The sequence below is a fragment of the Procambarus clarkii genome, chromosome 3 (genome assembly GCF_040958095.1).
Source record: "Procambarus clarkii isolate CNS0578487 chromosome 3, FALCON_Pclarkii_2.0, whole genome shotgun sequence".
Classification (NCBI taxonomy): domain Eukaryota; kingdom Metazoa; phylum Arthropoda; class Malacostraca; order Decapoda; family Cambaridae; genus Procambarus; species Procambarus clarkii.
The window spans coordinates 18,455,796-18,726,261 of NC_091152.1; the positions used below are offsets into that span (position 1 = coordinate 18,455,796).

Below are 270,466 nucleotides of genomic sequence, written 5' to 3' on the forward strand. Positions count from 1 at the left end.
TTGCAAGGTTTCAAGAGATTTCAGCTCTTTGTCAGTATACAGTGTGAGATGTAGAGCATTGTAGTCAATCACAGAGCGTATAAATGATACATAAAACATTTTAGCAAGTCTCACGTTAAGCCCATGATTGACACCAACAAGGACCAGCAAGGGCTTTAATCTCTCCCACAGTCTCCTCTTGAGAGAAGAAAGGTACCCAGGGTCGTTAATGGGGACACCAAGGTATCTGTAAGACTCGCAGTTCTCAAGTGCTCGCCCATCTATATGATAATTGTGTGGTGGAATAACACGTGGAATGAGGGCACGAGTTTTCTGTACAGAGATAAGGAGGCCACATTCCTCAGCTCCGGTAGCAAAAGCGTCGAGCAGAACTTGCATTCTAGGCTCGGTGGCAGCCTGTAAACATATATCATCAGCATAACAAATGACAGTGTCTTCATTATTAGTTGGAAGATCTTTAATAAGTTTATGCATCAGAACATTGAACAACAAGGGGCTGAGGACCCCTGCTTGTGGAGTTCCCAGTTCAAAGTGTTTGCTCTCTGTGCTTTTAACACCATTAAACAAAACATATGCTGTTCGATTAGACAAATAGCCCTTTATCCATTTCAGTAATTTTCCTTGTATTCCCAGCTCGGCAAGCTGTTCCAGTATGATTTCTCTGTTTGCTGTATCAAAAGCTGCTGCTAGGTCGATGAAGACTGTTTGGAGGGAAGCTTCAATATGTGCGAAGTACTCAGCAAAACAGTGTTGTGTACTGAGCCCAGGCATAAATCCAAACAGTTGAGGTGACAGGTGCCCCTGTATACGATACATGAGTCGGTTAAGAACAATACGTTCAAGCACTTTACAAACACACGATGTTAAAGATATGGGGCTATAATTATCTGAGTGTGGTTTGGGGATGGGAACAATGACACTCTTTGTCCAAGCATCAGGTAATACTCCTTCACGTAAACTCATTCTGTACAACACTAATAGTGGATGTGGTGGAGGCGGACTCCATACACAGTTTTAAATGCAGATATGATAGAGCCCAATAGGCTCAGGAACCTGTACACCAGTTGATTGACGGTTGAGAGGCGGGACCAAAGAGCCAAAGCTTAACCAGCGCAAGCACAACTAGGCGAGTACACACACACACACACACACACACACACACACACACACACACACACACACACACACACACACACACTTGCGCGCCTTGTGGCTGAGTGGACAGCGCTCTGGATGTATAGATCTAGGTACGCGGGATCGATCTTGGGCCATGATGGAAACAAAATGGGTAAAGTTTCTTTCACCCTGATACCCCTGTTACCTAGCAGTATAGATAGGTATCTGGGAGTTAGACTGCCTCCCCCCCGTCCCCCCCCCCTCCACACACACACATTTTTCAGGCATCCCTGTTTACAGGAGTTGTAGCTGATGTGTGGAAAAAGGCTAACATTGTTCCAGTCTACAAAAGTGGAAGCAGGGAAGACCCCCTTAATTATAGACCTGTATCATTGACAAGTGTAATAGTGAAAATATTGGAAAAAATAATTAAAACTAAATGGGTAGAACACCTGGAGAGAAATGATATAATATCAGACAGACAGTATGGTTTTCGATCTGGAAGATCCTGTGTATCGAATTTACTCAGTTTCTATGATCGAGCAACAGAGATATTACAGGAAAGAGATGGTTGGGTTGACTGCATCTATCTGGACCTAAAAATGGCTTTCGTCAGAGTTCCACATAAGAGGTTGTTTTGGAAACTGGAAAATATTGGAGGGGTGACAGGTAAGCTTCTATCATGGATGAAAAATTTTCTGACTGACAGAAAAATGAGGGCTGTGATCAGAGGTAATGTATCGGACTGGAGAAATGTCACAAGTGGAGTACCACAGGGTTCAGTTCTTGCACCAGTGATGTTTATTGTCTACATAAATGATCTACCAGTTGGTATACAGAATTATATGAACATGTTTGCTGATGATGCTAAGATAATAGGAAGGATAAGAAACTTAGATGATTGTCATGCGCTTCAAGATGACCTGGACAAAATAAGTATATGGAGCACCACTTGGCAAATGGAATTTAATGTTAATAAATGCCATGTTATGGAATGTGGAATAGGAGAACATAGACCCCACACAACCTATATATTATGTGAGAAATCTTTAAAGAATTCTGATAAAGAAAGAGATCCAGGGGTGGTTCTAGATAGAAAACTATCACCTGAGGACCACATAAAGAATATTGTGCAAGGAGCCTATGCTATGCTTTCTAACTTCAGAATTGCTTTTAAATACATGATGGCGATATACTAAAAAATTGTTCACGAATTTTGGTAGGCCAAAGTTAGAATATGCAGCGGTTGTGTGGTGCCCATATCTTAAGAAGCACATCAACAAACTGGAAAAGGTGCAAAGACATGCTACTAAGTGGCTCCCAGAACTGAAGGGCAAGAGCTACGAGGAGAGGTTAGAGGCATTAAATATGCCAAAACTAGCAGACAGAAGAAAAAGAGGTGATATGATCACTACATACAAAATAGTAACAGGAATTGATAAAATTGATAGGGAAGATTTCCTGAGACCTGGAACTTTAAGAACAAGAGGTCATAGATATAAACTAGCTAAACACAGATGCCGAAGAAATATAAGAAAATTCACTTTCGCAAATAGAGTGGTAGACGGTTGGAACAAGTTAAGTGAGAAGGTGGTGGAGGCCAAGACCGTCAGTAGTTTCAAAGCGTTATATGACAAAGAGTGCTGGGAAGACGGGACACCACGAGCGTAGCTCTCATCCTGTAACTGCACTTAGGTAATTACACACACACACACATTTGATTGATTAAAATTAACGTATTTTATACGTTAAAAAGACATCTATATTTAAATAGTTACAGTCACCTGTCTGAGACCAAGTATAAACGTCAGAAAACATTTTGTGTTTGTTGGGTAGAAGCCCGCTGGTAATCCTTCCTCTCACGCCCTAACACTGTACACCAACCCACTCCACCACTACCACACTCGCTCTCATTAACGAGAAATACCAAATATTTTCATTAGCAAACCGCCGATCATAGTCGACCGCAACATCATTTGGTTCATTTTGAGTATTATTACGCTACACACAAACATCCCCACAAACTCCACAAGCATCACGTATTGTTTTAACTTTTCGTTGTCTTTCCTGACTGTGTGTGTGGCTTAGCGGAGGGCCGTGTTCTGGTGGTGGTACTGACGGGCGGTGAGGAAGGTCCCGGCCAGCGGCAGGTGGGACACCTCCACGGTGGGTATATCCAGGAGAACATCTGGCGGCTCCATGAAGTGATCATATATCTTGTCAAACTTGGGCATCTGCTGAAATACTTGAAACATTTCCTCCCTGGAGTGTATCTCCGTCCACAGTTGGACGTATAGCTTGTCGTTCTGCTCCTTCTGATAGGTGAGGTAAGGACTGCTGGCCAGGTACGGCCCGGTCACCACCACGCAGAGTAGCAAGACTTTTCCAGTGTTCTTCATCATCTCGTTAAACTTGGCCGACTAAGAAAGAAGCTTGCAGACAGCGATCTGATATCCTGGATACAACTTTATTAGTCAGGTTGGAATTATTGTATTAACCTGAAATTACTGTTGTATGGTGACTACCGTGCTATAACTACTGCACAGTGACTATTATAGAGTCAAAATTGTCTTTAGGGGTATTAATAATAATAAGAAATAATTTTTATATACAAGAAAGAACAATAGGATTGTGAGATTACATAAGACTGGTAATTTTTACATTCTTGCAGAGTCACTAATACGCATAGTGTTTCGGGCAGGTCCTTACTCTTATATCTCAAGCAACACGAAAAGGTACATTGTAGTCAAATTTTACATCAACATAAAACTACAATAAAAATTGACAGGTGATTACACAGGTAAAGTTATATGACTTAAGTACCAATATTGGTGAAGTGGGTAGTACAAGATACAGTGTGAAGTACAAGATACAGTGTGAGTTTGAAGCACGACGTAGGAAACTATATGGATGAAATTAGCTACTTTTTGGCTTTATTTTTGAATAAGGTATGGCTTGGACAATTTCATAATTCAATAGGGAATAAGTTCCCTAATTCCTTAGTTCCCTATTTAGAAAGGGAGTATAGTAACCATTGACTATTATAGTAACTTCTGCGTTATTTTATAGAAGCCTTTGGTGAAAATATTTTATTGACTATTGTCTTCAGTACTGTAGTGGCAATTGTGTTGTAGCTAATGTAGTGATGTGAATGTTAACTATTGTAGAGTGATTATTGTCTTGTAATTTATGTATGGAGGTTATTGTCTTGTGTCTAGTGTATAGTGATCATTGTCTTGTGTCCAGTGTATAGTGATCATTGTCTTGTGTCTAGTGTATAGTGGTCATTGTCTTGTGTCTAGTGTATAGTGATCATTGTCTTGTGTCTAGTGTATAGTGATCATTGTCTTGTGTCTAGTGTATAGTGGTCATTGTCTTGTGTCTAGTGTATAGTGATCATTGTCTTGTGTCTAGTGTATAGTGATCATTGTCTTGTGTCTAGTGTATAGTGGTCATTGTCTTGTGTATAGTGTATAGTGGTCATTGTCTTGGGTCCAGTGTATAGTGATCATTGTCTTGTGTCTAGTGTATAGTGGTCATTGTCTTGTGTATAGTGTATAGTGATCATTGTCTTGGGTCCAGTGTATAGTGATCATTGTCTTGTGTCTAGTGTATAGTGGTCATTGTCTTGGGTCCAGTGTATAGTGATCATTGTCTTGTGTCTAGTGTATAGTGGTCATTGTCTTGTGTATAGTGTATAGTGATCATTGTCTTGGGTCCAGTGTATAGTGATCATTGTCTTGTGTCTAGTGTATAGTGGTCATTGTCTTGTGTCTAGTGTATAGTGGTCATTGTCTTGTGTATAGTGTATAGTGATCATTGTCTTGGGTCCAGTGTATAGTGATCATTGTCTTGTGTCTAGTGTATAGTGGTCATTGTCTTGTGTATAGTGTATAGTGATCATTGTCTTGGGTCCAGTGTATAGTGATCATTGTCTTGTGTCTAGTGTATAGTGGTCATTGTCTTGTGTATAGTGTATAGTGATCATTGTCTTGGGTCCAGTGTATAGTGATCATTGTCTTGTGTCTAGTGTATAGTGGTCATTGTCTTGGGTCCAGTGTATAGTGGTCATTGTCTTGTGTATAGTGTATAGTGATCATTGTCTTGGGTCCAGTGTATAGTGATCATTGTCTTGTGTCTAGTGTATAGTGGTCATTGTCTTGTGTATAGTGTATAGTGATCATTGTCTTGGGTCCAGTGTATAGTGATCATTGTCTTGTGTCTAGTGTATAGTGGTCATTGTCTTGTGTATAGTGTATAGTGATCATTGTCTTGGGTCCAGTGTATAGTGATCATTGTCTTGTGTCTAGTGTATAGTGGTCATTGTCTTGTGTATAGTGTATAGTGATCATTGTCTTGGGTCCAGTGTATAGTGATCATTGTCTTGTGTCTAGTGTATAGTGGTCATTGTCTTGGGTCCAGTGTATAGTGGTCATTGTCTTGTGTATAGTGTATAGTGATCATTGTCTTGGGTCCAGTGTATAGTGATCATTGTCTTGTGTCTAGTGTATAGTGGTCATTGTCTTGTGTATAGTGTATAGTGATCATTGTCTTGGGTCCAGTGTATAGTGATCATTGTCTTGTGTCTAGTGTATAGTGGTCATTGTCTTGTGTATAGTGATCATTGTCTTGGGTCCAGTGTATAGTGATCATTGTCTTGTGTCTAGTGTATAGTGGTCATTGTCTTGTCACATGTCAATTTCCAGGGACACATTCTAAATATATCAAAAAAAGTTTCAAAAACTGTTGGCATTCTTTCTAAGATCAGATATTATGTACCACGCCCTGCCCTGGTGACGCTCTATTACTCCCTCATCTATCCTTATCTCAACTATGGTATTTGTGCTTGGGGTTCTACTACCCAGGGAGCCGGTCGGCCGAGCGGACAGCACACTGGACTTGTGATCCTGTGGTCCCGGGTTCGGTCCCGGGCGCCCGCGAGAAACAATGGGCAGAGTTTCTTTCACCCTATGCACCTGTTACCTAGCAGTAAATAGGTACCTGGGTGTTAGTCAGCTGTCATGGGCTTCTTCCTTGGGGTGGAGGCTTGGTCGAGGCCCGGGCCGCGGGGACTCTAAAGCCCCGAAATCATCTCAAGATAACCCAGAATCATTTACGTCCTCTAATTACTCAACACAAAACTGCTATTAGGACAATATCCAACTCTGGCCCCAGACATCACTCGGTACCCCTACTCAAATCTCTGAATATATTAGACATTAAGTCACTGCACATTCTCTCTTGTGTATTATACATATATAAAACGCTGAACTGTAATGCCAATCCTGACCTTAAAAGCTTCATTGAAGGTTGTAACAGAACCCATGAGCACCACACCAGAAACAAATACCTTTTTGATATTCCAAGAGTACGACTTAGTCAAACTAGAAATGCTCTACAAATCAAGGGACCCAGAATGTGGAATGACCTTCCCAATCATGTCAAAGATTGTACCTCTCTCAACCAGTTTAAGATAAAAACTAAACACTACCTAATTAAAATGAGTAACCTACCTTACCCCTATAATGTCAACCCATGTCTGCTATTTTAAATGCTGTTTGTCGACCAAATTGTATATTTGCTATTTTTCTGCCATGTTCCCACCTTTTTTTATTTTATATTTTCTCAACACAATATATACTTTAATCTCAATTAGTATTAAATTTTAGTCTTAATGTTTTTCCTGCCCGAAACGCTTTGCGTAATAATGGCTTTAGGCATTGTATGTACTAGCTGTATCTATAACTCCATCAATGTTTGTATCACACCTTGTATGTATGTACTTTACCTGAATAAACATTTGAATTTGAATTTGTTTCGGCGGGTAGGCGGTTCCACGGGTTCATAACCCTGTGGCTGAAAAAGCATCCGTTCTCAGTCCAGCATTGTGACTTAATAATAATAATAACAATAATAAAAATAAAAACAACAATAATAATTAGTAATGGTAATGTCTTCTCACAGACATAATAACATAGGATATTATGTTACATACTTGTGAATATGTGAAATTTATGAACGAAATTCTTGTACCAGGAATGGTTGAGGGCCACAGGACAGAAGGACTGACTGGTTTGCAACGTTGCAAACCAAACATGACAGAGCGGACCTCACCAAAAATTTAAAATGCTGAATAATTTGGAGGACATTAATCCAGTCCACTTTAATAATTACCTAACGCTTTGAAACAACTAATAGGGGTAGAAGTAGCCTAAGCTACTCTATCTCTTTGAGATGTATTTTTTTTTTGTCTCAATAAACTTACTTGAACTTGAACAACTAACGATTTTGACCACCACATTCTCACTTAACTTCTTCCAACCGTCTACCACTCTTGTTTGCAAGAGTGAATGGTGGCTCTCAAGTAATTATCTTGTGACCTCGACGAGGCCAGCGGCGGCCTGTTAATTTAAAGGTCCACCAATTGTTCCTCATGATTTTATCCAACTGGATTTTGAATTTCAGAAATGTGTAATAGCCTATCCTCCTTTTATAATAGCTTGTCGCCCTCCTTCCGTTAACTAAACGGAACATCTGGAGATGGTATAAATCCACGATGAACATCATGGATTATTACATACTGTATATAAAAGGGCATTAAATTCAGCTATCCAGGAAATCAGATTAGCAAAAAAGAAACTACGAATGAAAGTTTGACCAAAACATAAAGGAAGGTTCAAAATCATTCTATGGACATACGAAGTAAAACCAAAACCAAAGACTCTGTCGGACCCTAAAATGTGAGTCTAACCAAGTTATATTGGATGATAAAAGGGCAGCAAACACTGAATGAATACTTTGCATCACTGTTCACCTAGAGAGATTGAATGACTTTCCATCAATCAATTACTCTTTTTGCTGATGGTCGTGTAAAGACACTTGTATTTCAGGGTACAGATATAATGGAATATCATTGGCTAGCACTTTGCATACAATAGGAATATTTAGTTTAATGAGATTGGCCACACTTCTACTCAACCAGTTTGCATATAGGTTACCTTCTTGTGCATTGGCAACACTTTCCCACCTACAAACAGCACTAGTCAGTTTATCTTGAAGTAGTAAGGGTGATGTTGGATCTTTCATCACCCTTGGAAGTGCTGAGCTGCTCAATTCTTTCACATATGGTTGGGAGTTTCAGCTCCTCCCTCATGTTGATGATTCTTGTGCATCTGGAGGCACTAAAATTATCCTCATATATCTTTATTTTGGATTTTCTCTAAAGCTCTCAGCCTATTGCCTTTGAGACAAATAAGGTGCAGGGCATGGTAGTTGACTAGTGATCTGACCTTGAATCAACAACAGGACACGTAGCATCACTACCACTCCCGTTGTCAACAACAGGACACGTAGCGTCACTACCACTCCCGTTGTCAACAACAGGACACATAGCGTCACTACCACTCCCGTTGTCAACAACAGGACACGTAGCATCACTACCACTCCCGTTGTCAACAACAGGACACGTAGCATCACTACCACTCCCGTTGTCAACAACAGGACACGTAGCTTCACTACCACTCCCGTTGTCAACAACAGGACACGTAGCTTCACTACCACTCCCGTTGTCAACAACAGGACACGTAGCATCACTACCACTCCCGTTGTCAACAACAGGACACGTAGCATCACTACCACTCCCGTTGTCAACAACAGGACACGTATCATCACTACCACTCCCGTTGTCAACAACAGGACACGTAGCATCACTACCACTCCCGTTGTCAACAACAGGACACGTAGCTTCACTACCACTCCCGTTGTCAACAACAGGACACGTAGCATCACTACCACTCCCGTTGTCAACAACAGGACACGTAGCTTCACTACCACTCCCGTTGTCAACAACAGGACACGTAGCATCACTACCACTCCCGTTGTCAACAACAGGACACGTAGCATCACTACCACTCCCGTTGTCAACAACAGGACACGTAGCATCACTACCACTCCCGTTGTCAACAACAGGACACATAGCGTCACTACCACTCCCGTTGTCAACAACAGGACACATAGCGTCACTACCACTCCCGTTGTCAACAACAGGACACGTAGCGTCACTACCACTCCCGTTGTCAACAACAGGACACGTAGCATCACTACCACTCCCGTTGTCAACAACAGGACACGTAGCATCACTTCCACTCCCGTTGTCAACAACAGGACACGTAGCGTCACTACCACTCCCGTTGTCAACAACAGGACACATAGCGTCACTACCACTCCCGTTGTCAACAACAGGACACGTAGCTTCACTACCACTCCCGTTGTCAACAACAGGACACGTAGCTTCACTACCACTCCCGTTGTCAACAACAGGACACATAGCGTCACTACCACTCCCGTTGTCAACAACAGGACACATAGCGTCACTACCACTCCCGTTGTCAACAACAGGACACATAGCGTCACTACCACTCCCGTTGTCAACAACAGGACACGTAGCATCACTACCACTCCCGTTGTCAACAACAGGACACGTAGCGTCACTACCACTCCCGTTGTCAACAACAGGACACGTAGCGTCACTACCACTCCCGTTGTCAACAACAGGACACATAGCGTCACTACCACTCCCGTTGTCAACAACAGGACACGTAGCTTCACTACCACTCCCGTTGTCAACAACAGGACACGTAGCTTCACTACCACTCCCGTTGTCAACAACAGGACACATAGCGTCACTACCACTCCCGTTGTCAACAACAGGACACATAGCGTCACTACCACTCCCGTTGTCAACAACAGGACACATAGCGTCACTACCACTCCCGTTGTCAACAACAGGACACGTAGCATCACTACTACTCCCGTTGTCAACAACAGGACACGTAGCGTCACTACCACTCCCGTTGTCAACAACAGGACACGTAGCTTCACTACCACTCCTGTTGTCAACAACAGGACACGTAGCTTCACTACCACTCCCGTTGTCAACAACAGGACACGTAGCTTCACTACCACCCCCGTTGTCAACAACAGGACACGTAGCTTCACTACCACTCCCGTTGTCAACAACAGGACACGTAGCTTCACTACCACTCCCGTTGTCAACAACAGGACACGTAGCTTCACTACCACCCCCGTTGTCAACAACCACGAAGTTGTACTTTAGTTTTTGGTAAATTCTTTATTATAATAATATTATAATTCACAAGTACAATTATACAGGAACAGGAATTATAAGGGAGAAAGTACTAAGCCAGGATGATTACATAGCTCTTTATTATAATTAAAATACTATAATTTATTATACAAAATTTGTTTGTTTTACAGGACTTTTTCTGTGGTTACAGGTCTATCGGTGCATCCGATGTTAGGTCTAACACCGGCTAGAGCCTCAGCCCTGGTGAGGATAGGGATTGCTGTTGCGTTCCAAGACGGCCTTTTCTGCTGTGAAAGTTATATTGGTGTATCGGAGGATGTCATCTCCGATCATGTATTCTAAATCATATACTTGCATGATGTATACGTCTGTGTGGAATGTAAGACCTTGGAATTTTATTTCTGCGTTCCTTATAACGTGTTTAGTTTTTAAAGCCTTTTCGTGAAAATTTGTAATTTCTTTCATTGCACACGATTCAATTTTAAGACCCAGTTTTCTGGCACGACGTCTGCTCATAGTTGTTATGGTGGCACCAGTGTCCAGAAAAGCCGTTGATCTCTTGCCGTTGATTTTGGTTTTGAGTCTGATGGAATCGTAGTTTGTGACAGAGTACTTCGTGTTATCCTCCAACTTGTGCATTTTCAGTGGCCGTAGTATTAGTCGGGGCTTTTTCAGGTCATTGATTATTGAACAGTTATGTGCAACTAAAACATCCATGCCCAGTAAAGCATCATTTGTGGGTAAATCGTCAACATAGATCTCTGCCTCCAAGGATAAATTTGCTCTCCGGAAAAAAGGTTTAGCTTTCAGGACCCCCTTGTAGAACTTTGAGAAGTCCATTTGCTTCCACTCGTTATCATTTATGTCTATGGACTCCATTTTATCTAAACGCTTAAAATCCTTGCCCATTACGGCCTCCAAGCCATGTTCCTTCATGAAGGGAACCGTAACAAGGGTTTCGCTTGAGCCGGTGTCCACCACGAAATGAACTCCCTGCCCTTCTAGCTGCACAGATACAAACAATTTATTGTCGACCCGGTGAAGAGGGATGGACACCTCTCGTGATGCTCGTTTCTTGTGCCCCATTGTTCCGCTTGATAGTATTATACATAACTGTCGTTAGGAAACCTGACCTGTTGCTTATATCCGTGATACAATTTATTTAGTTAGGCGGCAAGTGTTTAGTTAGGCTGCAATAGTGTTTAGTTAGGCGGCAAGTGTTTAGTTAGGCGGCAATAGTGTTTAGTTAGGCTGCAATAGTGTTTAGTTAGGCTGCAATAGTGTTTAGTTAGGCGGCAAGTGTTTAGTTAGGCTGCAATAGTGTTTAGTTAGGCTGCAATAGTGTTTAGTTAGGCGGCAAGTGTTTAGTTAGGCTGCAATAGTGTTTAGTTAGGCTGCAATAGTGTTTAGTTAGGCGGCAAGTGTTTAGTTAGGCTGCAATAGTGTTTAGTTAGGCTGCAATAGTGTTTAGTTAGGCGGCAAGTGTTTAGTTAGGCTGCAATAGTGTTTAGTTAGGCTGCAATAGTGTTTAGTTAGGCTGCAATAGTGTTTAGTTAGGCTGCAATAGTGTTTAGTTAGGCTGCAAGTGTTTAGTTAGGCTGCAATAGTGTTTAGTTAGGCTGCAATAGTGTTTAGTTAGGCTGCAATAGTGTTTAGTTAGCTATACAATTAATAGTGTTGTAAATAATATAACTAACTAAACACTTAAAATCTGTTGTTGACAACGTGTCCTGTTGTTGACAACGGGAGTGGTAGTGACGGTACGTGTCCTGTTGTTGACAACGGGAGTGGTAGTGACGCTACGTGTCCTGTTGTTGACAACGGGAGTGGTAGCGACGCTACGTGTCCTGTTGTTGACAACGGGAGTGGTAGTGACGCTACGTGTCCTGTTGTTGACAACGGGAGTGGTAGTGACGCTACGTGTCCTGTTGTTGACAACGGGATTGGTAGCGACGCTACGTGTCCTGTTGTTGACAACGGGAGTGGTAGTGACGCTACGTGTCCTGTTGTTGACAACGGGAGTGGTAGTGACGCTACGTGTCCTGTTGTTGACAACGGGAGTGGTAGCGACGCTACGTGTCCTGTTGTTGACAACGGGAGTGGTAGTGACGCTACGTGTCCTGTTGTTGACAACGGGAGTGGTAGTGACGCTACGTGTCCTGTTGTTGACAACGGGAGTGGTAGCGACGCTACGTGTCCTGTTGTTGACAACGGGAGTGGTAGTGACGCTACGTGTCCTGTTGTTGACAACGGGAGTGGTAGTGACGGTACGTGTCTTGTTGTTGACAACGGGAGTGGTAGTGACGCTACGTGTCCTGTTGTTGACAACGGGAGTGGTAGTGACCGTGTCCTGTTGTTGACAACGGGAGTGGTAGTGATGCTACGTGTCCTGTTGTTGACCACGGGAGTGGTAGTGACGCTACGTGTCCTGTTGTTGACAACGGGAGTGGTAGTGACGGTACGTGTCCTGTTGTTGACAACGGGAGTGGTAGTGACGGTACGTGTCCTGTTGTTGACAACGGGAGTGGTAGTGACGCTACGTGTCCTGTTGTTGACAACGGGAGCGGTAGTGACGCTACGTGTCCTGTTGTTGACAACGGGAGTGGTAGTGACGCTACGTGTCCTGTTGTTGACAACGGGAGTGGTAGTGACGCTACGTGTCCTGTTGTTGACAACGTGTCCTGTTGTTGACAACGGGAGTGGTAGCGACGCTACGTGTCCTGTTGCTGACAACGGGAGTGGTAGTGACGCTACGTGTCCTGTTGTTGACAACGGGAGTGGTAGCGACGCTACGTGTCCTGTTGCTGACAACGGGAGTGGTAGTGACGCTACGTGTCCTGTTGTTGACAACGGGAGCGGTAGCGATGCTACGTGTCCTGTTGTTGACAACGGGAGTGGTAGTGACGCTACGTGTCCTGTTGTTGACAACGGGAGCGGTAGCGACGCTACGTGTCCTGTTGTTGACAACGGGAGTGGTAGCGACGCTACGTGTCCTGTTGTTGACAACGGGAGTGGTAGTGACGCTACGTGTCCTGTTGTTGACAACGGGAGTGGTAGTGATGCTACGTGTCCTGTTGTTGACAACGGGAGTGGTAGTGACGCTACGTGTCCTGTTGTTGACACCGGGAGTGGTAGTGACGCTACGTGTCCTGTTGTTGACAACGGGAGTGGTAGTGACGCTACGTGTCCTGTTGTTGACAACGGGAGTGGTAGTGACGCTACGTGTCCTGTTGTTGACAACGGGAGTGGTAGTGACGCTTCGTGTCCTGTTGTTGACAACGGGAGTGGTAGTGACGCTACGTGTCCTGTTGTTGACAACGGGAGTGGTAGTGACGCTACGTGTCCTGTTGTTGACAACGGGAGTGGTAGTGACGCTACGTGTCTTGTTGTTGACAACGGGAGTGGTAGTGATGCTACGTGTCCTGTTGTTGACAACGGGAGTGGTAGTGACGCTACGTGTCCTGTTGTTGACAACGGGAGTGGTAGTGACGCTACGTGTCCTGTTGTTGACAACGGGAGTGGTAGTGATGCTACGTGTCCTGTTGTTGACAACGGGAGTGGTAGTGACGCTACGTGTCCTGTTGTTGACACCGGGAGTGGTAGTGACGCTACGTGTCCTGTTGTTGACAACGGGAGTGGTAGTGACGCTACGTGTCCTGTTGTTGACAACGGGAGTGGTAGTGACGCTACGTGTCCTGTTGTTGACAACGGGAGTGGTAGTGACGCTTCGTGTCCTGTTGTTGACAACGGGAGTGGTAGTGACGCTACGTGTCCTGTTGTTGACAACGGGAGTGGTAGTGACCGTGTCCTGTTGTTGACAACGGGAGTGGTAGTGATGCTACGTGTCCTGTTGTTGACCACGGGAGTGGTAGTGACGCTACGTGTCCTGTTGTTGACAACGGGAGTGGTAGTGACGGTACGTGTCCTGTTGTTGACAACGGGAGTGGTAGTGACGGTACGTGTCCTGTTGTTGACAACGGGAGTGGTAGTGACGCTACGTGTCCTGTTGTTGACAACGGGAGCGGTAGTGACGCTACGTGTCCTGTTGTTGACAACGGGAGTGGTAGTGACGCTACGTGTCCTGTTGTTGACAACGGGAGTGGTAGTGACGCTACGTGTCCTGTTGTTGACAACGTGTCCTGTTGTTGACAACGGGAGTGGTAGCGACGCTACGTGTCCTGTTGCTGACAACGGGAGTGGTAGTGACGCTACGTGTCCTGTTGTTGACAACGGGAGTGGTAGCGACGCTACGTGTCCTGTTGCTGACAACGGGAGTGGTAGTGACGCTACGTGTCCTGTTGTTGACAACGGGAGCGGTAGCGACGCTACGTGTCCTGTTGCTGACAACGGGAGTGGTAGTGACGCTACGTGTCCTGTTGTTGACAACGGGAGCGGTAGCGACGCTACGTGTCCTGTTGTTGACAACGGGAGTGGTAGCGACGCTACGTGTCCTGTTGTTGACAACGGGAGTGGTAGTGACGCTACGTGTCCTGTTGTTGACAACGGGAGTGGTAGTGATGCTACGTGTCCTGTTGTTGACAACGGGAGTGGTAGTGACGCTACGTGTCCTGTTGTTGACAACGGGAGTGGTAGTGATGCTACGTGTCCTGTTGTTGACAACGGGAGTGGTAGTGACGCTACGTGTCCTGTTGTTGACAACGGGAGTGGTAGTGACGCTACGTGTCCTGTTGTTGACAACGGGAGTGGTAGTGATGCTACGTGTCCTGTTGTTGACAACGGGAGTGGTAGTGACGCTACGTGTCCTGTTGTTGACAACGGGAGTGGTAGTGACGCTACGTGTCCTGTTGTTGACAACGGGAGTGGTAGTGACGCTACGTGTCCTGTTGTTGACAACGGGAGTGGTAGTGACGCTACGTGTCCTGTTGTTGACAACGGGAGTGGTAGTGACGCTACGTGTCCTGTTGCTGACAACGGGAGTGGTAGTGACGCTACGTGTCCTGTTGTTGACAACGGGAGTGGTAGCGACGCTACGTGTCCTGTTGCTGACAACGGGAGTGGTAGTGACGCTACGTGTCCTGTTGTTGACAACGGGAGCGGTAGCGATGCTACGTGTCCTGTTGTTGACAACGGGAGTGGTAGTGACGCTACGTGTCCTGTTGTTGACAACGGGAGCGGTAGCGACGCTACGTGTCCTGTTGTTGACAACGGGAGTGGTAGCGACGCTACGTGTCCTGTTGTTGACAACGGGAGTGGTAGTGACGCTACGTGTCCTGTTGTTGACAACGGGAGTGGTAGTGATGCTACGTGTCCTGTTGTTGACAACGGGAGTGGTAGTGATGCTACGTGTCCTGTTGTTGACAACGGGAGTGGTAGTGACGCTACGTGTCCTGTTGTTGACAACGGGAGTGGTAGTGACGCTACGTGTCCTGTTGTTGACAACGGGAGTGGTAGTGACGCTACGTGTCCTGTTGTTGACAACGGGAGTGGTAGTGACGCTACGTGTCCTGTTGTTGACAACGGGAGTGGTAGTGACGCTACGTGTCCTGTTGTTGACAACGGGAGTGGTAGTGACGCTACGTGTCCTGTTGTTGACAACGGGAGTGGTAGTGACGCTACGTGTCCTGTTGTTGACAACGGGAGTGGTAGTGACGCTACGTGTCCTGTTGTTGACAACGGGAGTGGTAGTGACGCTACGTGTCCTGTTGTTGACAACGGGAGTGGTAGTGACGCTACGTGTCCTGTTGTTGACAACGGGAGTGGTAGTGACGCTACGTGTCCTGTTGTTGACAACGGGAGTGGTAGTGACGCTACGTGTCCTGTTGTTGACAACGGGAGTGGTAGTGACGCTACGTGTCCTGTTGTTGACAACGGGAGTGGTAGTGACGCTACGTGTCCTCTTGTTGACAACGGGAGTGGTAGTGACGCTACGTGTCTTGTTGTTGACAACGGGAGTGGTAGTGATGCTACGTGTCCTGTTGTTGACAACGGGAGTGGTAGTGACGCTACGTGTCCTGTTGTTGACAACGGGAGTGGTAGTGACGCTACGTGTCCTGTTGTTGACAACGGGAGTGGTAGTGACGCTACGTGTCTTGTTGTTGACAACGGGAGTGGTAGTGACGCTACGTGTCCTGTTGTTGACAACGGGAGTGGTAGTGACGCTACGTGTCCTGTTGTTGACAACGGGAGTGGTAGTGACGCTACGTGTCCTGTTGTTGACAACGGGAGTGGTAATGACGCTACGTGTCCTGTTGTTGACAACGGGAGTGGTAGTGACGCTACGTGTCCTGTTGTTGACAACGGGAGTGGTAGTGACGCTACGTGTCCTGTTGTTGACAACGGGAGTGGTAGTGACGCTACGTGTCCTGTTGTTGACAACGGGAGTGGTAGTGACGCTACGTGTCCTGTTGTTATCGATGGGAACTATGACCTTTCGAAGATCAATGTTGTATATGATCAATATATTGTATATAATCATCATCATATACAGACATTAATTAACTTATAAAATGTTGAGATAAAGATAGACGTATGTTAATTATGATGCAGGATCGCTCTTAAGAACTACATTATAAACCATAATATTATAAATATAATAATTCATTGTGTCGGGGGACAGGATGCTACAGTATATGCATACACGATAGGCTTTTATCAAGATCATTCCTAAGGTGGAATTACTGACCCCGCCCAGGATGCGAACCCACAACAAACTGACTAACTCATGAATACCTACTTACTGCTAGGTGAACAGTCGCATTACGTGAAAGGAAATGTACCCAATCATTTCTGTCCCGCCCAAGATTCGAACACGGAATTCTCGATTGTGCGTCGAGAACGAACACAACTATGTACTACTGTGCAACCCATACTCATCCTGTGAGTGGTAGTTCATTGTGTACCCTATATTCATCCTGTACTCATACTCATCCTATACTCATGCTCATCCTCATTATTTTTGCACCCCATACTCATCGTCAAGATGTATATTTTACCAGCATTGTATTATATATTAAGAATAAAGGCTTAACTGGATTACGGACCAATAAACAAAATTAGAGCCATCACTAATTATCATGACAAACGGCTTAGGCTACACTTCCGCCTTCGACAAGCTGCCGCCGGAGGTGCCGGGTTTATTGTGCACCCCCAGCCCGGGAAGGGGGCATTGTGCACCCCCAGCCTGGGAAGGGGGCATTGTGCACGCCAGCCCGGGAAGGGGGCATTGTGCACCCCAGCCCGGGAAGGGGGCATTGTGCACCCCCAGCCCGGGAAGGGGGCATTGTGCACCCCAGCCCGGGAAGGGGGCATTGTGCACCCCAGCCCGGGAAGGGGGCATTGTGCACCCCAGCCCGGGAAGGGGGCATTGTGCACCCCCAGCCCGGGAAGGGGGCATTGTGCACCCCCAGCCCGGGAAGGGGGCATTGTGCACCCCAGCCCGGGAAGGGGGCATTGTGCACCCCCAGCCCGGGAAGGGGGCATTGTGCACCCCCAGCCCGGGAAGGGGGCATTGTGCACCCCAGCCCGGGAAGGGGGCATTGTGCACCCCCAGCCCGGGAAGGGGGCATTGTGCACCCCAGCCCGGGAAGGGGGCATTGTGCACCCCCAGCCCGGGAAGGGGGCATTGTGCCCCCCAGCCCGGGAAGGGGGCATTGTGCACCCCCAGCCCGGGAAGGGGGCATTGTGCACCCCAGCCCGGGAAGGGGGCATTGTGCACCCCTTGCCCGGGAAGGGGGCATTTTAAATATATGAAAAAAAGTTTCAAAAACTGTTGGCATTCTTTCTAAGATCAGATATTATGTACTCACCCTTCCCTGGTGACTCTCTATTACTCCCTCATCTATCCTTATCTCAACTATGGTATTTGTGCTTGGGGTTCTACTACCCAAAATCATTTACGTCCTCTAATTACTCAACACAAAGCTGCTATTAGGACAATAACAAACTCTGGCCCCAGACATCACTCAGTACTCTTACTCAAATCTCTGAATATGCAAGATATTAAGTCACTGCACATCCTCTCTTGTGTACTCTATATATTTAAAACTTTGAATTTCAATGTCAATCCTCACGTTAAAAGTATCCTAGAAGGTTGTAACAGAAACCATGAGCACCACACCAGAAACAAATACCTAATTGATATTCCAAGAGTGCGACTTAACCAAGCTAGAAATGCTCAACAATTCAAGGAACCCAGAATGTGGAATGACCTTCCCAATCATGTCAAAGGCTGTACCACCTTCAACTAGTTTAAGAGTAGAATAAGTACTACCTAATTAACTCCATGTAACCTACCTTGACCCCTAAATGTCAACTCATGTCTTGTTTGTAAACAGTTCTGTTTGTTGACCAAGTTGTACAATTACTGATTTCTGCCATGTCCCCCCCCCCTTTCTTTTTCGTATTCCTTTTTTCAACACAATTTATTCTTTACTCCTAATTCAACCCGCCGTAGACTCAAGTCCATTACACCCAGCGGTCGACCCCACAGACGCATTCATAAATTTTAACATGCTGTTTATTCAAAACGGGAATTTTCTCAAGTATAAATTAATATTATAATATATTAGCATATTGTGTATATATAGGCATAGGATAGGTTAGGTGTTTAGGTTCTGTTGGCGATTATTTATATTTGTAGTACGTGGGTGAAGCATTTACAGCGTTGTGATTCGAACAAAATTCGTCAGTGAAGCACTTGTTCCGGATATGTTCGAACGTCAGCAGTTGTGAGTCGTGTGTAAACCGCTTTTCATTCATAAACAGGGGGTTTGGCGGGTGCATGGAATCACTTTTGGATCTTTGTTTGGAGGACGGGCTGTGTAGTAAGTTGGTGAAGCACTTGTTCCGGAAGTGTTCGAACGAAATTAATTGTGAGTCGTGTGTAAACCGTTTTTCATTCATAAACAGGGGGTTTGGCGAGTGCATGGAATCACTTTTGGGTCTTTGTTTGGAGGACGGGCTGCAGAATTACTATTAAGCTTTAGTCTAGGTTTTTTTATCCCCCACACCTTGCCCGAAACGCTATGTGTATTAGTGGCTTTAGGCATTGTATGTACTAGCTCTATCTATTATCCAACATTGTTTGTAACTCTGCATCTATGTATGTACTTTTTCTGAATAAAGAATTATTATTATTATTATTATTATTATTATTATTATTATTATTATTATTATTATTATTATTATTATTATTATTATTATTATTATTATTATTATTATTATTATTATTATTATTATTATTATTATTATTATTATTATTATTATTATTATTATTATTATTATTATTATTATTATTATTATTATTATTATTATTATTATTATTATTATTATTATTATTATTATTATTATTATTATTATTATTATTATTATTATTATTATTATTATTATTATTATTATTATTATTATTATTATTATTATTATTAAAGTTAGCCTGAAAACGGTGGTGACCGCAGGGTATTAACGGGCGTCATAGAAAACGAGGTAGCTCCAATGGCTAACTATTGGGGACTTGAACGGTGGCCGAGAAGTTCGGATGCACAAAGCCTAAATGTTGTACAAGAATGTACTGTGCATGACCAAAGTTACGAAATGTACATATTGGTAAGGAAGGTCACTTATAGATAAGTGGGTGGGGGGGAAGAGGGGGTAGGCAAGGCAATTATCAGGAGAAACCGCTACACCATTACAACTGTATAGCACTTTTATTTATTTATTTATTTATTTATTTATTTATTTATTTATTTATTTATTTATTTATTTATTTATTTATTTATTTATTTATTTATTTATTTATTTATATATATACAAGAAAGTACATTGGGGGTTAAGAGAGAACATAGAGTGTAGGTTGAAATTACAATCTTGTAAAGCCACTAGCACGCATAGCATTTCGGGCAAGTCCTTAAACTAACCTTAGAGCAAATCTTTAAACTAACAGAAAGTTTAGAGAAATTAGAGTAAAATTGATAAAAAATGGTTTAACAGGTACATTACAGCTTTACTTTACAAGTACAGATGATTTTAAGTAGGATAATGACAGTAAAATTGTAAAAAAAAAAAAAAATACAGGTACATTGCAAGAATTTTTGACACAAAAGCAGATCAGAACAATACACAATAATGAAGAAGGATTCCTAAGTACAATTAGGAACACATCTCAGGGTTATACATTGGATCACTGAAGCACAATATGAGGATCATTACAAGGAGTAATGCAGTAGAATATGCACTCAATACAACAACCATGATAACAGATGATCTAAGATTACAATGGTGAAGATTATGTCTTAGGTACAAAGAATGGGGGATTGGGTAGCACTAGAAACAGTGTGAAGATGAAGCTCTAGGTAGAAGATTATGAAGATGAAATTAGGTACTTTTTGGTTATATTTTTGAATAAGGCAAAAGTTGGACAGCTTTTCAGTTCATTAGCGAGTGAGTTCCATTGACTATGTCCCTTTATTTGCATAGAGTGTTTACACAGATTAAGTTTGACTCTGGGGATATCAAAGAGATATTTATGTCAGGTGTGGTGAGTATGTGTTTATTTATTTATTTATTTATTTATTTATGCATATACAAGAATGTACATAAGGAATGTGAGGATACAAATATGGTAATTACAGTCTTGTAAAGCCACTAGCACGCGCAGCGTTTCGGGCAGGTCCTTAATCTAAGAAAATTTTAAGGAGGTAAATACTTGCAAAATTTATAGACAAAAAAATGTTAACAGATTACATGAAATGAAAAAAAAAAAAAAAAAGATGAGAGAAAATTGTAGGTACAGTATATTAAAGCACATAGGTAGCTAAGATTGATTGCAATGACAGCTTAAAATGGTAGTTGACAACAAATTGGTAGGCACAATACAGCAGAAACAATATAAGATTGATTGCAATGACAGCTTGAATGGTAGTTGACAAAAATTGGTAGTCACAATACAGCATATGGCTAGCACATAAAAGAAGACAGCAATGAACACAATGATAAGGTTGTTTGAAATTACATAAAAATTAGGAGATTGGGTAACACTAGGTACAGAGCAAATTTAAAGCTCAGTGTAGGAAAACTAAGAAGATGAAGTTAGGTACTTTTTGGTTTTGCTTTTAAATAAGGCAAAAGTTTTACAGTTTTTCAATTCACTAGGGAGTGAGTTCCATAAACTAGGTCCCTTAATTTGCATAGAGTGTTTACACAGATTAAGTTTGACCCTGGGGATATCAAAGAGATATTTATTTCTGGTGTGGTGATAATGGGTCCTATTACATCTGTCCAGGAAGAGTTTCAGAATAGGGTTTGCATTTATATAAAGGGTTTTTATGAATGTAATTAGCACAAGAGAATGTATGGAGTGAATTTATGTTTAGCATGTTTAGGGATTTAAACAGGGGGAGCTGTGTGTTGTCTGAAAGCGGAGTTTGTTATTATTCTGATAGCAGATTTTTGCTGGGTGATGATGGGCTTGAGGTAGTTTGCAGTGGTTGAACCCCAAGCACAGATACCATAAGTAAGATAGGGATAGATAAGTGCATAATATAGTGAGAGGAGAGCAGAGTAGGGTACATAATATCTGATCTTAGAGAATATACCAACAGTTTTAGAAACCTTTTTAGTTATGTGTTGTATGTGGGTGCTGAAGTTGAGTCTCTCGTCTAGGTATAGGCCAAGGAACTTTCCATCAGTTTTATTGCTAATGTTTACATTGTCTATCTGAAGCTGAATTGCATTTGTTGATTTGCTTCCAAATAAGATGTAGTAGGTCTTTTTTATGTTTAGTGTAAGTTTATTGGTTGACATCCATAAGTGGACTTTTTTTTAGTTCATTGTTTACAACATTTTTTAATATGAATGGGTTGGGGTCAGAGTAGATGAGAGTAGTATCATCAGCAAACAAAATTGGTTTAAGCATGTTAGAAACATGTGCTTTCACAACCCAATATACCTTCGTCTATATAAATAAATAAATAAATAAATAAATAAATAAATAAATAAATAAATAAACAAATAAATAAATAAATAAACAAATAAATAAATAAAAAGAACGTGGCATGCAACATTGAAGCAGGTTGAGATTTGTGTAAAATAAAACATAAATATACCAAATGCGAAGTGGCGGGCATGTAAGCTTCAGAGTAAACAGTGGCAGAGGGCGACGTAACGACAGTCCCAGGAGGCCAGAGGGAGCTAGGGCCGTGGATGGCCAACTGCACGAGCGCATGTGACAATGCATCAACATACCCGAAGGCTACAAAATTAACCTGCATAACGAATTTGAAAATTATTGTTGAATATAATTACTAGATCAATAAAACTGACCGCACGCGGGAGAATACAAAGTAATCCTAAATACTGGCTTCCAAGTTCTAAGTGTATTAGTTTGGGGGAAATTTAATTGCTATAAAAAAAACTCTACTGGTGTGGGTTTTGGTATTCACAAGTTTTCATTTCATTTTAATTATATATACAAGAGTTCTTACATTCTTGTACAGCCACTAGCACGCATAGCGTTTCAGACAAGTCCTTAATATGTTCCCTGGAATACGACCCGCCAAATCGTTTAACAACCAGGTACCCAATTTACTGTTGGGTAAACAGAGGCTACAATTAAGGATTGGCGCCCAGTCAATCCTCCCCGACCAGGATACGAACCCAGGACAAAGCACTCGCGTAACGCCAGGTGAGCGTCTTACCACTACGCCACGGGGACTGCAAAAAAAAAGTAGCATTGAGGATCTCACAGAGCACCTGGGAGCACAGGACAAGGCTCCAACATCTTGCCGTGTATGGTGAAAGTGAAAATACTGATGAAAAAGTACCATATGGAGTCAAAATGGCAACTCGGAAAACGCAGTGTCATGGGGTACTAACGCAAGAGGTAGAAATAGCCTAAGCTACTCTGTCCCTTTGAGATGTATTCTCAATAAACGTACTTGAACTAACGCAGAAAGAAAACAAGCAAGCAACAACATGATGATGAAGATTAAGCCACCCAAAAGGTGGCACGGGCATGAATAGCCCGTAAGTGGTGGCCTTTTTGAGCCATTACCAGTATCAAGAGCTGATACTGGAGATTTGTGGAGGTGCGAATGCACCCTGCGTGACGGGAGATGTGACCCTTGTGAATGTGTTAAGATGAAGATGAAGCCACCCAAAAGGTGGCACGGGAAGCAACAACAACAACAACAATGGAAATATACCCCGGAGGGTGACAGGTGAAGTGAAGAGAGGAGGAGAATAGTGAGAGGAAATGGACACTGCTTGCGTGAAAGCAGTGGATTTTCTGGGGGGAGAAAAACAAGTACAGTGCCTTGCGGCAAGAGCTGCGCGTGCAGGAAATGGGGGGTACTTAAACAAGGGCAGGGAAGGTCACGACCTTTATGGGCAATTCATGCCAGTGCCACTTCTTGGGTGGCTTAATCTTTATCAATCAATCAGGTCACGACCTCTCGCAGAGCACATACGGAAGACATCTCCCGTCACGCAGGGTGCAGTCGCACCTCCACAGATCTCCAGTATCAGCTCTTGATACTGGTAAAGGCTCAAAAGGGCCACCACTTACGGGCTATTTATGCCCGTGCCACCTCTTGGGTGGCTTAATCTTAATCAATCAATCACGACCTCTGTACACCCCCAGACGCCGCCCACTTCACAAGCAACCTCCGCACTCCGCCGCCGACACGACTCCCACGTGGACCTGCTCGCCAGTACCAACGAGGACTTATTCTGATTAACTCCATGGATCTTACGCCAACACCTACGGTCCCGGACCTCAGCATGTCCGACATGATTGACGTGGACCCCCTCGACTTCTCAGCGTGAACCGGCAGGGTGAGCCAGCCCCGAGCCTGTCCCTGGCGCCGTCTCCTCCAGGGGGCGTTTTTACGCCCCCTGGGCGTTGCCTTGGGTTTGGTATCCCCCTCTCGTGCCTTGCCCATGTGTGTTCTTGGGGTCCACTCGGGCGGGCCCCTCGGGGCCACGTGGTGGGCGCCCGACGGGTTCCCTACGCCCTCGGGATGGAGCCGCACCCCGTGCGTGGTGGCGTTAGGTTAGGTTAGGGCTATGGGTGGGGCAAGGGCATGGGAGGCTCTCTTGTACACAATGGACGGAATTTCACTGGTGTTCCCTGCCTTGGTTTTTAGAGAGTGTATGATGGACACAACATCTGCCGGGCTGATTGGTGAAAGGAGAAGAGAGTTTGGATAGCTGCCTGAGAGATATGTGTCTGAGTCTGTGGGATTTTACTGGCAAGATTAGCACCAACCGATGAAAAGAAACTATTAAATTCATTTGCCATTTCTAAATCAGTTGACGGTATATCCCCATCCTTGTAGAGTTTTATTTGGTTATGTGAGTGTTGTTTAGTTCCTAGGATACTAGAGATTGTTTTCCAAGTGCTTTTCATGTTGCCTTTTGCTTAATTGAATCTATTCACATAATATGCAAGTTTTGCCTTTCTTATGATACTGGTAAGCATTGATGAGTACCTTTTAGCTACTTCCTTTGAAACTAGGCCAATCCTAAGTTTCTTTTCATATTCATGTTTCTTATGGATTGAGTTGAGAATGTCACTTGTGAGCCATGGATTGTTTAATCTTTTGTCAGTTACTTGCTTGGTAAGAAGGGGACAATGAAGGTTGTAGAGGCTTAGAGTTTTGGAGAGGAAGAGGTTAGCTAATGAATTTATATCATGGGTATTATTGAATTCAGAATCCCAGTTAATATTGTGAAGTGCATCTGTAAGATTGCCTAAAGCTGATTCACTCTCTAAATGTTGGACAACAGGTGGGTGCAGCAGTCAGAAAAGGTAACCAAACCCTTAGAATAATCAAACGATCCGTTGATTTTAAGAAGAATGTAATGATTCAACTGTATAAATTTCTGGTGTGCTCCCATTTGGATGACTGTATCCTAGCATGGAGACCTCAACAAAAGTCGTTCCTTAGATAAGTCAACTCTGGTACAGGAACAGTTGAGGGCCACAGGGTTCCAACACTGCAAACCAGGCATGACAGAGCGGATCTCATTGAGACTTTTAAATTACTGAACAAGTTAGAGGATGTTGACAATTCCTTCAGAAGGTCAGATGTAACACAAACAAGGAGCAGCTAGCGCGTCGAGTTTCAGCCCCGCTCCTGTGTCAGGTAAGTCCAATACGGGTTCACCATAGCCTGTGCTACTTGAAAGTTTTGTTCCGAGTACCTGAGTTTATAATAACAACACAAGGAAGGGAAGGGAATTATCAGGAGAAAGCGCCATGCCATTACGACTATATAGCACTGGTAAGGGATCAGGAAAAGGATTTGGGATGGGATGGGGGGGGGGGGGAACGCGGGAAGTAATGCATTGTATGTACATACTCGGGAGAGCATTGTATGCACTAGCTCTATCTATAAATTCATCAATATTTGTATCACCCCTTGTATGTCTGTACTTTACCTGAATAAACATTTAAATTTTTTGAATGATGCCTAACCACATATGGACGGTCCGGGATTGAAAGCCGACCTGCATGAAGCGAGACCGTCGCTCTACCGTCCAGCCCAAGTGGTTGAACAACAACAAGAAATCAAATCAAATCAAATGCTTATTTAGATAAGGTACATACATACAAGAGATTTTACAAAGATTGGTGGACTTATAGATAGAGCTAGTACATACAATGCCTAAAGCCACTATTACGCAAAGCGTTTCGGGCAGGAAAAACTTAAATGACTAAAGCTTAATACTAATTGAGCATAAAGAATAAAATGAGTTGAGAACAATTAAAAAAAAAGAGATAAAAAAGGGGGGAACATGGCTGAAAAAGCAGCACAAATACAATTCTGTCGACAAACAGCGTCATTAAAAAAAAAACAGACATTGCAGGCGAAGAGTCACAATAACGTGGCTGAAGTATGTTGACCAGACCACACATTAGAAGTTGAAGGGACGACGACGTTTCGGTCCGTCCTAAACCATTCTCAAGTCGATTGTGAAGAAATCACAATCGACTTGAGAATGGTCCAGGACGGACCGAAACGTCGTCGTCCCTTCAACTTCTAGTGTGTGGTCTGGTCATCAAAAAAAAAAACAGACATTGGTTGACAACAGAGGGGTAAGGTAGGTTACAGGGAAGTTATTAGGTATAGCTTCGTTTTTATCTTAAACTGGTTGAGAGAGGTACAGTCTTTAACATGGTTGGGAAGGTCATTCCACATTCTGGGCCCCTTGATTTGTAGAGCATTTCTGGTTTGATTAAGTCGTACTCTAGGAATATCAAAACTGTATTTATTCCTGGTGTGGTGCTCATGGGTTCTGTTACAACCTTCAATGAAGCTTTTGAGGTCAGGATTGGCATTACAGTTCAGCGTTTTATATATGTATAATACACAAGAGAGAATGTGCAGTGACTTAATATCTAACATATTCAGAGATTTGAGTAAGGGTACCGAGTGATGTCTGGGGCCAGAGTTGGATATTGTTCTAATAGCAGCTTTGTGTTGGGTAATGAGAGGACGTAAATGATTTTGGGTAGTAGAACCCCAAGCACAAATACCATAGTTGAGGTATGGATAGATGAGGGAGTAATAGAGAGTAACCAGGGCAGGGCGGGGTACATAATATCTGATCTTAGAAAGAATGCCAACAGTTTTTGAAACTTTTTTTGATATATTTAGAATGTGACCCTGGAAATTCAGCTTGTGGTCGATGAGAACGCCAAGGAATTTGCCATCTAATTTGTTACAAATTTGGGTATTGTTTATTTTGAGATTTATCTGATTAGAGGATTTATTGCCAAACAGAATATAAAACGTTTTGTCAATGTTAAGGGTGAGTTTGTTGGCAGTTAGCCAAAGATGGACTTTCTCTAGCTCAGTATTTACTGTGGCATTTAGAGCAAGGGGGTCAGGACTGGAGTAAATGAAGGTTGTGTCGTCAGCAAATAGAATTGGTTTGAGGTGTTGGGAGGCATTTGGAAGGTCATTAATGTAGATGAGAAAGAGGAGAGGGCCAAGTATGCTGCCCTGAGGAACACCAATGTTGATGGGTAGGGTGGGAGAAATTGTATTATTCACAGAAACATACTGGAGCCTTTCAGTAAGATAAGATTTGAGGTATTGCAGGGAGTGTCCTCTGACTCCATAATGATGTAATTTAAGAAGAAGGTTTTGATGGTTGACAGTGTCAAAAGCCTTACGCAGGTCCACAAATAACCCAACAGGAAACTCCTTTTTATCAAGAGCTGCGTGAATTACGTTAATCATACTAATAAGTGCATCGTTAGTGCTTTTTTTGGGTCTGAAGCCATATTGACAAGAGCTAAGTATATTGTGTTTCGCTAGAAAAGAGTAAAGCTGCTTGTAGATTAGCTTTTCGAATATTTTTGACAAGTTAGGCAGGATTGATATAGGTCTATAGTTGTTAACATCAGTGAGATCACCACATTTGTAGACAGGGGTTACTCTTGCTTTTTTTAGAATGTCAGGAAAGGTTTGGAGTTCAAGTGACTTGTTGAAGAGCAATGCAATAGCAGGGGCTAGAGATCTGGAGGCTTTTTTGTAAATTAAAGTTGGTATCTCCTCGAGGGCACTAGACTTGGTTTTAAGGGAAAGGATTATTTCATTGACATCAGTGGAACTAGTAGGCTTTAGGTACAGAGACTGTGGATAGTTACCTGTAAGATAGTCCTTAACATCAGTACAGGAAGATGGAATATCATTTGCAAGGGATGACCCAATGGAAGAGAAGAACCTATTGAACTCAATAGCAGAATCAGAGGCTGAAAGCGGACCAACGTTATTGGAAAGGAGTGTTGGTTTGTTATTTAAAATCTTCTTTGATCCCAATATTTGAGAAATTGTGCTCCAAGTTTTTTTAATGTTGCTCTTTATTTGGGTAAATTTATCTTCATAGTATTTAGTTTTGGCTCGTCTAATTATTTTAGATAGCAATAACGAGTAATTCTTTGAGAATTCTTTGGAGACTGTTCCTAGCCTATACTTCTTCTCAAGGTCGTGTTTTTTGTTAATGGATTTAAGTATTCCCTTTGTAAGCCAAGGATTGTTAAGTCTTTTGCTTGTGACTTGTTTTGTAAGCATAGGACAGTGGGTGTTATAAAGGCTAAGAGTTGTTTGTAGAAAAGATTTCACTGCTAGGTTGATGTCCCCTATGTTACCTAACTCGGACTCCCAGTTGACATTATCAGCAGCAGTTATAAAATTGTTTATAGCAGTTTCATTGTGCAGCCTAAAGCTTAACTCCCTTGTCTCTAGAGGTGGTTTGCTAATGTTAGTTAAGAGAAATGTGGGGTAATGGTCTGTAGTGCTATCGGTGATTATACCTGAAGTAAGCGGAGAGGTTATGTTGGTCCAGATGTGATCTAGAGTCGTAGCAGTACTATCAGTGATTCTAGTTGGTCTAGTGATTAAGGGTATGAGGAAGCAGGAATTCATACAGTTGAGGAAGCTAACAGCAGTAGGGTGTTCAGGCTCGCAGAGGTCAATATTAAAGTTCCCTGCGATAATTAGATGGTTTTTGTTCAATCTGTTATCTAGTATTAGATTTCTAAGGTTTGAGTTGAATTCAGACACATCAGTGTTAGGAATTCTATAGACTGCACCCACAGACAGGACAGACTCGGCACCCCTGACTCTGAAACTGGCGAAGATATACTCCCCACAGCAGTCTCTAGTTCTAATTATTTTTAAGCATGTTAGTTCTTGGTGGTAGTAAAGAGCAGTACCACCACCTCTCTGCATTTGACGACAGTTGTGAATTGCCGAGTAGTTAGGCATGTTAAAGAGTTGAGTATTATCCTCTTTCAACCACGTTTCAGTAAGTATAATAAAAGAGAATTTGTTGTCAATAGTTTCAATCAAGGCACTAACATCATCGAAGTGTTTACCTAGGGATCTAACGTTCAAGTTGATTACAGAGATATTGAGATTATCTGTTAATACATTGTTTACATCATGTGCTGTAAAATATCTGCAATTTTGATCATTGAAGTGATGATTGTCATAGATAGTGGATAAGAGGTTTAGTTCTGGGTCTATACTTGTCTGCATAAAAAGGCTGATTGCAGGAAAACAAGGTAAGAATGGCAAATTACAAAATAGAAAACAAAGAAAAAAGCAGATTAAAAATTCTAAAGTAAAATAAACTTAATGGTAATTTTAAGTAAAAAGAAAAAAAAAACTTAATGGGAACTAGGAATGTAAAAAATTAACTAGAATAATTAATAACAATAGATGACCAAAAAAGTAAAAAAAAAAAAAAAAAAAAACAATTATGAAATCTATAAGATAATAAGCTTGCTTACTATACTATTATAAGTACACTATAATTGAATACTAAAGTTACACTAAAACAAACTGAGGTAGTTTAAATAGAGATACACTCAGGAACATTGGATAATGAAGTTAATACTAGAGGACACAGGCAAAGCCAGTGTACTATGGAACATGGGAGTAAAAAGAAAAAAAAAGACAATAATAAAGATGACAATATTATTCTTTTTATTATTTTTTTTTCCTTTTTTAAACTAAAGTTAAAACCTTTTGAAGGGAAAGGCAGAGCTAGAGTACACAAAGGTAGTTATATGAGATTATAATCTGAATTCAGGCTATACAGCAGCTAACCCACAGTCACTGAGGAAAGAATTAAGGTTATTTAGAATATTTAGAATGTGTCCCTGGAAATTCAGCTTGTGGTCAATGAGAATGCCAAGGAATTTGCCATCTAATTTGTTACATCTAGTTTGTTAGAAGGAGCAGCGGTTTCAAGCTCAACAAACCTCAATATAGGACTAAGAACAGGAGGTGCTTTTTCACCCACAGGGTTATAAATCAATGGAACTGCCTACCCGCCGAAGCCGCAAATGCCAAAACTCTATTTAGGTGGATCATCAAGGCAAATGGGAGGACCTTTGACAAGCCGACGCCTTCCTGCCTTCGTTTTACTCTCAGGTAAATCGGGTAATTTGGTAATTATGTTGTGTACTGGTATGCATGCAACATCCTAATTTTTGTTTGAAAAGGAGTTTCAGTAGTAGATATAGTTTATCTGCAAGGAGGCTGGGTCCAAGAGCTAGATCTCGCTCCGTATAAACGCTGAGAGGTATGGAGGTAACTGTAGGACTTGTTCCACCTGTCAATTGTGTTATAATCAATCAAGAGATTGATTATGGCACGATTGAGCTTCCAATTAGTTGATTTATAATCTTGAGGTTATCTTGAGATGATTTCGGGGCTTTTTAGTGTCCCCGCGGCCCGGTCCTCGACCAGGCCTCCACCCCCAGGAAGCAGCCCGTGACAGCTGACTAACACCCAGGTACCTATTGTACTGCTAGGTAACAGGGGCATAGGGTGAAAGAAACTCTGCCCATTGTTTCTCGCCGACGCCTGTGATCGAACCCAGGACCACAGGATCACAAGTCCAGCGTGCTGTCCGCTCGGCCGACCGGCTCCCCATAATACTGTATTTGTTTGCACTGATTAAAACAACTACAGTTAATTAAGATATTGTTGGGTTGTGTGGTGTAAAACGCCATAAAGTGAGAAGTACTCTGGTATAATAACACCAGTGGGAATTAATTACATGGAAAATAAAGTTTCAACACTCTCATTTAAAAAGGTAATGAGATGAACCCTAAAATCCCAGTTGAAAACAGTTCATACACTCAGTAAGAATAAAAAGCTACGACTAAGAATAAGAAAGCAAGTAAATGGTTGGAATTGAGTGAGTATAATAAAGTGTGGGTGTGTAAATAGTGAGAGTAGAGAGGAGAATTAAAATTGAAATAAGTTTATTGAGAGTAAAATACACACAAAGGGATGAGGTAGCTCAAGCTATTCTCACCCCCGTTCAGTACATCGTGTTAATACGTACATAGACACACAACACAAAGACTAAACATATCACCGAACATTATGAGAGATAAAGATATACATTTGGTGGTTAGAGAGGCGAGATATATGGTGATGGCGGGAGGGAGGTTGTGGGGGCGGCCGCCAGGTGGCTCCACCAGCAGGGCCACCTTGCCGGAAACACACAGATGACACAACTCTGGCAGATGCCTCAGTAACTTTTATTATTCTACGCCTCAGGTGACCTCAGGTGAGATGAGCCGGACTCTATTGCTCTGTTTAAGGGTACACCTTGTCTCCCGGCCAGGGAGAGGCGGGAGAAATGGCGTGAAGGGTGCTGAGAGACGTATTAAAGTGTAGAGAAGGTTAGAGAGCTGCCATTTTGGCCAGTCAGATGATGTCAACACAGACACTGCCCACATTCTGAGGCAAGTGTGTCCTCGCCCTCCTCACCCAGCCTCACCCACACGTGCACTCCTCCTCATCAATGGTCGGGTAATTAAGCATTTTGTTAGGGATCCGAGTTGTAGTTTGTGAGGAAAGTGAAGTATTATAGTGAGGGTTATAGTAGAGATCTTAGCCTGGGCCAGTGGCACTGGTGGTCTTGCTGGAGTGCCACAGTGTCTGCCGGCAGACAGGCTAGGTGGCACCCAGCTGCTGGGCTTGGCCCTGGTGTGTTGATGCTCCAGTGTGGAATGTCGTGTTGATGCCATGCATGCTTAGGGTAGTCGTAGACTTTGATTGGCGTTTGCTGCGTGTGGTGCGAGCGACTGGAGCGCCAAGTTGCCTAATTTGTGTGGGTAATCAGTAGGTGTCAGCAGCGGCATGGCCTGCTTTGGGCACGGTCTTAAGGCGCCATCTTCAGAAATTAATTAAGATTGATGGTAAAATGCTTTCACTTTTTTATTGGTTCTATGCCACTCGTCAACTTCTTATATTAATCTGTTTAACCGATTGTCCGGTAGATCAGACGTAATTAACTATTATTTACTACTGTGGCTCTGTACGAATATTAACATTTTTGTGCATTATGTTGTCGACGAGCTTGGGTGTAAAGTGGAGCGAGGATACGAGCGTCTTGGAGACTGACAAATTGGTCGTCTTGTTCATATATTCTTATTTTATAACCAATATTTTATAACCTATATAACCAAAATACTATATTTTGAATACAGTAGTGTTATTTAGGTTGGTAAAGTAGCCGCTTCTTGGCCACCCGGGGCTGTTACTGGTGTTGAGAGAGGAAGTGAAAACATACTGTAACATTATTAACTCCTTTAATACATAAGTGAATTGAAAGGGAAATGTTTTATTTATAAAATTATGCCATTATGCCCGAAACGCTTTGCGTAATAGTGGCTTTAGGCATTGTATGTACTAGCCCTATCTATAAATCCATCACTCTTTGTAAAATCTCTTTTATGTATGTACCTTACCTAAATAAACATTGATTAAACATTGATAGAAAATGACATGAGAGCATAGTGTGTAATTATACTAGTTTGAGGTATTAACCAAACTGTGTTGTAAGAGGTCAACATTACAGTGCTCAGCAGAAGATGAGCCACCTCCATTGAGCTGTGCTCGGCCACCCCAGTGAGCCGTGCTCGACCACCCCAGTGAGCCGTGCTCGGCCACCCCAGTGAGCCGTGCTCGGCCACCCCCAGTGAGCCGTGTTCGGCCACCCCCAGTGAGCCGTGCTCGGCCACCCCAGGGAGCCGTGCTCGGCCACCCCCAGTGAGCCGTGTTCGGCCACCCCAGGGAGCCGTGCTCGGCCACCCCCAGTGAGCCGTGTTCGGCCACCCCCAGTGAGCCGTGCTCGGCCACCCCAGGGAGCCGTGCTCGGCCACCCCCAGTGAGCCGTGTTCGGCCACCCCCAGTGAGCCGTGCTCGGCCACCCCAGGGAGCCGTGTTCGGCCACCCCCAGTGAGCCGTGTTCGGCCACCCCAGTGAGCCGTGCTCGGCCACCCCCAGTGAGCCGTGTTCGGCCACCACAGTGAGCCGTGCCCGGCCACCCCCAGTGAGCCGTGCTCGGCCACCCCAAGTGAGCCGTGTTCGGCCACCCCAGGGAGCCGTGCCCGGCCACCCCCAGTGAGCCGTGCTCGGCCACCCCCAGTGAGCCGTGCCCGGCCACCCCCAGTGAGCCGTGCCCGGCCACCCCCAGTGGGCCGTGCTCGGCCACCCCCAGTGAGCCGTGCTCGGCCACCCCCAGTGAGCCGTGCTCGGCCACCCCCAGTGAGCCGTGCTCGGCCACCCCCAGGGAGCCGTGCTCGGCCACCCCCAGTGAGCCGTGCTCGGCCACCCCCAGGGAGCCGTGCTCGGCCACCCCCAGGGAGCCGTGCTCGGCCACCCCAGGGAGCCGTGCTCGGCCACCCCAGGGAGCCGTGCTCGGCCACCCCCAGGGAGCCTTGCTCGGCCACCCCCAGGGAGCCGTGCTCGGCCACCCCCCAGTGAGCCGTGCTCGGCCACCCTAGGGAGCCGTGCTCGGCCACCCCCAGGGAGCCGTGCTCGGCCACCCCCAGGGAGCCGTGCTCGGCCACCCCAGTGAGCCGTGTTCGGCCACCCCCAGTGAGCCGTGTTCGGCCACCCCCAGTGAGCCGTGTTCAGCCAGTTACAGCACTCGTGAATACTGTATCTTCCACTTGTCAAAGATGGTCTCTAAAATTATATCCCTCATTCATACACCACTGTTCAACATACCAGTAATATTATAGTGTGTCTGCTACTTGGTAATCACAAAGCCATAATCCAAATGGATGACCATTAGAGTATTTGCCAACCACCTACATCAATTGCCCAGGTTTTGAGGCTGGTATGGTGGGAACCATTAAAAGTAAAGATCTGATAGTCTGGTATGGTAGTATGCATGCATATGCATGGTAGTATGCATGCATATGCATGGTAGTATGGTGTGTGACTATGCTTTGGTTGCTTATGACTGTGTATGAATATTGATAAGAGTGTATACATCTTATTGTTTCAACAGCTTCATCAGGTATTGATGTAGAAATATGTTTATCACTGATGAGGCATTAATCATGTAAGGTTCATTTCTGCCGTTACTGGTTGTGGCTGCTACGATAGGGATGGTGTTTTATCATTATAAAGCATGTATTGAAATATGAAATCAACCTGGAATTCTTGGCTTTTCAATTTTGAGAGGAGAGTTTTGCGACAATTGACAGATGCAGGACAAAGATCATAATTTAAATATACTTGCACTTGCTTCTTTTAATTTTGTCGCTCTCTACCACTGTCTTTCTGTCAACTGCTGCAGGGTTACAAGGATGGACTGGCTCATGTTGCTTGGTGTCTCAACACCGTGGATCTTTGCGCTGGTTGGCTTTGATAAATGTTAGAACCATCACCGAGTTGGGTTTTTCTGGATTCTTTCCTGGAGTCTCCTTATTGTTATTAAATAGATAACGTAGGAAGGTTTAAATTCAGTCTTTGATATGCCACAAATGAAAGATTGTTGCAGTTCAGTTATTTGAATGCTGCCACTTTCATGTGGAAAATTAGTGATTTCCCATACTGTACATAACACAGTACCAAGTTATTTACAGTATTTGATACTTGCTTTTCCTCCCTCACTCATTGTTAACACTTGCTTCTGTCATTGTCATGGGCTGTCATCTATGAGACTTAACCTTTTGACAGTGGCTATCTAAAGGTCATACCAGCCTGTGAGTAAAAAATAAAATAATTCCCAATAATAATTTTTCATTAAAGAATTGTTAATTTGTATGCAGAATGTAAGAAAAAACCTAAGTGAATATTTATAGTTTCAGTGGGTTGAGGGGCTGTGGAAGGTTGCATGGTGATTGTCCGGCATGTGTCAACACCCGGTGCTCGACTTTGCCCACGCTTCCTGTTTTATCCTTGGATGTTTCACAGATTGTTTTATCACTTGTTTCTCTTTACATCCACAGGGCTATTATAACTATATATGCATTATACATGTAAAACCCAGACAATAATACATCCACAGGGCTATTATAACTATATATGCATTATACATGTAAAACCCAGACAGTAATACATCCACAGGGCTATTATAACTATATATGCATTATACATGTAAAACCCAGACAATAATTGTTTAAATCTTTGTATGGTGATGACTACATTACCCTGTGAAACAATGTATGATGATAACTGCTGTCCAAAGGTTAATTTTTGTAATTAAGATGTTGCCTCTATTTTACATGTAAATACACTTCATAATAATGCTACAATTCTACAATATGCTGGCTATTCCTTCAGCAATTTGCTATCACTATGCTTATTGTGATATATTAGGGTGCTGTACATTATAGCAAATAATTTTTTGTATCAGTTTTCCTGATTAAAGAATTTATAATTATCCTGTCATTTGAGCTTAACAATAGTAAAAGAATGTGTGATGTTGTACCGACAACTTTTAAATAACCATCTCCCTTCTACCCTCCAGTCTCGGCACGATGTCGAGCATAAAACAGGTGATCAATGATGCCGTGGAGAAAGGTAAGGAGGTATACGAAAAAGGTATGTAGACCCTTCTTGTTAGGGACCCCCTCGCAACCCACGCACATTTGTATCCTTTGCTGCTGTCACTACAGGTAGGGTGATCAGCATCCAGTAATGCTTTACTCTGCTATGTAGGCGTTATTGTGTTCCAATTAACAACTATTTGTTTATGCATTCAAAACCTATCCAGAACGCCTATTATGTTCTGATGTAATTGATCTCTTAAAAGATATTAAATGTTCTTTTGATGTCAGTATTACTGATTTTAGGTACAGGGTATTTATACAAGATTTATTTTTATTGATATAAATGTTATACAGATTTGTGGTACCATTCTGGTGAGAGAGAAGCTTAGTGCACAAGTATTTCCATAACTGAAGGACTGGTGTATGTATTAAAGCAGAGTATTGTAAAGCATTTGCATTGTCAGTGATATAATTTAACTTGGTATAATTTTCATATTAGAATTAAAAGGACATGGTTAAAAGCAACATTGCCTTTTTCAATTAAAATTTAAAAATTGGTACTGCACAGACCAAAACTAAATGTATACAGTTTTAGTTCAGTCTCGCTCACGTCAAGTTATCGTTTCCTGGTTTATCCAAATTCAATAGTACAGCTTTCTACTTTCTAATTGTGTTGTACGTCAGTATGTGTACTATAGTCCTCATCCTTCCTAAGTACTATACTACCAAAAACAAGAGAATGGGTTTTTTAACCAGATAATATTTCAACTGAGATTTAATGGTGTAGAAATAGTTTCTAAAAACATTGGACATAATGAGAAAATCAGTAAGAGCCATGAAGAGGATTCAAACCTGCATAAATGGTACTCCTGAGCATGTGCCCAAGACTACTACACCACAACCTGGTCAAAAGTAATGCATCCTGGGATTCAAGTGAATCCTTTAGGGGTCCTGAGGCTTCTACTGAAGCCCATCAAGGCCTCAGGATCCCTAGTTGGTGGAAGAGTGAATATTTCCGTGCATCCAAATTCAGGAAAACATTAAAATTGCATATACAGTGGCCCATCCATTTACGAATTTAATCCTTTCCCAGAGATGGGTCGTAACTCAAAACGAATTTTCCCATAAGAAATAATGTAAATTGAAAAATTCATTCCACACTTGTACAAATATTAACTTCAAAATACATTTCATACATAATACACACACACATTTTGTACTGTAGTATGTACAAGTTATAGCTTACCTTTATTGATGACTTGTTGGCGTATGGAAGACGGTGAGGAGGGGGCGGGGAGGAGGAGGAGGAGGAGGAGAGGTGTTACTCTTTGTACTCTTTGGCAGGGGAGTTCCCTTCCATTATAACATCAGGCAGTGATGACTTCTCTGGGGTACTGTCTATCCTACGTTTTTCCTGCATACCACTAGGACCTGGTTGTGGCTCACTGCCTGTTTTTCTCACTAGGAACCTTTCCACAGAGACTGTTTTCTCTACGTTTTAACACGTCTGTAGAGAGGCATCACATTGTCATTGAAAAGGTTAAGGCAACGGCCTACTGCAGCTTGATTTGGGCGAGTTGTTTCAACAAAACTTTGCATTTCTTTCCATACTGCACATACTTCTTAATTGTTGAGGAACCCATGGTGTGGTGTATATAATTACTTTTATGTTTAGAAAGCTGAAACACAATGAGATTTTTTACAAAGAATTCAAGCCCGATCGTCATTAAGTGGACGATCAGGTAAACTGAAGCTGGGTTGCCCATGCCACCAGGAATCACCCACTCCGTCAACACATACGTGTATCAACAAAGTCACAAATCGAGGCAAAGGTCATAAGTACAGCCGAGTTTTCCGACGAAATTGGAGTCGTAACTCTTAAAATTCATAAATAGGGGCAATCGTAAGTTGAGGTTCCAATGTACTGTACGTCCTTTTGGGGATGTACAGTCGTAATGTTTTTATAAGATCTTCATGTTGGTGGCAGGTTCAGCCTCCTACCTTCTCTACCTTATGTACTGTATTGCCTTGTTTGCTACAAGGCATTTTCCAAATTTAAGTGAGCATTTATTTTTATAGTGCAATATAACACATTAAAATAAACCACAATAATTCATGTTTACTTTTGGTTCAGCATGATTTTCTTAGTAAATGTTATAAATACAGTATGTGTACATTTTTTTTTATTTTGACGATTTGTAATTGTTTTATTTTCATCTTTTTTGTTAGACTCCTTGCAGTTGGTGTGACATTGTTAGGTAGAGCTTGATGCATATAAACGTAGCTTAACATTGTCATTTGAAAATTTAAATTTTGAAATTAGTACCAGAAAATAGGATAAAGGCAGGTGCATCTTTTTCTCTCTGGAATATTTTAATATTTATATTGTAATTTAATTTCTAATACTTAGGTAATTGTTCCTCTTTAGGTGAAGCAGTCATTGAATTGGTGGAGATATGCTCAGGTGCTCCTGTGTGGCTAACATTTCACCAAGGTTTTAAAGAGATTTTTCTAGTGGATTTGAATGTCTTGAGAAACGTCTGATAATTGTTAAAGATTGTTATATTATACAGGAACTTTGAAGGCTGGCAAAGAATAGGCTTGACTAGACAATTTTGAATGTGGAAATAGAGATTCCATGTTAATATTGTCAGTAACTGCTGTAGTATGGTACATACAAGATGCTGTTATGGTTGCTAGGTCTCCTCTTTCATACACTGAGGAAGTGCATGACACTGATTATTTGGAAATGAAAAAAATGTGTACTAATTTGTAGGTTTAATTCCCTAGTGTGTGGAGCCAGAAGGTGTTGAACAACATGCAGTGTGTGTGTGTGGGGCGGTGTTGAACGACCAGCAGTATGCTCCAGTGTTCTAACATAGTGTTCCTGACAAATGAGGCTTTATTGGACAGACTGTATGTAAATAATCAAATAAGAAAAACTAATTGCTATACATAATTTTATTTTCTACTACTGTAGTAGATTGTTTCATGGTTCAGTAAATGAAGCTATTATAACATGACATTACATATTGTTATGAGTTTACAATTGTCATGCTATATTACATGACTGGGATTACAGTACAGTATCTGTTTTATTTGGTTAGTAATTCTTGTGATTAGATCTTCATCGAAATGCACATATAGATATTTTATAGCTTTGTATATCAGTGATTATTGGTTTGGATTGGTATTGCTGGTGCTGTGATCCCTGCGAGGTAATAAACTATTACTTAGTGTTGAAGATGATAAAGCCTTGCAGGTGTTGTGTTAACTTGTTGTGGCAGCTGCATTTTATCTTAATATGGATGACATCTGTCATAACACGTATACAGTATTCATTAACTGTTATAACATGATTGACAGTGTTTCTACGTAACCAATTACAGTATGTGATTTTCTTTGTACTAATATGCGTGGGATGATGTAGGCTGTCCTTTGTTTTTGTTTTAATAACTCATGCTACTGACTGAAATAATATACTGTATAATAATTTTGTGGAAAGATAAAATTGTACACTGACTAATTATGAACTGAAATAAAATTATGGCTTTATTATTTTCTACACGATGTTTCTATTGCCTGCAGTGCGACAACCAAATCCCATCCGCCTACGAGACCTCATAAGACAGATTCGCTCGGCCAAGACAGCCGCTGAGGAAAGAGCGGTTGTTAACAGGGAGTGTGCCTACATCCGCCTTACATTCCGTGAAGAAGATTCTGTTTGGAGATGTCGCAATGTTGCCAAACTTTTATACATACATATGTTAGGGTGAGTTTTGTTCTCTTTAATTGTAGATTATTATTCCATGGTTTTGAGCCAGAATGAATGGTAGTGATTACCTGTTAGTAGTTGCAGGTACCTTTTCTTTTTCTATATCAGGGGCTCCCTTTTACTCCCTGGATAGCTTCAGCCAATTTGAATCACACCAGGCCCTTGGGCCCTTACTCTGCAATGCTCGGTGGTCATAAACAGGCATAGGAATTTCTTCTTGTTCGTGAAGCACACAGGTTTGTGCATGCCTATACACAGAAATCACATTATTGTGATATATCAATGAGAAAATCCACAGGAGCTATGATGAGGATTTGAACCTACGATTCTTTTGACCATGCCATGGCATTGTCTTTTAGCGCGTGCATCTGGGAATATCCAGTGCATAGGTTAAATTTCTCATCATGACTCCTGTGGATTTTCTTTTTGTGCACACTGGGAGCCGGTCGGCCAAGCGGACAGCACGCTGGACTTGTGATCCTGTGGTCCTGGGTTCGATCCCAGGCGCTGGCGAGAAACAATGGGCAGAGTTTCTTTCACCCTATGCCCCTGTTACCTAGCAGTAAAATAGGTACCTGGGTGTTAGTCAGGTGTCACGGCCTGCTTCCTGGGGGTGGAGGCCTGGTCGAGGACCGGGCCGCGGGGACACTAAAAAGCCCCGAAATCATCTCAAGATAACCTCAAGATAACGCTTGTTTTACAGTGTGCCACTTATGTCTTTTGCAGCAGCTGCAGCGTGTTCCTTGGCTATAACAGGCAAGAGTTCTCGGCGAGTAAATCCAGTGCCTGAGATACCTGCTTAGTGTTGGCCTTTGGGTTCTTTGATTTCTCTAGTGTGGACTGATATGGACCAATCCTCCAAAGCTGCTCTTGTGAATGGGATGAGTCTGCCGAATGCTTTGGTCTTGTTCCGTGCTGCAGGACATTAATATATTCCCTGTCTTAGCTGCCTGTTGAGTGTAGATTCATGCCACCCTTGAGCCTGTGACATTTGTCATTGCAGCGTCATCGTTATGATTAGGCTCCTGTCTTGGGGTTAGGTCTTTGTCTTGGGGGGGGGGGGGGATGTCTTTCATTCCATCACTCTCCTCCCTTGCTCAACCCTTCCCCCTCCCCAAGCCTCCCTGCCCAGCTGTATGATACAGGGATTGTGTGGTGTGTTTTCTGGGGGGGGGAGGGGAGGGGGGTCTTTGTGCACGTGAGGTCCCATTTCTGGCTAGTGTCAGTTTTTGGTCCTAATGATTCCAGTGTTGGGCTTAGGACGTGCCTGACTTTTTGTTTTGTGGAGGGCTGAACGGCGACTCCCTCCTGTTACTCACGATTAAATAGTTATCTTGAGATGATTTCGGGGCTTTTTAGTGTCCCCGCGGCCCGGCCCTCGACCAGGCCTCCACCCCCAGGAAGCAGCCCGTGACAGCTGACTAACACCCAGGTACCTATTTTACTGCTAGGTAACAGGGGCATAGGGTGAAAGAAACTCTGCCCATTGTTTCTTGTTTTTTAATTATAAAATAAATTGTATAATTATAATTTAAATTTCATTTGAATTCAAGGAAATCATATTTATCATGAAAATTTAACTATACTAAGAGTTCACTTATTGTAATAAACTGTCATTAATGATAACAAATGTTGAAAATACTCGATAATGTCTGTTACTAATCACGTATGAGGTCATCTTCACTGTCCATTATTTCTGCTGTAGTTTTAGTGTCATTACTGCAAAGTTCATCATTTTCTCCACTAAAATATTTCTGTGCATCATGCGTTATTTGCTAAGCACGTCCATGGTCGACTACATCAGTTTGCTGGGGGTGGAGCCCCTTGTGGCTTCCTGATGCCATCCGGCGAGATAGTACAATCTACTAGGTTGCATCAGTCTCATCTACTAGGGACCAGAGCCAGAACCTGGCCCCCCCTCAGTGTGAGGCACATTTTTCACCACCTCACTGGGAAGGGAACCAGAAAGTCAGTGGTCAAAACAAACTACTGCTGGATTCAAGAGAGACTGAAGCCTCAAAACACACACCCCAAAAAACACACCCCAAAAAATAGGCATTCCTTAGGTGCGTTCTGAGCTGTCAGTTCTATCACTGATGAAGTGCATACCGGGTCGCCTCTCTCCTATGGTGACTCCAGCATTCTTGTCTGTTCAGCTGAGTGGTATGGTGGTGGTTGCTCTTGGTGGCATTTAGTGTACACTGCAGTGGAGGGCAAGCCAAGCTTTAAGAGTTCTTGGAGCTGCATGTGTTACCTTCATCTGGGTAATTCCTAGTGCTGCCCTTGTGTTGTCAGAGTTATCTTCCCTGGAGGAGTGCTCAGGAGTTGCTCTCTTACAGGCCCTTGCTTGTGATGGCCCATGACCAGGGTGAGTCAGGTCTTCTGGTTTCACTGTCTTGACTCGGGTCAGGTGTTACTTTTGGCTGACAGGGTGGACTCTTGGTTCTTGTGCTTTTCTCAGCGTGCTGAGGTCGGCCTTCACAGCCGAGTAACCCAGGCTGCGTTTGCTTTCGTTTAGGTCCGGAGTAGCATTCCCAGGGCCTGGGTGTCCTGCTTAGTTTACCCTGCAGGCCCTGGAAATCCCTAGTGAGTTCGATGGTCCTATGGATGTTCCCTCACCAAAGCTGCTCTCACTTCGTGCGGGTTAGAGGGTTGCTTGATGCTCATGCTACAGGTTGGTGATCGCTTGTCCTTCCTCCACTGTTCTGCCTGGTGGGTCGGGGGATACCTTTGACCCTAAGTCAAATGTGGTTTGTCTTTCCCATGTGGAGGACATGGCTGTTCTTTCCTTCTCACGGCCTTTGGGCATATCAGGTAGTTTCCACTTTACCAGTTTGCTTCCCCATTTATGGCAATTTGGGTTCGGTGCCTGGTTAGCTGCCTAGAGCTTCCCTGTTTGGTGTTTAGAGACCTGGATTAGGAGATGTTGGTGAGCTCTGCCTTGGCTTTGTCCGCACCTCCTCTTCCTTCCCCTTTGGGCATGGTTTCCCCCTTCCTCTGATCATATTTACCATGCGTCGGTACCAGTAACGTCTGAGGGTTTCTGGGTTGGGGTGGGATTTAGCTCAGGATGTGGCTTGGTCAGGTTTTGGGGTTGCCTCTTCTGAATCAGGCGCAGAGGCAGTTGAGCTGGCAGATCCCACCAGTGCTTCTTCCTTTCAGCTAGCCCCGCCATTTGAAGCCTCTCCGTTGGGCTTTGCTTTTCTATCCTGGGTGGTGGGCAAAGATGCTAGGTCTGCTCTGGGGCCCTCAACTGTGGCCTCTGGCTAGGGGTTTGGGGGGAGCTGGATGTGGGTTTTTAGGTCCCTTTCAACTCAACACATTTCCTGGTTCCCTCCGAGAAGAGTCTCCTTTTGCACGGGGACGGGGTTTTCATATACTCCCTCCAGGTATGAGTTTGTTTTGGGTGTGAATCTCCCCAGATTTCAATACCATGTACCTTTGAGTTGTCAGGATTATCATTCAGGACGTTTCCTTCTTCTTGCACCCTTCCTCCCCCCCTTCCCCTAGATCACACCTCATGGATGGACACTTCATCCTTTGAGTTTGGGTTTTCATTTCATTATTGAATGCATTATGAGGTTCCAAAGTTTTTCTGGCTGGCAGACACTCCCATATTCTTGCTTAGTGCAGTTTTTGACATACCCGTGTCTTGAGTGATGTGAGGTGGTGACTTTGTTGGTGTTACTGGAGGCTCATTATTTTGCACCCCTCAATGTCTGCCTTTTTGCTCTGGCTCTTTCTTGGCGTGTGGGTCTTGTGTAGCTCCATTCCCACGTTCCTTTGTTGTAGGTGTCGCTTGTGGTGGATAACTTTCGTGCCTGTCTACATTTGTTTCTGTTTTGCATTTCCTAGGTCTTCTTGAGCTGCACACTGGCTTTCTGAGGATGTTGAAGTGCTTGGTGAGGAGGCCACATGCAGGAGTGTTGGCCTCCACTGCTGCTGCTTTGGCTGTGCTTCCAAAGCTGTACTCGCCCACATTCTGGGAAGCGGTGGCCACGTTCTTTGGGTAAGAACGCGGTCTGCCTCATGTGTGTCGGCCGGCTGTGTTAGCCCACTCTTTGGATTCTTTGTGGGCACTTGCTCTTTTGTCCACCGTTCCCTTTTCTCCTCACCTCTTTCCTAAGGATGTTGGTGAGCAGTTTCCTTCTTCGGCGGCTGCAGCTTGCCTGCCCCCGTTGGCCCCCTCTGTTTTTGAGGTTTTCGTTCTCTGGCACCTTCCTCCACCCTCACTTGACGTCTTCATGGACCCCTTGGCTCTGGATTGGGGCTTTGTGACCAGCACTCACCAAGCCGGTTGGAGGTTATTGATCTCCTCCTTTTTAGCGTGCTCACAGTACATTTAGGGAGTTTGCAGCCATGTGTCATGTGCTGCAGAAGGTTCGGATTCCTCCGGGTTCCATGTTCCAGCCCCTTTTGGACTTTAACATTGTTTACTGTCTCCACATTGGGGTTCTCATTTCGGTCCCTGTCTCTTTGGAGCTGGAGGTTTTATGTAGCTCTCTGTCCCAGTTCCAATTTACTGACTATCCGGGCTCCATTCTGTTTCCATGGAGTGGCCTGTTGATGACTCCTCCACCTTGTGGCTTTGCAAGATGTTCGGACACTCGATGTGGACCTCTTTGCATCAACTCGAAATCGGTGTCTTTTGGCTGGATTGGTTGTGATGGGGGTTTCTTTACCTCTTTTTCCCAGTCATTCTGTTGCTCTGGGTCCTTGCCAGGTTGGAGCCCTACCAGAGAAGGATGATCCTTCTTACTCCTTGCTGGCCGGCTCATCCTTGATTTCAAGTGCTGTTTGCTCAGTGTCTGAAGCTGGATGTTTTTTTGCAGCTTTGCCCCTGTGAGAAGGTTGCAACGGATGTATTTCACTGGGTCGACCTTCTCCTTACCTCTTTGCATCTGGTATTTTTTGTCTTTATTGCCATCTCTATGGCGAGCAGGTGGCTTCTTTGATGGTGTCCCACTGGGGGTTCCTCTTCTCGGTGATAGTGTGAGGTTTCATAGCGCTCCTTTAACCACTTCCTTTTCCTTAGTCATTCTTCTTTGGTTTCTGCACATGTGGTGCTCTCCTTTTTTTTATCAGCATCTCATGCCAGATGCTGTTGCCTTATATTGTGTGGTGCTGGCAGAGCTACTGCAGCTTGCATTCAGTGTTCATACTACCTTGGCTCCGTTTTGCAAGCTGCCTCGCGTCTTGGTTCACCTCTGACCTGCTCCTGTGCCACCTGAGCCTGCTTGGTCTCTGGACTGTGATCTTGATTTTCTTTCTTTTCTTGTTTTCTAGTGTCCCCTTCTGTCCATAATTCTTCCTCTAAGACTTTTTTTGGTTTGACTTGTCTCTGGTTGTTGAGCTGGGAAGCTTCATGCTCTCCTCCAGAGGCGGTATTTTTGTTCTATCTGTGGGAGCCCCTATGTTTTCCCGGAGCTTACTGGGCTGATATGTATGTGTTAGACCTTGGCATCAGTCGATGGAGTTTTTTTCCTACAGGGGACCACAAGCCAGAACCTGGCCCCCTCAGAGGCACGATGAGCAATAGCCTATGGAAACCCCCCCCCCCATGTGTTTGGAAGCATTCCATATCTGCCATCGACTTGGGTTTGGTACCCAGAAAGGTAGACATAACAAAACAAACCCCACATGGTAAAAATTGCTACATAAAACCAATCAGGGAGGCAGAACTCCCAAACTAAAACAAGCAAAAGTCACTCACGCTGTCGCACCGCTAGTACACACAGTCCCCCCCACCGGCTGCTCCAGTATTCAGTTCCCTCGGCTGATGTGGACTGTGGCGGTCGTTGACTCTGGCCTCTAACTCTGTGCAGTTCCGTGCCTTGTGTTGTATTCTGTGGTGTGTGTTTACTAGTTGTGTTTTTGCGGGGGTTGAGCTTTGCTCTTTCGGCCCGCCTCTCAACTGTCAATCAACTGTTTACTAACTACTATTTTTTTTTTTTTTTTTTTTCCACACCACACACACACACACACCCCAGGAAGCAGCCCGTGACAGCTGACTAACTCCCAGGTACCTATTTACTGCTAGGTAACAGGGGCATTCAGGGTGAAAGAAACTTTGCCCATTTGTTTCTGCCTCGTGCGGGAATCGAACCCGCGCCACAGAATTACGAATCCTGCGCGCTATCCACCAGGCTACGAGGCCCCTGTGTGGTGCGCAGGCCAGGAGTAATTCATCAGTACTGGGGCTGCATGTCCTTAGGGCCACCTTCCCTAAGCGCCCTGTAAGTACTGCCCTTGCATCTTGGGGTTATCGTCCACAGGGTGTTTGGGAACTGCTTTCATTGGGGTCTTTTCCTGCTCAGCAATTGCCCGCCCTTGGGGCCAGCTGGGGTTTTTGTTGCCACTGTATCGTTACTGGTAGGGGCACAAGGTATTGTGCAGCTTGTCTCCCATTATTCACAGCGGCCGGTTCTGTTCCTCCTAGGGACGTGGTCCTTTCGTGGGGTTTTATTTTTATTTTTGTTTGTTTTGCCCGTTTGGGGTCTGCCTCCTTGGTGCATTCACCTTGTTATATTGGTGGTCCTCTGCTAGGCCTCCGTGCTTGTACACGCCGCAGGGGTTCAGGTTTTAGCATTTCTCTTGGTAATTTGGGTCTAACCGATTAGCAATACCTTGCCTGGGCTTCCCTGAGCAGTCAGCCTAAGGGCCCTGGAAAACCCCACCAGGGTTCTTTGGACCCATGGATGCGTCCTCTGGGTTCCAACTCACCGAGTGCGAGTTTGATTGTTGTTCTGTTCCCTTGTCTCAGGGTGGCACTTACCATTTTTGCCTCTGTCATGCTGCCTGTTGAGTCAATGACACCTTTGACCCAGAGTTTTGTGAGTCTTGCTCCTTGCTCGTACTCCAGATTACCCAGTATTCTGATATTGATGTTCGGGTACAGGTGGCTTCGGCATTGCATGCTTGATATTGGTTGCTGCAGTGCAACGTTTGTTGCTCACCCAGATGCCCCGAGGCTGCCCCGCTTGGGTTATAGAGACCTGGACTTGGTGGTGCTAGTCGCTTCAACTTTGGTTTTGTCCGTACTCCAATGTCCTTCCCCGTGGGGTAAGTGCCAGTTCATGCAATGCTCGAACTGGCTTGAGGAGAATGTAGAGGTGCTGGGTCTTCGTTGGCTGCTAGGGCGTCGGGTGCCTTGTTGAAGTTGTTTGCGCTGATTCTCAAGGTGGTGGTTATTATTAAGCAAAGACCAGAATATTCAGATTGTAAACTCTGTGATAAACCTCTAATGCATTCACCAGAAGGAAGTGGTGTCTCTGTTTTTTGCTTCCCGCCTCATGTGCCAACAGACTGTGCATGCCCTCTCGTTGGAATCTGCTTGGACTCTGGCTCTTAGGTGTTCGTCACCCTTTTCTGCAAGCAGCTTCATCTAGTTGTCGTCCCATGTTGGACTTGTTGGTTCTCCAGGGGGGGGGGGATTGGTTTCTTGGAAGGGTCATGCCAGGGTTCGGGATTCCTCTAGACGAGGGAGGCCGGTGGTGCCAGTTTCGAAGCCGGCGGCGTTTGTTCGGCACAGTAATCACTCTGTTTGTCTATCAAGTTCTCATAGGCAGTTGTCTCTTTCGCATGACGCTCCCATTGACAGGGCAATGAGGGGAAGGCTCGCGCTGTTTGATCACGCCTGGTCTCACGATTCGTGGGCGTTTCGGGTCATTTCTTACAGCCTGTGCTGGCTTTGGGTGGCTCCCCCTCCTCCGGGAGGTTCAGGGCTGGCTTCTTTCCCTGCGCTCCGTTGGGTCTTCTCGGAGTGGGTATGCTTGGGCGTGGTGGAAACGTCCACATCCCTCAGGTGGGTTACTCGCCTGTTTCTAGTCTCGAAATGGGATTGTGCGGATCTGAGGTTCATTCTGGACATGTCCCGCCTAAACCCCTGGATCTTTTGTCCCTCTTTTTGGATGACCACTCTGTCTCAGATCCGTCTTCTCTTGGAGCCGGGTGCTTGGATGGTGTGTCTGGACCTCCAGGACACGTAATGGCACGTCCCGATTCATCCGGGGTTAAGGGACTGGTTCAGATTTGTGTTGGGGCGGCAGGCTTTCCGCTTTCATTGCCTTCCATTTGGTCTGAATCTAGCACCTCGCGTATTCAAGTGTCTTTCCCAGGTCATCTTGGCCCGTCTTCGTCTGTTAGGTTTTTGGATTCTGGCCTACCTCAATGACTGATTGGTGTGGGCTCGCAGCTGGTCTGCATGTCTGCTCGCCAGGGGTGTGCTTCTTTCCCAGCTCACTGGGTTCGGGTTCCTGGTGAACTGGAGGAAGTCCCATCTAGTTCCATCCCGTCCTCCAAAGACCCAAAGTACATTTCATGCACCTGTCAAAACCCCCCGTTTATAAATGAAAAGCGGTTTATACACAACTCAGAACTGATGACATCCAAGCACTTCTGGAACAAATGCTTCGCTGAAGAATTTTGTTCGAACCACAATGTTGTAAATGCTTCACCCACGTACTACAAATAATCACCAACAGAACCTAAACACCTAACCTAACCTAACCTAACCTAACCAGTGCCTAAATATGCACAATATGATAATATTTAATAATAATAATATATATTTTAGCAAAGTTCAATATTGAATGAACAGAATGTTAAAATTGATGAATGCATCTTTGGGGTTGATCACTGGATAGAATGGACTTGGTCCGAAGACGAGTTGCTGGTTCCATCCCGCGTTCGAACTTGGCTGAGTCTTGTGTGGGACTCGGACTACTGTACTTCCTTGTCTCTCCCTCTTAAGTCGTTGCTGCGGCTGCGGTTCTGCCTTCGCCTGTTTCTGGAGGGCTCCCGAGTCACTCGGCAGCTGTGCAAGTCTGAACTTGGCGATGCTTGTTTATCCGTCAGGTTGGGTGTGGCTTCGATGGCTGTTCTGGTTCATTCATGGATCTCCCTTCCACCACTCACGATTGTTGGGTTTGACCCCCGGGGAGCTTTGTGTCGGTTGCTGCATCGCTGCCTTACTCTTCAGGTTTTTTAGGGATCAGTTCCTTGGCACTCACGCGTGCAAGCGTTCGTGCTGTTTATTGTCCATGCTACTGGCTGAACAACTTTTTTTTTTTTTCCTCTGCAACGCTGCCTGTTGGGTTGGTGACACCTATGAGCCCTGTGGGGTTTGTTTCTCCCATGTGGCTCTTCACTTTGACCCTCCAAAAAAAGTACATGCCTTGTAGACAGTTGCTGCTTTGAGGGTGTGTTTTGCCTGTCTTCAGCATTCGTAGCTTTGCGACTAGTTGGATACCTCAGAGTTGGCCTGCCTTGTTTTTAAGGCCCAGGAATTTGAGGTGTTGGTGAATTCCACATTGGTTTGACTTGTAATTTGTTTTATATTAGTGTGGGTAACAAAACACTAGCTCTGTACCATCAGAGCATACCATATCATTGCAATTCATTTATAATGTACTAAAATTTGAGTACGTACCGTATATGCCGACGTATAAGACGCACTTTTTTATTTTTAAATGTATAAAAAAAGTGGCCTGTGTCTAATGTGGCCGTATTACTGATAGGAGATCGAGGGGCATAGGCTAGGGAGCCGGACGAGTATACTGGGTAAGTTCTCTAGGCACAAAAATCGTTGCTAATAATAACATAACTTTCAATATTTTATAACAGTCTGTTCTCAAACTTAGGATACGTCGGCAGTTATGAAAGCAGCTCACATCATCTTGCTCAGTATACATAACCCTCACCTGATACAGTATGTCAGACATTATTTAATGACTATAACCTTTAAGACACATTTATTCATTATCTAATTGAAAAATGACCCTAGAAATTTGGAAGGAATGTTCATCTTTCATCCGTCTGTCAGCCATTTGCAATGCAACACCACCACTATAACTTTGTGACGGTGTGCCACCGCCGGGTGCGCTGCCCTGGTGGCCTGATGCTGCAACAAAACATGACATCCAGAAAGACAAGTTTCACATCCTGTATAGCAACTCTCTTGCCCAAAATATAAACAACTACACTACAGCTGATCTTAGAGGAGGAAGTAAGAGTTGTGGTACAAAATCCACTTTAAAATATTTCAATAAGTGTATGATGAAACATTCTAAAGTGGGGTTTTTCCACAAAATATCCTTGTAAAATAGGGGTGCATTCTGGGCAGAGGTGCGTCTTATACGCCGGCAAATACGGTATATCCTAATAATTAAATATTTATTATTTAATTATCCTTCAAAGTCAGTATATTTTTGTGAGGTATATGACTGTATTAAGGAAAATTTGTAATTATCACACATGAAGCAAGCTATAGACACTTCACCATGTTGTTTTATAGTTTTCTACCGTGTTGGAAGTTGCTACAAGGGATTTTATTACAGGTAAATGACATGTGTCACATGTATCATGGTCTATTGGTATCAAACAACTGTTACCATATCTTCCTATATTATTCTGTCTTTTTCTATGTCTCCTAACTCCATTATAGTGGACAATGGGGAAATGATGTGTAATACATATACTGTACAATATATAATCTAATTTATGGATGATAAATGTTCCATACTTGTCGTCCTCAGATATCCTGCTCACTTTGGTCAGATGGAATGCCTTAAGCTAATTGCATCGCCACGTTTCACTGACAAACGCATCGGTTACCTCGGAGCCATGTTACTGTTGGATGAGCGGCAAGACGTGCACCTGCTTATCACAAATTCCCTCAAGAAGTGAGTAGTGTGTGAATAATATGCATGCGTGCTTGTGCACACTATACATAGGTGGTTGTTGTTGTATGTGAAGTATGAAGTGAAAGTTTACAGATGATGATTTACCTTTGCAGTTTGGTGTGTAGGATATAATTACGGCATCACATGAGTGTACTGCTTTCCATTCACACTCTAAACAGTTTTGCTAGTATTCATTTATTTTCTGGGTGCAATTCACAAAGTTTTGGAGTAGCCTGGAGGTGTTCTCGTCTCCCATGATTCCGACTGCTCTCTAACTTTGGTCTTCTGAGTAATTTTCTATTAAGGGATTTATAAACATTATAACGGTGGGGAGGTGATAAATATGGTGAAGTGCTGTAGTAATCTGATACGTAGTGTGCCAGAAACACACTTTCTGCACTATGTGATGTGGTGCAGTGTGCATGTACTGTCCCTTGTGACTGGTTATGTCATTGTAGTATGGCGCATAATTTTTTCTTTTAAATATATCAAGAATTTATTAGCTTATTTCACAGGTACAGAGTGCACATTAATTCCACCTTTTCACTCCTCATTCTCTACCTGTTCTCGCTCGCACTGCCTATTTTTGTGTGCTCTACCCGTTCTTGTGCACTCTACCCATTTTCCTCTCACACTACTTGTTCTCACACTACTTGTTCTCACACTACTTGTTCTCACACACACTACCTGTTCTTGGTTACTCTACCTGTTCTTGTGCACTCTACCCATTCTTGCTTGGTATTATGTGGGCAGTCATCATGAATCTGCTGTAATGTACCTCACTACGTGTAAGAGATTACCTTCAACAGCAGCAAGACCTGTCTCAAAAACACCTACCTGGAGATCCACTGTTATTTGTCTTGGAGGTTATGTAGGCTTGAAAGGGGCACTAGGCTAGTACAGTAGAACCTTATCTTTACCTACGGTCAATGTGCCTCATGTCAGGAAGGCACATACAGTAGAACCTTATCTTTACCTACGGTCAATGTGCCTCATGTCAGGAATGCACATACAGTAGAACCTTATCTTTACCTACGGTCAATGTGCCTCATGTCAGGAAGGCACATACAGTAGAACCTTATCTTTACCTACGGTCAATGTGCCTCATGTCAGGAAGGCACATACAGTAGAACCTTATCTTTACCTACGGTCAATGTGCCTCATGTCAGGAAGGCACATACAGTAGAACCTTATCTTTACCTACGGTCAATGTGCCTCATGTCAGGAAGGCACATACAGTAGAACCTTATCTTTACCTACGGTCAATGTGCCTCATGTCAGGAAGGCACATACAGTAGAACCTTATCTTTACCTACGGTCAATGTGCCTCATGTCAGGAAGGCACATACAGTAGAACCTTATCTTTACCTACGGTCAATGTGCCTCATGTCAGGAAGGCACATACAGTAGAACCTTATCTTTACCTACGGTCAATGTGCCTCATGTCAGGAAGGCACATACAGTAGAACCTTATCTTTACCTACGGTCAATGTGCCTCATGTCAGGAAGGCACATACAGTAGAACCTTATCTTTACCTACGGTCAATGTGCCTCATGTCAGGAAGGCACATACAGTAGAACCTTATCTTTACCTACGGTCAATGTGCCTCATGTCAGGAATGCACATACAGTAGAACCTTATCTTTACCTACGGTCAATGTGCCTCATGTCAGGAAGGCACACACAATGTTTGGCCAACAAACACCAGCTCTTGCGGTGGCCACCTGTGGTAATCAGTCTCTGGTAATCACCCTCTAACCAGTCTTCTCTAGGCATAGAGAAGACGAGTTAAACATGTAAGTTTTCCAAATTAAAAGACTCTTTACTTGAATGATACAAGAAAATAGATACAAAGAATCATGGAAATCTTACACAAGGGTTCCACTTTATATGCATCATTATGGGGCTAATTGCCCCATATATTAATCACACTAATTGCTATTGAATATTTACTAGCATTTTAACACCGATTTTCTTACTAATCGAAATGACAAATTAGTTTAATATCGAAGTCACCTCAATAACAACTTACTTCTATGACCATACATTATATTAGCCATACTTTAAGAATTAATTCTCAGTTAACCTCCTAACAAAGCCAAGCTATCACAGAACTAAAAATATGATCTACATATACAAAACTCTGTCCACACACTAACATCTTATGAAGGCAGATACAAACAAAATGCCAACTGCCCAGATAATACTACTGGCTCATCTGGTCATCACAGGATAAATATCAACTCAGTAGGTTCTGTCATATATGTAGTGAAGGTACCCTTTTAATTTAACCATCTTTCAGCCTTCATTAACCTTGCCTAAGAGAAACAAGCACTTTGTTCAAAGAAACAAACCTCACCCTCTTGGCGAGAGTTTATTTTCTTTCAAAGTCTTAGTCATGAAAATCAGACCTTTAAATGTCCCCAGCTAATGTTCCCTTTTCTGGAATATACATAGATATATGGGCCAATAGGCCTTCTGCAGTTACCTTCATTCTTATATAAATATAGGTAATGTTTTAATATTAACAAGCATACCTTGTTGATTCGCTGAACCAAAATATCACCAAATAAGTTACTCAATCAGCAAGGAGAACTTGAGCCACCTGAAAGGCCTTGTATTATAGTGGCTTTATATAAATTACATTAATTCTGTACCAATGAGTACTCTATATCATGTTTCAAATGTACTTTATGTAAATAAAAATGCTTATAATCATTTGATAACCCATCTACCAAACACCATGATACACAGCTGATGATGCACAGTCTTTACTTGGCCCTTATCATTCTCAACCTGTCCTTCGCTTGATTGCTAGCTGTACTGTAGCAATGTATCATACCTGGTGAAGCTCCAAAAATCCATGGAGTTTTATTGTGACCTCCCAGTTACTGATGACATCCCAGCACTGCACTGGTCAGGGGTTTTGCTTCTCATGACAGCTGATTACTTCTGTGGTGTGGAACACTAGGGAAACATCTAGCCTTTTCTGTTCTCGAATTAATTCTGACTGCACTGCTTCCTCATTCACTATACTGTACTACCATAGTACCCTCCTTGTCAGCACAACTTTGGGGCTGCAGTTCTTGGTCTACAACCACTCCCAGGCAATGCTAGACATCCAATTTGACTGCAATCAAGGCCCATAGCTGTTGGCTAATATCTGATTGCTCTCCACAACACCCAGTGAAAACTCATACTGCTCAGAAGGATGTTTTGAGATTGGCGCTAAAAGTCAGCAGGATTTCACCTTTATTAAGGATCGCCAGCCAGTAACTCGTTTTTCATTTGATAGCAATAGAGTACCTAGGTTGACCACTTGGAGTCGAGTACACAGAGGGTGTATTTATGGAGCTTTCCTCCCAAAGCAATGCTAATATTGTACTACTTAAGTCACTGGTACTGTCCCGTCTTGAGTACTGCACAGTACTCACTTCCCCTTTCAGAGCAGGAAAGATTCCTGAAATAGAGGGAATATGGAGAGCACATATGGCATGCATTGACACAATAAAACACCTAAGTTATTAGGACCATCTCAAAGTTCTCAATTTTCTCTCAGAAAAGGAGACAACAGAGGTATCAAATAATACAGTGGAACCTCGGTTTACGAATGCCCCGGATTACGAATTCCGTTTGCCTCGGATTTTGAGTTCGTTGATACATGTATGGGTTGACAAGCACGTGGATTCTGCTGGGCAAGGGGCGAGGCACCCTCACTTTACCAGTGTATCTCGCCTACTGATAACCGCGCTTGAATTCTTTGTGAAGTTTTGCTAGTTTTGTTTTTCTGCTTTTTTGGTTTCTGAACATAAAAGTTCTTATTATATATCAATCATGCCATGGATCCCAAGAAAGTCAGTGGTAAAGTTCAACCTAAGAAAATAGTTGAGTATCGGCAGTAGAGGATGTCTTTTCCTCGTTAAGAAAATGTGTTTAGTATGGGGAAAACTGAAAAGTTTTACTGAAAACAATTCACCCAGATAAAGCTGTAGCTGGCTGTTGCATTAATCTTTTTAATGACAATGTGGTGTCTCGCTACAGACAAGTGTTGTAACATAGGGGAAAAAGTGTCTTTAGACAGATTCTTAATAAGACAAGCAAGCAGTGAGCAAAAATCATGTCTCAGTGGAATGCCTGCAAAAGGTAAGAGAATGAGTACCCTAGAAATGTCACCACTGCCTGATATTATAATGGAAGGGGGACTCTAATTCCAAACACTAACACCCCTCCTCACCGTCTTCCATACACCAACAAGAGTCCTTAATAAAGGTAAAGTATAGTAAAAAGTTAGAGTAGTATTCTGTATAAAATGTATTAAGTCAATATTTTTAGGTGTTGAACGGATTAGTTCAATTTTCATTATTTCTCATGGGGAAAATTTGTTTCGGTTCACAAATTTTCGGTGTACAAACTGTCTCTTGGAACGGATTAAATTCATAAACCAATGTGTCACTGTATATACATGCAAGTTACTAGAAAGTCGGATCCCAAATTTCCCCAGTAGAATAACAACATACTGTACTGGAGAAAAAATATGGGAGGAAATGCAGACCAGAACCAGTGAATAGTAGAGGTGCCATTGGCACAGTCAGAGAGCACTGAACATCAGAGGTTCATGGCTGTTCAATACACTCCCAGCAAGTACAGTGTTAGAAATATTACTGGAACAAAAGTAGACTACTTCAAGAAGCAATTAGACAAGTTTCTGCAAGAAGTGCCAGACCAACTGGGTTTTAGCGGATATGTGGGCCTGTGGGCCACTCGAAGCAGCAACCTGTTGTTCCCCCAGTTCTCTTGAAGGCTTTCCCAATCCTCGTGTGTGCGCACTCTCCAGTCTTACAAATGTTGTCCCATTCTCATGGGTGTTATCCCAGTCTCGTGCACAGTTTCCCTGTTCTTGCATGTGTTCTCCATCCAGTTAACTTTAAGGCATTTTTAGTCATAATGACACGAGATAAAATAAATGCCTGGATAATGTGAGCAGTGTCTGTGTGTACTAATGAATGTCACCTTAATGTTTCTGGAATATCTGCAGCTAACCCCATCTATCAGTTGCACTGTATAATTAATGATGTGTGTTGGAATTTTTGAAGAAGTTTACAAGATATGGGAAAGTCTGAATGCTTGATAATTATAGATGAGTGGTAAGTGTTGATGGAACTGAAAATTGTGATGTTGAGGTATTTGTAATGTGGCTTAAAAGCTTGAGAGATTTTAGTGTCTACTGATGGATCACTTCAGGGTACAAAATATATAGCTGTAAGACAAATGATTTCAAGTAAAAATAAAAGAATACTACTCTACAATAAATTACATTATACTCTATTATATTAATTCAGAGCTTTTTTGCAGTGATTTAAACTCTTCAACACAGTTTGTACAAGGCTTGGCACTGTGCACTCTTGGAGCTATTGCCTCTCCTGAAATGTCACGTGACCTTGCGGGAGAAGTTGAGAGACTCCTAAAATCTTCAAATGCTTACATACGTAAAAAGGCAGCTGTTTGTGCTCTGCGAATTATCTGCAAAGTTCCGGAATTAATGGAGATGTACCTGCCAGCCACACGCTCACTCCTGTCTGAAAAGAATCATGGTGAGTCATTTGAAATGTATGAATCTGGTCTGTATTGGCTTCCTGATTTAACAATTTAATCCTTTTGCACTTTATTTTGGTCTCATTGTAATTATCTTGGACCTATATAGGCCAAAACTTTCTTCTAGTAGGTACCTCTTCTGGCTTCCTGAAGCTGTCTTGTTGAGATGGATCCCAACTACTAGGTCACATCAGCCACAAAGTTCTGTTTGGCCTACTGGGACCAGAGCTAGAACTTGGGCCCCTCTTACTGAGGGGTAGAGAGCAAGCAGGTGAAACTCCGTCACCCCATCAGAGAAGCATTCCAAAACTCGGTGAACCAATACAAACCATTGCTGGGTTCAAAGGGACCAAAGCCTCAAACAAACCCCCAACAATATAAACAAATGGTCGAATCTCAAAATGAGCACAAGCTCTGGATCAAGGCAGTTGATCCATCTAGTCTTGCTGAGGTTTTGGGGGTTTTCCTTATTTCCATCCAACCCATTCTTCCAAGACGTCTCCTGGACTCTGTTTTTCTGTCCTAAGCTGTTGGAGTGGACTCTGGCTCTTCCTGAACCTGCGTGCTTGGCTTCTGTGGCTTGGGGCGAGTTTGATAGGGTCATTGGGTTGCTTAATATTCCACTTGGTTCGTATTTCCTTGCGACGAGTGCCTTTTTCTTCATGGGGAGGAAATGGGTTCTTTGTATGATTTTTATCTTTCTGTGGTGCTCTTTTAGTTAATTTCTGCATACTGTACAATCCATCAGATTCATTCTTCCAGAGGTTTCCTTATCTCCTTTCTTCATATTACCTGGGTGGCTTGGGAGGATCTTTTTTGAATACCATCTATGTGGCCTGTATTTTGCCTCTGTTAGACCCTACCTTCTTAGAGTTTGAGTCGTCCTCGCTGTATTGGCTGCGCTATGAGGTTATAGAGTTGTCCTGGCAGGCAGACAATCCTCTCTCTCTTCCTAGGGGGTTTACACAACTTCTGTCATTTCTACATGCTTCAGTGGTTTGAGACTTTATAAATGTTTTTGGGTGGTTTCTCTTTTAGACCACTCAATGACTACCTGTTTGCTCCCGCTCTTTCCTGGGATATGAGGTTGATGCATCTGCATGCCCAGTTTCCCTCACTGTCTGCAGCTCTTGTGACACGTGACATGGGGGCTCGCTTGCACTTGGCTACAGTCTTGCATTTTCTTGTCCTCGTGGAACCAGTTAGAAAAAAGGCTTGGTATGTGCGAGTGCCTTGTTGCATGCTGTGGCAGCTTCAGCTTCTTTGCCTAAGCTAGTCGTACCCATACTCTGGGAGGCAGTTGTGGCATTCTACTTTGCCCATCTCAAATGTTGGCTGGCTGTTGGTCTAGTTGTTGGATTTGGGTTGATCCTTGGACCTTTTGTCTGCCTCCCATTTTTTACCTGCCCTCTTTCCAAGGATGATGCACAGTTCTTTACTTCTGTGAAGGCTTCAAGCCATCCCATTTCTCATTATGTACTTGGGGTTCTCATCCTCGCTTTTGGAGGCAGTTGGATAGGGGTGGGGTTTTGCCTGCTGCTGGTTTGGGTAAGTCCTTATTGTAGCTGGATTCTGGGGTCTCATGTACCCCCCTCTGTTGTTTCCTTTTCTGTTCATCTGTGCTGCTCTTAAGCTTCATGGTAAAACACCACTGCTCATGGTTCATGCAGGCCTTTTTGGAGTTTGCCTCTTTAAGGGGATAGTGGAGAATGGCTCGCCTGGCATTTCAACTCCTGGTCTCACAATTTGGGTCATTTTTGGGTCATTTCTCGACCCTTTGATGGAGTTGGTCGGTGCCTTGCTCCCTCCTGAAGGTTGGGGCGTCTAAGCCAGGCCTCTTTCCCCTTTGCCTCCATTGAGTTTTTGTACAGTGGGTGGCTTCTAGCTTGGTCTCTAGAGGACTGTGTTTCTTCGTTGGGTGTCTCGCCTCTTCCTGGTCCCCGACTGGGACTTGGTGGGGTTCCACTTCATTCTCAACTTTTCAGGGTTGAACATGTTCATCACCTACCTCATTTATTTGCATAACTACTCAGGCCCAAGTTCGCATCACGTTGGGGGCTGGGGTTTGAATGATTTATCTGGACCACAAGGACACTTATTGGCATGTACTCATACATCCAAGGTTCGGAGCTTGGTTAGGTTTCATCATGGGACATCAGACTTACCACTTCAGAGTCCTTCCTTTTGGCTTGAACATGGCTCCCCCATGTTTTAACCAAATTGGGTACTGTCATGGTAACTCGTCTTCATTTGTTGGGGGTATGTATTCTGGACTACCTCAACAACTGGCTGGTTTAAGTCAATTTGCGTGTCTGCTAGCCAGGGATTTGGCTCTTTCCCAGCTCACTCGCCTGAGTTTCCTTGTGAATTGGCAGAAATCTTGGTTGCTTCCATTCCAGGTTGCATTTTGCTCATTTGCCGTACGAGCCTTCCTGGTCTCTTGATCATGTTGTCACCTTCTTATTTCGTTTATGGTTCCCCTTTGATCTGCAATTCTTTAAGACAGTTTTTCTGTTAATTTTTCTACAGAGGCAGAGCTATTGTTCTCCTAGTCCAGGTGGGTGTCATGTTCATTTGGAGCCTTCTCCTTTTCTGGCAAAGAATGAGTTGGCAGGCTTCTGGAGGGGTCCTTCACTTGTTGATGCCTGGTTGGTTCACCTGGGGGTGCATCATGTGCTCTGCCCGCTCGCAACTCTTTGCCGTTGTTGTTTCTTCTTTGTTTTAAAAATCTGTGGTGTGTCATCCCTGGTAAGTCCCTTGTCTTTCTTCTCTGTGAGTAGTTAGCTTCAGGAAGCTGCAAAAGGCTCCTTCAGAAAATCAGCATTAGATATAACCCATTGGATATAAAAAATTGGAGGGGGTTATATTCAATAGCACAGAGCTCTAGGTTTCCCCCAGCCTTCCAAGCCAGTTCTGGAGCATATGTGAAGAATATGCTTACTAACCAATGCACCTTCCTCCTGGAAGGGAGGGAGGGAGGGAAATCAGGAAGCCACTGGGATTCATTAGAAAGAGGCATTTCTTCAGCTAGTGCTAAGGAGTTCATGCTAGTTTCCATAGATTCCATTATTTACATTGTTTAGGGAGTTTGGCAGCTTCTAGGCTTCGGTCTCTCTGAAACAAGCAGTCATCTGAACTGGTCCAAATATTTTCTGGATGCTTTCCCTGTTGTGTGGCAGTGTCATCCTGTGTCTGGGCACTGTAGGGGGCCAGGTTCTGGCTGTGGTCCTTGGTGGTCCTAGCAGAACTCTGCAGCTGATGTGACCTAGTAGTTGGAAGCCATATCAGCAAGATACCTTCAGGGATCCACCGTGGCTTTAACAGAAAGAAGCGTTTCATTGCATTCAATGCCGTTTGTTTTATTTGTACATGTGTATAATTTGCATGGAATCAGTGTTTCCAAGCCACTAATTGCTTCCTTTTATTAGTGTTTAGGATTGATGTAAAATATGGAATATTTCCTCAAGAATTATATTCTGTATCTAGGTTATAATATATAAATATATATATATATATATATATATATATATATATATATATATATATATATATATATATATATATATATATATATATATATATATATATATATATATATATATATATATATATATATATAATATTTAGTATTATATATTAATGTTAATCATTCATATGGCTGACATAGTTGTTCTTATGGGTTTTTAATAGTCAAGAGACAGAAAGCCTATTAGGCCTATTGAGGTCCTCCTAAGCCAATTATTGACCTATCCAGAATGCAACCCCCCCCCACAGCTGTCTAACTCCCAGGTACCTATTTACTGCTAGGTGAAAGGAACGGAAACATTGGCCAAATGCTTCTCTTGCTGTGGTTAGAATATAACATACATCTTTGAACAACTCGATCCACATTAATGTGATGTGTCAATGAGGAAGTCGGTAGGAGCCATGCGGAGGATTTGAACCCGCACACTTGGTACTCCCGTGCACATGCCTTAGACCACTACGCCTCGACATGGCCAAATTTGACCATGTCCTCCTCGTGGCTCCTACTGATTTTCTCGCACATATTCACAAATGAAAAGGGATGCAGTGGATACTTTTTATGTGTACACTGTGTACATGTATTGTTAGAAGAGATGCACATGATATATTTGCTTGTTGCTGATGCCAGTGTGTTTCTGCATGTAGGTGTGCTGATCACAGGCGTCACGCTGATCACAGAGATGTGCCGCCAGTCTCCGGACATGCTTGCTCACTTCAAAAAGGTGCGCCTTCCAATATTTCTAGTATTTTAAAGTACTGTGCTGTATTTTCTTTCCAGATGCATCAACGAGATTAGTTTCCGTCATTATTGGTGAAATGTGTGTTTAGTAGTTACTGTATTAATAACATACAGTATACTGTACTTGATAATTAAGGATAGTGTAAGATTGAGGGTAACTGTTTAATGAGATGAAATTATCAAGATCAGTTGATATGAAGGTGTGTTTTATGGTTATGTGGTGTTATGTTGAGTGTGGTGTTTATGGTTGTAACATAGGAAATTCTTTTAGAAAGAAGTAAGGAAGTGAAACTGGGAAGTCTTGTGGAGGAATAAATGTTAGATATAGTCACATGAAAACAGTGAGTTTTGAAGAGGAAATTAGAGAGAGGTCATCAGTGGGAATGCTGTGGGTGGTAGTGATGTGTATACACACAAGTAATGGTAATGTCTTTGTCTTCTCTCAGACATAATAACTTTGGATAAAATCCCACACTTAAGTATTTGGGAATTTTATATAAAGATTTACACCAAGTCTTTTACACTCTTCTGAGTGTAAAAGGTCTGAGTGTGTGGTTAGGACGAGACTTGCATCTCGACGATGCAAATACAGTAAATTGCCAGATTGAGAAGTGTGTCAGGATGGATTGTTTGAGAATATTAAATGTGAATAGACAATGGTAGACAAGTAAGTAATATGTTTAAAGTGAATTTGACAATAAGTGGAGTAGACAGTTGCGGAGGAGACAGGCATACATGGTGAGTATTCACCTAGCTGTACTCGCTTAGTTGTTCCTACATGGAATGAGCTAAGGCTCTTAGGTCCTGGCTCTCAACTCTTTTTGACTGGTGTACAGGTTCCAGAGCCTATTGGACTTTGTCATGCCTTTATTAAAGACTATATTGAGTCTGGCTGCAGTGCTTCATGTTTTAGCAGAGGAAGCAATTTAAAAACAGGAAATGAATGTAAATTACAGTGGGATTCTCATTTTTTTTTGGCTTCTTGGGTTAACCTGTAAGAGAAATGTCCAGTTCTCCATCTGCACTTACCAGAAGGTACGGCAGCAAATGCTTGTGGCTGGAACCGCCAGAGGCCAGACTAGGCAGGAAGACACTCGCTGGGAGTGAATGCTTGGAGAAAGGGCTGCCACGAGCCAGGCTAAGTGAGAGCAAGCACTTTGTGAAGCAGTGAACAATATGGGTGATGGGGGAATGCTCATTTGAACCATGTAGGAGGAAAGTAAAAGATCCCTCATATAAAAGGAGCTCTTTGTATGCTCTTAGGTGTCGTGTTTAGTAATTTTAACTTATTTTGACTAGGCAAAATGTACTCGCCTAGTTGTGCTTGCTGGGGTTGAGCCCCGGCAGTTTGGTCCTGCCTCTTAACTGTCAATCAACTGATGTAAGTAATGTGAGGTGAAAGTAATGCTAAAGGGGAGGTAAGAGGTTTGCATCTCAGTTTTTAAGATAAGCTAAGACTGATAGAAAAACTAGTGAATGTTACCGGTGTTGCGAGCATGACACGAGGGTATGACGTTGAGACCGGAGCCATTTCATACATTCACAAGCAAAAGGACAAAGTTGCTGAAATTCGCTGCTGACCTGTTTGGACTTGCTAGTTGAAGTCAGAAATACAGTATTCCTCAAGTCAGTTACATATTTGGACTTCATAACACTGCTGCATCTCGGTGATTCATACATAATAGTGAATGTATTCATACAAAGACTGTAATTGAAGAACAGGCTTTGCTTGCAACTGAGAAGTTTGCTTTTCATTTTGGGATTACAGACTTTAAAGGTAGCTTAAGAGGGGGGGGGGGCTTGCGGGTTTAAAGAAAAAATTGACAAAACTTTTCAGTACCAATGTCAAGTGCTGATCAGTTAAGAGGAAATTACAAAATTATATGGATTAAAAAATGGTGAATTATTTTAAGTTTTATAATGCTTATGAGACTACTTTCAGCTGGAGATGTTTATCCAGTGTGGTATTAACTAGCAAGCTAGAGGAAAGTGTGGGGTTATGAAGTGTGGGGTTTGGCAGGTTCATTATGTCCACGCATAATGAACCTGCCAAAAAAGTCTCCCAGTCAAGCTACCCCAAATAGGGTAACCTCATTCATCTTTGCCAACATACAAGGACTAAAAACAAGAACGAAAAAAAGTACCATTCATAAATGGCCTCCTCACTGAGTCAAATGCAGTATTTGGAGCTTTAACAGAAACCCATGCAGGGGAATTCTTGGATAGTGAGTTCTGGATACCAGATATAATTTATACAGGTGTGATAGGGTAAATAGGTCACATGGAGTTGGTCTGTATATTAGGGAAGACCTTGTATGCTCGGAACTCCTTAACTCTGCAAATGAGGTGGTAGAGGTACTGAGAGTAAAAATAGAGGAAATAAACTTAGTTATTATTCTAATATACAAACTGCCAGATGCAACGGCTATGGAATTCACAGAACAGATAACAAAATAGAGAATAGCCTTGATTATTTGATTATTTATTACCTGATATGGAGACTTTAGAGATACCTTCCTAGGTGACTTTAACTTACCCAATCTAAGATGGAGAACAGCAAACAATAATAATATACCAGGAAATCTATCGGGACATAACCAATCACAGATTAGAGAACTGCTTAGATTCTGTGACAAATTTTCACTCAACCAGCAGATATCAGAGCCAACGAGAAACGAAAATACTGTATTCTAGATCTGGTCTTTACAAACAATGAAGACATAATTAGGGACATTACGATATAAAATACCACATACTCAGATCACAAGCTCATTGAAGTGCAAACTACCAACAACACTCGGACCTAAAACAATGATAAGCAAGAGGGGTTATTCAGTAAATTCAATTTTAATTAATAATAAAGGATAGACTGGGAGACAATAAACAGGGAACTTATAAACATTCCTTGGGAAACTGTTCTAAGTAATAAAAATCCTACAGAAGGAATAGAGCAACTGACTTTGGAAGCATATCAAGTCTGAAGCATGTTCCTTTGAGGAAAGCCAGAATGAGGTCCATCGTAGAAAGAGAACGCAGACGATACTATAAAAAAAAGAAAAAAATAATGGAAATGCTTAAGCAGACACGACTTTTACTACAAAGAAGAAATAATTTAAACGGATATTGAAGAAATGAGCAGAAACTGAAATACTCATATCAGATTGAAGAAAGGCAACTAGAACAGAAAGCCATTCAAGAAGTAAAGAAAACCCCAAAATATTTCTTCACATATGTGAAATCAAAAGCAAAAACCACTGCCAGTATTGGACCTATGTATTCGTACAAGTGAAGGTTCATACATGAAGGACAACAAAGAAATTAGTGAAATTCTAAAAAAGCAGTATGAGGACATGTTTAGCACTCTGATAAACAGCTTGAAAGTGGAAGATCCGGACAACTTGTGAGAAATTGAAAACGTGCCCATGCACTCAGCTCCGGGTCCAGATTCATGGAATCCAATATTTATAAAGAAATGCAAGGTGCCAGTAGCACAGGCACTCAGTATAGTGTGGAGGAAGAGCTTGGACATGGAGGAGATACCAGATGTGCTAAAAGCAGCAGACATAGCCCTTCTACACAAGGGAGGGAGTAAAGCATTGGCAAAGAATTATAGACCAGTTGCCCTAACGTCCCACATAATCAAAGTATTTGAGAGAGTGATTAGGAGTCAGGTCACTAGTTTCATGGGGCCCAATGACCTTCACAACCCAGGCCAACACAGATTTAGAGCAGAAAGATCGTACCTCTCACAGCTACTTAACCACTACGACAGTCACTGAGGCATTAGAAGAAAAACAGAATGCAGATGTGGTATACACGGACTTCGCAAAGGCATTCGATAAATGCGATTATGGAGAGATAGCACACAAAATGAGGTCAATGGGAATAACTGGTAAAGTAGGACACTGGATACTCGGTTTTCTGTCGAACAGAACACAGAGTAACAGTTAATCATATAAAATCGAGTCCAAGCGCAGTTAAAAGCTCTGTACCTCAGGGTACAGTCCTTGCACCACTGCTTTTCCTTATTTTCATAAGATAAAATTACAAGTCACAGCTTTGTATCATCCTTTGTAGAAGACACAAAAGACAGCATGAAAATTACCTCTGATGAAGACATTGGAAAACTTCAAGCAGGTATTAATAAAGTTTTTGACTGGGCAACGGAAAATAACATGTTTAGCAGTGATAAATTCCAGGTACTCAGGTACGTTAAAAATGAGGACCTTAAACATAATACAGGGTACAAAACACAATCAAATCAGCCCATAGTAAGTAAGCAGCATGTAAAGGATTTGGGAATAACGAGGTTTGATGACCTGATGTTTAGGGGAGCATAACCAAACAAATATTGCGTCAGCCAGAAAAAATTATTGGATGGATTACGAGAACTTTTAAATCCAGGGATCCCATCACAATGGTTGTACTATACAAATCACTTGCACTGTCCTGTCTTGAGTATTGCTCAGTACTCACTTCTTCCTTCAAAGCAGGAGAGATTTGTTGAAATGGAGGGAATACAGAGAACATATACGGCATTTATAGATGTGATAAAGCACCTAAATTATTGGGATTGTCTCAAAGCTCTCCAAATGTACTCACTAAAAAGGAGACGAGAGAGAGAGAGAGATCCATAAATATTCACATGGAAAATACTGGAGGGCCAGGTCCCAAATCTACATAATAAAATAACAATACTGGAGTGAACGATATGGAAGAAAATGCAGAATAGAACCAGTGAAGAGCAGGGGTGCCATAGGCACAATCGGAGAACACTGTATAAACATCAGAGGTCCACTGTTGTTCAACATCCTCCCAGTGAGTATAAGAAATATTGTCGGAACAACCATGAACATCTTTAAGGGAAAACTAGATAATTTTCTTCAAGGAGTGCCGGACCAACTAAGCTGTGGTGGGTACGTAGACCTGCGGGCCGCTCCAAGCAACAGCTTAGTGTGTAACAACAGTATTAAATATGAACTAATAATGTAACACCACTATACAGTACCACTAATGGTCACACCGGAACCAAAAGGTACACTTCCAAGGAAATGCTACACAGGATTAACTATGCTGCCACCATCTGCTTTGTCCATTAACTATATTAAGCAATGAGGCAAGAAACATTACTTGACTTGGAGAGTCCTTTCTTTCATTAACTGTCATTAATTATGGGACGGTTGTCAGCCCACTATATCCAGAGGCTAAGAGGATTCAACAATTGACACAGACGGAAAGTTTAACATGAGTTTATTGAGAACAAATTATGCTATTATTAGGAGTATAACTCCTACTCTAACACTGGCCAATAGTTAAGAAATTTAGACATGGAACAAAACCTCAGAGATCACACTCTACCTTAAGACCTCTGTCTCTCCATCCGGTGGATTCACTGTCTCTCCCTGACTGTGCGATGTTCTTCACAGACCCACTCTGGACCCTGGTGTCCTGCATTCTCTCCCTCCTAACTATCATACAGGGGTATATATACACATACAAAAGGGGGTGGGGGAGATTTGCTGTTGCTACCTACACTGAAGATGCAAGAGGTTGGGCCACACGTGCACAAACACTCAAGAATTTTTCCATTAAGCTTGTGTGACATTCACCATACACTCTTCAAGAGAGGAATTATTAATTACGAGTGTGACTGACCTCTGACCTGGCTTAAAGGGGGAGATCCATGGATCTTTACACATAAGAATCTGGAGTCTAATTCCATTACAATGTTTGACAAGAGTATCATGAAATATTACATACTTGAAACTAGCTGACTAAGGCTAACCCAGGAATTTTTAATCAACATACAAGATAATCCAGAGGTCATCTGGGCTGACCTCTTGGAGAAGGCTTCCCTGGGTGTGAACTCTAGGGGGGGGAGGGGTCATGGGTGTTGCAAGTGGACCAAGCTTTCATTACAGAGGCATAAACTGGGTCTCCCAGGAGGTACATTCCAAGGGCCTCCTGAACCTTCCCAGGGGAAATCCGAACGCAAGGAAACCTCTGGAAAGACGAATCTGAGGAATCCAAGGGCACCCGGAAACGAACCCGGTGATTGGGGGGAGCAGCACCTAACTCAAATTCATACAGGGAAGGAGGGTATGAAAACTCCCCTCCCCTGCAGTAACAATCCCTACCCAAAAGGCACAAGGGCCCAAGCAGGGTCAAAATGAGCCTAAGCACTCCAACTGGATTGAGAGCCCCAAGAACCCTAAACACAGGTCCCAGGGCAGAGCCCTCTTCCTCGCACGCCAACTCTGAAGAAAAGACAGAGTCCAAGGGAAAAGCTTCCGAGAAGGGAGTCGGCTGGGATGATCCTGAAGCCTTGGTGGGAAAATCGGGCTTGACCACCTCTGCGCCCGAATCGGAAGGGGCAGCCCCCAGTCACCCGAGCCTCATCCCGAGCTAAACCCCTCCCAAATTCTGAAACCCTCAAACGTTTGGGAGCCGGAAGCAGTGGGGGATAGTAGGGCGAATCACGGCACCTGGGAAGGAAGCAGTGGCATGAATGGAACCAAGGTCGAAGTGACCAGCGCCCCCAAATCCTGATCCCTAAAACCCAAGCGGGCCAACTCCAGGGCCTCCAACCTGGCAACCAACCTGGCTCGTTGCAAGGAGAAGAATAGAGCACACAACACAGCTGTCGCCTGATTCCCAAGATCAACAGACAAGGAATGAGTAAATTGAAGTAAAAGTGGGGAACAAGTCCTGCAAGACGCTGGGTTGTAGGTGTCCCCGACCCAACAGACAGCATGACAGAGGCAGTATGGATGATCGTCACCCTGCAGCAATGGTGACGAGCAATCTTCAACTTCGCCCAAGGCGAGAGTGAACTCTGAAGAAGTATCCATTGTGCCACTGAGCCCACTGAGTTTTCCAGGGCCTGTTGGGTAAATTACCGTACGAGAAGCCCAGGCACTGGGGCCAGCTGAGCCGTAGAATCCCTGTCTAGTAGCAAGCAAACTGACCACCAGTAGCAGCAGTGAAACCTTAGGGGCAACAGAGGAGGACCACCAACACCACCTAGGCTTGCCTAATAAGCTAGGCAGATCTCCTTCATCCACAAAAGGCAAAAATACCCGAAAAGGAAACTAAAAGTCCCCTGAAGATAACAGTCAGTCAGTCAGTCAAAGGGAAGCATCGGCTGCCGCGTTAATGTTAAGCAGGCTGTGCCAGCCGCAGTGCACCCCACTTGGCCAAAAGCACTCCCTCCACCCAGGGCAAGACGGGAATCCCAAGACCTCCGATGTACCCCAAGGGCGAAGACAACCTCAAGTGACGAAGTCCTCTAACGGGAGTGAGTTCTGAATGCCCAAGGGAAGATAACCCAGAAACGCAAGGGTAGTACAGGTACTTACGAAGCACCTAGGTAAGATCGCCCTAGGCGCATGGTGCTCTGTGTATTATAAGACACCTGGCCACCACACCCTCCCCACTGCTGGGACAGCCACACAGGGCAGAAGCCAGAACAGGAACTTGAGGCCAGAGGTGACCAATCTGACCGCCAGCACATTAGTTCAAGAACTAGAGTGGTGGGCTGCCGACTTATTGGATTAACATCTGAAATACACATCAGAAAGATGATGACAGTATACGAGATGTGGTAAACTGCTAGGTAAGCACCATCAATGAACTTTATATACAGTATATATTTTTGTATATACTAGAAGGTAAATTAGGTTATGTTAATGCAGGTTTTTGTGATTGATTTAATTAGAATTTTTAATAAAATTTTAGGTAAAGCATTCATGAGAGGCAATATGCACTGAAAATTCCTAACATATGTTTAAGGTTTGCTGTACAGTACTCTATAAACTAAACAGTGATGATTATTGTTTTTGGACATTTACAAGGATAGTTATTTCTTCCAAGTCATCAAGATTTGTAAATGAATTTTGTAAAGATAAGTGGGTCAAGCACGTTATAGAAATGATTTTCAGGATGATCGTAAGTCTTGCTTTCTCAGTTTCCCTCTTAAGTCACTCGTCTCTTAGAATCCTTCGTGAATGATGTCTCTGATGTCACTTACTACTAATGATGGTGCTACATAGTCTTCCTGGCTTGGTGCCGCCTCTTGATAATTGCTTACTGTTATACATATAATGTATTTTTAATTATTTATGCACAGTTACAGTACCATTTACTTGTTTTAAAAGTATGTTGTTTAGTATGTAAATCATGTTTTCTTGTTTTGCAGAAAGAGTTAGATTCAATTTTTGTCAGTAGTAAATATGTACTGTAGCAAATATGCTGGTTATTATTGTTGTTTTAGATAACTGTAGTTGCAGTGAAACCTTTCATAATGTAATTCCTTTACTCACTGTTTATAATACAGTGTACATTGTGTTGACATCAGTATACTGAACCCCCTTCACTATGGCACCTGTTTTTCACCTTTATTCCCACAGGGGGTTGAAAACGGGTCAAAAGAAATTCATACTGTACCAGTCATTTTCATTTATTACGTCTCTAGTATGAAAAAAACATGCTTTTTCCAGCAGTGCAATTAAGACAAAATATTGGTAGAAAATACAAAAACTGGTTTCCAATTTTGAATAATGTGGGCCAAGTGACCAAAAACAAAGGCGTGTGTGTGTGTGTTCTCAATATATCATTATAACCAATATAGTAATCCTAATTTTTTAACAATTTAATTCTATTTGTTCTAAACTTCTAAGAAGAACAAGATGTTCTCTTTCTATAGATACAATGAAATATCATTAAAAATATATTTAACAAATACTGTATTGTAGTAATAAATTGAATATATATAGAAGAAAATCATCGGTAGGGGGAATGAAAGCAGCGGCCAGGTTAACCGTGGACGAGAGTGCTTTAACCCTTGGAGCTCGGTATAGTAGTCCAGGGGATCACTATACCGAATTGTGCCCAACCACTTGGGCTGGATGGTAGAGCAATGGTCTCGCTTCATGCAGGTCGGTGTTCAATCCCCGACCGTCCAAGTGGTTGGGCACAATTCCTTCCCTCCCCGTCCCATCCCAAATCCTTATCCTGATCCCTTCCAAGTGCTATAGTCATAATGGCTTGGCACTTTCCCTTGATAATTCCCTCCTCCCAAGGGGATATCTGCACTTGACCCGATACTCAAGTACACGTCTAGGATTTCCACAGGCTGCTGGTTCCATCCTCATCCTGAACCAGTGATCTCATTCATGTATCATGTTTTTTAAATTTCCTAATGTATTTAAAATACTGTATATATATTTTGAGTAATCATTATATTAGAGTACTATATAATAAAAAATGGCAAGTAACTTAATATTAGGCTATATGTTTTCCAAATATATAGAATATTATCATAAATATAACATGAGTATATTTACCAAGGAATTGTCTTTATTTAGTTGAAAATTACTAACAAAATTTTTATTTTTTTATTTTTGTGCGTGTGTGTGTGTGTGTAATTTGGAAAATGAATACTCTTCAAATTTGCCATTTATCATTATAATACAAAAAATAGATAAAAAATTTTGAACAAGAAGATTGAAGCATTTACAGTACAGTACATATGCAAGAAAAGATCTTTCCAAGCCTGTAAATCTACTCAAATGTGGTTTAAGGTGTAAGTGGACCACAACAACAACGAGACTACGAAGGAAGCATCTTGGTGTAGCAGAACCCCAGCCTATATCACTGGGCAAAGGGGTCTGGGCATAATAAGTAGTCATGGATTACCGAACATCACGTACACAACCCAAGCATGCCCTCAGCTAAGGTGTAAAGCCCCTAATGCATACAAGAGCAGGGCAAGTGCAAGAGAGAGAGGTCTTTTAATGTGCACAAGTTCACAGCCTAAACACTGTCACTCCCTATCAACAAGCCACACAGAAAAAGTCAATGAAATACAAGTGGTACAAGTGTTTACTTCTACCATAAAATTTTAATAGATGCCCGAAGCCATCAGGTCTATAATCTACAGTGGTCAAAGATGTAAAATAAAACAAATGCCAAGTTAAATTTTTTAGCCAATTGTTTTTTTTTTGTGTGTTAAGTGATGGCAGTCAATTCAGAAAAAATACGCTCAACAATGAACAAATCCACAAAGGCTGTGGTGAGGGTTTGAACCTACGTCTGAAAGGATCCCAGACGTGCCTTAATCGACTGTGCCACTGGGATCCTCTCGGATGTAGGTTCGAACCCCTCATCATGGCCCTTGTGGATTTGTTCATTTGATCCATCACACTATTGTGATTTCTGTGCGTAGTGAAGTAAGGGCTAAGAGGTAGAACAGCATATTGACAGAACCCGGGTGCATGGGGGAGTTGTGTAAAACCCTGGGTTGTGTATTGGAGTGGCTGCAGGATACGTGTGAGATTAGTAGAACTCCCGGTTGCAATTCTTTTCCATGTCATGGCACAGTCGATTAAGGCATGTCTGGGATCCTCTGGGACGTAGGTTCGAACCCTCAACACGGCCCTTGTGGATTTGTTCATTTGATCCATCACACTATTGTGATTTCTGTGTGTTATGCTCAACAACAAAATAAACAACCAGAGTCCATGTACCCAGAAAACTTCCTCTGACCATCAAAACAGGCCCTTGAACATGGCAAATGCTGCCTGCAGTTGGCAGCATGATGCGTCACGCTGCCTTCTAGTGTCCACACACTAGAAGTTCCTTCACCTTCTAGTGTGTGGTCTGGTCAACATACTTTAGCCACGTTATTGTGACTCTTCGCCTGCAGCATGTTGCAGTTTGCAGTTTTCAAATGTGCTCTTTGTTCTTAGAATTTGATGGCAATTCCTATTGCCTCTTGCCTGCTGGATCCAGGAGCTATTTTACTGCAGGTGTGTGCCATTGGTCTACCGTGGACTTTGGCTTTAGCCGAGTTGCTTTCTCAGGTAGCTACATCTTGGGTGGCTGCTACTCGGGCTGCAGCTTTTCTGCGGGTTTGGGTTGACGGTACCGTATAGGTTTTTGTAATCCTAGTCTACAGTGGGTGGTGCATGCTGATTCCTCATCTTTGGGGGATGGCCACAACTTTGCTAAGCTTGGCTTGAGGCTGGGTTGCTCTGTCTGATGGCTGTCATTCTAGCAGAGGTGGCTTCAAGGTTTGCCTTCTACAGTAATGTGACAGCAACTAGTGGGGACTACTCTTCCTGCATAATTCCTTTGTCTTTAAGGGTTAGGTTTCCCAGGTTTTGGGACCTTCCTGGTTGAGCTTCCACTCTAGGCTCTTAAGGAGATGTAGGCTTCATCCCTTGTTCTTCCTCTGCTGAAGTAGGGGAAATTTGGGTTTTTGGAGTTGTAGAAGAAAGGAGTGGTTCATTGTTGCCTTTTGACCCTCCTTGGACTTTAGTTCCTGGTCCTCAGGATTTGTTGCTATGTATTGATATATTTTCTTACATCCCATCTTGGTATGAGCTGTACACCCACCTCTGCCACCCTGCTGTTTTATTCCAGGTTGCTTTTCGTGACCTGGTCCTTTCCCTCCCCAATTACTTTGCATTGAATTTTGTTGTCTTACTTGGAGAATGTATCAGTGAGAATCACCTCATTACCTGTTGCAGAAACCAGGGCTGCATCTTGCATCTGCATTAGATTCATCCTACTTTCTGTACAGAACCTCATTTGTTTCTCTGCTGCAATGTGGGGTCCCGGCTTCATCCTGGCTGGTCTTTCTCTCGGGTCTTTACTGCAGCAGTGACCTATTTGCTCGTGCCCTGCCCTGTGTAGTGGTGCTCGGCAGATCCTCATCCAGATTCCGTTTGACTTTCATTGTTGGTAGTGAACTCTGGGGCTTCCACTTGTGCAGCTTCTTAGTTCTTTGGTGGTGCAGAAAGTCTTCCGGCAGATTTGGAGAGGTCTCTCTTTTTTTTTTTTTTTTTTTTTTTACCTCTTCCTCCTGCTGTCTGTTGATGTGAATACAGTTTCCTAATTTCAGGCTCTCCCGTTTGGTTTGCCTTCACCCGAGGATCTTCCATAGTGATTTGTATGGTTCACTGTTATCATTGTTTTTGGGGTAGCCACATTCTTGCCTACCTCAGTGACTGGATACCGAGAGCCCAAAGTTGTCTTGTTTTGTCTTATGGCCAGGAATCGGGTTCTTTTCCTGTTGACCTGCTCCAGCTTGTTGGTGGCCTGATGTGGTGGTCATGCTGAGCAGCAGCTTGCCAAGGTGGTGTGTTGTGTATCCCCTTTTGCCTGTGGTGGTGTCATTTTATTCTCATTAGGTTGTTTTGGGCTTCTGGTTCTATGGCACACATCTTTATGCTCGAGGTGTTCCCAGTTGCATCTGCCCTCACCTGGTGCATTGTCTTCGGTTCTTCCCATGCCGATCATCTTCCATTGCCTCCTCACCCGATGCAACTGTTGGGCTTTCCTCCCCACATTTGTTCAGGTTGTGCTTCCTGTTGTTCTGGTGTCTCCTTTTTGTGAAAGAGGAGTAGGGGAAAGGGGGGTTCTTTTTACTGATGGGCTAGTCTCTGAAGGCAGCCTCACTCCTGCCTTCTCAGGCTTTGGTTCTTGGTGGTGTTCAGCTTTAGGGAGTGTCAACCATACTCATAGTTGGTTTCTCTCAAGACAAATGGGTCTTGCTTTCTCTGGCTGTTTGGGTGTAAATAGGTAGGCTTGTTTGTCTCTCTATTTTCTGGGGCTTCAAGTATATGGGGTTCCATTTTCCTGGGTCTGAAAAGATTTGGTTACCTTTTCCTTATTCTCTGGCTTAGCTGTTTCTTCATGTTCTTCCATAGGCCTTGTGGAGGCCTACAGAAGAACTTAGCTTCTGGCCAGTCTTGCCCATTCTCTTCCTGAACTCAACTATGAAGGGATCACATCTACTCTTTCTCTTATATTTCAGATTTAGCAAATTCAACTCCTCTAGTCTTTCTTCGTAGCTCTTGATTTTCAGTTCTGGAAGCAATTTCATGGCATGTCTTTACAACTTTTTCTAGTTGATGTGCTTCTTGAGATACGGGCACCATACAACTGCTGTATAATCCAATTTTGGTCTCACAAGTCGTGAGCAATTTCTTTAGTATATCACCAAACATGTATTTAACCACTGAACTGCGCAACGCGCCTACAGGTGCTCGACCGGGGGGGGGGGGTGTAACGCGCCTCCAGGATCTTAGTTATAGCTTATGATTCAAAACTCCTGCGGCTACGTGGGGTTCACATCAGCTTCCTCAGGGCTCTTGTAAACAGATGCCATATTTTTTAAAAATCATGGGCAACATTCCCGGGTGTGAGGGCCTTGGTACTGAGTGAGCAACCAAGGCTGGCGCACGCATCATGAACTCACAGCACTGCTGTTCAGATTGTGACCACAGCATCGCCTAATAATGTCAAAATATATATGTAACTGGTATTATTTAGCCATGATAGTATTACAGAAGAGCCTGAGTGTGATAATGACTGTGTACAATGTTCAAATATCAGTGAATCAATGCTGTTCACAATGTTCACAGCGCTAGCCACAGCACCACAGCATTACAGTATTTCCTTCATCTAGGAATCTTCAAACGACTTCTTATGTTGCTTTACAAAATAAACTTGTGGTCAATTATTCATTTACTGGATTTAGTGACAAGGATTGTGTTAATAGCAGGATTGTAGTGATAATTAGCATTGTGCGTAGTATTGTAGGAGGAGGAATTTTGGCGAGGAGGGAGGAAGTTTGGTGAGGAGGGAGGTAATCGAGGTAGTGTCACTGTGTGTGGCAGCCACTATTGTTTTGCTCACCATATTAGCTTAGTGGTTCACTGTGGTGAACACACATGTACATGGGGATATACAGTGTGTGTGTATAGTGTAATAACAGCAACAGGAGTATGTTGGGAGGAGCCATTTTGGTGAGGGAGGTGGCGTCGTACTCGTAGCGTCGTCTGATGGCTGCTGAGTGATTTTTCATGCAATGTATGGTGGCCACTGTGCTATTTGGACACAATACCAGCTTAGTTGCATAGTTATGGTGAATAAAACATGTAAATACTTATACATAACGTGTGTGAATAGTGTAATAAAAACAATAACAGCATGATGCGAGGAGGAATGTTGGGAAGTAAGGTATAAAGAGTAAGGTGTTGGAGTGAGGGAGGGCTGGCTGGGTGTGGCAGCTCACACTCGCGGAGTTCTGAGTGTGTTGATGGTGAATGTATATGGTGTGTGATAGTGTATAGTGTGTAAATTTACATAAATTAACATGAAACATTGGATATATGAGCAATATATGTGGACACATTTGTGACACACATAAGTGTCTTAGGGCAGTACGGATGTTCTACTGCCATAATATTGTGTACATGTTCATTATACATAGGATTGGCAAGAAAAAACAAAACAAATGTATTTGGAAATGTTCGCAAAAAATTAACAAAAAAATATTTAGCAACTCGCGCATGTTGAAGCTGGTGCGCGACTGCCTCCAGGAGTCTACGCCACCGGCGACCACCAAATCGTGACGTCACACGCCTAGTTCTGCTAAATAAAACATGTAGATAGGTATATATAACATGTGTAAATAGTGTAATAAAAACAATAACAGTATGGTGGGAAGAGCAATGTTGGCGAGTAAGATGTTGGAGTGTGGGAGGGCAGGATGGGTGTGGCTGCTCACACTCGAGGTGTTCTGAATATGTTGGTGAAAGTATAGTGTGTGATAGTGCAAAATCTGTAAATAGATTGTATATATTCATAAAGTAGCATGACACATGGTAAATATGTGCAACATATGTGTACACAAGTGTCATGCACGTAACACAGTGTCTTCGGACAGTACGGATGTTTTACTGCCATAATATAGTGTACGTGTTCATTATACACAGGATTAGCACGTAAAAACAAATAAAATGTATTTGGAACTGTGCGCAAAAAAGGAACAAAAAATATATTCGTGGCAACTCGCACGCCCTGCCCTGGACCCAGGGAATGTGCGTCACGGGCGAACGGGGAATGATGACGTCACACATCAACTTGTTCACATCAGCCCAGAGGAAGCTGATGTGAACCCCATGTAGCCGCGGGAGTTTTGAATGGAACGTGAAAAATACAAATTCCCGGAGGCACGTTGCGCCAACCAGACGTGAGCCTGCAGGTGTGTTGCGCAGTTTAAGGGTTAAGTCAGTTTATGCCTGATTTGAACATAATTTTTGGTTTTAATATTTAATTGATGCATGAATTCCATTATATTCTACAACAAATTTGCAAACCTAAGTTTCACAGTGCTCATTACAGTATTAAGTTTTGCACATTTTACATTTACAGAAAACTATTCCTCCAAGTTGTAATAATTATAAAGAGGATACAGTACACTAGTTGCAATACAAATATTTGAGAGAATATAATTGTAAAGAATTAGCGAAGTAGAATTGAATGATGTGAAGAGCATGTGGAGAACAGAGTAAGGAATGAAAATACAGTACTGTGGAAAAATGCCAGGTTAAAACATCAGTAAATCATAAGATGAAGCATATACAGAGAGACTCCATAATATAAATAATGGTATTTATAAATATAAATGCTGTATAAAGCATATAACTAATAATAGACTAGTGTAGTGTGTAAGTTCAGTAATACATGAAGAGGGTTTATAATAGTAGAGGAAGGCAGACAAGGTGACTACCAGCTTATGACAAGCAAGCAAGCAAGCAAGCAAGCATCTTGTTTATATAGTGGGGAGATGCTGCTCTGGTTGATGTTCTGCAGTGTGACGCTGTCTGGTGGAAAATATGATGGACAAGTTTCATTTTTAAATATTTTGAATCTTTTTTTTTTTTTCCTATACTGCTCCGCTTTTATCCCTTGAAGTGATGGCTCCCTTCCTCATAAGGATGGGAGATGGTAATGGAGGTTATGATTATGTACTTTACCACAATATAATATGCCATAGATCATATTTGTGTTGAAGTTTACTCTTTCAGTTTTTTTTGTTAACATGTCCCTCAATATACACTACAAATGATTATTATGAAGGTTTCACTGGATATAAGAAATACAAATCTGTATGCACAAGTGATAGTAATACGTGTATTTAATATTGACTTTTTGTAGATGCATTACATAGGTGCGGTGATAATTGTCACATTTTGGTATGTCTTGATGCTGTTGCATTGTAGTTGTCACACTTAATTTAGAAAGAATGATACAGTACTTTTAATTTGTATTTTAAGGGGGAAAGATATTTTTGCAAAGTCTACTCCCCAACAAATAGAAAAATGTATTTTTGTATTTGTGAATTGTTTTCATACTCAATAGTGGCAACTGCAAAGCTCTTACATAGAATTTGGGATTACCTGTAGTAGTTTTTAAATGTTTACTCATTTGAAGTGGTATTGAAGTTATGCCGTGTGGTACTAATAGTAGCATGTGTTTTTTTCCCTCCCGTCCAACGCTCCTCTTAATGCTCTAGGATCCCGAGCACTCCGAGGTAAAGCTGTCAGAGTGACCTGACCTTGCTGGTGTTGGTGGTGGTGGTGGTGGAGAGTCTTGTTATCTGCACTGTATTATAGAACATGCCTCACATTGTTTACTTATTAACTGGCTGGGATATAACAAGCATGATTCTCAGTTGAACTAAGTACCTGTAGTAGCATAAGGTTTTGTCTTGAAGAAATGTTTCTTTTCTTTGAGTGGGCTTTCTTTTTTCAGTAGCTCTTAAGTAGATGAAGAAGTAGAGATGTTCTTCCAAATATTAACTCTGGTTTGCTTCCGTGCATGTATGCAAGATCTCGTTCATTTTCTGCCATCTGTTATGGGTGGTATTCGGTCTGTGTAAAAAAGTTACTACACAAAATATTTGTTAATACATTTGTTTGTCTAACATGCTTTATCTGTTATATATGTAAATACTGTATTGATATCATTTTTAAGCAGATGGTTCAGTGTATTTTATGGAAATGTCAATATACAGTAATTGCTTCATGAATTTGATAGTCACTGGTTATAGTAAGTGAACACATTTACTTGTATAGATACTTTCAACTTTGCCTATAAATTATTATTTTGCCTGCGGCATTGGAGCTTTTAGTGAATTTCACTTGCAAATTCTAGTGGGTTTAATACAAGCATTGACAATTTATGAATGTGATTATTCACTCCTCCCCATTTGAAAGTTAAAGGGTCAATTAGGAGTGGCATCATTTACGAGCAACTAATTAATGAGGTGGGTCATACCGGCAATAGTATGTTCATGCTTTCACAAGTGTTTCAGATTTCCTTGGAAAATAATTAAGGAATGTCATCTTTAGAAAGGTTCCTGCTTAGTGTAACATCGTTTAATGTAAGTTAAAGAGAGAGAGTGATACGAGATTGTCTAATAATAACAACAACTTTAGGTTGCAAATTTGTTAAGCTTGTAAACTGTTTAATAAGTAGACTAAACTGCCACGATTGAGAAAAGATGTGCAAGTTTCATAAGTGGACCAGTAAGTGTTTCATTACTCCTGGCCCAGGTCACCAGAGGTCTCAGACTGCCATCCTTCTTACTTCATGTCTATTACTGTGCACATATTCTTTGCACATATTCTTCAGGGACCCCACTCTCCTTCTCTGAGCCAAGTACAGTAGTGTTAGTGATCCTTGGAACAATTTCATTATCCCAGGCCGTGCTTAGTTTCTTCTTTATGAATTATTCTTAATGTATCTACCAATTCAAGTGGTTTGACAGGTTCCTCTTCTTAGAAGTTGAGATCATTTGAGGTACTGTGCCTCACTTTCAGGCAGTGCTTGGGACTTTAGTGGGAAGTTGAGTAGTGGTTTGTGCCTGTCCGAGACACAAACTAAGGCGAAGAGGTAGAACGTCCTATTCATAGAGCTCAAGTGCATGGGAGAATTGCGTAAAATCCTGGTTTGTGTCTCGGAGAGGCTGCAGGGTCCAAGTAAGGGCAGTAGAACTTCTGGGTGCAATTCTTTTAACCATGTCGTAGCACAGTCGATTAAGGCAGGGTCTGGGATGCTCTTGGACGTAGGTTCAAACCCTCGTCACAGCCCTTATGGATTTGTTCCCAATGAATATTATTGGTGCTTGAACTGAACCCTGTGATACTCCAATAGTAACATTTCTCCAGTCTAATACATTGCCTCTGATTACTGCCATCATCTTGCCAGAAAATTTGTCCACCATGTCAGTACTCTTCCTGTCACTCCTCCAGTATATCCTAATATACTGGAGGATATGATTTCCCTAGTATACCTAATTGAAGCAAAACGTTTAAATGGGGATAGAAATGAAGAAGACAAATTCTTTTTTCTACAAAGTGTCAGGGACTGGAAAGCTTGTGAAATGGTACATAAAAACAAAGCAACAGAATCAGTAGTGGAAGGGGGAGTAAAGAGCAAAGGGAAAGGGAACATGTTCCTGAAAATTGTATATACCAACATAGATGGAGTGAGGTCAAAAACTGGAGTTGCAAGATATAATCCAGCTTAGGGTCCCAAATATTGTCGCATTATCAGAGACGAAACTTGAAGGAAATATATTAAATGAAGTCATATTCCCAAGGGGCTATTCAGTTTGGAGATGTGACAGGAAAACTAGGAAGGGAGGAGGAGTGGCTGTGCTGGTGAAAGAACACTTGAAGTTAAGAGAGTTAATATTTGAAAACCCTCGAAATATTGACATAATGGCATTGCAGATCTGGAATCAGGATGACAAGCTGATAATTTTAAATGCCTACAGCCCACCAGCAAGCAACACATCTTGAGAGGTTATCTTGAGATGATTTCGGGGCTTTTAGTGTCCCCGCGGCCCGGTCCTCGACCAGGCCTCCACCCCCAGGAAGCAGCCCGTGACAGCTGACTAACACCCAGGTACCTATTTACTGCTAGGTAACAGGGGGCAGAGGGTGAAAGAAACTCTGCCCATTGTTTCTCGCCAGCGCCCCGGATCGAACCCGGGACCACAGGATCACAAGTCCCGCGTGCTGTCCGCTCGGCCAACCGGCTCCCTACATGGACAAAGGAAGAACTGGATGACAAACGAGAGGGCCTCATAATGGTCATGAGAGATATTATTGCACAAGCAGATAAAGATAAATCACGACTGTTGATACTGGGGGACTTCAAATTTAAATCAATAGACTGGGAGGCCTATGAAGCAAGAACGGAGGACTTTTGGACATGCAGATTTGTGAACCTCATTCTGGAGACATTCTTGTATCAACACATAAAGTAGGCCACAAGAATAAGGGAAGGAGATGTACTGTCAGTACTGGATCTAATATTCACCAGGAGAGAAGAAGAGATATTTGACATCCAGTACCTTCAATCCTTTGGGATAGAGTGATCACGTCCTGTTAGACATTAAATATGCTTTAAGATATCTAGAAGAAAAAGGGGACATTGAAACAGATGATAAACTCAATTTAAGGAGAGGTTACTATGGGGAACTTCAAAATTTTTTTAACGAGTGTAATTGGACAGACTTGTTACTAGGCAGGGAAGTAAATGAAATGTATGCCAAATTTTCCAAAGTATACGATGAAGGCACACAAACATTCATACCAAAACAGAGAGGCAGGGCCAGAAAACAGGATTGGTTCAACAGAAATTGAGAGAGGGCCAGAGACCAAAAGACACAAAAATGGAATCAGTATACGAAGAGGCCAAACCCCCAAACATACCAGCGATACAAAGATGCGAGAAACAACTATACGGCAGTAAGGAGAGAGGCAGAAAGAAATTTTGAAAAAGGGATAGCAGATAAATGTAAAACAGAACCGGGCCTATTCTACAAATTCATAAACAACAAATTGCAGGTAAAGGATAATATCCAGAGGTTGAAAATGGGAACCAGATTCACAGAAAATGAAAAGGAAATGTGTGAATCATTAAACAAAAAGTTCCAAAGTGTGTTTGTACAAAATGAAATCTTCAGCGAACCAGATACGATTAGAATTCCAGAGAACAACATAGAGCGGATAGAGGTGTCTAGAGATGAAGTGGAAAATATGCTAAAGGAGCTCAGTAAGAACAAAGCAGTTGGCCCAGATGGAGTTTCACCATGGGTTCTGAGAGAATGTGCACCTGAGCTCAGCATTCCTCTTCAACTGATTTTTCAGGCATCCCTGTATACAGGAGTTGTAGCTGATGTGTGGAAAAGGCTAACATAGTTCCAATCTATAAAAGTGGCAGCAGGGAAGACCCCCTCAATTACAGACCTGAATCATTGACAAGTGTAATAGTCAAAATATTGGAAAAACTAATCAAAACTAAATGGGTAGAACACCTGGAGAGAAATTATATAATATCAGACAGACAGTATGGTTTTCGATCTGGAAGATCCTATGTATCGAATTTACTCAGTTTCTGTGATCGAGCCACAGAGATTTTACAGGAAAGAGATGATTGGGTTGACTGCATCTATCTGGACCTAAAAAGGCTTTTGACAGAGTTCCACATAAGAGGTTGATCTGGAAACTGGAAAATATTGAAGGGGTGACAGGTAAGCTTCTAACATGGATGAAAAATTTTCTGACAGAAAAATGAGGGCAGTGATCAGAGGCAATGTATCGGACTGGAGAAATGTCACAAGTGGAGTACCACAGGGTTCAGTTCTTGCACCAGTGATGTTTACTGTCTACATAAATGATCTACCAGTTGGTATGCAGAATTATATGAACATGTTTGCTGATGATGCTAAGATAATAGGAAGGATAAGAAACTTAGATGATTGTCATAACTTTCAAGATGACCTGGACAAAATAAGTATATGGAACACCACTTGGCAAATGGAATTTAATGTGAATAAATGGAATGGAATGTGGAATAGGAGACCATAGACCCCACGCAACCTATATATTATGTGAGAAATCTTTAAAAAATTCTGATAAAGAAAGAGATCTAAGGGTGGTTCCAGATAGAAAACTGTCACCTGAGGACCACATAAAGAACGTTGTGCGTGGAGCCTATGCTACGCTTTTTAACTTCAGAATTGCTTTTAAATACATGGATGGCGAAATAATAAAGAAATTGTTCACGATTTTGTTAGGCCAAAGCTCGAATATGCAGCGGTTGTATGGTGCCCGTATCTTAAAAAGCACATCAACAAACTGGAAAAGGTGCAAAGACATGCTACTAAGTGGCTCCCAGAACTGAAGGGCAAGAGCTACGAGGAAAGGTTAGAGGCATTAAATATGCCAAAACTAGAAGACAGAAGAAAGAAATATACGAAAATTCACTTTTGTAAACAGTGTGGTAGACGGTTGGAACAAGTTAAGTGAGAAGGTGGTGGAGGCCAAAATCGTCAGTAATTTCAAAGCATTATATGACAGTGCTGGGGAGACGGGGCACCACGAGCGTAGCTCTCATCCTGTAACTACACTTAGGTAATTACATACACACACTCTTACACTAAGCTAACTAACTATAAATCAAATATATAACTGAAAACTGAAACTTCAGCTGGTCTAGTTCATCTTCTTGAATGATACCGGCGATTTTTAAATGTGTCGTTCTTGAAAATTGATCTAACTGAACCTAACACTAGAATTACTGTGTGTGAGCTTGGCAAGGTGAGTTTTGACCGCCAGCTGCTGAAGCATCACTGGTTGAAGGCTCTTGGCTTTGTGGTGAGGCTTCACTTTTCCTCTTTGCAATATTGTGCCTCACTTTATACCTTGAAATCCAACCATCACTTGCCCTGAAATCCTGTATTCCAAGTTTGACTGCAAACCTGCTTGCAGCATTTCTTATTTTTGCACTGCAAATTGTCACATAAGCTGTGTGGTGCGGTGCCTCATCCAACTGTACATTCTGTGCAGATTTTAATTCCCCTCTATTACACCCTCTGCTGGTTCTTGCACCCTCATTCTCACTCATTGCTTATGTATTTAATGTAATCATCTCTGTTTCCTTGTATCAGAGACAGTACTAGTGCCTATACCAAAATTCTTCGCAACATTCATAGCCTTCCAGCCATTTTCAGAGTTTAGTGACTCATAACGTATCCTTAATTCAGATAGCCACATGCTTTACGAACCCCCTCGGGGCCGAGACTAGTCGGATAACTTGTTGTGTTCGTACGTGTGGCCTATCATCCTGAAAATCTTGGTGGTAAATTGACAATTTCAAGGCATAAATTTGACAGTATTTTCTTTGTACTCAACAATACGAGATGTCCGGATCCATTTCCTGACTTGATTCTTATTGTCGATGGAGCATTGTTATATACATGAAAGAGGTGGTGGTGGATGTTAATTGTATTTAGTCGACTGAAATAGAGGTTAATAGTGATGAGGTAACCTCAGATTTTGAAGCATTTGGGTCAACACGTGATGAGTCGGGTGCAGATGGTGCAATGTGAGCTTTCTTGGAAGCCTTTGCAAAAGATTTTTAATTTATATTTGTTTCATTCCCTTTTGTTCTTGTTTTCAAAACCTTCATATACAAATTCATAATTTCTCCCTCATTATTTCCTGTACCTCATTGCCTATGACCCCTCACTGCCTCTCTTCCTCCCTCCCTCACTGCCTCTCTCCCTCCCTCCCTCACTGCCTCTCTCCCTCCCTCCCTCACTGCCTCTCTCCCTCCCTCCCTCACTGCCTCTCTTCCTCCCTCCCTCACTGCCTCTCTTCCTCCCTCCCTCACTGCCTCTCTTCCTCCCTCCCTCCCTCACTGCCTCTCTTCCTCCCTCCCTCACTGCCTCTCTTCCTCCCTCCCTCCCTCACTGCCTCTCTTCCTCCCTCCCTCACTGCCTCTCTTCCTCCCTCCCTCACTGCCTCTCTTCCTCCCTCCCTCACTGCCTCTCTTCCTCCCTCCCTCACTGCCTCTCTTCCTCCCTCCTTCACTGCCTCTCTCTCTCCCTCCCTCACTGCCTCTCTTCCTCCCTCCCTCACTGCCTCTCTTCCTCCCTCACTGCCTCTCTTCCTCCCTCCCTCACTGCCTCTCTCTCTCCCTCCCTCACTGCCTCTCTTCCTCCCTCCCTCACTGCCTCTCTCTCTCCCTCCCTCACTGCCTCTCTTCCTCCCTCCCTCACTGCCTCTCTTCCTCCCTCCCTCACTGCCTCTCTTCCTCCCTCCCTCACTGCCTCTCTTCCTCCCTCCCTCACTGCCTCTCTTCCTCCCTCCCTCACTGCCTCTCTTCCTCCCTCCCTCACTGCCTCTCTTCCTCCCTCCCTCACTGCCTCTCTTCCTCCCTCCCTCACTGCCTCTCTTCCTCCCTCCCTCACTCCCTCTCTTCCTCCCTCCCTCACTCCCTCTCTTCCTCCCTCCCTCACTCCCTCTCTTCCTCCCTCCCTCACTGCCTCTCTCCCCTACCCTGCCCCCTCTCCCCCCTCCCTGCTTTTCCCTCTTCCCCCTTCCTGCCTTTCCCTCTCCCCCTCCCTACCTCCCTCCCTTACTAACTACCATCTCCCACCCTAGCCGCGAGGCCTGGTTGACACTTGCCTGAACCGTGTCAGCTACCCGAACCATTCTATACGATCCTTAGTTACCCAAACTTGAGTATCCTAACTAACCCAAATCGGGAAACTGGTATTTTCAGATACACGCTGTTCGTAAAGTACGTGGCTGTCTAGTTGGGACAACCTTCTGCCTTCTCCCTCTTAACACCTCCAGGACAATTGCTGTGAATTTCTCTCCGGATACAGAGATCAAATTCTTTCCAGATTTGATTTTCTGGCAAAGTTTTGCCAGAAAATTATCAAGGTGCAATTCTGGCCGGATAACCCAAATATCTGGTTCAACAGGCTTTGGATAACCAAGCTCATACAGAATCTGCTAAGATTCCTCTTTAGAAATGTGTGAAATATGAATTGAAGTAGAATGGTCAGTTCAGGTACACATTCTCTCAAAACTCAAGATGAAACGCCATCTAGTCCAACAACTTTATTTCTTCCTAGCTCCTCGAGTAATTTTTCCACTTCGTATTGAGATATCTCTCTGTACAGTTTGGTGCTCTCTGAAATTGGCTCTGTCTGGTTCTCTGAAAACCTCATTTTGCACACACACACTTTGGAACTGTTCATTTAGTGTTTCACTTATTTCCTTTTCATTCCCTGTGATTCTGTTCGCCATTTTCAATCTCTGAATTTTATCCTTTACATGCAGCTTGCTTGTAATGAATTTATGGAAAAGGCCTGGATCTGTTTTACATTAGTTCACTACCCCTTTCTCAATGCTTCTTTCTGCCTTGCTCCTCACTGCTGTGTATTTGTTTCTTGCTTGTTTGTAGTGCTGGTTTGTTTGAGGGTTAGGCTTCTTTCTATATTGAACCCATTTTCTAAGCTTTTCTTCACTGGCTCTCACAATTTCTGTTGAACCAATCTTCTTTCCTGTTTCTGCATCTCTGTTTTGGTATAAATTTGTTGTGCTTTCATCTTGTCTCTCAGAATTTGGCATACCCAGTACATCTCGTTTACTTCCTTGCCTAACTACAAGTCCTTCTTATCAAATTCATTAAAGAATTTGCTAAGTTCCCCATAGTGTCCTCTCCTGAAATAAAGTTTATAAATCGTTTCAATTTCCCCATGCTCTTCTAGATTATATTGCATTGCATATTTCATTTCCAGAGGGCATGGTTGCTCTTTCCCAAGGGAGGAAGGTACTGAATGTAAAATCTCTCTTTCCTGGTAAATATTAAATCCTTCATTGATGGAACATCCTCTTCCCTCATTTTCGTGGCCTGCTTAACCACTTAGCTGCACCAGCCGAGTATTCTCGGTCGGCGGGAAACTGCGCCAACCGAGAAAACTCTTTTTGAACAAATCCACAAGGGCCGTGATGAGGATTCGAACCTGCGTCCGGGAGCATCCCGGAAGAAGCATTTTGTTCATTTGATACATCACGTTAGTGTGATTTCTGTGTGTAAAAAGTCTCTCTGATTTTTCGGTACCAATTCTAAATGTGTACAAGGTTGGTTGTGTACGAAATGGACTCTTAGGACCTCCAGTGAGAGGCAGCCATCTTAGAAAAAATTCCCAGAATGTCCTAGGGCTGCTGGCTGTGTTAGTACTGAATGAGCAACCATGGGTGGCGCACGCGCTTCTGGCTCCCAAACACCTGTCCGACGCAGTGTTGAAAGATAACGCTTTGTCGATGAAATTCAAACCTTATTGTTTGAAGAACATAAGGGTCATAATATTGGTGAAGCTAGGGGCAATAAGGACCTAACACAAAGGTCGGATGCAAGTGATACAGCACCCATGAGACGATACAGCGAGCGTATTCAGATGTAGCTCCGAGCGTCACCCTTGCAAGTCACATGCGTCAAGAAAAATGTGAAATGCAGAGTTCTTAATTGAGTACGTAAATTTATTATTCACAATCAGTATTCCATTTGTACTCCAACATATTAATTGTAATTGTTTTAATATGTTGTTCAGTAATAAAATTTTATTCAATTATATACGGGCAACTTTCCCTCTAGTTTTCATTTACTTAAGAGATTTTGAGTACATACTGCTTCGAGTTCAGAAAAAGAAATATGTGATAGAAATAACAATACTGAAGTTCTCTGAGTAGCAGTTTTAGTCTTCAAAACATTTGTTCTGTATGCTAGCTAGAAATCGGTAGACAAGACTCGGCTCTGACACATCCGCACATTAGCACAGAAATTTGTGTTGTTGGTCGATGTGGGTAATGGGTATAAGAGATGTGGTTAGACAATGGTGGTGGGTGTCATTAGCCAGCCTGTCATTGTAAGGTTGGTAGGAGAGAGTTGTGCAGTAGGCATTCAAACCAACATGGCTAACTCTTTAGCTAGTGATACAAGTGTGTGGTGATCTTGAGATGTACTATATATTTAACATTATTTGTTATCTCTAGTGGGAGTTTTGTGTATAAAAGAGTGAAAATCTTTAGTATATTAAAAGGGCTACTTAATAATACTGCTATTTGCAGGAAAAGGCATTTTTTTCAGTATCACAATTTCACACAGCTTGGGTGTTTGCAGTCTAATCTAAAATATAATACTGTATCTCTTACTTTCTGCATGTGCAGATTGTGCCTTTGCTGTTTTCCCACTTTTCACCCTATATTATGCACAGTTTACCTATATTGTTCTATAATAATCAGTACAGTTATACATCAGTACATAACAATACAACTAATCTTTACATCAGTACATAACAGTACAGCTAATCTTTACATAGTACCATAACAATCAATGCAGCTAATCTTTACATAGTACCATAACAATCAATGCAGCTAATCTTTACATAGTACCATAACAATCATAACAGCTAATCTTTACATCAGTACCATAACAATACAACTAATCTTTACATAAGTTCCATAAAAATCAATACTGCTTATCTTTACCTAAGTACCATAACAATCGGTACAGCTAATCTTTACATCAGTACCATAACAATACAACTAATCTTTACATCAGTACCATAACAATACAACTAATCTTTACATCAGTACCATAACAATCAATACAGCTAATCTTTACATCAGTACCATAACAATACAACCAATCTTTACATCAGTACCATAACAATACAACCAATCTTTACATCAGTGCCATAACAATACAACCAATCTTTACATCAGTGCCATAACAATACAACCAATCTTTACATCAGTACCATAACAATACAACTAATCTTTACATCAGTACCATAACAATACAACCAATCTTTACATCAGTACCATAACAATCAATACAGCTAATCTTTACATCAGTGCCATAACAATCAATACAGCTAATCTTTACATCAGTACCATAACAATCAATACAGCTAATCTTTACATCAGTACCATAACAATCAATACAGCTAATCTTTACATCAGTACCATAACAATACAACCAATCTTTACATCAGTACCATAACAATCAATACAGCTAATCTTTACATCAGTGCCATAACAATACAACCAATCTTTACATCAGTACCATAACAATACAACTAATCTTTACATCAGTACCATAACAATACAATCAATCTTTACATCAGTACCATAACAATCAATACAGCTAATCTTTACATCAGTGCCATAACAATACAGCTAATCTTTACATCAGTACCATAACAATACAACTAATCTTTACATCAGTACCATAACAATCAATACAGCTAATCTTTACATCAGTACCATAACAATACAACCAATCTTTACATCAGTACATAACAATCAATACAGCTAATCTTTACAGTACTGTGTATACATTTTACTATTTAAATAGTTATGAGTTATAACTTGTTAACTCAGTTTTATGCATTTCTCATTATTTGCTTAACAATTAAATAAAAAAATGCTTTGTGATAAAATGTTTCGTAAATGTTGTTCTAGACCATATTGTAATTATTTGTTTTATCAGATTGTTCCCAACCTGGTGCGTATCCTCAAGAATCTGATCATGGCCGGCTATTCTCCAGAGCACGATGTTCAAGGTGTCTCAGATCCCTTTCTCCAGGTTGGTGAATACACTATTATTGTCTCATTCTATGGCCATGAATATCTATTACTTAAAACATTTAATGTCAGATATTTGGTCCAGTAATACAAAGTTATATTTAATCCTGTATGGATGGCCAATGTAGCAGTATGTGCTGGATTTTAACAGTGATTTCCTGTTTTTTATTTTTAATCATAACATATTTTGCCCAGACTACTATGATAAGTGACAGCAATGCTAGTCAATTTGAAAATAGAATACTGTATATTTTGTATCATCTGTTCATGTAGCTGTAAATTGGGACATCACAAAATTAAACCATAGTGGCGGCTCACCAGTAGATTCTTAATATACAACACATGCATTTTTACTTTCCATTTATGCCACACAGTTATGGCACACAGCTTGGTATTTCAAGCTTGATAGGTATCAAGAGTTTGGATACCATAAAATTTTGCTATAATGTAATTTGTTTGCACCCCCATTGACAGTTTTTAGTGTATAATTACCTAAGTGTAGTTCCAGGATGAGAGCTAAACTCATGGTGTCCAGTCTTCCCAGCACTCTGTCATATAACGCTTTGAAATTACTGTTTTGGCCTCCACCACCTTCTCATCTAGCTTGTTCCAACCGTCTACCACTATTTGTAAAAGTGAATTTTCTTATATTTCTTCGGCAGCATTGTTTAGTTAGTTTAAATCTATGGCCTCTTGTTCTTGAAGTTCCAGGTCTCGGGAATTCTTCTCTATCAATTTTATCGATTCCTGTTACTATTTTGTACGTAGTGATCATATCGCATTTTTTTCCTCTATCATCTAGTTTTGGCATATTTAATGCCTCTAACCTCTCCTCGTAGCTCTTGCCCTTCAGTTCTGGGAGCCACTTAGTTGCATGTCGTTGCACCTTTTCCAGTTTGTTGATGTGCTTCTTGAGATATGGACACCATACAACTGCTGCATATTTCAGCTTTGGTCTAAGAATGGTAGTGAACAATTTTTTTAATATTTCGCCATCCATGTATTTAAAAGAAAATCGGAAGTTAGAAAGCGTGGCATAGGCCCCTTGCACAATGTTCTTAATGTGATCCTCAGGTGATTGTTTTCTATCTAGAACCACCCCTAGATCTCTTTCTTTATCAGATTTCTTTAAAGATTTCTCACATAATTTATAGGTTGTGTGGGGTCTGTGTTCTCCTTTTCCACATTCCATAACATGACATTTATTCACATTAAATTCCATTTGCCAAGTGGTGCTCCATACACTTACATGCTCCATATATGTGTATGCTCCATACACTTTGCACTGGTAGAGGCGTGGGGTGTACTGCACAGCTAGTTATCACCTATTGTAGCAGCCGGCTCTGTTCTGCCTGGGTACGTTGTCCTCTTGTGGGGGTTTTATTTTGTTTTTGTTTTCCTGCCTGGTGGGGTTCTGCCTTTGGTTCGTTGCGCCGTATCTATATTAAGTTTCGATACATGTCTGTGTTTCTGGGTGGTACCCACTGCTAGGCCCCTATTACCTTGATGTTACCATGAAGTGTTTTCGGGGCTTAAGGTCCCCACAACACAGTCGTCGACCAGGCCTCCTCATTACTGGATTGGTCAACCAGGCTGTTGGATGCGGCTGCTTGCAGCCTGATGTATGAATCACACCCTGGTTGATCAGGTATCCATTGGAGGTGTTATCCAGTGTATTGAACACTGAGGGGTCAGCCAGTTATGCCCCTTATGTGTAGTGGAAGCGCGTTGAACAGTCTCGCACCTCTGATGTTGATAGAGTTCTCTCTCAGAGTAGCAGTACCAGTTGCATCTCTGCACTTCAATGGGGGTATTCTGCACATTCTGCCATGCCTTCTGGTCTCATGTGATGTTATTTCTGTGTGCAGGTTTGGGGGCCAGTCCCCTCTACTATTTTCCACTTGTAAATTATTATGTATCTCCCACCTGCATCCGCCTGCCATGAGTGGACACGTCCCGGGGGTTAAGCTTTTAGAGGTTTGATTGGTAGACTTGGGCGCCAGTACCCTGCCTGGGCTTACGTTTAGCGATACCAATCTAAGGGCCCTGTGAAACCCCATGGGGATGCAAGGGGTCTGATGGATGCAACCCCCGAGTCCCCCTCTCGCCTTGTGCGAGTTTCAGGGTTGCTCTGTCCTCTTGTCTCAGGGTGACTCTCACTGTTTTTGCCTCCGTCATGCTGTCTGTTGGGTCGGTGACACCTTCGACCCAGAGTCCTGTGTGATTTGTTGATTGTGATTCAATTCACCAAGTCCACTGATGATTTTATCAGGGTGCAGGCGGCTCAGGCGTTGCATGCTAGATTTAGGTTGCTGCAATGTGCTAGGTTGATTGCTACCCTGGAAACCCCGAGGCTGCCCCATTTTGCTTATGGGGACCCGGACTTGGGGGTGTTGGTTGCTTCGACCTTGGTTCAGTCTGCAACCCACTCGTTCTTCCCCTGCTGTGGTTCATTCTGGTTCCCCCTTTCTCCTGCTTCTGGCTCCGAAACGTCTGAGAGCTTCGGGGTCGGGGCAGAGTTTGGATGGTTCTGAGACTCGGGCAGTTTCGTGGGTTGCCCTTCTGGGGGGGTGGGGCGACGGAGGCATTCGAGTCGGTTCCCTGCCGTGGCGACGGGGTCTGACCAGTGGGCCCCCCTTCCTTCCTGCTATTCCAGCTGCCCCAGGTTTTTCTTGTGAGGCCGGGGCTTTGAAGAACCACTCGGCCCCAGGTCTTGGTGTGGAGGTTCCCAGGGTTGGGGAGGGGCTGACTTGGGGGCCTTGGGCCCCATTGGACCCTGCCTGGGTTTTCCTACCCTCCGAGCAAGGCTTACTGTTTCAAGCAGTGGGGTTTTCTTTCCCCCCCCCTCTCTGTGTACAAGTTGGATTTGGTGTCGACTCCTACCGGGGTTCAGTTCCATGTCCCTTCGGGTCTGTCGGTTCTGTCCTTCTGAAGGTATTCGACTTCCCGCATCTCGCCTACTGATGTGCGGGTGGCCATTATGTCTTATGTTCTGTGCGACCCGGATTATGCCTCTATAATGGATCCGTCATCTTTCCGGTTTGGGTCTTCGTATCCATACTAAGTTCCTTATGTGGTTCCGGAGTCGCCCTGGCTAGCGGACTGCCCTGTGTTGTCATTGGATGTTTGGAATACTTTGTCGTACCCTCACGCTTGAGCGGCGTGAAGTGTTGACAGTGGTCCAGGTTTACCTGGGGGGGGGGGTGCAAATTCGAGCAACTCAGTGTGTTTGTTCCTGCCCTTCAGCGGGATGTTGGCATGGTTCAGCTTCACATGCAGATTCCCTCCCTTTCGGCTGCATTGGTGGCTGAGGACTTGTTCGCTAGTGGCCTGCTGGCTTCAGTCTTGCGGTTCTTTTCCCTCCTGGAGCTGTCTTCGGATTGGCTTCAGCAGGATGTGGAGGTGCTTGGGGCCATTTCTGAGTCTGGTGCCTTGATCTTGGTGGCGCGTGTGTCGTCTGCACTGCTGAAGCTGTTTGCGCCAATCCTGCAGGATGCGGTGTCACTGTTTTTTGCTTCGCGTGTCGGCAGGTGGTGCTCGCTTCCTCGTTGGAATTTGCTTGGGCCCTAGCTCTTTAAGTTTTCGTCGCCTTATTGTCCTTTGCTGTTTGCGGAGTCTGCGGTTGGGCAGTTTCTGCTGGCAGCCTCTTCAAGTTGTCGTCCGATGTCGGACTTGTTAGTCCTTCGGGGGTCCCGGAAGGGGGTTCCTCCCGGAAGGGACGTGCCTGGGCTCGGGGTTCCTCTCATCGTGGTAGGCCACTGGTGCCAGTTTCTGGGTCGGCACCAACTTCGGACCTGTCTTCGTCTGCTTGCTCTGTGCATAAGTCTCATAAGGCGCATTGGCCCTTTTGCGGTTTGCTCCATTGGTGGGGCGATGGGGGGAAAGGCTCGATCTGTTCGCTCACGCCTGGTCTCACAATTCATTGGCTTTTCGGGTCGTTTCCGTCAGCCTGTGGTGGCGTTGAGTGGCCCCTCCTCCTTTGGGGGGCTTGAGGCTGGCCTCTTCTGCGCTCTGTCAGGTCAACTCGGAGTGGGTATGCTTAGGTGTGGTCAAGATGACGATGTCCCTCAGGTGGGTTTCCCGTCTATTCCCAGTCCCGAAACGGGACTGTGTGGACCTGCGGTTCATTCCGGACCTGTCCCATCTGAACCCCTGGGTCTTTTGCCCCTATTTTTGGATGACTACTTTGTCCCAGATCCGACTTCTGATGGAGCCGGGCGCTTGGATGGAGTGTCTGGACTTCTGGAATGTGTATTGTCACGTCCTGATTCATCCGGGGTTCAGAGATTGGCTCAGGTTTGTTGTGAGGCGTCTCGGTTACCGCTTTCGTTGTCTTCCATTTGGATTAAACCTGGCACCTCGCATGTTCACCCGCCTTACCCGGCCTGTCTGCGTCTCTTAGATCTTCGGGTGCTGGCCTACCTCGACGACTGACTGGTCTGGGCTCCCAGCCAGTTTGTGTTTCTGATCGCCAGGGATTTGGTTCTTTCCCAGCTCGCCGGGTTCGGGCGAGCTGGGCCCTGGTGAACTGGCGGAAGTCCCATGTGGTTCTCTCTCAGGTTCGGTCTTGACTGGGTCTTGTGTGGGATGCTCAGACCGCTTCCTTGTCTCTCCCTCCGGAGTCTCTGCTCCCATCTGCGCTTATTTCTGGCGAGTCTCACGGGTCACTCGGCAGTTGCTCGAAGGTTTGTGCGGGAGCCTGAATTTTTCCGTGATGGTCTACCCGCCAGGTTGGGTTTGGCTTCGTCGGCTGTTCTGGTTCCTTCTGGAACATCCCTTCCACCTCCTTCACAACTGCTTGGTTCGGCATCTGGGGGCCTTGCGTCGGCTGCTGCATCGCCGGCTTCCTCTTCGGGTTTTTCGAGGTTCAGAGCCTTGGCGCCTACCCGAACCCTCGCTCAATGTGTTCAGGGACACTTCATCTCTTGGCTGGAGCTTTGTGACCAGTGCTCACCATACCGGCTAGGGGTTGTGGGGTTGGTCCTTCCGTCGGGCCCACAGCACTGTAGTTCTCGAGGTTTGGCTCACCTGGCCGTTCACGTTTGGGGGATGTCCAGTATCCTGGCAGATGGCCTGTCGCGGTTCATTTCCCTGTCCTTGGAATAGACGGTCGACTCCAACTAATTCAGCTGGCTCTGCCGGAAGTATGGGTTCCCGGAGGTGGACCTCTTCGCGTTGGCATGGATAAGGTGTCTCCTGGTATATGTGGCGCTCTTCCCTGACTGCGAGGCCGTCGGGGTCAATGCTTTTCGGCAGGACTGGTCTAAGTGGGGATCCCTGTACCTCTTCCTCCCCAATTTCGCTGTTAGGGAGCTGGTCAGCCGAGCGGACAGCACGCTGGACTTGTGATCCTGTGGTCCCGGGTTCGATCCCGGGCGCCAGCGAGAAATAATGGGCAGAGTTTATTTTACCCTATGCCCCTGTTACCTAGCAGTAAAATAGGTACCTGGGTGTTAGTCAGCTGTCACGGGCTGCTTCCTGGGGGTGGAGGCCTGGTCGAAGACTGGGCCGCGGGGACACTAAAGCCCCGAAATCATCTCAAGATAACCTCAAGATAACTCCAGGTCCTAGCTTGCTCAGAGACTTACCAGGGAAGAGTAGTCTTTCAGACACTGCTTGCTCGGTATCCAAACCCTGGGGTTTTTCCGCGGCTCTACCTCTTTCAGATGATCGGTTTGGTCCATTATGTGGCTGGTTCGATCTTCTCCTCGAGTCTTCGCGTCTGGTATTTTTGACTCGGGTCTATCACCATTTGTATGGTGATCAGGTGGCTTTGTTAATAGTGTCCCATCTGCGTGCTTCGTCAGCAGTGTGAAGTTTCCTGGCGGTCCTTATGTTTCTTTTTGTCTCTTTGTAGGTACACTTCACTTTCGGTTAGGGTTGTTTTGTCCTTTCTCTTGTAGCTGTTTCTTAACCTTCATCTTATGCCGTATACTGTCGCCTTGTATTGTGCGGCGTTGGTGGAGCCGCTGCAGCTTGCTTTCGAACCGTTTCGCAAGCTGTCTCGGGCATTGTTTCACCTCCGGCCTGCTCATGCGCCGCCTGAGCTGTCCTGGTCATTGGACAGGGTGCTCTCTTATCTCTCTCTCATTCAGTTTGTTGTGGCCCCTTCAGTTCAGGATTGTCTCTCCAAAGCTCTTTTCCTATTGGCCACTGGCCTCTGGTGGTCGGGTTGGGGAGCTTCATGCTCTCCTCCGGCACAGGGGTTTCTGCTCTTTTGGCTCTGGTGATAGGTTTGTTCGTTTGCAACCATCTGGCAAAGAATGAGACGGCTGCTTTCCGGAGGGTTCCTTGGGTGTCCGGGGACTCGCTTTGGGTTGACTCGGTTTCCCGTCTTCCCTGTTCCAGGGTTCGGGTCTCCCAGGTCGGCATACGACTTTGGCTGAAGGCAGACAGCGTTGCAGGAGGCTAAGGTGATCCAAGAGCACTAAAAGAGAGTGGCTCTCCAGGGGAGGCGATGTCCTTTATATAGTCTGGCGGTGATATCATTTTATAAACGACGTTTATAAGTTTGCTGCTCTTGCTGCCATCTTCGGTAACATGTCTTGGGCTGACATTCGGGCGCGAGGTTTTTGACGGTCGAACAGGGTCCTGGTTGCATGCTACCTGGTTAGTGTTCGGGGCCTAGTTGGGCCTGTGTTGCATTGGGTCTGCAGTTGCAGCTAGTTGTCTCGTCTTCGCGTTGAGGGGCGAGTGCATACCGCGTGCCAGGTTTGTCCCTCTTATTTTTGTATTTTGGTAAGTAGCTCCAGGATGCCTTAAAGGGCTCTCCCCCCCCACCCCCACCCAGAAAACCAGTGTTGAATGTAATGAAACGCCATTTTCTGGGTGAGACCCGGAGGCTCCCCGGCATCTCCCCCTCCCGCCGGTCGGCAGTTTTTTTAGCGTGTTTTGACATCCAGCCTTAAAACTGAAGGTGTGGGTAGCCAGCACAAGGGGTCTGGAGTAAGTACCACAATCAGCTTGTGGTACGGAGCTGCGCAGATGGCGGCGCGGCAACATGCTGACGTCGTGCTTGTTTTTCTTTGGGGAGTTCTGTTCACTAGTTTGACTTTAAGTAGTACAGGTACAGTAGTTTCAACCAGAATAGTGGTTTGTTTTGGGATGCTTACGTCTCTGGGTGCCTGACCCGGTCGATGGTAAAAACAGAATGTTCCAAATCACACGTGCAGTTCTATAGGTCATTGCTCCTCGTGCCTCTCTGAGGGGGCCAGGTTCTGGCCATGGTCCCCGGTAGGCCTAAGAGCTCCACTCACACTGACTGATGCCAAAGTCTAATACAGCTAGTGCCATATCAGCCTGGATAAGCTCTGGGGACCCTCCGTGTTTCTCCCAGAAAATGGCGTTTCATTACATTCAACACTGGTTTTTTCTCAATTGCTGTTGTGAAATTGAAAAATGCATTCTGTAGATCATATTTCATGTTTAATAATACCTGTATCAAAATGTCTATATATTTTCTTTTATTTTAGGTAAAGATTCTGAAACTGCTGCGAATTCTTGGTTGTGGAGACAGTGAAGCCTCAGAAACCATGAACGATATTTTAGCACAGGTGGCCACCAATACTGAATCTTCCAAGAATGTGGGCAATGCCATACTGTATGAAACAGTACTTTCTATAATGGACATTAAGAGTGAGAGTGGATTAAGGGTAAGCATCATAAAGATCTTTGTGCAGTGTGAAGTGGAAGCGGTGTTTCTCTTGAAAGTATGCGTTGTTTACTGTAGGTTATTTTTGTCCCTGTTCGCATTCTTTTTTGTTTAATATTGTCACTAAATACATCAGTCTGTCTTGAGGTTTCCATGATCATGTATACATTTCTGTTTTCCTCCAACTGCTCACCAAGTTGGCACAAAGCTGGATTTCATCGTTTAGAATGTGTTTGTAATTCTTAGCCAGGAAAAGGTGGCTTAAAAAGAGGCTGTAAAAACCATTTATATTTACATTTAAATGTGTGGAAAGCTGAAGGACTGGGATGAAAGAATGATTTTGTATGTCTGTATTTATATTCTTTATTTGAATATCTGAAAATTTTCTAATTTTTTTCATTTAGTAATTAAAACATTTATGGGTCACTTCACTTGCAATTTTTTCCCATTCTGACTCGAGTCTATTTATTATGTTCGTTTTGTGTGCGATTACTGTGCCTTTTACTTATGTTTAGAGATCCCTTGGTAACTGTGTGTAGTTACATATATATATGTAGCTACAGGATGTGGGCTATACTGTACTTGGGTTGTTCCCCTCTTCCTAAATGACTAACCTAAGCTATTTAGTGTTCTGATGCTTCTGGTTATTTTGGAATACGCTCACACCCTCTCCCTCTCCCTCTTCCTCCCCCTTTCCCTCCCCCTCCCCCTCGTGTGTGTGTTGACTATTTCAGTTGCAAAGACGTATTTGTTCGAGTCTTTCAGGACCTATATTTTTGTGCCTTGTATCTATGGCTTCTTGTTCTCAATGTTTCATCTATCAAGGATTCCTCTATTTGAGTTATTGAGTCCTGTCACAAAGTTATACATGGTTATTATTCAACCATGTACAACAAGGCTCCTGATAGCTGAGTGGACAGTGCTTCAGATTTGTTGTCCTGAGATTCCGGGTTAAATCCCCGGTGAGGGCGGAAACAAATGGGCAAAGTTTCTTTCACCCTGATACCCCTGTTAGCTAGCAGTAAAATAGGTACCTGGGAGTTAGACAGCTGTTATGGGTTGCTTCCTGGGGAGTGGGGGGGACAAAAAGGAGGCCTGGTCGAGGACCGGGCTTCAGGGACGCCTAATCCCTGAAATCATTTCAAGATAGCCTGAAGATAACCTCATTTTCTTGTATATATTTTATTGGTTTGACTTATTTAATGCCTCCACCCCTCTATTTATTACTCTGGTTTAGGTTTGGGAGCCATTTAGTAATAAGGCTTTGCACCTTAGACAATTGTCATGCCTTTCAAGAAGACCTGGCAAAGTGCATGGATTTGAGATTTGTTGACAGAACACTGGACGCGTGATCCTGTGGTCCCGGGTTCGATCCTGGGCGCCGGCGAGAAACGATGGGCAGAGCTTTTTTCACCCTGATGCCCCCGTTATCTAGCAGTAAATAGGTACCTGAGGGTTAGTCAGCTGTCACGGGCTGCTTCCTGGGGGTGGAGGCCTGGTCGAGGACCGGGCCACGGGGACACTAAAGCCCCGAAATCATCTCAAGATAACCTCAAGATAACCCCTCCTCGTAGCTCTTGTCCTTCAGTTCTGGGAGCCACTTAGTGGCATGTCTTTGCACCTTTTCAAGTTTGTTGATGTGCTTCTTAAGATATGGGCACCATACAACCACTGCATATATTCCAGCTTTGATCTAACAAAAGTCGTGAACAATTTGTATCTTGTGTGAAAGTGTATTTATGAAATTCTTAATGGAGGAGCCAGAAATGCACCCAAATGCATCCCTAAAGCGAGAGACAAGTACTGCCCACTCCAACCATCAAGCCGAGGCTTATTCCTTATATTGGGTGAGGCCCCTTGAGAGGAGACCAGCAGGGGCAGACTTGTAAATCATCTCAAGGAAGATATCCTGACCAAAGGCAGGGGCACTGCCAGTGACAACTAGAGATGGCAACTCTGGCCACATACAGCCGAGGCAAACAAGCAGCCGAGGCGTGCACAACAGGTTAGAATGAAACACACACACAAGAAGCCATAAACTTAAGCACAGGTTCTGCACAGGGGGGAGAGAGAGAGTAAAAGAAAAGCCAGCACCCAGGTGAAACCAATGGCTGTAGAACTGAGAGGAAACGTCACCAGGCTCGTGAATATCTAGGATGGCTGCCATCTGTTGGCTGGTGAGTGGTGCTAACTAGCTTTTGGACGTAAACAATGAGTGTCTTTGAGGATTAGAAATTTTGCCGCAGCAGCTGCTTATTTTCTGCTATTACCTATCTGGCGGTCTTTTCTTCAGTTCTGTGACTTTAGACCTTATAACTTATGGGGCATGACAGCTGAGTGGACAGCGCTTCAGATTTGTATTCTGAGGTTCCGGGTACGATCCCCAGTGGAGGCGGAAACAAATGGACAGAGTTTCTTTCACACTGATGCCCCTGCTACCTAGCAGTAAATAGGTACCTGGGAGTTAGACAGCTGCTACGGGTTGCTTCCTGGGGATGTGTAACAAAAAGGAGGCCTGGTCGAGGACCGGGCCGCGAGGATGCTGAGCCCCAAAATCATCTAAAAAAAACCTAGTCCCCCACTCTTCTTTCCTCTATTGAGGGGGCCCCTATTCTGGTACTGGTGTCTGGTACGTGCTCGTGATTTGTCAGAGTCTGGTGTGGTACCCAAGACTTGCAAGATCCAAGGTGGGTAACTCAGAGACCTCCCAGAAATAAAACTGGGTGATTAGAGTCAAATTAGTGAGCAATCTCTGTATGTTATTCAAAGAGTGTTGCCTAATAGTATGGAAACAAAGGAAGGTATAATATGTGATTACTTTTGACAAAATTCCCTAAGAGATGGGCAGTTTGTCTTGTGAGGCAGCCAGTGGTAGGGTGCCGAGAGACTGGGTGCTTCAGTAGTGTGGACATCTTATTTTCTTTTTATCATGATGTCCATGGCAGTTGCATGTACAGAATCCATTGAATGTAATTTTTATAGAACCCTTCGTGATTCATTTATATGCTCTTTTTGATTCATACAAAAGTTTTTTGCAATAGACAAATGAAAGTATTTGTCAGTCAACAGAGAACCTCCAGAACTTTAAGCAGCGAGACGAAAGTGGTTTACCTTATGATGAGTTCCATAATTTAAGGGTTAAGGTGATAAAGCACACTAAAAATTGTAATGTGGCACCTGTTATATGTTCTCCCACTTTCAGGTTTTGGCTATTAATATCCTAGGACGGTTCTTGCTGAATGCAGATAAGAACATCCGATACGTAGCACTGAACACCCTTCTCCGCGTTGTTCATGCCGATAATTCTGCCGTCCAACGTCACCGCTCTACCATCTTGGAATGCCTCAAGGTAATTAAGTTTTTATTGCTCAGGTGGGTGTGACCTAGTTGCTTTTAGTATACCAACTTTGGCGCTACTTATTTTAGTATTGCTGTTTATAATTTTTAAGGTAAGAACAAATTTGAAAGAATACATGACATTAGAAACAATGTTTGTTACCCTATTGTATGTGTGAGCTTGCCCAGGTATAAAATGGTCATATGGAAATGCACTGTTAACCCTTCCTTGTTAGTCATACAGACACTTTGCATTGAAACTTGTGTAGTACCCTGTTTTATCGTGAGAAGATTGTTGTGTTAAACACACACCTGGCTGTATCCTGCCGCAGATTGTTCTGTATCCAAACTGGTCCATTTTGTATCTTAAACGTTGTGGATATATGTGGCGAGATGTGTGGGGGAGACAGAGGGGGGGATGTGGTCTTGCTGGTTGTGGTGGGAGGGAGGGGGATGTGGTCTTGCTGGTTGTGGTGGGAGGGAGGGGGATGTGGTCTTGCTGGTTGTGGTGGGAGGGAGGGAGGATGTGGTCTTGCTGGTTGTGGTGGGAGGGAGGGGGGGATGTGGTCTTGCTGGTTGTGGTGGGAGGGAGGGGGATGTGGTCTTGCTGGTTGTGGTGGGAGGGAGGGGGATGTGGTCTTGCTGGTTGTGGTGGGAGGGAGGGGGGGATGTGGTCTTGCTGGTTGTGGTGGGAGGGAGGGAGGATGTGGTCTTGCTGGTTGTGGTGGGAGGGAGGGGGATGTGGTCTTGCTGGTTGTGGTGGGAGGGAGGGGGGGATGTGGTCTTGCTGGTTGCGGTGGGAGGGAGGGGGATGTGGTCTTGCTGGTTGTGGAGGGAGGGAAGGGGGGATGTGGTCTTGCTGGTTGTGGTGGGAGGGAGGGGGGATGTGGTCTTGCTGGTTGTGGTGGGAGGGAGGGGGATGTGGTCTTGCTGGTTGTGGTGGGAGGGAGGGAGGGGGGGATGTGGTCTTGCTGGTTGTGGTGGGAGGGAGGGGGATGTGGTCTTGCTGGTTGTGGTGGGAGGGAAGGGGGGATGTGGTCTTGCTGGTTGTGGTGGGAGGGAGGGGGATGTGGTCTTGCTGGTTGTGGTGGGAGGGAAGGGGGGATGTGGTCTTGCTGGTTGTGGTGGGAGGGGGGGATGTGGTCTTGCTGGTTGTGGTGGGAGGGAGGGGGATGTGGTCTTGCTGGTTGTGGTGGGAGGGAAGGGGGGATGTGGTCTTGCTGGTTGTGGTGGGAGGGGGGGATGTGGTCTTGCTGGTTGTGGTGGGAGGGAGGGAGGGATGTGGTCTTGCTGGTTGTGGTGGGAGGGAGGGGGGGATGTGGTCTTGCTGGTTGTGGTGGGAGGGAGGGGGGGATGTGGTCTTGCTGGTTGTGGTGGGAGGGAAGGGGGGATGTGGTCTTGCTGGTTGTGGTGGGAGGGGGGGATGTGGTCTTGCTGGTTGTGGTGGGAGGGAGGGGGATGTGGTCTTCCTGGTTGTGGTGGGAGGGAAGGGGGGATGTGGTCTTGCTGGTTGTGGTGGGAGGGAGGGGGATGTGGTCTTGCTGGTTGTGGTGGGAGGGAAGGGGGGATGTGGTCTTGCTGGTTGTGGTGGGAGGGGGGGATGTGGTCTTGCTGGTTGTGGTGGGAGGGAGGGGGATGTGGTCTTGCTGGTTGTGGTGGGAGGGAAGGGGGGATGTGGTCTTGCTGGTTGTGGTGGGAGGGGGGGATGTGGTCTTGCTGGTTGTGGTGGGAGGGAGGGGGGATGTGGTCTTGCTGGTTGTGGTGGGAGGGAGGGGGGGATGTGGTCTTGCTGGTTGTGGTGGGAGGGAGGGGGATGTGGTCTTGCTGGTTGTGGTGGGAGGGAGGGGGGATGTGGTCTTGCTGGTTGTGGTGGGAGGGAGGGGGATGTGGTCTTGCTGGTTGTGGTGGGAGGGAAGGGGGGATGTGGTCTTGCTGGTTGTGGTGGGAGGGGGGGGATGTGGTCTTGCTGGTTGTGGTGGGAGGGAAGGGGGGATGTGGTCTTGCTGGTTGTGGTGGGAGGGGGGGGATGTGGTCTTGCTGGTTGTGGAGGGAGGGAAGGGGGGATGTGGTCTTGCTGGTTGTGGTGGGAGGGAGGGGGGATGTGGTCTTGCTGGTTGTGGTGGGAGGGAGGGGGATGTGGTCTTGCTGGTTGTGGTGGGAGGGAGGGAGGGGGGGATGTGGTCTTGCTGGTTGTGGTGGGAGGGAGGGGGATGTGGTCTTGCTGGTTGTGGTGGGAGGGAAGGGGGGATGTGGTCTTGCTGGTTGTGGTGGGAGGGAGGGGGATGTGGTCTTGCTGGTTGTGGTGGGAGGGAAGGGGGGATGTGGTCTTGCTGGTTGTGGTGGGAGGGGGGGATGTGGTCTTGCTGGTTGTGGTGGGAGGGAGGGGGATGTGGTCTTGCTGGTTGTGGTGGGAGGGAAGGGGGGATGTGGTCTTGCTGGTTGTGGTGGGAGGGGGGGATGTGGTCTTGCTGGTTGTGGTGGGAGGGAGGGAGGGATGTGGTCTTGCTGGTTGTGGTGGGAGGGAGGGGGGGATGTGGTCTTGCTGGTTGTGGTGGGAGGGAGGGGGGGATGTGGTCTTGCTGGTTGTGGTGGGAGGGAAGGGGGGATGTGGTCTTGCTGGTTGTGGTGGGAGGGGGGGATGTGGTCTTGCTGGTTGTGGTGGGAGGGAGGGGGATGTGGTCTTCCTGGTTGTGGTGGGAGGGAAGGGGGGATGTGGTCTTGCTGGTTGTGGTGGGAGGGAGGGGGATGTGGTCTTGCTGGTTGTGGTGGGAGGGAAGGGGGGATGTGGTCTTGCTGGTTGTGGTGGGAGGGGGGGATGTGGTCTTGCTGGTTGTGGTGGGAGGGAGGGGGATGTGGTCTTGCTGGTTGTGGTGGGAGGGAAGGGGGGATGTGGTCTTGCTGGTTGTGGTGGGAGGGGGGGATGTGGTCTTGCTGGTTGTGGTGGGAGGGAGGGGGGATGTGGTCTTGCTGGTTGTGGTGGGAGGGAGGGGGGGATGTGGTCTTGCTGGTTGTGGTGGGAGGGAGGGGGATGTGGTCTTGCTGGTTGTGGTGGGAGGGAGGGGGGATGTGGTCTTGCTGGTTGTGGTGGGAGGGAGGGGGATGTGGTCTTGCTGGTTGTGGTGGGAGGGAAGGGGGGATGTGGTCTTGCTGGTTGTGGTGGGAGGGGGGGGATGTGGTCTTGCTGGTTGTGGTGGGAGGGAAGGGGGGATGTGGTCTTGCTGGTTGTGGTGGGAGGGGGGGGATGTGGTCTTGCTGGTTGTGGTGGGAGGGAGGGGGGATGTGGTCTTGCTGGTTGTGGAGGGAGGGAGGGGGGATGTGGTCTTGCTGGTTGTGGTGGGAGGGAGGGGGATGTGGTCTTGCTGGTTGTGGTGGGAGGGAAGGGGGGAAGTGGTCTTGCTGGTTGTGGTGGGAGGGGGGATGTGGTCTTGCTGGTTGTGGTGGGAGGGAGGGGGGATGTGGTCTTGCTGGTTGTGGTGGGAGGGAGGGGGGGATGTGGTCTTGCTGGTTGTGGTGGGAGGGAGGGGGGATGTGGTCTTGCTGGTTGTGGTGGGAGGGAGGGGGGATGTGGTCTTGCTGGTTGTGGAGGGAGGGAGGGAGGGATGTGGTCTTGCTGGTTGTGGTGGGAGGGGGGGATGTGGTCTTGCTGGTTGTGGTGGGAGGGAGGGGGATGTGGTCTTGCTGGTTGTGGTGGGAGGGAGGGGGGATGTGGTCTTGCTGGTTGTGGTGGGAGGGAGGGGGGATGTGGTCTTGCTGGTTGTGGTGGGAGGGAGGGGATGTGGTCTTGCTGGTTGTGGTGGGAGGGAGGGGGGGATGTGGTCTTGCTGGTTGTGGTGGGAGGGAGGGGGGATGTGGTCTTGCTGGTTGTGGTGGGAGGGAGGGGATGTGGTCTTGCTGGTTGTGGTGGGAGGGAGGGGGGATGTGGTCTTGCTGGTTGTGGTGGGAGGGAGGGGGGATGTGGTCTTGCTGGTTGTGGTAGGAGGGGGGGGATGTGGTCTTGCTGGTTGTGGTGGGAGGCAGGGGGGATGTGGTCTTGCTGGTTGTGGTGGGAGGGGGGGGATGTGGTCTTGCTGGTTGTGGTGGGAGGGAGGGGAGGATGTGGTCTTGCTGGTTGTGGTGGGAGGGAGGGGGGGATGTGGTTTTGCTGGTTGTGGTGGGAGGGAGGGGGGGGTGTGGTCTTGCTGGTTGTGGTGGGAGGGAGGGGGGGATGTGGTCTTGCTGGTTGTGGAGGGAGGGAGGGAGGGATGTGGTCTTGCTGGTTGTGGTGGGAGGGGGGATGTGGTCTTGCTGGTTGTGGTGGGAGAGGGGGGATGTGGTCTTGCTGGTTGTGGTGGGAGGGGGGGATGTGGTCTTGCTGGTTGTGGTGGGAGGGAGGGGGGATGTGGTCTTGCTGGTTGTGGTGGGAGGGAGGGGGGATGTGGTCTTGCTGGTTGTGGTGGGAGGGGGGGGGATGTGGTCTTGCTGGTTGTGGTGGGAGGGAGGGGGGATGTGGTCTTGCTGGTTGTGGTGGGAGGGAGGGGGATGTGGTCTTGCTGGTTGTGGTGGGAGGGAGGGGGGATGTGGTCTTGCTGATTGTGGTGGGAGGGAAGGGGGGATGTGGTCTTGCGGGTTGTGGTGGGAAGGAGGGGGGGATGTGGTCTTGCTGGTTGTGGTGGGAGGGAGGGGGGGATGTGGTCTTGCGGGTTGTGGTGGGAGGGAGGGAGGGAGGGATGTGGTCTTGCTGGTTGTGGTGGGAGGGGGGGGGATGTGGTCTTGCGGGTTGTGGTGGGAGGGAGGGGGGATGTGGTCTTGCTGGTTGTGGTGGGAGGGAGGGGGATGTGGTCTTGCTGGTTGTGGTGGGAGGGAGGGGGGATGTGGTCTTGCTGATTGTGGTGGGAGGGAAGGGGGGATGTGGTCTTGCGGGTTGTGGTGGGAGGGAGGGGGGGATGTGGTCTTGCTGGTTGTGGTGGGAGGGAGGGGGGGATGTGGTCTTGCGGGTTGTGGTGGGAGGGAGGGAGGGATGTGGTCTTGCTGGTTGTGGTGGGAGGGAGGGGGGGGTGTGGTCTTGCTGGTTGTGGTGGGAGGGAGGGGGGATGTGGTCTTGCTGATTGTGGTGGGAGGGAAGGGGGGATGTGGTCTTGCGGGTTGTGGTGGGAGGGAGGGGGGGATGTGGTCTTGCTGGTTGTGGTGGGAGGGAGGGGGATGTGGTCTTGCTGGTTGTGGTGGGAGGGAGGGGGGGATGTGGTCTTGCTGGTTGTGGTGGGAGGGAGGGAGGGATGTGGTCTTGCTGGTTGTGGTGGGAGGGAGGGGGGATGTGGTCTTGCTGATTGTGGTGGGAGGGAAGGGGGGATGTGGTCTTGCGGGTTGTGGTGGGAGGGAGGGGGGGATGTGGTCTTGCGGGTTGTGGTGGGAGGGAGGGGGGGATGTGGTCTTGCTGGTTGTGGTGGGAGGGAGGGGGGGATGTGGTCTTGCTGGTTGTGGTGGGAGGGAGGGGGGGGATGTGGTCTTGCTGGTTGTGGTGGGAGGGAGGGGGGGATGTGGTCTTGCTGGTTGTGGTGGGAGGGAGGGGGGGATGTGGTCTTGCTGGTTGTGGTGGGAGGGAGGGGGGGGGTGTGGTCTTGCTGGTTGTGGTGGGAGGGAGGGGGGGATGTGGTTTTGCTGGTTGTGGTGGGAGGGAGGGGGGGGTGTGGTCTTGCTGGTTGTGGTGGGAGGGAGGGGGGGATGTGGTCTTGCTGGTTGTGGAGGGAGGGAGGGGGGATGTGGTCTTGCTGGTTGTGGTGGGAGGGAGGGGGGGATGTGGTCTTGCTGGTTGTGGTGGGAGGGAGGGGGGGATGTGGTCTTGCTGATTGTGGTGGGAGGGAGGGGGGGATGTGGTCTTGCGGGTTGTGGTGGGAGGGAGGGGGGGATGTGGTCTTGCTGGTTGTGGTGGGAGGGAGGGGGGGATGTGGTCTTGCTGGTTGTGGTGGGAGGGAGGGGGGGGATGTGGTCTTGCTGGTTGTGGTGGGAGGGAGGGGGGGATGTGGTCTTGCTGGTTGTGGTGGGAGGGAGGGGGGGTGTGGTCTTGCTGGTTGTGGTGGGAGGGAGGGGGGGATGTGGTCTTGCTGGTTGTGGTGGGAGGGAGGGGGGGATGTGGTTTTGCTGGTTGTGGTGGGAGGGAGGGGGGTGTGGTCTTGCTGGTTGTGGTGGGAGGGAGGGGGGGATGTGGTCTTGCTGGTTGTGGAGGGAGGGAGGGGGGATGTGGTCTTGCTGGTTGTGGTGGGAGGGAGGGGGGGATGTGGTCTTGCTGGTTGTGGTGGGCGGGAGGGGGGGGTGTGGTCTTGCTGGTTGTGGTGGGAGGGAGGGGGGGATGTGGTCTTGCTGGTTGTGGTGGGAGGGAGGGGGGGATGTGGTCTTGCTGGTTGTGGAGGGAGGGAGGGAGGGGGGGATGTGGTCTTGCTGGTTGTGGTGGGAGGGAGGGGGGGGGTGTGTGGTCTTGCTGGTTGTGGAGGGAGGGAGGGGGGGTGTGGTCTTGCTGGTTGTGGAGGGAGGGAGGGGGGGATGTGGTCTTGCTGGTTGTGGTGGGAGGGAGGGGGGATGTGGTCTTGCTGGTTGTGGAGGGAGGGAGGGGGGGGGATGTGGTCTTGCTGGTTGTGGAGGGAGGGAGGGGGGGATGTGGTCTTGCTGGTTGTGGTGGGAGGAGGGGGGATGTGGTCTTGCTGGTTGTGGTGGGAGGGAGGGGGGGATGTGGTCTTGGTGGTTGTGGAGGGAGGGAGGGGGGGATGTGGTCTTGCTGGTTGTGGAGGGAGGGAGGGGGGGATGTGGTCTTGCTGGTTGTGGAGGGAGGGAGGGGGGGATGTGGTCTTGCTGGTTGTGGAGGGAGGGAGGGGGGGATGTGGTCTTGCTGGTTGTGGAGGGAGGGAGGGGGGGATGTGGTCTTGCTGGTTGTGGAGGGAGGGAGGGGGGGGATGTGGTCTTGCTGGTTGTGGTGGGAGGGAGGGATGTGGTCTTGCTGGTTGTGGAGGGAGGGGGGGATGTGGTCTTGCTGGTGGTGGAGGGAGGGGGGGGATGTGGTCTTGCTGGTTGTGGTGGGAGGGAGGGGGGGATGTGGTCTTGCTGGTTGTGGTGGGAGGGGGGGATGTGGTCTTGCTGGTTGTGGTGGGAAGGAGGGGGGATGTGGTCTTGCTGGTTGTGGTGGGAGGGAGGGAGGGATGTGGTCTTGCTGGTTGTGGTGGGAGGGAGGGAGGGATGTGGTCTTGCTGGTTGTGGTGGGAGGGGGGGGGATGTGGTCTTGCTGGTTGTGGTGGGAGGGAGGGGGGATGTGGTCTTGCTGGTTGTGGTGGGAGGGGGGGGATGTGGTCTTGCTGGTTGTGGTGGGAGGGGGGGATGTGGTCTTGCTGGTTGTGGTGGGAGGGGGGGGATGTGGTCTTGCTGGTTGTGGTGGGAGGGAGGGAGGGATGTGGTCTTGCTGGTTGTGGAGGGAGGGGGGGATGTGGTCTTGCTGGTTGTGGTGGGAGGGAGGGGGGGGATGTGGTCTTGCTGGTTGTGGAGGGAGGGAGGGGGGGATGTGGTCTTGCTGGTTGTGGTGGGAGGGAGGGGGGGATGTGGTCTTGCTGGTTGTGGTGGGAAGGGGGGGGGGGTGTGGTCTTGCTGGTTGTGTGGAAGTACTGTATCCTGGTTTTTACACTGGTGGTTAGTGTGGAAAAGTATTTTTGTTTACAAAATATTTGAACAACAATAGCCTCTTGTTCATTAAGTAAGGTCTGTATGAATATTGATTGCCACCAGATGTTGTCATATGAGGTGGTGGCAACCCTTATTTTGTCCCTAGTGTAAACCTGCACTATACACTACTCTGCAGAGGTCATTTCAATTATGATGACTGGTTATTCATTGATACTTGGCCTCAGCACATGGGGTTTCATGCTTTAGTATTTGTTTCCCAGTGCAGCCTGTCCTCCAAAGACCCAAAAGTGATTACATGCACCTGCCAAACCCCCTGTTTATGAATGAAAACAGTTTACACGCGACTCAACTGATTTCGTTTGAACATTTCCAGAACAAGTCCTTCACTGACGAATTTTGTTCGAACCACAATGCTATAAATGCTTCACCCACATACTACAAATACAAATAATTGCCAACAGAACCTAAACACTTAATCTAACCTAACCTATGCCTATATATATGCACAATATGCTAATATATTATAGTATTAATTTATATTTGAGAAAATTCCCGTTTTGAATGAACAGTATGTAAAAATTTACAACTGCGTCTGGGGTCGACCGCTGGATGCAATGGACTTGAGTCGAGGATGGGTTTCACAGTGGAGTGCCCATGAGCTTTCCCAGTCTGATTTAACACTATAGCACTCTTCAAATGTTCCTGGTGTTTGATTTTTTTCTCTTGAGTTCGAGCATCGAACTGTGTGGGCGTCCAATAAAAAAATATTTGTATAAAATTCATTTATTATCCGATCTACTTCGGGATAGTTTCAAAATGAGTATGCACAATTTGATACCAAAATGAAAGATGTAACACGAAACTTGATGTCAGAACACTTGAAAGATTATAAATACGTTTTTAGTCAAAATTTTAAAATATTTGTAAAAATTCTATTTATTGTGCTATTATAATGGGACTAGTTTTAAAATGAGCGCCTTTAGATTGACAACAATTTGATACCGAAATAAAAGAGGTAACACGAAAATTTGTCGGAACACTGGAAAGATAAAAATAATTTTGTGATGATGAGCGTCCAAAATTATAACATTTGTTAAAATTCCAGTTATTGCTCTATTATTGTGATGGGAATAGTTTTAAAATACGCGCCTTTATATTGCGAACAATTTGATACCAAAATGAAAGACGTAACACGAAAATTGATGTTATCAAACTGAACGAGTATACACATAAGGTTGCAGTGTGCAAATTGGTGCTCGTTCAGGGGTAACTTTAAGCTTTGCTGCGGGAAGTCACACTGGGCTTTTGGACATTATATGCATATACACCTGCAGGGAATTTAATTGCAAACACAATGATACCAAAACGAATGACGTAACACAAGAATTAAGGTGAAAAAACTGAAACGTGTATACACATTTTACGGATTTTGTGCACTAACAGGTAACTTTTGCCGATTTTAGGCTTTGCTGCGGGGAATCACGCCGGGCTTTTGAACATTATATGCATATACACCTGTAGAGCAAACACAATGATACCAAAACGAGCGACATAGCATGATAATTAAGGTGAGAAAACTGAAATTGGGTATACACATTTCGGTGTCGCCACGCGCTCGCCCTCACGATCGCACGTACGCTGGGGGCGTTACTGTTGTTGTTGCATGTGTGCCACCTCTAAGTTGGTGGCACACATGCCTGGGGCACGAAAGTGGTAAGCTATCCACTACTACTTGCTACTTGATTCCTTTATATTTTCCCTGGCACTGATTGTTGGACACCAATGGACATACTGTAGTCATCTCTGAGGGCATTTTGTATTCTTCAACATGATCAGACTCTTCTTGAACAGGGCCAATATCCAAGTGGTGCCCTAAGGATTACATTTCTGACTTTGTTCTTGTACACTCACATAGTTCCTTTAGGGTGATCGTAAGGCAGTCCTTTTGAACTGTTGGTTTTGGCTTGTGTGTAGTAGTAAATTGATTACTTTCTTTTTGAATAGTCTGTGGTCACCCTTGCCCTTTTCCATCATTCTTTGTACTTGGTTCAGTGAGCACTTGCCAAAGCACATTCATTGTTGCTGTACTTTCACCTTTGTGTTTCACTTGGTGTTCAGTTTATCTGGTAATGGTAATTGGGTTTTATATTTTTCATCCTACTGCAGCCTCATGCATACCCCATATTGTGCTCTTGTGCTTATTTTCACTTATTTCCAACTACGATATGGTCTAGCATTGAGAGATTTGTTGTTGCTGCTGCAAGGTGGTGCATTAATAATTGATCTGGACCCTTCTCTTTTAAATTTGGCTCCTGTTGTTTCCTGGCAATGGTATCAGGTTTCCATATCTTTGGTGGCAGACATTCCCTTTTCATTGGAGAAGTGGCATACCCTTCATTAATTCACAAATCCTGGACGGGAAGGTTTCCCCTATCCTTAATGTTTGTGTCCAAGGAATCTCTTGATTTCCTGAACAAGGACCTGCTTGTTCTTGACCCGTCCTGAGACGCTGGGTCTTGGTAGTTATTAGTCCTGGTGGTGAGTAGTTGCAGTATTGGGTCATTTACAAATCAGTGTAGTTCCTCACACTGTTTTAAATTGTGTTCCAACTACTTCATCGGGTGTTTTGGATTGTTTTCCTTGCACATTTTCCATTGGAGTCTTACTCAGCCAAGTGGTAGGGATGTTGGTGTTCTTGTTGCTTATGTGATTGCAGAACCTCTTATTGCCACTTCTCTTCTCTTATTACTTCCTTTTCTGGGTGGTTGTAGCATGCATCCAGTGATGGGAGTAGTTCTTAGGTCCATGATCAAGAGTCCCATCAGCCCTTGCATAATAAGTCCCTGTTATGTGGCAAGGCCATGTTTACATGTCTTCTGACAGGGTTGGACTTTAGATGCTTGACCATTTCAAATGATTACCAAGATCTCACATTGGCTCATTTCCCTGTGTCTCCTTGGTGTGTCTGGGTCCTGCAAAACCATCCAAATTATTCCTGGACCCCGGATTTATAGAGCAGTTACTCAAAGAGTTACGAACCTGTACATCTTTTCTCAATATTTGCCGGCTTTGTTTACAATTATTAAACAGTTAATGAGCTCCGAAACACCAGGCGTCTGTTTATAACAATAACAACAGTTGATTGGGAAGTTTTCATGCTTGTAAACTGTTTAATGAAGGTAACCAAAGCCGTCAAAGATTTTTTTTTTTTTTTTGAGATATATACAAGAGTTGTTACATTCTTGTACAGCCACTAGTACTCGTAGAATTTGAGGAAAGATGTACATGTTCATAAGTACTTGAGTAATTGCTTTATGAATCTGGATCCTGGTAGCTTAGATAGATACCCTAAAGTTCCTGTTGTCTTGTGATATCTTGACTCAGTTCTTGCATCTGTCCAAAATTCTGGAGGATTACCATGTTGGTGGTTTGCCATGTGATGTCTAGCTGTTCTCTGTTTCTTTCCCTGGATTTCAAGAATTCCTATTGGCATGTTGAAATTCATGCAAAATTCAGGAATTCCCTTGAGTTTCAGATTGCACTCCTCCCATAGCACTTTAGGGATGTTTCCCCCAAGATATTTATCAGGCTTAACCCATGTAGTTAACCCATGCATCATCTGTGACTGGGGGTTGGTTTGGGTCACTAGACTGGTGTCCCTCGTCCTGTCATAGGCTTAAGTTGACTTGTTTGTAGGTCATGTAATGTTTGTAACCAAGGCTTGGCCTAATGGGCAGCCTTACGTGCTAACTCAGAGGTATATCTTTAAGTCAATAAGAAAAGCAATTATATATGCACTTTTCATTGTCTCCTGTGTGTGTGTAGATATCTTTGTTAAAGATAATATTATGTATGTCAGGCCTGGCAACTTTGGGTAGGTATTGGTGCTGTCAGTTGGTGGTAGGTGACTGACTTTGTTAGGTGAGCAAATAAGCAGTTTGGGAATCCTCACTTACGTCACTTGTTATGTAAATTGAAGATTTAGTAGAGCTTTCAGTCTCTTATAAATGCAGCTCAAGAACAAGTAGTAGTCATAGGTTTTTTTTGTTTTTCTCTGTGCCATCTAGCTAACACTTCCTTAGTTTTTGCTGTAAAAACAAAAATGCTAACAAAAATATTAGAAAGTTATCTTTTGCAAACAGTTGTGAATGGTTGAAAGAGGTAAAGGAAGGAAGCAGTGGATGCCAAAAGGATGTCAGTAGTTTCAAAGTGTCATATGACAGTACTGGGAAGATGACACCAGAAGTGTAGCTCTCATCCTGTAACTACACTTCGGTGAGGAAGTTGTGGTCAGGTGAGGCAGTTGTACTTGTATGACCTTATATTGACCCTTCAAGGACATTTGAAAATATCCCTGCAGCATCGGTGTCAGTCATCCACCCTGACTCTACTGAACATGAATTTGGACTATGACAAAGTGGATTCTTACCCTATGGAGCAACAGATAGCTTTGTTCAGAGCATATTGTCTCATATTCTTATATTGTATTTATAATGATAAACTTGGAATAGGTTAAAAGGGGGAATCAAATATACAGCACATTAATGCGATGCCATTTTGACTTGTCAGTGGCAAGGCAACCCATCCTCTTAAAAGTAACGTCACTTTTGGCTCGTATGCGTGCTATGGCCAAATTTGGACGTAATTTGAAATTAAATTGACTCACAAAAGTGACGTACTGTTCCGTTTTCTGTTTGAATCGTCTGGCTTACTCGGCAAGCTTAGAAGTGGCTTCTTTCCATTAACGTTTTTCATACCATTTTGAAACTTTATGAGAATTTCCTGCTCACCTAACCTATCAGAGGTCCCTTAACTTACTGTTGTTGAAAAAAAAAATCCCAAATTTATATTCATTTTTCTTTTCATTTTCAAATTACCTCCATATTCGGCCATACGGGCAAACTACCAAAGCGTCATTCTTTTTAAGAGGACAGGTTGGGCAAGGAAGAGTTTTAGGCAGCAACCATTCCCTCCCCATCCCTTCTTATTTCTGTACATTAGTATCTTTATAATGTTTGTCACTTTTTTTTAATTATGAAATAGTTTGGATATGTTTATTCATTAGAAGGCAACATAAATAATGTGGCAGGAAGATGACCAGTGTTTGAGGAAGGAAGATGGGTGGATCAGACAGCAACATACCAACACTCTTCCTCCCTCACTGTATGCAATATTGCAGGTTCCTTTATATTTTGGCAGTAATGCAAAGTACTTGGAAACATAATAGCTCCTACCTGCAGACATATTGTGATACATTTTATAGTTTTCTAAATTGAGCATTAAATGTTTCTTGATCTGGTTTAAAACCATCACTGAACTTTAGTTCTCTTGTGACTCCCTACAAAACTATGCCATTGGATAACCTGTACTAAAGAATAGATGGATATAAATACTGTAGTATGTCGTTTAAGTGCAGCGCATACCTTGTTAGGAAAAGAAATTGTTTGTAATACTGTATATGATAACTTGGCTTATTGTTGTACATTTCTATTTTTAGGATGCTGACATTTCCATCCGACGACGAGCAATGGAGTTGTGTTTTGCACTGATCAATGGCAATAATATTCGCACCATGATGAAGGAGTTGTTGACGTTCTTAGAAAAAGCAGAACCTGAATTTAAGGCCTCATGTTCATCTAAATGTGTTCTGGCAGCAGAAAAGTTCTCGCCTAATGTTCGGTGGCACATAGACACGCTTCTCAAAGTTGTGGAAGCTGTAAGTTAAATTTCTATTTTACATGTTAGGTAAAAAAAACTATCATTATTTTTTTCATCTGAAAAAAAAAATCCATCTGAAAAGCAAATTTAACAAAGAATGATAAACTTGTACTATTTGGCTGTGCAGACAAATTTCTCTTCTCCTTAAAATATGAACTATATCATACTCTTATCATTTCTTTGTTACAGGCTGGAAATCACGTACCAGATGATGTGGTATCATCCACTATACAGTTAATATCAGAGACACGAACAGAACAAGCCTATGCCGTTGGGGAGCTGTGGCGACACCTATCAATTGCTCAGATGGAATACCAGCCTATGATCCAAGTCTCCACTTGGTGTATAGGCGAATTTGGAGATTTATTATTAAGTGGTATGTGCTTTTAATTGAGTAATGTAGTTTGGTATCCCTGGTAGTACTTTCTTAAGGGTTTACCTTCATTTCTGGGATTTCCCCTCAGTAGCTCCCTGTAACTTGCACTCTGGTGAAGCTGATTCATGAGATGCTGACCTACTCTGACCCACTCTTAGTCAACACTGAAATGAGAAAATGAAGCCCTCTATGAGAAAAGAGGAACTTGGGGATCGGAGATGAACCCAAAGTTGAGCAAAACTCACTAGAAAGATAGGCAGAACAACCAATATACTCCCTGAAGAATTAATAAATTTTGAGGCCAACAAGCTAAACTGTAGTATCGTCAGTAGAACAACACTTGTCTTGATACACCCAGTCACCACCAGATGGCAGTCGGATATTACTTCGGGTTCAGATCATTTGCGCACCTTGCTTGCCTGAGAATATAACAGCTGTCTCCATTCCGACTTCCCTGGAGGTTCATTGTCTGTATTGTGGTGAATTGCTTCAGTCCTTCAATTTTTGGAGCTTGAATTTGTGAATAGTTCATCATCTGCATTTTCAGGGTTTGGTCCTCGGAGCGGTTCACACATGGGGTGTGTCCAGCATTCACACAAACAGTTTTGTTTGTTCAATTTCCACGGAGTGGACCATCAACAATATATCCTTCTGCTAGCTCTGCAAGACTGCAAGACATTGTCACCCCATGGTGAACCTCTTCACCCCATGGTGGACCTCTTCATGTCTGCTTGGAACCAGCAGCCGCCTTCCTATGTTGCTCCATCCCCCTTATCACAAGGCTCTCGTGGGGGATGCCTTTTGGCTGGACTGATCAAGGTGTGGATTCTTCTCTCTTCCCTCTAGTTTGGCTGTTGTTCCAGACTGGAGCCTTTCACTGGCCAGCTTAGCCTTGGTTGTCGGCTCTTGTGGCTTTGTGTCTGAACCCCAGCATCTTTCTGTTATTCCAACTCTTTCAGGAGATTGGTCCAGAGAGATTTCTGGCTGGTTCAAGGTTCTCCTCCAATCTGCATGTCTATAGTTTCTAATGCTTATCTATTGCCATCTGTATAGTGCACAGGTGGCTGAGCTCTTGGTCTCCCACCTGCATCTTTAATCATCTGTTCCAATTCGAGGGGATCTGTCCTTTTCATCCTGGTTAAATGTTTATTGGCTTTCAGTGTCGATGCTTCCTCAGTGCCGTTTTGTAAGTTGTCTTGTGGATTTTTCCACCTATAGCCTGTACATTCTCCTCCTGTGCCATCTTGGTCTCTGGATAGGGTGTTGATTTTTCTTTTGTTGGCCTTTACTTCCTTTTGTAGAGTTGGGGGAGCTCCATGCTCCAGAAGCAGGGGTTTGTTCTTTCAGCCCTGGTAGAAATTCTTTGCTTGCAACCTTTCCTTTTCTGTGAAGATTGAGACAATTCGTTAACAAAGGGGTCCTTTAGTCATTGATTCTTCTATTGTTCGGCTGTAGGTGCATCATTTGTTGTGGCCAGTTGGGCTGTTCGTTGCTACCTGTGTATGACCCGGTATATTTCAGGTGATGCGTTGTTTATTGATCCTGTCTCTTTGGTCTCCAATTCCAAGGCTATTTTGTCTGAGGTTACATGCAGTGTGAAAATGTAGCCAGCTAGTAGTGTACCCTCAGCCACATAATGTTTGGCAGTTTGCAGCTTTGACTGCTGTATTTTCTAATGCCTTGGACTAATTTCCAGGGTCTGGGATCTTGGAGGTCTACCAATGTCTTTATGGCTTGTTACCTACCCGGTCAATGTCCATGTTCATCTTCAAGCTTTTATTGATCTTCCTTGTCTCTCCTCTTTGGAATTTGTTCTTTCTTCTTTTTCCCTTGTTAGTCCCATTCTTCTTTGTGGTTGGCTACTGTTTGGCCCCTTCAAAAAATCATTGTTAAATGTAATGTAGTGCCTCTTTCTGAGGAGGCCACAGTGGGTCCCTGGACCCTCCATTCTTCCAGGTGTGTTGGTTGGTCTTTTTTAGATTCCAGATCATTGTTGGCATGGGACGTAGGCACCGCCAGTTACGGTGGTAGGAAGAAGGCCTGGTTGATCCCTGATTGATGGGGCTCTGGGAGTTCTTCTTCTCCCCAAGCCCGGCCCGAGGCCAGGTTTGACTTGTGAGAGTTTGGTCCACCAGGCTGTTGCTTGGAGCGGCCCACAGGCCCACATACCCACCACAGCCCGATTGGTCTGGATTGTCTTTTAGAAAACAGTCTAGTTTTCTCTTGAAGATGTAACAGCTCCCCCCCTCCCGAGGAGGAGGGAGCTGCACAGACGGCGGCGCGGCGATGTAGTGATGTCATGCTCGTTTGCTCGTTTCTGTTTGGGGTACACTAGTTTCTGTTTGTATAAAACCAGCGTTTCTGTACACTAGTTCGGCTCTCAGTAGCAATTTCTTAACCAGAATAGGGGTTTGTTTTGGGTTGCCTACCATTCTGGGTGCCTGACCCGGTCGATGGCAGATATAGAATGCCTCCAACCACATGAGGGTTTCTATAGACAATTGCTCTTCGTGGGTCTCTGAAGGGGCCAGGTTCTGGCTCGTGGTCCCCAGATGGCCTAAGAACTCTATACACATGACTGATGCCAAAGTCTGACATTAGCAATATCAGCCTGGATAGCTCCAGGGAGCCTACAGGTCTCATCCAGAAAATGGCGTTTCATTACATTCAACGCTGGTTTTATACAAACATACTTTGGAACTTTTCATTTAATGTTTTACACATTTCCTCTTCATTTTCTGTGAAATCTGTTTCCCATTTCCAACCTCTGAATATTATCCTTTACCTGCAATTTATTGTTTATAAATTTATAGAATAGGCCTAGTTCTGTTTTACATTTGTCCACAATCCCCTTTTCAAAATTTCTTTTTGCCTCTCTCCTCACTGCCGTGTAGTTGTTTCTCGCATCTTTGTATCACTGGTATGTTTGGGGGTTTGGCCTCTTCCTATATTGATTCCATTTTTGTGTCTTTTGATCTCTGGCCCTCTAGCAATTTCTGTTGAACTAATCTTGTTTCCTAGTTCTGCATCTCTGCTCTGGCATAAAAAATTTTGTGCCTTTGTCATGTGCACTATTTCATTCAACCCTACATACATCTCATTTACTTTCATTTACTTTATATTTTTTTCACTTTCCACAGTCTTTGGAAAAGTGAGAAAATACTAATGTGGATCATTTTGATCCACATTAGCTTTGTTTTCAAAATGTTAGCACCTTAGAAGTAGTACGAGAGAGCAGTAGTGCTGGGGAGACGGGACACCACGAGCGTAGCTCTCATCCTGTAACTACACTTAGGTAATTACACTTAGGTAATTACCAACTTGAGTTATGACATGTACTTGTTAAACACTGGGGTTGGAACAGCACTGTCTTTGTTTCAAGAATCCTGTACAATGTGGTACACATCATGTTCCATCATCATCACACACAGTGCAAGATACACATACATTTCAGCCACAGTTTTCTCTTTCCAATGTCTCATTGGAAAGTTTTAAGTTTTAGTCTTTAATGTTTTTCATGCCCGAAACGCTTTGCGTAATAGTGGCTTTAGGCATTGTATGTACTAGCTCTATCTATAAATCTATCAATTTTTGTATAACCTCTTGTATGTATGTACTTTACCTGAATAAACATTTGAACATTTCATACATGAAGCTGGTAATATGCCAGATGCAACGAGTTGCACTGCATACCTGTTTGTTTCGTCAACGAGAGGTTTCACACGTGGCTCATTAAAATAAGCCATAAAATCATCGCTTTCACTTGAATTGTCGCCAATCCACAAGAAAGTGGGTGTAACACCAACATCCGTATCATCAAGTGTGGGAATTTCTGAAACAAAATTAAGAGCAAACAAGAATACGCACATGTTGCTTGTACTGGCACCAATACCACAGGTATTACCACTGTCAGGGGCCCTGGCAGCTGAGTGGACATTGCTTTAGATACATAGTCCTCAGGTTCTGGATTTGATCCCCGGTGGACGTGAAAACAAATGGGCAGAGTTTCTTTCACTCTGATGCCCCTGTTACCTAGCAGTAAATAGATACCTGGCAGTTAGACAGCTGCTACGGGCTGCTTCTTGTGGGTGTATAACAAAAAGGAGGCCTGGTCGAGCGGGCTGCAAAGACGCTAAGCCCCAAAATCGTCTCGAGATAATCATATCATATCAAGTCCTCATGGCTGGAGATATGCCAGCACTTGGCAAGGTGTGGTGCTGAGACAGGGAATCTTTGCCTAGTAACATCACCACAAGAGCTGCTAACACTTGGTTCATCTACGATCCTTGTATGAGAGCCATTGTCACTGAATTACCTAAAATTCTTGTCCTCTACATTAACATGTTGATCAAGAATTACAGATGGCATAGGTGGTGGTAATATTGGCAGGGGTGCTGATCTCATGTGGTGCGGCAGGGCGGGTGAGAGCTGTGGACAGTTCATGCTCCCTGTATCCTCATCTTTAATGTTAGTATCACTTGGATCCGATACTTGTGTTAGGTCTTTATTGGGCTTTGGGTTGTCAACATCACAATCATGGTCCTCTTCAAAGAGTGTCTTGAATTTCATCTTTAGACAGTGGTTTTTCAACCATGGGACCTAAGGAAAGCGTGAGCTAGAAGTCTATACATCAGTCATGGCTGCTCACTCAAAACTGAGCCTACCAGTAACTGTGGGGCACGATGAGAATATTTTACAAAATTGCAGACACTCACTGGAGGCCTCTGGCCACAGTATAATACTCAACCTACAGCATAAGTTTTGAATCTTTAGATGTACTAAAAATATGATATGCTGGTGTGCTCAACCCCATTCCACATATCATAGGTTGTTCAGTACAGGGATTGAAAACAGTGATTGGAGCCCTGTTAAGGGTGCTACCAATTATACCCTCATATTTCCAATGCTCCATGGGCTGATTTCACTATGGGAATCTTTCATTTTAACATATGATATGATGGGCAACTTTTACCCCAGTCTGTGACCTCTGTCCCAACATGTTAAGCAAATCCGTATATCCCCCATTTGAGCGAACTCTTGTCCGTGGAATTAGATGAATTAATCTGGCTGGGAGAGTGCGCATTCCACCGGGGAATTCACCAAATCAAGGTTCGTTGAATATAGGTTCCACTGTACCTGCAAACAAGTTTTCTCACCGGCATCAAGTGAGATATCTCAGTGAGCGCAGTACAGGGGCCCTACTACCTTGAGGCTACCTTGAGGTGCTTCCGGGGCTTACTAATGATGACTTCCAGATCCTTTCCATATTCCAATTTTGCAATTTCAGCACTTTATCATCATTACCAAAGAACTAAAACCCTAATACCATGCCGGAATTACTAATACACCTAATACACCGATTTATCAATCTTCATGAATATGCCATTAAGATTTACATGTTTCAGTGGAATTCTAATTTTTAAGGTTGATATAGAATTTATCGCCTGTAATAAGCTGCTGATATTATTATTCGTATGTTTTTCAGGACATGCTGATGTAACTGTGGTGGAATCTGATTTGATAGACATTTACCAGAAAATTTTGTGGTCATCACAGTGTTCTATTACGACAAAGGAGTATGCCCTTACCTCATTAATGAAGCTCTCAGCGAGACTCACCCATGAAGTTGGGTGAGCTGACCAATTATACTCTTGTCTTGGGTTAAAGATTTGCTAGCAACACTTGTCGATCCTTGCCATATACCCTGTACAGTATATATCTTTTGCAAATTATATAAAGAACTTGAGCCATATAAGGATCAGGTTCCTTATATGATTTGGTTTATTTTATATAAGCTTTTTCCAGTTTCATTATAATAAGTTAGGATTGGTAACATTATTAGATATTTCTTATGATGTGCAAAATATTTACTGTGGCAGTGAAACAAACGTGCAGGGAAATATAAAAATTCCTACACTTTATTTTATCTCCTTATGTTTAACAATATTTTTATTAATCTACTAAATGTTTGTATTTGGACAGATCTATACAACAAGTTGTTAGTGCTTTTGGATCTCACCTGAACATTGAGCTACAACAAAGAGGAATAGAGTACAGTCAGCTCTTCACCAGACACAAGTATGTATTATAACTAAACTTAGAGATACAGTTGTTTTAAGATAGAGCGTTGTGATATAAAGTACAGTACCTTGGGGGTTACCTTTCATTGGTTCCGAGGATCAGTGTCTCATGACCCGATCCTTGTTGTTCACCCGCCACATGCAGGACAAGATGTATGTTGATGAGATGTGTTGTCATATAATAGTGCTTTTTGTAAACAACTGAGAAACTAATTGCCATAGAATACACAAATTGTCACAAGGTATTGAGAAACAAATTGATGGCAATAATTTTGTTTAATTTTGTTTTAATAGTGCTGCATGTGGGAGGATTTACCTCTTATCTATAGGTTTGAATATGAGTTGAGCAATGTTGCCTCATAGCAAGAGTATTGTGCTCTAGCTCCCTTAGTAGGGTCCTGAGACTTGTGCAGCCTATAGGAAACCTGGATCAGAATGTGAGTCACACAATATGTGAGGGAAAAGATGGGGGTTTCAAGGTTGACCCAAACCCCAGAAACTCTCCAAAATGTCCCCATAGAAACAAACCACTTACTGCTCTTAATAAAGAAATCAAATTAAGAGAAAAGGGAAAAGATAGTTGTTTATGTATAAACGAGGCTTGCTCCAGCACCACCCACCCACCAGACGAGGTCACCTGGGCCCTCGTCCGCCTCCCTCGTTTACAAGCCGGGTACTGACCCTGTCGCACATCCTCTGCATCACCCCATTATTACTGTTGCTTAAACCAAAGTGGTATTGGCTTACTTAGTGAAGTTTGTCATGTTCTGTGCTTTGTTGGGGAGTTTCAGGCATCAGCCCACACCAGCACTGCTTAACGTGTATATATTCCCATTTTTTAGTTTACATATATTTCTTCTTCTCACTGGTGTTTGAGTGAAGGTGTTTCTCCTGATGATTACACGAGGGGTAATGAGACGCATTGCTCAGTAGTGCATCAATGTTGATGATTTGGCAAGGCTTGAAAGTTGTTGCCAGTTTATGCAAGTCTGACAATGAAATTAGATATCTGAGTAAGTCTTTTACACATATTGGGTTTTGGTTAGCCTTGGTGTTTTGATGGTATTGTAAGCTGTATTGGCGTTTTAGTTGGTAAAGGCGGGAATCTAATTCATTTAATATTATTGTTCCTCCGGGGTTATATGCCCAGGAAAGAAAAGTGTGGGCCTTTGTAAGATGTTAAGTATGCTAAAGTCTCTAGTTTATCATTTGGGAATTGATTTGGGTTTATACATTTGCATGTTTGGTTACTTATTAAAAGAAAAATATAGTTGTCCTGTCTTTGCATATGAACATTTTGAAAATGAGATTGTTTGGTAGCTAGCTACTAAGTATGGTTTTGATAAGTAAAAGAATTTAGTTCTATGAGTTTTTATATTTTTAGCATTCCAGGTAATTAATAACCTGTCGATGATTCTGAGGATCAAAGTTCCCATGGCCCGGTCTCTGACCAATCCTCCTAGTTGGTGGTCTAATCAACCAGGCTGTTCGATATGGTTGCTCGCGGCCCGACGCATGATTCACAGCCTGGTTGATCATGTATCCTTTGAAGGCGTACATCAAGAACTCTTTTTGAACACTGCGAGAGATCGAGTAGTTATGCCCTATGTGTGGGGCAAGTGTTTTGAAAGTCTTGTGCCTTTGATATTGATCAAGTTCTCTCTCAGCTTACCTATTGCAACTCTGCTTATCAGTGGGGCTATTTTTCACATCCTGCTATGCCTTCTGGACTCGCTTGGTGATATTTCTGAATGCAGATTTGGAATCAGTCCTAGTATTTTTCAAGTGTAAATTGTTATGTATCCCACTTGCGCTCTAGGAAATACAGATTTAAAATTTTTAAGCGACCCCAATAATTTAATATTTTATCAAGTGGATTCTAGCAGTAAAAGATCTTGGCATGCTCTTTAGGTCAGCAAATTCTGCAACTTTGAGTGGGGCTCTTAGTATACAACAATTTTCCACTCTTTAGAGCACTAGTTGTGAGGAATCTTCCGGTAATTGATTAATTCAAGAGATTGTATTTTAACTGTATTTATTACTTCTAAGCAGACTATATTTTATAATTTATTGTCACCAGTAAACTTCCCTTCACATTTTGGAGGGGGTTTCATATTTTAATCTGACTGTAATTGAACAATAGATTTAATTAATTAATGTGTTAAATTACACTACGTCAGTTAAAGACTATTTCAAATGGCCTCGGGTGGTTTAGTGGTGTTGGCTGGTCATCCAACACCAGATACCCTTGGACACATGTACTCCAGGTGTTAATGGTGGGTGTTGGTCTGTGGTGTGGTCCAGCTTAACTAAGGCCCATGTGGTCACGTTCACCTGGGGAAACGATACACTGTAAAATGACTACATATATGTACAGGTGTTACACATGACATTGAGTGAATAATAGTGCATAACTTACCCTTGTGGGTGGTGCTTCCCTGCACCCTAACCATTAATCCTAGAGACGGCATAATTGGCCAATAAATCTGAGCTATTAGACTAACCGAACTGTGACACGTTCCTTAGTTCTTGCAACAATTAGTGACTAATGTGAGTCACGTTGCCCTTTGGGATTTGCCGGTAGAGTTAATGGTTACGTGGTGGGCTCGATGTTGACTCAAAAACCTTGTGACGTGTCAACTTCCCAAGTTCAGTGCACTCTTAACCACACACAACCATGCTGCCTCCTTCCTCTCCCTGCCTCCCCAGAGATCTTTGTTTACATTCTGAGATTCGAAAGTAGGAATGGGTTTGATGTGAAATCTTTATTTACTATATATTAAATTTACTAGATTCACTTTATTGTATTACCAGTCCTGAGACAGGTAGAATTTATTTTAAATGAATAAAAAATATTTAAAAAATAGCGGGTAGCTGACCCTGGGTACTTCCCAGTTTTCTGTAACTTTTCTATAAGTAATGTAAATTAATAGCATCTTATGGCTGTTACATTCTAGGTAATTCTGGAATGTTCTGGAATTACATTACATTGGGAGTTAGACTGCTGCTACGGGCTGCTTCCTGGGGGTGTGTAACAAAAGGAGGCCTGGTCAAGGACTGGGCCGCGGGGACGCTAGGCCCCGAAAATCATCTCGAGATAACCTCAAGATCTCAAGATACATTAGTTTTATATTTTATAAAGAAATTTGCGACACTAGTATTTTAAAAAGTATAATCACTAGTGAGGTCTTTTTTGTTGTTTTTAATGATTCTTATTTTCAAACCTGCCATTTTTCCTTGCAGTCTTGACAGCTATTTTGTTGTGATTTAAAAATAAGGTCTTTGACACGACTACTTCTAAATCAAGTGTTTAGGTAATAATGAGTTGGGATGCAGCGTGATGTAATTAGTACACCAGGTATATTTGTCTAGAAGACTGTGCATTAAAAGCTAGATATTCCTTCCCTGTAGTCAGTGATAGGTAAGCAGTTTCCTCTCTCTGAGAGCTATAGATTTATCAGGTAAACCCTCCCATACAAGTTTCAACATTTTCTGTTAAAATTTGTTAGTGCTTGCTCCCTCACTCTCACTAGTAGTCATGCATGTATTTCTTTTTTGTTTTCCTAATATCAGATACAGTACAGTACTTGTGCCTAATCCAAATACTCTCGCAACACTCACAGTGGCACGGCTGTTCTCGTCAAGTTCGACGACACTTATCCTTAATTGATAGAGTAACGTTCTCTTAACACCACCATGTTGATTACTGTTGCCTCTGAACATCTTGTTGGTTAAAAATTGTCAAAGTTGGTTTTAAAGTAATAGTGTAATGTTAGGAAAGAAAGACCTTTGGTTAGGAAGTGTAGGAACACATGGCTCGGCTAGCTCACGGGACTGGGACAGGTCCAGTTGGGACGCTGCATCAGCTGCCTGGTGAAAAAATATACAGTATATATAATATAACTTGTATCAGTAGGGAAAGACATCGTACAGCATTTACATGGATTTTTTACAATCAAGAATTTTGTCATAATATATATTTTATTCAATTTTTATTTTAATGATACATAAAACAAATAACGTGTTTGTATATTGGAAACAGAACATTGTGTCAGTCAATAACCCAACATGAAAGTCATATTATTCAGATTATTTGTCTGACTTAAGCAATGGTCAAACTCAATTTTTTTGTCTGAGTTACCTGAAGATTAAAATTACTGAGGTCCAAATCAATCAATGGTGATGGTACTAGGCTCAGGTCTCAGGTCTTAGGTCTTTGATTGTCTTGTCTCGGGTCTACGAGCAGTGGGAATCAAACGTGGACCGAAAACGAATTGTTGGGATGTCCAAGTTGACCAAGGACAGGCAGCGGGATGGTGCTTGTATTGTATTATGAGATGTGTCTGGTATAGGAATTGATAACACATACTTTGAACAGATGTATTTGATACTTTATAGATTTTAATGAGGCCTTGTTTACAAGTACATAACAAAGCATTTATGAAATAGTATGCTTCTTTACATAATTATTTTGAGATTCAGTTTGGTATTTTATCACTTAAAATTTGAGTACACTCAACATCCTCCCTTCCGGACACCTCAGCCCTAATTGTGATTGGATAAGTAGTCAAATCCCCCCACAAGCACAAAAAATAATAACTATGTACAAAAGTATGTAAGAATACATTGTTGTTTCACTAAATACTTTAAACAAAATGCCACAGAATACTTGTAATAGAGCAACAATATATATGGGTACTCACCAAGTGTCCACATGTTAACCTACATATGATAACAGTAATTCTGATCCTGGAATAATGTGAAGGTTATGTTGAGGTGATTTACCTTGGTGAGGTGAGTATGGTTGTGATAACTGAGGGTTGAGGCCTAGATGTTGAGGGGAGGGTTGGCTTCTTGTTTGGTTAGGTTAGCTTTGGTGTAGTTAGGTTTGAATGGGTTAGGTTTGATTTGGATAGGTTGGTTTGGCTAGGTTGGGTTTGCTTTGGTTTGGTTAGCTTTAATTTGTTTGATTTGGTTTTGTTGGTTTCGTTTGGTTAGGTTTTGATAGTTTTGGTTTGGTTAGCTTTGGTTTGGTTAGGTTATGTCAGGTTTGCGTTGCTTATCTTTGGTTTGGTTAGGTTTAGTTAGCTTTGGTTAGGTTTGGGTTATCTTGAGATGATTTCGGGACTTTTTTAGTGTCCCCGCGGCCCGGTCCTCGACCAGGCCTCCACCCCCAGGAAGCAGCCTGTGACAGCTGACTAACACCCAGGTACCTAATTTACTGCTAGGTAACAGGGGCATAGGGTGAAAGAAACTCTGCCCATTGTTTCTCGCCGGCGCCTGGGATCGAACCCAGGACCACAGGATCACAAGTCCAATGTGCTGTCCGCTCGGCCGACTGACCCGGCTGGGTTGGCTGGGTTTGGTTAGCTTTGGGTGGCTTTGATTAGATTAGCTTTGGTTAGGTTTAGTTGGGTTAAGTTAGGTGAACATATGCCAGTACAAACTTGTTTCATTGGCATTATAAATTTGCTCAGGAGAGAGAGAGAGAGAATCACAGTCTCCAATTTGGACACATTTCTCTGCACCTCTATCCACCACTCAGGAGACATTCCAGATTCATCTTCCTTTATAAGATAGATGCTCTGATAATAGGTCATAACAATATGTTCTCTATTAACTTCACTGCTTGTTGAAGCCCTAAACAACATATTTCGAGCATTTCTAGATGCACTAGTAGCAGGATGTAAAAAATATGCACAGATATAAAACAGTGAGAGAGAGAGGGAGGGAGGGAGGGAAGGGGGATGGTTTTGTCTGCCACGGGTAAACAAAAACAAACAGCGGCGCCACCTGTGGAACTACATAGGCTTTTCTGGGGCTGGATCACAAATGATTAGATGGAATAAACGAATGATTGAAGTACGATAGCAAGGTCGGAGAGTGTACTTAAAATATTTATCACTAAGTGCATTTGTACTTAGTCCTTGGAGCACTGAATCAATTTTCATTCTGTAGCCATATGCGAGGACCTCTGTTGGAACGGATGCCACCATTTGAGGGTACAAGAGCAAGTGCAGAACAAGATAAGATGGCAATCACAAATGGAATTGATGCTTCACCTGACAACCACTCGCTTCTCAATGACCTAACATCGCCAAACAACAACGCTCATGAAACAAATGAATCGGTAAGATACTCCTGGCTTTTGTACTTGCTGCCTATTAGGAAAAGTGCTGTTTTTGTTGTATGAAATAAAAAGCTTGTAGGAATTAGAATTATTTAACTGCAAGACTTTTTTTTTTTTTTTTTTTTTTTTTTTTTTTTTTTTTTTTTTTTTTTTTTTTTTTTTTTTTTTTTTTTTTACTGTGCATCTCATCAGGTGATGGGGTGGCTGTATATGCTCAAAAGTATTTTGGGTACTGTGATTTAAGTCCTACACATACACAGGGTGTATATGTATTACTTAAATTAAATGTGTAGGAAGCACTCATTTGATTTCTCAGACCTCCAATAACTATCTCTCATCTTGAAAAAAAATCCAGTCTCTCTCACTTTCCTTCTAGGGCCTTAGTGAGATGATGTGGACCATGTCTGGCACATCACCAGTGTCTGGACATGCAGGGCAGCCACTCTAGGAACTATTAAAACTTTTAACAGCAGCAAATGAGTGATTACCATGTATATATTTACAGGCAAAATGTGTGCTATGTGTATTTATAAGACTTAGGCTTGTATATATACAGTACATTAATATGAATAAATAATGCTGTGTGTACATTTATACGCGTATATCTGTACATACTTGTATTTTCAAAGTTATACATGATGTACAACTTTTCACATATCAATACAACCTTTTAACACAAAACTAAATAAATAAAGTGAGAAAGGGTCCTCTGGTATAACCTACCAGAGGACCCTTAACCACTGAACTGCGCAATGTGCCTGCAGGCGCTCGACGGGGGGGTGCGCAATGCACCTCCTGGCACTTATATTTTTAGAGTATGATTCAAAACTCCCACGGCTACATGGGGTTCACATCAGCTTCCTCAATGCTCTTGTAAACAGACGCCATTTTAAAAAAAAAAAAAAAATCGTGGGCTACATTCCCGGATGTGAGAGCGTCAGTCCTGAGTGAGCAACCAAGGTGGGCGCACGCAACATGAGCTCACAGCACTGCTGGTTCAGCGTGTGACCACAGCATCCCCTAATGATGTCAAAATATATTTGTTTGTAACCGGGATTATTTAGCCATGATAGTATTACAGAAGAGCCTGAGTGTGATAATGACTGTTTACAATGTTCAAATATCAGTGAATCAATGCTGTTAAGGATGTTCACAGCGCTTGCCACAGCACCACAGCATTATTTCATCTATCAAGGAATCTTCAAACGACTTCTTTGTTACTTTACAAAATAAATTTAGTGCTGTGCATAGTATTGTGGTAGGAGGAATTTTGGTGAGGGATGGAAGGAGGGAATTGAGGTAGCATCACTGTGTGGCAGTCACTCTTGTTTTGCTCACCATACTTGTATTGTCCCATCTTGAATGTTGCTCAGTACTCACTTCCCCCTTCAGAGCTGGAGAGATTGCTGAAACAGAGAACATATATGGCATGCATAGACGAGATAAAGCACCTAAATTATTGGGATCGTCTCAAAGCTCTCTGAATGTACTCACTAGAAAGGAGAAGAAAGATATAACAAATAATATACATATGGAAAATACTGGAGGGCCAGGTCCCAAATCTACACAGTAAAATAACAACGTACTGGAGTGAACGATATAGAAGAAAATGCAGAATAGAACCAGTGAAGAGCAGAGGTGCATATATAGGCACCTCTGCTCTTCACTGGTTCTAAAAGGAAAATAAGAAGTGGTTGTCAGCTTTTCGTACAAAGGGTCATAAGAAATATTGCCATTGGGCAATGTATTTATATGATGTACAATAAAATACAGCATAACAACACACTAACTCATTATGATGTGTGAAATCTGGCTATCCAGGTGGCACTAGCGGCCTATCTACTTTGTAGACCCCTCCTTACTACTACTACTTCGTGCGTCGGACAGGTGCTTGCATCTCTTTATCCCCGATTGTCAGTAAATACTAGGTGTTATCATTATTATCAGTACCGGTTGCCGCCCATCTTGCACGCATTTATTTGTTTAAAATGTGTGAAAATTCCATTTCTTAACATGGGATGAAATTTTCACAACACTGATGCCAAATAACGGGAGATTTGGTTAGAATTTTTCACTATATTTCATATTTGGAAAAATCTCTGCAGTCACCGGGCCCCTTAACTTGCTGTTTTGGAAAAAAAAAAAATCAAAATTTATTTTCAGTTAATTTTTCGTTTTTAAATTACGTCCATTTTCGGCCATACAGGCAAACGGCCAAATGCAGACGTACTGTAATTTGTAAGAGGACAGGTTGTTTCGGCAGCCATGTCAACCTCTTGACATTTTCATCCATCCACCCATTTTGGTGGATGTGAACGAACACATCTGGTATAGACATTAGTGCTGGCTATAGCTAGGGAACTTACTTGTAAATGTTAGTAGACTAAAGTAATGGGAACTGTGGACAATAAAGACCTTTCACATGGGCAAGAAATTCTCCTAAGGTTTCAAAATGTCATGAAAACCATTAATTGAAAGTTTCCTCTCCTAACCTAACCAAGTAAGCCGGAGGACTCAAAACAGAAAAAGGGATCCTATGCATTGGATCAATTTGTAGACCAGCATACATGGTAAGTGATGTGGTAGAGGCCAAAACCATCAATAGTTTCAAGACTATATATGAGAGTGCTGGCAAAACTGGACGAGTGTAGCCGTCATCCTGTCACTACACTGGTAATTACGCTTAATACTTTGTTTCTACCTAAACCCTCAAGAATTTTTATGTAGAGAGGATGTAATAAAAGCTGCTTATTGAGAACACAAGGCCATAAGAGTTGAACTAAGGAAAAACACAACCAACCACACTGCTTTGCAAGCAGTGTGGTTGGTTGTTAATTAAATGAAAGGGTAATGTACAGTATGGCAAAACCATCAGAAGCTTCAAAAGATCACATGACAATGATAGTAGGAGAGGAGGACACAAGTACAGTAAGGGGTACCTCAGCTTGCACATTTAATCCATTCCCAGAGACAGTTCGTAACCCGAAAATTCGTAAACCGAAGTGAATTTCCCCATAAGAAATAATAAAAAGTGAATTAATCCATTCCAGACTCCCAAAAAATTAACTGCAAAATAAATTTTATATATAATTCACCCAAATCTTCAGTACAAAAGTATGTACAAGTTATTACTTACCTTTACTGATGATTCCTGTTGGCGTATGGAAGACAATGAGGAGGGGGTAGGAAGAGAGGTGTTACTGTTTGGAAGGGGAATCCCCTTCCATTATAACACCAGGCAGTGAGGACTTCTCTGGGGTACACACTCTGGCACATTTTGCCTGCATACCACTAGGACCTGCTTGTGGCTCACTGCTTGAGTTTCTCACTTGAAATCTTTCCATTGAAGAATGTTTTTCCCCTTCTTTGTAACACTTGTCTGTAGTGAGACATCACATTGTCATTAATGAGACATCACATTGTCATTAATAAGGTCAATGCAATGGCCTGCTACTGCTAATCCCTGAACTATATGTTTAACTGATCTCTATCCCTGTCTATGGAGGACAGAAGAAAATGTATATATGCTGGTTAGCATTGTAAATGTGTGGCCACATTTGTGGTAGAAAATAATAATAATAATAATAATAATAATAAAAAACTGCTTTATCTGGGTGATTCTTTTCAGCAAAACTTTTCAGTTTTTTCCATACTGCACACATTTTCTTGATGAGGAAGGGACATCCTCTACTGCCTCCTCCTCCCACTGAGGATTTGTTGTACTGCCTAGCTAGTTCAACAACACGTGTACCATTTTCATGTTTATGAATGATCTCTCTATTTTTCTTCTATGATCATTCTCACATGTGTTTTCTTGGCTTGAATCATACAACTGGTTTTCTTGGGACCCATGGCGAGTTATATAATAACAAATTTTATGTTCAAATAGCCAAAAATCCGGAAAAAAAAGGTAAATCTTTGCAAAGAATTCAGGCACGATAGTCGTCACTAGGTGGGAGGCACTGGTAAACTGAGGCGCAATCACCGTGCCACTACGCGCTAGGTTGGCCCATACGCGTATCAACAAACTTGTTTCCCAGGGCAAAGTTCGTAACCCAATTTGAATTTTCCGAAGAAATTGGGCTTGTAACCCAAAAAGTTCTTAAATAGGGACATTCGTAAGTCGAGGTGTCACTGTAGCTACCATTTTGTAGCTACTAGAGTGCAACACACACGTGCCCGTACACTTACCACCCCAGATATCATGTGGTATGCACATGGTTAACATACACACCAAGGGTGCATTGCCATTTTTCAGCAAGCACTAAATTTTGAAATTAATTTAATCACCGCTGCAGAGGTTGATGAAACACCAGTGGAGGCTGCAGAGTTGTAGCTGGCATGACTATCTTAGCTAGTGTTTTGTTAGCATCCAGCAGGTGTATTTGAAAATTTACAGTGAGACTCTCATGTGAATATTGTGAAGCCAAAAATATGAAAAGCTACAGTAAAAAAAAAAACACTAATGAATTATAAACAATGTTCGGCACGCACCCAAGTCACTTGCAGGCTTTTCACACAAAAGGCTGTAGCCAGGGCACTCACGGTGAGTGTGTAACAGAGCACGGAGCAGTGTGTTAGTGTGTGAGTTCTTATTTTCCAACACTCCTCAAAATAACTAATAAAAAAACATGAATGTACAGCACCATTATGTGCAGTTGGAGGTGAGGTGACTGGATTGGTAGTGTAGTTTGAATTATTGCATCATTCTAAATCACTTATAAAGTGCAACCACTTGCTGAGTACACAATACTGAAGCTGCCCTATTTTCATTTGCAGAATTTGTGCAAATATTTACAATTAAATGTTATTTTTCAGAATGCGTTGCTCGACCTATTAGGAGGGATGGAGCCAGGGGATAATGAGACAGTCCCGGCCACTAGCACAGCAGGTGTTCTCAGTGTTCCCTCAACAATGCCTGCAGTTAATGCTGACATATTGGACTTGTTAGGTAAGGACTACAGTTACTCTGCATCTTATGCTTTCTTACCCTTAGCAACTCCTCTTTGAGAAGGTGGCCTCTGAAAGATTGTTGTCTGTCCACCATTCTAACCTCCCGTGTATTGTAATTTATGTATGTGATTCGCTTGCATGCCTATCATCAGTCATCCTCTCCACATGTTCCAACCACTGCAGTCTTTCACTTGACCATATACTTCAGGTTTAGTTACCTCTCCTATAACATATCTTACATATATGAATATTTATACCAGAGCCTACTTATTATTTATAGACTCACATTGACAATTACCCAAAACTAAAAAAAGTTATTGATGTTCACTTTCGTCTAAAAAAATCATTTTAAATCATTAGAAGACCTTGGGAATGAACATAAAAAGTAGACATTGTTTCATAGAATGATACTAGAATGGATGCCATACATTCAATGCCTAGAGACTTATGAACTATCAAATTACAGTGTCTGGCAATTCAGTGTTTGTCAAACAAACGGACAGGTGTATATTATCCATTTCCCACTTAGTTATAAACATAGTAAGGGCAATAATGCTGCTGTTGTCGATGTTTCATTCATTTACCTCTCATATTCGGGTTATAGTTTGCTTAGTCATGTACTATACTGGAAAATGATGAATACACTCCCTTAGTTGGCTGCCGAGAGGACACTGTAGGCCAGTAGTTGCTGGATTGACTGTCTATAGTATGTGGTATTGTTTTTATTGGTTCATTCACAGTGCGTGGACTCTCATCCACACCTTGAGTTACCTATATACTAGGTAACCTCGAGGTTTGTCCCGAATAATATAGCAAGAGTATTTTACATTTTTCACTAATGCTGTATTTTTTTAAATAAAATTCATGTATCCTATAATGGTTAATGTAGTAAAAACATAACTGTACTTTGTCAATGTCATGCAATGGTAAATAAATGTCAAGTTATGGAATGTGGAGCCGGAGAAAATAAACCACACACAACTTTTATATTACCGTATGTGGAAAGGAATTAAAGAACTCTAATAAAGAGTGAGCCCTAAGGGTGGTTCTGGATAGTAAACTGTCACCAGAGGAACATGCAAAGAACATTGTGAAAGGAGTGAATGTGTCGCTTTCCAACTTCTGACTTTGCTCTTAATTACGTGGATGGTGAAATGCTAAAACTGTTCATGACGTTTGTGAAACCAAAATTAGAATATGCAGCAGTTGTATGGTGCCCATATCTCAAGAAGCACATCAATACACTAGGTAACGTGCAAAGGCCTGCTACAAAATGGCTTCCGGAACTGAAAAACAATAGTTATGAAGAGAGGCTAGAGGTATTAAAGGGGCGAGAACTGGTTTTGTCAACCTTCCTCAAACTCTCAACTATTTTATGCATAATCTACATGATAAATGCTCCAACTTTTTCTAATGGATCAACATCGTAATGTGGAAACAACAAAAATAATAATAAAAAAAACAAATTTGCAGTTTTCAAAAAGCTTCAATAATGTTAATGTTACTAATGATGTTTATTTTCATTGTGCTATCAGAATGCAGTTTAATCTATAACATTTATTACAATGGATCTGTAAATTATAGTTTGGTGTAAAATCATTTTACTGCACCCTTACAATTTTATGCACCAAATTAAAGACCAAATAATTTCTAACTTCAAAAGTTTTGACTTCATGCAAATGTGTTTGAATAATTGTTGTAGAACAAAGAACTAATATGTAAAAATTGATTAGTAAATAAAAATTTTGAAGATTTTATTTGAAGAGCATGAAAATGTTTTCATGCAAATAACTTTACTTGAAGTTCACGACAATAATTACAGTCGTTCTAGTGCTTTGGATTTTCCTGTAAGTGTCGGACAAAATTGCTGGGCATTCATTCTTGAATTTGTGAAAGTTGTAGGTCAATGTGTTGAAATGAAGTCAAGAAAAAATAACCCCACAAAAAAACAAAATATAGGGATAATTATAATGGGTTTGGGTATATATATGTATGCCTTAGATAAGTGATAACTGAATGGTCCAACAAATGCCTACTACTGAAGTTCAGCCCGAGTAAATGTAAGGTAATGAAACTAGGCGGTGGAAACCAGGAGGCCAGACACAGGATACCGAATGGGAGATGAAGTCCTTCATGAAGCTGGAAAACGTTCAGGTGTATGCCACTAGGCTAGTCCTACTCCTACCTATCCGGCCTGTTGTCGTCGTGGAGGGGGCTTAGTGGGTGGCAGCCAGAGTGTGATGCTCCGTGGGTCAGTCCTCTGTCCTTTTGTTTCTTCCAATATTGTTGGAACGTCTGTTGTCTGCTGGTGAGGCTTACTTCTAGTCTTTTCTCGGGCTCGTTGGTCCTCTTCCGTCCTACTTCTCGTTTTTCGATATTCTCATTCTTTTCTCATTGCATCTTCTTACATCTGTCACGACATTGTTCAAGTTCGTTTAGTACACCTTGTAGGCACCCTCCCCAAGGGTTGGGTGTTGCAGTTCGGTCCTCAGGCACATGCACTGTGGGTGTTTGTTTTGGTTTCTGTGCGGTGTAAGCATGTGTTGGTTTTCCGCGTACTTTTTTGCGGGTTCTTCGCAGCCCTTGCTCGACTTCTTTCCGGTCATAGCCCTCTGGATACTTGGGACGTTCTGGATTTTTATATGTGGGGAGGACACTTAGTTCTTTCTCTGCTTTATGGGTGTGGAGTGGCTCCGCCTCCACCTTTATTCTACACCTCATCTTCTTCGGTTCACACATCTCTGGACATGATCCTCTAGTGTTGTTCCTGGAATGTTATACAGCTTAGCTGTGTCATGACACGATAGTGTCTACGCTTTACAGGTGAGAGTATTCGGTCTGGTGACACTGTCAGCCAGGCGCTGGTTCTTGGTTTTTGGATGAGTGTTGTCTGTTGCTAGTTGATTGGCCAGTTTGCATTGCATCTTAACATGGCCTTCCTATGTGTTTCTCTCCATGTGCCTCTGCCCCAGGTTAAGGCCTGATTGCGGGGAAGGGTTCCATGGAACATCAGTTGGACACTCGTTCGTTGCTTCAGTCATGGCTCTCTGGACACTCATTCCTAGACTCAGCCCTTGCTTCTGGTCATGCCTTCCTTGGCCATTGTTCAGTGCCTGGCTGCACTCTGTTTACATTGGAGTGTCTGTATTTTTTACTTGATCGTGTACATTCCGTTTTCATTGCATTCCCTACCTCTATACTACACATTGGAGTGTCTCTCTTAGAATGTGCTTATTGGCTATACTAGTGTTGGTGCTAGGTTGGACTGTGTACATGTTCAGTTCTCTGCGCTTGGACAGCCTCGCTATTCAGTTGTGGACCATGGGTTCTTTCATCTTCTTGTATGTTCCCCCACCAGCTTCTGTGTTGCGATGTCTGCTGGTGGCTGTAGGTTCCATTCACCCACTCCTGCCTCTCCTGCTTCTTTTTGTTAAGACAGGGTGAGCTTGGCTTACGGCCCTGCCTACGGTCTTTGCCTTGTGTTCCTTTGCCAGACAGTACCTTTTGCCTTAGTGTACTCACTTAGTTTTACTCACCTAGTTGTGCTTCTGGGGATTGAGCTCTGGCTCTTTAGTCCCGCCTCTCAACTGTCCAACAATTGGTGTACAGATTCCTGAGCCTACTGGGCTCTTATCATATCTACACTTGAAACGGTGTATGGAGTCTGCCTCCACCACTTCACTGCCTAATGCATTCCGTCTGTTAACTACTCTAACACCGAAACGGTTCCTTCTAACGTCCCTGTGGCTCATTTGGGTACTCAGTTTCCACCTGGGTCCCCTTGTTCGCGTACCACCTGTGTTACAGTTTATCTTTATCTACCCTGTCCATTCTTCTGAGAATTTTGTAGGTTGTGATCATGTTTCCCTTTACTCTTCTGTCTTCCAGTGTCGTGAGGTGCATTTCCCGCAGCCTTTTCTCGTAACACATGCCGCTTAGTTCTGGGACTAGCCTAGTGGCATACCTCTGAACTTTTTTAAGCTTCACCTTGTGCTGACAAGGTATGGGCTCTATGCTGGGGTCGCATACTCCAGGATTGGTCTTGCATGTGTGTTATACAAGGTTCTGAATGATTCCTTAAACAGGATTCCTGAAGGCAGTTCTGATGTTAGCCAGCCTGATGTTATTCTTTTGATGTGGGCTTCAGGAGACAGGTTTGGTGTGATATCTACTCCCAGATCTTTCTTTCTGTCCATTTCATGAAGGACTTCCTCCCCCATTTGGTATCCTGTGGCTGGCCTCCTGTTTCCACTGCCTAGTTTCATTACCTTACATTTACTTGGGTTGAACCTTAGTAGCCATTTGTTGGACCATTCATTCAATCTGTCTAGGTCATCTTGTACCCTCATACTATCTTCCTCCATCTTAATCCTCCTCATAATTTTTGCATCATCAGCAAACAATGAGAGGAATGATTCTATACCATCTGGAAGATCATTTACATATATAAGAAACAGTATGGGTCCAAGGACTGAACCCTGCGGAACTCCACTGGTGACGTCTCTCCAATCTGAGAACTCGCCCCTCACAGTGACTCGCTGTCTTCTGTTACTTAGGTACTCCCTTATCCAATGGAGTACCTTCCCTTTCACTCCTGCCTGCATCTTTAGCTTTCGCACTAGTCCCTGGTGTGGAACTGTGTCAAAGGCTTTCTGGCAATCCAAAAATATGCAGTCTGCCCACCTCTCTCTTTCTTGTCTGATCGTAGAATCAATTAATCCTGCGAGGCATGACTTGCCATCCCTGAAACCATGTTGGTGTTGTGTCACAAAGTTCCTTTGCTCCAGATGTTCCACTAGCTTTTTTTTGCATAATTTTCTCCAATAACTTGCATGGTATGCAAGTTAGGGACACTGGCCTGTAGTTCAGTGCCTCCTGTCTATCCCCCTTCTTGTAAATCGAGACTACGTTCACCGTCTTCCAAATTTTTGGCAGTTCACCTGTTACCAGTGATTTGTTCTACACCATGAAGAGTGGCAGGCACAGTGCTTCTGCTCCTTTCTTTAGTATCCATTGCGATATTCCATCCGGGCCTATAGCCTTTGTCACATCCAACTCTAGCAAAAGCTTCCTTACATCCCCACTGGTAATCTCAAATTCCTCTAGTGGTGTCTGGTTAACTATTCCTTCTCTTATCTCTGGAACTTCTCCTTGCTCCAATATGAAGACTTCCTGGAATTTCCTATTGAGTTCCTCACACAATTCTTTGTTGTTTGTAGTGAATCTGTCTGCCCCTATTCCTCAGTTTCATTATCTGTTCCTTCACTGTTGTCTTTCTCCTGATGTAGCTGTGTAGCAATTTGTGTTGAGTCTTAGCCTTGCTTGCTATTTCGTTTTTCTGGCACTCTGGTATCCTTCTCTGCTCTCAGGTGTCCTGTTATTTCTATAGTTTCTCCATGCTCTTTTACTTGCTTGCTTAGCTAGCTTACATCTCTGATTAAACCATGGGTTTCTCACCTGCAATTCATTTTTTACCTTTTGGGCCAGGATAAACTTTTCTGCTGCCTCCTTACATTTCTGTGTGATGTATTCCATTATGTCTTGGGCCGTCTTTCCCCTTAGCTCTGTTTCCCATATTATATTCGTTAGGAAATTTCTCATCTCCTCATAATTTCCCTTACGGAATGCTAGCCTTTTGCTTTCAGGTCCCTTTCTCGAGTACTTTAAACCTTCTTCGACCAGATACTCAAATGTCAGTACACTGTGATCGCTGATTCCTACTGGGTCCTCGAAGTCAATTTTCCTTATGTCGGAGTCATTCAGAGTGTGGTACACGTCCTGGGTAGTTCTCCTTATCTGGTACTCTGCTTCGCATGCATCCTTCTGCCCTGCAGATGCTGTTTGCACTGCTCCTGTGGGTTGAGGTGTAGCTGTTTTTCACTACGCGTTTCACGTGTCGGCTTGTGGTGCTTGCTTCCTCATTGGCCTCTGCCTGGGTTCTGGTTCTTTGGTTTTCATCGCCGAATTTGTCCTTGCTGTTTGCAGAGTCTATGGTTCGGCTCTTTCAGCAAGTGGCGGCGGCTTCTTGTCATCTGGTTTTTTGCTTTGTTGGTCCTTTCGGAGTCCCGGGGGAGGGGGGGGGGTTCCTTCCGGACGGGGTATATCTGCTCGCCCAGGTTGGTTCTTTCCCGGCTTGCCGAGTTTGGGTTATCTTGAGATGATTTCGGGGCTTTAGTGTCCCCGTGGCCCGGTCCTCGACCAGGCCTCCATCCCCAGGAAGCAGCCCGTGACAGCTGACTAACACCCAGGTACCTATTTTACTGCTAGGTAACAGGGGCATAGGGTGAAAGAAACTCTGCCCATTGTTTCTCGCCGGCACCCGGGATCGAACCCGGGACCACAGGATCTCAAGTCCAGCGTGCTGTCTGCTCGGCCGACCGGCTCCCTAGTACCGGGTTCCTAGTTCCCTGGCGGATGTTCCTTCTGGTTCCTTGCCAGCCTTGGTTTCAGTCGCTGCTTGCTCGGTGTCCGATCCCATGGGTTTTTTCCCCGGCTCAGCCTCTTCTCATGATTGGTCCGGTCCGTATCGGAGCTGGTTCGGTCTTCTCGAGTCTTCCTGTCTGGTGTTTGTGACTCGAGTCTATCACCATCTTTGGTGTTCAGGTGGCTTCTCTGATGGTGTCCCTCCTGCAAGCTTCGTCTCGGCGGCAGTATGGGATTTCGCTGGTGGTCTTTCCTTTTCTTTGTCTTTTCGTAGGTAAGGAAAACGGTAGGAAATCGCAGGTATCCTGCGGTTTCTCCTCGTGCCCTTGCTGTTCATAAGTTTGCTGCTCCTGCTGCCATCTTTGGTAACATGTCCTGGGCTGACAGTCGTACATGGGGTTTTTGGCAGTCAGACAGGGCCCCTGGCTGCACCCTACCTCGTTGCCATTCCTGGGCCCAGTCGGGCCTGTGTCACTTGGGTCAGCGGCTGCAGCCTATCTTGACTTAAGAGTTGAGGTGTGGAGCAGCGACCGCCTCCCGGATACGTCCCCTTCTTTATTTTATCTTTGGTGAAGTAGCTCCCCAGAAAACCAGCGTTGAATGTAATGAAACGCCATTTTCTTGGCGAGTCCCAGAGACTTCCTGGCAACCTTCCCTCCCTCTGTTCGCTGCGCTTTTTTCGCGTATTTTGATATCCAGCCTCGGAATTGAAAGTGTGTATCGCCGGCGTGGGGGTCTGGGGCTCCCCCTTCTCCCTCCCGGGACAGGGGGAGCTGCGCAGACATGCAGCGTGGCGCGTGTGACGTCATGCTTGTTTGCTCATTTTCAATTGGGGAATTCTGTCCACTCTTTTGTCTATTTTTGTTGTTTTTAACCAGAATAGGGGTTTGTTTTGTGGCGCTTACCTTTCTGGGCGCTTGTCCCGGTCGATGGCAGATATGGAATGCTCCAAAATCACATGTGCATTTTATGGGCCATTGCTACCCGTGCCTCTCTGAGGGGACCAGGTTCTGGCTCGTGGTCCCCAGTAGGCCTAGAACTCCACCCACATCGACTGATACCTGGTTGATGGGGTTCTGGGAGTTGTTCTACTCCCCAAGCCCGGCCCGAGACCAGGCTTAACTTGTGAGAGTTTGGTCCACCAGGCTGTTGCTTGGAACGGCCCTCAGGCCCACATACCCATCACAGCCCGGTTGGTCCAGCACTCCTTGGAGAAAACAGTCTAGTTTTCTCTTGAAGATGCCGCCGGCTGTTCCAGCAATATTTCAGATAGTCGCTGGTAGGACGTTGAGCAACCGTGGACCTCTGATGTTTATACAGTGTTCTCTGATTGTGCCTATGGCACTTCTGCTCCTTACTGATTCTATTCTGCATTTTCTTCCATATCGTTCACTCCAGTACGTTGTTATTTTACTGTGTAGATTTGGGACCTGGCCCTCCAGTATTTTCCATGTGTATATTATTTGGTATCTCTCTCGTCTCCTTTCTAGAGAGTACATTTGGAGATCTTTGAGACGATCCCAATAATTGTCTACCTACCTGTGCTACCCGCCTAACATCCCGGAACCGATAAGCCTTAGGCCCTTGAAGCATTTGTTTTAATTTCCCTAAACCAGCACATGCAGTTAGTTATGAGCAGTTTTACCCCTAGGAACAACTGAACAACTTTCTCTGAAAATGGGTTTTCATTTAACTGAATAACTGATATTCTTTCTTGATTCTTCAGTATTATTTTTAAGCCCATGTCAAATAGTATTTATAACTTACAAGTTTTGAACTGAGGAATCAGTTTGAAAATTTTAATGCTGTGAAAGCATTTGATGGAGGATTAATTGAAATGTCCTGTCAATTCTATATATTATTGCTATCCCTTGCAAAGTCCTAAAATTGATATTGTGAATTTATGATGTCTTGACATGAAGCATAAAGAGCATCATTGACTATGTATTTGATGTAGGCATTGAGAGATTTACATACAAATAGTTATAAAAGGTTTACAAGGTAGAGAGCATAGTATCCAACATTAAACATGTTGGTTATATGAAAATGTATCATTGCAGGAGGGTTGGACTCTGGCCCAGCAGCACCGGTGCCGGCCTCCAACATGAACGACACAACTACTCCTGCCCAACTACCCAACTCTAGCAATGCTGCCTACCTGCTAGATGGTCTGCTCAACAACTCGACCCCTGTAATCACCTCCCTAAACTCTCCGGTCACAAACTCTGTAGTCACCATTCCTACTAGCAACCTAATTATCCCACCACTCCAAAAGTCAAGTGAGTTCAAACTTTTGAGTTGTATCTTTTGGACTTGAATATTATAGAACTGAAACATTAAAATTAAGAGATATTTACACCTCAAATACTACAGTATTTTGAAGCACATTCTTGATGGTAATTGTGGCAACACTGTAGACTACTGCATCTGTGTAGGTATATGTTCCCCCAACAGCTAGTGTAGATTTTGACTGCATTTGTTTTGTTATGGATTTAATGACAAAAATAAGGTGTTCCAATGCTAAGAATTCTGTTGACCTATAAAATTAAAATATATATATGTATGATATTGCAAAATTAAGTCTGATTAGCAATATGCTGTAAAATATTTAAATAAATTAGTTTGGCATAAATTTGTTGATAGTTCAGAGGAAAAACAGAAATTTTCTTTTGAAACAGTTTGTTTAAAATTTTGAAAAATTTTATTTTTGAAAATCCTCATAACTGTGACACTAGCCTTGACAGGTAATGCAACATATTCAACTCATTGAGGAAAAATATTGGAAGGAAGGAAGTACATCATGAGTGGGTATGGTTGGTATTCATTACTAGAGTATGTAGCACCAGCATGGAAACCACACCTCGTGAAGAACAACAGGAAACTTGAGACAGTTCAGAAGTTTGCAACTAGATTATCAGAATTAAAAGGCCTTTTTTGGCTGTGAGAACAGGTTAAGGGAACTCAATCTCACAAAAGCTGCTGAAGGGAATAGACATTGGCAGCCTATGTAAATTGAAAGGGGATAGAAGGGGACTTCAGTGAAACTTGAACAAACGGTCAAGCCCATAGAGATGTAAGGGGTTTCTTATACCCTATATGTATATGGATGGATGGCAAGGAGAATACATTGAAGGTAGTAGTAGTTGAAATTGCTTTCATCCACAACTTTAAAGAACGTGTATGATTGTAACTTGAGCATCAAATTATGTAATTAGTGAACTAGGTGTAAATGGCTAGGAGGTGGAGCATAAAGAGTTAGATCTCACTTCCTTGTTGTCACTGATAGACAAGAATTGATTTACCTTGTGTGAAATATCCATTGGGTTATAGCTTTCTCCTCAAATTCCATATCTAATACTGTAGTTGGCAGCATTTCAGAATGTCAGTTGTTTTGGACTCTGATGGCCACTTTTGTTGCCATTGTTATTTGACCTGTTGGGTTCTAGGGTTCTTTTACCCTAGGCTGTATCTTGAGGTTATCTTGAGATGATTTCGGGGCTTAGTGTCCCTGTGGCCTGGTCCTCGACCAGGCCTCCTTCCCCAGGAAGCAGCCTGTGACAGCTGACTAACTTCCAGGTACCTATTTACTGCTAGGTAAGAGGGACATCAGGGTGAAAGAAACTCTGCCCACTGTTTCTCGCCGGCGCCCGGGATCAAACTTGAGATCACAGGATCTCGCGTCCAGTGTTGTGTCCGCTCAGCCGCCGGCTCCCGATCTTGGCACCATTATGTGATCCACTGTGCACCCGATCTATGCATGTATGCACCATAGTTTTGGCTTACATGCATCAAACTTTCTAGTTTTGGCAAAGCTGCTCACTCATACAGCAGACTATCAGGCTAGAGCTGTATCACTCAACCAAGCTTTATGATATAAGCTCTTGCAGCCTATGTTCACAATGGTTGTGTGGATGACAGTCCTTTCTGTGTTTTATGAGTGTGTTTTCAAATACATTATTTTGAACACTTTTGCCATTTGCCACCAGCTTTTTCTATTTCTGCCTCGGCTAACTCCTATTTGTTTAACTTTGTGATCTGTATCTGTTTGGGCTCATCCTCCTCCTCAGCATCATGGGCTATGCTCTCCAGGGATTTGAAGAAGAGTAAGGGGGGGGGGCCTGGCATCTCTACCTTGATTTGCCTTTATCTTTGTAAAAGGCCTAGGGGGGGGGGGGGTTGATGGTTCCTTTGTTTGTGCTGTTACCTCTGCTACTACTCTGGGGTGTGATGTGTGTATGTAAGATTCCCTCCTGAGCCTTCTTTTGTGGCAGGAGAGGTTCCTTGTCTTTGACCTTTTTCGAAGTTTGATCCCTGGTCAGGAGGGATTGCTATTCTCGTACACTCATCTTCACTTGTCCTCCACATGAGCGGGATGTCTCCTGGACCTCCCCGTGGAGCAGATACAGATCTTGTTTTGGTGCCCAGTTATGCCGTTTGCATAAAAAAGAAATTGCCTTTGCGTATGGCTTGTCGTGACTTGATTTGGTTAGATTTTCTGCACCATTACTCCGTGTATGTTCAGGTTCTGTCTTTATTTTGTTCCTCACGAACAACTAAAGAACAACCCGCTGAGCTGAACATGGCAGAAAGTGCGATGATGGAAGCCTAAAATAGGCATCCTAGAACCCTTGAACACACACACATGGGAACAATCGAGGAACTAAGCTCAAACATTGATGGAGGATAAGGAATAACCTCTGCCCAAGTTTAAAAACCCCTGCAGATACCAGGATGGGTTAAAAAGCATCCAGATAACCACCTCGAGTTTCTCCCTAGCCCCGAAAATCCTAAACTGGTACCCTATGGCTATCTACCTACTTGATGAAGATCCCAAGGATTAATGTTCCCATAGCCTGGTCTCTGGCCAGGCCTCTTGGTAGCTGGTCTAATCCACCAGGCTGTTTGATGCAGCTGCTTGCAGCCAGATGTATGTGTCACATCCTGGCTTAGGAACCTGTTCACCATAAAGACATTAGACTGGAAATCAGAAGGAACCAACATCAAACCTGAAACTGGTGCAAAATACAGTTGATCGAAGTAAGTCCTGTTTAATTTTTGGTTTGCAAAGAAAAGGAGATTTTTCATTGCAAACCAAACCACAGAAGAAGCAAAAGTAGTAGATAAAATTGTTGAGCTAGTGAAAGGTTTTAATACCAAAGAGAATGTATGCAACTACAGGAGAATTGGCAGGCACGGAAAAAGGATAGCTTGACCCTTGAGGATCACCCTAAATGGTGCTAAACCGATAGAAGAAGCACTAAGGAATGTTAGGAAACTACAAAGTGATGAAGAAGGAAAATTATGGTATTAAAACGAGATCTTTCAAAGGACGACAGAGAAGCGGAAACTGAACCTCCTAGAGGCTTAACATCGAGGTGAGGGCAGGAACGAAGAAAAATAATTTTTTCTACAATGTTATAGGGGTAGGCAAGCCTGTGAAATGGTACAAAAAGGCAAACCAACAAAATTGTTAGAGAAAGGGAGAGTTAAGAACAAAGGGAGAAGGAACATGTTCCTCAAAATTGAATACACTAACATTGATGGAGTGAAAAATAAATATACTAGAGTTAAGTGATGTAATACAGCTGTAGACTCTAGACATTGTTGCACTCAGAGACGATATTTGATATTTTAAATGGGGTAGTATTCACAAGGGGCTACTCAGCTTGGAGATGGGAAAGGTCCAGGCTCTCTATGCTCTGCAATGCATTGAAATACATATTAAAGGACAAAAGGAAAGAATGAAACACAATGTTCAGTATCTTCCCTGACACCACTGACACCACCTGCCTTCCCTGACACCACTGACACCGCCTACCTTCCCTGACACCACTGACACCACCTACCTTCCCTGACACCACTGACACCACCTACCTTCCCTGACACCACTGACACCACCTGCCTTCCCTGACACCACTGACACCACCTGCCTTCCCTGACACCACTGACTCCACCAACCTTCCCTGACACCACTGACACCACCTACCTTCCCTGACACCACTGACACCACCTGCCTTCCCTGACACCACTGACACCACCTACCTTCCCTGACACCACTGACACCACCTGCCTTCCCTGACACCACTGACACCACCTACCTTCCCTGACACCACTGACACCACCTACCTTCCCTGACACCACTGACACCACCTGCCTTCCCTGACACCACTGACACCACCTGCCTTCCCTGACACCACTGACACCACCTACCTTCCCTGACACCACTGACACCACCTACCTTCCCTGACACCACTGACACCACCTGCCTTGCCTGACACCACTGACACCACCTGCCTTCCCTGACACCATTTTGTCATCATTGAACCCCTTCACCCCGGATACAATGATGAAGTCAAGTAAAGCACTATACAACTGTTTACACTTTGGTGGATCTTGGATGATATCAGTGAAATTGAGTCAAATCCAACAGCTTATACAGTATGTACAGTATTCACATACCACAACAAAGTAACAATCAAGTAAGGTAGCACAAGGCACAAGTCACAGCAACTAGATGTCACTAAGCAAAGATAACAACATAGGTACACTAGACAGCATGGGACTGGCAACTAGGTTGTGGACAAGGTGGGTGGTGACTTTACATCAGAGTGGGGGGGTGGTAATGTATCTGTATGAACGTCAGTAAACACAATTCACTTCATATGAGAGAACACTAGCCCTAATTGTAACCACAGACTTGCAAGAACATGCCAGGCGATTGTATTGTATGTTCTTGCAAGTCTGTGGTTACAATTAAGGCTCATGTTCTCACATATAAAGTGAATTGTGTCAATGAAAATGAACTTCTGGTCTCTGGCTACCTAGTGCAATTGGGTTATTCGTGGGGAAATAGCTTCCTCTTCCAATGACTTTTAACACTTTCGCCCCGGGCATGACACAGCATTGCATCATCCACTAAAATAATTGCCAAAAATCGGGTTTTTATCCAATTTTTGGGGGACTGTTTGGTAACTGTCAACAAGCCAAATGCAATCTGTGACTACAATACAAACATGAAAGGTGTTGATCACTTTGACCAAATGATCAAATATTATCACTTCATAAGGAAAACTCACAAATGGACGAAGAAAATGACCATCTATTTTGTGCAAATGGCTATCTACAATGCTTATGTGATGTACAACTACTACACAAAAAATACTAAACTATAATACTACATATACTAAAATACTAAATACTAAACATTTGTGGGCAGTAATTGGGAGTGTAGCTGGAAGGCGTCTGGGCGCTCACTCGCAGCTAACGCGTGGCCCGTCTTCAACTTGTTGGCGGGTGGAGCGTGACCAGGTTTTTTATTTTATATGCTAATGATCCTCTAGAGAATTCTATTGCGAACCCATTGATACCAAAATGAAAGACCTAGGACGAAAATTGAGGTGACCAGAGTGAAAAGAGTGAACACATTTTATCACTTTTGCGCGCTCCTGGGTAACTCGTTCGCACTTTCTCTGTTTGCTGCGGGTAATTAGCCAGGCTTTTGGAGTTTATATGCATTTAGTGCTGTAGAGAATTCTATTGCGAACACAATGATACCAAATTTAATCTCGTAGGACGAGAATTAAGGTGACAAAGTTGAAGAGAGTATACACTTTTCAGAATTAACACGCGCTCCCGTGAAACGCTGGGACCCAAATCGCATAGTTGAGGGGTGGCACGCGGGGGCACGCCAAAGTGTTAATTGTCTGGTGGTCAGATGGTCAGAGTCCTATACTTGTCAAGGGATTCACTGCCCCAAAAAGTTCCAAGTGTGTTTGCACAAAATGAAATCTTTATGGAACCAGACGCAACAAGAATTCCAGAGAACAACATAGAGCACATAGACGTGTCCAGAGACGAAGTGGAAAAAATGCTCAAGGAGCTAAGTAAGAACAAAGCAGTTGGTCCAGATGGAGTTTCACCATGGGTTCTGAGAGAATGTGCACCTGAGCTCGGCATTCTACTTCAACTGATCTTTCAGGCATCCCTGTGTACAGGAATCGTAGCAGACGTGTGGAAAAAGGCTAACATAGTTCCAATCTACAAAAGTGGCAGCAGGGAAGACCCCTTCAATTATAGACCTGTATCATTGACAAGTGTAATAGTGAAAATATTGGAAAAAATAATAAAAACTAAATGGGTAGAACACCTGGAGAGAAATGATATAATATCAAACAGACAGTATGGTTTTCGATCTGGAAGATCCTGTGTATCGAATTTACTCAGTTTCTATGATTGAGCCACAGAGATTTTACAGGAAAGAGATGGTTGGGTTGACTGCATCTATCTGGACCTAAAAAAGGCTTTCGACAGAGTTCCACATAAGAGGTTGTTCTGGAAAATAATGGAGGGGTGACAGGTAAGCTTCTATCATGGATGAAAGATTTTCTGACTGATAGAAAAATAAGGGCTGTGATCAGAGGCAATGTATTGGACTGGAGAAATGTCACAAGTGGAGTACCACAGGGTTCAGTTCTTGCACCAGTGATGTTTATTGTGTACATAAATGATCTACCAGTTGGTATACAGAATTATATGAACATGTTTGCTGATGATGCTAAGATAATAGTAAGGATAAGAAACTTAGATGATTGTTATGCCCTTCAAGATGACCTGAACAAAATAAGTATATGGAGCACCACTTGGCAAATGGAATTTATTGTGAATAATGCCATGTTATGGTATGTGGAATAGGAGAACATAGACCCCACACAACCTATAAATTATGTGAGAAATCTTTAAAGAATTCTGATAAAGGAGGAGATCTAGGGGTGGTTTTAGATAGAAAACTGTCACCTGAGGGCCACATTAAGAACGTTGTGTGAGGAGCCTATGCCACACTTTCTAACTTCAGAATTGCTTTTAAATACATGGATGGTAAAATATTAAAGAAATTGTTCACGACTTCTGTTAGGCCAAAGCTAGAATATGCAGCTGTTGTGTGGTGCCCATATCTTAAGGAGCACATCAACAAACTGGAAAAGGTGCAATGACATGCTACTAAGTGACTCCCAGAACTGAAGGGCAAGAGCTACGAGGAGAGGTTAAAGGCATTAAATATGCCAAAACTAGAAGACAAGAAAAAGAGGTGATGTGATCACTACTGTTATAAATGATATGAGTGGGGCTTCTATGGGGTACTGGTAGTATTAAGGGGTATAGGTAGTTAGAAGACAGGAGTATCAAATATGGGAGAGCTAAAAGGCCCGGCCCCCAAAATAAACTATCCACAGTAGTAATAACTTGCTACAAGACCAAATATGTTCGTCTAAGGGTTGATCACTGCGCTCCCACCTTGGAAGAAGAGATACTCTGTAATTCATGTACTTATTTATTAACCCGTTAACAACCCCCCATATACACTCACCAATAACAATAATAATAATAACTTTACCACACTATCTTACGTTAAAAGCCTTGGTCCACGTAGGCAAGATGCAAGGTTTACACTAATAACAAGCTAGGGTAAAGTACTACTGGATAAGCACTGAAGCTGGATGCAGCTTAGGGTAGTGAAACCACGTGGGACCCTAATACAAACCACAACACTTAGGGGTACCCAAACACTGGCAAAATACTATCCCCAGGTCTCCCCAATCGTTACTACCAGAGTAGGCACACTTACACCATATAATACTTAACTTAAGGGTACAGGAACTTCAGGTAAGGGAAATAAGTAAGAGGAGAAGGAAGGAGAGTAGGGATACAGCCACAGAGTAGGTCTTAACCTCACGCCACCAGCCAAGAGAAGACCGAGCTAGCCACCAGCTGCCTCCCTCATCTCTTGGTGCCGGGAGGAGCCTAATTGATCGTGCAGCTAAGCACATTAAAGATCTTCCCCTATGCAACGTATTGTTACTTTATGAATGATTAGAAAGTATTAGTAAGCAAAGTTGGTGCCTATGTTATTATCTAATAATCAACCCCCAGCTCAGTCTTTAAATGCTCTTTGAGAAACAATAATAGTCTTACGTCTGGCAGGGAAGATACAAACAATTGACATTCTAGATGCCCAACTGTGCTACCAGGAAGTTTAATAGCTCAATTTTGACCTCTGGTTTCCACTGGAGAACCCAGGGTCGTAACAACTACATACAAAATAATAACAGGAATCTATAAAATCAATAGGGAAGATATCCTGAGACCTGGAACTTCAAGAACAAGAGGTCATAGATTTAAACTAACGAAACAAAGCTGCCGGAGGAATATAAGAAATTTCACTTTTGCAAACAGTGATAGACGGTTGGAACAAGTTAGGGGAGAAGGTGGTGGAGGCCAAAACAGTCAGTCGTTTCAAAGTGTTATATGACAGAGTGCTGGGAAGACGGGATACCACAAGCGTAGCTCTCATCCTGTAACTATTCTTAGGTAATTACACTTGGGTAACATTTAGGTAATTACACACTCACTCTCTCTGTCTCTCTCACTGTACATGCACAATTAACAAGAATAGACAACCTCCGCACAGGTTGGTTGCTCTGAGACTAAGACACGAACCCACACACTTGCGCACCTCGCGACACTGGAAGACAAGAGTAAGGGGGAGACATGATTACTACCTACAAAATTCTCAGAGGCTGTTTAACATGAGTGGTATGCGAACAAAGGGACACAAGTGGAAAATGAGTACCCAAATGAGCCACAGGGACGTTAGAAAGATCTTTTTCAGTGTCAGAGTAGTTAACAGGTGGAATGCATTAGGCAGTGATGTGGTGGAGGCAGACTTCATACTCGGTTTCAAATGTAGATATGATACCTGGTTGATACCTGGTTGATGGGGTTCTGGGAGTTGTTCTACTCCCCAAGCCCGGCCCGAGGCCAGGCTTGACTATAGAGCCCAGTAGGCTCAGGATTCTGTACACCAGTTGATTGATGGTTGAGAAGCGGGACCAAGGAGCCAGAGCTCAACCCCCGCAAGCACAACTAGGTGAGTACTGATTCACCCGGACACAGGTGGGGTGGCTGATCAGCCTTGCAACAATCATGCAACAAGCAGTTCAACCACTCGACAACATAATGAAATATATCCTATCAAGATAATACACCTGCTTGATACCTGCTTGATGGGGTTCTGGGAGTTCTTCTACTCCCCAAGCCCGGCCCGAGGCCAGGCTTGACTTGTGAGAGTTTGGTCCACTAGGCGGTTGCTGAGAGCGGTCCGCAGACCCACATACCCACCACAGCCCGGCTGATCCGGAACTTCTCTTAGAAAACTATCTAGATTTCTCTTGAAGATGTCCATGGTTGTTTCAGTAATATTTCTTATAGTCGCTGGGAGGACGATGAACAGCAGCAGTATAATGGTGTAGAAAATTGTATTAGAGGTTAATGAATGCGTGTAGGTATGGGTCCTGTGTATCCGGTCAAAACTGGTTACACTGGGGTCATAACAGTTTAATCGAATATTTGTATGTTCCACTGAACGTTTAGTAACAACTACAGTTTGTTTGGGCCATTCAGAAGTTTGTTAAACGTGAGGATGCTCTGTAATTATTAATGAGAAAACTCATTGTCACAAAACTGTGCAGGTTCAAATATTGACGTTAAATTATTTACCTTGTAATGTTTTCTATATAGGTTATGACCACACAAAATTGGAAGTCAACTGTTCATTATATAGTATGAATTATACTGTAAATTGACATAAGAATGTGCCAGTTTTTATGACCACAAAATTGCTCAAGCATGTACTTTTTCAGGTATACCAGGTATTACTGCATATGATAAGAATGGAATAAGATTGGACATGGCATTTGATGTTCAAGAATCCATCACTACTATCAACATGCTGGCGACCAACAACTCTGGAGCCCAAGTTACAGACTTTCTCTTCCAAGCTGCTGTACCCAAGGTAATTGTTTTTAATCTTATTCTTTATAGAAGAATAAGATTTATTATATACTAAGGGGATGGATGGAAGGATGGATGGATGGTGGAGAGGGACTGGATGGATGGAAGGATGGATGGATGGTGGAGAGGGACTGGATGGATGGAAGGATGGATGGATGGTGGAGAGGGACTGGATGGATGGAAGGATGGATGGATGGTGGAGAGGGACTGGATGGATGGAAGGATGGATGGATGGTGGAGAGGGACTGGATGGATGGAAGGATGGATGGATGGTGGAGAGGGACTGGATGGATGGAAGGATGGATGGATGGTGGAGAGGGACTGGATGGATGGAAGGATGGATGGATGGTGGAGAGGGACTGGATGGATGGAAGGATGGATGGATGGTGGAGAGGGACTGGATGGATGGAAGGATGGATGGATGGTGGAGAGGGACTGGATGGATGGAAGGATGGATGGATGGTGGAGAGGGACTGGATGGATGGAAGGATGGATGGATGGTGGAGAGGGACTGGATGGATGGAAGGATGGATGGATGGTGGAGAGGGACTGGATGGATGGAAGGATGGATGGATGGTGGAGAGGGACTGGATGGATGGAAGGATGGATGGATGGTGGAGAGGGACTGGATGGATGGATAGTGGAAGGGGAACTGGAGGTTGGAGGGGCGGGGGTGGCAAAGTGGGGGGATAGGCGTGCAGCAGTGATTGGGCAGGTGTCAGTGTGTGCAGGCGGGCAGTAGTGAGATGGCTGGCAGAGTTGGTCACCCTCCCCACGACCTCCATCCCCTCATCCCCCATTCGTGCAGCATTCAACAAGTGTCAGTATTGTATAAAATGACAGACTATGGAGATCCCAACCAGTGAGATGACTCCCAGATTGGAAGCTCATGAATCACAGCAATTTATCCACTTTACGAATCCCACACCAGAACCCCCCAGCTGTACCCCTCCCAGCCATATGGACAGTATTAACACGGTGGGCTTCCTTGCTACCAGCTGATGGATCAGGAGGCAGACTTCCTGAGCGCATGTCATTAAACTCTTATTTTCTGTGTAGAGCCCTTTCGGCTCCCTGGACCTATATCAGGCTGATGTGTATATATTAGACCGTAGTAACAGTTAATCGATGGAGTTCTAGGCCTACTGGGGACCAGAGCCAGAACCTGGCCTCCTCAGAGAGGCACAAGAAGCAGTGGTCTATAGACACCCACGTGCAGTTGGAAGACCTCTATATCTGCCATCTACCAGCTCAGGCACCCAGAAAGGTAGGAATCCCTAAACAAACAACAGCTGGTGAAAAATTGCAAACCAAAAGCCGAACGAGCAAACAGAACTCTCCCAATCAGAAACAAGCAAACAAGCGTGAAGTCGTCACAGCCGCTGCACCACTGTGGAAGATCAGCAAGGCTGATGCGTCGTCATCAGCCACCGGCAAGGGAGCCGGTGGCTGAGCGGACAGCACGCTGCACGCGTGATCCTGTGGTCCCGGGTTCCATTCCCGGTGCCGGCGAGAAACAGTGGGCAGAGTTTCTTTCACCCAGATGCCCCTGTTACCTAGCAGTAAATAAGTACCTGGGAGTTAGTCAGCTGTCACGGGCTGCTAGCTGGGGTGCGTGTGTGGTGTGGGGAAAAAAAAGTAGTTAGTAACAGTTCATTGACAGTTGAGAGGCGGGCTGAAAGAGCAGAGCTCAACCCCAGCAAGCACAACTAGGTGAATACTGTCTGTGCAACACCCTCCCCCTCCCCGGGAGAGGGAAGGGGGGTCCAAAACCTTTGTGCTGGCTACACAACCCCAGTTCAGTGGCTGTTGTGTTTGGTGGCAGTCAATCGACTCTGGCTACGTCATTTTGAGCAGTGCTGTTCATGGCGGTGGTGGTGTTCTGTATGGTGGTGTGTGAGCCAGGAGTAACACTAGAGTACTGGGGCTGCATGCATCTAGGGCCACCTTCCCTAGGTGCCCTGTAACTACTGCCCTTGCAATTTTGGGTTATCTTCCATAGGCCGTTTGGAAGTCTTCCTCTATATGGTTATTGTGCTGCTCAGTGATTGGGGTCAGCTGGGGTGGTTCTTGCTACTGTTTGACCTTTTGTAGGAGGTAGTATTGTCGGTGGCTTGGGTGCAAAGTAGTGTACAGCTGTCTGATATACACATAGCGACTGGTTCTGTTCCCCTGAAGACGTTGTGCTTTTGCGTTTTTTTTCTTTTGTTTTACCTGGTGTGGCTATAGGACCATTTGTATGATTTTGGTGGCCCTCCACTAGGTCTCCGTGGTTGCACACGTCGCAGGGGGTTCAGCTTTTAGTATGTTTGCTTGGTAGTTCTGGGATAACCAGCAAGATGACCATCTTACCTAGGCTTCCCTTAGCAGTCAGCCTAGGGGCCCTGGAAACCCCCTTGGGATTCATTGGTTCAATGGAGGAGGCCTCCCAGTCCCACCTTGCTTCGTGCGAGTTTGAAGGTTGCTCTGTCCCCCCTTATCTCAGGGTGACATTCACTGTCTTTGCCTCCACCATGCTGCTTGTTGGGTCGATGACACCTTTGACCCAAAGTCTTGCGAGTGGAGTTCCTTGTGTGTACTCCAGTTCACCCAGTTGGATATACTGTTGATCGGGTGCAGGCAGCATGTGTTGCATGCGTGGTTTAGGTTGCTGCAATGCTCTAGGCTCATCGCCTTTCCAGATGCCTCATGGCTTCTCTACTTTTCTCCTGAGGCATAGGGTTTGGAGGACGGCTTGGCCCCGGGTCTTGATGTGGAGGACCCAGGGACTGGGGAGGAGTTAACCTAAGGGGGCTTGGGCCCCATTTGAACCCGCTTTGGTGTTGGCACCATCGGCTTGGGGCTTGTTGCTACGCGGGGAGGGGTTTTCATATCCCCCCCCTCCCGGTATGAGTTTGTATGAGTTTGATATGGGTTCGAGTCCTCCCTGGGTTCGGATCCGGGTTTCCTTGGGTTCCTCGGTTCACTCCTTCCGGTGGTTTTCGGCTTCCCGCATCCTGCTGAGGGAGGTGCAGGAGGCCCTTGTGACTTACCCTCTGCGAGACCCGGATTACTCCTCGATAATGGATCCTTCTCCTTATGAGTTTGGCTCCTCTTTTTCCTTATTGGGTGCATTATGAGGTGCCAGAGTCTTCCTGGCTGGCAGACTGCCCTTTCTTTTCGTTGGGTGCTCGGCGTTTGTTCTCTTGGACCCGCACGCTTGAATGGCAGCGAGTTGACTATGGTTGTTCAGGTTTACCTGGGGGAGCGAGTTTGAGCACCTCAATGCATGCTTGTTTGCCCCTGTCCTTCCTCGTGATATGAGCCAGGTGCAGCTTTACGTGCAGGATCCCTCCCTTTCGGCGTCCCCTGGTAGCCGAGGATTTGGTCGCCCGTGGACATTTGACTTCGGTCTTGTGCTGCTTTTCCCTGCTGGAGCTGTCTTCAGACTGGCTCGAAAAGGATGTGAAAGAGCTGGGTTCTGTGCCGGTGTCCGGTGTGCGTGCCTCGGCAGCTCGGGCGTCGGCTGCCTTGTTGATGATGTATGCACCGATTCTGAAGGAGGCGGTGTCTCTGTTCTTTGCTTCTCACCTCGCATGCAGACAGACAGAGCTCGTCCACTCTTTGGAATTCGCTTTGGCCCTGGCTCTAAGATTTTCATCCCCTTTTTGTACGTTGCTGTTTGCAGAGTCTGCGGTGGTGCAGGTGGCTTCGTCTAGTTGCCGGCCTATGTCGGATTTGTTGGTTTTCCGTGGGGGTCAGGGGGAGTCCTGCTGGGAAAGGTCGTGCCAGGGCTCCGGGTTCTTAAGGTCATTGAAAGCCAGTAGGGCCAGATTTGCGGCCGACCCCTCCTGCGGAGCTGTCGACATCTGGTTGGCGCAGTGCTCGCTCTGAGCATCGGTTGGGTTTTCATAAGGGTCATCGGCCTTTTTGAGGTTCGCCTGATGGAGAAGAGGCCCGCACTGTTTGCTCACACCTGGTCCCATGATTCGTGGGCATTTTCGGTCGTTTCCTCTGGCCTGCAGTGGCGTTGGGTGGCTCCTCCTCCTTCAGAGGGTTTGGGGCTGGCGGGGCAGACCTCTTTCCCTACTCTGTCGGGTCATCCTGGAGTGGTTACGCTTGAGTGTGATCGAAATGACAGCATCTATCAGGTGGGTTTCACGCCTGTTTCCAGTTCCGAATTGGGACTGTGCGGACCTGTGGTTCATTCTGTCCCGTCTGAACCCTGCTGTCTTTTGCCTCTTCTTTTGGATGACTCTTCTGTCCCAGGTCTGGCTGCTTTTGGAGCCAGGCGCTTGGATGGTGTCCCCTGGACCTCCGGGATGCGTATTGGCACGTCCCAATTCATCTGAGGTTCAGGGGACTGGCTCGGTTTTGTCTTGGCGCAGTGAGCTTACAGCTTTCGTTGCCTTCCATTCGGCTTGAATTTGGAACCTCGCATTATCACATACCTTACTCTGGACCTGGTGACTTGTTTGCTACTGTTAGGGGTTCGAGTTCTGACTTACCTCAACGGCTAGTTGGTCTGGGCTTCCAGCTGGTCCGCATGTCTGCTCGCCAGGCATTTGGTTCTTTCCCCAGCTTGCCGGGTTAGGATTCTTGATGAATTGGAGGACGTCTCATTTGTTTTCCTCTCAGGTTCGGACTTGGCTGGGTCTTGTGTGGGGGGACTTGGACCGCTTCCTTGTCACTCCCTTTGGCAGCGTTGCTGCGGCTGTGGTCCCGCCTTCGGCTGGTTTTGGAGGACACCAGAGTCGCTCGTCGGTTGTTCGAGCAGCTGTGCTGGAGTCTGAACGTTGCCACGCTGGTCTACCCATCGGGTCAGATTTGGCTACGACGGCTGTTCTGGTTCCACCGGGCATGTCCTTTCCACCACTCTCGTGATCTCTGGGTTCGGACCCCGAGGGCCTAGCATTGGCTGCGGCATCGCCGGCTTCCTCTTCGGGTTTTTCGGGGTTCAGTGCCGTGGCACTTACCCAAGACCCTCGATGTGTTCACGAATGCATCGTCTTTAGGCTGGGGTTTTGTGACCAGTGCTCATCAGTCCGGCCAGGGGCGGTGGGGTTTGTCCTTCCGTCGGCTCACAGCTCAGTGTGGAAGTTTGCGGCTGTGTGGTATTCACCTCGAAGGGTTCAAGTCACTTGCGGATCGACTAGTCCACACCATTTGGATTGCTCCCCAGTGGTTCATTGCCTGAACCAAGGTAGTTCGATGTGGTTCTTGGCTGTTTGGGGCTGGTCGCTTCGGGTGACTCGTCTGCTGAGTTCTCGGGGCTTGGCTCTCCTGGTGGTTCATATCCAGGGGGTGTCGAACATCCTGGCTGGCGGCCAGAGGGTCTTCCTGCAGCTCTCCCTCTTGCAGCAGGATGGTCCGGTCCAGTACGTGGCTGGTTCGATATTCTTCTCCTGATCTTCGCATCTGGTCTTTTTGACGTGAGTTTATCACCATTTGTGTGGTGTTCAGGTGGCTTCATTGATGGTGACCCACCTGCGAGTTTCGTCTCGGCAGAAGTATGAAGTTTCCTGGCGGTCCTTTTGGCACTTCTTGACTCTTCGTAGGTTGTCTTCGATTTCTGATTGGGTTGTTTGTCCTTTCTCTCGTGGTTGTTTCAGAACCGTCATCTTATGCCGAATAATGTCGCCTCGTATCGTGCGGTGCTGGCAGATAGATGTACATACTAGGCAGATGTCAATTCTGCTCTGTTACGCAAGCTTTCTCGGATGTTGTTTCATCTCCGAAACAACATCTTTTCTTGGTGAGACCTGGAAGTTCCATGGCATCCCTTCCTCCTTCCGGTCGGCGTTTTTTCTTGTTTTTGATTTTCAGCCTCTGAACTGGGATTGGGTATCAGGCGTGGGAGGTCTGGGCTTCCCCTTTCCCCTCCCGGGGAGGGGGGAGCTGCATAAATTTGAGGATGGGTAGTGCTCCCCCCTGGGGAGTGGTGTGGCAGCTGTGGTAACATCATGCTTGTTTGCTGATGGGGGAGTTCTGCCTGCTTGTTCTGTTTTTGGTTTGCAATTTTTAACCAGCTGTAGTTTTTTGGGGGATTCCTACACCTCTGGGTGCCTGACCTAGTAGATGGCAGACATTGACTGCTTCCAACTATATGGGGGGTGTCTATAGGACATTGCTTCTCATGCCTCTGAGGGGGGGGAGGCAGGTTCTGGCTCGTGGTTTCCAGTTGGCTACTAAGAACTCCATCGATTGACTTTTTAAACTTTTTAAACGATTAAACTGCCACGCTTTAATGTACAGTATACACAAATCAGCCTGGTATAGCTCTGGGGAGCCTCCGGATCTCGCCCAGAAAATGGCGTTTCATTACATTCAACACTGGTTTTATTATGCAGTACACTCGGGCTGTATTTTTATTTAGTGTGAATGATTTTGCCTGTCTTCATTATATAAATTATACAGTTGAATTGTCTTAAGATTTCATTTAGCAATGCAGTACTGTACTTGAGTATGTCAAACTTGATATAAACTTACAACTTTCAGTCAATACAGCTGCAGATGTTGAACCCCAGCAGCACCATCATGGCTCCTACTACTTCACTCTCACAACTGATCAAGGTCAACAACCCTAACAAGGTGGGTATAAGAACATGTACACAACCACATTGAGTTAGTTGTTGTGTCCTTTATTAGGAAGAACAGGTACCTGAATGTGATCATAGTCCTGGAAGTTCCAGTACCAAATATGTATGGTGAGATGAGTTATGTGCTCCGCTGACTAGACGGGGCGGTGAAGTTCCGTTCAAAGTCTTCAGACATATGTTTTGGTAGTGACTTTAGATACTTTAGTATTGTAATAATAAACTCTTATGTACATTACATATTTCTTTATACACTCAACATTTAAGATCTGGGCCAGCAAAGTCTAGCCAATTTTACTTTCAGTCCAGGTGTTGACGGTCTACATCCTAAAGTAGACCCTGGTTCACAGAAGCAATCTCTGAACGATTACATTTAGTAATTTCTAGGCTATTGCGTATGCTCAGTATTTTAACTATTTTTATGCCTTTAGTAGTAAATATTATTAAAAAATATAAGTTGCACTGTGCTTGTAGTTCACTGTAATTTATATAAATACTGTATTAGAAAGGATACAGTCAGGGATGCCATTCATTAAGGGGATAAAGCTTAGGGACAGATGAATATAACAGTAGAGAGATGATTGAATGAGGTGATAAAGATTGTAGATACAGTAGATGATAGTGCTTGGTAATAAGAATGCAAACAGTTTTAAAGGGTTTGACAATAACATTGTTAACATTTTAAGAAATATCAATGAGATGAGAAAATATGGTGGACCCTCTTTTGTGCAGTTTCAGAGAGCACAAGTTTTACAAACATTCAACAAAATAAAGTCACAGTAACGTGGCTGAAAAATGTTGACTAAACCACACTAGAAATTGAAGCGACGACAACGTTTCGGTCCGTCCTGGACCATTATAAAGTCGATAGTGATGAGACGAGGGAGGTAAGGGCATTAAGTAAGGCAAGAGAGGTGAGGAGATGGAAATCTTAGAGGAAGATATGAGCAAAAGGTACAGAAGGTAAAGTGTAATATAGTGTGTAATAATAGGAGTAAGAATGGGAACGTGAGAGAAATAAGAGAAAAAGAAAAAGAACAAATAAAAGAGAAATAAGAGAAAAAGAAAAAGAACAAATAAAAGAGAATAAATGGTGTAACATGGGACGGGGTTTTGGCTCTCTCTCTCGTCCACTACCCTATCTGTAAATAAATTTAACTCCAAGACCCCAGAACTAACTCTCGGCTAAGTCCACGCCTCGTGACCTCAGACGTTCGACCGCCTTAGGAACTACAAGGCACGAGATGCCTTTACTAGGCTCTAGCATGCTCAAAGATCTCAGTTCGCCGCCACCACCAAACCAAAAACCAATGCTGTTAATTAATCGGGGTTTGGACCAATTAATTAACCATTAACCCTCTGGGTAGATCATTCTCAGTTTCGTGGAACGGGAGGTATTAGTTTACGTTAAGTGTGGGAATTAGCTTGAAAACACTTAAGTGAGTATATCAGATATTAAAAGCCTAGGCTTTCCTGGGGTATAGGTACTGACTCATTCAACCTATAAACCAGACTCATGGAGACCAAATGGCCAAGACACTCGCATGTAATATCATTCATGGAAATACTCAAAAATACAAAAGAAAATCTTACTCAAAGTTTATTGATGCAAAGCTATAAAATGTAAATAAAATCACTGCCTAACTTAACACTCCCTAATGTGAAATATATTGTAGAGGCACAGTTGGAGAAATGACCATACTAAACTCTACAGCACTTTTATCTTAATGTAAGAAAGCAGCCGATGGTGCTCTGGTCTCCCGAGGTGAGATGGTGACCTCTTCCGCTGCCCGAACCACACTCGCCTCCCTCTGTCTACCAGACAGTGAAGGCTGACTAATATCACTCTGCCAACTCTAGCTACTAACATTACCCGGCCAGGTCAAATTAACAAACTAATCTTAATGTCCTGGCCAAACCAGATGGTTGAATTCTTATTTAAACTGGTGGTAATTCTATTAATCATCTTGGAAAAAGCTATATCCAGTTACAGTATTGGCTAGTGTCCTATATTTGTACATTATGAATTAATACTATGGAAAGGGGTGGTCACCCTCGGGTCACGTGACCTTGACACGGTGAGTCATCCAGACCACAAACTAGTCCCTCCTACTCCACATGACATCATTGTCTTTGTAGCAGACTACGAACCTTGGACTTTTACTCTACAAACATGGCAGCCTAGCATACCTACTTAAACCAGGTTGGATATTACTGTAATTACTGTATTTTGTTGAAATATTCATTACATGTTGCATTGATACAGAGAGCCAGCCATTTTGTTTCAGCCTAAAGCTAATCTCTTTAATCTCTGGAGAGTAGACCCTTCCTAGCTTCAGGTAATGAGTACCCTGTGACTGAATTTGGACCACTTGGTCTCATCCAATCCCTATGAATTGAGATCTACAACAAGCTTTAGTTTGTTACAAGGGTAGGCTTATGTTAGGTCACATTTGTTAGAAAGTTTAGAACATTTGAGTTTGTACTGTGAAAGGGAAGAGTCAACAGCAACAAGCCAGGACTATGGTTCATGTTGGGAAGGTTGTGAATCAGAGCCGACAATATGGCGTCTGTGAAGAGTAGAGGCAGGAAAGATTATTTTGGAAGAAGACCATTCAATAGGTTTATTAGTCCCTAACATGACTGAAGAGAGCATTGTTTGTGTCTGCAGACTTAGCACTTCTTTTGTGTTCCTTAAGTCTGTCATTAATATAGTCTTAACGTGTATATTGGTATGAGCGTAAGAATTAATGTGCTGAATTCTTTCCAGGTGCCACTACGAATGAGGATAAAGTTATCATGGTTAGCAAATGGGACGGCTCTTCAAGACCAAGGAGAAATTAGCAATTTTCCTTCAGTATTGTGGCAGTGACAGCACCCATACTCTCGTTACCCCAGCTACCACATGCATCTTTCTTCTCACTCCCTCTCCTCACCCCATGGTTACATCTCAATTTGTAGTATACCTGTGTCCTATATCACCCCTTCCCTCTCTCAACTATCACCGAGTCTCTTGTCTAACAACTATTTTAAGATGCCTTTCCTCACCACTCTCCACACAATTTGTCTTATAATTGGTTTAGTCATTGCTTTGGGATTTTCCAAATCTCTCGCATCATCATATCTTCCATCATATTTCCCTCGTGCATTTTTGTACACCTTTATAACATTAATAACTATGAAAATATTTATTTATTGCCTTTCTGTACAAAACTTTAAGTTTCTAAATTTAGTTGTTCATATCCTAATGTTGTCATCATCACTCTCCTCTCCAAGAATCTCTCTCTCCTCTATTAGTTATCAACTTTGCATTGATCTGCATCAACTTATTTCATTTTCTTTATATATATTGTCCTCTCCAAACAGGGTAATACATTTTTGGTTAATATTCTCGTTGGTGTGTTGTAAAGTTGTAGTGTGTTACCCATGTGTTCTATCACCATGTGTTTTGTTGTATATGTTGCATTCATCTTGGGTGTTGGTGGTGTCATGCCAGACCTTCCTCTTTCACAACACAAGTGCATCATGCCCATACTGTGTACCATTAATTATGAGGTGACAGGGATGTTGCTTCAGGTCATCTGCGATTACTCCTGCCCACTTTCTTGTGGCATTTGCAATTATTTTATATTCTTTCTACTACATAAAATGTCTCTTTCTTCATTCAATAAGGCCCATATTTTTTAAAGCAAGTATTATGTAAAATATTACAACAGATTCCAATTGGAAAACATTATGGGTTTTTGTATGCGTGGAATTGTAATAAGCATGAATTGAAACATCTTTGAAGTACGGTACAGTATTGCATATATGCAACCTAACATTTCTCCAAATTCTGGGTGGGTTGTGACATACTGTACATTGTTCATTATAGCATAGTGTGAGCGAGCCTTGGGTTGGTGGGAATTATATATGTGAAGATGCCACCATGTTTAATATTGTGAGTGTAGTGAGAGAAGAATGTGAGGCTACTGTAAACAGGCCACTTATTGTTATAATTATTGTAAATACAGTACGTATATTTGTTCTTGGTTTTCATAATGGGTTAGCATTATCTATAAAGTTGTGTGTTTCATATTATTATTATTATTATTTTAATAATGTCCTTGAATTTCAGTTAATACTGAGTCAGTAGGCAGGAGTCATTGTGCCATGATTGTTGCTGGACTTGTGAATGAAGCCTTAACTCATATAATTTTGAGAAATAGAGGAGAATAAGGAGCTTAACTAGTGATGTGGTAATAAGGTTTGTGACAGTTTTCAGAAATGGGTTAGTGATTTTGTGTGTGGATTTTAACGGTTTGGGTCCAGGTCTCCCAGTTTGGTGCAGTTTAACGCTGGCATCTTATTGCTGCTGTTAGACAAGTGCATCTTCCCTATTTTCTACCCATTTATGCAAAACACAAGTTTTCATGTTGCAAATGTTTGTGACGAGTGTTCTCTCCTTGTACTTAACGTTATGTTGCACGCATTGAAATCGTGTTTTGTAACTTATTTTATTCTATATAATTCACTTTCACATTTAGAATTTATCTTATTATAAATCATGCTAATATTTATGACTTCTTTTAAGCCATGGTTCTTTTTCTTTTGGAAATTATTGGTAATGTACTTAGAGATAACAAGGTATTTTGATATGTGAAATATCCTTGTGTATTTACTTTGCTTTTTAGTCTGGCAAATAATAATAACTGGTACAACATTTGAGTGCTGGTGCAGTGTTGTGTACACACCTTTAACAGTGTTCCTTGTTAATGGTGTGTGAGCCAGACACAGTGTTGCAGCTGCACCTTTAACAGTGTTCCTTGTTAATGTTGTGTGAGCCAGACACAGTGTTGCAACTGCACCTTTAACAGTGTTCCTTGTTAATGTTGTGTGAGCCAGACACAGTGTTGCAACTGCACCTTTAACAGTGTTCCTTGTTAATGTTGTGTGAGCCAGACACAGTGTTGCAACTGCACCTTTAACAGTGTTCCTTGTTAATGTTGTGTGAGCCAGACACAGTGTTGCAGCTGCACCTTTAACAGTGTTCCTTGTTAATGTTGTGTGAGCCAGACACAGTGTTGCAACTGCACCTTTAACAAAGTAACTCATTCTTCTCAAGATCAAAGCTTAAATTGTACCTTTGTGATATTAATTGTTTGCACCTGAATAATAGTAGTGATAGGCAGAGGAGCGTTTCTCTAGCTTGTGGTTACAACAATAACAATGTGTCGTAGACCTATTTTCTCTGTTTTGACACTGCTAGAGGTCTTGTTTTATAATAGTGTGGATCGTGTAAATATTTGAGAAAACATGAGCCGAGTTAGGTGTTAAGTAATTGTTGTAAATATTTGTTACGAAATGATCCACAGACAGGAGGGCTGGAAACTATCACCTAAGCTCACCTCTCAATTTTGGCTGTAACAAAAAAATCCATCCACATCAATATCCCCAAATACTTTGTTTTTCATGTACAATTCTAACTAAAAGCTACTTTTAATTTTATTATTTATATGGGGTCATGGAGTATGAATTTGTTTGGGAGAAATTTGTGCCCTCAGTACCATGCCAATATGTCTTGTTTAGTAATGTGAATAGTAAAATGGCCTTTATATTGATTGGGGTTAAGCTGATACGTCTATGGTCCTGTCGGTTATTACGTTGTTGCAGTGCGGGACCTTTAGACCCAAGAATTATATATTTTGTGCAACCTGTCCTCTTGTATTACATTTACGTAGTGTTTGTATATTTTATGTCGCCTAGAAATATTGTATCTATATATTGTTTGATATAGTACTTCAGTTATAAGGAACATTTTCTGTATATAAAACTTCCAGAGCTGCTTTTTCAAAAAGTGCGGGAAAGTGTTTGCCAGACCCAGAGGAAGGTAGTGAGGGGGACGGCAGAGGAAGGTAGTGAGGGGGACGGCAGAGGAAGGCAGTGAGGGGGACGGCAGAGGAAGGTAGTGAGGGGGACGGCAGAGGAAGGTAGTGAGGGGGACGGCAGAGGAAGGTAGTGAGGGGGACGGCAGAGGAAGGCAGTGAGGGAGACGGCAGAGGAAGGTAGTGAGGGGGACGGCAGAGGAAAGTAGTGAGGGGGACGGCAGAGGAAGGTAGTGAGGGGGACGGCAGAGGAAGGTAGTGAGGGGGACGGCAGAGGAAGGTAGTGAGGGGGACGGCAGAGGAAGGTAGTGAGGGGGACGGCAGAGGAAGGTAGTGAGGGGGACGGCAGAGGAAGGTAGTGAGGGGGACGGCAGAGGAAGGTAGTGAGGGGGACAGCAGAGGAAGGTAGTGAGGGGGATGGCAGAGGAAGGTAGTGAGGGGGACGGCAGAGGGATGTAGTGAGGGGGACGGCAGAGGAAGGTAGTGAGGGGGACGGCAGAGGGATGTAGTGAGGGGGACGGCAGAGGAAGGTAGTGAGGGGGACGGCAGAGGAAGGTAGTGAGGGGGACGGCAGAGGAAGGTAGTGAGGGGGACGGCAGAGGAAGGTAGTGAGGGGGACGGCAGAGGAAGGTAGTGAGGGGGACGGCAGAGGAAGACTGTGATGGCAAGGCTGCTGCAAGTCCATGCATTATTTATTTATATGAGACCTTTGCTTATATTTAACTTGTAATATTATCAATTATTTGTGCTGAAAGGTATCCTATAAGACAAATTAGACAACATAAACAAAATTTTCTAGGGCATTTTATTGTTAGGCCTCCCTGTCTATAGTGTTAACTTTGATTAAAGGAAATTGAGGTTCATACGTGGTACAGTATTTTATTATGTTATATGTCAGACTTTGTCAATTCATTCTTGAATTCTCAGAAGCTGGGAGATGAGGTGTCCAATTCCATTTGAGGACATATATAAATGCTGATTTTCCCAGTGGAAGAAAGCCAATAGCTAATTACTGGTAATGGACATGCAATGCTACTTATTATCAAGCATAGGAGTTATTGTGACAGGTTCCAATGGTAGTTGTCTTGCCCCCTAAGCACTTGGTCTCGGGTGCTGGCATATCCCCACCCATTGCTTGAGAGTAGGCCGGGTCCACTAAGCCATTCCATGTTCTCTGGTGATGTAAATGAGCCCTTCTGGCATTGTCATATTGATCATTTGGGGAAAAAATAAATTTATCGAATTTTTATTTTGGTTGTTTTCCTTTCGTGTCTTTTTGACCCATGTGCTCCCAGGTTTTCTATAACTTAATGCGACTATTCATATATATTATCATTAATCGGTTTACCACTCGTGGGTGGAGAGGTGCTAGCCAAGAGAAGAAAGGTGCAGTAAAGGTCATTGATAGTAAAAAACTGGCTCAGCCATGCATTAGATAATTCACAATACAATACCCTCTTGTGCATTTTGCTTTTGCATGGCAAGTGTGTTCCTGTATGATACCTTGGGGCTGGTGGAGGCTTCTTTGGCACTCCCCTTCTAGATGTATGTGCGAGGAAACTGTTGTAGAGCTCGTGTTTGGGGTCATCAGATCCCCTGCCATAGGAGTAGCTCTTGGATGTCCAAGCTCGGGCACGAGGAAGAGAGAGGTCTTTGTGGCACACAACATTCAATGCGGTAAACATCCCTATTGATAACTCGCCGTTTCCTGCACCTGCTCTTACTCTGCCATAGTAAGTGCTATCTCGTGGCTCTGGGTCCCAACCATTTTAAACTGAACTTGCATGGAAAATAAACACTATTAAATTTCAGACTCATGGGGGGTGGGAGACTATGCCCTCAAATTAGATTGCTGTTAAAAATCAGTTTTCCCCATCCTTCCCTGAGGAGGTACAGCCTCCTCAGGAAAGTGATGTCTACTGTGTTGGGTTCTGACCCGGCTCTATATTTGGTACACCCTTCTGATCCTTGGCACTTAATTGCAGGAAAGTCTCCCATGACCTCGTTGGTGACTAACCGGGGTTAGTCAAAACTGGGGTCATGGGTTGTTCCAGGTGACGAATAACTCCATCTGTTGCATCAGTGCCTTTTACCCCCTTTACGACTTGCACACTTACCATCTCCTCGTGTCCTACTACTACTCATGTGTCTTCTTCACCTATGTGAACAAAATATTTTGATGTCTATCCAGATAATTTTCACATGCATAAATGCCTTGTTCATTCAGTTGATTCACATGTTACTTTTAATCCCGTCCGATCTGGTGCACCTGTCGTTTTAGGCCCCTTCTCGGGAGGTGGGTAACCCCCGAGCTGTTCAGTCAAGTGTTGGTGAGAATCCAGTTCAGGTTTGTCCATTTAACAAACCTTGGACATTCTTGTCCAAGAATGTCCATTTAAAACTTCAATGTTCTGGCCCATCTGCACATTCCCAGCCATTAACAATCCAGACATCTCAGGATGCCACTCAACAATGCCTAAAATGTTTTACAGTCCTCTACTCATTTTTGTGTTTTCTCGGTTTTGAGTTATAACTGTAAAATTTGGCATAAAAAAGTTTGCAACTGAGTTTGCTAAGAGTATAGATTTTGTACGAAATGTATTTTTTTAATAGATTATGCATGGAGGTGCCGATTAATGCATTTTTCTGGGGGCAGCCCCTTGTGGCTCCCTGAAGCCGAGATGGTGCCATCTACTAGATAGGATCAGCCGTTCAGTTTTATAGGCCTACCAGGAACCAGAAACAAAACCTGGCCCTCTTGCAGAGGCACATAAAGTGATGACACTTGTTTTAGCACCAAGGAAGGCAACCAGAAAGTCAGTCAAAACAAAATTATGCTGAATTCAAAGAGACAGAACCTCGAAACCCGCCTAAAGAACTCTCCCAAATTTTCTAAAGAAATGATCAAATTCTCTCGGAACTAGCACAAGCTTGTTCACTCTACCTCCCCCACTTGGGGGGAGGTAGAGTGAACCAGTTCTATCACTGATGTAGTGCATACTGGCTCCAGATTTCTACTTGTGATGCTAAGTGGTGTGGTGTTTGCACTTGTGGTATTTCCTGTACACTGCAGTGTAGTGTGAGCCAGTATTTAAGTGTGTTTGTAGCTGCATGTGCTCAGAGTTAGCATCCCCTGTGTGCTTTCTAGTGTATCTTGCTCTGGAGTGTTCGAGAGTTACTCCTTTAGAGGTCCACCTCGCTTGTTGTGGACCTTATTAAGGGTAAGTTAGGAGTCTTGGGGCTTCCCTGTCTTAACGCGGGGTTGGGTGTACTCTCCTAGTTGTCCTTCCAGGGGGTTGAACTTTGAATTTTTGGTCCTGGCTCTCAACTGATAATTACCAGTTGAAAGAGGTTGAGACCACCACCTCTCTTGCATCCTGTAATTCCAGGATGAGAGCTATGCTCGTGGTGTCCCATCTTCCCAGTACAGTACTGTACTCTGTTGTATAACGCTTTGAAACTACTGACAGTTTTGGCCTCCACCACCTTCTCACTTTGCTTGTTCCAACTGTCTACCACTCAGTTTGTAAAAGGAAGCATAATAATATTTTTTTGGCACCTTGTTTCCTTAGGTTGCATCTGTCCTCTTATAAATTGCCATCCACATTTCCGTAGAAATAAACATTCCATTCACCTGGACTATAAACTGCTCATAGCCTAGTTGATAGTGCTACGGCCTCTCACGCGTGGGGTCTGTGTCCTCATGAAGCTGCTGGTTTCAGGAATTCCTCTTTGTCAATTTGGTCAAATTCTGTTAGCATTTTGTAAGTGATGATTGTATCACCTCTTTTTTTTCTATCTTCTAGTTTTGGCATGTTTAACGCCTCTAGTCTCTCCTCGTAATTCTTGTTTTTCAGTTCCAAAAGCCACATTGAAACTCTACGATGTTACACTACGAGGAACTCTGTAGAGTAAGGCAGATCCTAGTCAATAATGGCTTTTTTAATGGTTATGTTGAAGACGTCATTAAATGAGAGGTGAAAATCAACCAACACAACACCTGTACCTCCTATTAGATTGTTTTATGGGAACTTCTTTTCCACGGCTCATAAAACAGAGGAAAGAGTTCTGAAAGACATTATTGATAGGAACGTTATCCCCACAGACAAATCAGTTTGCTAAGAGTATAGATTTTGTACGAAATGTATTTTTTTAATAGATTATGCATGGAGGTGCCGATTAATGCATTTTTCTGGGGGCAGCCCCTTGTGGCTCCCTGAAGCCGAGATGGTGCCATCTACTAGATAGGATCAGCCGTTCAGTTTTATAGGCCTACCAGGAACCAGAAACAAAACCTGGCCCTCTTGCAGAGGCACATAAAGTGATGACACTTGTTTTAGCACCAAGGAAGGCAACCAGAAAGTCAGTCAAAACAAAATTATGCTGAATTCAAAGAGACAGAACCTCGAAACCCGCCTAAAGAACTCTCCCAAATTTTCTAAAGAAATGATCAAATTCTCTCGGAACTAGCACAAGCTTGTTCACTCTACCTCCCCCACTTGGGGGGAGGTAGAGTGAACCAGTTCTATCACTGATGTAGTGCATACTGGCTCCAGATTTCTACTTGTGATGCTAAGTGGTGTGGTGTTTGCACTTGTGGTATTTCCTGTACACTGCAGTGTAGTGTGAGCCAGTATTTAAGTGTGTTTGTAGCTGCATGTGCTCAGAGTTAGCATCCCCTGTGTGCTTTCTAGTGTATCTTGCTCTGGAGTGTTCGAGAGTTACTCCTTTAGAGGTCCACCTCGCTTGTTGTGGACCTTATTAAGGGTAAGTTAGGAGTCTTGGGGCTTCCCTGTCTTAACGCGGGGTTGGGTGTACTCTCCTAGTTGTCCTTCCAGGGGGTTGAACTTTGAATTTTTGGTCCTGGCTCTCAACTGATAATTACCAGTTGAAAGAGGTTGAGACCACCACCTCTCTTGCATCCTGTAATTCCAGGATGAGAGCTATGCTCGTGGTGTCCCATCTTCCCAGTACAGTACTGTACTCTGTTGTATAACGCTTTGAAACTACTGACAGTTTTGGCCTCCACCACCTTCTCACTTTGCTTGTTCCAACTGTCTACCACTCAGTTTGTAAAAGGAAGCATAATAATATTTTTTTGGCACCTTGTTTCCTTAGGTTGCATCTGTCCTCTTATAAATTGCCATCCACATTTCCGTAGAAATAAACATTCCATTCACCTGGACTATAAACTGCTCATAGCCTAGTTGATAGTGCTACGGCCTCTCACGCGTGGGGTCTGTGTCCTCATGAAGCTGCTGGTTTCAGGAATTCCTCTTTGTCAATTTGGTCAAATTCTGTTAGCATTTTGTAAGTGATGATTGTATCACCTCTTTTTTTTCTATCTTCTAGTTTTGGCATGTTTAACGCCTCTAGTCTCTCCTCGTAATTCTTGTTTTTCAGTTCCAAAAGCCACATTGAAACTCTACGATGTTACACTACGAGGAACTCTGTAGAGTAAGGCAGATCCTAGTCAATAATGGCTTTTTTAATGGTTATGTTGAAGACGTCATTAAATGAGAGGTGAAAATCAACCAACACAACACCTGTACCTCCTATTAGATTGTTTTATGGGAACTTCTTTTCCACGGCTCATAAAACAGAGGAAAGAGTTCTGAAAGACATTATTGATAGGAACGTTATCCCCACAGACAAATCAGAAGATACAATTAACAATTTAGTACAAAAACAAGACGAATGTCAACCTACTTATGAAGAACTCTCCACACACTAAACAGAATGCCTTAAGACGACCAACGTATACAGGTAACAGAAGGCTGGACATCAGCGAGGCCCTACACATCAAAAAGTCACGACCAGCAATCAACAACCAGTTAACACAATTACATTCTGTCCACTTCAAGACCCCGTACCAACACAGAGACAGAAGCAGCAAGAACATTAGCTTCTTATGTTTATGCATGTAATGCCCTATTAATATTCATTGTTTCATCTACTTGTTCATCTCAACCACATCCTGTACCTCCTCACCCCAAGAGAATATAAGCCTTTGCAAATGCATAGTAAATTTGTCTTCGAAAATGTAAGGAGTGCCTTGTGAAATGCATCCCTAGGCATCAGACCATAATATAGTGTGAAAATGATCTTTGGAGAGTTAATTTTTCAAATTCCCTTGACAGTGAAGAAAAACATAAGAAATATTGATAAAATTTGTGTTAGAATCATTAATCTTAACCCTTTTGGTCATATTCAACATACATGGTTGCATATACTGTATACATACTGTAATAGTGTAAGCTGTTTTAGAAGTTTATAGATCTTGTATTAGATGGTATACTTGGACAATAGCTCCTTGACCCGTATCACAAGCTTTTACCCCTCCTACGGTTCTAAAACGCCTTTTCCTCGAGCACTTTTCTTCTCACTCCCGCTCCGTTTCCGTCTTCACCGATGGGTCTAAGTCAGCGGACGGTGTTGGCTACTCTGTTGTTTTTCCTGATCGCACTTATATGTGTCGCTTGCCTCCGGAGACTAGCATCTTTACAGCGGAACTTTATGCTATTCTCTATGCTCTTCGTCTCCTGCTTTCTCGTTGTCAGTCTTCCTTTGTAGTTGTTGTTGACTCTCGTAGTGCCCTCATGGCTCTCGGGTCCTTTAATCCGGTTCATCCAGTAGTTGTCGAGATCCAGCATTGGCTGTTTCTCGTTCACAGTAAATTTAAGTCGGTTGAGTTTTGTTGGGTTCCCAGCCATATTGGCGTGTCTTTAAATGAGCGTGCGGATGCTGCCGCTAAGGAAGCTGTCCGCTCTTGTCCCATCTCTCGTAAAGGCATTCCGTATTCCGACTTTTACCCGGTTATCCATTCCTCAGTCCTTGCCCGTTGGCAGGCTTCTTGGTTGTCTGTTACTGGTAACAAGCTACGTACTCTTAAATGTTGTGTTTCCTCGTGGCCGTCCTCCTTCCACCGTAACCGGCGGTGGGAAACAGCTCTAGCGAGGTTGCGTATTGGCCATACTCGCTTAACCCATGGTCACTTGATGGAGCGCCGCCCTGCTCCTTATTGTCCTAGTTGCATTGTCCCTCTTACGGTCGTGCATGTCCTTCTTGAATGTCCTGACTTCCAGGACGAGCGTGTGTCTTGCTTTCCGACTGCCCCTCGCGGTCACCTGTCCCTCGATAGAATTCTTGGTGACTCGGATACTTTTGATATCGTTCGCCTTATGCGTTTTTGTTCTCGTATTGGCATCCTTGGTGATATTTAGCGCCCTCTGATTATTTTGCGTATTTGATGGTGCTACATAGCCTTCCCGGTTTGGTGCCTTCTTTTGATAATTACTTACTTACTTACTTCCACCGTAACCGGCGGTGGGAAACAGCTCTGGCGAGGTTGCGTATTGGCCATACTCGCTTAACCCATGGTCACTTGATGGAGCGCCGCCCTGCTCCTTATTGTCCTAGTTGCATTGTCCCTCTTACGGTCGTGCATGTCCTTCTTGATTGTCCTGACTTCCAGGACGAGCGTGTGTCTTGCTTTCCGACCGCCCCTCGCGGTCACCTGTCCCTCGATAGAATTCTTGGTGACTCGAATACTTTTGATATCGTTCGCCTTATGCATTTTTGTTCTCGTATTGGCATCCTTGGTGATATTTAGCGCCCTCTGATTATTTTGCGTATTTGATGGTGCTACATAGCCTTCCCGGTTTGGTGCCTTCTTTTGATAATTACTTACTTACTTGGACAATAGCTATGGAGTGGTACTTTGACAGGGGTTTACCAGAAGAGGTCATCCCCAAGGGATTAGAGCTTGTGTGTGGAAGCAAGGAGTGCTAATATTTGCCTTGTATTGAATTCATCAAGTTAGAGAAATTCATGTATTAAAGTAATTTAATACTAGTTTATTCAAGTTGGGAGGCAGGATGCATCCAGCTAGCAGCAGTCATGCGGATGTAAGCTTGCCATGCCTCCATGACTGTTGTAATTCATTACATTAGAGAAATTTGTTAATATTCAATATTGTATTTTATATTTAATCTGATTCCAGTACATATGTAATTACCATAATTTTGAATAGGAATTCGGGTCCCCTAAAGTGACCCAGTGAAAAATGAGTAGCTATTAATTATCTTTGGAATTTAGTTTGGCAACCAGCCAAGCTCAGCTTGCTTGCAGAAGGTCAGAGCTAGGTAAGGAGAGTTCAGCATGGCTGGTGAAATTGGGCAGCAAAGACATCTTCCAAAGCAGGCATTCTCATTGGCCTGGCTCATTGTTTAAGGGCGAGTTTATAATCTTCTCCATCACCATGTATGGTATACAAGTTAGGGAAACTGGCCTGTAGTTCAGTACCTCTTGCCTGTCACCCTTTTTGTATATTGGGACTACATGAGCTGTCTTCCATCTTTCTGGTAGGTCTCCTGTTTCCAGTGATCTCTTATACACTTGTGTTATTGAATAAGAAGCCCCAGGTGAACTTTGCAAGCACTCCTTAGTCTATTGTGTATATATTGTTATGGTAATCTCCTGCCTAGGCAGAAGATCCTGCCTGTTCACTTTACCGCCTATTCACCAACGTTTCTGCATGCTCCAATATAAGGAATCAACACCAACAACAACAATAGGTGCTCGGAAGCCTCAGTGTCTAGACACCCTAGTTTCAAAGTGTTATATGACAGAGTGCTGGGAAGACGGGACACCACGAGCGTAGCTCTCGTCCTGTAACTACACTTAGGTAATTACCCCCCCCCCCACCCTCTAATACATGAGACACTTGCTGTCTGGGGGCAGCGCCACTCGCCAGTCGACCAGCCATTAACTGCTAGTTTAAGACTGCCGGCCGATAGTTACCTGCAACATCAACGCCATCTATGCTGGCCTGGCCCGTATATAAGTAAGTAATTATCAAAAGAAGGCACCAAGCCGAGAAGGCTATGTAGCACCATCAAATGTGCGGAATAATCAGAGGGCGCTAAATATCACCAAGGATGCCAATACGAGAACAAAAACGCATAAGGCGAACGATATCAAAAGTATCCGAGTCGCCAAAAATTCTATCGAGGGACAAGTGACCGCGAGGGACGGTAGGAAAACAAGACACACGCTCGTCCTGGAAGTCAGAACATTCAACAAGGATATGCACGACCGTAAGAGGGACAATGCAATTTGGACAATAAGGAGCAGGGCGGCGCTCCATTAAGTGACCGTGAGTTAAACGGGTATGGCCAATACGTAACCTAGCCAGAGCCGTTTCCCACTGCCGGTTACGGTGGCAGGAGGAAGGCCATGAGGACACACTACTCTTAAGAGCACACAGTTTGTTACCAATAACAGAAGACCAACAACTCTGCCATCGAGCAAGGATGGAGGCATGAATAACTGGGTAAAAGTCGGGATAAGGAATACTTTTACGGGAGATGGGACAAGTGCGGATAGCTTCCTTAGCGGCAGCATCCACACGATCATTTAAAGAGACACCAACATGGCTGGGAACCCAGCAAAACGCAACCGACTTGAATTTACTGGAGATAAGAAACAGCCAATGTTGAATCTCGATGACCACAGGGTGGACTGGATTAAAGGACCCTAAAGCCATGAGGGCACTACGAGAGAGTACTACCACGAAGGAGGATTGCCCCCGGGAAAGCAGGAGACGAAGAGCATAGAGAATAGCATAAAGTTCTGCTGTGAAGATGCTAGCCTCCGGAGGGAGGCGACACATATAAGTGTGGTCAGGAAAAACAACAGAGTAGCCAACACCGTCAGCAGACTTAGACCCGTCGGTGAAGATGGGAACAGAGTGGGAGTGAGAAGAAAAGTGCTCAAGGAAGAGGCGTTTCAGAACTGTAGGAGGGGTAAAAGCTTTAGTGATGTGGGTCAGAGAAGTACAAAATTTGGGAAGGGGGGACCCTCCACGGGGGCAAGGATGGAACAATACGAGGAGAAACATTAGTAATGTGAGCTGAAAGAGAATCCTGTAAGCGAGACAAACGGACAGAAAGAGGAAGGAGGTGAAGAGGAACAGGCACTACAGGAGGGGAAAAGTCAAAGCACGATAGAGGCGAGAGTGAGGATGCTGTAAGGATCGCGCAAGATAGCGAAGGCTGTAGCGATCACGGCGATCCTGGAGAGACAGAAAGCCAGTGTCAGCGTACAAGCTAAGGACGGGAGTTGAACGAAAAGCACCAGAGCCGAGGCGCAACCCAGTATAGTGCAAAGGATCAAGACGGCGAAGAGTAGAAGGAGAAGCAGACGAGTATGCAGGGCAACCATAATCGAGTTTAGACAGGACGAGAGAGGAATGCTAATAGAGGAGCGTGCGCCTACCCGCTCCCCAAGAAGTATGGAATAAAACCTTAAGAAGGTTAAGGGCCTTAGAGCATTCCACACGGAAGTAAGAGACATGGGGCGACCAAGACAAACGAGTGTCAAAGAATAATCAGTTGGGTGCACTCAGTTCACATAAAACATTACCTTTTTGTAATAACAAAATTTTTGTAATTTTGTATCAGTGATGTTTTGTGTAAACTTTTTTTATCAGTGCAATCAGTTGGGAGTGTCAATGTCAGTTGGGTGCAGTCACAGTGAGAGGTTGTGCTAGCTGGAGCTCCGATTCTAATAACATTATTATTGCAAGAATGGAGGGATTAGTGAGGGATTTGGTGAGTATGGTTGGAGCTCTGAGAGCAGAGATGAATTCCCTGCGGGAGGAGGTGCGACGGCTGGGACTTCGAGAGGAAACGAAGGAGGAGGTCAGTGTTGACGGGACCTCATTAAGGACTGACGGGACCAGTATTAAGAAGTCCTCGTCTTGGCAAGTTGTGAAAGACAGGGGTCTTAAGAAGACCTTGGCAAAACCGACAACTAATAGCCTTCACCTAAGGACTTTTAATGCATTTGACGTATTAGAGGACGAGTGCTGTGTTGAACCTGTTGTTCAACGAGGTGGCAAAGACAAAGTAACGAGGAGCATTAAAGCGCAGGTCCCTCAAACTGCTCGAAAGGAAAAGGGAGGATCGAAGCGAATTTTGGTTGTGGGAGATTCCCAGGTGAGGTATTTAGACAGAACGTTTTGTGCCAGAGACAGGGGGAACAGATTAAGGGTTTGCTACCCGGGAGCTGGAATTGGTGATATTGTTGGAAACATGAATGATATTATGACAGGAAATGGGAACAAACCCATTATTTGTATTAGTGCAGGGGGTAATGATGTTGGACGAGTTAGGAGTGAAGAACTAATACAGAGATTCAGGACAGCCATTGAATTAGTTAGGAGCAAGGGAGGAATCCCGATCATATGTGGCATTCTTCCAAGAAAGGGAGTGGGAAATGAATGGATGTCAAGGGCACTTGGTGTCAATTGCCGGCTGGAAAGATATTGCAAATCAAATGCAATATCTTTCATAGACAACTGGGAACACTTCTATGGAAGAAATGAAATGTATGCTCGTGATGGGGTGCATCTATCGAGAGCTGGGGTTGTTGCTGTTGCGAACTCGTTGGAAGAAGTGGTTAGAGGTGTTTGTTTGGGTTTAAACTGTTAGTAGATAGAGGTATGGGAATTGATTTGGAGGAAGGAGATAATAAAAGTATGTGTTTGTGGGAGAAAGGAATTGGCAAAATGATCAGGGAAAGAGAAGGGCCTCAAAATAACAATTCACTTAGGGTATATTACACTAACAGTAGAAGTCTAAGAAATGGTCACTGCTTGATCGCAAGCGGGGATTTTTCTGGCGGGGGAGAAAGAAACAATTGCGCAGCGCGTCCCGCGGCGTTGCGCGGGCAGTTTGGGGCCGTATAAATACGGGCGCACAATGGGGCTCTGCCTCACTCCGCCTGCCCTCGCCACTGCCCTCGCAACCACTCCCCGGCCGCCCGACTTCGCACGAGATGGACAACACGCCAGCTGCCTCGGTACCTGACCTCTCTCTCACGGACATCCTGGGGCCCTCGACACCCCAGACTGTTCCGGCAGGGCCCTCCTGCCCTACACTTTTAAACCCAAGGTGAGGTTTTCTGTTCAATTCTAGTCAGGTCCTCCCCAGTGCGGCGTGTGCCATACGCCGCTCGCGGTACGTGTGTGCCGCCTTAGTTAGTCCTTTGGGCTCTCTGCTGTTAGTTCCCGGAGAGCTGGGGCGCCCTCCTTGGGCCTGTGCCGGGCGCCCCCGTGCCGTGCTGGTCGCGGGGCTGGCTTAGGGTCGGCGTGCCCCGGGCCGCGTCCCTAGTGGCCTACGTTCGGTCTCCTCTCTTGTGGGGCCCCGTCCAGCCGTGCCCGTCCGTGTCCAAGGGGCCCCGCAGCGCGGCGTGCCCAGGCGCGCGCCCTGCCCGGGGCCCCGTCGGCGGCCAGGCGTGCCCTTGCCGGCGTCGCCATGTGGCCAGGCGTGGTGGGCCCTACGCCCTTTGTGCTCTGCCTTGGGGCCCTTCCCTCGCCGCCATCGACCACGTGTCTGGTCGTCTGGGCGTGCTTCGGCGTCCTTCCCGCCTTCCCTTCGGGGCTCCCTGTCGCCGGCCCGCCGGGTTTCCCTGGGTGTCTCAGGGGGCCAGGATTCGCCTTGTCCGAGGACATGTGTCGCCGTCGGCGACGGATTGTGGCCAGGTTCGGTCCTACGCCCGGGGCGCATGTTCTCGGCGGCGGCGACACGTGGCCAGGCGTGGGCGGCCCTATGGCGGGCCCCGCCTTGGGGCCCATGCATGCCTTGCCGGGTCGTCACGTGCCTGGCCGGCAGGGCGTGCTTCTGCGTCTTTCCTGTTTTCCCTCGGGTGTTCCCTGTTGCCGGTCTGCCGGCTTCCCTGGGATGTCCCCAGGGGTCGGGTCTCCCTGAGCGGACAAGCGTCGCCCCTGGCGACGACTCGTGGCCATGTCCAGCCCTCCGCCCGGGCCTGCTACGGGGCACGCGCCTGGTCATGCTGCCACGTGGCACGGCGTTCCGTGGCGCGCTCGGTTGGGCTGTGTCCCGCCCTTCCTGTTCCCTTTTGGGTGCTAATCCACGTGGCTTTGCGCCACGGCTTCCCACGTCGGGGCTCGGGCTGCCTTGCGCCCGTACGGCCGCGCCTGTGTGCGGCCCCCCCCCCCCTCCCCTTTTCGTCTAGGCCCTGAGCATGCCGTGTGGCAGCGCGTGGTTGGTAGACCACGGGGTCCTTGCCGTGTGTGGTGTGTTCTCTGCTAGGCACGTCGCCCTCGGGCGTCTCGCCCGGCCGTGTTGCCCGGGGTGTTAGCCCCAGGCCCCTCGGTGTCCCGGAGTCCCCAGGTACGTCTTCCCCAGAGTGGCGCCGATCAAGATGTCCCCAGACGTCCGTCGGCCGGTGTAAGTCCGGCATGTAGTCCCCAGACGTACGTCTGGCCGGTGTTGCCCGGTGTGTTATTTCAAGCTTTCCGCCGTCCAGGCCCTCAGGCACGTGCCCTGCTTGCCTGGGGGGTAGCCAGGACCGTTACTCCATGTCCTCCGTCTGGCCGGTGTTGCCGGCAGGTTGGTTCCCAGGCGCTCCCGCCCGGCCAGTGTAGCCTGGTGTGTTTGTCTTAAGCGCCCTGCACGTCGTTGTAGCAGGGATTCCTCCTACGTCGTAAGTTCAGCGTTCGTCCGCCTGCCCGTCCGCCTGTGTCGTCTGTTGTTCTTCTTCGTCGGAGGGAGACGCCGGCGTTGGAGCAAGGACCCGAGATCAGCTCGACGACGCCGGCAGGTTTACGTCTAACGGTACGCACCACAGGCCCCGGGTTCGGCGTTGCCGCCGGCAATCCAGGATGACTTCGTTATGTCCGTTAAGTCCTCGGCGTCCAGTTCCAGGGGCCGTGCCCTGGACAGGGGGGTGGCCCCCATGTTGCCTGGGGCACGGTATCCTCCAGCAGATGGCGGTGTCGAAGCGTCGTCGGGAACGTCGTATATTTAATGATTCTCATTCGTTGCCTTCCTAAGACACTGTAAATTAAGACTTTCTCACACTTGGTGTGAGAAAATATGGAAGGTTTATTATTTTGTACTAGCAGACATCTCGCGACATGCCTTGCCCTTATTCATATTTATGTTCTACATTTCAGCACTGTCATGCCTCTGCTTCCAGATCACCTCGGATTCACTTTGCCACCAGCCTAACTTTTTACTCAGGCATTCGTAGCCTTGTGCATGTCGCACGTTCAAATCTTCGCGTTCGCTGTGTTACAGTATGCTTGTTCACTTTTCCTTGTCTTACGTCATTAAGTAAAGTCAGCCAGGATGTCCTATTTGCAGAGTTATAAGTAATTTATTAAGTAAAGTCAGCCAGGAGGTGCTATTTGCAGTATTTGCGGGCCCTTAATTTGCTTTACGTTCCCTGGCCCTGCATTTTGCCTAGTTTCCTCAGTAGTTACAGTACTTTCGTTTGGCTCTTGCAGTCTATTCACGTCGCTTATTTGGTTATATTTATGTTATGCATCTCCTCCGTTCTCTTAATGTAAAATGGCTATATATCCACGCCGATTGTATACCCTTATTTTGTACTTGCAGATACCACGTGCCATGCCTTGCCCTATTCATAATTATGTTTTCATCTCAGCGCTAACATGCCTCCTGTTTCAGGTTACCTCGGACTCTCTTTCCCAATCAGCCTCCTTAATTTACTCCGACAGTTGATGCGTTGCTCATGTCGCATGTTTAATTTTGCGTCGCTGTGTTCAGTATGCTTGCCCACTTTTACCCTGCCTTACGTCATTAAGTAAAGACAGCCAGGATGTGCTATTTGCAGAGTTACCAAGTAATTTATTAAGTAAAGTCAGACAGGCAGTGCTAGTTGCAGAGTTACTAAGTAAATTATTAAGTAAAGTCAGCCAGGATGTGCTATTTGCAGAGTTCCTAAGAATTATTAAGTAAAGTCAGACAGGATGTGCTATTTGCAGTATTCGCGGGCCCTTATTTTAGCTTCACGTCTCCTGGCCCTGCATTTTTGCCTAGTTTCATCGGTAGTTACAGTAGTTTATGCTTAGCTTTGCAGTTTAGTTTCCTCAGTGGTTACAGTATTTACGCTTGGCTCTTGCAGTTTATTCACGTTACTTATTTGGTTATATTTGTTATGCTTCACCTCCGTTCTCTTAATGTAAAAATGGTTATATATGCACGCCGATTGTATACCCTTATTTTGTACCTGCAGACATCTCGCGACCTGCCTTGCCCCTATTCAGGTGACCTGGACAGGGGGGTGGCCCCCACGTTGCCTGGGGCACGGTACACTCCAGCAGATGGCGGCGTCGAAGCGTCGTCGGGAACGTCGTATATTTAATGATATCCCGTTCTTTGCCTTCCTAAGACAATGTAAATTAGGACTTTACACACTTTATATGGAAGGTTTCTTATTTTGTACTGGCAGACATCTCGCGACATCCCCCCCAATTTTTTTTTTTCCTCCGGTTATTTCGTCCTATTACACTCGTTTCCCTCATTATATATTCTGAATATTGTGCATTATATTTGACCTCCCATTCTTCATCGTATCGACAGTACATTAAGTTACATTTGGATGCTACCGAGAAGTTTAGCATGGCCTCGCGCACGGTGTCATGCAAAAACTGGCCTTTCGGCCTTCCTTTCGGCAAGCTCAAGCCAGTCAGTTAGCATGACGTCGGCCAGCTTGTTGTTGGCCAGCGCAGCCAGCATATGCTGTTGGCCATACGGTCGCTAACGTTCTTTGGCCATCCGGCCTTCTGGGCTTTTTTACTCTTCTTGTTCCTTCGCCATTGTTGTTTCCTACTACGTAATAGTATTCTATTTAATTTTACCTCATCTATCATTAGGTTAGGGGCCCTTACCTCCAACCGCTATTCCTTCCACTGCGCTCTGCTCGCTTGGCGCTCAACGCCGGCTTCTTCTGTTCCCTTTATTCGCAGCCACGACAAGCCGGACCCCCCCCCCACCTCCACACCCTACTGCGGCGAGGAAGAGAACGCGAGCCGGATATTCCTCTGATCACCATTACAACGCACGCAGCGGTGCCGGGATGCAGCCGCCCAGGGCCTACGTTAATACTATTATCTTCCCTTTATTTGCTGGGCTATATGGTAGTATTAATATTATTCCGTATCGTTACTGTCATTCCAGTATTATTTTATTAAAATATAAATTGTTATTATGGTTTGGCGTTGCTTTCTTAATTTCTTCCATTCTGCGGCACTTGCCGTCATCGGTTATTTACGACATTACATTGTATTCTTCATTGTACGATTATTTACGACATTGTATTCTTATTATTATCCTTATTACAGTTACTGAATGGCAGCTCCCTGCCGTCGATTTCACTTTGCTCCTGTTTTAAAGATGTTGCCGAAGTTCACGGCGTACTAGCTGCGGCTCGCAGACGCTCATTGACAACACATGACTACACTCAGCGGCCACTTAAGGCAGACTCCTTGGCTTCTATCCAGCCCAATCACCCGTCTGGAGGCAGAGATGGGATAGAGACCAAGGGTAATGTTCCCCGCTCACATTCTACATCCGCTTAGGACACAAGCATGTTATAGATTTGGCTTTAAGAATTGGTTCTTATTCCATTTTATTGTTTATGTATATGTTGCTTAGTTGTTATACCCGTTCTTGGTATATGTATTGTTTATATTCAAGATTTATAGTGTTTCGTATTACCCTGTTATAGTTGCTTTGTGCTTCCTTCCTGTTCTCCTACTGGTTTTCTCCCACCTTTGCTCTTAGCAAAGGTACTTCCCCCTTCCGTTTGCTGGAAGATTCTTAGAATTGTTAGCCCCCTTCATTGCTACAGTATAATTATTCGGATGCTCTTTATTCATCCAGGATTGTTAATTAAGGTTTCTCTTAATTCCTGCTGCCGGGCTCCCTCCCCCGTTTTTCGTCTCCGTATTGATTCAGCTAGGGTTTCCCTCTCGTCTGTGCTCTTGCCTGTCACGATAACACTGCACGCCGCTTCTGCCCACCCTTACTGCCTTATATCTTTCAGCCCGGGGGAGGTGAGCTACGCGACAAAAAATCGACGCACGCTCCGACTGGACCAGGTATCGCTTACATGGTCAGGAATCAACACTCTTCGGATCCTACAAGCGCTCCTGTCACCAGCCGAGATTTCTCCAGGATCCTACGCGCTGCCCTCTCGGCGCTAGGCGTGACTTCAGATGACTACGCTCCGCACCCAGCTGTCTCGGGACGGGCTCGCCACATCAGAAATAATGGCAGACGGCAGGCGGAAGAGTAGTGCTCACATCCTACGTCAGACGGGACGTTGTTGCTCTGCTACTCTGAGTGCCTCACGCGGCCAGCTGGCACTCGCCCTTCGGGGGGGGGGGTCCGGCCGCTGGCCTGCGGTGGGGGTGCAGCGCCGGTCCCCAAGTGTCCCGCTGTCCGCAGCTAATACTTTGCCCAGTCTAGGTGCTAGTAAGCCCTACTTGTAGTCACCCCCCTTCTCCTTATCCATTAGGTCTTTTACGGCCTCTTGGCCGGGTACATTACGTGTTATGTGGTCTCTCACTTATTAGTTATTCTTTGTGTCCTGCCTGTTATATCCTAGTGTTATATAATTACTACACATTTGCACTCGGCCTTAATTCTAGTACCAGTTAACCTTTAGGTTTCTGCAGAATTAGTTCCATGTCACTATAGGCTAAGGTCTCATACTTACTACGGGTGTACCTTTTAAGTTAAACCTAGTCCTCGGACTTGGAATTGTTACTGTTAATTCTTACTTTATATATTTACTTTATATATTTTAATATAAACGTTATATATTTACTTAATTTATATTTGGAAACTTTATATATTTACATGTTCAATATTAAGTTTAATATAATATCAACTTTGTTATAAGTCTATAATATAAACCGTGTTTAATATAAACTTTATATAATTACTTACTTATATATTTGAACTTTATATATTTACATGTTCTGCAGAATTTAATCTTCAATAAACTTTAACGCCCCATACTGCCAGTATCTTTCTCCCCCTGGTCAGAAAATGACAATTTGATTTACCCACCAAGCCCCCTCACGGCGCAACCCGTCCTCGACTCAAGTCCATTACATTCAGCGGTCAACCCCACAGACGCATTCATAAATTTTAACATGCTGTTCATTCAAAACGGGAATTTTCTCAAGTATTAATTAATATTATAATATATTAGCATATTGTGTATATATAGGCATAGGTTAGGTTAGGTCAGGTGTTTAGGTTCTGTTGGCGATTATTTGTATTTGTAGTACGTGGGTGAAGCATTTACAACGTTGTGGTTCGAACAAAATTCGTCAGTGAAGCACTTGTTCCGGAAGTGTTCGAACGTCAGCAGTTGTGAGTCGTGTGTAAACCGCTTTTCATTCATAAACAGGGGGTTTGGCGGGTGCATGGAATCACTTTTGGATCTTTGTTTGGAGGACGGGCTGCACGGCGACAACGAGCCAGACAGTGAGGGGGCATATCTTAAGAAGCACATCAACAAACTGGAAAGGTGCAACGACATACCACTAAGTGGCTCCCAGAACTGAAGGACAAGAGCTACGAGGAGAGGTTAGAGGCATTAAATATGCAAAATCCAGAAGATAGAAGAAAAAGAGGCAATATGATCACTACATACAAAATAGTAACAGGAATCGATAAAATTGATAGGGAAGAATTCCTGAGACCTGGGACTTCAAGAACAAGAGGTCATAGATTTAAACTCATGAAACAAAGCTGCCGGGGAAATATAAGAAAATTCACTTTTGTAAACAGAGTGGTAGACGGTTGGAACAAGTTAGGTGAGAAGGTGGTGGAGGCCAAAGCCGTCAGTAATTTCATAATGTTATATGACAGAGTGCTGGGGAGACGGGACACCACGAGCGTAGCTCTCATCCTGTAACTACAGTACACTTAGGTAATTACACCCCCCGGGAAGCAGCCCGTGGTAGCTGTCTAACTCCCAGGTACCTATTTACTGCTATTTAACAGTGACATCAGGGTTAAAGAAACTGCCCATTTGTTTCCGCCTCCACCGGGGATCAAATCCGGAACCTCAGGACTGCCACTGGGTGGCAGGCGGGGCGGTGGCAGTGAAAGTCTCTAAAGTTTTGTAGTAAGTGTTAAGTTCCAGCGGCCTGGTTTTGTGGTACCGAGGTGATCAGACGCTAACAGTGACTAGGTGTTGGGGTTGAAGGTTACAATAAGAATTCTGGTGAACATCTAATACAGTTAATTAACGGCTGGCTAATAGATGGAGGTGGTGGTATTAGTACCCGTTACCGTTACAATAATATATTATATATATTATTGACATGCAAAATAGCCCTATTGAAGAGCAGAGATGCAATAGGCATGATGAGAGAGAACTCCATCAACATCAAAGGCCCAATACTTTTCAACACTCTTCCCCTACACATTAGGGGCATAACTGGCCAACCTCTCACAGTGTTCAGAAGAGCACTCGACAAGCCCCTTCAAAGGATACGTGATCAAGCAGGCTGTGACTCATTCATCAGACTGCAAGCAGCTGCATCAAACAGCCTGGTGGATCAGATCAGCAATCAGGCTTAGTCAGAAAACTGGGCTGTGGGGATTTTGATTTCTGGAATCTTCAACAGGTAGTACATAATTACATACATATATATTTAAGCTCAATACTGTTATTTTTATGTCATATAATTTACAGTTATTATGTTATTGAAGAAGTTTGTTTTAACTTATATTCCATCTTGTATTACACACACACACCTTCAGTCCACCGTTATTGCTGTTGTTTTAAGGCTAAAACTGCAGAATGTGATATCCAACCTGCACCTGAAAATGAAGAAATGACAATGCTTCGGTCCATCCTGGATGTTGTCCATTCTTCATTTTCGGTTGTGGATTGGATGTCAACTCTTCAGCCACGTTACTGTGACTTAGTTACTGCAGTATTGTGGACAATAAGTCCAGAAAGGGGGTGGACCCCTTCCCATAGTACCTTATAATGCACCAAATTTATACCTATGTGTAAAGTTATATGGTGGCCAGGCTAAAGGTAGAATGACAAACTCTTTAAGATGATTATCGTTTGTACGATACACGTGCACATTCATAACACTTCCAACCCAGGGAGGGAGCAGGAGGCATTTTCAAGAGGGATTTTTCTCTGTGGGCAATGTGTCTCACAAGTGTCCAGAGTAGCCCTCTGTCTTGTCTCAGCCAGTGTGTAAGCTGAGGAAGCCACTGAAGATGGAGCTCAAAAATGATTAAGGAGCTACTTTTTTTTAAGTGTGTAAATTACAAACTGATTATTTATAATCAAATATATTTCCTTAAAATTAAGTATTTTATAATGACAAGCCAAAAACATTTTTTCATGTACTGTATCTCAGAAAGCAAATCTGCAAAGCCACAAATATTATTAAAAATTTAAATTCTTATAAAATGAGTTGCATGCAGATAATCCTTTAACCAGCTTGCATAAAATCCTATAAAGTGTAACACATGCTTGATGAGTCAAGTATCTTAGTATACAGTATATTTAACTTTAACCCAAATAATGTTAAAGACTTTAATGACATGTTTCTTTAGAGGACATATTGAACTACTGGTCAAAGAAATATTTGTACACAGTAATATCCAAGTTATACAGAGTCTATTCCTGAAGGTTAAGTAACATGGTAATATGTCACATGTGCATCTCAATGTTCAATATTATATAATAATTTTAAAAAACAAGAACACAAAACTATTAAATGTACAAAATATAATTAATCCTACTGGCCTGAAAAAATTATACTAGATTCTAACACTAGTTCCTGGTGAGCCTTTGTTAATAAAACTATGTGAGCAATAAATCCCTCCATGATGACAAGTGAGTGTGTGCCACAGACCTCTTGTGTGTCACTAGTAAAACCTCCACCATACACCATGATCTCCTAACACTGCTATGAAATTCATCAACACATTTCTTCACACGGTTAACTGTCTTCCTTTAAACAATTTCTTTATGTACTGAGCAACCTCAGCTCTGGCACTGGGTCACAAGTCCAAGCTTAATAATACACTTGTAATATCTTTATTTTGACTTAGATTTCTACTTACATTCTCTCTGTATATTCTTGATGCCCTAAAGTGTAGTTAATCATCAAATCCTTTTAGAATATTGTACACCATTTAATAATTTTATTTTAGATTTAAGTCTTCTCTGAATTCCATATGCATTAATGTAAGGATCTGATCAATTTGTATTGCATTAAAACTATTCTCTCCTCACATTGTACTAACTCTTTACAAGAGAGCAACATGGCTAATTCTTTTACACTTGTAAGAAAGATATGAGCTGTCACTTGACACTAATGTGCAGTACAGTTACCAGGTGACACAAAGATGAGTTGATATGCTTCAGGAGTGGATGAAGCAGTTGATGATTATTGTGTGTGTGTGTTGCCATCAGAGACCTACCCTTCTTTAAAAGCCATACTGTACATCACTGCCAAATTACTATTTCAATCCCAGCCCCACACAACTAAAGCATTCCTGTCACTGCAAATCCCTGAATATGTGACAAAACTACATTATAGTATTGTATATTGACAATTAGCTTTCAAAATAGCTAAGGACAGTATGTTGTAAGAAATTAAGGAAGATGCAACATTTTTGGGGTTTCATGTCTTTCTTCAGTTTGAAACCACATTAGTTTTTGTTATATATTATCATCATTGTTTATTTGATACAACATAACTTGTGCAAACAAAACATTTTCCTTTAACTAGTCTTGATAATGAGTATACTGTACCTTTCTTTTAACTGTTCACGATAAAAGGTGTGAATCAGTTATTTGAAGCATAAACAGATTGCCCTACTTTGTATATATATCAAATTGTTTGGAATATGTACTTGCTGTGTACTATTTACCCAAACCAAAACAAATATATAGTTAATACTGACAATCCCTTAATAGTTATGAGTACCTTCAAGAAAAGCAGCAGCAGTAAAATCTACTTGATAATAGATATTTCTAACAAGAGGCTACACGAAGCTGAAGCAGTTATCTGTATAGTAGTTCACCACTTCCATTATCCTACTTAAATGTGGTCAAACAAATCCACATCCTACCCTGTCTGTAAGGAACATGTTCAACAAGCATTAAACACGCTCATTTGCAATACAGTACATAACATCTAAAATATAAAAGTACCCTTGTAATAATATTTCAAACTATTCATAGAAATTACACTAATGTGGTACAGAATATACTAATGAGAAAATTAATTGGAGCAGCGAGATGACTCACACCAGCGATCAAAGAACTCCTGCCACTCACCTTACTCCTGTTCCGCAACATGCTGTAAGATATTCAAGCCGGGATTCCATCGAATCCACATAAATTCTGTGGAATCTGTGGTAAGGTGTGTGACTGGGAGATCCTTCATTGTTGGTTTGAGTCACTTCGTTATTCCAATTTATTTTCTCATTTCCAACTACTTGTTGTGTAGTGGCATTATCTCGTACATGTGATGCTTTGTCATTAGTGTAGTGGCATTATCTCATACACCTGATGCCTTGTCTTTAGTGTAGTGATAATATAATATAATATAAATATAAATATAATTCCATGCCTGGGTTGTTATTCAGTAATTATTAATACTGTGCTGTAAGGTTTTGCCAACTATGATGGCCAGCACCTACCCAAGATACTAAGTGATGGAGTTACAGCCCCGCTCCTGTGCCAGATAAGTCCACAGCGAGCTCACCATAGCCCGTGCTACTTGGAAATTTTGTTCCGAGTAGTTGACTCTAAAACAAAAACTAAGTGATGATTTTTGTTCTCTTCATATGGGAATAAATACATCCCAATATTTTGTTAATTTTACACTATACGAGGAGGATTTGAATTAATTTGTCATTATTGAATAATTTTCAAATTAACACATTACTTCAGTGAGGCTGAATGTGCCTGTTTGCTCTACCTTATGTGCTGAGAACACAACAAAGATAAACACCCTCTTAATATCTTGATCCAGCTGATTAGTTACCAATTTTATAAAGAGGACATATAGTAGTTACTTATTTTCAAATAAATGTACTGTACATCTTTTAATTCTACATATAAACTGTATATCCTATGTAAGTGTACAATTATTGATAAAATATAATATTTTAAAAGATTTAACTTAACCCTTAGACAGTGGTTATCGTCATATGACAGTTTAAACACTTATCGTCTGGGCTTTACACAGATGATGCAAATAAGAATATAATACTCTATGTGGATGTAATGGGGTTTACCTTGACCCATGACAAAATCCTGCTATTGTTTTATAGTTACGTTACTATGTGAATGCGGTTATCGTCATGAATGTTACTGGGTGAATGCAGTCGTCGTTAATGTATAAAATTGTGCCATAACTACATAATATATATACCAATTATGTTCAAAGGGTTTTCACAACTCCACATGGTTATAATGAGGTATACCAGGTAAACCAATCATCAATTGAACCATTATCAATATGTTATATGTACTAGGAACCAGCTGTCATCTGTGAGTGGTGCCTTGGTGGCATTCGCCTCTGTTTCAATGTATACTATCGCTCATCTGGTGCCAATTAGGCCATATAACAATAATAATAATAATATGTCATTGCCCAGAACCCAACACCCATGTACATCATGTTTACATGATTTTCACTACTCTATATGTTGTATTGAAGAATATCAGATTAACCAATCATCAGTTGAAACATTATCATGCAGCATGTGATTTATCTGGTAATTCGCACACACTTGTAAATAGAGAGAAACAAGTGGTAAACCATTATTGAAACATCTCCGCAGAACTCAGGAGTCATATATGACATACGTCAGTGTCAGCAAAGTCACGATTGTGTGTTGACAGACGCCACACAAAATAGTCAGCATGAAACCTTTCAGAGTGCCTGACAACACTGGAGAGTACCAGGTGCTGACAAGACTGGAGAGTACCAGGGGCTGACAACACTGGAGAGTACCAGGTGCTGACAACACTGGAGAGTACCAGGGGCTGACAACACTGGAGAGTACCAGGTGCTGACAAGACTGGAGAGTACCAGGTGCTGACAACACTGGAGAGTACCAGGTGCTGACAAGACTGGAGAGCACCAGGTGCTGACAAGACTGGAGAGTACCAGGTGCTGACAACACTGGAGAGCACCAGGTGCTGACAACACTGGAGAGCACCAGGTGCTGACAACACTGGAGAGCACCAGGTGCTGACAACACTGGAGAGTACCAGGTGCTGACAAGACTGGAGAACACCAGGTGCTGTCAACACTGGAGAACACCAGGTGCTGTCAACACTGGAGAGTACCAGGTGCTGACAACACTGGAGAGTACCAGGGGCTGACAACACTGGAGAGTACCAGGGGCTGACAACACTGGAGAGTACCAGGTGCTGACAACACTGGAGAGCACCAGGTGCTGACAACACTGGAGAGCACCAGGTGCTGACAACACTGGAGAGCACCAGGTGCTGACAACACTGGAGAGTACCAGGTGCTGACAACACTGGAGAGTACCAGGTGCTGACAACACTGGAGAGTACCAGGTGCTGACAACACTGGAGAGTACCAGGTGCTGACAACACTGGAGCGTACCAGGTGCTGACAACACTGGAGCGTACCAGGTGCTGACAACACTGGAGAGCACCAGGTGCTGACAACACTGGAGAGTACCAGGTGCTGACAACACTGGAGAGTACCAGGTGCTGACAACACTGGAGAGTACCAGGTGCTGACAACACTGGAGAGTACCAGGTGCTGACAACACTGGAGAGTACCAGGTGCTGACAACACTGGAGAGTACCAGGTGCTGACAACACTGGAGAGTACCAGGTGCTGACAACACTGGAGAGTACCAGGTGCTGACAACACTGGAGAGTACCAGGTGCTGACAACACTGGAGAGTACCAGGTGCTGACAACACTGGAGAGCACCAGGTGCTGACAACACTGGAGAGTACCAGGGGCTGACAACACTGGAGAGTACCAGGGGCTGACAACACTGGAGAGTACCAGGTGCTGACAACACTGGAGAGTACCAGGTGCTGACAACACTGGAGAGTACCAGGTACTGACAACACTGGAGAGCACCAGGTGCTGACAACACTGGAGAGCACCAGGTGCTGACAACACTGGAGAGTACCAGGGGCTGACAACACTGGAGAGTACCAGGGGCTGACAACACTGGAGAGTACCAGGTGCTGACAACACTGGAGCGTACCAGGTGCTGACAACACTGGAGCGTACCAGGTGCTGACAACACTGGAGAGCACCAGGTGCTGACAACACTGGAGAGTACCAGGTGCTGACAACACTGGAGAGTACCAGGGGCTGTCAACACTGGAGAGTACCAGGGGCTGACAACACTGGAGAGTACCAGGGGCTGACAACACTGGAGAGCACCAGGTGCTGACAACACTGGAGAGCACCAGGTACTGACAACACTGGAGAGTACCAGGGGCTGACAACACTGGAGAGTACCAGGGGCTGACAACACTGGAGAGCACCAGGTACTGACAACACTGGAGAGTACCAGGGGCTAACAACACTGGAGAGTACCAGGGGCTGACAACACTGGAGAGAAGCATCAACTACACCACAGTTTTCTGAAGGTAACATCTTGACTGTTTTATCAGCTCTAAGAGCGCTACAGCTAGTTACCTTGTTATAAAGAGTAATAAAGGTGGGCCACAACTTCACTAGTAAAGGATTAAATGTTTACAATTTTTGTATTTCTTTTAACTGTACTGTACTGAAATTTCCTTGTTTGTGTTTAATGGTTTTATTGTGTTTGATGCCAACAGATTATATTCATTCCTTCTAATCTTGTTATTTTGTATCACGATGAGTGTAATTCTTTTAAAACTGATGACGTGTTAGAGATAGTAAGTGTGATGCAGGAGCTGTTAGTGATTCAATTCTGCACGCATACTTATATTTGTGAGCCTTTGCACGTGAGTGTCTACTTACGCAAAGTGACGTACTTTGCCTACATATATATACTGTCAACTATTACATGGTATTGTGATCACTCCGAGCACAGTGCCACTGGGACTGTGGAACTATTGGTTCTATTTCCCTTAAGGTAACTAAGTGTTGTGTGTATTTTGTGAACAACTCCTATACTGACGTCACTGCAGATATCAGCGATGTTCTAAGCCTGCCTTGTAGAAAGAATGAGCCATCACACTCCATCTAATGTAAAATGTAAGGTATTTAATATTTAGGAAGGAATCAATGATGTTTCGAGAGACATGTCAAAGAACTGCTGGGCACAGATCCTACACAGCCTGGCTTTCTGCTCACTCTCAACTCGTGTGACTTTTCATTACTGGTAAGTCTAGAGAAGGAAGGAAGCCAAGAGACAGTGGCACTCAAGTTCATTAGTATATGGAAAATTACCCTACAAAAATAACCCAGTTCACTTTTACTCTATCAGGATAATAAGAATAGTCATGATGACTGAATTTGTTCTTAAAAATATAGAGGAAATGTAGTGAGGTTATCTTTGAGAGAATACAACATAGATTCCTTCCAAAACCTTAAAAAACTGCATATTTTACTAGAGGCTACAGAAAGAGAGCAACAAAGATCATCCACATAATCACCAACAAAGCAGAATAAAAGGACAGTGTGTTCTCTCACAAAGACGAACAACAAAACTACTGCATGCTCTATAGTTAGCATAACAACAACAGAACAACAATCTCATCCGAAGCAGAACAACCAGCAATGAAATAACCCTGGCACGGCAGGATGTGTAAAATAGCCCAACTGAAAAGCAGAGGTTCAATAGGTACGCCGAGAGAGAACTATCAATATCAAGCAACGAAGAGACGTTTTCAACACTCTCCCTCAACACTTAAGGGGCATAACTGGATGACCTCTTACAGTGTTCATGAGAAAACCTGATAAACACCTCCAAAGAATACCTGATCAACCAGACTGTGATTCATACATCAGGCTGCAAGTAGCTGCATCCAACAGTCTGGTTGATCAAACCACCAACCAGGAGACCTGGTCAAGACCAGGCCAGAGGGACGTTGATTCTCACAACCAACACCAGGTAGGTATATCTTGAGGTTATCTTGAAATAATTTCAGGGCTTAGCGTCCCCATGGCCCAGTCCTTGACCAGGCCTCCTTTTTGTTACACACCCCCAGGAAGCAGCCCATAGCAGCTGTCTAACTCCCAGGTACCTATTTACTGCTAGGTGAACAGGGCCATCTGGGTGAAAGAAACATTTTGCCCATTTGTCTCTGCCTCCACCGAGGATCGATCCCGGAACCTCAGGACTACGAATCCGAAGCGCTGTCCACCCAGCTGTCAGGCGCCCAAGGTAGGCCAGAGTGTACGCAATACCTTATAATTATTGTGACAAAGAGAAACATCTGAAACTTTAGTGATCAGATTTACAAAAATCAAGAGGAACACTTCATTCAAAAACATTTGAAGAACTGTGAGTACAGTACTAGTACAGTATTGCATTATCACTAGCTAAATGTTGACTAAAATATGAAGGCAATAAGTCACAACATGGCTCTAAATTAGACACCCATCCTACAATTCTCAAAACAAAGAAATTGAGGATGTTTCAGTCTGTCCTGAACCATTATAAAAGTGTTGTAAAATGTGAAATATTTAATTCCTTGCATATCTAGCCTTACCCACCTTCATCTCTCCTCCTTTTTCATTTATAAGAAACCAGCAATATAATTTATATAATTTAATAAAATCTTTATGAGAGAAATGGCATACTGTGCTTAAACAAGTCTAATCTCTACTGTGTGTGTTTTCCTATCTTCTTCTCAAAATGCTGTTTAATAATCAAAATACCAAGATATTACAGTATATAAACCAAATCTAGAAATGTTTTCAGATCCTTATCTGCAAACAGAATATTTATATTATACAGATGTATTGCATGGTCATGGTATTAATTTGTATATCTGTAAGCACAAGACAAAATTTAATGTTCTTCTTCTTCGCAATATGTGCAATTTGTGTGAAGGTATATCCTCCCGATGACTGCATGAGTGGTAATGTAGAAAGATGTGTATATGACAATGCACAACAACACATCAACGGTCACGACGTTCCCGAGTTGAGAGGAAAATGCCGCCGCCAAGGTGGCCGAGAATAAATGCAAAATAAACAAGAGGAAAGGAACGCAGGATGGGAATAAAGAAAACAGAAGGCGAACGCAAAATGTCGCCGCAATAAAGAAAGCGAGCGACGAAGGCAAGAGACGAAGGGCGTTGGGGAGGTGAAGGATAGGAAGGAGGCAAGTGCAAGGCAGACATGAGAAAGGAAGGGAAGTGCAAGCAGAGGAAGGTACAAGGAGCGAATGTGAGAAGGGCAGAGGAAGTCAAGACGGAACAGGCGAGGTTAGGACAGGGCATGGTACATAGACGGCATCTGGAACCTCACGACTGGGATGCTAACGCATCGGACTCTGCAAAAGCGCCAGCAGGACAATGGAAGGAAGACCTAGGAAGGGCACGAGGACAAGTTGTGGGAGAACGCGATGTAAGAGGCCCATCAGGTGCTAGGGCGCTTGGAAATTGGGACGATGGAGGATTGCTTCCACTTAGTACCGGGGGCAGAGATGTGGGGCAAGGTAGCCTGGGGAGAGACAGGAAAGACTCGCCAAAGAGTTCCGAAGGGCGTTGTCCAGCAACGATTTAAACGCATTGGTTGGAGATAGCAGAGGCAGCTATGGGAGGATGGACATCAACCGCAGAAGAAGCGGAGGAGAGGAGCGACTGGTCAGCTTCAGGAACGGGAAGGACGGACTGCAGAAAGAATTTAGTAATGAGGCAGACCAGTACCGTCTCGAGTGCATCCACAACGCGAGCGATAATAGCGTCAACAAGATCGGGACTCAGTTGAATGGCGGGTGGGAGAAGAAGAAGCCTCAGGGGCGAGAGAAACGTCAGTGACAAACAGGTCAGGTACAGGCAAAGGCAGAGGGGAAAGCGTCGGGTGACAAGGAACTGGGGCAGGATGAGGCAAAGCATGACTGGAGGGCGGAGTGACGGCGGGAAGAGCCTCAGTGAGCGCCGCAACATTGGAAGGACACTGCTTGAAAGTGATGGCATGATCACCACCACAGTTGGGGCAACAGAGCTTGTCGGACTCACAGTCACGAGTGTAATAGGAACCAGAGCATTTGCCCCAATGGACGTCATTGGTGCAGCCATGGGAGGTATGGTGAAAATCCTTGCAACAAAAACACTGAGTGGGACAGGAAACGTACACCTTCAATTTATGGAGAAAGCAATTAATCCAAACCCGATCAGGGGAAAGGGAGGGAGTCAAGAAAAGTGAGGAAGGCAGTGCCGGTATCACACAGGTCGCCATCAATCCTACGCATAAATTTCTTGACCCCAAAGATCGGAAGGTCAGCATCCTGCAGTTGCGCCTAGATATCGTTATCTTGAGGTTATCTTGAGATGATTTTGGGACTTAGCGTCCCCGTGGCCCGGTCCTCGACCAGGCCTCCTTTTAGTTACACACCCCCCAGGAAGCAGCCCGTACCAGCTGTCTAACTCCCAGGTACCTATTTACTGGTAGGTAACAGGGGCATCAGGGTGAAAGAAACATTTTGCCCATTTGTCTCCACCTCCACCGGGAATCGAACCCGGAACCTCAGGACTACGACTCCGAAGCGCTGTCCACCCAGCTGTCAGGCGTCCTATCGTCCATACTAACGTCAACAACATGCTGGACCACATATCGTATCAAATGGTCACCCAGAGGTGTATAACAACGGACCTTATAACCACAGATATCAGTAATGTCCGAAAGTACTAAGTCCCCGGAGGAAGCATGGTCCACGGCAATCAAGTTCCTGCGTTTATTCAGCCTGAAATCGTGAACCTTGATCTTAAAGAACTTGGGAATGGCTTGATAGAAAAGACTGCGTGCCCTACTATTTCCAAAAACACTTCAATCAGCGGACGTATCGGCATCAAAGGCGATGATGAACGTACGTAGGCCAGGAGAACTCGTCTGATAGTGAGGGAGTGGAGGGCATGAAAACAGAGGCTGCGGGGGGTCACAGGACACAGGCGACGTTTCACCTCCAATCTATTAGCGTTACTATGATGTTTACTGTTAAGAAAAACACCCTCGGGATCCCCCCTCGAAGACCGGGAGAACGTCGTGACCGGAATGAGTGCCAAGGGACAACAGGTCCCAAAATCCCTCAAAGGGATAAAAAATATCCACGGGAGAAACATTGCGCGAACCACCATCCGTCACCATGGTCGGCCGGCAAGTCCCCAAAAATTTAATGTTAATTATGTTACCCATTTCAGTTAATTACACCAAGCACTATTATTCTCATAGTTTATTACACAACAGATTTCCTGCTTGTTAAAAAATAATTAAAAATGATAGTTAGCATTACCCAGGCTTATACTTGTCATATCTCATTCTAAAGTGTTGCAGATAAAATTAAAATGTAGATCTAAGAGTACAAGTTGGCAGTTTGAAATTCAAAAATATGATATTGTTTTGAGACAATGATATAGCAATGCAGGTTATGTTCACAATTTAATGAAATAATGCAGATAGCCCTCAGTGTGGACTTTATCGAACAAACTGAGCTACATACTTTCTTTGCATTAGTAAAATTAAGGCAATTCTACAGATTTAAAATGGTCCATGAGACACCCTGTGGGCACCAGGTAACTCTTGCATGACTGCATTTACAATATTGTCCAGTTCGGCCATGGCTCCTGCACCCACGTCCCCACACGCCAGACGTTTGCTCACCACACATACCTCTATATAACCCAATTCCTGAAAACACAGAACAAAATGGTCACATTAATTAAAAATAACAAAAACAGCACTGAATGTAATGAAATGCCAATTTCTGGGTGAGCCTTGAGGCTCCATGAAGCTATCACACCAATTCAGTGCCATACTACTAGGTGCCATCAGTCGCAGAGTTCTAGTGGCCTACTACGGACCACGAGCCAGAATTTGGCCCCCTCAGAGTGGTGCAGGGAGCAGTGGCCTTTGAACACTTTACATTTGAAGTTAATTATAATTGTCACCACCAGGAAAGGCACCCAGAGAGGTAAGCTAAACAAAACAGAATACTTCATTGTTAGAACGAGACCACAAAACTGCAAAAAAACTCCAACAATGAAAACAAACCACAAAAATTATGTGAAATTAGTGCAAGCTAGTTTGCCCTACCTTCCACCCTCATTTGGGAGGAGGGAGGTGGTCTGGGACAGCCCAGCTGCTCCAACCAACCGAGTATTCTCGGTTGGCGGGAAACTGCGCCAACCGAGAAAACTATTTTTGATTTTTCGGTACCAATTCTAAATGTGTACGAGGTTGGTTGTGTACGAAATGGACTCTTAGGACCTCCAGTCAGAGGCAGCCATCTTGAAAAAAATTCCCAGAATGCCCTAGGGCTGCTGGCTGGGTTAGTACTGAATGAGTAACCATGGGCGGCCCACGCGCCTCTGGCTCCCAAACACCTGTCCGACACGGTGTTGAAAGATAACGCGCTGTCTGTGAAATTCAAACCTTATTGTTTGAAGAACATAAGGGTCATAATATTGGTGAAGATAGGCGCAATAAGGACCTAACACAAAGGTCGGATGCAAGTGATACAGCACCTATGAGGTCGCTGGATACAGCGAGCGTATCCAGTTGTAGCTCTGAGCGTCACCCTTGCAATCCTATGCCATCGCCAATTTATTTAGATGATACATAGATGAATCGTTTTCTGCGTTCAGTGATGATGCATCTGATACAAGTAGCATAGATGAACAGTGTTAGCGGCTTTCATGGTGGTGTTTTCCATAGATATTTTCAAGAATACCTGAATCTCTTCCATACTAACGGACACTTTGAGGCAAGCTGAATCTCTTCCTGTGTTGGACCATACAAAGTGATCTTTTCAAGACTACCTTACAAATTTATCTTTTCCTATAATCTTTTCAATACTACTTTATGCTTTACAAGTTTGGCTACATACAACCTACAAGTACTAAAGCCAAGGGTGTACGTGTGTGCGTTATTTGCAAGCACACAGAACGAAGAAACAGGAAGCGAAAATTTATCTGTAGCCGATGCAACGAGAGCGAAGTCGCGCTGTGTACCATGGACTACTTCGTTGATTATTTCTCACTTCCGAAGTACTGAGTGTGTAATACAGTGTGTTACTGTGTAAATAGTATGTGAAACTGTACATATTGTAATTTTAATGAATTTTTAACAGGTAATATTGCGACAATAAACATTTATTGTGGACACATTACTGACACATGTATCACAGTTCCATGGAACATTATGAGCGTTCTACTGTATACATATTGTAAAGGTCACAAATATGCATCATATACAATAAAAAAAAAACAAATAAAACTGCATTGGAAATACATAAAACAAATAATTGAAAATATATTTGTGGCAACACCCGGTGCTTGAATGGCCCGCGCGACCGTGTCCAGGCGAGTCACGCACGGTCGTCCAAGCCCTGATAACGTCACAGCGCACCTTGTCCACGTCCCCACAGCCAGAGTAAGTGGAATTTGGTATTTATTTTTACATAGACATGTTCAGGGAAGGGAATTTATCATTTTACAAAGAAAAAAGAATTTTTGGGGAACACTTTATTTCATGCGCACCGGTAGAATTTCACAATAAACTTGGCGCAGCACGGTGGTTAAAGAACACAATAAAGTAGCTGTTACAATGTAAAAAAAGTGACAGGATGGATAACAAGAAATTTTCAAACTAGAGAAGCTATACCAATGATGATACTTTTCAAGATGTTAGTGCTCTCTAGAGTGGAATATTGTTGCACAATGATAGCCCCTTTCAGAGCTGGAGAAATTGCTGACCTGGAGAGTGTGAAGAAATTCTTTACAGCTAGAATCCACTCAGTAAAACATCTAAACTATTGGGGGCCGACTAAAATGCCTAAATCTGTATTCTCTTGAGCCCAGGCAGGAGATATACATAATAATTTAACGTGGAAAATATTAGAAGGGCTGGTCCCAAACCTGCACACAGAAATAACACCACATGAGACCAGAAGGCATGGCAGGATGTGCAGAATACCCCCATTGAAAAGCAGAGGTGCAATAGGTACTCTGATGGAGAACTCTATCAATATCAGAGGCCCGAGACTGTTCAACACACTTCCACTACACATAAGGGGCATAAATGGTTGACCCCTCACAGTGTTCAAGAGAAAACTTGATAAACATCTCCTAAGGATATCTGATTAACCAGGCTGTGATTCATATGTCAGGCTTTGAGCAGCCACGTCCAGCAGCCTGGTTGACTAGTTCAGCAACCAGGAGGCCTCGTCGAGGACCGGGCCGTGGAGCCCTGAAATCATCGCAAGGTAACTGCAACGTAGGTCAGGTAACAGCACCACAGGGTTCAAGACGAGGAAGTGATAAGATGTCCACAATAGGCGGCCTAAGGCCACACAAGGGAGTGAAGGAACCAGAATGGCCACAAGATACCTGGTTGCCAGGACCCTGTGTGACCTCCAAAACCCCCCCACCCGAATGTCGATCCAAGACATGTTTTCAGAAAACCAGCGTTGAATGTAATGAAACGCCATTTTCTGAGTGAGACCCGGAGGCTCCCCGGAGCTTACTAGGCTGATTCATGTGTATGGAGTTCTGTGGGTCTACCAGGGACCACGAACCAGAACCTGCCCCCCTCAAAGAGGCAAGGGGAGCAATGGCCTATAGAAACCCCCTGTATGGTTGGAAGCATTCTATGTCTGCCATCGACCGGGTCAGGCACCCAGTAAGGTAAGCATCCCAAAACAAACCCTTATTCTGGTGAAAGTAGTGCTACCAAAAGCCGAAAAAGTGGATAGAACTCCCCTAAACGAAACGAGCAAATGATCATGACGTCACACGTCGCCGCACCGCTGTCTGCGCAGCTCCCCCCTCCCCGGGAGGGAGAAGGGGGAGCCCCAGACCCCCCATGGTGGCAATCCACCCATCAGTTCCGAGGCTGGATGTCAAAACACACGAATAACCACCGACCGGGGGAAGGGAGGAATGCCGGGGAGTCTCCGGGTCTCACCCAGAAAATGGCATTTTGTTACTTTTAACGCTGGTTTTCTGGGGGAAGCCCCTTCAGTACCCCGGAGCTAACTACCCACAGAGGAAGTACATAGGGACATAGGGATCTACATGGGAGGCGGTCGTTGCTCACTCCACAACTTGAAGTCAAGACAACCGTCTGCAAACGCTGACCCATAACGACACAGGCCCGACTAGCCCAAGGGACATGCACGAGGGAACGAGCAGCCAGGACCCTGTATGACCGCCAAAAGCCCCGTGCTCGAGTATCAGCCCAGGACATGGTGCCAAAAACGGCAGCAAGCACAGTGAACGCACGAACGTCAAGGGCACGGGGATAGACCGCAGGCTGGCTAGCCGTAAGAACACTGCAGATGTCCTGGAAGACCCGTACCTGCGAACAGGGAAGAAAGGGAAACCGGATCAACCTAAAGTGCGTCCTCAGACACAGAGGCCGAAGTGCGCAAGTAACGGCGAAGAGCCGCTACCTAACACAAAACATGATATACCCCCGGCCCAACTAACCAAGCATCAACAACCCAGGGACCTCTCTGGAAAGCAGCAGTCTCAATCTTTGCAAGAAAAGAAGGAGACGGCTGCAGACGACAACACCATCACGAAGACCGAAAGAGCAGAAACCCCCGCGCTGTAGGAGAGCATGAAGCTCCCCAACCCGACCCCCAGACGCCAATGCCAACAGAAAAGTAGCCTCGGAGAACAAACCTGAACTGAAGGAGCCATAACAAACCGAGGAGAAGAAAGAAAAGAGCACGCTGTCCAATGACCAGGACGGCTCAGGTGGCGCAAGAGCAGGCCGGAGGTGAAACAATGCACGAGACAGTTTGCGAAAGTGCGCAGAATTAACACTTTGGCGTACCCCGCGCGCCACCCTTCAACTGTGCGATATGGGCCCCAGGGTGTCACGGGAGCGTGCGTAAATTCTGAAAAGTGTATACTCTCTTCAACTTCGTCACCTTAATTCTCGTCCTACGAGATTAAATTTGGTATCATTGTGTTCGCAATAGAATTCTCTACAGCACTAAATGCATATAAACTCCAAAAGCCCGGCTAATTACCCGCAGCAAACAGAGAAAGTGCGAATGAGTTACCCAGGAGCGCGCAAACGCGATAAAATGTTTTCACTATTTTCACTCTGGTCACCTCAATTTTTGTACTAGGTCTTTCATTTTGGTCTCAATGGGTTCGCAATAGAATTCTCTAGAGGAACATTAGCATATAAAATAAAAAACCTGGTCACGCTCCAACCGCCGACGAGTTGAAGACGGGCCACGCGTTAGCCGCGAGTGAGCACTCAGACGCCTTCCAGCTACACTCCCAATTCCCTTCCTTTTCAATCCTTTCTTTCACAATTTTCTTCCTGGAAGGGCCTTGTTCATGATCACTATCCATCGTGGAGTAAGCGTAGATAGTTTCTAAAGCCGCAGTAAGAAATATAGCCACGGAAAATAGACGAAATGTTCACACGTTTGAGATGTGAGGGGAGGCGACATTGGTCACAACAGTGGAGCGAAAAGAATGGGCCGACATCGTGTGCCAAGCCACCTGAAGGCCACGAGGCTCAACAAAGAAAATGGGAAGACATCGGCGCACATTTTAAAACCAGTCCCAAAAAAATCGGATAAAAACCTGATTTTTGGCGATTATTTAAAGTGGATGACGCAATGCTGCGTCATCCCCGGTATTACCGCCAGTAAACAGATGATGCAATGCTGCATCATGCCCGGGCGAAAGTGTTAACATCAAAACCGAAAGCAAGCCGAAGCGACTCCGCCATCGCTGCACAATAGAACTTAGCAGACGAATCACCCAAAGCAACCAGCCCCAAAGAACCAAGGACCGCATTGATTCAGATAATGAACCACCGGGGAGCAGTCCAAATGGAGCCGGATCATCGATCTGCGAGTGACCCGAACCCTCCGATGCACCCGCCACACCATCGCGAACTCCCGCACAGTGCTGTGGGCCCAACGGAAGGACGGACCTCACCGCCTCTGGCCAGCCTGGCGAGCACTGGTCACAAAGCCCCAGCCAAGAGACGACGTGTCCTTGAACACATTGCGTGAGGGCTCGGGTAGGCGCCAAGTCACTGAACCCCGAAAAACCTGAAGAGGAAGCCGGCGACGCAGCAGCTGACACGGCACATGGAGGTCAAACAAGGCAATTGCGAGAGAAGCAGAAAGAACATCCCTGAAGGAACCAGAACAGCCGACGAATCCAAACCCGACCCGGCGGGTAGACCATCGCGGCAAAGTTCAGACTCCCGCACAAACCTTCAAGCAACCACCTCGTGATTCGGGATCCCTCTAGAAACAAGTAAAGGTGGGATTGCACCCAAGCCGCCAGAGAGAGAGAAGCGGTCAGTGTGTCCTACACGAAGCCCAGCCAAGACCGAACCTGAGAGGAACCTAGATGGGACTTCCTTTCCAGTTCACCATGAATCCAAACTCGGTGAGCTCGGAAACAACCAAATCCCTGGCGAGCAGACACACGGACTGGCTGAGAGCCCACACCAGCTAGTCGTCGAGGTAGGCCAGAACCCAAACCCCTAACAGATGCAAACGGGCCACCACAACCCAGGTAAAGCGTGTGAACATGCGAGGAGCCAGATTCAAGCTGAATGGAAGGCAACGAAAGCGATAAGCCTGATGCACCAAAATAAAACCTAGCCAGCCCTTGAACCTCGGATGAATTGGGATGCGGTCAGAGGTCCAGAGACACAATCCAAGAGCCTGGCTCCAATAGAAGAAGACACCTGGGACAGAGTAGTCATCCGAAAGGAGGGGCAATAGACCCAGGTGTTCAGATGAGACAAGTCCAGAATGAACCGCAGGTCCTCACAGTCCCGTTTTGGAACTGGAAACAGGCGGGAAACCCACCTGAGGGACGAGGTCGTTTCAACCCCGGCCAAGTAAACCCACTCAAAGATGACTCAACAGCACAGGATAAGATGCCTGCCACGCCAGCCCTGAACCCCCTGAAGGAGGAAGGGCCACCCAACGCCACCGCAAGCCGCATGAAACGACCTGAAACGCCCACAAATATTTAGGACCAGGAGTGAGCAAACTGCGCGAACCTCCCCCCCTCCCATCGCCCCATTAATGAGATGAACCGTGGAACGAGCCGACGCCCCTTACAAGAAACTGACCAACGAACAGAGCAATCACCACGCCAATCAGTGTCATTGGTTCCGAAGGCTGCACCGGTTCCAAAACTGGCACACCTGGCCTACCACAATGGGAGGAACCCCGAGCCCTGGCACGAAACTTCCGGGAAGACTCCCGGCGGGCTCCCCGGAGAACCAATAAGTCCAACATGGGACGACAACTAGAAGAGGCCGCTTGCAGATACTACACCATGAGACGAGAAGCAAATAACAGACACCGCTTCCTGCAGGATCAGCGCAAACAGCTTCAACAGTGCAGCCGACACCTGCACCGCTGAGGCTAGCGCACCAGACCCAGGATCAGCACCCAGCGCCTCCAGGGGAAAAGAAATGCAAGACCGAAGCCAAAGACACCTAAAGACACACCACAAACAAACTGACAGTCAGAGAGAAACAGCAACTACTGCGTGGAAATAAAGCTAACTGCACCAGCTGCCGTGCGCCCCACCAAGCAAACAACACTCCCCTACCCGGAAAAAGACGGTAAGTCCTAGACCCCTGACGAACCCAAGGGCGAAGACTACAAGCAATGAAGTCCTCAAACGGGGAGTGATTCCCGAACGCCCCAGGGAAGAGAACCCAGACACGCAAAGGCAGTACTCACGGAGCACCTAGGGAAGGTCACACTAGGCACATGCTGTTCCTGTACACTAAGACACCTGGCCACCACACCAACACACAGCTGGAACAGCCACACAGGGCAAAAATCCAGAACAGGAACTAAAGGCCAGAGGTGACCGATATGATTGTCAGCATATCAGTTCAAGAACTAGAGGTGGTGGACTGCCAGCCCCCCTCCCCCCCTTTGAGGGGAGGGGGTTAGTAAGGACCTCTAACACTAAGGGCCTCCTGGGCCTCCGCCGGGGAAAACCGGGAGGAAGGAAACATCTGGAAGGACGAATCTGGAGACCCAAAAGGTACACAGAAACAAACCCTAAGGAGGGAGCCACACCCAATGCAAATTCATATAGGGTAGGGGGGATAAGAAAACCCCATATCTTGCAACAAGTACAGTTGAAGGCCACAGGGCTAGCAACACTGCAAACAAGGCATGACACAGCAGATCTCTCTGAAACTTTTAAAATATTGAACAAGTTATAGGATGTTGATCCAGACAATTTCTATAAAAGGTCAGATGTAACACAAACAAGGAGCAATTGTTTCAAGCCTCTGCCTGTGTCGGAAGGTGCAGAACCCGGATCAGACTAAGCCACATCCCGAGCTAAACCCTGCTCTGATTTCGAAGGTGTGCAGAAGGTGCCTGTCGGAACCCCCGGTCGAATCAACCAACACCTAATCCAAGTTCCCTAAACACCAAGCAAGGCAAATCGAAGGCAACAAACCAGGCACTCACACCCTAGTCTGCTGCAAAATCTTAATCGCAAGGCGGTCATTGCCTGAAACCTCTGAACTTCAAGAGGCGAATGGGTAAGATGAGTCACATGGGGAACAAGTCCCACATGACTCTGGGTTGAAGGTATCATTGGCCCAACAGGCAGCATGTATGAATGTTGCCAGGTGGCAGATGTGACAAACAACCCTCAAATTCGTACAAGGCGAGAGCAGGCTCAGAAAAGGTATCCGTAGTACAACCAAGCCCACGGGGGTTTTCCTGGGCCTGCAGGGCGCACTCGCCCTGCAGGAAGGCCAGGCACTGGGAATGCTAAGCTGGTTACCGCTGAACAATTTATTGGACAGGCAACCCTGGCCATTCAAAACCAATGGAAAAGTCAAGGGGGGGCCAGCAAGGGAGAATTTACAGTTGGAAAGCTTTAGGACACCTAATGAGGCTTAACGAAGAAGCCCCCAAGCACAAGGACAATGACTAAAACCCCCAAAAATTGGACAAGAAAAAAGTCCAGAACCCCCAGGACTAAACTTTGGAGAACAAACAACTAAGGAGAATGTAGCACCACCTAAGCAATAACCATCTAATTCGGCGTGCCGATTAGGTTGGTTGAACCACATTGCGCCCCAGCAGCAAAAACACTCCCAACCCAAGGAAAGACAGACAGTCCTAGACCACCAGCTTACCAAACAACCCCAAGTGATGAGACCCATGAAGGAAGTATCCTGAACACCCCAGGGAAGATTACCCTGACTGTGCAAGGGCAGTACTTAAGGAGCACACAGGGAAGATAACCCTGAGCATATGCTTATAAGGTGCTCCAAGCACCCTGTTACTCCTGGCTCACACTACACAAATGTATATAAGAACAGCCCAAGGGCACACATCACTAAACTAAAACAGGAGACTGGAGCCAGTGAACTGAGAGGGTGACCTGCACTGTGCTACATCAGTGTAAGAACTGATGGTGGAGGCAGTTGGCTGGCCCGGCCTGCCTCCCTCCTCCCCCCAAACAGAGGGACGAGGTAGTGTATTCTAGTGTGTGCTAGTTTCACAAATTTTTGATAGTTTGTGTACAATATTGGGGAAGTTCTTTTGGCAGCTTTGTGGCTGTAGTCTCGTTTCAAGTTTGTTTTGTTTTCTCCTTTTCCGGGAACTTTTCCTGGTGGTGGCAGACATGAATAACTTTAAATATAGTTTCCATGGTGCCAGAGCTCCCTTCACCTCTCTGAGGGGGCCAGGTTCTGGTTTGAGGTTCCCGGTAGGCCACTAAGAACAATCATTGTATGGCACTGAATCAAAGTACAGTAATAGCTTCAGGGAGCCTCCGGGGCTACCCCCCCCCCAGAAATGCACACTTGCCCCTAAGCACTTGTGTGTGTGCCAAACATGGTATATTCCACCATCGTCATATTAGTCAAACACAACTTCACTTCCTCCATTTTGTTTTCAGTATCCAATACCTTGTTTTCTCCTCTTCATGTTAAACATGGAATTTTTTGTTATATACATTTTTCCCACATGAAATATTTCTAAATACACATACTTTTTTGTTCAAATACACTCCTATATTTTTTCCTATTCCTAGTCTTTCTCTCTGTCTATACAGTATACCTAGGTCATAAAAGCATTTGTGTGTACGTCTGATAACATACTACTTGTGAAGGAGGAAATGTATATGTTTATCTCTCAGAATGTTTGGTAATGTGTTTATTTGTGATGTGTGTCTATGTATGTATTAACACGTTGTACTGAATGGGGTGAGAATAGCTTGAGCTACCTCATCCCTTTGTGTGTATTTTACCTCAATAAACTTATTTCAATTTCAATTTCAGTCTTTCTCTCATATTATAATTTTTCAATTTATTCATTTATGTAAATTTCAAATGAAAATACTGTGTTCTGTATAAATTTTGAGCATTATTGTACAGTACTACTCTTACATACAATATGACTGCTTCTTACCCATGATTAAGCTTACCTTCAGAATTGAGGTGTGTCTCATAGTGAGAGGATGTTTGAACATGTGTGTATTCATTGCTGGACAGAAGACAAGAGGGCGTGCAGTATCCCAAGCACGCACTATGCATGTAAGAAGATTGTCACACAGTCCCTGTGCAATCTTAGCCATGGTATTTGCATCAAGTGGAGCAATTAACATCACCTGTGCCCACTCTCTCAACTGGACGTGTAGAACTGGGTCGCCACGACCATTCCACACTGCCCACTCATCATAGTCCAGTACAAAATTTAGATCAGGATATAAAGACTTCAAGGTACCATCATCATTAATAGTTTGCTTGCTACTTTCAATGGGAGTCTGCCTTCCGCAATGGCTGCACTGATCACTGCTACTGTTTTGATCCTCGCTGTCACTGCCTCTTAACTCCCCATTATCTGTCGACTTTCTCTCCGGTTTGACAAAACTAGCGAGTCCTCCATGAACTGGTCCATGACTAATTGTTTTATCTGCCCTAGCCTGACATTTGAGAAAGTGACAAGCACGCTCAGTTGGAACAATAACAACACTTGCTCCACGTTCTTGCAGCCTTCGTGCTAATTCTGGGACTTTGATAGTTGCCACACTTCCTGTGCAGCCCAGCACCACCCTTGGGCCAGTGCTTGTTTGAGGTAACCATGACATTGTCTGAAATAAAACTGTAATATATTAGTAGACTTTACAAACTTAACTAATTAATTATTTCACATGTTGTAGCTAATATCATAGGTTTAACACAAGAATGGCCCCATGTACTGGGCTTAGAAAATCTGAGGTAAGGTAGGGCAACAGAGCAAGACTTGACAGTTTGCCAATTTCTGGGAGGGACTTTTCAGTAGATTCCTGATCTTAGCTCTAGTACTATCAAACCTTAGCCCAGCACTCGCCATGCTTCTGAGACCCATCCCTCACCTAATTAATGTCACGATCACACTCGAGCTCGCTCTTCAAGGTGATAGGTGCAAGGGATCACAAACCACAGAACAAAAAGATATCTTGAAAGAAATGAGGCACCCCCAAGGAAACAAAAACCAGCGTTGAATGTAATGAAATGCCATTTTCTGGGTGAGCCCCGGAGGCTCCCTGAAGCTATCAGGTTGATATGTGTTATATTAGTCTGGGGCATCAGTCAATTGGAGTACAGCCTGCTGGGGACCATGCGCCAGAACCTGGCCCCCCCCTCAGAGAGACAAAGGGAGCAATGGCCTATGGAAAACCCCATGTATTTGGAGGCATTCCATGTCTGCCATTGCACCTGAAGACCGAACAGAGAGGCAGAACTCCCCCTACTGAAAGAAATAAGCAAACAAGCAAACATCACACTCTGCCGCCGTACCACATGTCCATGTAGCCCTAACCTCCCTGAGAGGGGGGAGGGGGAACCCTGGACCCCCTGCCCCGGCTACACAACAACTCCAGTTCGGAAGCTAAGCATCAAAACCCATGTGAAAAACTGCTCACCGGAGGGAGGGAGGGATGCCTGGGAAACTCTGGGGCTCACCCACAAAATGGCATTTCATTACATTCAACGCTGGTTTTCTGTGGGAAGTCCCTCCGGCTCCCTGGCGCAACCTAACCAAAGACAAGTAAAAGAGGGACTCACCCGGGAGGCGGTTGCCATGAGCACATCAACTTGAAGTTGAGACAACTGGCTGCAACCTGCAACCCAAAGCCACACACGAACGACTAGGACCGAGCAGTCAACACATGCTGACTAGATAATGAGCAGCCAGGATCCTTCTTGATTTCCAAAATCCCTGTGCCCAAATGTCAGCCCAGGAAATGTTGCCGAAGACGGTAGACAAAGCAGCAAATGTACGAATGTTGTGGTCACAAGGATAGACCGCAGGCTGGCTAGACTTAACACTATCGCGCTCCCGACATGCGCGCCGCCAACATAGAGGTCATGCGCCCAACGTGCGGGCGAATGTGCGGGCAAGTGTGTGGCGACACTGAAATGTGTATACTCGTTTCAGTTTTCTCACCTTAATTCTCGTGCTATGTCGCTTGTTTTGGAATCATTGTGTATGCAATATAATTCCCTACAGGTGTGTATGAATATAATGTACAAAAGCCTGGAGTGCCTCCCCGCAGGAAAGCCTAAAGTTACCCGTAAACGAGCACCAATCTGTACACCGCAACCTAATGTGTATACCCGTTCAGTTTGATAACATCAATTTTTGTGTTACATCTTTCATTTTGGTATCAAATTGTTCGCAACGTAAAGGTGCGCATTTTAAAACTAGTCCCAACATAATAGCACAATAAATAGAATTTTAACAAATATTTTAAAATTTTGACCAAAAACCTGTTTATAATCTTTCAAGTGTTCGGACATCAATTTTCATGTTACATCTTTCATTTTGGTATCAAATTGTGTGCATTCTAAAGGCGCTTATTTTGAAACTATCCCGAGGTCAATCAGATAAAAAATGAATTTTATACAAATATTTTTGTAGTGGACGTAAGTCCTGTCCACGGCTACCTGGTTGATACCTGGTTGATGGGGTTCTGGGAGTTCTTCTACTCCCCAAGCCCGGCCCGAGGCCAGGCTCGACTTGTGAGAGTTTGGTCCACCAGGCTGTTGCTTGGAGCGGCCCGCAGGGCCACGTACCCACCACAGCCCGGCTGATCCGGAACTTCTCTTAGAAAATCGTCCAGTTTTCTCTTGAAGATGTCCACGGTTGTTCCGGCAATATTTCTTATGCTCGCTGGGAGGACGTTGAACAACCGCGGACCCCTGATGTTTATACAGTGCTCTCTGATTGTGCCTATGGCACCTCTGCTCTTCACAGGTTCAATCTTGCATTTTCTTCCATATCGTTCACTCCAGTACGTTGTTATTTTACTGTGTAGATTTGGGACCTGACCCTCCAGTATTTTCCATGTGTATATTATTTGGTATCTTTCTCGTCTCCTTTCTAGAGAGTACATTTGGAGAGCTTTGAGACGATCCCAATAATTTAGGTGTTTTATCGCGTCTATGCGTGCCGTACATGTTCTCTGTATTCCCTCTATTTCAGCAATCTCTCCTGCTCTGAAGGGGGAAGTGAGTACTGAGCAGTACTCGAGACGGGACAACACAAGTGACTTGAAGAGTACAACCATTGTGATGGGATCCCTGGATTTGAAAGTTCTCGTAATCCATCCGATCATTTTTCTGGCTGACGCGATATTTGCTTGGTTATGCTCCCTAAACGTTAGATCGTCGGACATCATTATTCCCAAATCCTTGACATGCTGTTTTTCTACTATGGGAAGATTCGATTGTGTTTTGTACCCTGTATTATGTTTCAGATCCTCATTTTTGCCGTACCTGAGTACCTGAAATTTATCACTGTTAAACATCATGTTATTTTCTGCTGCCCAATCAAAAACTTTGTTGACATCTGCTTGTAGTTTTTCAATGTCTTCAGCAGAGGTAATTTTCATGCTGATTTTTGTGTCATCTGCAAAGGACGACACGAAGCTGTGACGTGTATTTTTGTCTATATCAGATATGAGAATAAGGAACAGTAGCGGTGCAAGGACTGTACCTTGAGGTACAGAGCTTTTAACATCGCTTGGACTCGATTTTATCTGATTGACTGTTACTCTTTGTGTTCTGTTCAACAGGAAATTGAGTATCCAGCGTCCTACTTTTCCAGTTATTCCCATTGACCTCATTTTGTGAGCTATCACCCCATGGTCACATTTGTCGAACGCCTTTGCAAAGTCTGTGTATACAACATCTGCATTTTGCTTTTCTTCTAGGGCTTCTGTGATTTTGTCATAGTGGTTGAGTAACTGTGACAGACAGGATCTTCCCGCTCTAAATCCATGTTGTCCTGGATTGTGCAATTCATTGTTTTCCATAAAACTAGAAATTTGATTCCTAATCACTCTTTCAAACACTTTTATTATGTGTGATGTTAGTGCAACTGGCCTATAATTTTTTGCCAAGGCTTTACTCCCCCCTTGTGCAACGGAGCTATATCTGCAGATTTAACTGCTGCTGGTATCTCCCCTGTATCCAGGCTCTTTCTCCATATTACGCTGAATGCTCTCGCTACTGGTACTTTACATTTCTTTATGAATATTGAATTCCATGAGTCAGGCCCAGGAGCTGAGTGCATAGGCATATTATCAATTTCTCTTTCAAAGTCTTCCGAGTTTGTGGTAATATCCGTTATATTATCTGCAGCTTGAATGTCATTCATAAAGAAGCTGTCTGGGTCATCAACTTTCATGTTGTTTATTGGTGTGCTAAACATAGCCTCATACTGGCTTCTTAGAATTTCACTAATCTCTTTGTTGTCCTCTGTGTACGTACCTTCATTTGTAATTAACGGTCCAATACTGGTCGAGGTTTTGGATTTTAATTTTGCGTATGTGAAAAAATATTTCGGATTTTTCCTTATCTCTTGTATAGCTTTCTGTTCCAATTCCATTTCCTCAGACTCATATGATCGCTTCAACGTTTGTTCTATTTCCTCAATCTCCCTGCTTAGGCTTGTTTTCCTTGCTTGTGATAGTTGTGTCTGCCGAAGCATTTCCGTTATTTTTTTCCTTCTCCTGTACAGTCGTCTCCGTTCTCTTTCTAGAGTGGTCCTCTTTCTGCCCCTCCTCACAGGTACGTGCTTCAAGCAGACCTTGTAAGCTTCAGCTGTCAGTTGAGCTATTCCCTGTGTGGGAGTTTCGTCGCTTAAGACCGTCTCCCATTGAATGGTTGCAAGGTCTACATTTATTTTTTCCCAGTCAATCCTCTTATTGTTGAAATTGAATTGATTGAATATTCCTTCTCGCTTGTTGGGTCTCTTAGACCTACTACCGTTATTTATGCTAGTTCGCACTTCAATGAGCTTATGGTCTGAGTATGAAGTATCTGAGATTGTGATATCCCTGATTAGTTCATCATTGTTTGTGAATAACAAGTCTAGTGTGTTTTCGTTCCTAGTTGGTTCTGTAATCTGTTGATTGAGCGAGAATTTGTCACAGAATCTCAAAAGTTCTCTGACCTGTGGTTGGTTATTTCCCGGGTCATTCCCTGCTATGATATTTGTGTTTGCCGTTCTCCATCTTAGACTCGGTAAATTGAAATCTCCAAGAAAGATAATATCTGGAGCTGGGTTTGCTAGGTTGTCAAGTATGTTCTCTATTTTGTGCATCTGCTCTGTGAATTCCTCAATCGTTGTATCTGGCGGTTTATATATTAGAATAATAATTAGGTTTAGTTTCTCTACCTTCATTCCAAGTACCTCTACCACCTCATTAGTTGAGTTTAGTAGTTCTGTGCATACCAGGTCTTCTTTAATATACAGACCTACTCCTCCATTTGACCTAGTTTTTCTATCACATCTATATAGATTATAATTTGGAATCCAGATTTCACCATCCATGTAATCTTTTGTATGAGTTTCCGTGAATGCCCCAAATATTGAGTTTGACTCAATATTTGAGTCAAACTCATGAAATGTATATGTATGCAATGTATTTCATTTCATTTCATGAAATGAAATGTATGCTCGTGATGGGGTGCATCTATCGAGAGCTGGGGTTGTTGCTGTTGCGAACTCGCTAGAAGAAGTGGTTAGAGGTGTTTGTTTGGGTTTAAACTGTTAGTAGATAGAGGTATGGGAATTGATTTGGAGGAAGGAGGTAATAAAAGTATGTGTTTGTGGGAGAAAGGAATTGGCAAAACGATCAGGGAAAGAGAAGGTCCGCAAAATAACAATTCACTTAGGGTATATTACACTAACAGTAGAAGTCTAAGAAATAAAATTAACGAATTAAATGCTCTTGTCTGCACAGAAAAAATAGATATTATTGCACTTACCGAAACGTGGATGAATGTAGAAAATAGAGAACTATTAGCTGAATATCAAATATATGGATTTAAACTATTTCACACAGATAGATATATTAGACGAGGAGGTGGAGTAGCCATATATGTTAGGGACAATTTGAAATGTAGTCTCAAAGAGGGAATCAAAACAGAGCCACACACAGAAACTATTTGGATTGAATTAAACGAAAAAGCTAATAATATTATAATAGGAGTAATATATAGGCCACCAAATTTAGACAGAATGGAAGCAAAGCATCTATGGGATGAAATATCTAGAGCATCTAGATCTAACAGTATTTATGTCATGGGTGACTTTAATTTTAGCGGAATAAACTGGTTGAACAAAACAGGGAATAGTGAAGCAGAAGATTTTCTAGAATTAATTGACGATTGCTTTCTTACGCAACACATTAAGGAACCAACACGGGAAAATAATATTTTAGATTTAGTGTTAACTAACAGGGAAACGCAAATTAATGACATCGAAATAGGGAGTGAGCTAGGGAGCAGTGATCACAAAGAAATCAGATTTAGCATAGAATGGAATAGACCAGTAGGAGAAAATTCTGTTAAAGTGCCAGATTTTCGAAAAGCTGATTTTAATAGCCTAAGAAATTTTTTGGGTCAAATTGATTGGAAAGGCTTGGGTATGGGGTGTGGGCCGGTCTTGGAGCGAGACATGAACCCAGCGATAGGTGACTTGGGTGGGGATTTCGATGTGGATTCAATATATAACTTATTTAAGAATATTCTAAACAAAGCACAGGAACGTAGTATACCATACAAATTGAATAGATCGTATACTAATGACCCAAAGTGGATAACAAAGAATTTGAAGAACCTTATAGGTAAAAAGAGAGCTTGGTACAAAAGGATTAAAAATGGGGAGGTCACTTTAGAACAGGAATTCGTACAACTGGTTAGAAATGTTAAAAAAGAGATAAGGAAAGCAAAAAGAAACTATGAAGTTCGCATAGCAGGGCAAGCAAAGACAAATCCTAAAGGGTTTTTTCAGTTATATCGTACTAAGACTAGGGAAAGGATAGGTCCATTAAAAACTGAGACAGGTCAAATAACAGATAGTGATGAAGAGATGAGTAGTATTTTTAATAAATATTTTGTATCTGTATTTACTAAAGAGGAACTTAACAATATGCCTTCAGCCGAACAAGTCTATGTGGGTGGGGACGAGGACAGGTTGACGAGTTTAGCAGTTACCAGGGAGGATGTTCTTAAACAAATAGTAAAACTCAAACCAAACAAATCCCCAGGGCCGGATGAAGTGTTTGCTAGGGTGCTTAAAGAATGCAAAGAGGAGCTTTGTGACCCACTGTCAACCATATTTAATAAATCAATAGAGTCAGGCAGAGTGCCAGAGTTTTGGAAAGTTGCTAATGTGATACCAGTTTTTAAGAAAGGAGATAGATCACTTGCGTCTAACTATCGACCAATTAGCCTAACGTCTATTGTGGGAAAGTTACTCGAATCTATAATAGCAAATAAAATTCGTCTTCATCTTGAAAAACATAAATTAATAATTGAGTCGCAACATGGTTTTATAAATGGCCGTTCATGTTTAACAAATTTGTTATCTTTTTATTCTAGCATTGTTGAGGCAGTTGATAGTGGTAAGGATTGCGATGTTGTATACCTTGACTTTAGCAAAGCTTTTGATACAGTGCCACATGAAAGACTGATTAAAAAAATAGAGTCTCATGGTATTGGGGGTGCTATATTAAGCTGGATTAGGGCATGGCTATACCAAAGGAAACAGAGAGTTAGTATAAATGGAATCAAGTCAGAGTGGGAAAATGTTGTAAGTGGAGTGCCTCAAGGCTCTGTCCTGGGACCTCTGTTGTTTATAATATATATAAATGATTTAGATTCAGGTTTGAGTAGCAACATTTGCAAATTTGCCGATGATACGAAAATCGGTAGGGAAATTAATTCGGAGGAGGACTCACTATCACTTCAAGTTGATCTAGATAGGGTTTTGAAATGGTCAAAGGATTGGCAGATGCAGTTTAATGCTGATAAATGTAAAGTTCTGAGGTTAGGTAATGATGATAGAGTTACAAGATACGAGCTAGATGGTGTTGTGATTGCGAAGTCGGATTGCGAAAGGGATCTGGGAGTTATGATTAGTAAGAATTTAAAACAAAAGGATCAATGCATAAATGTTCGTAATAAGGCAAATCGGACACTTGGATTTATTAATCGCAGCGTTAGTAACAAGACACCTGGTGTGGTTCTCAAGCTATATCTTGCTCTAGTTAGGCCCCATTTAGATTATGCAGTTCAGTTTTGGTCGCCATATTATAGAATGGATATAAATTCACTTGAACGTGTCCAGCGTAGGATGACTAAGTTAATTCCCCAAATTAGAAATCTTTCATATGAAGAAAGATTAACAAAGCTTAAGTTGCATTCACTGGAAAGGCGAAGAGTTAGGGGTGACATGATAGAGGTTTACAAGTGGATGAATGGACATAACCGGGGGGATATTAATAGGGTATTAAAAGTATCAACACAGGACAGAACACGAAACAATGGATATAAATTGGATAAGTTTAGATTTAGGAAAGACTTGGGTAAATACTGGTTCAGTAACAGGGTTGTTGATTTGTGGAACCAATTGCCGCGTAACATTGTGGAGGTGGGGTCCCTCGATTGTTTCAAGCACGGGTTGGACAAGTATATGAGTGGGATTGGGTGGTTATAGAATAGGAGCTGCCTCGTATGGGCCAATAGGCCTTCTGCAGTTACCTTTGTTCTTATGTTCTTATGTTCTTATGACTCTAATAGGAGGCCATTTATGAACTTAACTTTATTTCTTGACTTTGGCTTTAACCCTTAAACTCTGCTCGTGTATGCTCGTGATGGGGTGCATCTATCGAGAGCTGGGGTTGTTGCTGTTGCGAACTCGCTAGAAGAAGTGGTTAGAGGTGTTTGTTTGGGTTTAAACTGTTAGTAGATAGAGGTATGGGAATTGATTTGGAGGAAGGAGGTAATAAAAGTATGTGTTTGTGGGAGAAAGGAATTGGCAAAACGATCAGGGAAAGAGAAGGTCCGCAAAATAACAATTCACTTAGGGTATATTACACTAACAGTAGAAGTCTAAGAAATAAAATTAACGAATTAAATGCTCTTGTCTGCACAGAAAAAATAGATATTATTGCACTTACCGAAACGTGGATGAATGTAGAAAATAGAGAACTATTAGCTGAATATCAAATATATGGATTTAAACTATTTCACACAGATAGATATATTAGACGAGGAGGTGGAGTAGCCATATATGTTAGGGACAATTTGAAATGTAGTCTCAAAGAGGGAATCAAAACAGAGCCACACACAGAAACTATTTGGATTGAATTAAACGAAAAAGCTAATAATATTATAATAGGAGTAATATATAGGCCACCAAATTTAGACAGAATGGAAGCAAAGCATCTATGGGATGAAATATCTAGAGCATCTAGATCTAACAGTATTTATGTCATGGGTGACTTTAATTTTAGCGGAATAAACTGGTTGAACAAAACAGGGAATAGTGAAGCAGAAGATTTTCTAGAATTAATTGACGATTGCTTTCTTACGCAACACATTAAGGAACCAACACGGGAAAATAATATTTTAGATTTAGTGTTAACTAACAGGGAAACGCAAATTAATGACATCGAAATAGGGAGTGAGCTAGGGAGCAGTGATCACAAAGAAATCAGATTTAGCATAGAATGGAATAGACCAGTAGGAGAAAATTCTGTTAAAGTGCCAGATTTTCGAAAAGCTGATTTTAATAGCCTAAGAAATTTTTTGGGTCAAATTGATTGGAAAGGCTTGGGTATGGGGTGTGGGCCGGTCTTGGAGCGAGACATGAACCCAGCGATAGGTGACTTAAATGGGGATTTCGATGTGGATTCAATATATAACTTATTTAAGAATATTCTAAACAAAGCACAGGAACGCAGTATACCATACAAATTGAATAGATCGTATACTAATGACCCAAAGTGGATAACAAAGAATTTGAAGAACCTTATAGGTAAAAAGAGAGCTTGGTACAAAAGGATTAAAAATGGGGAGGTCACTTTAGAACAGGAATTCGTACAACTGGTTAGAAATGTTAAAAAAGAGATAAGGAAAGCAAAAAGAAACTATGAAGTTCGCATAGCAGGGCAAGCAAAGACAAATCCTAAAGGGTTTTTTCAGTTATATCGTACTAAGACTAGGGAAAGGATAGGTCCATTAAAAACTGAGACAGGTCAAATAACAGATAGTGATGAAGAGATGAGTAGTATTTTTAATAAATATTTTGTATCTGTATTTACTAAAGAGGAACTTAACAATATGCCTTCAGCCGAACAAGTCTATGTGGGTGGGGACGAGGACAGGTTGACGAGTTTAGCAGTTACCAGGGAGGATGTTCTTAAACAAATAGTAAAACTCAAACCAAACAAATCCCCAGGGCCGGATGAAGTGTTTGCTAGGGTGCTTAAAGAATGCAAAGAGGAGCTTTGTGACCCACTGTCAACCATATTTAATAAATCAATAGAGTCAGGCAGAGTGCCAGAGTTTTGGAAAGTTGCTAATGTGATACCAGTTTTTAAGAAAGGAGATAGATCACTTGCGTCTAACTATCGACCAATTAGCCTAACGTCTATTGTGGGAAAGTTACTCGAATCTATAATAGCAAATAAAATTCGTCTTCATCTTGAAAAACATAAATTAATAATTGAGTCGCAACATGGTTTTATAAATGGCCGTTCATGTTTAACAAATTTGTTATCTTTTTATTCTAGCATTGTTGAGGCAGTTGATAGTGGTAAGGATTGCGATGTTGTATACCTTGACTTTAGCAAAGCTTTTGATACAGTGCCACATGAAAGACTGATTAAAAAAATAGAGTCTCATGGTATTGGGGGTGCTATATTAAGCTGGATTAGGGCATGGCTATACCAAAGGAAACAGAGAGTTAGTATAAATGGAATCAAGTCAGAGTGGGAAAATGTTGTAAGTGGAGTGCCTCAAGGCTCTGTCCTGGGACCTCTGTTGTTTATAATATATATAAATGATTTAGATTCAGGTTTGAGTAGCAACATTTGCAAATTTGCCGATGATACGAAAATCGGTAGGGAAATTAATTCGGAGGAGGACTCACTATCACTTCAAGTTGATCTAGATAGGGTTTTGAAATGGTCAAAGGATTGGCAGATGCAGTTTAATGCTGATAAATGTAAAGTTCTGAGGTTAGGTAATGATGATAGAGTTACAAGATACGAGCTAGATGGTGTTGTGATTGCGAAGTCGGATTGCGAAAGGGATCTGGGTGTTATGATTAGTAAGAATTTAAAACAAAAGGATCAATGCATAAATGTTCGTAATAAGGCAAATCGGACACTTGGATTTATTAATCGCAGCGTTAGTAACAAGACACCTGGTGTGGTTCTCAAGCTATATCTTGCTCTAGTTAGGCCCCATTTAGATTATGCAGTTCAGTTTTGGTCGCCATATTATAGAATGGATATAAATTCACTTGAACGTGTCCAGCGTAGGATGACTAAGTTAATTCCCCAAATTAGAAATCTTTCATATGAAGAAAGATTAACAAAGCTTAAGTTGCATTCACTGGAAAGGCGAAGAGTTAGGGGCGACATGATAGAGGTTTACAAGTGGGTGAATGGACATAACAAGGGGGATATTAATAGGGTATTAAAAGTATCAACACAGGACAGAACACGAAACAATGGGTATAAATTGGATAAGTTTAGATTTAGGAAAGACTTGGGTAAATACTGGTTCAGTAACAGGGTTGTAGATTTGTGGAACCAATTGCCGCGTAACGTGGTGGAGGTGGGGTCCCTCGATTGTTTCAAGCGCGGGTTGGACAAGTATATGAGTGGGATTGGGTGGTTATAGAATAGGAGCTGCCTCGTATGGGCCAATAGGCCTTCTGCAGTTACCTTTGTTCTTATGTTCTTATGTTCTTATGTTCTTAACTGCGCAACGCGCCTGCAGGCTCAAGTCTGGTTTGCGCAACGCGCCTCCGGGTATTTGTATTTTTCACGTTCCATTCAAAACTCCCGCGGCTACATGGGGTTCACATCAGCTTCCTCAGGGCTCTTGTAAACAGACGCCATCTTTAAAAAAAATCGTGGTCCACATTCCCGGGTGTGGGAGCCTCAGTAGTGTGTGAGCAACCAAGGCTGGCGCTCGCAGCATGAGCGCACAGCACTGCTGTTCAGCATGTGACCACAGCATTGCCTAATAATGTCAAAATATATATATAAATTGTATTATTTAGTGTTATATTAGAGCCTGAGTGTGATAATGACTGGGTACAATGTTCAAATATCAGTGATTCAATGCTGTTCACGATGTTCACAGCGCTAGCCACAGCACCAGAGCATTATTTCGTTCATCTAGGAATCTTCAAATGATTTCTTAGGTTCTTTTTCAAAATAAACGTGTGGTCAATTATTCATTTACAGGAATTAGTGACCAGGATTGTGATAATAGCAGGAATGTGGTTATAATTAGCGTTGTGCGTAGTATTGTGGAAGGAGGAATTTTGATGAGGGAGGGAGGGCGAGAATTGAGGTAGCCTCAATTGTGTGTGTGTGGCTGCCACTCTTGTTTTGCTCACCATACTAGCTTAGTGGTTCACTATGGGCAACACATATGTACATGGGTATATATAGTGTGTGTATATAGTGTAAGAACAGCAACAGGAGAATGTTGAGAGGAGCTATTTTGGTGAGGGAGGTGACGTAATCGTAGCGTCGTCTGCTGTGTGATTTTTCATGCAGTGTATGGTGGCCACTGTACTGTTTGGACACAATACCGGCTTACTTGCATAGTTCTGGTAAATAAAACATGTAGATAGGTATATAGAACATGTGTAATAAGAACTATAGCAATATGGTGGGAGGAGCAATGTTGGCGAGTAAGATGTTGGAGTGAGGGAGACTGGCTGGGTGTGGCTGCTCTCACTCAAGGTGTTCTGAATGTGTTCATGGCCCATACGAGGCAGCTGCTATTGGCACATACGAGGCAGCTGCTATTGGCCCATACGAGGCAGCTGCTATTGGCCCATACGAGGCAGCTGCTATTGGCCCATACGCGGCAGCTGCTATTGGCCCATACGCGGCAGCTGCTATTGGCCCATACGCGGCAGCTGCTATTGGCCCATACGCGGCAGCTGCTATTGGCCCATACGCGGCAGCTGCTATTGGCCCATACGAGGCAGCTGCTATTGGCCCATACGAGGCAGCTGCTATTGGCCCATACGAGGCAGCTGCTATTATCCCATACGCGGCAGCTGCTATTGGCCCATACGAGGCAGCTGCTATTGCCTATACGAGGCAGCTGCTATTGGCCCATGCGGGGCAGCTGCTATTGGCCCATGCGGGGCAGCTGCTATTGGCCTATACGAGGCAGCTGATATTGGCCCATACGAGGCAGCTGCTATTGGCCCATACGAAGCAGCTGCTACGCGGTGTTCTGAATGTGTTGATGGTGAATGTATATAGTGTGTGACAGTGTATAGTGTGTAAATAGATTGTATATATACACAAATTAGCATGATACATAGTAAATATGTGCTGCATATGTGTACACAAGTTTCATGCACGTAACAGTGTCTACGGACAGTACGGATGTTGTACTGCGATATTATAGTGTACGTGTTCATTATACATTGGATTGGCACATAAAAACAATGAAAATGTATTTGGAAAGGTGCGCAAAAAATGAACGAAAATATATTCGCGGCAACTCGCGCGCCCCGCCCCGAGCGCCCCACCGCCCCCGAGAGCTTACGGCACGGGCGCACGGGGAATGATGACGTCACGCCCCAACTTCCGGACCCCATAGCAGCCAAAGTAAGTACAATTTCGACTTTTTTTTTGCATACCCATACTGAGGGAAGGGTTTTTGACACTTCAAAAAGAAAAAAGATTTTTTTCCAGAGAATTTATTTCCTGCGCACTGCGGGGGTGTCACATTTGGAGGCAACGCAGTTAAGGGGTTAAACCCTGAATGTTTGCAAATATGAATGATTGTCCATATTGTGTGTCACTTCTGGAAGGTTTTGGTAGTTCTCCCTCCTCTCTACCCTGACCCAGGGTGTGTTGTTGTGGCAATGGTTTGTCCAGTTTTGGAAGTGATACTGGGGAGTGTGGTAGTCTCTGTGTAGTTGGGGGGTGTAGTATGTGTGGGCTTGATGACGAACTGTAGTCCAGTCTTGGGCATTTCCCCTTCTCCATCCGTACTCCTGCCACGTTTCTGCCTGTCTGTTTCTCCCTCTGTTTGTACCTGCCTCTAAAAAATTTTCAGGGCTATTATATTGGACTTCTTCTCTTATATAGCGCTGTGTACCTCTGACGTGGAAATCGGGGCAGTGAAGATCGTAGCATTTCCTCTCATTGACTGAGAGTGTGCATAGCTTACGGTGAAAATATCTACACTCTGTATCAAAACGACATCTGCCTTTCCCTAACCAGTTTCGGCATTTCCGTGGGTGCATGAATGAGCATTCCGTGCCTCTGGGCCCATATCTACACTGTCCTTTTGCATAATACCAGCAAATATTTTCATTTGTGATTGTATTATTCTTGTTTGTACCCGTGCACGACTTGGCTACTTCTGTGTTTTTTGTTCCAACTTTCTCGTTTCTGCATTCATTCTCGGTATTGCCCTTATCTTTCTCCTTGTTGCTTTCGTCTTTCTCATTTGTGTTCTCATTCGTCTCATTTTTTCTCTCCTTATTCATATCACCAGTGTGTTCTACAATATTGCCTTCATTTTTGTGTACCTCGACACTATACCCTTCTACATTGCTACTTTGACTCTCTAAATTCTCAGTCCCTGGGTTGTGTTCAGAGTTCGTTGCTGTCTTTATATACTCTGCATATATTTCTGGTAGCTTTTGTGTGAATTGTAGCCTGTGTACTTCAGGAATGTTATTCATTAGTTTGGTGATGTTTTCCCACATCTGTCTGTCTCTTTGACAGATCCAGTAGTTACCTTCCCGGTTCGCATATTGTGTAGGTAATCCTGTACAACTTAGGTGAAATCTTATGTTACAAATGTTACATACAATGCCTACAACACTCTTCCGAAGTGACTTAAGGCAGCCTCCACACACCTCCATGTTGGGTTTGTGATGTTATAATAATATATGCATATATTTAAGTATTATATGTATGTATATATAATATGTATCCAGTATATTTATAATATTACATATGTTTATTAGGACTCGGGAGAAAAAAAATGGATGTGATCGGTGTCCAAAGAGAGTGAGTGTTAATAACCCTGCGGACGACCTGGGAGACCCAAGCCCTGGAAGAGGGTATGAGGGAAACCGGATCAACCCATAGCGCGCCCCAGGCCACCAAGGCCGAGGCGTGCAAATAATGGCGAAGAGCCGCAACCAGACACAACACATGATGCACCCCCAGCCTGACCAACCAAGCATTAATGACCTAAGGGCCCTCTGGAAAGGCGCCATTTCATTCTACACCAGAAAAGGAGACTGCTGCAACCGAACAAACTGACCACCAGGACCGAAGGAGCAGAAACCCCTGCGCTGGAGAAGACCATGAAGCTCACTCACCCGACCAACAGAGGCTAATGCCAACAGAAAAAGAGCCTTGGAAAAACAGTCTTGAACTGAAGGGGCCACTACAAACCGAGGAGAAGAGAGAAAAGAGAGCACCCTGTCCAAGGACTGCTCAGGCGAGGCATGAGCTGACGCCCTAGCCACCAAGGCCAGCACACCAGACGAAGGCCCGGCACTCAACGCCTCCACATCCTAATCAACCCAGTCCAAGGACAGCTCGAGAAGGGAAAAGAAGCGCAAGACTGAAGACAAATGCTGACAGGCGCACAAATCCTTGGCAACAAAAGACGCTGAAAAGGTGGGAATCTGCACGTACAGCTGCACAAGTCCAACATCCCAAGGAAGCACAGGAAGTAACAAGCACGCATTAAGGTGCTCAAACTCGTCTGCCAGTCAGGAAGACCCCGGAACCTCCAAATGCACCCAATACAGGGAAGAAGAACCGAACTCAAACGATGACGGATCAATCACAGAGGCAGAATTCGGGTCTCGCAAGAGGTATGCAGCAGGCACCTCTCGAAGGTGAGGTGCTCACTGGGGGTACTCCGGTGTCTCTCGTATCTCACCTAGAGAGGTGAGATACGAGAGGCAAAAACCCTCCAGAAAGAAGAAGCCAAGGAACCCAAGGGAACCTGGAACCAAACCTGGAGAGGAGCCGACCCCAATACTCATACAGGGAAGGGAGGGGAATAAGAAAACCCTTTCCCCTGCAACAACAAGCCCCCGCGAAGAGGGTACTAAAACCCAAGTGGAGTCAAAGGGGGCCCAAGCCCCCCAGGTCAACTGGGGGAAAGGGCCAGGGAAAAGGCAGAAAAGAAGGGGGCTTACTGGTGGGACCCAGAAGCCTTGGCAGGGGAAACCGACTCGAATGCCTCCATCCCCAACCCGAACGGGACAGTCGCTGAAACTGCCCGAGTCTCATTACCAGCGAAACCCTGCCCCGAGTCTCATTACCCGTGAAACCCTGCCCCGAGTCTCAATACCAGTGAAACCCTGCCCCGAGTCTCAATACCAGTGAAACCCTGCCCCGAGTCTCAATACCAGTGAAACCCTGCCCTGAGTCTCATTACCAGCAAAACCTTGCCCCGAGTTTCATTACCAGTGAAATCCTGCCCCAAGTCTCATTACCATCAGATGTTTGAGAGCCGGGAGAGAGAGAGACAGAGGGAAGGGGGGGGGGGGGGGGGGGGGGGGGGGGGGGGGGGGGGTTGGAAGATGAACAATAGGGGAAGGACCAGGGAGCACGGACGGAACCAAAGTCGAGGCGACTAACACCCCGAGTCCAAAGTCCAGGTCCCTATAACCAAAACGGGGCAGCTTCAGTGCATTCTGGTGGGCAACCAACCTAGAGCATTGCAGCAACCTAAACCTAGCATGCAGCGTGCATGCCACCTGAACCCGAACATCAATGTCATCAGAATAGGTAAATTGGGGAACAAGCAGAGAGCACGACTCGCCAGACTCCGGGTCAAAGGTGTCGTTGACCCAACAGGCAGCATGACGGAGGCAAAACCGGTGACTGTCACCCTGAGACAAAGGCACACAACAACACTCAAACTTGCATGAGGGGAGGTGGAACTCAGAAGATGAATCCATTGGTCTAATGAGACCCAATGGGAATTTCTAGGGCTTGCAGGCTGACTGCTAGGGGAAGCCCAGGCAAGGTACTGCAAAACTGACCAGGCCCAAACTAGCAAGGGAAACTGCTAAAGCGGAACCCCTGCGATGTGTACAATAACGGGGCCTAGAGGAGGGCCACCAAAACAACAGAAATGGACCAATAGCCAACCCAGGCAGACCCCTCCAGGCAAGGAAAACAAAAAGAAAAGAAAAACACCGCAAAAGAACAACGACCCCAGAAGGAACAGAAACTGGCCGCCATGTAGGTAGGCGAGCTGTGCAGTACCTTGCGCCCTACCAGCAAATAATACCACTTCCTACCCAAGGCCAACCAAAGGCCATGAAAACCCCCAGCTGGTTCCAAGGGCAGGCTAATCATCAAGCAGCAAAGACCCCCACGGAAGCGGTTCCCGAAAGTCCTATGGAAGAGACCCCTTAGAACCAAAAAAATTACTACAGAAAGCCAACTGTTGGACAGATCTCCCTAAACGAAAAACAAGCATGACATCATAATCATCACCGCACTGCTGTCTGCGCAGCTACCCCCTCCCTGAGAAGGGGAAGAGGGGAGCCCCTAGACCCTTGCGCCGGCTATCTACACCCCCAGTTCTGAGGATAGATGTTAAAACACGCAAAAACCGCTGACCAGCGGGAGGCAGGGTTGCCGGGGGAGCTTCTGGGTCTCACCCAGAAAATGGCATTTCATTATATTCAATGCTGGTTTTCTGGGGGGAGCCCCTTTGGCTCCCCAGAGTTACTTAACCAAAAATAAAATAATAGGGACTTACCCAGGATTCAGTTGCCGATCGCTCCTCAACTTGAAGTCGTGACAGCAGGCTGCAACCCTCGACCCAATGCAACACACGCCTAATTAGGGGCCAGGAACCCTGACTAGGTAGCGAGCCAGGACCCTGTTTAACCTCCAAAAACCCCATGCCCGAATGTCAGCCAAGACATAACGTTACCATAGACGGGAGCCAAAGCAGCAAATTTATGAACGTCATGGGCACAAGGATAGACCGCAGGCTGGCTGGAGCAAATAACCCTGCCGACGACCTGGGAGACCCTAACCCTGGAACAGGGAAAAAGAGAAACCGGGTCAACCCAAAGCTCATCCCGGCCACCCAGGCTGTGGCGCGCAGGTAAAGGCGAAGAGCCGCAACCAGACACAACACATGATGCACCCCCGGCCAAACCAACAAAGCATCAACAACCTAAGGACCCCTCTGGAAAGCAGCAGTCTCATTCTTCGTCAGAAAAGAAGGAGACAGCTGCAAACAAACTAACCTACCACCAGGACCAAAAGAGCAGAAACATGCTACCTGAAAAGCCATGAATCGCGGGACCTACCACAGGCAAAAAGAGTCAGCATCCCCCACATCGCCCTGTCAACGGGGCGACCCACGAAAAAGTCGATGCGAACCCCGAGAAGCCAACCACCGCACAAAGCAAACACCGTGCCGACCAGATGACGAAGGCCCCCTGGGGAACCCACCAATGCAGAAACTGGCACTATAGGCCTGGCCCAAGATTTGATTACACACTTATTTTTACTATATTCAAGGATTTTGACACTGTGGCTAACTATCTATCACCAAGCACAAGGCCCAGGTCAACCAGACTAAACAGATTTATACAACAGGACAAAAAATAACACAAACATTGCCAGCTGTCTTTGGTACATATACCTGTTCAATGCTCTTCGTACTCTTGTATAAAAATCAGTACCACACTACAGTAAGTCTGCCCTAGTCACTATACCACGTTGGGTGTCTAAGAACATGAGCCAACAAGTGGGAAGGATGTCCTCGCAGCACTGCTGCTCAGAGACACATGGACCAATCTTGGTGCATTGTTTATACTCTTGCCCTGCAGTGTTCAAATTTTTTTTTTTCTGGTTCCCCAACTGTTTATTTTTCATTTCATTTTTCTTAAAACTGGTTTTCTACATTTAACACCTATTTTTGAACATGCTTTCCAGTCACAGAACGTACTCTACTTGGATTAATCTCTTTTAACAATAACAAGTACCTTATGCTTGGTTGGTTCATCCATGGGTGCATCACTTGTGTGATTTTGCATCAAGGGTTTGCACCAAGGGTTTACACCAAGGTTTACACCAAGACAACCAGTGGCAAGTAGGCTGCTGCCTGCATGCCACCGGTTGTCTTGATGCAAACCTAATTTTTTTTGTCGATCCCGATCCTTGGTTCCCTGTTGAGCCACCTTGAGGTCCCTCAGGCCAATGATATTTATAAATATGCAACTTTGGCTGCTGTCATCTCTAATTTGTCCCGGGCTGATATTCAGGTTTGGGGGTTTTGGCATTCTAACTGAGTGATGATGGCCTGATATTTGGATACTGTTCCAGGGCACAGTTGGTTTGTGTGTGGCTTTGGGCTGTTTCTTGGCCTGGCTCCTTCTCTTCATCTTATGTGCCTGCCGCTTCTCCTCCTTCCGTTTCATGTAATGAAACGTCAATTTCTGGAGGAGCCCCGTTGGCACCCTGTCTTCCTCCAGGTTCATCAGGCCATCATGAGTCTGTTCATCAGGTTCAGAACTGACTCGAGGAACCGACCAGGAGCTGGGGGGGCTGGGTCGCCTGGTAGTAGTAATTGGTATTAACGAGTTTCGGGCTTGTTTGAGCGAATTCCTTTGTTCCATGCGACTCATTTGAGGTAGTTGTCATGCAGTTCTGAAGCTTAGTTTTCTCTGAATCCTTCGGTTGTCTGTAAAGCTGCACTGCCTTACTAGGAGGCTTTTTCAGGTGACATTGCAGATTTTACCTGCTCCCTGCATCTATTATGAATAGGCCACTTTCTGGCACTGGTCCTCAGAAGGCCAAACAGCACTATCCACGATTGATGTGACCTTCTACTATGAAGCAATCTCAGGAAGATAGCTTCAGGGAGCCTCCAGGACTCCTCCAGTAATTGGTGTTTCATTACATTCAATGCTCGCGTTTCCCACTTAAAAGTTATAGGCAAAGACCAGTTACTACTCAACTGTACAGGTACTTCCAAAATTTGCTACTGGGTTCTGCTTTTACCTTAAATTATATAATGAAGATGAAGTACTGTAAGGCGTTTCAGGAACGTATGGTGAGCACTTGTTGAAAGATCAGAATATCCAAGCTTGCTCCACTCTTCCTTTGCCATAAGCCCCTTCTCCATGCGACAACCTAGGTATTTCTGGGACTCCTCCCGACACTTACTATTCTCGTTCTGGTTTTCCACGTAGACACAGCATATATCTGTTGATAATGAGAACACTAATATTTTATTCACTCCTGCTTCACACATATACAAAAAGAAAAAACCAGCGTTGAATGTAATGAAACACCATTTTCTGGGCGAGTCCCGGAGGCTCCTCGGAGCTATCCAGGCTGATATGGATACCCTAACTATTTTGCATCAGTTGATGTGGGTGGAGTTCTAGGCCTACCGGGGACCATGAACCAGAACCTGGCCCCCTCACAGAGGCACGAGGAGCAATGGCCCATTGAAATGCACATGTGATTTGGAGCATTCTATATCTGCCATCGACTAGGACAGGCACCCAGAAGGTAAGCGCCACAAAAAACCCTATTCTGGATAACAACTTAAATCATCAAATGAGTGGACAGACCCCCCAAAAGGAAAAACGAACCAACAAGCATGACGTCACACGAGCCGCGCCGCATGTCTGCGCTGCTCCCCCCCCTCCCCGGTAAGGGGAAGGGGGAGCCCCAGACCCTCGCATCGGCAATCCTCACCCCAGTTCTGAGGCTGGACATCAAAAAACGCAAAAAAAGCTCTGACCAGAGGGAGGGAGGGTCACCGGGGAGCCTCTGGGACTCACCCAGAAAGTGGCGTTTCATGACATTCAACGCTGGTTTTCTGGGGGGAGCCCCTACGGCTCTCAGGAGCTAACCTCACTAAATACGAAAATAGAGGGACGCATCCAGGAGGCGGTTGGTGCTCAAACCACAACACAAAGTCGAGACAACAGGCTGCAAACAGCCGACCCAAAGCTACATAGGCCCGGCTAGGCCAAGAACATACACGAGCAAGCGCGCAGCCAGGACCCAGCGCAACCGCCAAAACAACCCTGTGCCTGAATGTTAGCCCAAGACATGCCACCGAAGACGGCAGCACGTACAGCAACCCTACGAATGCCAAGGGCATGGGGAGAGATAGCAGGCCGGCTAGACAGAAGGACCCAGCGGACGACCGGAGAGACCCGAACCCCGAGAACAGGGAAGGGAAACCGGAAACAACCTAAAACGCAGCCCGGCCGAAGAGGCCATGGCATGCAAAGAACAGCAGAGAGCCGCAACCGGACACAAGAAGAAGCACCCCGGCCAACCAACCAAGCAGCAACAACCCCAGGGACCCCTCCGGAATCGAAGGGGCCACAACAAACTGAAGGGAATATAGAAAAGAGCACCCTGCCCCAGCCAAGGACGGCTCAGGTGGAGCATAAGCAGGTCGGAGGTGAACAATGCCCGAGACAACCCGTGAACGGTGCAGAGGGAACAACAAAACCAGAGTAAACCGTAGCAGCTCTGCCAGTGCCGCACGAGACAGGGCGACGGTATGCGGCCAGAAGACGGCTCTAAACCACCATGAGAGGGACAAGACCACGACAACAAAGAGCGCAGTACACCTACAAAGAGACAAAAGAAAAAGAAGGACTGCCAGAAAACCCCATACCGCCGCCGAGACGAAGCATGCAAGTGAGACACATTCAAAAAGCCACCTGATCATCAAACAGATGGGTGAGAGACTCGAGTCAAAAGTACCAGACCAGAAGACTCGAGGAGAAGACCAAACCAGCCCCCGCCACACGCCGGACCGACCATGGAAAAGAGGCGGTGCCATGGGAAAACCCCTGCGTGCAGACTCTAAGCAAGCCGCGCTGGAACCAAGGCTGTCAAAGAACCAAAAGGAATGACCGCCAGAGAACCAGGAACCCAAACCTGGCAAGCCGGGAAAGAACCAACCCGGCTAAGCAGATACGACCCGTCCGGGAGGCCACCCCCACCCCGGGACCCTTGAAGGAACAATAAGCCCGACAACAGACAACAAGAAGCCGCTGCTTGCAGTAACTGCAACTGCAAATTCCGCAAACAGCAAGGGCAAAAAAGGCAGTGAAAAGCCTAAGAGCCAAGGCCCTGACAGAGGCCAACAAGGCACAGAGCATCAACAAGCCGGAACCCGAGATGCGATGCGAAAAACAGTGACACTGCAACACGCAGGAAGATATATATAAGTATCTACCTGTTTTATTCACCATACCTGTGCAAATAAGCTGGTATGGTGCCCAAAGACCATAGTGGCCACCAGTAAACAGCATGCCAAGTCGTGCAGACGACGCTCCTCCCTCACCAAAATGGCCGGCTCCAAACCTCCTACTCTCGCTGTTATCTCACACTATACACACGTTATATATAAGTATCTACATTTGTGTTCACCCATAGCGAACCACTAAGCTGGTATGGTGAGTGCAGTCAATAAAAGGTGGCCCCACACAGTCAGAAGACGGACGCCACAACCCTCCCTCCATGGAGCACAGCGCTAAATATCACCACAATCCTGCTATTATCAGAATCCTGGTCAGTTTTATCACAGTCAGGGGTCTTCTATAATACTATCATTGCTAAATAATAGCATGATCATATATATTATGGCATTTGTAGGCGATGCTGTGGTCACAAGCTGAACAGCGGTGCTGTGAGCTTGTGCTGCGTGCGCCAGCCTTGGTGGCTTGCTCATTACTGACGCTCTCACACCCAAGAATGTTGGCCTGGATTTTTTTCCTAGGTGCCATCTGGCAACTATCGGTCGTGGCTGTACTACAGCTGCCCCTATCCCAGGCGGGGCATTTAAATTATAGCGCTAGACACGAAATCATATATATATGACATGCGTGGTTTCAATTTTGCCACTGAAAGCATATACAGTACATATGATTTGCGCGGTTTAAGGGTTAACCTGTTCCCTCCTATCTCTGCACAAAAAGTTCTATCCAAATACTCACCTGTGAATCTCACACAACCAAAATTTGCTTTGTTATCCTTTACTTTCTGAGCGCTTTGAGGGACCTGTGCTTCGTTGCTTACCCCTTTTGAACAAACTGTGGTGAACGAAATGTGGACGTTTCTTTTCGTTTGGTTCGTTCCCTTTTGAACGAACTGTGGACGAGTGCTGTGGTTAGCCTGCAGGCTCACCACAGCACTCGCCCTCAAACACGGCAAATGAATTAGTCCTTAGGATACCTGTAGGCGGCTTTGTCAAAATCTTCTTAAGACCCCTGTCCTTTATGACTTTTCAAGATGAGGTCTTTTTAATACTGGTCTCCTCCTTTCTCTCTTCCTGATGTTGTTTCAGCTGTCATATCTCCTCCCGTAGGGAATATCCTTAGACTAGTATCACTAAGGGTAAACCCTGGCAGGGTACTGCGAACCAGCGCCCAGGTCTATTAATCTAACTTCTAAAAGCTGAACCCCTGGGACGTGTCCACTCACAGGGGCCTAGCAGGGGGGTACCACCCAGAAACACAAATACTGTATGTATATAACAGGGGGCAACGAACCAAGGCAGACCCCTCCACCAGGCAAGAAAACAAAAACAAAAGAAAACCCCCACAAGAGGACAACGTACCCAGGCAGAACAGAGCCGGCTGCTATAATAGGTGATAACTAGCTGTAATTACCTAAGTGTAATTACCTAAGTGTAGTTACAGGATGAGAGCTACGCTCGTGGTGTCCCGTCTTCCCAGCACTCTTTGTCATATAACGCTTTGAAACTACTGACGGTCTTGGCCTCCACCACCTTCTCACTTAACTTGTTCCAACCGTCTACCACTCTATTTGCGAAGGTGAATTTTCTTATATTTCTTCGGCATCTGTGTTTAGCTAGTTTCAATCTATGACCTCTTGTTCTTGAAGTCTCAGGAAATCTTCCCTGTCGATTTTATCAATTCCTGTTACTATTTTGTATGTAGTGATCATATCACCTCTTTTTCTTCTGTCTTCTAGTTTTGGCATGTTTAATGCTTCTAACCTCTCCTCGTAGCTCTTACCCTTCAGTTCTGGGAGCCACTTAGTAGCATGTCTTTGCACCTTTTCCAGTTTGTTGATGTGCTTCTTAAGATATGGGCACCACACAACAGCTGCGTATTCTAGCTTTGGCCTAACAAAAGTCATGAACAATTTCTTTAGTATATCGCCATCCATGTAATTAAATGCAATTCTGAAGTTAGAAAGCATTGCATAGGCTCCTTGCACAATATTCTTTATGTGGTCCTCAGGTGATAGTTTTCTATCTAGAACCACCCCTAGATCTCTTTCTTTATCAGAATTCTTTAAAGATTTCTCACATAATATATAGGTTGTGTGGGGTCTATGTTCTCCTATTCCACATTCCATAACATGACATTTATTAACATTAAATTCCATTTGCCAAGTGGTGCTCCATATACTTATTTTGTCCAGGTCTTCTTGAAAGGCATGACAATCATCTAAATTTCTTATCCTTCCTATTATCTTAGCATCATCAGCAAACATGTTCATATAATTCTGTATACCAACTGGTAGATCATTTATGTACACAATAAACATCACTTGGGCAAGAACAGAACCCTGTGGTACTCCACTTGTGACATTTCTCCATTCCGATACATTGCCTCTGATTACTGCCCTCATTTTTCTGTCAGTCAGAAAATTTTTCATCCATAATAGAAGCTTACCTGTCACCCCTCCAATATTTTCCAGTTTCCAGAACAACCGCTTATGTGGAACTCTGTCGAAAGCCTTTTTTAGGTCCAGATAGATGCAGTCAACCCAACCATCTCTTTCCTGTAATATCTCTGTGGCTCGATCATAGAAACTGAGTAAATTCGATACACAGGATCTTCCAGATCGAAAACCATACTGTCTGTCTGATATTATATCATTTCTCTCCAGGTGTTCTACCCATTTAGTTTTAATTAGTTTTTCCAATACTTTCACTATTACACTTGTCAATGATACAGGTCTATAATTGAGGGGGTCTTCCCTGCTGCCACTTTTGTAGATTGGAACTATGTTAGCCTGTTTCCACACGTCTGCTACGATTCCTGTACACAGGGATGCCTGAAAGATCAGGTGAAGTGGAATGCTGAGCTCAGATGCACATTCTCTCAGAACCCAAGGTGAAACTCCATCTGGGCCAGCTGCTTTGTTCTTACCGAGCTCCTTTAGCATATTTTCCACTTCATCTCTAGACACCTCTATCCGCTCTATGTTGTTCTCTGGAATTCTTATTGTGTCTGGTTCTCTGAAGATTTCATTTTGTACAAACACACTTTGGAACTTTTCATTTAATGTTTCACACATTTCCTTTTCATTTTCCGTGAATCTGTTTCCCATTTTCAACCTCTGGATATTATCCTTTACCTACAATTTGTTGTTTATGAATTTGTAGAATAGGCCCGGTTCTATTTTACATTTATCCGCTATCCCATTTTCAAAATTTCTTTCTGCCTCTCTCTCCTTACTGCTGTATAGTTGTTTCTCGCATCTTTGTATCGCTGGTATGTTTGGGGGTTTGGCCTCTTCCTATACTGATTCCATTTTTGTCTTTTGGTCTCTTGCCCTCTCACAATTTCTGTCGAACCAATCCTGTTTTTGGCCCTGCATCTCTGTTTTGGTATAATTTTTTTTGTGCCTTTATCGTATATTTCACAAAACTTGACATACATCTCATTCACTTCCTTGCCTAGCATCAAGTTATGTGCAGTACACCCCGCGCCCCTACCAGTGCAAACTACCCCCCCTTACCCTAAGGTAAACAAGGGAGGAGGAAACCCCCCAGCACACTCAGGCCGGTCAATTACCGAGCAGCAAAAAGACCAGAGGTAGATCCCAAGGTGACTTGTGGAAGATGGCCCCAAGCCCCAAGGATGGTACTTATAGGGCACCTAGGGAAGGAAACCCTAAGAGCATGCAGCCCGAGCACCTGTAAATTTACTCCCAGTTCATGCACCACCCTAAAGATAGCACTGGACACAAGGCATAGCACAGCAAACACAAAATCAGGGGCTGGAGTCACACGACCAAGCCTCAAACACATCAGCCAAGAACTGTGGTGTGGGTAGCCAGCATGAGGGGGGGTCTGGGGCTCACTCTTCTTCCTCCCGGGGAGAGGGGAGCTGCACAGATGGCAGCACAGCACGTGGGGATGTCATGCTTCTTTGTCTTTGGGGAGTTCTGTCCAATCATAAGAACAAAGGTAACTGCATTAGGCCTATTGGTCCATACGAGGCAGCTCCTATTCATAACTGCCCAATCTCACTCATATACATGTCCAACACACGTTTGAAACAATCGAGGGACCCCACCTCCACCACGTTACGCGGTAATTGGTTCCACAAATTAATGACCCTGTTTCTGAACCCATATTTACCAAAGGCTTTCCCTAAATCTAAACTTATCCAATTTATACCCATTGTTTCGTGTTCTGTCTTATGTTGATACTTTTAATACCCTATTAATATCCCCTTTGTTATGTCCATTCATCCACTTGTAAACCTCTATCATGTCACCCCCTAACTCTTCGCCTTTCCAGTGAATGCAATTTAAGCCTTAAGTTCAAAGGTAACCAAGGCAACCAAGGCACCACCAAGGCAAAACCCCACTTAGCTGAAAAACAGAACACAGGGGCCTGGTTGACCAGACCAACCAAGAGGCCTGGTCAGAGACCGAGCCATTGATCCCCAGAACCTTCACAAGGTAGCCACTAGGTAGCACCTCACATTTATACCATCAATAAAAAACTGAGGGGTGGAGCAGCTGACTGATGCCTGGCTGCCTCCCTCTTTCCCTCAAACAAGGGTGGGGAGGTAAGGCAAATGAACTAGCACTAATTTCAGAATTTTGTTGTTGGGGGAAGTACTTTTGGTGGTTCTGAGGTGGCAGTCTCGCTTCTCACCAGCAGTGGTCTGTTTTGTTTTTATAACTTTCTGGCTGCTTTTCTGGTGGCAGCAGATATGATTAAAAGTCAGACACTTTTAATATAGTACCACTGCTCCCTGTGCCTCTCCGAGGGAGGATAGGTTCTGGTTCACTGTCTCCAGTAGGCCAAAAAAACTTAGCGACTGATGGCACCTAGTAGTTTGGCACAATATCAGCATAGTTTCTGGGAGCCACAAGAGGCTGCCCCAGAAAACACTTTTTGCTGTTATCTCACTGCAGATAAAACTTTATATTTAACTATTTAGATTTTTATGCACCATAACAAACTACTAGGCAGTTCTAATGGTGTCACAATCTCGTAATCCAAGAACAACATAGTACCACACACTAGTCAGTTACTGACACCACCTGACAGCAAAATGCCTCCCAATATATTTCACATGTATCGGTAACTCTAGTCACAACACTACTATTTTTATCAGTATCCTGGTCTCTAAATGTTGAATATCAATAATTTTCCACAAGTTTATTTTCTAAAGAAACAAGAAGTTCCACTTTGTGATACATAGGCACACCAAAGCATGACCATTATAAATCATAAAGATATTTTCTTACATAACATGTTCTCTAAACACCAATGCTATTAAATCTATACAAAAGATATTGATGTACCACCACATTCGAGAATGGCTATCGTGCCAATAACTGATTTTTTCTGAAAAATTCAGCTAGAATGTAAATAAGATATAAAGAAGTGAATTCAAATGATGAGACAGAGGTAGAGTAGTACTTTTTACACCAAACTGACAGTGTACTTTCTGTTTTCTGTAAATATGCCTGTTAATGTATGACAAAGAAACACGTAAATAAAATAAAAACCCACTTTCTTAAGATCCATAATACATTACTCACTTTATCATGAATTTCTTGCACTCGCCTTCATGGTCAAGAGGAAAGCTGCCTTTCTGAGGTGGAGTAGGAGTGAAAGACTTCTGACTAAATGTCATAGATGCCATCCTTCAAGTAAATGGCCTTATTCTTCTCTCTGTATAACCCACAGATAAGCCAGTTAAACATAACAAAACATTAACAAAATAAAAAAAGTGTTGAGTGTAATGAAATGCTCCTTTCTGGGTTACACTTCAGTAGCTTCCCTCAGCATACATCACCCGGATTTATACAGGACATTTTTTTACTTCATATTCCTGGTGACACTTTAGACAATGGCAGATTCCTGGTGTCAATTTAGACATCAGATTTCTGGTGATAAATTTTGGCAACGTCAGATTTCTGGTGATAAATTTTGGCAACGTCAGATTCCTGGTGACAATTTTGTAAAAGTCAGATTCCTGGTGACAATTTTGGAAACGTCAGATTCCTGGTGACAATTTTGTAAAAGTCAGATTCCTGGTGACAATTTTGGAAACGTCAGATTCCTGGTGACAATTTTGGAAACGTCAGATTCCTGGTGACAATTTTGGAAACGTCAGATTCCTGGTGACACTTTTAGCAATGTCAGATTCCTGGTGACAATTTCGGCAATGTCAGATTCTCAGTGACAATTTAGACAAGTCTGCTTCCTGTTGACAATTTACACAATGAAAGATTTCTGGTGACAATTGAAACAATATACAGTGCTTGGTGACAATTTTTATGTCAGATTCCTGGTGGCAGTTTAACTCCTCCACTGTATGACACAGCACAGTAAACTGCTTTATTAATGTTAATTACTATATCAGTAATCTATACAACCCAGTTCAGGAAGTTTTAAAATACCCCATAAGATTTTAAACTCCCACAGATAAGTGGGGCTAACATCTGCTTCTTCAAGCCTCTAGTAAACAGAAGCTATCTTGGAAAGAATAATGGGCACCTGTTCTGGGTGTGAAAGCCCCAGTACTTAGAGGGCGATCATGAGTAGCAGATACAGCAGCAGCTTAAAGCACTGCCATGCAGCTCATGCCCACAGCATAACTTAATAATGATTAAATAAACAAGTACTGTAACTACAATGATTTAATGATGATAATGTTGTAGAAGATCCTTACTGAGAAAAATTATGTACAAGGTTCAGGTATCAATGAACTCAGTGCTGGTTACAAAGTTCACAACACAAGGCACGCAAGCAGTACATGGTCAAAGGAGGAGCTAGATAGTAAACGAGAAGGCCTTATAACAATAATGAGAGAGATCATAGCGAGAGCGGATAACGATAGATCACGACTGTTGATAGTCCGCGACTTCAACTTGAAATCCATAGACTGGGAAGCATATGAAGATAAAACAGAAGATTTTTGGACCTGTAAATTTGTAGACCTCATCCTGGAAACATTCTTGTATCAACATGTTAAACAAGCTATGAGGATGAGGGAAGGGGACGTTCCCTCCATGCTAGATTTGATATTTACCAGGAAGGAGGAAGAAATATTTGACATTCAGTACCTTCCTCCCTTGGGTAAAAGTGACCATGTCTTTTTGGGAATAAAGTATGCAATGCATTATAATCTGGAAGAAAATAAGAAGGTTGATGCAATTGAAAAACCTGATTTTAGGAGAGGACATTATGGTAACCTTAGAATTTTTTTTAGTAAGTATAAATGGACAGACTTGTTGCTAGGCAAGGAAGTGAATGAGATGTATGTCAAGTTTTGTGAAATACAGTGGTACCTCGCATAACGATCGCCCCAAAAGGCGAAGATTTTGGGTAATGAACGGCCCGATCGGCGTCAAATCGTCCCGCATGGCAAACGCATGTTTGAGTAACGTCAACACCACATGGTGGGGTCGCGCTGCTTCTTGCACATTCTCAGACCTCCGACGATGCACATAAATTATGTTGTTCTTGTTTAAAGCTGAGATGTTGCAAAGCATTGACTTTTTTGTAGAAAAAAAGAAATAAAATTTCTGATATACAGTACAACAAATGTCAAAAAGGTTCATTCAGTTTTCGGCAGGTAGGCTGCTCCATTATAACAATCTTTCTTTGTTTCAAATGTGTTCCATTTGTTTTGTATTTGTCATTTACTTCTCAATAATGGAGCAGCCTACCTTACATACACTGAAAATACCATTATGACATTTTTCTTTCTTCATATGTGTTCAATATTTATTTTTCATTCGCCTTATAGCAAAAGGTTCGTTCGGTGGTCGGCTGGTAGGCTGCTCCATGTTTTTTAAAAATAAAAAAATAAAAACTGTTGAAACAATTTGAAAAATTGACAAATGCCATAAAGGTTCGTTCAGTGTTTGCGGGTAGGCTGCTCCATTATTGAGACGTAAGTGACAAATACAAAACAAATGGAACACATTTGAAACAAAGAAATGATCGTCATAATGGAGCAGCCTACCCGACAAACACTGAACGAACCTTTTGCTATAACGAATATGAAGGGTTTTTGAAGGGGGGTTGAATTTTTAAGATATTCTTTTTTTTGGGCAATTATTCTAGGTATTGTACCAGTAGTGGAATAGTTTGTGATCTGCATGAGTTTTCCAGCTGTGAGGAAAGGGTCAAGGAAAGATAGCACTTCTTCTCCTGAAAGTGCAGAGACTGTAACTAAGTCTGGCATTGTCAGTCATCCAATGAATTCCGATGATGTAAGCTGGAGGGAGTTGCCGAAGGGGTGGTCAACCCAGAAAGTAAACAAATACAATAACTAAAGTGTGTTATAACTAAGGAAGTATAGTACAGTACTGTATGCTGTATGTATTATATAAAAAACAAAAAGGATATAAAATGTAATCAAGAGCATCCTACAGCTCTTTGTAATGCACTAGATTCAAGATAACTGGGTACAGCATCAGCAGTGTTATACTGTACATCAATGATAACACGTGTAAAAAAAAAATACAATGTACAATTCTCCCAAAATTTTCAAAATCCAGGATTTAATACACAAAAATTTATAATAGTACTGGTAAACATGTATAGGATTAAACATACAGTATAAGCAATATATAGTACATAATACACATTCATTTTAATAAAAGACAGACTAGAAAACTACTAGAGTACAGTAATCAAACAGTATATGGAAGAATTTTGATTTAACAAATGGGATGAATTTCTGAAGGCACACTGTTAGGAACCTTATGGTGCTTTCTAATTAAATTTAATTTATTTCATAAGATGAACACAATATTTTTAAGACACAATAAGGTAGACCTTCCTTTGCCTCCAAATTTTTCCTCTCAAGGGGAAAACTTGGAGTTCAATGTTCTTCCTGAAGGGGCTGGCTAGGATAAAGTTAGTCTCATAGTACAGTTGGCTCATTCTCAACACACAATCAGGGATCCCGGGTTTGATTCCCAGGTGGGACAGAAGAGAATGGACACGTTTACTTTCACCTATTGCCCCTGCTCGCCTAGCAGTAAAAAGGTACCAGAGTTAGGCAACTGTCGTTATGATTACATTCTGGGGAGGATCAGTAGCTCAACCTTGGGTGACCTCAATGCAAGAACTGTAAAGTATATGGTTTAGATACTTTTATATCCTAAAGTACATAAAATGGTGAAACAAAGGGTCGTGCTAAATGCAAACGAATCTGAATGGAGATATGTGGTAAGTGGGGTACCACAGGGGTCCATTTTGGGGCCCAACCCTTTTTGTCATATACATTAATGACAGATTAGAATATTACAAACCACACCATCAAATTTGCAGATGACACAAAGATTTATGATAAAGTGGGAAATAATAATGATACTGAAGCCTTGCAGAGGCTTCAATATCATTATCATTTCTACATGATATCAAAGATCATGTAGAAATGATCTTATCAAAGATCTACATGAACTCCACATATAGTCAGAAGACTGGCAAATGCTTTTTAATATCAACAAATTCAAGACCTTGCATTGGGGCATAACATCCTGTGCCACAACTACCAAATCAATGCCATTACATTATAGCAGATTGATGAAGAAAAGGACCTTGGAGCCAAAATCCACCACTCACTAAAAGTTGCACAACAGGTGGGTGCAGCAGTAGGAAAAGCTAATCAAACCCTCAGAATAATCAAGCGTATCTTTGGCTTTAAGTAAAAGAAGAAGGTAGTGATTTAACTGTACAAGTCTCTGGTGTGCCCACATTTGGACTACTGTATCTAGGCATGGAGACCTCACTTACAGAAGGACATAGCTACTTTGGAGAAAGTGCAACACCGGGCAACAGTCATCTCTCGTATCAGGAACAGTTGAGGGCCACAGGCCTAACACCACTGCAAACCAGGCAAGACAGGGTGGATCTCATTGAATCTTTTAAAATACTTTACAAGTTTCAGGATGTAACAGCCCGTTGCATTGATCTTTTTAATGACAATGTGATGCCTCACTACACACAAGTGTTGGAAAGAAGGGAAAAACAGTCTTTAATGGAAAAATTTCTAGTGAGAAAATCAAGCAGTTGAGCCAGAAGCAGGTCCTAGTGGTATGCAGGCAAAATGTGCCAGAGTGAGTCCCTAACTGCCTGATGTATAATGGAATGAGACTCCCCTTCCAAACAGTAACACCTCTCCTCCTCCCCCCTCCTCACTATCTTCCATACGCCATCAAGAGTCCTCCATAAATGTAAGATAAACATATGTACTGTAAACTGTATTGTACTTAGAGAAAAAAATTGTAATCAGTATAAAATGTATTTATAAGTTAATATTTTTGAGGGTGTGAAACGGATTAGTTGAATTCTCTTTATTTCTTATGGGAAAAATCATTTCGACTTACAATTCGTCTCTGGGAACAAATTACCACCATAAATCGAGGCCTCACTGTATATGACAAAAAGGGTTTGCCCTAAAATGTACCCCTGTGGCACCCTACTCAGCACATTTCCCCAGTTAGATTCATTCCCATTGCAACCTGTCCTCTTACAAATTACGTCTGAATTTGGTTGTTTGCCCGTATGGCTGAAAATGAACGTAATTTGAAAATGAAAAATTGAACATAAATTTGATTTTTTTTTTTTTCCAAAACGGTAAGTTAAGGGTCCTCTGGTAAGTTAAGAGGGCAGGAAGTTCTCCTAAGGTTTCAAAAACGTCATGAAAACCGTTAATTGAAAGTTTCCTCTCCTAACCTAACTGAGTAAGCCGGAGGACTCATAACAGAAACGAGACAATACGTCACTTTCATGAGCTGATTTCATTTCAAATTACATCCACTATTGGCCATACGGGCAAACGAGCAAAAAGCGATGTACAGTAATTTTAAGAGGACGGGTTGCCCATTTTAGCACGACCTTTTTTTTTTCAATGTTTTAACCATTGTTTAATCCACTCCAGTATTCTCCATTTTATTCCACATGCCTGTAATTTCCTTGCCAGTCTCTCATGTGGTACCTTGTCAAAAGCTTTTGCAAAGTCTATGTAAGTTTACATCTAACAGAAGTCCTTTGTCTGAATAGCCGGTTACCGTTTCCAGAAAATGTGAGCAGGTTTGTAAGGCAGGATCTATTTTGACAAATCCATGTTGCATTGTTTTTACAAGATTGTTCAATGTGAGATGATGTATGATTCCTTCCCCTTAGGATTCTCTCCATGAGCTTGCAGATGTGTTATGTCAAGTTGATCGGACGGTAGTTTTTTGCCGAGCTCTTTCCGCCTTTTTTGAAAATGGGGGTAACATTTGCATACTGTATTTCCAATCCAGGGGAACTATCCCTCAGTCCAGGGATATTCTGAAAAGGAGTTTCAGTGGCATGCATAGTACATTTGCCAGTTCCTTTAGAACTTTGGATTGAAATCCACCCAAACCTAGGGTTTTTTTGAGTCTTTTAGTTTATTTATTTATATACAAGAAGGTACACTGGGTTTATGAGAGTACACAGAATTTATGTTTTTTACATCCTTGTAAAGCCACTAGTACGCATAGGTTTCAGGGATGTTCTTAATTTAACAGATTTAACAGGATTAACAGGTAAATAATTAAATTTAACAGGTTCTTAATACAGTCTCCATGGTGTAGTGGTAAGGCACTCGCCTGGCGTTCCGCGAGCGCTATGTCATGGGTTCGTATCCTGGCCGGGGAGGATTTACTGGGCGCAATTCCTTAACTGTAGCCTCTGTTTAACGCAACAGTAAAATGTGTACTTGGATGAAAAAACGATTCTTCGCAGCAGGGGATCGTATTCCAGGGACCTGCCCGAAACGCTACGCGTACTAGTGGCTGTACAAGAATGTAACAACTCTTGTATATATCTCAAAAAAAAAAAAAAAAAAAAAAAGAAGATCATTTTAACACTTTCGCGCTTTATATTAGAGATAACTCGTCACTGGTTTTTCTTACGATTCCGCATAACTGCCCGCATAACTGCCTACTTTTCTCGTCAATCGAAAAAATATTTCTATAAATTCCATTTTTTAACCGAAATGGATGGGGATACTTTTGTTTTGTAGAGAATTTATTTGCGCATTTTTTGGTACCAGAATGAATATTATATCACATAAACTTCTATGAGTAAAAAAAAAAATACACAAAGTATATTTAGGGGTGTGGCGAGTGTGTGGCAGTGGGTTCCCTTTAGCCGTTGATATATCCAACACGTGGGAAATATTTGTATGTGTTATGTATATGTCTGTGTAGGGAATTTTACTGCGATCACTGTCATACAAATTATAAAATGTTTCAACAAGTATAAACATGACAAACATCAAACGAACGAAAACAATGCGTTCGTTTCTGCCACGAACGCATACTGAGTGACGTGGTTCTATATTTAGCGCTTCTCTTACACATGCTTTGTACCAATGTTATACAGTTCATCTTATAGAAAATTTTATTGCGAACACATTGGTATAAAAAAGAAATACGTACATAGAAAAGTAGGGTCAGGAAACGTATAAACTTTCCAAGCATGATTTCCCCCCTGTGTTTTCGCCAGTGCGCTCGCGGCTAACTACTCTCCACTTCACACACTCTTGCGGGTGGGCAATTACCTATATTAAACATTCATATGCATATGTCCGTGTAGAGACTTTTATTGCGATTCCAATGATACCAAAATTAGCGATGTAGGACAACTGTAGGCTTCGCAACCATTAAGAAAGTGGAAACATTTTGTTGCTGTTTGGCGCTCTCGGCGAGTGATCTGCATAGTTTTTTATTTGGTGTTGATACTCCTTATGCTTGGGCGGCATTTTATAGGTATGCTCTTATAAACAATTTCATTGCGAACACAGTGATACCAAATTTAAATACGTGAGCCTTCAATTATTGTCAGGACAGTCAAAAGAGTGTACACTTTTTCGGTCTTACCGCGTAGGCGCGCGAAGTGCCGAAAGCATCTGGGGTATTGTTTTTTTTTGAGCGCCGAGAGCGCGAAAGTGTTAAGTAGGTAAATTCTAGCAAAATTGAAAAAAAGTTTACAGGTACATTGTAAGAGAATTTGACAAGGTTTAATAGGTACATTAACCACTGCACTGCGCAACGCACCTACAGGCGCTCGACAGGTGGTGCGCAATGCGCCTCAGGGATCTTACAGGTACTGTAAAGCATATGATTCAAAACTCCCGTTGCTACATGGGGTTCACATCAGCTTCCTCAGGGCTCTTGTAAACAGACGCTACTTAAAAAATTGTGGGCAGCATTCTAGGGTGCGAGAGCCTCAGTACTGAGTGAGCAACCAAGGCTGGCACACGCAGCATGAGCTCACAGCACTGCTGTTCAGCTTGTGACCACAGCATCGCCTAATAATGTCAAAATATATATGTGACTGGTATTATTCAACCATGATAGTATTACAGAAGAGCCCGAGTGTGATAATGACCGAGTACAATGTTCAAATATCAGCGAATCAATGCTGTTCAAGATGTTCACAGCACTAGCCACAGCATTATGCCCGAAACGCTTTGCGTAATAGTGGCTTTAGGCATTGTATGTACTAGCTATACCTATAAGTTAAACAATCCTTGTAAATATTTAGTGTATGTATGTACCTTACCTAAATAAAATTGTATTGTATTGTATTGTATTATTTTGTCCATCTAGGAATCTTCAAATGACTTCTTATGTTCCTTTACTAAATAAATTTGTGGTAAATTATTCATTTACAGGATTTAGTGACCAGGATTGTGATAATAGCAGGAATGTGCTGATAATTAGTGCTACGCATAGTACAGTACTGTGGGAGGAGGAATATTGGTGAGGAGGGAGGGAATCGAGGTAGCGTCACTCTTGTTTGGGCTCACTATACTAGCTTAGTGGTTCGCTATGCTGAACACAAACGTAGATAATGTACTTATATATATATAACATGTGTATATAGTGTAAAAACAGCATCAGGAGTATGTTGGGAGGAGCCATTTTGGTGAGGGGGGTGGTGTCGTACTCGTAGCGTCGTGAGTCATACGTTTGGCTGCGAGCAGCCGCGTCCAACAACCTGGTTGACCAGTCCAGCAACGAGGAGGCCTGGTTGATGACTGTACCTTGGGGATGCTAAGCCCCGAAAACACCTCAAGGTAAGGTAGTTGTGCTGCTGTTTCCACTGTAGTTGTGCTGCGGTTTCCTCTGTTGTGCTGCGGTTTCCACTGTAGTTGTGCTGCAGTTTCCACTGTAGTTGTGCTGCAGTTCCCACTGTAGTTGTACTGCAGTTTCCACTGTAGTTGTACTGCAGTTTCCACTGTAGTTGTACTGCAGTTTCCACTGTAGTTGTACTGCAGTTTCCACTGTAGTTGTGCTGCAGTTTCCACTGTAGTTGTGCTGCAGTTTCCACTGTAGTTGTGCTGCAGTTCCCACTGTAGTTGTGCTGCAGTTCCCACTGTAGTTGTACTGCAGTTTCCACTGTAGTTGTGCTGCAGTTAAGTTTCAAACCATATTAATGATGTAGATGTGCAGTTGAAACCCCCTTAAATTTACTGTAACGTACCTACTTTTTTTTCTGTCAAATGTTTAATACAATGTACTGAATTTTTTATACTTTCTTACAGTGTATTTTTTATACTTTCTTACAATGTATTTTTTATACGTTCTTACAATGTATTTTTTTATACTGTACTTTTTTAGTGTACTTTTTACACTTTCTTACAATGTATTTTTTTATACTTTCTTACAATGTACTTTTTATACTTTCTTACAATGTACTTTTTATACTTTCTTACAATGTACTTTTTACACTTTCTTACAATGTATTTTTTTATACTTTCTTACAATGTACTTTTTATACTTTCTTACAATGTACTTTTTATACTTTCTTACAATGTACTTTTTATACTTTCTTACAATGTACCTGTAAATATATTTTTTTAATTTTACTAGAAATTACCTTCTTAAAATTATGTTAGATTAAGGATCTGCACGAAACGCTATACGTACTAGTAATTACCTAAGTGTAGTTACAGGATGAGAGCTACGCTCGTGGTGTCCCGTCTTCCCAGCACTCTTTGTCATATAACGCTTTGAAACTACTGACGGTCTTGGCCTCCACCACCTTCTCGCTTAACTTGTTCCAACCGTCTACCACTCTATTTGCGAAGGTGAATTTTCTTATATTTCTTCGGCATCTGTGTTTAGCTAGTTTAAATCTATGACCTCTTGTTCTTGAAGTTCCAGGTCTCAGGAAGTCTTCCCTGTCGATTTTGTCAATTCCTGTTACTATTTTGTATGTAGTGATCATATCACCTCTTTTTCTTCTGTCTTCTAGTTTTGGCATATTTAATGCTTCTAACCTCTCCTCGTAGCTCTTGCCCTTCAGTTCTGGGAGCCACTTAGTAGCATGTCTTTGCACCTTTTCCAGTTTGTTGATGTGCTTCTTAAGATATGGGCACCACACAACAGCTGCATATTCTAGCTTTGGCCTAACAAAAGTCATGAACAATTTCTTTAGTATATCGCCATCCATGTATTTAAATGCAATTCTGAAGTTAGAAAGCATAGCATAGGCTCCTTGCACAATATTCTTTATGTGGTCCTCAGGTGATAGTTTTCTATCTAGAACCACTCCTAGATCTCTTTCTTTATCAGAATTCTTTAAAGATTTCTCACATAATATATAGGTTGTGTGGGGTCTATGTTCTCCTATTCCACATTCCATAACATGACATTTATTAACATTAAATTCCATTTGCCAAGTGGTGCTCCATATACTTATTTTGTCCAGGTCTTTTTGAAGGGCATGACAGTCATCTAAATTTCTTATCCTTCCTATTATCTTAGCATCATCAGCAAACATGTTCATATAATTCTGTATACCAACTGGTAGATCATTTATGTACACAATAAACATCACTAGTGGCTTTGCAAGAATGCAAAACCTTAAGTGTCAATGAATGAATGAATGAATGAGTGAATAAATGAATGAATGAATGAATTAATACATAAATAAATATTGAAATCTGACCCAAGTATCAGTTGGGTCAACCCATCTATCATTCAAAACATGTGCAACCATGTTACACTCAACTAATCCAACCCTAACCTATAATTATGTGAGGATACATATATAATTTTTGTTTAATATGTTATCAAGATCAGCAATATTCTTTGAGCATTCGTCTCTTCCAACATGGTTCCACATTTTTGGAATAAGATACATGGGTTGACCTAAGTGACAGTTGGGTCAGATTCCAATATGGTGTCAGACATGTTTACTGCAGTTTTTCCCTGCAGGTGTACTGCAGTTTCCCTGCAGGTGTACTACAGTTTCCCCTGCAGGTGTATTGCAGTTTCCCCCTGCAGGTGTACTGCAGTTCCCCCTGCAGGTGTACTGCAGTTTCCCCTGCAGGTGTACTACAGTTCCCCTGCAGGTGTACTACAGTTTCCCCTGCAGGTGTATTGCAGTTTCCCCCTGCAGGTGTACTGCAGTTACTGGTGTAAGATGTTAGTAATGTTAGTGAGGCTGGTGGTCAAGATGTTAGTGAGGCTGGTGGTCTAAGATGTTAGTGAGGCTGGTGGTCAAGATGTTAGTGAGGCTGGTGGTCTAAGATGTTAGTGAGGCTGGTGGTCTAAGATGTTAGTGAGGCTGGTGGTCTAAGATGTTAGTGAGGCTGGTGGTCAAGATGTTAGTGAGGCTGGTGGTCAAGATGTTAGTGAGGCTGGTGGTCAAGATGTTAGTGAGGCTGGTGGTCAAGATGTTAGTGAGGCTGGTGGTCAAGATGTTAGTGAGGCTGGTGGTCTAAGATGTTAGTGAGGCTGGTGGTCTAAGATGTTAGTGAGGCTGGTGGTCTAAGATGTTAGTGAGGCTGGTGGTCTAAGATGTTAGTGAGGCTGGTGGTCAAGATGTTAGTGAGGCTGGTGGTCAAGATGTTAGTGAGGCTGGTGGTCAAGATGTTAGTGAGGCTGGTGGTCTAAGATGTTAGTGAGGCTGGTGGTCTAAGATGTTAGTGAGGCTGGTGGTCAAGATGTTAGTGAGGCTGGTGGTCAAGATGTTAGTGAGGCTGGTGGTCTAAGATGTTAGTGAGGCTGGTGGTCTAAGATGTTAGTGAGGCTGGTGGTCTAAGATGTTAGTGAGGCTGGTGGTCTAAGATGTTAGTGAGGCTGGTGGTCTAAGATGTTAGTGAGGCTGGTGGTCTAAGATGTTAGTGAGGCTGGTGGTCAAGATGTTAGTGAGGCTGGTGGTCAAGATGTTAGTGAGGCTGGTGGTCAAGATGTTAGTGAGGCTGGTGGTTTAAGATGTCAGCCGCCGGTAACACTTGCTGACGGGCGAGTGACGGGTAATACTGCTCACTACTGTCTCGTGACTGTCTGAAGATGTCACACCATAAAGACAACGCCGTCCAATACGTCTCAAGATCCACCTACAGTACACGGGGGGGGGGGCAAGGGTCAGGTCAAGGTATCACACTCGTATAAGCCTCCCCCCCTGGTGTGCCACGTGTGTACACACCTGCACATATACACATGTGTGTGATGTAAAGAGGGTCATGAGCGTACCTAAGACGGAGGGAAGGAGAGTGTTGAGAGGCAGAGGAGTCAGAGTGTGAAGTAGAGGAGCAGGAGGACCAGCACCTCGCCCGCCGCCATCACTGTCACCCTCTCTTATGACCCAACCTCTCCCACACCTCTCTCTCTCCCCTACACCCACATGTACTCACACCTCTATATCATCATTATCATCATTATCATCATCATCTTTATGTTTATTGGAGTTTTTTCGTGAAAATTTGGATGATTGGCTGAGGCGTAGTGGAAATATTTTTCACTATACACGGCCTGACACCAAGTTGTGGCCACTATGCTTACTCCCCTAATATATTACTCTTTAATACTAATACAAAAGTAATATTAATAACATATTCTTAGTATTATTATAATTGATATTATTTGTGATGTAATAGGAGGCCACAACAGTGCGCGTTCACAAATGAATATACAATATCGTTATACTAATAACTTATTGATGTTAAACCTTTATTATTATTAAGGTTATTTAATGTTAATAGGGAGAGTAAAATTTTTTTTAGAGTATGTGAATATATAGGTTGAGCGGTGTTAGTTTAGTGGAGTAGTGAAGGTTGTGTGTTGTGAAGCCCGACCCGCTGCCTCTCGCCTCCACCAACTGTCTCCTCTCTCACGCCATATTACCAGGCCATGGTGGGTACTTTTACCCTCTTCTTACCCTACAACCATACACTAACTCTCACCCGGCCATATCATATCCCTTTGTGATGTGAAAAGTAACTTTATAGACCATTAATGGTTGGAAGAGTAGCGCAGAGGTCGGCGCGGCTGTGACGTCACTCCTCGCCTCTACACAAACAACAACACATTTATCTTGTATTTTGGTTAGGTCTGCGCTGGATAGGATAGGTTAAGTTATAGCTAAGGTTAGTGTGGTAAAAGTTAAGGAATGAGTGAGAATTACTAATGTTTGGGTGGTTGTTGAAGCCTTGGAGCAGTGTAGTGAATGACTACCAGGCGACGCCGTGTATAAAATCAATAGGTCTACACCTCCAAATGCCAAGGTAACGTGTTATTATATTTGATTTGTTTAGGTTAGTGAAGTGCAGGAGTTTACTTGTCACAGGTTAGTAGACTGGCTAGTTATCCAGAGCCTCTTGGGGCCAGCCGCCGACCTTCACTACCGTGCATCTGAATCTACCTGAGTTTACCCGAGAGTCACTAACACTAGTGCCCTCACAAGGACAGGAAGCCAGCAGTTTGTTGAAGGTCCCCCTATTTGCCCTGATCTTTTCCAGCTGTACCTTCAAATTTAAGAGTTTTGGTATTTACAGCTTTGGTGGGTAGGTGGGTTTATGGGTTTATATTCCTGCTTGATGGGGTTCTGGGAGTTCTTCTACTGCACAAGCCCGGCCCGATGCCAGGCTTGACTTGTGAGAGTTTGGTCCACCAGGCTGTTGCTTGGAGCGGCCCGCAGGTCCACATATACCTGGTTGATGGGGTTCTGGGAGTTCTTCTACTCCCCAAGCCCGGCCCAATGCCAGGCTTGACTTGTGAGAGTTTGGTCCACCAGGCTGTTGCTTGGAGCAGCCCGCAGGCCTACATATACCTGCTTGATGGGGTTCTTGGAGTTCTACTCCCCCAAGCCCTGCCCAAGGCCAGGCTTGACTTGTGAGAGCTTGGTCCACCATACTGTTGCTTCGAGTGGCCCGCAGGCCCACATACCCACCACAGCCCAATTGGTCTGGCACTTCTTTTAGAAACTATCTAGTTTTCTCTTGAAGAAATCCACGGTTGTTCCGGCAATATTTCATATACTCGCTGGGAGGATGTTGAACAACCGTGGACCTCTGATGTCTGTACAGTGTTCTCCGATTGCTCTTATGGCACCTCTGCTCTTCATTAGTTCTATTCTGCATTTTCTTCCATATCGTTCACTCCAGTATGTTGTTATTTTACTGTGTAGATTTGGGACCTGGCCCTCCAGTATTTTCTATGTGTATATTATTTTATACTTTGGCTCCTTTTTAGTGAGTACATTTGGAAAGCTTTGAGACGATCTCAATAATTTAGGTGCTTTACCCCGTCTATGCGTGCGTATATGTTTTCTCTGTATTCCCTCTATTTCAGCAATCTCTCCTGCTCTGAAGGGGGAAGTGAGTACTGAGCAGTACTCAAGACAGGACAGCACAAGTGATTTGAATAGTACAACCATTGTGATGGGATCCCTGGATTTGAAAATTCTCGTAATCCATCCTGTCATATTTTTTGGCTGACACAATATTTGCTTGGTTACTCCCTAAAAGTTAGGTCATCACACATCATTATTCTCAAGTCCTTAACATGTTGGTTTCCTACTATGGGCAGATTTGATTGTGTTTTGTACCATGTATTACGTTCTCAAGGTTCTGTAAAAGGTTCTCATTTTTACTGTACCCGAGTACCTGGAATTTTACCATACTGTACCTGAGCACTTGGAATCCTGTGGATGAAAAAGCAACTCCTGCTCTCAGTCCTACATTGTGGCTTGTTGAGCTTGAAAACATTATGCTTTATTTGTGTTACATCTGACCCTTTGAAGAAATTTTCTGGATCAACTTTTTCTTATCCTAATATCAGGCATAGACAGTGATACAAACTAAAGCTTTGTATCATCATTTGCAGATGACATTAGGATTTTCGTACACGTAGACAATATAGAGGACATGGCAAACCTCCAATCATATGTAAATCAGGTTTTCCAATGGGCCACAGATAATAATATGATGTTTAATGAAAATAAGTTCCAGCTTCGTTATGGAAAAGATGAAAATTTAAAAGGAATCAAATCACTCTATAGAATGGAAAAGCCAGCGTAAAGGATCTAGTAAAGGATCTATTAGTAAAACAGTAATCATGTCAGAAGACCTTATCTTTACAGATATCCATAAAGTTGTACTAATCATTTATTATATATTTTAGTTTGTGTTGGTATCAAGGTAGGGAAATGTGTGTGCTTACTACCTCTCCATATGCCCAGTGGTTGGGGGGAATGGTACCCCATCAAGCAGGTATCAAGCAAGGTCTTGCACTTGTCAATATTAAAAAAGCTTTTCTTAGTCATCTGACCATTTATAGAGTTCCTGCAGATCTGTTTGTAAGGCTTCAACATCATTAACATTTCCCACTACCATAAACCTTTGTGTTATCTGCAGATTTGATGATGTGGTTTGTAATATTCTCATCTTTGTCTTTGATATATATTACAAAAAAGGTTGATCCCAAAATGGACCCCTGTGGTACTATACTTCTGCATTTCTCTTGGGCCAGAGACATTGCTTTCATGTCATGTTCACCTATTGGCTTCCACCAGAAGATGCTCTTCTGTGAAGACTTCCTGAAATTTCTTATTGTGTTCTTCGTACAATTCCTCGTCATTTGTAGTGAATCTGCCTGTCCCTACCCTCAATTTTATTACCTGTTCCTTCACTGTTTTTCTCCTGATGTGGCTGTGCAAGAATTTAGGTTGAGTCTTTGCCTTGCTCGCTATGTCGTTTTCATATTGTCACTCTGCTTCTCTTCTCACTCTGACATATTCGTTCCTGGCACTCTGGTATCTTTCTCGTCTCTCTAATGTCCTGTTATTACTATAGTTTCTCGGTGCCCTCGTACTTAGTTGCTTTGCTAGCTTACATCTCTGATTAAACCATGGGTTTCTTGTCTACATTTCATTTTTTCCTTTTGGACTGGGACGAACATGTCTGCTGCATCCTTACACTTCTGCGTGATGTATCCGATCATGGCTTTGGGCCATCTTTCCTCTAAGCTCTGTTTCCCAAGCTATATCTGTTAGATATAGCAACATATAGATAGCTTTCCTCCTGTTTGGGAGGCTATATCCTCAATGTGAGTTTTTTTGGCTCTGAGGCAACATGAGATTTTGTTTCAGTACATGCAAGGCACCCTCCCTGCTAATGCTCATATGAAGATGTTGGGCATAAGGGACTCGACTTGCTGGGATTATGGGTCGAGAAGTTGGCTGGTGATGTCACAATTCATTGTCACTGGAAAAAGTTTTAAAGAATTCTGACAGAGATATAGGTGTGGTTCTGGATAAAAAAAATAATCACCCAAAGACCACATAAAGATATTGGGCAAATAGCATATGCTATGCTTTCCAACTTAAGAATTGCTTTTAATCCTTAAACTACGCATGACATATATATACGACTGGAGTAACATGTCCCACCGTGCGCATGGCATACATATACGACATAGGGTGCCGGCCACGATTCAAATGGCCCGTGGCTACACGGGGTTCACGTCAGCTTCCTCAGGGCTCTTGTTTAAAAAACAAGAGCCCTGTTTTATTTAAACAAATGTTTAAAAAAAATCATGGACAACATTCTCCGGTGTGAGAGCCATGGACAGTACTGTGGGAGCAACCAAGGCTGGCGCACGCAGCATGACCTAACAGCACTGCTGTTCAGCTTGTGACCACAACATCGCCTAAATATATCAAAATAAATATGTAACTGCTATTATTTAGCAATGACAGTATTACAGGAGACCCCTGAGTGATAAAAATGACCAGGATTCTGATAATAGTAGGATTGTGGTGGTACTTAGCACTGTGTGGGAGGAGTAATGCTGAGGGAGGGAGGGAGGGAGGTGGTAACTCTGCTGAATCTGTGCGGCCACTTGTTGTCTGCACTCATCATACCAGCTTAGTGGTTCACTATGATGAACACAAATGTATATACTTATATATAATGTGTGTATTAGTGTAATAACAGCTAAAGGAGTATGTTGGGAGGAGCCATTTGGGCGATGGTGGCGGCGTCGTCTGCACGACCTGTCATTCTGTGTAGAGGGTGGCCGCCATGCAGTTTAGGCACAATACTGTACCAGCTTAGTTGTACAGTTATGGTTAATAAAACAGTTATGGTTAATAAAACATGTAGATACTTATGTATAATGTGTGTAGTGTAATAACACCGCAAACATTATTGTTGGGGGAGAATAGTGAGTCTGGCCTTGAACCAGTGAGGGAGCCGGCTGTCACCTGTGTGTGTGGCGACGTCTCTTTTATAACACTTAAGGCAGCGTCTGGGATGCTCTTGGACGCAGGTTCGAATCCTCGTCACGGCCCTTGTGGATTTGTTCGTCTCATATATTGCCTGAACCTACCATACTAGCTTAGTTTTAGAGTTATGGTGAGTAAAATGTAGATACTTATATATAACGTCTGTACAGTATATAGTGAATAAAAGCAAAAACAGTATTGTGGGAGGAGAATGTTGGCTAGTGAGGTGTTGAGGGAAGGAGTGGTGGCTGGCTGGTGTGGCTGCCACTCCTCGTTGCTTTTTGACTCACCATACCAACTTAGTGGTTCATTATGGTGAAAAAAACATGCAGATACTTACATATAACCTGTGTATATAGTGTAATAACTGCAGAAGTATTTGTTTATTGTTTTATGAACATAATAATTGAATCCCTAATATGCACACAATAATTTTGAGTATAGCAGTGATTCACTGATTTTTTATATAAATATATCACATTACACACTATTGAATAATATTACTGCAAAAAACTAAGACAAAATAAATCAGAGACATACCTTGAGGCTACCTTGAGGTGCTTCCGGGGCTTAGTGTCCCCGCGGCCCGGTCGTCGACCAGGCCTCCTGGTTGCTGGACTGATCAACCAGGCTGTTAGACGCGGCTGCTCGCAGCCTGACGTATGAGTCACAGCCTGGTTGATCAGGTATCCTTTGGAGGTGCTTATCCAGTTCTCTCTTGAACACTGTGAGGGGTTTGCCAGTTATGTCCCTTATGTGTAGTGGAAGCGTGTTGAACAGTCTCGGGCCTCTGATGTTGATAGAGTTCTCTCTCAGAGTACCTGTTGCACCTCTGCTTTTCAACGGGGGTATTCTGCACATCCTGCCATGTCTTCTGGTCTCATGTGGTGTTATTTCTGTGTGCAGGTTTGGGACCAGCCCCTCAATTATTTTCCACGTGTAAATTATTATGTATCTCTCCCGCCTGCGCTCAAGGGAGTACAGATTTAGGCTCTTTAGTCGGTCCCAGTAATTTAGATGTTTTACTGAGTGGATTCTAGCAGTAAAGGATCTCTGCACGCTCTCTAGGTCAGCAATTTCTCCAGCTTTGAAAGGGGCTGTCATTGTGCAGCAGTACTCCACTCTAGAGAGCACAAGCGTTTTGAAAAGTATCATCATCGGTATAGCATCCCTAGTGTGAAAAGTTCTTGTTATCCAACCTGTCATTTTTCTTGCAGTTGCGACGGCTACTTTATTGTGTTCTTTAAAGGTAAGGTCTTCCGACATGAGTACACCCAGGTCCTTTACATTGCCTTTTCGTTCTATGTTATGATTTGCCTGCGTTTTGTACGTGGTTTCTGTTTTTATATTTTCAATTTTTCCGTAGCGCATGAGCTGAAACTTATCCTCTTGAATACCATATTATTTTCTGTAGCCCATAGAAAGACCTGATCTACATCTGATTGGAGGTTTGCCGTGTCCTCTATGTTGCCAACTCTCATGAAAATCCTAGTGTCATCTGCAAAGGATGATACAGTGCTATAGGTTGTGTTCTGGTCTATGTCCGATATGAGGATGAGAAAAAGTACTGGAGCAAGCACAGTACCCTGGGGGACTGAGCTCTTCACGGTTGATGGGCTGGATTTTATTTTGTTGACTATTACACATTGGGTTCTGTCAGTCAGGAAATTGTAGATCCATCTGCCTATTTTCCCGGTAATTCCTTTTGAACGCATTTTATGTGCAATAACACCATGGTCACATTTATCAAAAGCTTTTGCGAAATCTGTGTAAATTACATCAGCGTTTTGTTTGTCTTCCATAGCATCTAATGCCATATCATAGTGGTCCAGCAACTGCGACAGGCAAGAGCGCCCTGTTCTAAAACCATGTTGTCCGGGGTTATGGAGATGCTGTGATTCTATGTATTTTGTGATCTTACTTCTTAGCACTCTCTCAAAATTTTTATGATGTGCGATGTTAGTGCTATCGGTCTGTAATTTTTTGCCTCTGCCTTATTTCCTCCTTTATGGAGTGGTGCTATCTCTGCTGTTTTTAGTATGTCAGGGATAACGCCAGTATCTAGGCTTTGTCTCCACAGAATGTGAAGGGCCTGCGATAGTGGTTTTTTACAGTTCTTGATGAATATGGAGTTCCAAGAATCCGGGCCTGGTGCAGAGTGCATAGGCATACTGTTTATGGCTTCTTCAAAATCTAGTGGGGATAGGGCGACGTCTGATATGTGATTTGATGTTGGTATCATATCCATGAAAAATTCATTTGGGTTATCAATCTTTAGTGCATTTAATGGCTCACTGAAAACAGAGTCGTACTGCTTCCTCAGTAACTCGCTCATTTCTTTGTTGTCTCTGTGAAAGTTCCATCTCCCTTTCGCAGGGGCCCGATACTAGATGTGGTTTTTGATCTTGATTTTGCATAGGAGAAAAAATATTTCGGATTTCTCTCTATTTCACTGATGGCCTTTTGCTCTCTTTGCCTCTCCTGGGTTTTGTATGATTCTTGTAGCTTGAGTTCAATTGTTTCTATTTCTCTACCTAACCTTCTTCGCCGTTCTTGAGATAGGGTGCGACTCTCAAGTTGTTCCGCGATTCGTTTTCTTCGCCTATATAGGGAACGACGTTCCCGTTCCAATCTGCATCTCTTTCTCTTTTTTCTTAGGGGTATGCGGTTTGAACATATTTCTAGTGCTACTGAGCTTATTTTTCCAGGCACTGGTTCAGGTTTGCATTTCCTAGCTGTTCTTCCCAGTTTATTTCTGTGAAGTCCTGGTTTATTTGCTCCCAGTTTATCCGTTTATTATTGAAGTTGAATTTGCTGAAATCTCCTCCACCGGGAATCTGGACTGGTTTTGAAGGTCCATTCCCCATGGTTGTCAGAACTTCAATTAAGTTGTGATCTGAGTAACAGGTATTTGTAATCATTATGTTCCCGATCAACTCATCATTATTAGTGAAAATGAGGTCCAGCGTGTTCTCCTTCCTAGTTGGTTCTACTATTTGCTGGTTTAAGGCAAACCTATCGCACATCCGTAGCAGGTCATTTGCATGTGCCTGCTCATTTAGGCTACTTCCTGGTATTCTTTCTGATATTACTGTATTAGCCAGGTGCTTCCATTTCAGGTGCCGTAGGTTGAAGTCCCCAAGCAGGATGATGTTCGGAGCTGGATTTGTGAGGTTTTCCAAGCAGTGCTCTATTTTCATTAGTTGGTCTTTAAACTGCTGAGGGTTTGCCTCCGGTGACTTATATACAAGGACAACAACTACATTTAGGATCTCTATTTTGACTATCAGCACTTCCACCATATCATTTGAGGTGTTTAGCAGCTCAGTACAGATGAGTGTGTCTTTGATGTAGAGGCTGACCCCACCCTGAAGCCGGTGTTTCCTATCACATCTGAAGAGATTGTATTCTGAGATCCATATTTCACCATCAAGGTAGTCCTTTGTGTGAGTTTCCGTTAGGCTGCAAACACTGCATTTGCCTCATGAAGGAGACCATCTATAAAATGAACTTTGTTGGATTTGCGTGTTTTTATACCCTGGATGTTGGCAAATATAAATGATGTTATCGTGTTAGTGGAAGTGCTGGATGCTTTAATTGGTGTTAATATCTGAGGCTCTGGTAAGGAGGCCACTGTGTTTGCGTCCTCTCTAGCATTTGACCGAGTTGGTGGTAGAGTCTGGTCATTTTTAGCCATTCTTCTCCTCCTCCTCTTGCTAAAAAATTATCCCGGTTGATGGAGTAGTGGCTGTTTTCATAGTGGTAGTCTGTCGGTTTTATTCGCCTGGTACCTCTTATATGAAAAGCTGGGCATTCAGCATTGAAGCACTCTTTCCTGTCCAAAGAGTTCTTGCAAATTTCTGGGTGAAAGAATTCACAGCTTTAGGTACATTTACCTGTATTGAGGAGGTTTCTGCACTTTCTAGGGTGATCGTGTGTACATGTTCCATTTATTCTTCCCGATTCCCCATGCTTACAGGTAGCCCATCTGTAATACCAACAGATTTTGGGGCCTTGTTTTGTTTGTTTCCCTCTGCCAGGGACCGCACTCTGCTGCGGCGCCCCGACACTGTGCCCTGCTCCGGTGCCTGTGACACTGTGCCCTGCTCCGGTGCCTGTGACACCGCGCTCTGCTCCGGTGCCTGTGACACTGTGCCTGCTCCGGTGCCTGTGACACTGTGCCTGCTCCGGTGCCTGTGACACTGTGCCCTGCTCCGGTGCCTGTGACACTGTGCCCTGCTCCGGTGCCTGTGACACCGCGCTCTGCTCCGGTGCCTGTGACACTGTGCCCTGCTCTGGTGCCTGTGACACTGTGCCCTGCTCCGGTGCCTGTGACACCGCACTCTGCTCCGGTGCCTGTGACACCGCGCTCTGCTCCGGTGCCTGTGACACTGTGCCCTGCTCCGGTGCCTGTGACACCGCGCTCTGCTCCGGTGCCTGTGACACTGTGCCTGCTCCGGTGCCTGTGACACCGCGCTCTGCTCCGGTGCCTGTGACACTGTGCCCTGCTCCGGTGCCTGTGACACTGTGCCCTGCTCCGGTGCCTGTGACACGGCGCTCTGCTCCGGTGCCTGTGACACCGCGCTCTGCTCCGGTGCCTGTGACACTGTGCCCTGCTCCGGTGCCTGTGACACCGCGCTCTGCTCCGGTGCCTGTGACACTGTGCCTGCTCCGGTGCCTGTGACACCGCGCTCTGCTCCGGTGCCTGTGACACCGCGCTCTGCTCCGGTGCCTGTGACACCGCGCACTGCTCAGGGGTCCCCGACTCCGTGCCCTGCTCAGGCATCCCCGACTCCGCGCCCTGCTCAGGCATCCCCGACTCCGTGCCCTGCTCAGGCATCCCCGACTCCGTGCCCTGCTCAGGCATCCCCGACTCCGCGCCCTGCTCAGGCATCCCCGACTCCGTGCCCTGCTCAGGCATCCCCGACTCCGCGCCCTGCTCAGGCATCCCCGACTCCGTGCCCTGCTCAGGCATCCCCGACTCCGCGCCCTGCTCAGGCATCCCCGACTCCGCGCCCTGCTCAGGCATCCCCGACTCCGTGCCCTGCTCAGGCATCCCCGACTCCGCGCCCTGCTCAGGCATCCCCGACTCCGTGCCCTGCTCAGGCATCCCCGACTCCGCGCCCTGCTCAGGCGCCGCTGCCACAGAGCTCTGTGCTACAGCTGGTTGTACCTTGGTGTCATGTACAGTTTGTTTGAAGACATTAGAAATTGCTATGCAGGCATTAATTAGTAATTCTCTGTTTTCGGCGGGAGTTTTATCCAGGATTTCCATCAATTTCAAAAAAGTTACATCATCCTTTTTGCAGAGCCAGTACACAGAGTGGTCACTGGGACCATTTCTCCTTGAATTGTTAGTCATGTTGGCACATTTTTTGTGTATGGCTGCTGAACAGAGTTGGCATTGAAAGCTCTGTTGGTAATCTACCTTCATGTTGCATTCTATGCACGTTTTTATCAAAGCCATTTTTTGAACACTTCTGTTCAGTGGTGATGGTCTTACAAGGTGGGGTGTTGACCGGTGGGGGAGTTGACCGCGGGTGCTGGCCGTGGGAGCTGGCCGTGGGTGTTGACCGTGGGTGTTTACCAACTTGAGATAGGCCTCGAAGAGGCTGTATGGACGGCCAGTGTTGCTAATTGAAATAATTAACATTGAAATAATTAAGTAATAATTTCTTTGTGTCAACTCCTGCCTGACAGCTTCGACGGAGCTGACCGCCTCTGATGCTTGCTCTGTCAACACCTACATTTTGCCAGGCTTCCTCTGCCTGTTAAGGCCAAAATATGTCACGTGCGATTTTTATCTTATTTTTCCCCGTGCTCAGGGAACGCAAATGAACATTTGTAGAAGACGAAAATTTTTTTTAGTATTTTATTTTCTTGCACATTGGGGTGTAAAAGTCCTCAGGACCCCTTCGGAGCTTAACCCTGAGGCTGCTAAGGGCCTTTTCGCCTTCAACACCCACAGGCACAAAAAGAAAAAAATTCCAACAATTTTTTTGTAATCTCTCCATTTGTGTTCCCTGAGCACGAGAAAAAAAAAAATAATTGTACTGTACTTACCAGTGACGTAAATGAGCCGAGAAGTTGGCCGATGACTTCACGAGTCATCGTCGCTGGAGCGTGGTGCGCCTAGGCCGAGTCGGCGCGGCGGAGAAGGAGCCAGAGTTTCCACAAATTTATTTTTGCTGTATTATTTACAGTATCTGGCGTATTTTACAACCAGTTTTTTCACTGGTCTGGTACAATATGTTGTCACTTGATGTTTTATTATAATTCAACTGTTCTAAATTTATATTGCTGTCACATATTAGTGTCACAAGTATTTGCACAAAAAGTTTATTTTTCAGTAAATATACAATTTATTATGAATTGTTTTCACTGTATACACTCACTTATTCTGTATGTACATGTTTTTGCACCAATCTTGGGCATTTAGAAGTCATCAAGTGATACTCGTCAGTATCACTTGTGATACACAGATACAGTGATACTCGTCAAAACATTTGACATAGCACAGAGGGACCTGACACGCTATGCACCAAGTCATCACCAATTTACGCTTCTGTTCCCTCTTTGTTGTGGTCTTGCATACAATGCACTCATGCTGGCCTACTGCACGCTTTCCAGTTGGTGGTAAATACCTTACATTGTGTGTGAGAAAGGCATCCTTGAAATCGAGTCTGTGTGTGGGAGCATGGTGCAATACTGGGTTTACAATGAGCCTTTGTATGCCTGGAATTGTTTTGCCAAACTTTTCTAGTAATTGTGTCACTACAGTAAAACTGAACACAGGGAAGTTTCATTTACCACCTGTTTTGACAAGATACATATTGTAACAGCATTGTTCAGCATTGTTACGTAAATAAGGTGGAAAAACATTTTCTTGGTCCACTTTACTGTTTTCCGTACACACTCCACTGCCCCCACCATCATATCACATTTATCCATGAAACGCATGTTGATGTTATAGTCCAAAACACAATCTGGTTTATAGATTATTTTTGTTGTTCTGTTCACCCTGCCACTGTCCAACATTGTACCATCATGAATGGTGGTCAACATGTTCACTTCACGCCTGTCTTTCCACCGCACTGAAAGCATTGCACCGGCTTTTCTTAGCTCGTAATCACCAACCTGCATAGCAGTGTGAAACACTGGCATTTTCCTTCGTTTTGCCTTCACTCCAGTTCTATTATCAATCAAGAACCTAGTTAGCAAGGGACTGGTATAATAGTTATCTGTGTATAATATGTGGCCCTTGTTCAGATATGGTGCAAGCAGTGACTTCACCACACTACCTGAGAAGTCATGTTGGGCATTAGCAGAAATGTTTAAATTTGTACCCGTGTACAGTACATTATCATGTGTAACACAATCCCTGTTTCACAGTCACAGAGTACAAAGAATTTCAATCCGTGTTTGGAGGGAATATACTGCTTGAAGGCAAGACGTCCTTTGAAAAGCACAAGGGATTCGTCAATCACCAGCTTCTGAGCTGGTACGTAGAAATCCCTGTACCTTCCAATAAGTTCATTCAGGATGTGCCTTACTTTCCAAAGTCACCTGGAGACACCTGAGGATTATCGCAAATCTTTGCATGGTCGTATCTTTGTATGGTCACAAATCTTTATATTATCATATGATCTTTGCTCCAATAATGGTCGAGTACGTGTTTGACACAATGTTTCATCAACATACACAGTGCCAAAAACACATACATTTCACCTAAAGTCGTATCTTTCCACCGCTGTAATCGTAAAAAATCGGATAACTCCTCATGAATGAGATCAGCCGCATATTTGTTAGTTTCCTTAACCATATTCCATGAGTGGCTCATCAAAATATGCAGGTAAAGTAGTCCATTTCACACATATCGGCTCCTGTGTCAGGGGAAAAGGTCTGTAATCCCAACATCTGAATTATCAAAGGCAGAAATTACACAATGTCCCATCACTCACACAAATACCCGTGGTGTCTTTCGAGAGACTATAGCGGCACCACAGCGAGGAAACCGTGGACCAGGAGCTGAAGCCGGTCTAGCAACAGAAGGGGCGGGGGGCAGGGACAATGGCGGAAAATTACTTGATGTTGAGGGTCTTTGTTCATCAGCATCCCCCATGTGGTCCCATGCGGTGCCGCATGGCTAGGCCAGATGCTGTCGACGTGAAAAATGTCGCTTAGCAACACCATGCCCTCCATTGGCACTAGCGGCTGCGAAACTATTTTCCGATTCTAAATCACTAAAACCAGAAAATGATTCACATTCCTCAGACTCGTCGACGAAAACATCAATATCTTGCAAAGTAGCACATGAATTGTGTGGTCTGGCACAAAGTGGGGTCGAGTGAGGGCGAGGAGGCATGGACGAGATGCTAGGCCTAGCCCTCGTGGCACCAGCATGTTCATTCTCATCGTCAGTTGTATCCACATCTGAGGGCTGTGTGTAGTCATGATCCATGTCAGAGTCGTCAGTAACAGATTCATCATCCCGGAACATTCTTATTAATTTCATCTTCAGTCAGAGGTTGCGATGCACGCTTTGTTGAGCAGGATCGGTAGGTGGAATGTCGTGCGCTCGCCATGGTGTCTGCCGGGTAACTGAGGCCTGTACACAATGGCGGCCTACATTGGATTTTTTCCCAGGTGGTGTTTGTTTATGGTCGGATGTGGCTTGACGATGGCTGCCCCTATCCCACTTGGGGCGTTTAAAATCTTGCGCTAGACAAGCGATCGTCTAAATATGTACAGTATTGCGCGGTTTCGGTAAAGTTACTCCCATCGTCTATACAGTATATGTATTGCATGGTCTAAGGGTTAAAGGTTAAATACACGGATGGGAAAATATTAAAGAAATTGTTAACGACCTTTATGCGACTAAAGTTGGAATATGCAACAATTCAAGAGAGAACTCGATAAGCACCTCCAAAGAATGCCTGATCATCTAGGCTGTGATTCATACATTAGTCTGCAAGCAGCCTCCAACAGTCTGGTTGACCAGATGACCAACCATGAGGCTTGATCAGAGACCACGCTATGGGGGATGTTAATCCTTGAAACCACCATAAGATAGCTAAAAGGTAGGTAGGTAGGTAGGTGCCTATACCTCAAGAAGCAGACCATTAAATTAGAAAAGGGGCAAAGACATACAACTAAATGGCTTCCTGAACTGAAAGACAAGAGCTACAAGGAGACGTTGGAGGTATTAAATATACCAAAGCTAGAAGATAGAAGAAAAGGCGAGGTGATCAGTAAGTACAAAATAGTAACCGGAATCGGCAAAACTGATAAAGAAGAATTTTGGAAAACTGCAATATCAAGAACAAGAGGATATAGGTTCAAACTAAGGAAACAAAGCTGGAAGAAAAACATTTGTAAGTTCACTTTTGCAAACAGTGGTAGACAGTTGGAACAATTTAAGTGAGAAGGTGGTGGATGCCAAACCCGGCAGTAGTTTCAAGGCATCATATGACACAGTGCTGGGAAGATGGGACACCACGAGCATACTTCTCATCCTGTAACTACACTTAGGTAGGGAAGGGAAAGCAACTATCAAGAGAAACTCCCTGATCCACAAGCTGGATGAGAGAGGTGGTATTAGAAGGATGTGCCATACATGTTATCTTGCCATCATGTGAGGTTAAGGTGTCAACATGGGGTGGGCAGATGTATTATCAAGCAACAGCAAAGCCAGAACTTCGCTTGGCCTCACTTTTGTGTTTCTTATTAATTTTGGGGTCACGAACTTCCTTGTAAAATATGTGAAACCACGAAAGAAAGATGTCTTGTGTAAACCATGCACTCTTTTTAGCTATAATATTTCACAGGCAGTTATTCAAACAATGTTGTAAGGCTCTTAGTGTCTTGGATTTGCCAACAACTGAACACATGCTTATGGATGTGCCTTCGTCATTGGTTTACACAATTGCTGACAACCTGTCCTTCTTCACATTACTCCCTGGCACACTTCCCTAAACTCCTCAAGAGCTAGAGCTTTTTTCAAAGAAACTCCTCCAATAGGGAAGACGGTCGGCCGAGCGGACAGCACACTGGACTTGTGATCCTGTGGTCACGGGTTCGATCCCGGGCAGATGCGAGAAACGATGGGCAGAGTTTCTTTCACCCTATGCCCCTGTTACCTAGCAGTAAAATAGGTACCTGGGTGTTAGTCAGCTGTCACGGGCTGCTTCCTGGGGGTGGAGGCCTGGTCGAGGACCGGGCCGCGGGGACACTAAAAAGCCCCGAAATCATCTCAAGATAACCTCAAGATGACCTCAAGAATACAGACCAGTTTCCTCACCATTATAGATTTGATGTGCATAAAAACTATTAGATAAAATGTATGTTCTCAATTTGTTTAAATAATTCAACACTGCTTGTATCTGCACTCAGTTTTTTACTGAGAAATTTTCTCTTCACAATATTGTGCTTTGTTTTAAACTTTGAAATCTTATCATCACTTGCCCTGAAATCCTGTATTTCAAGGATGGCTGCAAACCTGCTTGCAGCATTACTGATTTATGTACCATGAATTGTCTCGCCAACTGTTCAGTGCTGTGCAAACCACTTGTATTGCAGCCTCATCCAACTGTGCAATGTGTGCAGGCTTCAGAGTTTTTTTATTACACCTTTTGCAAGTTCTTGTACCTCACTAAATAGTTGCTATGGATTTCATGTACTCCTCTTTTTTCTTTAAATCAGAGACAGTACAGGTACTAGTGCCTATACCAAAATCCTGTGCAATACTCACAGCCAACCGGCCATTTTCACAGAGTTCAGTGACACATAACATCATTAGCGGAGTACCACAGGGTTCAATTCTTGTGCTAGTACTGTCTCCACTCGATCATCCGGACTATATGGGAAGGACCCCCTAGCCGGATTATCACATTTTTCGGATAATGGTACTTTTTCACCTACGAGTCCAAAAGTGACCATTTCCAACTATTTTTTATACTACAGACAACATAATTTGAATTGCCTTGGCACATATAATTATTAAATATTCAACTAGAAACCTCAACTTACCTTGTTGGTGTTCGTCTTCTTGATTGATGCCACACATCTTGAAGTTAAGACTTCTTAACAATTTACGTAACCTATACTAACACAACACTAAAATTAACACTTAAAATTACTGTACAGTTCATTAAGCAAAGTTAGTTTTGACTGCCAGCTGCTGAAGCCTCACTGGATGAAGACATTTGGGTTGCCTGTGAGGCCTCGCTTGTTGAAGGCGCTTGCATGCGCCTCACTTGTTGAAGGCGCTTGCCTGTGGTGCCTCACTTGTTGAAGGCGCTTGGCTTGCCTGTGATGCCTCACTTGTTGAAGGCGCTTGGCTTGCCTGTGACGCCTCACTTGTTGAAGGCGCTTGGCTTGCCTGTGAGGCCTCACTTGCTGAAGGCGCTTGCCTGTGGTGCCTCACTTGTTGAAGGCGCTTGGCTTGCCTGTGACACCTCACTTGTTGAAGGGGCTTGGCTTGCCTGTGACGCCTCACTTGTTGAAGGCGGTTGGCTTGCCTGTGAAGCCTCACTTGTTGAAGGCGCTTGCTTGCGCCTCACTTGTTGAAGGTGCATGGCTTGCCTGTGGCGCCTCACTTGTTGAAGGCATTTGGCTGCCTGTGACGCCTCACTGGTTGAACAACACGTAACTTGTCTTTAATTGCTAGGATAACCTTCTTCCTCTTAAAACCTCCAGGACAATTGATGTTGCTACCAGACATAGTCTTGGCCAAAAATGTTCAAAGTTACTATGAAAATAAAAAAGTTATTTGAAAAAATATTTCACTAATGGTGCAGCACTGTGTATAACACGAGGGACGGGAGCACATGGGTTGACCAGTGTTGGACGGGTCCACTTGGGGCAGCTATAGCGCGTTACGTAGGCCGCCAGGAGGGAAAAAACTCACAATATTTTTTAAGGAAACTTCAGCCTGTGCACATTGCTTTTAGGAAACTTATTTGTTATTACATAATTACTAGTACTTATTTCATTTGTTTTTGGCTATGATTAATTGTTCTAAAATTAATGGTAATTCCTGTACCCAGGTGGTCCCTCCCGACGTTCCCCTCCCACTCACCCCCACCCCCTCCTCCACCATGCGTCTAGAGCCACAGACAGACGGGATTAATATGGTACGGCCAAATTTTTATCCGGCTAAACCAGCTTTTATCTGGCTCCCATGGCCATTTTGGCTGGATATTGTGATAACTTTATCCGTTTACGATTTTGGCCGTATAAGGGCGTTTTCCGGATGTTCGAATCCCGGATAATCGCGTGGTTACAGTAATGTTCATATCTTCATAAATGATCTGCCTGAAGGAATACAGAATTATATGACCATTTTTGTTGATTGGAACAATGTTTACCTTTTTCCATATACTGTATCTGCTAATTTTCCAGCGCACAAAGATGTTTGGAATATCAATTGAAGTGGAATGTTCAGCTCAGTTGCACATTCTTTGAACACCCAAGGTGAAGCTCCATCTGGTCCAACTGCTTTATTTCTTCCCAGCTCCATGACTAATTTTTCTACTTCATCTTAAGACACCTGTATGTACTCTATGGTGTTCTCTGGAATTGGCATTGTTTGGTTCTCTGAAAACTTCATTTTGCACTAACAACTGATCATTTAATGTTTCACACATTTCTTGTTCATTTTCTGTGAGTCTGTTCGAGTCTGTTCCCCATTCTGAATCTCTGGATTTTATCCTTTACATGTGGCTTGTTTTATGTAACTACCTAAGTGTAATTACCTAAGTGTAGTTACAGGATGAGAGCTACGCTCGTGGTGTCCCGTCTTCCCAGCACTCTTTGTCATATAACGCTTTGAAACTACTGACGGTCTTGGCCTCCACCACCTTCTCACTTAACTTGTTCCAACCGTCTACCACTCTATTTGCGAAGGTGAATTTTCTTATATTTCTTCGGCATCTGTGTTTAGCTAGTTTAAATCTATGACCTCTTGTTCTTGAAATTCCAGGTCTCAGGAAGTCTTCCCTGTCGATTTTATCAATTCCTGTTACTATTTTGTATGTAGTGATCATATCACCTCTTTTTCTTCTGTCTTCTAGTTTTGGCATATTTAATGCTTCTAACCTCTCCTCGTAGCTCTTGCCCTTCAGTTCTGGGAGCCACTTAGTAGCATGTCTTTGCACCTTTTCCAGTTTGTTGATGTGCTTCTTAAGATATGGGCACCACACAACAGCTGCATATTCTAGCTTTGGCCTAACAAAAGTCATGAACAATTTCTTTAGAATATCGCCATCCATGTATTTAAATGCAATTCTGAAGTTAGAAAGCATAGCATAGGCTCCTTGCACAATATTCTTTATGTGGTCCTCAGGTGATAGTTTTCTATCTAGAACCACTCCTAGATCTCTTTCTTTATCAGAATTCTTTAAAGATTTCTCACATAATATATAGGTTGTGTGGGGTCTATGTTCTCCTATTCCACATTCCATAACATGACATTTATTAACATTAAATTCCATTTGCCAAGTGGTGCTCCATATACTTATTTTGTCCAGGTCTTCTTGAAGGGCATGACAGTCATCTAAATTCCTTATCCTTCCTATTATCTTAGCATCATCAGCAAACATGTTCATATAATTCTGTATACCAACTGGTAGATCATTTATGTACACAATAAACATCACTGGTGCAAGAACTGAACCCTGTGGTACTCCACTTGTGACATTTCTCCATTCCGATACATTGCCTCTGATTACTGCCCTCATTTTTCTATCAGTCAGAAAATTTTTCATCCATGATAGAAGCTTACCTGTCACCCCTCCAATATTTTCCAGTTTCCAGAACAACCTCTTATGTGGAACTCTGTCGAAAGCCTTTTTTAGGTCCAGATAGATGCAGTCAACCCAACCATCTCTTTCCTGTAATATCTCTGTGGCTCGATCATAGAAACTGAGTAAATTCGATACACAGGATCTTCCAGATCGAAAACCATACTGTCTGTCTGATATTATATCATTTCTCTCTAGGTGTTCTACCCATTTAGTTTTGATTAGTTTTTCCAATACTTTCACTATTACACTTGTCAATGATACAGGTCTATAATTGAGGGGGTCTTCCCTGCTGCCACTTTTGTAGATTGGAACTATGTTAGCCTGTTTCCACCCGTCTGCTACGATTCCTGTACACAGGGATGCCTGAAAGATCAGGTGAAGTGGAATGCTGAGCTCAGATGCACATTCTCTCAGAACCCATGGTGAAACGCCATCTGGGCCAGCTGCTTTGTTCTTACCGAGCTCCTTGAGCATTTTTTCCACTTCGTCTCTAGACACCTCTATGTGTTCTATGTTGTTCTCTGGAATTCTTATTGTATCTGGTTCCCTAAAGATTTCATTTTGTACAAACACACTTTGGAACTTTTCGTTTAGTGTTTCACACATTTCCTTTTCATCTTCTGTGAATCTATTTCCCATTTTCAACCTCTGAATATTATCCTTTACCTGCAATTTGTTGTTTATGAATTTATAGAATAGACCTGGTTCTGTTTTACATTTGTCCGCAATCCCTTTTTCAAAATTTCTTTCTGCCTCTCTCCTCACTGCCGTGTAGTTGTTTCTCGCATCTTTGTATCGCTGGTATGTTTGGGGGTTCGGCCTCTTCCTGTATTGATTCCATTTTTGTGTCTTTCGGTCTCTAGCCCTCTCGCAATTTCTATTGAACCAATCCTGTTTCCTAGTTCTGCATCTCTGTTTTGGTATAAATTTTTTTGTGCCTTTATCATATATTTCACAAAACTAATGTAATTACCTAAGTGTTGAAGCCTAAGTATGTGTGAAGTTCTAGGTGTTTGTGTTGTCTGTTTCTCTTCGGTTTGTGTTCTTTTGTTGGATTCTATTTGTGTTCCATTTTCCCTGTTCCTGGGGCTTGGTTGTCTTGGTTCTTGTGCTGAATTCTTCTGTTGGCTGGTCAGCGAGCTTTCCTTTGGCCAGGGCTATAAATAGGAGCTGCCACGTATGGGCGAATAGGCCTTCTGCAGTTACCTTTGTTCTTAAGTTCAGTGTGTCCCGACATTTGGAGCTTGGTCTGCTAGATTGTCAGAATTTCTATACCTGCTTTCCTCCACCCCTTGCTAGTTGCCCTTACATTTTTGTTTTCTGTGGTGAAATAGGACTAAGGAAGTGACTGTGAGGCCCCCCTGGAAAACCAGCTTTTAATGTAGTGAATTCCCTCTTTCTAGTGGATTCTCAGTGGCACCCTGGACTCTTCCTTCCACCTTCAGGTGTGTTTGGTTGGCTCATAACAGGAAGGTTGTGTTGGTTGAGCCAGTAGCTCCCAGTGCTGCCACATGGTGCTGGTGAATTGAAACTAGCAGATCACCTACCCATCTACTGTGTGTCTTATTTTCTGTTTTTGTTTGCTCTTACCTTGCTGTTTGTTTTGTCATGCTCTACCTCTCTGAAGGCAATTGTCTTGGTTTCCTCTGCTCTCTCCCTCAAGTTTTGGACTCTGATCTCCAGTAGGCTATTCACAACTCAAAATGGCCTGTTGAGATTTCTTATGTAATTACCTAAGTGTAATTACCTAAGTGTAGTTACAGGATGAGAGCTACGCTCGTGGTGTCCCGTCTACCCAGCACTCTTTGTCATATAACGCTTTGAAACTACTGACGGTCTTGGCCTCCACCACCTTCTCACTTAACTTGTTCCAACCGTCTACCACTCTATTTGCGAAGGTGAATTTTCTTATATTTCTTCGGCATCTGTGTTTAAATCTGTTTTATGTGTAGAGCTTTCTAGGTGATTAGCAACAGGAAACCACCAACGACCCACCAGAAAGGGACATTTCATTACATTCAATCCTGTTTTCCATTTTTTTTAAGCCATCAGTATTGGAATTTTCTCATTATATACAACTATTCCTCTGTCTACTATATTTAAAGTTTTACACATTTTTATGTAATGAGTCAGCACATAGCTGCAGACCGTATCCCTTGAAAGATGAACGTCTTCATACATGGTTTTCTTGCCAGTGTAAGAGTCCCAGGTGTTCCTGAAAGGTATTGCATTACTCATGCAATATTTTTCAAGTCGTTGGTTAACACCAACTCTCAACTTTGGTAGAACACCATGCATGACCTTATTCCTTCCTTATTCCTAATCATATCTACTACCACTACATTTTTATCCAACAACTCTTTGCTTGTACCTCAACAAATATTCTTTCCATCTACAGTATATTGCTCATTCTGTCCACTATATTTTCAACTTTTGCCCCCCCCCCCCAGAAAACATACACATAGTCTATTTCTTGCATTCCTGGAGCAGAAGGCTCTATCCATAGGAGCAGAAGGCTCTATCCATAGGAGCAGAAGGCTCTATCCATATAGTGCATTTGCTAATCCCCAACAACCAATTTCCTCCTATCTTTTTTGTTATGCTGTACAGCTTTCCTGCTTACAGGGTTCCCGCTCAAGTTCTCCTCTGGGTTCCTGCTAAAGTTCTCTTGGATCCTGCTCAAGTTCTCTTCCTGTAAAACAGAGAAGTGGTTCGACGTCTCAACCACTGCCTTCCTGATGATTAATTCTCGTCCTTCGGTGTGGTGCTAGCTCCTAGTTTACCCACCACTCTCCAACTATTCTGCTGGGTATCCTTCTGCTTTACGTCCTTGCACTCCATTAGACGTTTCATCTGCTCCCTTAGCCTGCCAATCTCTGCTCTAAGCTGCAGGCAGAGCTCGTGCAGGACTTGAGGTGAGGTCATGATGTGTGCCATTGTTGATCACAACAACAATCACAGTCACTAGCTAAACACACAATTGCACTTCACATGAGCACACCAGCCATGTTCTCATTATACCAGCCATGTTCTCATTATACCAGCCATGTTCTCATTATACCAGCCATGTTCTCATTATACCAGCCATGTTCTCATTATACCAGCCATGTTCTCATTATACCAGCCATGTTCTCATTACACCAGCCATGTTCTCATTACACCAGCCATGTTCTCATTATACCAGCCATGTTCTCATTATACCAGCCATGTTCTCATTATACCAGCCATGTTCTCATTACACCAGCCATGTTCTCATTACACCAGCCATGTTCTCATTATACCAGCCATGTTCTCATTATACCAGCCATGTTCTCATTATACCAGCCATGTTCTCATTATACCAGCCATATGTTCTCATTACACCAGCCATGTTCTCATTATACCAGCCATGTTCTCATTACACCAGCCATGTTCTCATTATACCAGCCATGTTCTCATTACACCAGCCATGTTCTCATTACACCAGCCATGTTCTCATTACACCAGCCATGTTCTCATTATACCAGCCATGTTCTCATTACACCAGCCATGTTCTCATTACACCAGCCATGTTCTCATTACACCAGCCATGTTCTCATTACACCAGCCATGTTCTCATTATACCAGCCATGTTCTCATTACACCAGCCATGTTCTCTTTACAAGACTTGTTCTCACTGCACCAGTATTTTTTTTGCACTACCCTCATTCTCCTTACACCAGCTTGTACAGCATGTACAAACTTGTGCATGTTACATATACTGTAGTTATGCACATTATACCAGCCTGTGCGCTCTGCTCATTGCACCATATGATTTCACTTAAATATTAACACGATTCTCCAGTTGGTAGCAGAAAATAATGACCTTCAGTGGTGACAAATTTCAATTGCTTTGGTATGACAGTATAAAAAATTACCCACAAAGAGCGGCTGTCATCAAAATTGTCATGTCACATATGCAAAAAAAAAAAAAAGGAAAAAAAATGTTGTGATGATATATTTGAATTTGGAGCACCTGGACCTGGATTGTACCTAGAGGGGATTCTGTTCTCCTACCCAACTAATCTTCTACTCTATTCGCATATGACTTGAGAGAGATTGGTCCAACAAGCTGTTTCTTGGGGTGGCCCGCATGCCCACATATCCACTACAACCCGGTTGGTCTGGCACTTCTTACAGAAAACTATCTAGTTTCTCTTAAAATCCACTTTTGTTTTGGCAATATTTCTATACTTGCTGGGAGGATATTGAACAACACTGGACCTCTGATGTTCATATCTGTGTTCTCTCATTGTGCATATGGCACCTCTACCCTTCACTGGCTCCATTCTGCATTTCCTTCCATGTCATTCACTTCAGTATGTTGCTGTTTTACTGTGCAAATTTGGTACTCGCCTTCCAGTACAGTATTTTCCATGTATACAGTTACAGTACGCGTACTTTCCAAACCCCTCGGGAGTAAGACTGGATGAATAGCCTGTTGTGTTCGGATAAGTGGTTCGTCTTCCTGAAAAGCTGGGGACGGGGGGAATTGATAATTTTGTTGCAGAAATTAGACAGTGTTTAGTTTTGTACTCACCAATATGAAAAGTTCTGAGCTGCTTGTTAATACTATCGCTCACCGGGCAGGCGTGCGGTCAACTTAAGGGTCGTGCACCGAGCGTGCGGGTAAGCGCGCGGTGACACATAAATGTGTATAGTCGTTCCATTTTCTCACCTTAATTCTCGTGCTACGTTGCTCGTTTTGGTATCATTGTGTTCACAATTAAATTCCCTACAGATGTGTATGAATATAATGTACAAAAGCCTGGAGTGCCTCCCCGCAGAAAAGCCTAAAGTTACCCTGAACAAGCACCAATTTGTTCACTGCAACCTAATGTGTATACTCGTTCAATTTAATAATATCAAATTTCGTGTTACGTCTTTCATTTTGGTATCAAATTGTTCGCAATAAAAAGGCGCGTATTTTAAAACTACAGTAGTCCCATAATAATAGAGCAATAACTGGAATTTTAACAAATATTTTAATTCTGGACTCTCATCATCACAAAATTATTTATATCTTTTTCCAGTGTTCTGACAAATTTTTGTGTTACATCTTTCATTTTGGTGTCAAATTGTTCGCGACGTAAAGCTGCGCATTTTAAAACTAGTCCCAAGATAATAGGACAATAAATAGAATTTTAACAAATATTTTAATATTTTGACCAAAAGCCTATTTATAATCTTTCAAGTGTTCGGACATCAATTTTCATGTTATAGCTTTCATTTTGGTATCAAATTATGCACAATATAAAGGCGCTTATTTTGATACTATCCCGAGGTCGATTGGATAAAAAATGAATTTTATACAAATATTTTTTGTAGTGGACGCAAGTCCGGTCCAAAGTTACCGATAGTGTTAACTTGATGATTATTGTTGATGGAGCATTGTTATTTAGATAGAAAAGGTGGTGGTGAATGATGATAGAGTTGGGTAGATTGAAGTGGAGATTAATGGTGATGAGGTAACCTCAGCAGACTGCCTTTCATCACATACCCTAATGTACCTAATGCCATGGCAGAGTTTAAGGCTTCTGAGCCATCCATTAGTGTATGAACACTGCTCAAGTGGTGCTGTGTATGGTCAAAGGACAAAGAAGGGAGATGTATCTTTAACTTCCTAACAGAACTGTTAGTCAACAAAGTAAAATTGAATCATCCATTGTGAAAAGCTCAGTCCCCATAAGGTACTGGGAGCCGGTCGGCCGAGCGGACAGCACGCTGGTTATCTTGAGTTATCTTGAGATGATTTCGGGGCTTTAGTGTCCCCGCGGCCCGGTCCTCGACCAGGCCTCCACCCCCAGGAAGCAGCCCGTGACAGCTGACTAACACCCAGGTACCTATTTTACTGCTAGGTAACAGGGGCATAGGGTGAAAGAAACTCTGCCCATTGTTTCTCGCCGGCGCCCGGGATCGATCCCGGGACCACAGGATCACAAGTCCAGTGTGCTGTCCGCTCGGCCGACCGGCTCCCTTATTCATATCGACCGGCATTTATTCATATTGAATTCCATTTAGCATATGGTACTCCAAGTACTTATTGTGTGTAGATCAATTTGAAGATTATTATTGTCTGTCTCCTATATTTCCCAATAAACATATTAGCATCATCCACAAACATGTTCATATAATGCTGTATTCTTTCTGCTAGATCATTTATGTAGACGATGAACTTGACTGTGTGTGTGTGTGTGTGTGTGTGTGTTGTAGCAATTTAATAAATATAGTAGGACTTTAGAACAACAATTTGATAATTTGATATTAATATAAAACTAGGATAATTATTTCTGCCAACTCAATAATGTATTTCAAAATGAAGGAATTTGTTGCCTGTTAATTTTTTCTATTGTTTGTTTTAGAGTGGAGGAGGGCCACCAGGTGGCAATGGTCCTTCCAGTTACAGTGCACCTCCGTTGGGTTACAGAATGCCACCCCCAGGCCCTACTATGCCTCGTCTCCCACCACCAAGTTTCATGCCCCCAGGAGCTCCGCCCGGCCTCCCACCACCAGCATTCACTGTCCCACCACCTGGATTTATGAGCTCTTTTGGTCAGGCTCCTGCAGGTATATATTAAAGAATTCAAGTTTATTTATAAACTTCGGTGAAGGATTAAAGATTTATATTTACCATGCTGTAATCAGGGGATTTAGGTACCTTATAATTTTCCAAATTTTTCCTTCTAACAGATTCTCATTCATTATCAGATCACATTATTTTGACTTTAAACTTATACAGTAATGCAATGCTACACACTAGTTTGAGCAAAATGTTATGTTTGTGCTTGTAACCAGGTATAATACGTGCTCAGTAATCCCCATTTTGGTGACCTGAAAATCTTATGAATCTGCAAAATTCCACATTTAAGTGTTGTACCTTTTTAATTTTTTTTTAACTGGAAGTGTGTTTTGGGTTATCGTAACTACTACTGGAGGAGAAACCCGAATATGTTCACCTAGTTGTGTTTGCGGGGGTTGAGCTTTGCTCTTTCGGCCCGCCTCTCAACTGTCAATCAGCTGTTTTACTAACTACTTTTCTGGGGGGAGCCCCGTCGGCTCCCCGGAGCTTTACCGGCTGATATGCTAATGTCAGACTTTGGCATCAGTCATGTGTATGGAGTTCTAGGGCCTACCGGGGACCACGAGCCAGAACCTGGCCCCCTCAGAGAGGCAAGGGGAGCAATGGCCTATAGAAACACCCGTGTGGTTGGAAGCATTCTATGTCTGCCATCGACCGGGTCAAGCATCCAGAAAGGTAAGCATTCCAAAACAAACCCCTATTCTGGTGAAAATTGCTACCTAAAGCTGAACTAGTGGATAGAACTCTTCAACAGAAAACAAGGAAACTAGTATGACGTCATACGTCACCGCGCCGCTGTCTGCGCAGCTCCCCCCTCCCCGGGAGGGGGAAGGGGGAGCCCCAGACCTCCCACGCTGGCTATCCACCCATCAGTTCTGAGGCTGGATGTCAAAACACGCGAAAAACGCCGACCGGAGGGAGGGAGGGTTGCCGGGGAGCCTCCGGGTCTCACCCAGAAAGTGGCGTTTCATTACATTCAACGCTGGTTTTCTGGGGGGAGCCCCGTCGGCTCCCCGGAGCTAACTACCCACAGAGGAAGGTCAAAGGGACAGAACCGGGAGGCGGACCCCACGCACCCCCCAAGGAGGCGATACAACCGGCAGCAAACGCCAACCCAAGGCGCCACAGCCCCGAAAATCCCGGAACAACACGAGAACCACGAGCAGCAAGGCCCCTGCACGAACACCAAAAATCCATGCCCGAAAGACTGCAAGGCCACGTCGCCCAGACGGCAGCGAGAGCAGCGAAGCCACGAACGCCACAGCATGAGGGAAGAACACAGGCAGCTTAGCCGCAAGAACACGGCTGACCACCCGGGACACTATCCCCCGCGAACCGGGAAGAACAGAACCGGATCAACGCAAAACGCGCTCCGGACCCAAACGCATTCAATGCTGGTTTTTTAGTTTCCCGTGATCAGAGACTGCATTTTAACAATACTGTATAAGAAGAGAAAACAATTTTTTGGAAAGAATTTACTTTCGGCGCACCACGGGTGTTTCGTATTTTAGTGCAGAGCAGTGCAGTGGTTAACACACGAATGCAAAAACTCACTTAGACACAGGTAGGTTGGTTGGCCGGTCAGACCAGACACACTTAACACTTTGCGCTTTCCAGTAGACGTGAGTCGGCACCAATATTATTAAGCACACCGCACTCGTGCCCCTCGGGGGCGTCACGAGCAAAAATATTTGTATAAAATCCATTTATTATCCGATCAACTTGGGAATAGTATACAAATGTTTGCCATGAAATTTACGTTTTCTCTAATAGCCGAACAGCTTATAAAAGAAAACGGCGTGGCAGTGAATCATCGTGGTAAAACAATTGTACTATTGACACGACGAGTGTAATCGACGTAGTTTTTATATATGTTGCCGGTCGAACGCATCCTTATGTGACCTTTAATACTTATGTTCTTATAGAACATTCTATTGCGAGCACATTGGTACAAAAATGAAATACATACATCGACAAATAATGTCAGGACAGTGAATTGAATATACACTTTTCAAAGCGAGTTTCGCCGATATGCTGCCACGGGTAACACTTCGGCCACTTCCCACACTGTTTTGGGTGGGCTACGACATTGAATCTATATTTATATGCATATGTCCGTGTAGAGAATTTTATTGCGATTCCAATGATACCACAATTAGCGATGTAGGACAACTGTAGGCTTCGCAACCATTAAGAGAGTGGAAACATTTTGTTGCTGTTTGGCGCTCTTGGCGAGTGATCTGAATAGTTTTTTATTTGGTGTTGATAGTCCTTATGCTTGGGCGGAATTTTATAGGTATGCTCTTATAGACAATTTCATTGCGAACACAGTGATACCAAATTGAAATACGTGCGCCTTCAATTATTGTCAGGACAGTAAAAAGAGTGTACACTTTTTCAGTCTTACCGCGTAGGCGCGCGGAGCGCCGAAAGCATCTAGGGTATTATTTTTTTTGAGCGCCGAGAGTGCGAAAGTGTTAACAATGAAATCACCCACTCGCAACAACATAATGAAATATAACATATAAGAATAATACAATCATAGAATATTATGATGTGAATAATACAATACACGTGTATATAATGAAATTTAAATACAGTGGCACCTCGACTTACAACTCCCCCTACTTTCAAATTTTTTTTGAGTTGCAACCTCAATTTCGTAGGAAAATTCTATTCAACTTACGACCTTTGCCGCGACTTGTGACTTTGTTGATAGAAGTATAGGTTGACCGAGCGCATGGTTCCTGGTGGCACGGGCGACCACACTTCAGTTTACCAGTGTCATCCGCCGAGTGATGATCACACTTGAATATTGTATCTGGGAGAACAAGAAGATGGGTGGATGGTGAGGGGACTGGATGGATGGATGGTGAGAGGACTGGATAAATGAGGGCATTGGATGGTGGGGGAACTGGTGTTTTCTTCCCAATATTATTTGTAGTGACCTGTACTGCCACCTGCTGATGGCTAGTTTACTAACCAATAGTACTCTACTGTATAATGATAATGGTGTTCCTCACGATTCCAATAACCGCTTCAAATGGATGTTAGTGGATTGAGTTAGTTTCATTTTTCCCTTCCCTAACTGTGTAGCAAGATTTGCCATAGTGAATGATAAGTCAACTACAGTCTAAAACATGAATTGAGTGCTAGGTGGACCATGAAGTCTTGGCTCAGGTAGTGACTGGAGGATTCTCAGATAGTGTTTCTCCACCAAATGGGCTACCTTTTTATGAAAAATAAATACATGTGTTAAAGTATTTGAATAACACTCCTGTTATATTGATCTTCTGTCATTTGAATTAAAAACAAAATTCTTGCTGAATAGAGCACATTTAGTTGAGGGTGTGATTATTTATTTCAGGTGAGGGTAGTGGGGCTGTGATCTCTGCTGGCCCTCAGCTAAATACCCCTCCAGCCAGTAATTCTCCTGCTGCTGTCCAAGTACTGTCTCCAGCAACTACTCCAGGTCCTGCTACTTCTGCAAGTGCCTCACCTGCAAGTATAGCCATGCCTGGGACACCTTCTCCTGCCCTCCCTAACACCACTCCGACCACTATTGCAACCACTAAACCCGAGGCCAGGTAAATAAAGGTCCTGTGAGTTTTTGCTGGGAAATATAAATGGCAGAGTTCCCATTTGTATAGCTATTACTTAATTACTAACAAAGGTATATTTATCACAGCCTACTTTCATGCTAAATTATTAGAGTGACTGGTTCCAAATCTGCATACATAAATAACTCCACATGAAACCAGAAGGCATGGCAGGATGTGCAAAATATCCTCACTGAAAAACAGAGTGCAATAGATAAACTGAGAGAGAACTTGATCAACATCAAGGTGCTCCAAACTTGTCAATACACTCCCTCCACACTAAGTGGCATAACTGGCAAATTTTTCACAGTAGATAGAACTCAATAAACATCTTCAAAGAGTACCTGAGCAACTAGGCTCTGATACATACATAAGGATGTGAGCAGCTGCAGCCAACAGCTTGGTTGACCAGACCAGAAATGGAGTATTGGAGGTATAGTAAGGTAAACAAATATGTTAGCATTGGTGTTGCATAATAACCAAAAACTACAAATTTTCAGTTCACCTACGAAGGACAAGAAAAGTGTGTGGACAGAGCACAAGGCCCCAGATGGAAGAATATATTTTTACAATACAGTCACACGACAGTCATCATGGGAGAAGCCAGATGAATTGAAGACACCTGCTGAGGTGAGACACTTTGTCATGTGGAGTTCTTTGGCTCCTGTTTTGTGATTTTTTTTTATATGATAAAATTAGTAAACTTTGATTAATTCAATTTACTTGAAACTCTAATATATAATTGTTATTAAATATTTAGTTTTAAATTAGCTCACAATACCCTACTAAATCTTCCTCTTTCTCTGGGCAGAATAATGCAGTCAGACAGGACTATATGAACTTTTGGAAGATGATATCTAATGAGGGATTGTGGTAGAACTCATGTAAAGAACTTGTATGATCTTGGCATTCTGTTGTATGCTACACCTACAGTTTCTCATGTTTTGGTGGTGGCAACAAAAAAAGTCAAATTTTGTATAACTAAGGAGGCATATTTGATAATTATCTGTGGCCCTAATACTAGATGTTCAGCCTTTTCTGCACAATATATATATTTAATAAACTTTTCTGTGGAGAGTCCCTTCGACTCCACGGAACTATTCTGGGCTGATGTGTATATATTAGACCGTGGCAACAGTCAATTGATGGAGATCTTAGCCTACCAGTGACCACGAGCCGGTCGACCGAGCAGACAGCACGCTGGACTTGTGATCCTGTGGTCCCGGGTTCGATCCCAGGCGCCGGCGAGAAACAATGGGCAGAGTTTCTTTCACCCTATGCCCCTGTTACCTAGCAGTAAAAAAGGTACCTGGGTGTTAGTCAGCTGTCACTGGC

At 44.0% G+C, this 270,466-nt stretch overlaps 3 protein-coding genes across 14 annotated transcripts in view; 2 read left to right on the forward strand and 1 right to left on the reverse strand.

The window, feature by feature from the left end:
* The first annotated feature begins 31,150 nt into the window (after window positions 1-31,150).
* On the forward strand, window positions 31,151-160,974 carry AP-1gamma (adaptor protein complex 1, gamma subunit). Of its 8 annotated transcripts, none has more exons than XM_069329727.1 (20): window positions 31,151-31,279; window positions 35,483-35,535; window positions 39,093-39,276; window positions 49,815-49,961; window positions 55,314-55,552; window positions 59,724-59,800; window positions 76,187-76,204; window positions 87,040-87,135; window positions 94,607-94,786; window positions 97,988-98,134; window positions 111,257-111,475; window positions 111,667-111,853; window positions 117,339-117,483; window positions 117,836-117,931; window positions 123,892-124,063; window positions 128,882-129,014; window positions 137,500-137,718; window positions 147,136-147,287; window positions 153,764-153,856; window positions 156,632-160,974. In XM_069329727.1, exons 2-20 carry the CDS (start codon window positions 35,493-35,495, stop codon window positions 156,731-156,733), a joined length of 2,649 nt encoding a protein of 882 aa, XP_069185828.1. In that variant the 5' UTR covers window positions 31,151-31,279; window positions 35,483-35,492; the 3' UTR covers window positions 156,734-160,974. The 8 variants fall into 8 exon arrangements, with proteins under 8 accessions (XP_069185828.1, XP_069185793.1, XP_069185815.1 ...); XM_069329692.1 differs by having other exon boundaries at window positions 31,152-31,279; window positions 35,483-35,556; XM_069329700.1 differs by lacking the exon at window positions 31,151-31,279 and adding an exon at window positions 31,499-31,519 and having other exon boundaries at window positions 35,483-35,556.
* Window positions 160,975-190,156: 29,182 nt separating this feature from the next.
* Window positions 190,157-270,466, reverse strand: part of LOC123760889 (phosphopantothenoylcysteine decarboxylase) — a 117,187-nt gene continuing 36,877 nt past the window's right edge. Inside the window, exons 1-4 of one of the 5 annotated variants that reach the window (XM_069329812.1) lie at window positions 240,098-240,216; window positions 228,152-228,284; window positions 200,213-200,878; window positions 190,157-190,424 (exon numbers count right to left, since the gene is read on the reverse strand). In XM_069329812.1, coding sequence (XP_069185913.1) covers window positions 190,275-190,424; window positions 200,213-200,875 — 813 coding nt within the window. In that variant the 5' untranslated portion in view covers window positions 200,876-200,878; window positions 228,152-228,284; window positions 240,098-240,216 and the 3' untranslated portion in view covers window positions 190,157-190,274. Of the gene's footprint in view, window positions 190,425-200,212; window positions 200,890-220,351; window positions 220,556-228,151; window positions 228,285-240,097; window positions 240,217-270,466 lie in introns of those variants that run through there. The other 4 variants (XM_069329799.1, XM_069329791.1, XM_069329808.1 and 1 more) reach the window with 4 other exon arrangements.
* LOC138368603 (pre-mRNA-processing factor 40 homolog B-like) lies at window positions 240,675-269,806 on the forward strand. Its single transcript, XM_069331142.1, has 4 exons — window positions 240,675-240,757; window positions 265,315-265,519; window positions 268,900-269,119; window positions 269,632-269,806. The coding sequence occupies exons 1-4, from the start codon at window positions 240,755-240,757 to the stop codon at window positions 269,804-269,806; spliced, it is 603 nt and encodes a 200-aa protein (XP_069187243.1). The 5' UTR covers window positions 240,675-240,754.

Bases quoted from the DNA above. Each gene is read 5' to 3' on its own strand.
- LOC138368603 (XM_069331142.1), top strand. The intron at 265,520-268,899 runs GTATATATTAAA...TATTTATTTCAG, and splicing joins TTTTGGTCAGGCTCCTGCAG to GTGAGGGTAGTGGGGCTGTG. The intron at 269,120-269,631 runs GTAAATAAAGGT...ACAAATTTTCAG, and splicing joins ACCACTAAACCCGAGGCCAG to TTCACCTACGAAGGACAAGA.
- AP-1gamma (XM_069329682.1), top strand. The intron at 124,064-128,881 runs GTAAGATACTCC...GTTATTTTTCAG, and splicing joins CTCATGAAACAAATGAATCG to AATGCGTTGCTCGACCTATT. The intron at 153,857-156,631 runs GTGGGTATAAGA...AATTCTTTCCAG, and splicing joins AGGTCAACAACCCTAACAAG to GTGCCACTACGAATGAGGAT.